This window comes from Lagenorhynchus albirostris, chromosome 6, assembly GCF_949774975.1.
Source record: "Lagenorhynchus albirostris chromosome 6, mLagAlb1.1, whole genome shotgun sequence".
Classification (NCBI taxonomy): Eukaryota; Metazoa; Chordata; class Mammalia; order Artiodactyla; family Delphinidae; genus Lagenorhynchus; species Lagenorhynchus albirostris.
In genome coordinates this window covers 11,545,209-11,831,887 of record NC_083100.1, presented here as the reverse complement: position 1 = coordinate 11,831,887, position 286,679 = coordinate 11,545,209, and the positions used below count along the sequence as shown (strand labels likewise).

The window sequence follows — 286,679 nt, the reverse complement described above, 5'->3', positions numbered from 1 at the left end:
GCGCGCCACCCAGGGCGCCCCCGGCCCGCAGGAATCCCCGCCGCGGGCGCGGGCGGGGGTGTTTGGGTGGCTACCAGAAAGCACGAGGGGAGTCTGGGAAAACGCGGGGGGGGGCGAACTCAGGAAGACGCAGGAGCGAGGGTGGGGGGCGACGGGGGGGCACTGCGGCTTCAGAGCCCAGCGTAGGAGGGCCCGGGGAGGAGGGGGCGCGAGAGCTGGGCTGGATCTTACCTAACAGGTAAGATCAACCCCTCCGGAAGGAGGTTTCTAGTCAGGGCTTTTTCTCCCTGGAAATATAAAGGCTGGATTTCAGTTTCAGGGTGATAGGCCATGGTGAGATCTGTATTTCGTGTGAGGTTTTCTAAAGGACTTCTGGGCCAGCCTTCCACCTTGGAATCCCCGCATTTGCTGCAATGAAGTACCACGAAAAAGCAGAGGGACGCCCAAGGGCAGTGATTGGGGGGGTTATGGTCACTCCAAAACAAGAAGAGGGATCCCTGGGAAGCGTCGTATGTCTGGTGCGGTGGGGTTAGCTGCTGAGGAACTGAGGGAGAAAATGTCAATATCACTGCTTCTCCCCCCCTCCACCCCGCCCCATCCTAGAGAGAGGGCGGGGATTCACACCTTGGGATGAAGGCTTGGGGAGAAAATGAGACTCCCGGCCGTTATCATATTCTGAAATCTATTTGTGATTTTAAAAAGATGTTAGGGACCTACAGAGGGTTCATAAGGCCAGAACTCTACTGTGTAAATATTGGCTGAAGTGTTTGTTTCACACACAGCTTCTGAACCACCCCATACAATTTTTACCCTTGACCACAAGGATAATCGGGAGAAAACAGGATGGTGCCAGCTCAGCTGTACAGGAAAAGGCTCCACTTCATGAGTAGAACAGGTCAGCAACTTGGGTCTACTTGCAGAGACGCTTACACTGTTAGCTTGCTGTCTCAGTGTCACCACAAGCAAATGCTCCCCAAAGTTTTTGTTTGTTTGTTAAACTGACCTGTAAACAAGCAGTTTGTCCCCTACTGGTCCAGGTGGCATTAAGTACCCTTCATAAAATGACGCTTGTCACTCTTTTTAACGCTATCTTATTTTCCCACCCCATTGCTGGCCCGTTTTGGGGTCGCCAGCTCTCAAGCACTGCAAGACGCTCGCCGGGAAACGCAGCAGTGGAGTCGCCGGGCATGCTCAGTGACGGGACCCGCTGGGAAGCAGAGGAGCGCGCCTGGGCCTAATACCGGGCTGAAGGGCGGGGGGAGTTTCTTGGGGAAGCCTGCTGATTGGTGGGGCTGCCTGTCTGTCAAGCCTTGCATTGCAGGAGGGAGGTGGGGAGAGAGGGTGAGGGTACCAAGGTAGGTTGCAAAGCGTAGTTAAAAAAGAAGAACAACCAAAGGCGCCATTCAGCAGCGTGTGATACGTGAATTGGGGGAGCCGGTATCTGCAAGGCGGCTACTCCCCACCGAAGCCTGGGAGCTTCTCATTTCTTCCCTCACCTTCTTACTCCGTGCCATCGTGCAGCCTCATCTCAACCTGGTTAATCTATAATTTGTGTACTCGCTGTTGAATTGAAAGTCCGCCCTTCTCCACTTCTGACAGCTTGGTGATGTGGGCACACGTGCCCACTACAGCAAAGCTATAAATAGCAGATATAATCTGGTAACAAGGCGGCAATAACAGTGACCGGGATTCTGGGGGAATAGCGTGCTTCACGGGGAGCAGAGGAGGGAGATGTGAAGCAGGGAAGTCTGAAGTTAGTAGTAAAGTAATTGTGGGGTTTTACCCTTGGAGAGGGGAAAAAAAGGTAGAAGTGTTGTTTACTAGTAACAATGTAATCTAAGGCCAAGGGGCTTTTTAGAGGTTGGATGTTTAGCGCGGGGCGGGGGTGGAGAATATTTCAAATTTTGTAGGAAAAACAATCCCAATCCATTTACTTTTGAAGTGATCCCCCCCAAAAAATAAGCTAAATAAAAGAAATACACCTATATGGAAAACAAAATACTCTTTTCTAGAAGAAAGAGTCGTCTGGAAGATCAGCTTAATTTGCAACTATTCTAGAATAATCTTCACAGAAAGGTTAGAATTGTGATCATATAAAACTAATTGTTATTATAAAAGCTTTAAAAAAAATCTCAGCGGGAAAGGATTTCTGCTTTAAAAACACTTCAGTGGCTAATATATTCATTAGAAATCATGAAATAAGCCATATTGCTGTGACATTTTGTTCCAAACCGATGGATTTCACGTGGTAGATAATCACTGATCATTGGATGTTCTTGTTCTTTCTTCCTACTTGCTGATGTTTTACTACCAACGTTAAAGGTGGTGAATATTTAATTATAATTATACTACAGTAATTTCATATTTTCTCTACTGTTTTATTAATGGGTTGAGATAACTCTGGAAATCTGGTTCATATACAGAAGAGAAAGACGCTTTTGTGGAAACTAACTGAAGTAACTTGGAGCAGGTACATGTATTACCTTGCCACCGTATGCTAAATTAGTCTTGAGGTGTACTGTAATGAAATATGCTGTATGAAAAATTCACTCCCAACTGAAAATTCACAGAAACCAAAAAAGCAATCTTACCAAATATATTGCTCAACGCTGCCATCTATAGGACAGTTAGAGATGATTTACGTAACAGGCTAAAGTGCGTTTTAAAACTACAAGAGCTGAAATAATAATACATCAAAACACTGGGACAGCTATGTTGATGTTGACAAATGCAGTGATGATTCCAGGAGTTAAAACTTTACATGCCATGGGTGCACTATGGGGCAATATGTCTACAATTAGCTTTAAAATGGAAATATCCGTCTGTGTGTGACACTCTCAGGAACATCATACAAACTTTATAAATTATTACATAATTTCCCTAAAGTGATCTCTAGCTATAAATTTATTTTAGTTATGAATTAATCTGTTATAAATTAAACATTTTATATATGCTCAACATAGAGAAGTATAAGTTACTGGCATAAATAACAGAAATGAGAATTGAGTTGGCTGAAGGGACAACCAACCATTTGAAAATTAGAAAGTATTTTTTATCAAAGTACATGTTTTACTTAAGTTAAATAGGTCAAAACTGGAGGAGCTGTTTAAATATTTTCAACTCTAGAATTAATTTTGACAATTTAGAATGATGCTTGAAGGAAAATCAAAACTTGTAGATTTTCTCACTTTAGTGGTTTTTTAAAATTTTAAGAGAGCTCTCAATAGTAAGCAATATTTGAATGGCTACTCTGCAAGGCAGTATGAAAAGTATAAAAAGAAGCAGCTTCTTACACCTTTTGTAGGGTAATAAGAGAGAAAATAAAGATAATTGATAACTAAAGTCATGTGTGTGTTAAATGTCAAATAAGTGGTATTTACTTAGAGCAGGTGGATGGTAGGTGAAATAACCAAAGAAATCTTCCGGAGGAAAGGAGCCTTAAGCTTGAACTTGAAGAGTGGATATAACTCGTAAGCAACTGGCAATTTTTTCCCAGCCAGGCGTTTTGGAGCACCTCCTTGGGTTAGACATTAGGCTAGCCACTGAAGATATAAATATCTCAGACATTATCCTGCCCACAGGAAGCTTACAGTGAAGATGAGAGACAAATACAATTACAAGGTACTGGGATCTCAGAGCACTGTGATCTCAGATACCATAAAAACCAACTGCCTTCTGATTTAAAAGTCATCAATCACAGACACAATTTGGGACCCTCCAGATGTCTCTCTACTTAATAACCTTATTTTCTCTTGTAATTAAACTCTTTCATCCTTTTGGATTGAAAATGTGAAATAGTGAAATTAAAATAGTGAGCTGAAAAGTCACATTTAGCTGGAGAGTCTGCTAGATCAATGCATCTCAAACCTAAGGATCTTGTTAAAATGCAGGTTCTGATTTAGAAGGTCTAGGGCAGGCTGAGGTCTGCGTTTCTATCACGCTCCAGGGGACGCTGATTCTGCTGGGTGAGTGGGTGTGGGCACCACCCTTTCAGTAGCACAGTTGCAGGTGACTGATGATTAGTTTAAAGGCATAGTAATACGGTGCTGTGAAAGGCAAGGGGCATACTTACATTTTAGGATTGTACACATACCAAGAACTACAGCAATAAAAACTCTACTTGACTGAGACATTATGGCATTGAGGTTTCTCGCTTTTCAATCACAAGTATTAAAGTTTTTGACAAGTGTGAAGAGTTATTCTCTCTCAAACATTTGTGTTAGTGTTTTCCAAAGTGTGATGAAAAATGCAGAGTTCTGGCTATATCCAAATCCTACTGAACCAGGATCTCTCAGAGAACGCTGGACCCCCCACCAAATGCATTCTAAGAAGTATTACAAGAGAATGTTATTTACGCTAAAATTTAAGAATCACTGGTTTAGGCACACAGGAAAATTAATTAAACACCTTGGGAACAGGATTTCAGAAAGACACTAATACTTTCAAAAGACAATTTCAAAACAGTTGTTGGTTTTGGTTAAATAAAGCATGAAATAAACAGATGGATAAGGTTGAAGGACAGGGAGAAGGTGAAGACTCTATGCCACTATTTTTCCATTCCAGAAATTTTACTGATTGGTGACTTTTTTAGATTAGTCCGTAATAACTGACACTTATCTAAGAGACTTGCTTTTACTTTTTAAAATTTTTCTTGATTTCTTTAATTATTATATTTTCATTTTCTTTTGCATTCTTTGATGAGGATTGGGGGTTTGTCAGTCAAGTTAACTGAGACATTACTGCATTGAGGTTTCTCTCGTTTCAATCACAAGTGTCAAATTTTTCTGACAGGTGTGAAGAGTTATTCCCTCTCAAATATTTGTGTTAGTGTTTTCAGTGGCGATCTGCCTGCTCCCCTAGGTGACCTTCCTTATTATGCATGTGGACATTTGCATAGATGACAATACTTCCCACAAATTTGCTTACTGTCTTTCAGTTTGGCCAAGGTTAATTGTGGTTTCTTTGACAGTAACACAATTGACAAAACAAAAATATTTTCTTTCTCCCTAACAGCTTCTTCAATTTCTCTACTCCCTAATTCCCCTCCTATCTCATTTCAGCTGACTCTAAAAGGGAGCACTCTTCAGGACCACCAACGGGTGGTTCAGGACCACGGAGAGCGTGAGAAAGGGGCACTTCCGAAATATTCTAGTCATGCAGGTGGGAGAAAAGATGACCCTGGAATTGTTGCTGCACAACCTTCACTTAAAGAATAGCAGTGGAATTCTGATTCTCTGATATTTGGGAGGAATTATTTTTCAGAACATTAAAATGTTCCATCAGTGTTTTCCAAACTTCTTTATCGAATTCTATCTAATGACAGATGAGAAGACACCAAAAGTAGGCAGAGCTAGAAGCTGCCAGTGCAAAACGTCTTTTGAAGTTTCAAGTTTATGATGTGCTACCTTTTATGTAAATTTTCACATTTTTTCAGTTATGAGACCCACCCGTCTACCATAGAAGAGAATGGAAATCATTCAGAGATAAATGAAGTTGGAAACGGATAATTAGAGGAGTGTGTGAGGGCTCCAGTCCTAGGTTTCTAGAACTGCCCTGGGAACTTGCAGCTCATCTTTCAGTTCTGTGAACTACCTAGAATCCTTTCAGTAGTTTTCCTCCCCTCTACTTTTAATTTTACTTAAGCTAGTTTCATTTGAGTTTTGTTACTTGCAACTGAGTGTGTCCTACTAATGCAGATAGGTAGGATTTAGATAGACAAATGCGAAGAAAGGTAATCCTAAGCTAGCAGCAAAACAAGATCACAGACAAGGAGGCAGGAGTGTAACTTGGGGTTTTCTGGGACAGTGAAAAAATTGGCTTAAGAAAATTGGAGTGGTTTATAAGGAATAGATTTAAATAACTTCTCTGTACTACAACTGAGTAGGAATATAAATTCTTTCAGCCTCCTCAGAAGGCAGTTGAACAAGAGCTATAAAAATTTCAAATGCATATGCCATTTGACCCAGTAATTCCACATTTTATGGAAATCATCATACAAGATTCATTGAAATTTATTTTGTAATAGAAAATGACTGAAAGCAACATACATGTCCATCAATAGAGAACTTATTAAATAAGTTATTCCATATTTACTTGTTGAAATCCTGCATGGTCATTAAAAATAATTTAGGAAACTTATTTGTGTCACTGTGGAACAATCCTTACAGGAAAAAAAAAGGCAAAGTCCAAAACTGTATTAAAAGTGCTATCATTTATTTTTTTTAAAAAAGCACAAGTATATTTTTAAATACATAGAAAAAAATCTAGAAGGGAAAATAAGAAATCTTAGCAATGGTTTTCTCTGGGAAAGGGATTCTTTTTTCCCATATTCTGTTATAGTGCTTGTTTGTTTTTTCAACTACATTCCTGTACTACTACTTGAATTAAACTACTATAATTATATATAACAAGTACAGAACAATGAAACCTTTAATGATGTGTAATAGTTATCACTTGCTTAGGAATTTCTATGTAGCCATTGTTTTAAACCCTTTTATATATTGGGTTGGCCAAAAAGTTCGTTCGGTTTTAAGTAAAAATAAAAGACATTTTTCATTTTCACGAAGAACTTTACTGAACAATGTATTCACTAACCGAACGAACTTTCTGGCTAACCCAGTATTTTCTCATTCAGTCCTCACAGCAACCCTGAGAAAGATGTTATCCTCAAATTGCAATTGAGGCTGCTGCAAATAAGGCTCAAAGAGTCAATGTCATAATTCCCAACTCTGACTCCAAAGCTTCTGTCTTTAACCATTCCACCCTTTTGACTCCAAGAGTTGCTCCTGACTTCGCTGTGATACCACCAAGGACAGATTTCTGTGGATAAAAACTAAATTTCCTTGCAGACAGTCAATGACATCCAATAAGGATTCTCTTCATAATGGCTAACAAACCAAAACAAACTTCTCCTTCTCTACCAGGTGCTTAGATTTGGCGCAGCGGCTTCCTTAAACTGACAGTTAAGGTACACATCACCTTGTCAATTTCATCAGCAAGCAATGAATAATAATAGTTTCTCCAGCAGTGAGAGCCATTAAATTGTTTAATCAGGATAACGACAAAGTTGGCCTTTTATGTTGGATAAATCAGTCTTGGAGTTTTTGAGGATGGATTTAGAAGAGAGAAGGTTGGAGGCAGAGAGGTAATTGACATGGAAATTCATGGGCATCTACCCAGAATTCACCTTCCATCTTTTCCCCAGAGCACCCTGATACCCTGTGGATTAATTCATAGAAGGTGACTAATTTAGGCCTTAGAACTGAATCGTCTTGGTTCAATGGGCTCTGCTGCTTACTTACCATCATTGTAAATGTTGAAGACTTATCTAACCCACCTCATGTCTCAAGTATTAATAACATGAGAATAATGATAGTATCTCACTGGATCATTGTGAGATTTTAAACAGATAGTTCTTGTGTTATCAGTGCTCAATAAATATTGTCATCATCATTATTGTTGTTGTCTTTAACCACGTGTCTTGAATGGGATTAGTCCCACCACTCCTCATCTCTCCCACCTTCAATCCCTCACCCCATGCAGAATAGGGCCTACGATGTAGTGGTGAGGTCACAGAAATCTTATTGTTAAAGAAGTTGCAAGAGTTTGCCAGGTTGACTCTCGCCTTAATTTATTATTTCTTAAGTATCACCAGTTATATGTGTTAAATATATCACCAGACAAATATGTGTTAAATAAAGATGGCTGAAAGAAGCACTCCAGGTATGAGACTCTCGGAACAATGGTGGGAAAGTCTTGAAGAAAAGCAGGCATCCTGTGTGGACTGGAAGAAAAGGAACACACAGCCTGTCTATAAATGAGATCATGTATGTAAGGGATTAAGCACCTGGTAACCATCATGGTTCCATTATAAGAAGTGGAGACTACAAATTCTTTGAGCAGTCCTCTTCATTTGAGAATCATTCACAGCAGGCACTCAACACTCCACTGTAGAATTGAATATTATCACATTAACCTTGAGGGCCCACACAGATGACTTTGAATGCAGATCAAAGAGCTTGGAATTATTTGGCAAAGAATGAGGAGCACTTGGTATAATAAACAGGAGAAGTAACATGAGCAGATCTGAAAAATAGAATAAAATGGAAATCTTGGGCAGGGCAGGCTAGTTAGAAGCCTGTTTCAAAAGACCAAATGAGATACTGAGGGTCTGGGTTATGTTTGTGGTGGTGGAAATGAGGAGGAAGGAACACGTGTAAGAGAAAATTCAGAGGTGGGGACGATGGGCTTTGAAAACAGATTGACTGGGACAATCGTAAGAGAGAAGTCAAACATGACTGGAATTTTAATCCTGAGCAATTGGGAGGATGGTGGGACATCTGACCACCTTTTTTTTATTTTCAAGAAATGAAAGAGTATATTATGCACAGAAATAGTAGTCAGAAGTCAGCATGTTTGTGCCAGTTCCCAGTCCCCCTACGTCCACCAGGGTGACACAGTTGGCCGATACGAATTTGCACAGAGAGTGGAGTGGAGTTCAGGGCCACAGGCCTCACAAGCAGCAAACAAGCCACCCTCCATCCTTGCCATCCCCCAGGACGTGGGCAGTTACCGGCAGTCACACCGTGTGCACCTTGACCTATTTGGTTGCCAATATGACTAGCTACAGAAACTGCTCTGCCTCAGAAGACAGATCCACCTACAGGCTGGCCACTCAGCAAGAATTTTAAAGACTGCTTTGGACCCACTGAGGTCCTTGCCCCTCCCAACACCATTTTTTTGAAGTGCACGCATATGATCAATTTTAGTTTTATTTTTTTGAATTGTATTTTATTTTTTATACAGCAGGTTCTTATTAGTTATTTTATACATATTAGTGTACGTATGTCAATCCCAATCTCCCAATTCATCTCACCACCCACCCTCACCCCCAGCTTTCCCCCCTTGGTGTCCATACGTTTTTTCTCTACATCTGTGTCTCTATTTTTGCCTTGCAAATCGGCTCATCTGTACCATTTTTCTAGATTCCACATATATGCATTAATATAGGATATTTGTTATTCTCTTTCTGACTTACTTCACTCTGTATGACAGTCTCTAGGTCCATCCACATCTTTACAAATGACCCAATTTCATTCCTTTTTATGGCTGGGTAATACTCCATTGTAGATATGTACCACATCTTCTTTATCCATTCGTCTGGTGATAGGCATTTAGGTTGCTTCCATGACCTGACTATTGTAAACAGTGCTGCAATGAACACTGGGGTGCATGTGTCTTTTTGAATTATGGTTTTCTCTGGGTATATGCCCAGTAGTGGGATTGCTGGGTCATATGGTAGTTCTATTTATACTTTTTTCGGGAACCTCCATACTGTTCTCCATAGTGGCTGTATCAATTTGCATTCCCACCAACAGTGCAAGAGGGTTTCATTTTCTCCACACCCTCTACAGCATTTGTTGTTTGTACATTTTCTGATGATGCCCATTCTAACTGGTGTGAAGTGATACTTCCTTGTAGTTTTGATTTGTATTTCTCTAATAATTAGTGATGTAGAGCAGCTTTTCATGTGCCTCTTGGCCATCTGTATGTCTTCTTTGGAGAAATGTCTCTTTAGGTCTTCTGCCCATTTTTTTGATTGGATTGTTTGTTTTTTGGAGATTAATCCTTTGTCCATTGATTCATTTGCAAATATTTTCTCCCATTCTGAGGGCAGACTTTTTGTCTTGTTTATGGTTTCCTTTGCTGTGCAAAAGATTTTGTTTCATTAGGTCCCAGTTGTTTAGTTTTGTTTTTATTTCCATTACTCTAGGAGGTAGGCTCAAAAAGATCTTGCTGTGATTTATGTCAAAGAGTGTTCTTCCTATGTTTTCCTCCAAGAGTTTTATAGTGTCCTGTCTTACATTTAGGTCTTTAATCCATTTTCAGCTTATTGTTGTGTATAGTGTTACGGAGTGTTTTAATTTCATTCTTTTACATGTAGCTGTCCAGTTTTCCCAGCATCACTTATTGAAGAGACTGTCTTTTCTCCATGGTATATTCTTGCTTCTTCTGTCATAGACTAGTTGACCATAGATGCGTGGTTTATCTCTGGGCTTTCTATCCTGTTCCATCGATCTATATTTCTGTTTTTCTGCCAGTACCATATTGTGTTGAATACTGTAGCTTTGTAGTATAGTCTGAAGTCAGGGAGTCTGATTCCTCCAGCTCTATTTTCTTCCCTCAGTACTGCTTTGGCTATTCGGGGTCTTTTGTGTCTCCATAGAAATTTGAAGATTTTTTGTTCTAGCTCTGTAAAAAATGCCACTGGTAATTTGATAGGGATTGCATTCAATCTGTAGATTGCTTTGGGTAGTATAGTCATTTTCACAATATGGATTCTTCTAATCCAAGAACATGGTATATCTCTCCATGTGTTTGTGTCATCTTTGATTTCTTTCATTAGTGTCTTATTATAGTTTTCTGAGTACAGGACTTTTACCTCCTTAGGTAGGTTTATTCCTAGGTATTTTATTCTTTTTGTTGCAATGGTGAATGGGATTGTTTCCTTAATTCTCTTTCTGATCTTTTGTTGTTAGTGTATAGGAATGCAAGAGATTTCTGTATATTACTTTTGTATCCTGCAACTTTACCAAATTCACTGATTAGCTCTAGTAGTTTTCTGGTGGCATTTTTAGGATTTTCTGTTTATAATATTATGTCAGCTGCAAACAGTGACAGTTTTACTTCTTCTTTTCCAGTTTGTATTCCTTTTATTTCTTTTCCTTCTCTGATTGCCGTGGCTAGGACTTCCAAAACAATGTTGAATAATAGTGGTGAGAGTGGACATCCTTGTCTTATTCCTGATCTTAGAGGAAATGCTTTCAGTTCTTCACCATTGAGAATGATGTTTGCCGTGGGTTTGTCATACATGGCCTTTATTATGTTGAGGTAGGTTCCCTCTATGCCACTTTCTGGAGAGTTTTTATCATAAACGGGTGTTGAATTTTGTCAAAAGCTTTTTCTGCGTCTACTGAGATGATCATATGGTTTTTATTCTTCAGTTTGTTAATATGGTGTATCACATTGACTGATTTGTGTATACTGAAGAATCCTTGTATCCCTGGCATAAATCCCACTTGACCATGGTATATGATCCTTTTAATGTGTTGTTGGATTCCATTTGCTAGTATTTTGTTAAGGATTTTTGCATCTATATTCATCAGTAATATTGGTCTGTAATTTTCTTTTTTTGTAGTATCTTTGTCTGGTTTTGGTATCAGGGTGATGGTGGCCTCGTAGAAGGACTTTGGAGTATTTCTTCCTCTGCAATTTTTTTGGAAGAGTTTGAGAAGCATGGGTGTTAGCTTTTCTATAAATGCTTGGTAGAATTCACCTGTGAAGCCATCTGGTCCTGGAATTTTGTTTGTTGGAAGATTTTTAATCACAGTTTCAATTTCATTACTTGTGATTGGTCTGTTCATGTTTTCTATTTCTTCCTGGTTCAGGCTTGGAAGGTTATACCTTTCTAAGAATTTGTCCATTTCTTCCAGGTTGTCCATTTTATTGGCATAGAGTTGCTTGTAGTAGTCTCTTATGATGCTTTGTATTTCTGCAGTGTCTGTTGTAACTTCTTTTTCATTTCTAATTTTATTGATTTGAGTCCTCTCCCTCTTTTTTGTGATGAGTCTGGCTAAAGGTTTATCAATTTTGTTTATCTTCTCGAAGAACCAGCTTTTAGTTTTATTGATCTCTGCTATTGTTTTGTTTCTATTTCATTTATCTATGGTCTGATTTTTATGATTTCTTTCCTTCTACTAACTTTGGGTTTCGTTTGTTCTTCTTTCTCTGGTTCCTTTAGGTGTAAGGTTAGAATTTTTATTTGAGATTCTTCTTGTTCCTTGAGGTAGGATTTTATTGCTATAAACTTCCCTCTTATAACTGCTTTTGCTGCATCCCATAGGTTTTGGATCATTGGGTTTTTGGTTGTCATTTGTCTCTAGGTATTTTTTGATTTCCTCTTTGATTTCTTCAGTGATCTCTTGGTTATTTAGTAACATATGGTTTGGCCTCCATGTGTTTGTGTTTTTTACGTTTTTTTCCCCTGTAATTTATTTCTAATTTCATAGAGTTGTGGTCAGAAATTATACAAAAATCATTTGAAAATGATTTCAAATTTCTTAAATTTACCGAGGCTTGATTTGTGAACCAAGATGTGATCTATCCTGGAGACTGTTCCGTGTGCATTTGAGAATAAAGTGTAATCTGCTGTTTTCAGATGGAATGTCCTATAAATATCAATTAAATCTATCTGGTCTATTGTGTCATTTAAAGCTTGTGTTTCCTTATTAATTTTCTGTCTGGATGATCTGTTCATTGGTGTAAGCGAGATGTTAAAGTCCCCCACTATTATTGTGTTACTGTAGATTTTCTCTTTTATAGCTGTTAGCATTTGCCTTATGTATTGAGGTGCTCCTATGTTGGGTGCATATATGTTTATAATTGTTATATCTTCTTCTTGGATTGATCCCTTGATCATTATGTAGTGTCCTTCTTGTCTCTTGTAACATTCTTTAGTTTAAAGTCAATTTTATGTGATATGAGTATTGCTACTCCAGCTTTCTTTTGATTCCCATTTGCATGGAATATCTTTTTCCATCCCCTCACTTTCAGTCTGTATGTGTCCCTAGGTCTGAAGTGGGTCTCTTGTAGACAGCATATAGGTGGGTCTTGTTTTTGTGTCCATTCAACAAGCCTGTGTCTTTTGGCTGGGGCATTTAATCCACTCATGTTTAAGGTAATTACTGATATGTATGTTCCTATTACCATTTTCTTAATTGTTATGGGTTTGTTTCTGTAGGTCCTTTTCTTCTCTTGTGTTTCTCACTCAGAAAAGTTCCTTTAGCATTTGTTGTAGAGCTGGTTTGGTGGTGCTGAATTCCCTTAGCTTTTGCTTGTCTGCAAAGCTTTTGATTTCTCGGTTAAATCTGAATGAGATCCTTGCTAGGTAGAAAATCTTGGTTGTAGGTTCTTCCCTTTCATCACATTAAATATATAATGCCTCTCCCTTTTGGCATGTAGAATTTCTTCTGAGAAATCAGTGGTTAACCTTATGAGAGTTCCCTTGTATGTTATTTGTCATTTTTCCCTTGTTACTTCTAATAATTTTTCTTTGTCTTTAATTTTTGTCAATTTGATTACTATGTGTCTCAGCGTGTTTCTCCTTGGGTTTATCCTGCCTGGGACTCTCTCAGCTTCCTGGACTTGGGTGGCTATTTCCTTTCCCATGTTAGGCAAGTTTTGGACTATAATCTCTTCAAATATTTTCTTGGGTCCTTCCTCTCTGTCTTCGCCTTCTGGGACCCTTATAATGTGAACATTGTTGCACTTAATGTTGTCCCAGAGGTCTTTCAGGCTGTCTTCATTTCTTTTCATTCTTTTTTCTTTATTGTGTTCCACGGCAGTGAATTCCACCATTCTGTCTTCCAGGTCACTTATCCGTTCTTCTGCCTCAGTTACTCTGCTTTTGATTCCTTCTAGTGCATTTTTCATTTCAGTGATTGTATTGTTCATCTCTGCTTGTTTGTTTTTTAATTCTTCTAGGTGTTTGTTCTTTAATTCTTCTAGGTCTTTGTTAAACACTTCTTGCATCTTCTCAATCTTTGCCTCCATTCTTTTTCTGAGGTCCCGGATCATCTTCGCTATCATTACTCTGAATTCTTCTTCTGGAAGGTCACCTACCTCCACATCATTTAGTTATTTTTCTGGGGTTTTATTTTTTCCTTCATCTGGTACATAATCCTCTGCCTTTTCATTTTTTCTTTCTGTGAATGTGGTTTTCCTTCCACAGGTTGCAGGACTGTAGTCCTTCTTGCTTCCTGGTCAATTTTAGGTATAACTAGCTTGAAGTTTTTTCTTTTCTTTGCCCAAATGTAACCTTTTTTTTTTTTTTTGCGGTATGTGGGCATCTCACTGTTGTGGCCTCCCCCACCGCGGAGCACAGGCTCCAGACGTGCAGGCTCAGTGGCCATGGCTCACGGGCCCAGCCACTCCGCGGCGTGTGGGATCTTCCCGGACCGGGGCACGAACCCGTGTCCCCTGCATCGGCAGGCGGACTCTCAACCACTGCGCCACCAGGGAAGCCTCCAAACGTAACCTTTTTAAGTTTTCTTCTCTTAATCCTTATTCATTAACTCTGTTGGTAAATGACATTGATTGTCATCATGAAATTTCCCATCAGTAATTATATAAGCCAATTTCTGCAATAAGAATAGTTGAAATTATTTTTCTAAGTTCTAAAATAATATTTCATCATAAACAATTCCCTAGAGTCTGCCTTTTGGAATCCCTCTTCTCATCTAGTTTGGAGATTCGTTTCTAAAATAGGGATCATGAATTATTTGTAGTGAGGTGGATGGACCTAGAAACTGTCATACAGAGTGAAGTCAGAAAGAGAAAAACAAATACCGTATGCTAAGATGTATATATGGAATCTGAAAAAAAATGTTTCTGAAGAACCTAGGGGCAGGACAGGTATAAAGACACAGATGTAGAGAATGGACGTGAGGACATGGGGAGGGGGAAGGGTAAGCTGGGACGAAGTGAGAGAATGGCATGGCATATATACACTACCACATGTAAAATAGATAGCTAGTGGGAAGCAGCCGCATAGCACAGGGAGATCAGCTTGGTGCTTTGTGACCACCTAGAGGGGTGGGATAGGGAGGGTGCGAGGGAGACGCAAGAGGGAGGAGATACGGGGATATATGTTTATGTAGAGCTGATTCACTTTGTTATAAAGCAGAAACTAACACACCATTGTAAAGCAATCATATTCCAATAAAGATGTTAAAAAATATAAAAATTAAACCATACCCACAGTTGCTTGAGGAAAAAATAAATAAATAAAATAAAATAGGGATCAGCACATCAGATAATACAGTTACTATACATTTCACCCAAGCTTTAAAAATGCATTGAATAGGATAGAGAAGATGTGATACATATATACAATGGAATATTACTCAGCCATAAAAAGGAACACAATTGGATCATTTGTAGAGACATGGATGGACCTAGAGACTGTCATACAGAGTGAAGTAAGTCAGAAAGAGAAAAACAAATATTGTATATTAACGCATATATGTGGGATCTAGAAAAATGACAGATGATCTTATTTGCAAAGCAGAAATAGAGACACAAACATAGAGAACAAACATGTGGATACCAAGGGGGGAAGCGGGGGGTGGTGTGGGATGAATTGGGAGATTGGGATTGACATATATACACTACTGATACTATGTATAAAATAGATAACTAATGAGAATCTACTGTATAGCTCAGGGAACTCTACTCAGTGCTCTGTGGTGACCTAAATGGGAAGGAAATCCAAAAAAGAGGGGATATATGTATACACATAGCTGATTCACTTTGCTGTACAGTAGAAATTAACATAACAGTGTAAAGCAACTATACTCCAATAAAATTTAATTTAAAAAAATGCATTGAATATTTTACTGCTTAAATCCTCTACGTAATATAGAAATCTTTGGGGAATTTTTATATTGTATTAATTGAAGCATATCAAAGTCGATTGATTCAAAAGACCATGAATTCTACCTACATAACAGGAGGCAAAAGTAAAAATTAGTAATTGCAATTTCTATTCCACTTCATTAATTCTAGTTTAAGCTACTTTTGGTGTGTTCTATGGAGGAAAAGGGTTATTTGAAGAGTTGTCACTATATTTGTCTCTAGCAAAACTAAAGTTTGTTCATTTGTTTTTTTTTTATTCCAGTTGCTCACCAATTGGAAGACTGAGTTTTCCAGGAATTCTTCAAAGTATAATTTTCAGGACTCTGGCTACCAAAGGCTAATTCTTATCTTTCTCTAAGTTATAATACATTCATGGGTTCTTCAGACATTAAAATAAAGGTCAACCCTTTAGGGTGAAGGGAGTAGAAAATAAAAGAGGCCATTTATAGCTTTAAGTTCTTTCTTTATAAAAAGAACTGCTCTGTGTGCCTGGTTTGTGAGGTGATGCTGACGGCCCATCTCTCCGTGGGCAGGTGGGGCTATCTTTGTCACCGTGTCTGGCTTCAGCTAGGATGTGGATTCAATAACATTATGCTGACTCGCAGGCTACAAAGCCTCTGACGCAGGGTCATCACATCTAAAGCTTGATTTTATGTCAGTAGCTGACCTTCTTTTCACCTTCTTCCCCATGGACTTCTTAACTTAGTATTTCTAAAGATATTATACAGTGCCACCTTGCTGACTTAGACGAGGCAGTGACAAATTTAATGTTACTTCACCTCTGCGAGGGAGAATTTAAGACCCATCACTGTGTCCAGAACCCAAGTAGCGTATTTGAATATTCTGAACTGCAAAACTGGTTGCATTAACTAGACTGGAATGGAAATGATGAAAAGAGACAAGCTGTGCAAGGAATTATCAGTTTATCTTCTGGAGAAGGTTATCTCAGAGGTCAAACATTTCTTTTGTCTAACAATGCTTGGAATAAAGAAACATCCCTACTTATAGTCAAGGCTAAGGGATGAATAATCTCTTAAACTGTGCCCCATATCCAAGATGCTGTTATTTACAGGGTGTGAGCACAAGATAGAAAACACAGGTCTAATGCCTTTTCCTGATCTCAATGTTTTTAAAAGGAAATTTGCATTTTGGTTCACTTTTCACTGAAGCAAAATGACAATTTACATTTCAATTGTGGTTTTCCCTAGGCACGGTGTAGTTCACTGAACATGTCAGTCTATCAGCATTTTCTACAGCTGATGTTTCGGTGTCTAAAATGGTGTGACAATACCACTTTTATGATACTATTTTTCTCCTGTGTAAGAGTGCATAATGAGTTATATACCCTTAATAATATGTTTGCCCCCTGAATGTAAAAGCAGGCAAGGTCAGAAGTTACATTAATCATTTGGCAATGGGCTCATTTGGTCAAATGTCATCAGATAATTTCCTGAGAGCTAAAAATTAGTCAAATTATTGGCTTAACTAAAATGCCTAGTGGGTTAAAGTAAATGATTATTCAGTTCAGTCACAGACAGTTGATCTGGTAGGCCTAGTTGATGATGTTCTAATTAATGCATTATAATATCAATCAAAAATTACTTACTGGGCACCGATCAGGTACATTACACTGATATTCAGTAGGGAGCCACGAGGAAATAACCCACTAAGACATTAGCTAAATGAAGACATATACTGAGCAACCATAAACTGCAAGCTAATGGGGTAGACATGTGTCATTATGAAGTATCAACCTGTAACTATGGGACTGAACGACCTGAAAGCACAGATGTGCTCTGGATCACCCAACCAAGCAGGGATCCAAAGGATCCAAAACTTAACCCTCTTTAAATCACAGCTGTCTCTGCCTGGGAGAATAGAGAAGATACAGAAGTTAAGGCTGGCAGTAAAATGACCACATAGCCTGCAAATTCTCAAAGGGAGGAACGCCATTAACAACTATTAGAATCATCTGGGGATCGGGGTGTTTGTACAAAGTCGGACTGCTAGAAGCCACCTGAGACCTAATTAATGCAAATCCAGCATGCACATTTAAAATAAGTTCTTTAGTTAATTGTAAAGTAGGTGGTGTATAGTTCACATATTGAGAAATACACTTTACGGTTTCACATAGAACCCTAGGTCTATATCATCGTTCCCGTTTGTTTTGGGAAGGTACAACTTAAGTGTATTTTTAATGTATATAAAGTCTAGTATACGGGTATAAGAATTCAGAACCATGATAACATTTTCAGGTATTATTTCTATTACTATTTGTCTTATTTCCTTAAGTCCGAATTTGCAAACTGGTAGCCTACTGGCCAGATGTGGTCCATAGGTAGTTTTTTAAATTGACCCAAACAGCTTTTTTAAAATTAATTTTCAACATTATAGATTAGAAGATGATACATCAAAATTTGAAATTCTAATTTCTCTTTAAAAATCAGATGATCTGAGGGCATTGGCCCTCGATTCCCAAATGGCCTCAGTCAGCCAAAACTGAAGAGCAGCTGCCCCTTTTGATGGCCAGTCTGCCATAATCCCATGGCTCCAGATCACCTCCCTGACACCATGGCCAAGTGTCAGGTGCCATTTGTCACCACGATATTTCAGATGCTGTCTCCCACCCCGCCCACTTGACTCATTTATATCACCTGCCTACCTCCTCAAGGCACTGGAGTTTGTGACCCTGTCTTAAGGGTACTTCAAAACCAATTGCTTTTGAACAGTATTTGATGATGAAGACAGATATTCCATGTTCAGACTTGTTCGACTGTATCCCCCTGGGATGCCTGTACTATGCTCCTAGGCAGAATCTGGGCTAATTCGTTTAAAAAATGCCCATTAATCAAAAGAAGGTTCAATCTAACTCAGGCCTTTCTAAGAGGCTACACAATTTGCTATGTCTAATTGATGTGCATATTTTATTTTGTGAGTTTTCTTTCTTTCTTTTTTTTTTTTACAGCAAAAGGAAAGATACTGCTATAGAGACTGTCGTTTTACAGAAAACACAGTTGGTTACAGTATTTTACCAAAAATAAAAATAAATAATGTTTTTTAAAAAACACTCTAAAAACTCACCTTAAATCAATCACATGTGATCAATAGCCCAAGAATATTCAATGGGCAATTCATGTACTTCATTCCATAAAAAAATATAGTTAAAATATTTTATATTATTTCTCAGCAGGACCTTGAAAATCAAACATGCTGCCTTTTCCCAAGACCAATGGAAAAATAAGCATTTTCCTTCGTTATTTTTACGCCCTTGATTATGTTCACTGAAAATAACTCTCAAGAAAATTCAAGGTAAAAATCTGTTAATGAAATATTGCCTGGGTTTAAGTTTGAAAACTACATGTCATGATACTATTTCTCTCCTGCAGTTCAGGTCTCCCTTTTACCTAGGGCAGCAGAAGCTCTGTGGATTAATTCATGGTGATTTAGGTTTGGGTTCCAAGTCTCTCATTTTTTGTCTCTGTGAACTTAATACTACTTATTTTGCTTCTGTAAAATGCGATAATAATCCTACTTCATAGACTCGTTAGGAGGATAAATGTACTTTGATTAATAAGGTACATGGCACAGGTTCAATAAGTGATAGCCTTAATCAGTGAGGGTGACTCTTTTTCTGAAACTGACTAAAGAATATTTTATAGGACCTAAGAAAAACTCCTGAAAAAGTAAGTAGTAAACCCTTGTTTCAATTTTCCTTTTAAAGAGATTTGTTCATCTAACAAAAGAAAAGGCAAATGAATGTTACTCATGACAAAGCACTGTTTAGGCTAATAGCTAGTCATCACTCCTACCTAAGACTCTTTCTCAGTCTCTAAAAATTAAAGTCTACAGAAAAGTAAATGTTTCTTTTAAAAATTAACTTGTATTTTTGAAAATAAGATCAGAAGAGCTATTAACACAGATCCAAAAGGGAGTTACCAGAAAGTCAGCTGGTCTTCCAAAGAATCGCGCTCAAGAAATGGGGCCTCTTAACTGGTCCAGGAAGGTGGGCAAGCAGCACCCCCAGAGCATCAGTCAGACCTTTTCTGCTCTTCCTCTAGACTTCTGGTACCCCCATCCTCTTTTATCCCTGCTACTCAAGCTCTTGTTTTTCCTCCTCAAAGCAGAAGATCGAATATGAATGATGGAAAGGTTGATATGACAGTTAACATCTTTTTGAACCCTTACTACGTGTCATTCACTAAGATATACATTTTATATGTATATATCAATCAATCCTGACAAGAAGCCACAGAGGAAGGAATTATTGCTCCATTTAAGACGTTGGCCAGATCACACAGTCTCTGGGTTGGCCTGGGACCCAAGCCTGGTTTGCCTGAATTCAAGCCAGTTATAAACGCAATAATGATTAGTAGTGTTTTCTATATGTTTTTTAAAGCAGTGAATTAATATTTATATTTTTTCTATTAAATTTAAAATAAGTGGCTTATTCTTTGCTTGAGTTTGTTCCAGAGTTGCTGACTTTGTTTAGTTATATTTTTTTCTTTGTTTTTTTTCCTATGACTTACTGGCTCTCAGTAGATAGAAAGTTTTAAACTTAAGTTGTTTTTTGAGTCATGCATTATTTTATAATTTAGGAATTTTCTTTGTATAAAGCTGTAATTGTGTCTCATGGACATCACAGCACAAGACATATTTATTAAGTAACTGTCAGCTATATTTAGTTTATTGACTACTTCTTGATTCTATTTTCTTCATTCCAAAATATAACAAAACTGTATATTCTCTCCATTTTTCTATACCATCAAAGTTTTACTTCAACTTAAGTGAATTTTTAAATGCTAAAAATTATCGTGATTCTTTATATCTCAAAACTTTATCTTCCCTTTGGCTCAGCAACTCTTCTAGTCACATTTTAATATCTTATTGTCTTCGTTTTTTTTCTAATGTGCCATTTATTTTTTTCTTCTAGATCTTGGAATCTTAAAATGCTTAAGCTGAAGGAGACCTTGGAAATAATTTCATGTGATTCTCTCATCTTGCAGTTGAGAAAATTAAGTTTTGGAGGGTTTGAATGGCTTACTCAAGACCACATAGCTAGTGCTATAGCTGAAAATCACATTCTGTGCACTTTCCAAGTCTCCTATGCTTTCCTGCTCACTGTAAGTAAAAATCATTAGAAACTAAAACCTCTCTTAGCCTCCGCAAATAGCTTGAAAGTTCTGTGTAACAATAATTTCTACCATAGCCTCTTAGACCCATACTCCCATCCTGACCTTGCCTCCTTGATATCTTCTTCTTTTATAGCTTACATTATTTTATTCAATCAATTAATTTTAAGGTTCTGGGCTATTATTTAGTCAAATGAACTTTATTTCGTTGGGATGCTTGTTCTTTGGTGCACATGAAGAGAGAAATATTTAAGAGTGAGCAGTTCAGCTCAATGGGTTATTTGTATTTCATTTTTTTAAAACAAGTTTGTGCTCTACTTAATATTTGGATGTATGGTCTTGAATAGATGTCAACATTTTCTCACAGCTGAGCCCAATGGCACTTGGATGTCAGCAACTTAAAATGGGTAGAATAGTGTACTAGATTTACCCTGGAAATTGTGAAATAAAATTCATATTTTATGGCAAGACAAAAAAACTTAAACATAAACCATTTTCTCTGCCCTTTGGCCTCCTCTCTCCCCTCTACTGTGTATTATACATCTGCATTATGCGCCAACCAAACCTTCCCTATTGGGAGAAATACCTGCTCAGCCAAAAAGAGCAACATTCTACTAGCACCAAGACAACTCTTTAAAAGATAACATTCCTTCTCGACTTTGTAAGGGGTCACGATGGCCCATCACTTTGTACTTGCAGATCTGGATTGTGCAAACTGTCTATGTCACTTAATGTACAGCTCTCTGTCTCAAAAACCTATGTAACTATGCTTTGATCTCTAACAGGCAGAATAGTTCTTGGAGCTTTCTGAGAGGCTATTCCTGGGTCATAATACGCAATTTGGCATGAATACAATTTTCCATTTCTTTCTTAGATTGACTGATTAATTTTTGGTGGACAAAATTTAAGGTTAATAACCTTTTTCTTAAAAAACATTTTTTTGTTCTTTTAGGAAATGCATACTGAAGCTCAACACCCACCAAGAGGCAACCCCAGTTTTTGGGTACTAACACCATCCTCTTACCTCACCACTGACCAATCAGAGGAAGGTCACACACCCTACAGACCGTCCCCCACTCCCCCTGAAATTTTGCCTATAAAAACGTTTCCCTGAAAATCATCAGGGAGTTGGAGTCTTTGGAGCATGAGCCACCTATTCTCTTTGCATGGCCCTTGCAATAAACTTTTCTCTGCTCCAAACTCTGATGTTTCGGTTTGTTTGGCCTCACTGTGCGTCAGGCACACAAACTTGGGTTTGACAACAATATGATTCAGAAAAATGGTGGGTGTGTATACATAATATATATCAATTAATATATTAATATTAATATAACATACATATATAGAGAAAGGGAGAGAGAAACAAATGTTAACATTTAGGATATTTTGTGAATATGCAGAAATTCTCTGTACTATTTTTGCAACTTTTCTATAAAGTCTGCAATTATTTCAAAATTAATTAAAAACATAATTGGCAGCATGAAAACTTACATGATATGCCATTCACTTAAGACTGGCATTCTGATAACTTAAGAAAAATAAACAGTGAACTGTAAAAAACCCCTTTCACTTACATATACCTAACATTCTCAGATAAATGGCAGCCTTTACTTATATAGTTAGCTCTTGAATAACAAATCCCCTGGGAAAGGGATGCTGGTGTTAGAAGTCAGATGTGTTAAATTAAAACAGAAAAAGAAACATCTAAATTATGTCAAGTGGAGCTATCTGTGATTATAATTGATGTCAAAAATTCCCACCTCTTCTGCTCTGCCCATAGCTTCTATTTTTCCTAGTCCTATTGTAGTAAACTGGGCAAAACCTTAGCAACAATTCTGCAAATTTTTCTGCTGTGTCTTTTGTCCCAGTTTCTCTCCCTCCACTCAAGATCCCTCTGCCTCTGGTTCCCTCTAGTCAGGACTGTCACATGCTGGGAGACAGGTGGATTCATTGACCTTTAATAAATTCATTCTCTCCTAAGTGTTCCCTCAACAGCCCTACATTTTAAACAAGTTATGTCTAACTGTGGATGGAAGGGCATTTTTGAAGAGATTTTAACTATTAGCAAACAGCTGTGTGTATGTGTGTGTGGATATGCTCCCATGAGCCCAAAAAAAGTCTTAAAATCACCGTGGACCACTTGCAGACAGGAGAGATAGCCAGAATGCCTGCATCATCTACTGCTACTGTCATCACAGCCTCATTTCCCATATTTTGATGCAAGTTCCTTTTTGAATATTTTTTCCTAGCAAGAACATCCACAGATCTTCCTTTGCTAAGAATTCATGATCTGAATTGTTCTTTCATAAAAGACATATACAGTCTTCATGATGTATTCCACCAGATTTGAGGCGATATGGTTTAGGAAGGCTCCTATGAGGTCTCAAACGGCACATAGAAAATGTGACGTGGCAGTTTGGAGTGAAATTTTTCATTGTAGTCATAGAAGCATCAGAATTTTAGCTGATATGAAAACAGAAATGGCAGTCACAGATGTAAAAGAAAAATGCTGTTAAAGGATGATTATTAAAATAAGCTGCTTATTTAGGATTTATTATTTGAAAGAAAAAGGAACTCTCACATAATATTCTACTATTACCCTGTAAACATAAGAACAATGGGGTATCTGTAAACCCAATTTGATTTTTAGATAATAATCATGATGAGTCAAAATAAGATTAAGGAAGATATATCCAACACTCAACAGGAAAAAATACTTCCTAAAATAGAAAATTGAAAGACACACAATCATTCAAAATAATTCTGAAATGGATAGTAAGTGGTCATTTTCACTTTTTACAGTTTAGATAATTAATGAAACAATGAAAACTTTATGTAAACATGTACGTGAATAAAAACAAAATTACCTTTTATGTGGCCACTGATGCATCCAATGCCAAGCAGTGCTATAGACACTTAATATTCAGAATAGAAATGTGGGGACTTCCCTGGTGGTCCAGCGTTGAGACTCTGTGCTTCTGATGCAGGGGGGCCGGGGTTTGATCCCTGGTCAGGGAACTAGGATCCCACATGCTGGGAGGCCAAAAACATAACAAAACAAAACCAAGAAGTAGAAATAGTGTATTAGAAAGTTTGAACCATTAATCCCTCTGTCCACTAGCTTTGTGAGCTTTGCTAAATTACTTAGACTCTCTGACCCCATTTCCTCATTTACAAAATGGAGGTGAAGTGCCTGGCACATAGTAGACACTCAACAAATGGTGGCTAATAGTAGTTATAGAAACAGTTGATATGTATTGAGTGTTTATTGTGTGCCAGGCACTTTGATAAGAGGTCTCAATGCGTTACCTTACTTATCAAGTAGAGGTCACAATAGTGGTAATAGTGAGATCTTACAGGATGTTAGAGGACTGAGAAAACAATTTTAAAATTTACTAAAATGGGCTTCCCTGGTGGCGCAGTGGTTGACAGTCCGCCTGCCAATGCAGGGGACACGGGTTCGTGCCCCGGTCCAGGAAGATCCCACATGCTGCGGAGCGGCTGGGTCCGTGAGCCATGGCCGCTGAGCCTGTGCATCCGGAGCCTGTGCTCCACAATGGGAGAGGCCACAACAGTGAGAGGCCTGCATACCGCAAAAAAAAAAAAAAAAAAAAAAAAAAAAAACAAACCAAAAAACTAAAATGATAGTTGTAAGAAAATAAAATCTGTATCTGAAGGTCTTAGCGGTAGAGAGTCAAGGGTTGTGTTAAAGTTCAGGGAATCCTGAGATGGTCAACCTAACACCCTTCCCTTCTATAAGAGCTTTGAGGGGTACTCAGCCTCCAGCTCTCCCACTGAAGCACCGTCATTTCTGATGCTGAGATGACTATGGCCTCACCTTCTCCACACCCTCCTAAGAATCCAAGTCCCAAGAGAGAGCCTGTGACTGACAGCTTCCTACTTATATTTCTGCTCCATTAGATTGACTGAGAGTTGATTAGTGACAATTGATATGCAATTATAGTAATGGCCATAATAATGTCAGGATAATTAACCATCACAGGTCTACTGCAAGTGCATTGCTCCTATTTGTAGTTTTAGTAATACCTTATTACTTCCAGGACTTCTATTGGCCGTAGAAGGAACTCAATCATGATAGATTCTTAATTCTATATTCTTCATTTAAACCAATGAAAAGCCACTGAAGTTCTAAACCACCCATTTCCATATAAAGACTCAAAGACAAGATCATTGTAAGAATTTCTAAAACATGTTCACTGATTGCATTTTTATTATTAATTTTTTTCAAGTGGTATTTAGTATTCTCTGTATTTTACATCCATAATCTACAGCTAAGCTTACCTACTATTCTTCCAAAACTTTTTCCCATTCCTTTTAGTCCAGTATCTATATTATAATGCTCATACACCAAGAATATTGGACATAATGGCATACCCTTTTCATTCCTTATTCTTTTTTTTTTGTGGTATGCGGGCCTGTCACTGCTGTGGTCTCTCCTGTTGCGGAGCACAGGCTCCGGACGCGCAGGCTCAGCGGCCATGGCTCACAGGCCCAGCCGCTCCGCGGCATGTGGGATCTTCCCGGACCGGGGCACAAACCCGTGTCCCCTGCATCGGCAAGCGGACTCTCAACCACTGTGCCACCAGGGAAGCCCATTCACTCCTTATTCTTGATCAAAATAATAACTCTGTTCATATGCTACACAAAACATAAATCACCCTAATGATTGATTCCTCATAATACTGTTCTCACTTCACTATTTTTTTGGTTTTTGGTTTTTCTGGTCTGGAATTCTCTTCCATTCACCTCAGTAGGTCCAATACCACTTATACCTCAAGGAAACTATTCAAATTTCAACTCCACAAAGCATTCACTCATGTCTCCAGTTCTGGTCAATATTATCTTCCTTTAAAGTCTCAAGTTAATTTAACTAAAACTCATTAGAGCAGTTAGCTCTTTCTATCCAGTTTCACTAAAATTTACGTAGATCCCTCCACTCCAAGACTAGAAGTTCCTAGAGTATGGCATCCATAAACAACTTTGAGGTAGAATCTACATACCATAAAGTTCACCCAATGTCTGTGTATAGTGTGTCTTTGTGATCTTTATAAATTTATAGAGCTGGGTAACCATCTTCACAAACCAGTTTTAAACATTTCTATCAGCCCCAAAAGTTTTCTCATGTCCATTTACAGTTAACTCGGCTTTCACCCCCAGTTCCAAGCAAACACTGATCTGTTTTCTGCCTCTACAGATGTGCGTTTCCTGGACGCTTCGTATGATTGGAATTATGCAACATGCAGTCTTTTGGGTCTGGTTTCTCTCAATTAGCATACTGGGTTTTTTTTTTTTTTTTTTTTTGCAGTACACGGGCCTCTCACTGCTGTGGCCTCTCCCGTTGCGGAGCACAGGCTCCGGACGCGCAGGCTCAGCGGCCATGGCTCACGGGCCCAGCCACTCCGCGGCATGTGGGATCCTCCCGGACCAGGGCACGAACCCGTGTCCCCCGCATTGGCAGGCGGACTCTCAACCACTGCGCCACCAGGGAAGCCCTAGCATACTGTTTTTGAGGTTCATCCATGTCGTAGGATTAATCAGTAGTTTGTGTCTTTCTTATTGATTTATCTATTCAACACTTGATAAGCATTTGGACTGTTTGCAGTTTGGGGCTATTATAAATAATACTGCTTTGAAATTGGCACACAAGTCTTTTATGGACATGTGTTTTATTTCTCTTGGGTAGATTCCTAAGAGTGGAATTGCTGGGTTGTATCATACGTTTAACTTTTTAAAAAAGCCACCTATTTTCCAAAGTGGCCACACCATTTTACATCTCCACCAGTAATTCCAGTTTCTCCACATTCTTGCCATTACTGTTTTTTATTATAGTCACTGGGTGGGGGGAAGGGTGTTGTGGATCTCATTTTGGTTTTAACTGGCACCTTCCTAGTGACTAATGATGTTGGTGATATTTTAAACATGTTTATTAGTTATTCATGTATCTTCTTTGGTGAAGTTTCTACTCAACTCTTTTGCCCACTTTTTAATTGAATAGTTTATCTTTTTCTTGAGTTGTAAGAGTACTTTAAATATCCAAGATACAAATCCTATATCAAACATAAAATTTGCAAATATTTTCTTCCAATCTGTGGCTTGATTTTCATTTCCTTAGTGATATTTCTAAAAAATCAAATGTTTTTTTAATTTTGAGAAGGTCCAATTTATCATTTTCCTTTTGTGCCAGAGCTAAGAAACTTTGCCTAATCTAAGATGACAAAGATTTTCTCTTGTGTCTTCTCGAAGTTTTATAGCTTTAGCTGTTATATTTAGGCCTATGTTCCATTTGGAGTTAATTTTTGTGTATTGTGTGAAGTATGAGTCCAAATTAATAGTCTTTTTTCATATAGATGTCCAATTTTCCAAGCATTATTTGTTGAAAAGACTATCTTTTGCCTTGGCAATTTTGTTGAAAATCAACTGACCATATATAGGTTTATTTAAATTCCATTCCATTGATCTCTATGCCTACTCTCACACCAATAATAACCTGTCTTGGTTTTTGTAACTTTATAGTACATTTTGAAATTGAGTAGTGTCATTCCTCCAATTTTATTCATTTTCAAAATTGTTTTGGCTATTATAAACCTTTTATTCTAAGTTATAAAAATCAGCTTATCAATTTCTATCAAAAAAAAATCCTGCTAAGATTTTGAGATTGTGTTGAATCCATAGATCAACTTAGGAGAACTGCCATCTTAACAATATTGAGCCTTCCAGTCCATGAACATGGAGGGTCAATTTCTCTCAGCCATTTTAAGTAGTTTTCAGTGTATGAGTCTTGCACCTCTTTTATTACATTTATTTCCAAGCATTTTACTCTTTGTGATGCTATCTGGAATGAAATTATATTCTTAATGCTATGTTTGGAGTTTTAATTTGTAGTATATAGAGATACATTTTTAAAATTTTGATCTTGTACTCACAAGACTGTGCTACCTCATTTATTAATTCTAGTAGTGTTTGTGTGTGTGTGTTTTCTTCAAGATTTTTACACAGCATCAGGTGATCTGTGAATAAAAACCATCTTACTTCTTCATAGTCAATTTGATGCCTTTTATTTCTTTTGTTCCTTTACTGCACTGGCTAAAACTTTGAGTAACATTTTTATTGTTTTTTGTCTGAGTCGGGTCTTCATTGCTGTGCGTGGGCTTTCTCTGGTTGCGGCGAGCAGGGGCTACTCCTCATTCCAGTGCACAGGTTTCTCATTGCCCTGGCTTCTCTTGTTGCAGAGCATGGGCTCTGGGCGTGCGGGCTTCAGCAGTTGTGGCTCACGGGCTTAGTTGCTCCACGGCACGTCGGATCTTCCCACACCAGGTCTCGAATCCGTGTCCCCTGCATTGGCAGGCAGATACTTAACCATGGCGCCACCAAGGAGGTCCCATTTCTATAGTTTTTAATATATTCACAGTTATGCAACCATCACCACAATAAATTTTAGAATATAAGTGGTAAGAGCAGACATCCTTCTCTTGATCTTGATCTTAAGAGGCAAGCATTCACTGTTTTACCACTAAGTATGATGTCAGCTGTAGGTTTTTTACAGATGCCCTTTATTAGGAAGGAAGTTCTTTTTTAATCTTTTTTTGAGAGTTTTTAATCATAAATGTGTTTTATTTTATCAAATGCTTTTCTGTATCTACTGAGCTGATATATGGTTTTTGTCCTTTAATCCAGAGGTCCCCAACCCCCGTGCTGGTACCAGTCCGCGGCCTGTCAGGAACCGGGCCGCACAGCAGGAGGTGAGCAGCAGGTGAGTGAAGCTTCATCTGCCTTTCCCCATCGCTTGCGTTACCGCCTGAACCATCCTCACCCCCTGCCCCCTGATGCCATCTGTGGAAAAATTTGTCTTCCACAAAACCGGTCCCTGGTGCCAAAAAGGCTGGGGATTGCTGCTCTAGTCTACTAATATGGTGTTTTACTTTTTTTTCCCCATGTTAAACCAACCTTGCATTCATGTTATATAGTCCCTCTTATGCACTGCTAGATTTGGTTTGCTAACCCTTTTTTAGAAATTTTTTTTACGTTCATGAAAGATACTAATCTTTAGCTTTCTTTTCTTGTAATGTCATCTGATTTAATATCTTCAGAGAATGAGTTGAGAAGTGTTCTCTATTTTATAAAGAGTTTGAGAATGATTTTATCATTTCTTCTTTAAATATTTGATTGAATTCACCAGTGAATCCATCTGGGCCTGGGCTTTTCTTTGTGGGAATATTTGAAAGTATTAACTTAATTTCTTTACTTGTTATAGGACTATTATGGGTTGAATAGTATCACCCAAAAAGATATGTTGAAGTCCTAACCCCCAGGACCTCAGACTGTGTTCTTTAGAAATAGGGTCATTGCAGATGTAATTAGTCAAGATGAGGTCATACTGGATTAGGCTGGGCTCTTAATCCTCTATGACTGGCATCCTAGTAAGAAGAAGAGGCAGACACATGGGGGGAAAAGACCATACGATGACAAAGGCAGAGACTGAAGCTGATGCAGCTGCAAGCCAAAGGAGGATTAGCTGACAAACCACCAGAAGTTAGGAAAGGTTAAGGAAGGATCCTCCAGGTCCTGCCAACACCTTGATCTTGTACTTCTAGCCTGCAGAACTGTGAGATATAAATTTCTATTGTTTTAAGCCACTCAGTTTGTGGTACTTTGTTGTGGTTGCCCTAGGAAATGAATACAAACTCTTTTCAGATTTTCTGTTGTGTTGATTCAGTTTTGGCAATTTCTTTCTAGGAATTTGTCCAACTCATCTACATTGCCTAATCTGTTGGCATAAAGTTATTTGTAGCCCCTTTTAATTTTGGTAGGGTGGGTAGTGATATCCTGCTTTCCTGATTTTAGTAATTTGTGTCTTCCTTTTTGGTCAGCATAATAAAGGCTCGTCAACTTTACTGACCTTTTCAAAGAACCAACTTTTATTTTCATTGATTTTATTTTTCCTCTTATCTATTTCATTAGTTTCCAGTATGACTGCTATTTCCTCCCTTTTGCTTGCTTAGGTTTAAGTTGCTCTTATCTTTCTAGTTTTTAAAACTGGAAGCCTAGAATATTACAACCCTTTTTCTTTTCTAATGTAAGTGTTTAAAGCAGCAAATACCCTTCAGATCACTCTTTTAGTTGCAACCCATAAATTTCAGTGTTTTCACTTTCATGCAGTTCAAAATATCTTCTGATTTCCTTTGTTACTTCTCCTTCAGACCATGAGTAACTTAATTTGCAAATATTTGGGTGATTTCCCAAATTTCTTTCTATTATCTATTCCTAATGTAATTCCATTGTAACCAGAGGACATAATTTGCATGGTGCCAATACTCTTAAATTTACTAAGGCTTGTTTTATGGCCTAGCATATACACTATCCTGGAGAATGTACTTCTTAAAAAGAATATAAATTCTGCTGTCACTAAGGACAATGGTCTATACATATCTGTTAGGTTGATAGTGTTGTTCAAGCTTTCTATAGCCTTAGCAGTTTTCTGTCTAGTTGTTCTACCCATTATTGAGAATGTGAAATTAAAATATCAAATTATTGTCTATTTCTACATTCATATCTAACAATTTTTGCTTCATGTATTTAGGACTGTTTTGGGTGCATGTACATTTCTAATTATTATAGCTTCTTGACATACTGACCTTTTTATTACAAAATGTCTGTTTCTAGAAATATATGTCTTAAAGTCCGTTTTGTCTGACATCATTATTGCCACTGCAAATCCCTTATGTTTGCCATTTGCATGGTCTATCACTGTTAAGTACTATTAGTCTTTTCATCATCATCATACATAATGCAACTTTGTACTTACTTTTATAGTTATCCTTTTATTAATTTGCAAGCTTTTTCGTAACAATAAAGCATAAATTCTTTGATGAGTTTCATACATCTTTCTGTATAGTGTTGGGTATAATAAATACTTGCTCCATTACAAGGAATTAGATACTAAACAAACTCCTCTTTAAAATAATAATCCAGTTGTGTTATTTGCTCATGGTGTTGTTGACTCATGTTTTCCCACCTTCAGTCCAGGTTTTGAAAGCTGTGAATGATACTCACCTGCCTTTCTCCCAGTTCCAATCCTAGATTTATGAAATGTACAAAGATTTTTTAACCACAACTCCTCTGTACTCAAGAATCACATTTTAGGAACACTCATTTAAATCAGATGGTTTAATCTCAGGTATCTTTGCTCTCCTGCAAAACTTTGATAAAAATAGAAAATTGTCCAGACAATTACACAGGTCTCAAATATCATATGTCATGTGCATAATCCTGTTTTTTCTCACAATAAAGATACAAGAATACTTTTGAGCTTTTAGGAATCATTATCTTACAAGGTAATTTAATAATTGCATAACTTTTGTGTTAAAACTTCTTCAGGCATTGATCTTTTTGGTATTTTGAAGCCTTGCCTCAGTAAAAGGATCTTGCTGATTGCCACATATGTTAATGTTTAAGATATACAATTATTATCCAAGTGATCTGTTCATCAGTTTAAATGGGGATTGAGTATGATACGTGTTGATTTCAACAGGCTTAAAAAAATTCTTGTCTGATCAACGAATCATATAGGACAAAAAAGGTCATTTTTTAAAACCTAGACTTTTTCTTTCCTCTTAAATGGCTATGAAATTTTTCACTGATGTTGGAAATTGAATAAAATTGCCTAAGTATACTCTTTTTTTTTTTTTTTTTTGCGGTACACGGGCCTCTCACTGTTGTGGCCTCTCCCATTGCGGAGCACAGGCTCCCGACGCGCAGGCTCAGTGGCCATGGCTCACAGGCCCAGCCGCTCTGTGGCATGTGGGATCTTCCTGGACTGGGGCACGAACCCATGTCCCCTGCATCGGCAGGCAGACTCTCAACCACTGCACCACCAGGGAAGCCCGAACCTAAGTATACTCTTAATCCCCATATATAAAGACATTTTTATGAGATTACTGTATTGAGACTTCTTGATTTGTGGCTCCCTTAAAATCACATCTGTATTTGATATATTCATATAAGGACAGGAAGAATGATGCAATTATAGAAAGGTGTAAATGGTGTTAGAGAATGGAAGATAAGGATTAACATTAATTAAACTGATGCATAATATCATGGATCAGGATAAAAGGGAATCCCTTCTTTTTGAGAAATTACTTTTATTTTTTCTAGGGAAATACACAAAATACTTCTATTGGCAATTCACCTCCACCCTTCAGTTGAATTTCTATTTCCAGAAATGCAGTTTCTCATTGTCAGCCAAACTTTCTGATCAGCGTATTGTTTTCAGAAGAAACGGATAACTTGTAAGGCTCAAGGAACATAGTTGCAAATTGCTAAGATTCTTCTTTATCACTTGAACGTCTGTTATATACCCTGCACGTGAGCCAAATCTTCATTTAAATTCCAAACTCCATAATAAACATTTCCATGAAGAATTCTTGCAATACACAATAACAAAAGATAGTCAAAACTCTTCTGATTTAGGCAGTTTTTGTTTAAGTAGACTATCTAAACACAGCTGCCACAACTTCCAATAAATACAGAGCAGCATAAAACCACCTGCACTTGGTTTCGTCCTTGGAAAAGACGCATCTTCCCCCTAGTTGTTAGAAAATTCCGTACCAAATAAGATAGTTTTCTCATATTGCATGAAATACAGCATTTAACTTAACCTGACTCCTACAACCCAACATAAAACCTGTTTCAGAGCAGAAACAGACCCATAATTAAAATTGCATCAAATGATACGTTCACAGAAGTACTTAACACCTAAAGCCTTAGACAGACAGACAGACATAGAAATGCAGCCTCAGACTGAGACTTTGGGTTGTGAAATGTACACCCACGACCTTGTTTTGCTGGCCTGCTTTGTAACCGCGGGTTCCGCCCTGAGATGGGTGATGGGCCGCTCTAACTCATGAAGATTTCTGTCTCTTCCGCCATCCACTTCACAGGTAGTATGTGACTCCTCCACGCAACAGGTCCTGAGCCTGCGGCAGGGCTGGGGCCCGGTAGGGCAGTTTCTCAGTCGCCACGCGGCCCAGTCGCCGCATCTCCATCCCGCGTCCGGTCCCTCGAATGTAAGCCAGGCCGTTCGCTTGCTTTACCCGTGGTGGGCAGCCAATAGTTACTTATGGCAGAAGGAATATTATTATCTACGTGTCACTCGGAGCTTGGAGGACGAGTAGAAAGTACAAGCCCTCCACGCCGCGCTCGGCCGCGGTCCTTTCCCCGTCGAGCCTCCTACAAGCCACCGCCACCGCACGCGGTCCTGGGTGCCAGCCCGCGGGGAAAAAAAGAGCGCGGTCGCGCGCAACTGAGCATGCGCCGCTGCCCGCCCGCCCCGCTTTACGGCCCTTCCCACCCTCCACGGGGGCCGTGGGAGCTGCGTCGCGAAATCAACCACGCTCTCTCCCCGCCCCTCAGGCCGCTGGGACCTGGAGCGTCCCGGAGCGGGCGTCCGTGCGTGATGACGCACGTAGTCGCGAAGACGTGGGGACGCAGGCGGCCGTATAGAGCGTGAGTTTTCGCGTCTGTTCGGCGCCGATGCAGTCGTCCGTTGCGCGCCGCGTCTCTCGACTGTTCCCAGGGCCGCGGGCGCTGGCGGCGGCGGCGGCGGCGGCGCTGCGGGAGGCCGTAGGCTTCCCTGGGGCCAGGCGGGGGCGGGGTTGGAGGCGCAGCCTCCGCTCCGTGGGAGCTCTCAACAGGTCCGAGAACTGGGAGGGAGTTTCCCGGAGCGAGTCTAGCGGGGGTCTCTTCATCTTCACTCGCGTCTCTGCTTGAGGCCGATCGCACAGGGAACGACGTGCCCAGGCCCTGGGTGGATGGCGTTGGCTCTGGGAGGCGCGGGGCGTGTGTGTGGGGGTGTGGTTTAAAGGGACGTTGCATCAGCGACAGCTTGTAGTTTCAGTTTCTCTTGGAAGAGTAACTCTGTTTCTCAGAACAAGTGTGTGGCAAACAATCCTAATCCTAATCTAAGTAGTGGTATTTCTCCTAATACGGAACAGGAAATACACTAAGTGTATTTAATCCTTTTCTGTCCAGGCCTTAAAAACCTTTACAAAAACGGATCAATTGCTTATATGATTTTCCAAACCGAGCATAAACTCAGTGTTACTGTCAAAACAAATTACTGCATAGTCATGATTGAGTCATCGAGATGGGTTGGTCTCTTTGCAGTGACAGCTGGACTTGGCTCTTTTTTTTCCCCCTTTGGAATTGCTCCTTAAAAATCTGTCTTATGTCTCACATTTATATGCCACTTTTTGCTGTCCTAATAACCTTTAAATCTAAAAACTTCTAATTTGCTGCTGGTGTGGCAGGGCTTGGGAAAGCAAATAATCTTAGAAGAAGGCAGTGCATTGGGTTCCCAAATTGTTCCAGGGGTACCAGCATCAACGTCAGCGGGGAACTTGTTGGAAATGCAAATTTAGGAGTCTTACCCCAGATTTAGTGAATCAGAAATCTATTTTAACAAGACTTCGAATGGATCCCAAGGCACCTGTGTGCTAAAGCTTGCGAATTACTGGCCATAGTGATAAAGAACAGCCATTGTGAAGTCACAGAATGGAATTTGAATCCAGGTGAAACCTTTCTTAGGTGTAGGACCTGGGACAAATTAGTTAAAGGTTACTTCATAGGACTGAAAGTATTCAGTGTAAAAATGCAGGAAAAGAGTTTAACACAGGTGGAAAACAGAGATGAGATGTTATTAAGGAACTTGTTAGAACTGTCTAAAATAAGTACATAGACTGTGCTGAAAGGATTCTTCTTTGATTTAGATGTGGGTTGTAGTGCACAAATACTGTGCCTCTTCTGCTGCTTAGAGGGCAGTTTATTTTTATGGATTCTCATTATATTGTATACGATTGAGGCTGTCGAATGTAGGATCAGTTAATACCAATGCTGTAGTATTTTTAAGAACCGCATTAGTAATTGTGTTAAAGAGCAGTTTTTAATTCTTTGGCCTTTTGGTTTTTTCAGCTTCATTGTGCCTTCTTTTGACCCAGAATTTGGTAAAGAAAGTAGAGTGGATAACTGATCGGAGATCAGCCTTAGCCTTAGAGTTGAGAAGTATTATAGAGCAGTGACTTGGAAACGAGAGACAAAACTGAAGATGTTTCTGTCCTTTTTTCCCCATATGTCGTACAGCTCCACGATAGCAAAGAAGTTCTCATCATATCTACTTACCTGTGTTTTCTGGAAGCATCACAGGAATTAAGTTAGATGTGCCCTCCATCTGCTGTTTTTACAGAATGTCAGCTGCAGTGTTACAGCTTTTTCCTTCCCCTTTTCAGGGGGTTGGTGTTGGGGGGATAAAGAGAAATATTCGGGATTTGAAGCAGCTGACCTAAAGCCTAGACTCATTGTGATGTTGAGAAGAGTCTGTAGCACCATGGCCGAAACAACAGGTCACTTTGATTAGAGTCCACTGCTCCCGAGGCCACACCGTGGCTCCTGGGTATTGTGGGTGAGTTTTCAGATAACTGTGAGTCAGTTTAGATATTTATACCCTATAAATAATTTTGTTAATGCTAAATTAACACTGTCCCATCATGAAGTATTCACTTTTCAAAGGCCCCATTTTTCTTGTTCACTGTGTCAGAGAGGCTGATCTTTAGCGGTGGTTTGGGTCAGGCACACCCTGCTTTGAACCCCACCTCTGCTACATACTGATTGTGTCCAGTAGACAAGTTACATCCTCCCAGCCTGAATCTCCTTTCCTATAGAGTAGGACTCGTGGTGTGTGACCACCTCAGGACAGTGAATAAAATGAAATCAAGTGGAAAGCATGTCTGTTAACGCCGAGAGGCTCAGTAACTGGTGCATGTTGGACAGGGGAGAAAAGGTAGTTATTACCTGAAACCTAGCTTGATCTCATTCATTTCCTCGTAATATTTTTATAAATGAGGTAATTTTATTAATTACTTGATTGCGCTGCTTTTCTTTTTAAGCAAAATGCTGAAGAGCTTTCACAGTATTGTGAATGAGAGAAAGCAAACACTTTGGAGAAAGTTAAAACTCTAAACCTGGTAGAAAGGCACCATTTTCAGTTCTGTCAGCATAACAGAGCAACTTTCATAAATTGTTTTGAGTGTTTACTGGAAGGTCAAGGTCAGCGGGTGATTACCGTTTAAGTATCTACAGTTAGTTAATGGGGACAGTCAGCCACAGAAGGGGGCACTTTGTTACAGGAGATGAGACTTCACTGAAGACATGCACCGAAGAATAAGAAAATGCTATTATAGCTCTGAAATCATTATTTTTCAATATGGATGCTTAATGATTGGAAAGTGAAGAGCTTTATGTTCCATTTTAAAAAATGATCAAAAAATCTCATATTTCTGTATATAGTGCATATGAATATGTGAGTATGGAAACGACTTGAAAGGTGTCATACTAGGTCATAATTTCGTTTACTTGGCAATGTATTATAATATGGAGGTAGGGACAAATAATCTATACATTTAAGTAAAATTAGGTAAATGCATGTGTATGTAAAAATTCTTTTTAAAAACCATTACAAAGATGGAAATGCCTTAGAAAGATAGATGGCCTTTTATGCTGTAGCTCTAGTCATCTAAGCAGGGGGCCTCAGATTTTTTAGCAGGGGACCCTCTTTAGCAGCATCTTACCTGTAAAGCTCAGGAACTGAGAGGTTTTAAGAGAAGAGGGGTGGAAGGGCATAGGACCTGCCTGCTGGGAGCCTCCTGCAGTGACACTTCAAGGAGTCCGTGGGACAGGGTGTGAAACCATCTGTGGGGTAGAAATCCTCAGGAGATGAGCTGTACCTAAAAAGTCAGGTGTTGAGAATTCCTGAGTGGGATCCACAAACTTGTTCTGAAGACAACTCCCAGGGTTATCAGCAATGTCAGACATATGTATAGTTTCGCATGTAGAGAAGTGAGATCATTTAAAAAAAAAAAATCCAGCCTTCAATCCGACCCATATTATATAAAAATAGGGAGGAATCTATGCACATTTTTTGAGAAATCATCTAAGTTTTTGCGGTACGCGGGCCTCTCACTGTTGTGGCCTCTCCCGTTGCGGAGCACGGGCTCCAGGCCCGCAGGCTCAGCGGCCATGGCTCACAGGCCCAGCCGCTCCACGGCATGTGGGATCTTCCCGACCCAGGGCACGAACCCGTGTCCCCTGCACTGGCAGGCGGATTCTCAACCGCTGCACTACCAGGGAAGCCCAGTTTTGTTTGTTTTTAAATCCCTCTAAGCTGTGACAGCTGTTACCACGGTTAAAACTTTAATATTTTAACTGGCTGTTGTTTAGCATTACAAATGACTCAAGGAAAAAGAAACAAGGAGTCAATGGAAATATATTACTTGTGTTTACTGTCCTTTAGTATTTTGTTGTATGAAAGCAGCTGGTTTGCATTTATATGGTAAAGGGTTTTTCTTAAAGAGTTAATTTTTAGTTAATAGTGAGCTTTCATAAGAAAAACAATTTCAGATGCTAAGTATTTGCTAGATTGTTTTTAATAGCGATAGTAGTAATATCACATTGTCCTTTTTCACACATTGAGGAGGGTTTCCTGGTGACAGCTGGAGCATGGGGGAGGGGGAGTCACTTTCAATCAACCAGCTGCTCTCTGCAACATCATGATGGTGATATTTCAAAGCCCGTGGATAATTCTGGCTGCATTCAGAAGAGATAATGTATCAAATTTCTGGGAAGCAATAGATAGTGTGCAAGAGCCCTTTGGGATCTAGCTGGTAGCCAACTAACAATGCGTACATTCAGGTTTGCATGTTGGTATTATTTACCATCTCGTTTCTTGGACATTGTTACATGAGCATCATAATTATAAAGCAATAAAGTCTAGTTCCATGGGGGCAAAAGGCTCATTAGTTTATGGAGAGGAAGGGAGAATGGAAAACAAACTTGGGGGATGTGCTGTGTGCTTTTACATAATATGCTGTTTCATTTCTTCTTCCTGATGACTCCAGGAAGTAAATGGAGTTTTCCTCATCCATGGATAAGGAAACCGAAGCTCAGCAGGACTGATTATGTGATTTGCCCAAGGCCACGTGCTAGTAGGTGATGGCATCCAGACTTGACCCCATATCTAGCTTCAGATCCAGGAATGTTGTCATTACACCAACAGCTGTTTCTCCACAGTGTTCACTTGCTTATGCATTTTTAATCCAAAGTCACAATATCAGGATAGTATGAATGAAATTTAGATACATATTACAATGACTTCAGTTTTATATAAATAATATATAAGGGGGTGTGTGTGTTGGCAGCCACTTCTAATTTTGGAATTTTTTCCCTTGAAAGTCCCTTGAGCAACACTGTTAAAGAAATTTTGCTGTGTTTTTTATATTACAGATACCAGAAATTTTCAAGGATGTGTATTTTAATGAGTCAGTTGTGATGCTGAGCTTGAACAGATGTAGGAATAAATATTGTGTGTGCTGCCCATGTAGTAGAAGTTCCTTCACATGGAATTATTCAGGGCTTTCTCTTTCTCTTTCCAAGGAATGTTAATTTTGTATTAATAAGGGACCTTTTCGCTTTCTAGATGTTTAGCCTGTGGCAGACCTTTGAGATGCTGTTTGTATACCCTCCACGTTTTGGTTCTCCTGTTAGCTAGAGTGTTGTATGTACTCTGAAAAATGAGAGTTGATGATGCTTGAAATAAACTAGGATCTGCTGCCAGCCCTTGGCAAATTCCCTAGTATCTGTGTGGGGTTATTTGACTACAAACAACAGAAATTAAGTTAACTAAGTTATCCAGATAACTTATTCAAGAACAAGAGGTTTATTGGAAGTATATGGATGAGCTCAGAAAATCTACGGAAAAACCAAACCACAGGACTGCAGCCAGATGAGCTCTTGAGGCTTGGGTAGACTTTGATAGATCTGGAAAATTCTTTAAGTTAATGTTCTGAGTATCAGATCCAGAATTTGTTGGTCTTAGTGTCTCTGCAAAAGTGTTAGATTCCAGGAAGAGAGTTATTATTCCATTCTTGGTCACTGTTACCCTTGAATCAGTGTAGGAAAGGCATCCTGGATTTCTGGTCCCCCCCCAGGACCACATCCAATGGGGGTGAGAGGCGTCTCTTACCTGTTACTGAAAGAATGAGGTGTTAATGCCGGGCAGAGAAAAAGAAAGGAAACAAAGCCCAAGCTGTCCCCACCACCCGGTAATTAGTGGACGTCCTGTGTGCTTGTGGAACGTGCACAGCTCTGACGCCTGGCATGCTTCTCCCCTCTTGGCCAGTTCTTGTGTTGGGAGGATTTCAGTTACATAAATAGTTCACTAACATTTCTTACATGAGTTAGTTTAAATGGGGTTATGGCTATCACTTTTTCATTGACTTTAGGTAGACAAACAAAGAAATCTGGTGTGGAGCGAACCTCAGAATAGAATTACTTAAATCTTCTTGAAGGGAGTGATGGTGGGATGCTGGCATTGCTGCTCCCTGTATGTCTCCTGGTTTAAGGACCTACGTCTGCAGGGCTGTCAGTTGGAGAACTTTAATGAGCCCTCGTTAAACTAAAACTTGTAGCCCGTGAGAGAAGGAACCAGCTTATGATTGATATTGGAAATCATAAGTGGTGATGGATCAGAATTGGAGTTGGCACTAATCCACCTCACTGTGGAGCAAAAGTCAAGATTATATACAAAATCCAGTATTCCATGTTTCACGTATAAAGATAATCTAATCATTTCTGTTAAGACTATAACCCTTTAAAAAGGAGGGAAAAATAAAAAATTTTGCCATCTGACATATAGAGGTTTTTTTAGTCCTAAAATGGAGGCTCATTAAATTCTCAAATGTAATGGTAATTTAAAGATAATGTTGACAAAAACTCTGATTTGAGATTTTATTACAAAATTTATCTTAGTTAAAAAAAATCGTTTCTATTTTCATGTGCCTTCCACACACCCCATCATACTGTTTTTTTAAAATGTATGTGTAATTGAATCACATGATGCAGTTTAAAAATGTAGGATCATAGCCCAGAAAAATGCTAATTGGTTACTAAGTTATAAAGACACTTTAAAGCTATTTAAAATTTTTAATCTTAAGCCTTATTTTATGCCTTGATATGCATTAAAAACAGTATCATTTCCCAATTTATGATTTTATGTATATAATCTCATTTAATCCTCACAACACCGAATATGGCTGCATTATCTCCTTGTACAGGTGAGGAACCAGTAGTTAAATAACTTTCCTAAGGTCACATGGCTGGCGTATTGTGGAGCTCTTACCAAAGTCCATGACCTTAATTACTGACCTCTACTGCAAACGTTAATATTGCTAGCCCTGTGTATCATTTTGACAAAAAGCACTGTGATGTTTCTTTTTCCAGAATTTGTCTGTTTACCCCAAGTTCCCTGACAACTTCTTTATGTTTGGAAACTGTTCAGATGTGTTGTGTTATCCATCATCTTGTGCTTCTGTTTGCTGTGAGTATGGCAATAGCTCCTATATTGCACAGTGTGCCCTGTGAAGCCTTTTGTCATTTATGTCTTAAAGCAGTCTGACAGCTTCTCATGTTGAATTCAGCCAGGTTGCTTTTCATTTAACAAAGCTAAGTGTTGCTTTCTAGGTGAAAAATAATTAAATGCTTTTAAAGATGTATTTGATTAACAGGAGGCTGATCTGTGTAAATTAATTATAACTGTAATGATGTCGTAGCCTTGTCTTTTGTTATTAACCAGGTAATTGACCAGAAGTTTGGAAGCTTATTGTAACTGACAGCAGTTTGACCTTGTATGCTGTCTAGAAGTGAAACATGCACAATGCATGTAAATGCAGTTGGTTTTTTGAGCTTCACGTGTTGTCAGAGCATCTGATCTTGGGTTCTTACTTCACTCTTCCCTTACTTCTCTGCTGAAATTGTTACACTCGAACTGAATATTGTACTGATATCTCTCACTAAAAGCATCTGACCAAACACAAATGTTGTCTGTGTCCTTGAATAACTATAATCAGACACGAAACCTTGGCACATTTAGGACATAAAGTCAAGTAAACAAATGCCAAAATTAAATGAACCTTGGTTTTAAATTCCATGTGAAGGAAGGTAAAACAACTTTTGGGAGAGAAGACATAAAGGGAAAAATAGTGGGCATATTTGCTAGGTTGAAGGAGAATTTTTCCCTTTTATTCTAATTTACCTAAGAAAGTTCAGAGAATGTGGTGTTTAAATATTTGAGTGATGAGAGCCTCTAACTTGGGTGATTTTGGTTAAAGAGTGGGATGGTAGGAATAAAGCACAAAGTGGATGTGGGATAACAATGGCTAATGAGCAGCAGTCCCTGGGTGCAGGCTGTCCTCCCTCCCACATGCTTTAGACTAGAGGAAGAGTCAGCTCTGCCAGAAGTGACATAGGCATTCCTAAACCCACCATACTATGCGAAATCACGCAATAAAAACCATAGAGCTATGGTGCAAAGGGTGTTAGGAGCAAAATACTCAAAAAGGTTGTCAGTGGCACATTACAAAAGAAAAGATAGAAACCTAATAAAATGGCAGCACGGTTTTACACCTGTTAAATGGTTAAGAAATGCAGAAGTACATAGAAAGATGGCACTGTACCTTCAAAAAGTCCTGCACTTTGCTTTCAGAAGCGATTGTCAGAAGGATTGCAGCTTGTGAATTATTGTCAAGTGGTGGAAGAAGGGTTATCCGGATTGGATGTCAAGTCATAATTGCAGATGTGGATGGGTGGAACTCATAAAATACTCAGCGAACTGAGGTAGCTTACTTCAGCCGGGTGCAGTTTCCTGCCTTCACCTGGGGCTTGTGCTGATGAAATTGTGCACAATCAGATGCAAAATTTGCATTGTGCTCCAATTGTTCCTTGATATATATTGATTGCATTTGAACAAATTTGCTTGTTTCAAAACAAGCACTATAGCAGAACTGATCGGCCTAATGAACTTAAGCTTCCCTAAGCATATTTCACATATTTCCTGTCTCTGTGCTAGCAGCACATGCATGCTATTTCCTCTCTTTAAAATACGTTTCCTCCTTTTAATTACTTTCTTTCAAAGTCTGGTGCAGGTGAGGAAGCTTCTCTGAGGTATTCTCTGAATTGAATTAACTTAACCTTTTTTATATTGGCACATATTTGTACATTATTTGCCCATTTCCAGGTAGTGTAGGTTCTAGAAATGACTTAAGACAGAAGTTAGTAGTAAAGGGGGAAAAATTAGCAACCAAATGACTGAGTAGCTCTCAACAGAAGAAAGCATACGTGTTTATTAGGTGAAATTAAGTTTTTCTAGCGCTCATGGGATTTTGCACAAGGAACAGTAAAGTCGGAACAGTGTTTTACAGCAATGTGAAAATGATTACTCTGTGGCAGTCCCTTGGGTGAGTGAGACCTATGTCAAGGCCTAATATGAAGGTGCATTTCTGCAAAAGTCATTCTTCAAAGGCAAAGTGACGTGATCTGACCGTGCAACATTTGGAGATTTGGCAAAACACAGGGCTAAAGGTTGGGAAAGTGTTCCTTTATACCAGTAATTCTTAAAAGGTAGAAAAGATGTTTTTGCCTCTCTGTGGCTTCCTTCTCAGATTAAACCTTACTTTGCAGGATAGGGCCTGGGGGTGAAAGCATGCCAAGCAGGGCACACTTCACATCCCCCCGCCACATCCCTTTCTTTCCAGAGTTCTTGCCAGGCAGATGCCTGGTCCTGGGGGGAAAAAGTCAGAGAAGGCACAGGGGCTTCTGTTCCTCAGCTTCTCTATTTGTATAGAGTATATCCCCAAATGAGAAAAGTGACGTTTGGATTATTGTTACTTCTTTCGTTTTTAATTTGATTTTAAAAACAGATTTTTGTTGTTGTTTTTAAAGCTATGACCATGATAACAGTTACCAAAAGAAGCTGGGTATTTGAACATTGCTTTGTACTACTCTCTTAAATATAGATCTACAAGTTAAGTTGTATCAAGAAACAATTACATTTGGTAGAGTAAAAGTTTTATGTTCTGAGATTTTCTACATTTGAAATATTTCAAAATGCATATACATTTTGGTGTGTTTAATGGAAGTCACCAACTGCACTTTCTTAGGAAAGACAATTCTTTATGCTCAAATAATGTCTTTCCTAATTCTTCTGGTGGTTGAAGTGTCATATCTCTTATTAAAAGACCATAGGAGTGACTTCCTGTTTCACCTCTGACATGTAAAGAGCTTGGAGGTCATCACCCCTGTCCTCACAACAAGAAAAACCCTGAACAGACTGAAAATCAGTGACTTTTCTTAGATCCATCAGAGAATTGAGGTCACAGGGCAAACTATCACGCCCAAATCTGGAGATACAAGCTCATTTTGAGAATCACAGCCCAAGATCGTGCACACAGTGGCAGTGCCCAGTGATGAGTAACTCAAAGAGATGGTTAGAACTTGGGCTTATAGAGCATCTTAACAAAAGAACAATACTTTTTTTTTTTTTTTTTTTTTTTTTGGCTGTGTTGGGTCTTCATTGCTGCATGCAGGCTTTCTCTAGTTGTGGTGAGCGGGGGCTGCTCTTCATTGCAGTGCACAGGCTTCTCATTGCGGTGGCTTCTCGTTTCGGAGCACAGGCTCTAGGCGCACAGGCTTCAGCATTTGTGGCACACAGGCTCAGTAGTTGTGGCTTGTGGGCTCTAGAGCACATGCTCTAGAGCGCAGGCTCAGTAGTTGTGGTGCATGGGCTTAGCTGCTCCACGGCATGTGGGATATTCCTGGACCAGGGCTCGAGCCCGTGTCCCCTGCATTGGCAGGCAGATTCTTAACCACTGCACCACCAGGGAAGCCCGAACAATACATTTTTAGAGAAGTGACAAGGCAAAGGAAAAGGACTTTGAGTTTCTAGGGCAGCAAATGGTAGGAAGGCAAATAGGTGGGGGAACTAATGGAAGATTAGGGCTAGTTGGTAAAGTTTGTTGTGTAGATTTTTTTGGAGCCAGTTGTAAGGTTGTCTCTGGTGATTAACTTTTGTCATACCTGGTAGGGGGAGGGGGGAACACCTTCACAAATTCATGTCCTGCTTTTAAGCAGATGGGGGGAAGCAGAGAACTTTAGTTGTATCTGCTTTTTCTTAATTGCATTCAGCTCAAGATAATTTGGTGTTGCACATTCTGCTACCCTACAACCAGCTTAGCTGGAACTGAACCACTGATGGCAGTAACTCGTTGGAACACTTTAACAGTAGTTTTGACAAACTGCTGGAGTATGAGTGTAGGCTGTCTTGAGAGTTGAAAACTCGCAGCTTTTCTGCAGACAGACCTGACTCACAACTTCATTTTAAGAACAAGGACTCTGGAGCCAGATTATCTTGGTTAAAATCCCCACTCATCTGTAAAATGAGGAAATAATACCTGCCTCATAGAGTTCAGAGGGTTGAATGGGATATGCCAGATGACAAAACTAAAACGATTTAGTAATGAGTTTGATATCCTTTATTCAAAGGAAAGCAGTCCATAGATTGGGGGAGTAGAGCGCCTCACAAACAGTGGAGCATTCTTCCCAGGGGATTTTGGGCCAGAGTGAGTTTTATAGAATGTTAGAAAAGTCAATGAAAAAAACAGGGTGTGGTTGGCTAGGGGGTGGGGGGGTTTCCTTTTGAGGCCAGCAGGGCCTCCTTTCCAGGGTAAGCTGACCTGGAGGATGGTGATTGGCATTAGGTTTCCTGCACGGTGAGGCAGTTCCCATAAAGGCAGGCTGACTTAAGGTTAGACTTGTGACATGGGCTGGACCACTGGGACGGCCTTCATTTTGTGGGTCCCAATATATGAATTAACTTTGTTAGGTAATGGCACACGTGTAAAGTTTGGGAACAGTACTACCAAAGATGAATTAGTACTATATAAGTGTGTAACTTTAGCCAATGATTTGACTTTTTTATTTCACCAGTATTGAGGAAAACTTGAAATCAGTAGCAAATGGGTATTTCTGTTTCATTAAAACAATAGCTGAGATTTAATATGTTTACTGTGTGCTTGGCATTATTCTAAGCACTTGGTGTTTTCTGTTTGTCTGTTTGTTTTAAACTTATTTATTTATTTTTTGGCTGTGTTGGGTCTTCGTTGCTGCGTGTGGGCTTCCTCTAGTTGCAGCGAGTAGGGGCTACTCTTTGTTGTGGTGCACGGACTTCTCATTGCCGTGGCTTCTCTTGTTGTGGAGCACGGGCTCTAGGCACGCGGGCTTCAGTAGCTGTGGCTCGCAGGCTCTAGAGCACAGGCTCAGTAGTTGTGGTGCACAGGCCTAGTTGCTCCACGGCATGTGGGATCTTCCCGGACCAGGGCTCGAACCCGTGTCCCCTACATTGGCAGGTTGATTCCTAACCACTGCGCCACTAGGGAAGCTGTTCACTTGGTGTTTTCAGTCATTTAATCCTTACAAGAATTCTAGGATCAGATTTAACTATTATTACTATTCCATTTTCATAGCAGGAAACTGAGGCTTAGGTTAAGTGACTTGCACAAGTTAACACAGCTCTTAATGCTAAAGCCAGTCATTGGGACCAGTTTAGACTCCAGAGTATGTGCTCTCAAACCCCAAGGTACCCGGGAAACACAGTTTGGTAGAGATGATAAAAGGCCTCTGGTGACAGCCTGTTGGCACTGGTGGACAGTACATGTGGAAGGCATTGTGGAGGTCGGTGAGCAGTGACGTGGTCAGGGAGCCCGACATTAAGGATGCAAGTCTAGAGCTGGGCTTTGAAAGTTGGGGAGAAACTAAATGGGTTGGGAGGACGAGGAGGGGTTGTGTCTTGGGTCAGGGAGTGATGCTGGCGGTGCTGTCAGGACCCTGCCCGCATCCTCACGCCCTTAGTGTGCCCTGGTGGACTCCCAGCCTCCAGCCCCTGCGGTTCTTCACCTGAGTGTTTTCTCTGACCCCCTGATGCCCACTTTCCTGCTGTAGCAAGTCACAGGTGACAGGGAGTTAAGGCAGACCCCTAGCCCTTTGGCAGTTAGTACTGAGGCATATCTAGTCTGGCTCCTAGAGTTCCCAGTGAGATTCAGCCTGTCTCCCATAGAGATGGCTCGCTTGATAACGCATGCATTTTAGTGGCTCTCATTATTGCCCAAAGCAATACCTGACTTAAAATGTGTGGCTCTACCTTCTCTCTTTGGTAAGATCTTATTTTTCATAGAAGGAAGCCTTTCTACATGAAAAGTGTTGAAATCATCACCCTTTTAATCCCTTTTTTTCTCATGTTATTACTTAAAATAGTTCTAATTAAATTTTACACCATATAAGTAGAAGTTGAACTAAAAATGAAACATTGTTTTAGTCTTTTCTTAGTACTTAAAAAAATTCTCTTAAACTTGAGTTTACCCACCAAGAAGCAGTTATGTGAAAGAAAACTAGGTGACACCTTGTTTAAGGGTTTCTACTGAGTTAAAAAGGATTGGCTGTGAAGCAGAAGTTTGAACTATTTCCTGGTCTGCCTCTAGATCACAGCCTAGAATTTCAGAAGATTTTTATTTAACCCCTTATAGACAATCAAGGAATTTGTTATGTGCTGTGGAAGTGTGGACGTTTGCTTCTTGAGTGATGGACAGGCAGGGCCATGGAGGCCTCTCAAAGGTATAGATAGGGGCTTCCCTGGTGGCACAGTGGTTGAGAGACCGCCTGCCGATGCAGGGGACACGGGTTCGCGCCCCGGTCCGGGAAGATCCCGCATGCTGCGGAGCGGCTGAGCCCGTGGGCCATGGCCGCTGGGCCTGCGCGTCCGGAGCCTGTGCTCTACAACGGGAGAGGCCACAACAGTGAGAGGCCCACGTACCGCAAAAAAAAAAAAAAAAAGGTATAGACAGTAGCAGCAAGGCTTGCATTTGTGAGAGGCAGAAGGCTGAAGGGCTTGCTAGAGAAGCAGCACCGTCTGGTGGGAAGAGCTGCATTTGAGTCCTGATAGTCCAGTTTAAGAGCATATTGTCACCTTGGGTTCTTTATATCAGAAAGAAATGGAATTTCTGTCTGTCTTTGGCGGTTTCACGCCAAAATTGCTGAAAGGATTTCCATTAAATTGGGCACTTATGTTTGGAATGGTCAGGCTTAAAATAAAAGCTATGGGATGCATGTGAAATTCACTTTGGTGACCTCTGGTGGTGAGAGAGCCCCATGGGACTGCCCATCTGTGGAGATAGCCACACTTATTTAGCACCTTGGACAGAGAAATTTAACATCCCCAGAAAGTCTCAAGTCTTCACTGAGCTCCTTCTTACCTGGACAGCTCTACAGAGCAGGCTTCAGAATGGCTAAAAGGACAGTAAAGTGATTTGTTTGGTAAGTGCTGGGTAGATCAGCTAGTAGGTGACATGGAATTAACTTTGTCTTCACCAGATTGTGAGAATTAAGTGAAATGAAGCAAGTATACTTAACTACTTTGTAAACTATAAATAATTGTATAAATATTAGTTATTATTGGGAAAGGTATATAAATATTACAAGACTAAAGTATAGGCTGAAATGCTTGAAGTTGATCAAATGATGATTTTATATCAGTTAATACCTAGAAAGTCCTTATTATGTTTCAGGCATTTTTCTATGTGTTTTACATATACTAACTCATCAACAACTCTATGAGGCAGGTCTTATTGTTAGTGTCTGTTTTATAAGTGGGGAAACTTAGGTAAGCTTACATTGATTAAGAAATTGCCCAAGGTCATACAATTCCAAGCAGTTGAGCCAGGATTTGAACCCAAGCCATTAGGCTTCGAAGTCTGTTCTGTTAACTGTGATACTATTCAGTCTTACAATGATGAAGTACAGAAGGCTGATCTAGGTAAGAAAGCACGGTGGATTGAGGGTGGGGATAACATGATGAGATTGGATTTTAAGCAAACCAAGTCAGGTGTTATATAAGTAAGATTGGGGGAAATGTGTCAGGTGATAAGGGTCTGACCTTTGGTTAGGTCTGTCACCACATAACATGTGACCTTATTGATGGCTGCTTACTTGTCTGGAACATTCTTTAACTTCTTAGGTTGTTTTGGTGGTCTTAAATCCTAACTCCCTAGAGGTCAGGTCTTTTGCCTTCCACGTGGATGACATTGATACTTAAGCCTTGTAAAAGACAGTTGGACATTGTTCCACAAAGGTATGGGAAATTTTGTATTTGTTTTCATTTTGAGAGATGGTATATGAGGGGAAAAAGGGAAGGAGGAGCTCCTGTGTGTTAAAAGCTAGGTCTTGTGTGTTTAAGCTAGGTCTGGTGGCTTAAAATCAGAAAGATTTAGCCCATTGGTCTTTGAGAGAGAATTTAGTGGTTGTCTCCAGCTGGGTAAGACAATTTCTTATATGGTTATGATGATGACGTCTGTGAGGTTGGAGAACCATCGTATAAATGGAGATCTCAGCAGCCTTCAAAAGGGGGAAGTGCTCTCAATTCCCAATTTCTTCTGGAACAGAGTCCAAGTTGTAGATATTTCCGTGAATAGATACTGGAATGTAATTACTGAGTGTCACAATATTCATGAGGACTAGATTCCCATTAGCTTCTTAATATAATTTGATTCCAGTTTTCATTTTTTATTCATGAAGTCAGTTTTCATTCGATTGACCTCATTTCTTTGTATCTCTCTGCCTTTAATGTGAAATAAAACAGAATCCTACGCTGATTCTCTTTGATTTTTATCATTAATGTAACTCATGAAGCCATGTAACAGATTTCAATGGCCAGAAAAAATTTGTCATTTATGTGCAACTTGTCACTAAATGATGATGGTGCTCTGACACAGATTTCATACTGTACCCCCAGAGCTCCCCATTTACTGATCAACTCAGGTAGATGATGCATTCCGGTGAATTGAACAGGGTGCAGTGGTGTGAAGCCAGACCATCTGCTATTACATTTAATATTTAAATACTAAGTTTTAAAAGTATAATTCACGTTATTGATATAACTGTGTATTGCATTTAATGACTGTGATCACATTGAAGCTATGTAAGCTCTTTGAAATGCATTCATATATTTGAAAAGAGGAACAGATTACTTCACTAGCATTCAGTTAATAAATTCTTGTTTTCCACTAAATGCAAATACATATTATACTGTACCATTTTCTTATTTTCAAAAATATCTTGAAAATCTGCATTTTGTAATTGGGTTTTCTTGAGGCCTAAGGAAGCTAATGCCTTTTAGGAAAAATAAAATTATGCTAAGATATGTTATTGGAAGAACAAAGGATTTTATTATTGTGCTAGACTAAAACGTTCTCATCTATTGGCCCTATAGTAACAGGTGGGGAAAACAGTCTCTTATGTTTGGATTAAAAAAGCCATGAATGAAAAGATTCCTGAGAGAGTTACGGGAGTGAGAAGAAATGATCCAGTTCATTTAATTCCTGAAGAAGGTAGACTGTACTAAAACAGTAAGAGAAAGAAAAAAATGCATCTAGTTGTTTTGTGAATATTTTGCCCAAGTCAATGTGGTATTTATGATGCTCTAATTTGTTGTTCAGCTCTTGTAATTTAAAAAGTTTTCATGTTTAGCATATCCAGTCTGCTTTTGCCATAGCTTTTTTGCTTTGTTTGAAGCGATAAGTCATACTAACCCTCTGCGTCTTTCAAAAAGATTTTACAAGGTTTAGAGTCAAATGTGTTGGCCTAAGCCCTGCCCCTGCTACTGAAGTGCATTCACATTCACTTTTAACCCATCACAGTGCAGGGGGATGGTAGTGCTAAAATTCTGGCAGTTTAACCAGGGTGATTTCTTCATGGTTTCATCTTTCTTTCTGAAGCTTTCTTCTGAAGAGCTTGTTAAACTATTTCTTGGAGGGGGATGGCGTGGGGGGAGGTTGGGAGAAGGGACATGTTTTTCTGTATGGTTACGTGTACCTATGAACATGCATATTTATATTTTAAGCAATGAAAATTTAAGCATTTGCTCAACATCATTAGTCACTAGGGAAGTGCAAATCAGTACCGCTTCACACCCATTAAGATGTTTATAATAAAAAAGATGGATAAAAGCAAGTATTGTTGAGTATATATGAGTATGGAGAAATTGAAACCCTCATGCACTGCTGGAGGGAATGAAAAATGGACAAAAATTTGGAAAACAGTTTAGTAGTTCCTTACAAAGTTAAGCATAGAGTTACCGTATGACCCAGCAATTCTATTCCTAGGTATATGTCCAAGAGAACTGAAAACATATGTTTCTACAAAGAAATTGTACATGAATGTTCATAGCAGCGTTATTCATTATAGCCAAAAAAGTGGGAACAACCCAAGTGTCTATCAACTGATAAATGGATAAAAACACAGTGTGGTATATCTATATAATAAAATATTATTGGACCATAAAAAGGAATAAGTACGGATACTTCCTATGATGTGGATGAACCTTGAAAACAGTATTCAGTGAAAGAAGCCAGACACAAAAGGCCACATATTGTATGATTCCATTTAGATGAAATGTTCAGAATAGGCAAATTCGTTGACATGAAAGGTAGACTGGTGGTTGCCAGGCATTGGGCGGGATGGGGAGATAAGTGGGGAGAGTTTCATTTGGCGGTAATGAAGATGTTCTGGAATTAGATGGTGGTGCTGACTGTGCAGCCTTGTGAATATACAAAAACCACCGAATTCTGTAGTTTAAGACAGTTTTATGGTGTGTGAATTATATCTCAATTTTAAAAAATCAATGCTTAAGCATCTGGAAAGTTAGGCATTAGCAAAATATTCAACCTGAGTGATAGCAGGCCTCTGATAAATACTTGCCAAGTGACTTGAACAAACCTACATTCTCCTCTATGATTCTTATTTTTTAGAGAATATGCTTAAAATATATGGAACCTAAATGAAATTTTCCAAAGGCATGACAATAGTAATAATGACATATCATTAATCTACCTCATATAAGTATTGATAAACCTTTTCTTGATTCTTAACTAAAAATCTCACACAATTTTAAAAGATCTCAATGAATAATTTTAAGATTTGTTGTACTTTTAGTGACCTGGAAGGCTGCTTTCAGAAAAGCGTTCAATTCCTCCTATTAAGACTGTAGTTTCTTTCTTTCGTGTGAAATTAATTTGGTTACTGTCAGATGCCAGACTGGGAATATAATTTATAACTGGTACATATTCTTGCAGTTTAATGGCCTGAGTTCTTCTCGAACATTTAAACTGAAAATTGATATATAATGTCACCCTGGTAAATGATAATGATGAAACATTTCCTGCTTTGTAAGTAGAGCTGAAAATCGTCATAGTAAGTTTCTTTTCCCTTTTGGTAAAATTCCTTTCTTTACCCCGTGAGACACGTTGGTTTCCCAAGTTATGAATTCAGTTTCTTTTGTTTGTTCTAGCCACTTAGTTTTTCTTATTACAACCTGTTTAATTTTTAATTTCTCATTAAAAGTAAATATGGCTGATTTTCCTATCCATATTTCAAGAGGTCTTCCATTTCTCTCTGTCACAACCTTGATATAGCACTGTCTGGTGTGTATTACTACATAATTAAAACACCATGTTTTTTTTGTTTTTTGTTTTCCTCATAAACAGAGCACTTCCAGGACAAGGTAACTGTTTAACAAACCACTACAGTATGAATTTAAAGAAGTTTGGTTTCTTTCTTCTTCTCCTCACCCTGCTCCTCCCTCTGTTTTATTTGCTCTCTCCACGTTTTCAGAAGAGCAGTCTTTGGTAAAGATTTTAACCGACAGCCAGATCTTCTAGGTAGTTCTAATCCTTGTGGCTCGCACTGCAGGTAGCACTGAAACTTGTAAATTGTCGTGAACCTTGTAGTGTTCATGGAACCTACTGACACCAGAGTGACAACCCTCTGGACGCTCTTATCAACAGAGCCCTTGTGGAAGTAGAAGTCAAAACAGCCGTCTGGTCAGGGTTAAAATGCCATGTTTTTTTAATCAAATAGTTCTGGCAAAGCAACCTATTAATACGTTTTAAATGGATCAGAGGTTTATTCCTGTACAGTTGAGATAAATGTTACAACACTCTTCTGGAAGTAAATGATAAGTGGAATAATATGTACAGTGCTCTGGGGAAGGTTGCTGCAATTGTAGGAAAAATACTTTGGGATGAATGTATCATAGACCTTTTCAGTCAGTCTTGTTTATTTTATAATGTAGATATATTCAGCATGCTCATCTTGAGTCAATGGACAAACACTTATTAAGCACTGACTGTATACGAGTCACTATGCTAGGCTCTGGGTATTCAGTGGTGATCAAAATAGATAGTTCTGCCCTCAGCATTTATGCTATAATCGTGGAGCTCCCAGTGTGGGAGCACCTGGGGGGTTGGATCATAGTGACCAAGGCAGAGACCAGTGTGAGCTGAGACCAGAGGGGTAGGCAGGACAGTGGTAAGCACGAGTGTGTAGTTACGGTCAAGAGTTTGGACTTCATTCCAACTGTAACGATAAGCCATTGAAGGCTTACTGCAGGGGAATCCCACTTTAGTTTTATAAAAATTACCCTGAGCAGTAGTGAAAAATGGTTGTTGGGTAGAAGATGAGAAGCAGAGTTTATGTTGTAATCCAGGCAAGTTATAATGGTGGCTTAGACTAGAGTAGTGGCTCTAGAGCTAGAAAGAGGTAGATGATACAAATAGTTTGGAAGAGTTAGCAAAGTGTGGTGGATGGGATTTGGGGGAAGCAGAGTGAAGAGGGAGAAGGATGTGTCGAGGATGTTGTCTGTATCTCCAACCTGAACACCTGGGTAGCTGGAGATTCTGTGTCCTGAGATCTGGCTCATGGGAGGAGGGGTAGACTTGGAAGGGACTGTCCAGTGTTCAGTTTGGGGCATGTTGAATGTGAGGGGGAGGATATGTTTACAAGGCGGGGGGTGGGGATGGAGTGCAAGGACCAGCCTACTCTTCCTCACGCTGGTGTAACTGGTTATGGGCTGAGTACAGGTTAGAATAACAAGTCACTTTCAAAACCAAACACATTGCACTGGTTTCCAGCTTATGAATCATGCCTCTATGCTTTCTGCTACAGCTCAGCTCTCTAAAAATATCTATGTAATTATGGGCAGGATGAAACAATATTCATCTTACAGTAAGATGTGTGCCTGCCTGACCCACAAAGTCAGGTTACAGATTTGATCTTCACAGGAACCAGTTAGATTTTCTGTTACCTTGTTACAAACAGGCTACATCCCTCACCTTGGATGGCTGACTTGATTACTTATTAGGAAGGAAACTGGGCCATAGAGCTGGTTTGAAATAGTGTCGATTTATCTTCGCTACTTAAAACTACGGTCTAGTGGCCTTTTGGAAAACAGAGCCCAACCAATATTATGCACTTCTCACGTTGGTTATGGTTCTATCTGCCTTTACGTTACGCGTACCACATCATTTTATTCATCTTGTGATTTTCTGCAGCCAGTATTTTTATTTCCTTCAACAAATAGAAATGATAGAAATGGGCCATTTAGGGGCCGGGATTGCAAATGTTTTGGTCTTTGCTGTACCTCTAATGCCTGGCACAGGGACTGGCATGCATTTGGCACTTGATATTTATTCTAAAAAGTAAGTGACTGAGGAATGGCTGAATAGTCATTCTGTAAGAAGGAGGGCTAATTCAGTTTTGGGAAATCAAGAGATCAGGTGGACTGTATTCTTCCTACAAGGTTGTGTCCCTGAAATCTGCGAAGTCAAAGCTGTAAAACGTAAATTTGGGAGCCATCCTGATAAAAAGAATTACAGAACCCATGAGAGTGGAATTCCATAAGTGTATGCAAAATAGCGTAGAATAAGAATAGAGCGAAACTGAGAAGCAGCGGAAGGGGAGTTGGGAGGAGGCAGGAACGTGCAGGAGAGCACAGCGTCCCAGGGAAGAAGGAGCAGCCAGCAGTGGGGAGATAGAGCTGAGGGTTAATGTGAGCCTGGGCGCACAGTGTGAGACAAGCTTGGGGAAATTCCACTGTCCTTTTGTTTATACTCTCCACCACTAACGATTCCAGTCGAGAGGGGACTTTTTCTTAAGCAAAGACATAATTATGTTTGATTTTCTGCTGTGCATAGCCTGCCATCATAGGACACTGTACTGATATCGAAGGGCTTATTTTGTGATTTCTTATAAGCTGGTTACTTAATGATCAGGCCCATATCTTTCCATTGCTCCTGTTACAGGTAATGATGTTTGATATATATAATTATCTAGGGGAATTGGAAACATGTCACAGTAGTTGGGGATCTGAAAATCAACCTGAACATCAAGGTGAAAAATATAGACTATTTCTCCAAAATTATCTGGGAGCGTTTCAGTTGAAATTTTATTAAATTCTCTAGTTCATGAGAATGCTACAAAGCTATAATAATAAGCCCTGGCAATAAAGAAACTTGGGGTTGTGCTAATAATGTGCGTACACCCATAACACATACGTATATATAATATTTTCTTGGGTGTTTCTTTTGGGTGTGAAGTTGGTAAGAATCCCTGTGTGGAGAGGGATGGGGAGTACATTTGAGTCTTATTATTCGAATGTTAACGTTGCAAAGACTTTTTCTCCTAAGTGAGATTACTTTATAGTAATGAAAAAAGTAGCTACCATTTATTCAGTACCTACTTTGTTCCAGACATGTTACAGTAATCCTGAGAAGAAGGTATTATTTCTAATTTAAAGTGAAGAAATTGAAGTTTAAGTAATTTACCATAGATCTCAGGGCTAGTCAGTAGGAATCTAGCTGTTTTTTACTCTAAAGCCCATGCACTTTCTAATGTGCTGTCTGAATGAGAACCTTTAGGGTATCAGAGTACATTATATATTTGATTGGAGCCAAGATAGCTCCACAGGGAAATCAGAAAACCATTAGATGAGAACTTTTTCAGCATCCTGTCCCCTAATCTGCCTATTTACCCATATCTGCACCTGAAATTCTTCTTCCTTCCTGTTATGATGGACAAGGCTATTCCCTCTAAGGACTTGATTCTTTTTCTGTTTTGCATCTTTAGTCTGTGTCTCTTTCTTTACTAGCTTTTCCCCATAAGCCTAACCTAGACCTTTTCTGAAGCAAATACCTTCTGTATTGGTTAGTAATTGCTGTATAACAAACCACTCCAAAATTTGGTGAAGTTAATTTAAAATATCATTTATTTAGCTCACTGTTCTGTGGGTCAACGAATTAGTCTGGGCTCAGCTGGATTTACTTATGCATTTGTGGTCAGCTGCTGGTCAGCTAGACCACTTTGCTTCTGAGGCATTAGCTGGTCAGTGGCCAGGGCCATCAGGGTGACTAGAGCATGTGTCTTCCATCATCCAGTAGGCCAGCCCGGACTTGTCCACATGGTTGCCTAGGAGGGTTTCAAGAGAGAGCAGAAGTCTGCAAATCACCTTGAGGCCTAGATTCGGAACTAGTGTCGCTTGCTTTTCATTCTGTCAACCAAAGCAGGTCACAAGGCCAGCTCAGGGCATGGAGAAGTAGACCCGTGAATGTGGCACTCTTCCTCGTGGGCAAATCCAATCTACTCTCCAAGACCACCTCAGCCTGAGTTGTGTGCCTTGGGTCTGGGCTTCCTCTGTCCCTGCATTTAGAACATTGTGTGGCAGTTGTTGGTTTACTTCTTAGTAGAAAGTGAGCTCCTTAAAGACAGCGACTGTGTTTTAATCCAGGATTTGGCTCATAGTAGGTAACTTTTAAAAGTGGAAATTTTTCTGAAAATAAAGCAGTCTAGCAGTTGACATCTGGCGATATGGCATAGAAGATAATATATGCTTGCATTTTAAGACTTGCTTGCTAATGTTGAAGAACTTTGGAGCAGACTCTATCTAATATATAAATATCAAATATTTCTTTAAAAAAGTGAAGGGGTGAAGAATTCTCTCCAGCATTCTGAGAAGAAGTAATTATTAAATATTTGTGCACTCTCTTTGTATGTTTTTTTGTTAGGTTCTAAGTTTGTTTATAAGGAATACAAGTTACATTTTCATGGCATATTTGTCAGCAAAAGCATACCCATCCATTAACTGGTCCACTGGGATCTGGGATGACATTTCTCCTTTAGGATGTAAAATGAGGAGGGACATCAGCCAGTGTCCTGGGCGTTACTCTGGAAGACACAGAAAATAATGCTTCTGTTAGATGGGAGATGAGATATACATAATGTAAGCCCATCTTTTAAGTGAGCACGTCTTGTCACTGTCCTAATTCTTAATTGATGGATTTTCATGTGCATTTTATTTTACATCTTAGGCTCAGCTGCCTCTGTATCTTCCCAGATTCTTCACGTCTAACCACATTTTCCCGTCACAGGCTTGATATCTAACCATGCAGCGGAGGTCAAGAGGAATTAGCACTGGGCTGCTCCTGCTCCTTTCTCAAATCTTCCGCGTTGGGATCAACAATATTCCACCTGTCACCCTAGCAACTTTGGCTCTCAACATCTGGTTCTTCTTGAATCCTCTGAAGCCGCTGCTTAGCTCCTGCCTTAGCGTGGAGAAGTGTTACCAGCAAAAAGACTGGCAGCGCTTACTGCTTTCCCCGATTCACCACGTGGATGATTGGCACTTGTATTTCAATATGGCATCCATGCTCTGGAAAGGAATTTATCTGGAAAGAAGACTAGGAAGTAAATGGTTTGCCTACGTCATCACCACGTTTTCCCTACTCACTGGGGTGGTGTACCTGCTCTTGGAATGTGCTCTGGCAGAATTTATGGATGAACCTGAGTTCAGAAGGGACTGTGCTGTAGGTTTCTCAGGTAAGGCAGATGCATTTCTAAGGTAGTCCGCATGAAAACAGTAAGGGAGGTGCAGCTGTTGTCATTTTTTGAAGCAGGGGTCCCAGTTGGTGAGGGAACTGAATTCTGAGTGGCTAAGCGCTACTGGGGCTTGGATTTTGGCTAATAGGCTGATTGGAGCACAGGAGAGACATAGATTTTGCTGTTTCCCATTATGCCGCCATCATTCACTCTTGGACAGTTGAGACTAGGGTCTGCCCAAAGGTAGTTTTGTAGGAGACGTGGTCCTGGAAATATGCACTGGCTCCATTATGGTGGGACGAGGGAGAGAGGCACTGGTGCACTTGTGGGAGTTCTCTAAAAAGATGGGTATGCATCTCAATAACGCCATTAAAATAAATGCACCACACCCTACAATGGCATGCTCACCGTGTTTTCAGAGCCATGATAGTCTTTATACATAATTCATGCTGTTTAATTAATGTAACAGGTCCCTAGGGAGGTGGCCTTGTCTTGATTTTGTAGATGAGGAAGCTAAGGCCCAGAGAAGTCAGGTAACTTGCTCAAGGTTGCACACCTCATAAGTGACGGAGCTGGGATTTGAACCCAGTCTTCGTGGCTTTAAACACGTATTACATTGCCTCTCACTGTTCCCCTCACTAGTTCTTTTTTTACATTTTTCTCATAGGACTAAATTGCCATCAGGACTTAAAATAGGTATCGTGAAAATTAGCATGTGAAGGGTAGGAGGGAAATAGTCCCGAAACCAAAGGAGATCAAACCCTTCCCTCTGTTTTCCCTGCCGTCCTTACCCCTTCCCTCTAAGGTGCATCCTCATGCATCTGATTGTGTGAGAAGAAAGGAAATAAGCCCTGCCTTCAATATGTCTTTCCATAGGAGTTAGAAAACTACACGTTAATGATATTTTTTAAATTGAGTTAAAAATCACATAGAATGAACGATTTTGAAGTTTACAGTTCAGTGGCATTTAGTATTGCACCATTGCGGGTGTCTTATTCCCATTTTATGTGTTATATATTTAGTAGCATACTCAAAGTCAGTATGAACTTCCGTGTTAAGAAACATCAAAGGAATGATTGCCTTGAAGACTGTTTTTCTACCAAATGCTGGGTTGACTTGTAAGGAATAGAGTATGTTTCGAAGCAAAAAGTTGGATGTAATGGAATAATCATTTTCACTTTCAGTTAGTTTTCTTTGTAAATGTTAATCATCTCCACATTTGGATTGTTGATATTTATATGCTCTTTATCCTCTTTTAGGAGTTTTGTTTGCTTTGAAAGTTCTTAACAACCGTTATTGCCCTGGAGGCTTTGTCAACGTTTTGGGCTTTCCAGTACCCAGCAAATTTGCTTGTTGGGCAGAACTTTTGGCTATTCATTTCGTCTCGACAGGGTAAGTGTTTACTCTTAGAGAATACAAATGAAGAACCTGATGTTCCATAGAGAAAGAATTATAGTCATAATGAGGTAATCAATTGTCTTTTACAGTGAAGTTTTTCTTTAACTATAAGGACAGAATCCAGCTTAATGGTTTTAATGTCAGATATTCCCGTGTTTGAATCTAGTCAGCTACTGACCTGAGTGATTTTGATGTATTTGTCTTATCTGAGTTTCCATTTCCTCACCTTTTAAGTTGAACCTGATACACAGATTTGGGGATTAATATTAACCAGCCTGTCAATTAATTAATTCTAATAACAATAATCTAAAGAGGCACATAGAAACCACGTAATTAGAAAGATACGAAATCAAAAGGTATGTTGGTCCAGTGCTTTTAAGCCATTTTAGTTGTGAATTTTCTTGGTGGTAGACTCTTTAAACAAAAGACTTTACTCACAATTTTGATATAGAAAATTGATCAACTCTGAACTGTTTTGGATGGAGAGGAAGCATAGGGCTCCACTCCCTTTGCCTTGCCCCTGTGTCACTGATTGCCTTAAGAGGCACCTCCACAGAACCTTAGAGCTCCAGGGAACACATTTTGGGAATCACTGATGTCTGCGAATTTCCTTTACGGGTGAGGACAGGGAAATTCATGAAGGTTTAGGGACTCATCAAGCAGTGTTGTGGTAGACACTAGACTAGTTAGGATTCAGGCCTCTGGACTCCTGGTCTGGGTGTTCTCGGTGGGGGGGGAGACGGGGGTGAGGTGGGGCGTGCTTTTCCGCTTTGGTTCTTTTCTCTACTTTCTGTTCAGGAAAAAGAGAGTGAATTGTGTTATTTTCCCACCTCTTCCACCAGCTGCACTTCTCTTAATCTGTGTAATGCACCTGGAAGCCCATGGTTTGCTCATTTATTTTTACTTCGGGGACCTGGACGCTGTTTGGAGAAGGGGGAGATTCAGGAAGATTCAGAAAGAAGTAAGAAGGATATTTTTCTGCTGCTGTGCTTTTCAGACAGGAGCTTTTTTCCTCAGCTTTCCGTTTGTGTGACTGCGTTGGGTGTCGTACTTTATTTGAGAGTATTCTCCTTGGGCTGTGTGTCAGCCCAGTAACCTTGAGTCCTTCTTTAATGCTAATTTCCCATCATGGGCAGCCATTCCCAGCTGGTCCGTAAAAGGCAGCGATGTGGCCACTGAACACCACTCATTTGCAACTGTATTGTTATCTTGTGACAGTTCCACGAAGAAAGCCTAACAAAATCTTCAAAGTTTTCTTTGAAAAAGGGTCCAGTAATGTCTGTCCCTTATCTGAACAGCCCTCTCTATACCTTGTCACTCACAGCTCCCTGACTTGCTTGATGTGACTCGGTTCTCTGTGGAGACCAGAGACTCTTGTGTGTGAGGGCAACACCCAACATTCATATGAAAATCACTCTCTCTGGTACTTGAACTTTTATTCTGTAATGAATCCATTGAACAGCAATGCCTTTAATAGTCTCATGCAACTATTTCTGAAGACTCCATCACGCATTTTATTTTTTTAGGGTTCCCCCCCCTTTACATAGATAAGGGATGGTTGCATTTTTATGTAATATGCTTATTCTGCGTGGAGGGACCTGATATTCTGAGCTTGGGAATTAAATGGAATTTCCTTTGAAGTTTGAAAGACAAAATCTTTTGTTTTTTAAGATTTGACTGCTTTGAATGATAAACTTCTGATATCCAGGCATCTGCTTATGCATGTGTCCATTGAAGACGGAGCTGAACGCTGGTCCAGGAAACCTAAGAGGGGCATGCTTTTTGAGATGGATCTTGGAAGGATGGGGGAAACCAGAGCGCTCTGGGCTCTGCATTGTTATTCTCCTGGTGGTTGTCAATTAGAGTTTTCATTGGGAAAACACTGTAAATCTTTACAACAAAGCCTGCTTTATCGACGGACTTAATGAGCTGCCCTTTGGGAGAAAAAAAAACCTGCCAGGCAAACATTTGGTGGACCTCTGTGTTTTATGAAAGCCACAGAATTAGTAATTTCCCCAGTTAGGGAGTTTTATGGAGGGAAGCCACTCCAAACAGCCAGCCGTTGGTTCAGCACTGTGAGAGGTTATGCTATGGACTTGACCAGCAGAGTGACGTAATCGCACTCCTTTGCTGGAGCTTTTGCTTTTACAGTTCTCGTGTGTCCCTTGTTTCAGTGACATCTTTGCCTCACATGGTCTTTTACTTTCCCTGCATGTCCTGGGGCCCTGGTAGGTGGTTGTGTTTAAAGAAGTGACCCTCCTCCCAAGGTGGCACAGTGGGGAGGTGATTGCAAAATTCTAATTTTCACCTTAAAGCTCAAATTTTATCATTGACAATAAATATCACTAGTTGTTTTTTTTTTTTTTTGTGGTACGTGGGCCTCTCACCGTTGTGGCCTCTCCCGTTGCGGAGCACAGGCTCCGGACGCGCAGGCTCAGCGGCCATGGCTCACGGGCCCAGCCGCTCCAAGACATGTGGGATCTTCCCGGACCGGGGCACGAACCCGTGTCCTCTGCATCGGCAGACGGACTGTCAACCACTGCGCCACCAGGGAAGCCCTGTTTTTTCTTTTTAAATGTGCATGTGTGGCTGTGAAAAATACAGCGACTACTGGTACTGTTTGGAGTCACCGCCTTGATTCATTTGATTCAAGCGGCCAAGGCGCAAGCAGTTGGACCCACCATTGCTTTTATACCACTAATGCAAACATCAACACGTGGAAAACGGCACATGATACCTCAGTATAATTATGAAAATAGTTCTGACTTCATGAACTGCTGGAAGGGCCTCTGGGACCTCCAGTGGCCCATGGAGCACACTTTGAGAATCGCTGCTCCCAGCTCTCATGCTGCCTCTCTAGCACTACTCTTGACCGTTTCTTAGCTTGTATGAAAGGAAAGATGGGGAGCTTCATGCAGTCAGGGATGGCAGAGAAAGGGAAGCAGTGAAGTGTGTGAGAACGTATATTGTATAACCACTGAAATTGCTAATTAACGGTTGCTAATTAGCATGAACTGTTAACACTGTCTGAAGGAGAATGGCCACTTGTCACTCTCATTACAGGGACTGACTATAAGATCTGCCTGTGTTCCACACAGGACAGAATTCCTTAGATGCAGGGAACTCCCGTCCTATTTCAGTTCTCTCCTTGCGTCTGCTTACATTTTGTGCTAAGGTGCTTCTGGCATATTCATCTAAAATGCAACATACAGTTCTTTCTTCCCCAGTAGTACTGAGATAGGGAATATAAAAGAAAAGTGCATTCGGCTGGCTTATACTGTTTGAGTGTCAGTTGACACCCCTGTGGATCTAGCTACGTAGTAGTCTATTGGATTTTTGCCTTGGGAATTAGAACTGAGGTTGGGGAATAACAATTTGGAAGATGACGGTAACACCATCTCCTGTCCCACATGTTCTTTTAGAACTTTGCCACTCTACCTAGAGGTGGGGTCCAGTGTACCTCCCCCTGAATTGGGTGGATTTGTGACGCAGTGTAATCAGTAGATGGCAGCAAAAGTGCCATGTTAATTCTGAGGCAAGAAGTTTCTTGCCTTGTGAGCTGAAACACTTGTCCATGGAGCCCATGTTCCCTGATTCCACCATGCTACGAGGAAGTGGCGCGTGACCTGTGAGTGCGTGGCCATTATATACAGCCATGAGTCCCCTCAGCCTCAACATTGTGGAGCAGAGACCTGTCACCCCCTGTGCTTTCTGAATTCCTGACCCACAGAATCTGTGAGTGGAAGAAAACAAGTGTTGTTTTATGTCACTACATTTGGGGAGATTTGTCCTACGTAATGTCAACGAGTTGAATGAAAAAAAAGGGAGGGAAACTAGAATGAAAAGCAAAGGAGTACAAAGGGCAGTGTTTGGGCAGTGGGGGAGAGAGTGGAGTGAAAGCAGAAGAGAGCCAAGGGTGGAGGCCTGGGGAGGAATCCATGCTGAGATGCTGTGGTACCACGAGTCATAACATCACCACTCATCAAGTAGCAGGGCTTTAAAGCAGTGGTTGGCAACTGTGGGTTCTAATCCTTTAAAACGTTCTGAAATCAATGTAGTGGGTCACAAGCAGCATTTGAAAGACAGAGAGAGAGAGGGAGGGAGGGAGGAGAGGAGGGAGGAAGGAAGGAAGGAAGGAAGAGAGGGGAGTGGGAGGGAGGGAAGGAAAGAGAAAGATGGGTTAGTGTTGAATGTGGTAAGGGTATTATTTCAAGGAACTTTTGTTTTAGCTATATGTATGTGTGTGCTATATTTCTAAAAATGTATTTTTATTGTGGGACACAGTACAAAGATTTTGGGAGATGTTGCTTTAAAGCAGATACTAGTTGCTTAAACTAGAGTTAAATACATTTATAGGATCAGAGACATTTATTGCCTTCAGCGAAAGAGGATTAGATTGCCAGGTCTTTGGTGGCAATGAGATGAACAGGCTGTGACTCCAGATTTCTACTAATTTATTGTCTTTCATTAGAAAAAGTGCTAGTTTACAAGGCTTATCAATGACCGAGTGAGCTCTCAAGATAGCTGTCTGTATATGGAGATGTATGCTAACAGATTTAGACTTCACCTAAACCAGAAATGCTAGTAACGGTTGTTCAGTTATAAAGTTATTCGTAAAAATCCTTTGAGAATTCAAGAGAAAGGGGTTATCTAGAGCAAAGGAGACAATGAAGTGTAAAAGTTACCACATTTTCCCCAAAAGTATAATATTCCTCTCCAAGCCTTTTAAATGTAGACGTATTCAATAACTTAGTAGAAAATAAAACAAAACCTGAATGGATATAGGGTTAAAATATACATTGGGAGTTTGTGTAAGCAAGCAAGTGGCAAATAGGTAAATCCAATGATACTTAATTGTGCTTTGGAGAGAATGCTCCTTTGACAAAAATGGCCTGATGGATGAGAGCTAAGCAGGAACTGTGGTCTTCTCAGGGCTGGGGCTGTGTTATGGCAGCCCATGGAGAGGAGAGAGGGCTGCTGTCTGAGATTCCTGTTCTTCAAGGGCGGATTAAGTTGTTTTTCAAGAAGTTATATTACACAATTGCATCTTTTGTTTTCTATCTACTGGGACGGTTGCATTTTTCTACTAAACTTGGATGACAAATGTTGCATATATAGAATTGATACTCACCCTCTGTCTTATTTCACTGAAACATGTTTTCACAGCCTGTTAAAGAGTTCAGTTTGAATCAACGTCCCAGGACTCTCCTGAGCAGATTTTTCTTCTGCATTCCTTGGATGTCCATTGATATATTTCCTCCCTTTTCCCTTTACAGACTCCTGTAAAGGAAGGTTATATAAGTTATATAAAGGAGTTAGTTAATTTGTCTGTCTCCAGGAGGGCTTCCAGTTGACCAGGACTCAAGGTGAGAGCAGTACTTAACCAAAGGAGTGATTCCCTTGAGTTAGGTTTTACGAGATGAGAATGAGAAATTTCGAGGCAGAGAACTTTCCCTCCCACTAGAATTGGAACTGTTCGAGGGAAAGGGAGTGTGTAAATCATCTCTCTAGCTCTGGAGTCCAAGTTTGTGGCAAGAGAGGAGACCCAGCCTTGTCCTGAGCCCATCCCTGACCACCGTAGGAAGAGCTTCAAGCGAAATAGGAGGTGCATTAAGAACAGAAAAGAATTGTATCTGACTACTAAGTTTCTTCTTTCTTTTATAAGAGATTTAATGTAACAATTTCTTTAAAAAACTGGTTATATTACGTAAAGAATTAAACTAAAAAGAAAGCAGTAGCTGAACGAGAGTGTAACCTAATTTCTCAGCTCCTAATTGAAAGAACAATATATTCATTGTAGAAAAGTTGACGATATATAAAGTATGATAAAGAAAACACATTGCCCATAGTCTCCTTCCCAGAGAAAACTACTTTTAGCATTCTGCCATCACACACCCCTTCCCTTATACGCAATTATATTTCCTATTTTCTCATTTAACTTGTTATAAGCAACAGCTCTTCAAAAGCCTCAGTTTTAATGGTGTATAATGATTCCTGTTGTGGTTCCTTTATTTTCTCATTCACTAATTTTACATGCTAATTTTATTACCTAATCGTCCAAATTATAAGTGAGGATGTCTATCAAAGCATTATTTGCTAGTCTTGGCTCCCAGATCTGAATATGTCCTCAGAGTAGATTTCCAGAATTAGAATAATGGATTTGAACTATTTTCATGGCACTTTTATACATTTTACCAACTTGCTTTCTATAAGTTTGTTCTAGTTTATAGCCTACCAACAGCATATGAAAGTGTCTGCTTCCCCACTTCTTGGCCAGCCTGAATATTTGCTGTAAGGTTTTTGGAAATCTGATAACAAAAATTATTCTCTTGCTGTTATTTACACTTCTATTGTTAGCGAAATGGGACAACCTTTTATTTCCTTTTTAGTAAGTTGTATTTCCTTGTCTGTGATTTGTCTTTGTGTCCTCTACATATTTTCAGGACGCTATAATTGTTCATTGTTAGAGTGATGATACTGAATTTCAAGGGGTTCTTATTAGATTATATATACTAAGAAACCTTAAGTACACAGTACAATTTTAAGTTCTATAAATAATAACTTAGCCAGTGTCTATGGGGATTTTTTTTTGGCTGATATGAATGGATAAAGATTTATTCTAAACTATAGCTAAGAACAGAAAGTCTTTTACACTGAAAATCAAGAAATGATATGATAGGTTGTTTTGGGAGTAGATTGAAGACAGGATTTATTTATATGTTTTAAATAAATTTTATGTTTTAGAATGGCTCTATAGATTTACAGAAAAATTGTGAAGAGATACAGAAAGCTCCCACATAACCTGCACCCAGTTTCACCTAATTTTGACATCTTAACATTAGTATGGTATATTTGTTACAGTTGATAAGCCAATATGACACATTATTGTTAACTAAACTCGGTGCTTTATTCAGATTTCCCCAGTTTTCATGTGATGTCCTTTTTCTGTTCTAGGTTCTTATCTGGAATACCACATGACATTTCATGTATCCTTAGGCTCCTGTGTTAGTCAGCTTGGGCTGTCATAACAAAATACTGTAGATTGGCTGGCTGAAACAACAGAATTTTATTTTCTCACAGTTCTAGAGGCTAGAAGTCCAAGATTAAGGTGCCAACATCGTTGGAGTCTGGCAAGGACTCTCTTCCTGGCTTGTATATGGATGCCTTCTTACTGTGTCTTCACATGACAGGGGGAGAGACAGAGAGAGACAGAGAGAGAGAGAGAGAGAGAGAGTGCATGAGAGCATGCCATCATGAGAATCCCACCCTCATGACCTCATCTAAACCGAATTATCTCCCAAAGGCCCCATCTCCAGATATCATCACATTGGGAGTTAGGGCTTCAACATATGAATTTGGGTAGAGACAAAATTCAGTCCGTAGCAGCTCCTCTTGGCTGTGACAATTGGTTTTATTTTTAATGAAGAGTTGTGAGATATCACTCCTGAATGTCCGTGTATATAAGCATTAACTTCCTTTTATTTGCCCTCTTGTAACCCAGAAGTAGTGTTCAGTTAGCCATGTAGCATGGTTTCTAAGCAAGTTTTAATTTAGGTGTATGGACACCTCTTGTCTTCTGTTAAATGGAACTGCTGTGGCTCCACTGTGAAATGTGCATGTCATACACAGAGGTAGATATGAGAAATTTCCATCCCGACCAGAGCACACCAGCATGGAGGACTCCTGCTGTCTGTAAATTACTCAGACCTTGTTTCAGGCCTGCTTCACCCAATTGGCTGGCTCAGAACAGCAGAGAAGAACAGTAGGTAGAAATAAGGAAGCAGCTGTTTTTCCAGTTGAACACAGAGTTGTCTGGAATAAGGTTCACTACTCAGGTTGAAACTAATTGGCCATCATGCTGTGATGTAATTGTGGATGTGTGGATGATAGCACTTACCCAATCTGTACTTAACTAACTAGGCTTGTTAATGGTCAATTCTGGTGACTTAGTGACAGGTGCAAGACTTGGATTTACTGTATTGGATGTCTCAGGTAATGACAACTGGAGGCTATTTTTAAAAGATAGAATTTTTTAAAAATCAAAGAAAAGTCATATGCCCTAAGTTAAAAGGTGATATCAATAAATACATCTTATTAAATTAAAGAGCTCTGTATAAAGTGTGTTACAGGAAAAAGGGTGTTTTTTAATCTGAGAAGTTAATTACCAATTGTAGCAATTATTTTGAGTTGACTTTTTTTTTTTACTAATTTTTTTTTAATGAAAAAAAAGAACCCTGTGAAGCACATTTATTTCCCTTTGGAGTATTTAGAATATGCACTTTGGTCTGTTTGGAATTTTTTTTTCAGGAGACACTATTGGAGATAAATGTTACAACTTTCACTCTCAATTAATAAGATGATAAATCACATCTCTGGAACTTCCTGATGTATTTTCTTAATTCTTCCCATTTCAGTATAAGGAGGAATGTTTTTAAATAGAAATTTCTTTATATTTGTTAATTTCCCCCTTCCTCTTCTGCAGTATTAAGTGATTTTTAGTTAAAAGTCTTGGGAGTTAAATAGTCAAGAGGACTGTTTTCCATTTACATTCAGGTTTGGTTCAAATTATACAAAATGAAGACAGTCGGTGCTATGAATTGAAATCATTAGTACATCAATTATTCTGTGATAACCAGCTGAGAAGAGGCTGTAGACTACTTGAATGCTCCTTCCATCTAAACTTGGTTTCTCATTAGCTTATATGAGAGATGAAATAATTTGATTCTAATTTATCTCTCTTTAAATGAACATTGTTCCCCTCTGAATTCAAGAGTAGAACATTTTAATTTTGTAGTCATTTATAACACACAGGTCAAATAAATAACAAGTTTTATTTCTAGCAACATATCTCTTCTATTATTTATATTACTATATAGTTCCTTGATTCTAAGACACACTTTTTTTCCCCTACGTCTTTTTAGGGCAAAATAGGCCACAAACATAATAAAGGTAACATCATAAATCAGTGGGGGAAAATAAGGGTTATTTAGCAAATGGTACTTGAAGAATAGTTTAACCATTTGGAAGAAATTAAACTTATAGCTTTAACTCACGGTACTCCAAAACAAATTTCATATAGATTATGTTTAGAAGATTTAAAAAACAACATCTGAAAAATGTCTAGGAGTGTGTGAGGGAAATTTTTCAGTTCTTGAATTGGGAGGAAATTTCTAAACCTAAAAACAATGAATATAACCTCAAATGAAGTCAAAAGCAACACTTTTTTTTCCAGGTCCAAATACATTATACATTAAAACGAAAGGCAAAAAAGTTAGAAATATATGTGGAAAAAGAGGATCATATCTTTGCGATGAACAGTAATAACTGCAAGAAAGAAGTCCATCAATAGACAATGTACAGAAAAAAAATTAATCAGTGACTAATAAATGTAAAACATAAAAATCCATTGTTGACCAAATACAGAAAATTAACATAATAAGCTATTTTACTTATTAAACCAACAAGATTAGAAAATTATTACTGTTGTTAAGAGTTTGGTGAGATGGGAGTTTACATAAACTTCTGATGGGACTGTATCTTGGTACAGACTTTCTGAAAAGTAATTTGATGATCTGTATCAAGAGCTGTAAAAAGTTTATACCCTTTAGTTTGGTAATTACCTTTCTAGGAAATTGTCCAAATTATAACTGTAAATACAAAAAAAATTTTTTTGACGCGAGTATATTTATTGTCATGAAGTGTTGGAAAATTGGAAACCACTTAAATATCTAGTAGTAGGTAAGTGGTTTAATAAATCATGTTGTAATAGAATATTATGTAGCCATTAAAATGCTATTTTCAGAGATTATTTTAATGGAATTGGAAGATCATCGAGATAAGGATAGAGGGAGTTCCCTGGCGGTCCAGTGGTTAGGACTCCACGCTTTCACTGCTGTGGGCCTGAGTTCAATCCCTGGTCGAGGAACTAAGATCCTGCAAGCTGAGCACAGCAGGCCAAAAACACAAAACAAAAGATAAGGGTAGAAAGTAGAATACAAAATATTACATATGATGTGGTTTCAGTTTTTTTCCAAAGTAAGAATAGTCACCAAAAGGACTAAGAAAAGCACATAAACATATTATTACTTGTTACTGTTATGGAATTATTTATTGTTTTTATTCAACGTTTTTTGGCCAGATCCTCTATGGTGATCATGAATTATTTACAGTGGAAAAATTGAGTTATTAAAATATTAACAGTAGCATATTTTCATGAGTCTTAACTTACCTGTGCCTCCTAAGTTCCAGGAGGGCAGAGCTATAGTCTGTTCTGTTCGCTGTGTATTCCCAGTGTCTAAAACAGTGCTTGGCCCATCACAGTTACTCAAAAGTGTATGTTTGTTGAATAAAGACAGTTTGGGGTGGCTGGCCCAACTAAAGATAATAGGCAAAGTGTAAATTGTTGAGTTACTGACCCGAGTTCAGAAGTCTAGAGAGGAAAGAAGTCAGATGCAAAACCTGAGTGCTGAGTTAGAAGGCAAAGTCAATTCAAATGGACAAAAAAGAAAACAACACTCAGGAGGCTTGAGAGGCAGCTCAGCAAGGGGGCTAGAATGCTTGAAGCGCCCCTCAGTGCCCAGCAGTGCCTGGGCCCGTCGGCCCAGCCTCATCTTACACAGAGACCACACATTCCTACATGAGATAATAAGATAAACAGGGACTGTGTACCAGGCTACAAAGGCAGCTTCAATCACCTCTAAAAATAGAGATTTTATAGGCCATATTCTCTGATCACAAAGTAATAATAAAGACTTTAAAAACTAAATATCAGTAAAAGGAAAAAAAATTCCAATAATCATTCATAATCACTTGGAAATTTAAATAACTCCATGATTAAGAGGAAAGTTAAAAAAAAAAACCTTTAGAAATGAACAATGAGAGCACTCCATGTCAAACTCTTAAGTGCTTTTTATAATATAGCAAGGAAGTTTTAAAAGTAAATAAATGAAGTCCTCAACTTAAGCTAGAAAAGGAATAAATACAAGATTAGAGGATGAAGAAATTGATAATGATAAAAGCAAAATTTAATAAACTAAAAAGAAAAAATGATAGATAATTGGAGGGCCGTATCTTTAAAAAGATGAATCAAATGGACAAGTCTATGGCAGGTTTAATTAAGAAAATTAGAAGGAAAACTTGAAGCAGTAGATATGAAAAAGCAGATGTAAGTAGGTATGGAGGAAGCTAAATCAACTTCTAAAAGGGTGTATATTTTCATAAAAAATTTTTTTCTGGGGCTTCCCTGGTGGTGCAGTGGTTAAGAACCTGCCTGCCAATGCAGGGGACACGGGTTCGAGCCCTGGTCCAGGAAGATCCCACATGCCGCGGAGCACCTAAGCCTGTGCACCACAACTACTGAGACTGCGCTCTAGAGCCCACGAGCCACAACTACTGAGCCCGCACGCCACAACTACTGAAGCCCGCATGCCTAGAGCCTGTGCTCCACAACAAGAGAAGCCACTGCAATGAGAAGTTTGCGCCCCGCAGCAGAGTAGCCCCCGCTCGCTGCAACTAGAGAAAGCCCACGCACAGCAACAAAGACCCAATGCAGCCAAAAGTAAATAAATAAATTTATTTAAAAAATTTTTTTTCTGTTTTAAGAGATCACTTTTTTTTTATTATTAAAATTTTGGACTAATATTGTTAAACCCAAAAATTCTTTTTAAAAGAAAACGTTATAGAGATTTTATGATCCAAACAATATTGATATATAATCTTTAAAATATCTTTGAGTTTCTAAGGTGTATTCCAACATCAGTATTGCATCCAAAGTTGTAGAATTTATTTGATGAGATCTTACTGAGTCAGTTTGTGAGGGCTTAGATCCTGTAACTTTTGAGGGAAGATGTCCCAGTGTAACTGACATTGTGCAGATTTTGGTGAAGCAGTTAATTTTACTTTGAGGGTGATATAAATTCATTGTATGACATAAACCAAGTAACTTGAACTCTGAACAAAGGCTCACATTACTTCCTATTCCTCTGAAGTGATTTTGTGAAGTGTGATGCACCAGTGGGTAAAAATACTTCAGGACTTGCTAATGAAAGACAGAGTATACAGAATCTGCTTTTCTAGCACATATTTTTATAGATGTTGAAAACAGTGTTGTCAAACGATATTTTAAAAGCTGTCAGGTGTGTGTTTTTCAAATGAGTTTTAAATAATTCAGTACCATGCAGGCGGCAGAAAAATGGCCTTATAAACTTGCAGTGCTCTTTTGTACTGAATATACTAGTGGAGTCTATGAATTAGAAATGAACACTATTCGATACATCTTTTTACTAATAACCAGTATGGTGTTGATGGAAATTCTCTGTTACTAATGTTTCTCTTTTTCTTTGTGTTTTTGTATTTTCCCATTAGAGAATTGCCTTAAAGTCGTTTCAGCACAGGTACCACATGTGTACTTATGGTAGGTTTCTAATAGGAGCCGTGTCTGGTTTATCTAACCTGATCACTGACTCATGGCAGCCTCCTCCCCTTTTCTTCCCTCTTGTGTGCTGCTGAGTGAGGGATGAGGGGAGAGTCCACGTGGAAGACAGTTCACTTTGAATAAGTGTGAGATTCCTAAGAGCTTGCCTACCCGGATAGGTGGTGGCCAAATAACCTTGTGGAATATTAAGTCTCCTCCTTAATTCAGGAGTCTAATTGGGAGTGAAAAAGTAAGGATCATAGGTTATGATGAGTCTTCACCACATTTCTCATTGACTCATTGCTCCTCTCATATTTCTCCTGATCTTATCCAGGAAAACTTGTTTATGCGGAAAAGCTAAGTGGCATGTGTGGTCCTCTGTACAGTTCTTCCTCCTGCCAATAAAGAATTTTGGTTTTTCTGAAAGTGGAAGAATTTTCTCCTTCATCATGGTCATTATTATGGTTCGTATTTGGTTTTGTTTTCCTCAGGTATTTTACACTAATAATAGCGGTCTTAGTCATGTTCTGGAGTTATCAGATCTCTAATCTGAGAATCTCGGAGTTAGGCACTAAATGGCTTTCATGGCAAAAGATTTAAGGTGTGTTTGCAGGGACTGAGAAATGGCTCAAGTCACAACCACAGTGATTGGAGGGTTATAGCTAGACACAGGAAGGTTGAAAACACGTGTCTTTAAGCTTTTTGCATTGTAGCAGTAATTTTAAAGATCTGCCCTAAGAAACAGTAAAAGTTCATTTAAAATTCATAAATTCCACTCCCGTGTCTCTCTGAGTACACCACATATGGTTGCTATCAATGTCTTGAGCATACTGATCATATACTATTTAACGCACATTGTTTGCAACGATGTTTCAAATGATACAGGATTGGCTCATTCTGAGTACCGTAGGCCCCCCTTCTCCTCCGAGGATACGTTCCAAGACCCCCAACGGATGCCTGAAATCATGGATAGTGCTGAACCCTATATGTATGTTTTTCCTCTACATACATACCTATAATAAAGCTTAATTTATAAATTAGGTACAGAAAAAAATGAACAACAGCAATAATAAGATAGAATGATTATAACAATATACTGTAATAAAAGTTATGTGAATGTGGTCTCTCTCTTAAAATATCTTATTGTACAAATTTAATACCTTTTTCATCTTAACTAAGTGCTTATCATACATTATGACAGCCAAACTTTTGCAGTTTGAGGTGTGACAGCAATACTAGCACAAATTTCTTTTTCCTTCTTCACAATTTCATGGACAGAAGATTCATTCTCATCGTAGATTTTAGCAACCTCATCGTACAGTTTTTCCTCTTTATTAAGTTGAGAACTGTCACCTTTTCACTTAAAGGAAGGACTTTATGGCTTCCCTTTGGCAGATCCAAATTGCCAGCATCCCTACCCTTGCGCTTTGGGGCCATTATTAAGTAAAATAAGGGTGATTTGAACACAAGCCCTGTGATAGCGTGACAGTCGATCTGACAACCCAGATGGCTACTCAGTGTCTAACAGGCATACATGCTGGACAAAGGGATGATTCACACCCCGGGCATGACAGAGCAGGACAGTGACAGGTTTCATCATGCTACTCAGAACAGCACACAATTTAAAACTTATGAATTGTTTATTTCTGGAATTTTCCTTTTGACATTTTTGGACCACGGTTGACCTTGGGTAACTGAAACCTTGGAATGCAAAATCATGGACCAGGGAGCACTGCTGTATTCAGTCTGAAAAGACTCATGAGAGCTGTTGTTCCCTGTCAGGTAGAGGTGGACTGCCCAACTAATGAGAGAGGTGTTCTTCCTGTGGTCCATATTATTCTAAGATCCTCCTCAGAGGTCTTCGTTTTTAATGATGGCTTGATCTGGATTTCATAGATTTTTGCATGTCAGTTTCAGTTGAGTTTTCTTAAGGTTCAGCGCAGAACCGACAATAAAAAAAAAAGATTGAATGGGGAACAGGCGGCAGAAGTTCTTAGAAAATAGTAAAGAAGATTAAAACCACCTGGTGAAACAAATTTTTCAGTAGATTTGAAAAAGGCACACATTGTTTCTTGAAAAAGTTTGTTGAGAGGTGCAAATTAGAAATCAGAGTAGATTAATTCATTTTTTGGAAGTGTTTTGTGGGTAAAACATGATCCATTATATTGTTAGACTTGTATTACGTGAACAGTTATATGGCTCCTGGTTGTATATGTGAAGTCTTGTTCTCATGTTCCTCATGGCAGATTATACATCCTACTTATGCTCTCCTAGACGCACAGAAGCTGAGCAAAGGCAGGCAGAGGTGTATCCATCAGTGAGTGGTACTGGGGATGGATCCATTACTCAGTTCTCCTTTCAACACACACTTATTGAGTGTCGCTTCTACTGTTCCTCATCAGTTAAATGGGGCCAGTAACAGTACCCGTCCCATGGATTTGTTGGGAGGACTAAAAATACAACACAGGAAGGTCCTGAAATCAGTGTCTGGCTCCTTGGAAGAGCTGCCACCACTTCACTGCCCCTGAGCTGTCTTCTGTGGGTACGAGAAGAAGGGTGGATGAAGCTCACACAAGTCTGAGCACATCGGAGTCCCTGAGAATAACACCTTACTGGATAAAAGTATCTATGGATTTCAAAGAGCTCTTGAGTAGAGATAGTAAATGAGTAATTACAAATAGTGTTTTTCAGTTTAAAAAAGTGAGGTGGGTGGATTTTGACTCACAATTTTGTTTAATACCTACAATGTATTAGGCATTATATGAGACACTTTTATGTGTATCTTCTCTTTTAATCCTTGCAATTTTATTTTTATTTCTCCCACACGTGGCGAATGGAGCTGTATCTAGTTCAAGGGTGTAGGTTCTGGAAATTCATAGTGACTTGAACATCTGGGTTAATATTTCTTTAGTGTGGTAACATCCTTTCTGACAGTTTTAGTAGAATATTCAAGCCCTCCATTCCACCTGGAGTCTTGGCCAACACGGGAACTGAAATAGTGTAAAGCAGAATTCTCTCTGAGACTTAGAGATCTGTTGGTTCTACATTGCCTCTGTCATCTTTGGACACTTTAATTGAGGTTCTTTTAGTTACAGTTTAAAGAAACCCAGCTCAAACTAACTTGATCAAAGAAAACGACCTCTGTTGGCTTACATAATTAAAATTTCCAGTGGTGCTTTTCAGGGTTTCAGAGACATCAGATGTGCCGGGATTCAACTCAAGCAATGTTGTCAGGATTCTATCTCTATCTTCTGTCTCTGTTTTTTGTTTTTTCCTGTGTTGGCTTCTGTATTAGTTATCTATTGCCATGTAACAAGTTATAGTAAACATAGTGGCTTCAAACACACATTTATTATCTCATGGTGTGTGTGGGTCAGGAGGCTGGGCATGGCTTATCTGGGTCTTTTGCTCCAGGTTTTCTCGCGAGACTGCAACAGAGGTGTCAGCACTGAGGTCTCATCTGAAGACTTGACTGAGGAAGGATCTGCTTCCAAGCTTATGTAGATTTTGAAAGAACTCAGTTCCTTGTGGGTTGTTGGACTGAGAGCCTTGCTGTCTGCTGTCAGCCAGAGTCTCAGTTCCTTGACACTTGAATCTCTCCATAGGGCAGCTTCCTTCATCAAAGCCAGCAAGGAAGAGTCTGCTAGCAAGGCAGAAATTACAGTCCTATGTAACATAATCATGGAAGTGGCATGCTCTGTTCTGTTCGTTAGAAGCAAGTTGTAGTCCCATCCATGCTCAGGGAGAAAGGATTTATGAAGGGCAAGAATACCAGGAATCAGGTATCACCAGGACCATCTTAGAATTTGTACACCACAGCTTCATTCTCAGGAAAGCTCTCTCCACATGCTGACGGAGTTGACCAACAGCTCCTGTCTTACATCAGCGTAAGGCCAGCAATTCTGGAGAAGATAGAGCCACATATCTCCTCAGCATCCATATATGTACCTGTTCCTTACCAGTCAGGATTCTTGACTGAAAACAGAAATTAACTCTGGCATATTTAACCACAAAAGACTTATTAGAAGGATACCAAGCAGCTTCTAGAATTGTTGAGAATTCTGAAGTTTTGGGCTGGAAAAAAACCTGTGAGAACTGGATGGACACTTGTGCCATTGCCACTGCTTCCTTGGACTCTCATCGCCATATTCTCAAGATTAGGAATGAGGTGTATCTCATTGGCCAAGTGTCAGTCCCACAGTTGTGCTCTAGCTGACAGGAAGGAAGATGAGGGAACACCTGCCCTGCTTGGGCCTCCATCAGAGGTGGAACTGTGTATCTTTAACTGTGACAGTGTTCCTCAGATGAGCCCACATGGGTCTCATGGCTTCACTGGGTTACTTTGTCTATAGATGTTCAGCCTAGCATGTTGTCTTGCATAAACAAATATGGGCTGTTTTCAGAACTTTGCAGGTGGTGGTTCTGTGCTCTTGTTCAACATTAACTGTGCCTTACAGGCATACCAGTAAAGCTGCTACAGGAGCAGTATGTGATATGCATGGCATGCTCAGGTCTCTTGAGTCATGTAATAGGTGGGGCATTCATAGTTAGAATTTTGATTCAGACCAGATTTAACCACAAGTAGTATTTACCTTTTCTGAAATTATAGGCTAGCTTTATGATCCAGTTTTGTTTCCCAGTCTTTCTGTTGGATTTAGGGATTGAGGGGTTACCTTAGCTCTTTACTGTCTTCATCTTTGACTGTGTGTATATGACTGTCTTGAATATGTGGGTACATTAGCTAAATTATCATGTTTTTATAAGAACAAAGAACTTGTAAATCTTTTGAAGTAAGTTCATATGTTTCCTTGCATGTATTTTCAAAGCTATACCTACTTCTCTTACAGCATTTCGGAATATATTAAGACCAACTTTCCAAGGAGGGAAACAGATGTCACTTCTGTGGGGTACTTTGTAGGGTGAAGAGTCTTGCCAATACTCAAAATGTTTTTCTTATTGGCCTACTATGCCAGCCGAAATCTCATTAGAATTTGAATTTTGGCTTAAGATCAATGGTCCTCAACCTCAACACATTAAAAACAACATAAATTGTTGTTATTAAAACAACATAATCAAAATTAAAATTAAATTAAAAACAACATAATCAAAAAGTAACCCAACAAACCCAACAGTGTCAGGGTCCCACTCGAGAGCAATTCTGCAGAATTTCTGGGAGTGGAGTCCAGGGGGCTGTAACTTTGAGAATCTCTTTAAGAGATTCTGTTTTGTAGCCAGGATTGAGAGCCAGTGGATTAAGATCACCACCTGGCAAGGGCTTCCTGTCCATTTGTGTCCTGGTGTACAAGCACAGTGTCGTAGTTACTGCCACAGTTCACAGTCGAGACTGTTCCTTGCCGTCCTCTCTTCCTTGTGTACCCCATGATGAACTCGCATTAATCAGGGTCACCTAAGCCAGCAGTCTCTTCCTGCAACCTCAAAGAGCCCAGCTACCATAGGGCCATAGGATTTCCAGTTATGACACGGCTTCTGAAAATACCTCCAAAAGGCCAATTTGTGTCATAACAGTAGCATATGTTAAAATCAGGCTATAAACAATCCAACTTCTCTTTCATTTTACATTTACTTTCTGGAGGTGATGTGCACATAATCATTCATGTGGTATCCAGAAATATTTTCGTCTGTAGTAATAGCAGATGGCAGAGTGGTTTCATGTGCCAAGCTGCATTTATTCTGCCACAGCGCAGCGTGGAAGTGATCACGGCCTCTTCCAAACAGTCTCGCTCCCCACGTGCGTGTCAGTTGTGGTGGGAAGTTTTCTTGCGTATCAGTTCAATATGTTGTAAATTTACTTGGAATCCTTGGAATTTGTGCATGATGTGGTCACATGAGATGTACTTCGAAAAGAAATATTTTTGAGGCCTAATGATTAAAGGTCATCAATTCCACAAACATTTAATAAGCATTTGCTGTGTGCTAAGCTAGTGGTTTTCCACTGGGATAGGTCACATGGTCCCCAGGAAGGATCTTGGACATTTACAGGACTGTGTGTAGGTGTCATGATGATTAGTGGAGGTGCTACTGGCATTTGGTGTGTGAGGACCAGAGGTACCGGCTGCCCTGCAGCACGCAGGACCGTCCCCTTCCACAACAATGTCCTGCACACCCCACACCCCAGTCTGTTGAAAGGACTTTTCTGTAGGTAAAAAACCTGTTCGTGATTATCCGAGCCTCAAACCTGATTGTGTTTTTCATATAAACACAAAGACTTTTTTTCTTTGGCATAGATTTAATATACAGTGACTTTTCCAGGAAAATTGTAAATTGAATTGTAAATGTAACTGAAGGGAAAATTGTATTATACTTTGCTTGATTTGGAGTCAAAAGTTAGTTACCCTCACGTAAGATCACGTGACCAGTGGAACCCTGCCTGTGGTGTTTGAGTCACAGAAAGCCCATCTGTACCTCCCTGCATTTTTTAACCTCACCTTCGTGCAGATTCCGTACATAGAGGGGCAAGCAAAGGATGACTTTATATGTCTTCTGGTGGTGTTCTGCCTCAACGTTTATAATTCATAGTATTTTACTATGTGAATTAAATTTTTCTTTCTTAATTTTTACAACTGGGGCATTGTGTTGAGTTGAGATTGCACGTGTTTGTTGTGTCTGTGTTTTTAAAAGTATGCGTGTAGGTAAGTTATTTATAAATTCCATTACAAGAAAATAGAAAGAGCATTAAAGAATATTTGGGTTTAAGGGGGCATTGGGTGTGATAGGGTTGGTAGCCAGTAGCTTAAGCAGCAGGGCAACGGCAGAAAAGTCAGCAGACAGGGAAGGTCCTTAAATGCTAGAGGAACTCAGACTATACTGCAGGAGCCCAGAAGCAGCCCCTGCCTTGTCCTGAGGGAAGGCAGACCAGGAAGGCTGTTTTGCTAGGGCTTAGCTGGGCAAAGGGAATGGTGCATACAAAGTTGAGAAGAGTGGAAGCATGGCTTTTGCAAATGGCTCAAGCTTGGGGTGGGGCAGGACTGGGCGGGGGGCAGTGCAGAGCAGATGGAGAGATTTTGGGCAATTGGAATCTACTCAGCAGTGATATGGAAGATACAGGAAAGGGGACTCTAGGAGGTGTCTAGGAGGAGAAGAACACCGGCCTCACGTACGGAATTACACTGACTCTTTAACATCTGTCCTCCAATTAAGTGTACTGGGTTATTCCTTTATTTTGCATGTAATTTCACTTGTTTCTTTCATTTAATTGGGCACAACTTCTCATTTTGCTTTGAAGGAGATTAGAATAACAACACAGTTCCTAATGAAACTTATTAATACCACAAAGCTAGTGATCATGATTTTCATCTGGAGTTCATTTTAAAAGCCCTAGCATGTGCCACACGGGGGAAAGCTTTCTTGATGATTTACCCCAACAGCAACGAAAATGTTTAGATTTATCCGCCACAACGATGAGAGAAATATTGTTTTTCAAATGGGAGCCTTGCTCAGTTACTGTTCCCTTTATATTTCAAAAAAAAATAATGAAATCACTAAAACACTATTATAAGAAATTTGGAACTAAAAAAGGGGGGATGACAGGCTTCCCTGGTGGCGCAGTGGTTGAGAGTCCGCCTGCCGATGCAGGAGACACGGGTTCATGCCCCGGTCCGGGAAGATCCCACATGCCGTGGAGTGGCTGGGCCCGTGAGCCATGGCCGCTGAGCACAAGTGAGAGGCCCGTGTACCGCAAAGAAAAAAAAAGGGGGGGGGAATGTATTTTCCCCATATTATCTGTTGCTGTTTTTATGTATTTCTTTTAAATCTTGTTTTTAGATATTATACATATAATTGCATGTGTATAATGCATTATATGTCATATACTTAAAGATATAATATCATGGTCCTATTGTATACAAATGGTCTAGGAGTCAAATAAAATGAAATATGTGAGCAATATTTTGAATCATTCTTCCTCTCAGTTTCCAACTTGGTATCTAGCTACCTACTGAACACTCCCCTAGATATTGCCATTTGATTGTCCTGCAGGCATCTCGGGGTAAACAACAAAACTGAGCACTTGGGCTCTCCCCGCACCCTCCCCCTTTTCTCCCATCTTCCCCATCTCAGCAAGTGGTTCCCTCGTGCATCTCCTAGAAAGCTAGAAAGCCTAGCTTTCTCCCTTTCCCTCACCCCCGAGACTGAATCCATCAACAAGTCCTTTTATCTCTGCCACCAAAACAGACCCCAAGCCATTCACTGCTGCCCACTCTTACTGCTGCCAGCCTCTCCCAAGCTGCCACCGTTTCTCACCTGAGCTACATCGGCCTCCTTCCTGATCTGCTTACACTGGCCATTCTTGCCTCTCTAGAGTCTGTTCTCTCAGCAGACAGGATAGATCACTCTTAAGAATTCTCCTGTTTAAGCTTCTCCAGTGGCCTCCCAATGTACTTATCAAGCCACCCAAATTCCTCCGCATGGCACATAAGGCCTATAGGACCTGACTTTCACCTGTTTTTCTAAATTCTTCGCATGCTGTACCCCATGTCCTTACTGTGCTCACTGTCCTCACTGTGCTCAGCCACCTGATAGCCGCTCAGTGCTTTTAAAACACCAAGTTCTTCCGTGCCTCGCAGCTCTTCCATATGTGCTTTTCCCTGCCAGAAGCAGCCATCCTCACCTTGTGACCTGGCAGCTCCAAATCCTGTGGGTGTCACTTTAAATGCCACTTACAGAGCCATCCCAGACCACTCTAGGGAAAGGAGACTCACTTTCCTACACTTCCCACAATTTGCAGTTATTGTGTGTCTGTCTGTCTGTGTCTGTTACCCCCGCAAATTGTAAAATCTGTGAGGCAGTGACTGTGTTTGTCTTATTTAAGTAGTAGTCAGTCGGTGAATATTTGATGGATGGATGAATGAATGAATGAATGCTACTTCCTTGAACCAGCTCATGGAATTCTCTTCCTGCCCGGCTGAGAGACATGGGCTTGAGAGCCAAGGAATTGCTGGGCGTCGTCTATTATATTGGAAGCTCTTTTGTAAAAGAGGCTTCTCCCACCTTTGTAATGCTTGTTTTTGTCCAGGTCATGTTTGTCCGGGACTGAAGTAAATGTCAGCAGTCAGCTCCCAACCCTATGTCTGAGGTTGGAGCCATGTTTATTAAACCAGCAAGAGTAGTAGAGGTTGCATTGCCTTTGCGAGGATGTAATATTGGCAGGTGACTAGTTTTTACTTCTGAAGCCAAAGGTGGCTGGGTGGGGCGGGACGGGGGCGGAATGAGGGAGGTATGGTAAGAGAAACAAAGAGGACATACAGACCCAGTCTCTCCCAGATTGCCATTGCTAAAGACACAGGCTGGTGTGGCTGAAGACAGCATCACAGATAGAAACAGATGGCTTAAGAATAGTTTATCTTGGGAAGAAGCAATACGATCAAGATTTTTTGTAGTGGCATTCATTAAACCTGAAAAAATTCTTGCTACATCTTGTTGCTCTAATGCCAGTCTGGGACCTTTTATTAAGATCCCCAAACCCCAGAGCTTCTGATCAGCTCAGTCCCTATCTGGTAATAGTAACTGCTTTTACAGGAGGAAATTCTGGAACGTACAGTACAAGAGGCCACTTCTAGCTGATTGCCTTTTACCTTGCCTTATTATCTTACCTTGTCCAACGCTGTGTCTCCATCAAGTTACGCCCTTAATGAGGTCATTTGCTCTGCATACACTACACGGGAGATTATGTCATAGAGTAATTCATTTTCTGCTTTCTGAGCTGTGCCTGAGAGGGCAGCCTCTTCATCTGTGGGAAGAAGTTGCCATTTAACAGAGGACCTGTATAGCTTATCCCAGATTTCAATCATAGCTTTAGTTTTTGAGTCTTCAGCAGTGCACATGACAGCAGGAACATTTGCATAAGCACGTAAGGTAGCTCAGCCTTACAAGTAGCCTGTTTAAGGAGTGAGGATTGGCCAATGCTGGCATCATAGGAAAGAACACTGTGTGCTGGTGTTAATAATATCCGCATATAGTTTGAGTAACTAAAGTCCACAGTAATATCTTTTTTTCAGCTTTATTGAGATATAACTGACATGTAATCCACAAGAGTATCTTAATCTTACTTTTGCTCCCAAATTATCTTTCCACCGTCACTGTCCCTTATAAGTAATATGTAGCAACACTGATTTGATATTTGCTTTTCATCTTTTTTTCTTTTTTCTTTATTTTTTTATAGTTTTTTCTATAAACATGAGCTCCCACTCTGAGTCAGGAAATACACAAGTGCTGTATATCTAGAGGTCCATAGGACAAAAAACAATGGCTGAAGATTTTTCAGAATTCCAGAAAGACATGAGACCTCTGATTGAAAAAACACAGCAAATCTCAAGGAGGGTAAATTAAACAAATCTACACCTGGAATGATTGTTCTATAATGATAGTAAATCCAACACAAAGGGAAAATCTCAAAGGCTGAGAGAAAAGACGTTACCTGCAGAAGAATGACTGTCCAATTGACAGTGCATTTCATAGCAGCAGTAGTAGGTCACTACACCTGTCAACAAAACAGGATGCAGAAATAAGGACCTTCTCGAACATACAAAGGCTAGCAGAATTTTTTAGTCTCAGACTAACTGAAAGAATTACTGAAAGTTGGATTTTAGAAAGAAATAAATTGAACCCAGATGTAGGTTCCACCATTAGGGAGCAATGGGCCAATAAAGAAATTGGACATGTTCATAAACTTAAGTAATCTAAGTAAATGGCTGCCTCTGTGTTAGGATTTGAGTATAAACAAAATGTTTTTCCAATTGAGTATATAACTGCTTAGACTTGGTGCTGATGTCCGAAATTCTTCTGTTTGTGATGAATTGCTTTTAGGCAAGGATTTTTAGTGAGAGGTCCATGGATAGGATGCAAGCCATCTATGAACTTCTTAAAATTATAAATGACATATTTTGTGTATGTGTAGTCTTTCTGCAGACAGGATTCATGGCTTTTATCAGATATTTAAAGGGGTTTAGAACCTGGACAAGTTTAAGAACTAATGGATTATGGTATTGTCCCCTATTAAGATGAAATTACATCAGTACTTAACTTGCTCTGATGTTGAGATAGAATGATATGAATTTGATTGCTGGATCTGTCAGTTACTTTGTGGAACTCTTGAGACCCTGGACAGATGATGTGCCTTCTCACAGTAGTGTGTGCAGTGTACGACCTGAGTAACCACACACAGCAACAGTGTATCTGGCTCTTGTGACCTCTTCGTACCATCACAGTCAGTGTTTGATTATAGCTGCTATGATTTTCTCAAGAGAGTCACTATTGAGCTATCGGAAGAAGTGAAGCTTCTCAGTGATGGATTTTAAGCTATAATAATAGGCTTAGTGCTGTTGTTATGTTAATTGAGCACATGTTTTGTGTAATACCTTGTCCAAGTGTGCACAGAGGAGGGAGGGGAGGAGGTGTTGTGTTCAATCATTAGCTCTCCCAGTGAAATTTGGTACAAAAACAGCTATTAACTGGTGACCGGTGTGACTTGTGTTTTTAGAATACAGTTGTAATGTACATTAGATATGTGCATTTTATGTGTTATTTTAATTCCACTTCTCCTCTCATTCAGTAGTTGTTTACTGAGTGTTAGTGTCAGGCCATTTACTGTACCAGGTGTGATCATGGATGTAGCATTGAATATGGTGGTTCTGTTCCTGAGGAATTACCTTAACTTACGATGTGAGGAGGCAGGTCATCACCAAATCCTCAGTCCCAGCCTAAGACCTGCTTAGGTCAAGAATAAGCTGTTCCTAAGAGCAGGGTTTTCCCAGCCTGCCCCTTGGGGTGTCAGCCTGAAGGTATAACTAAGAACAGAGGAGAGTGCACGCCTTCCAGGAGGGCTTCTGTGGAGCCACGGGCATGCTCAGACACCACAAATGTTGAAACGTGTTTAGCATGTATAATTATGATCATAATAACACAGTCTGTTTCTAAAGCTGTTACATTTGAAGGTAGTTCCCAGCCACTGATCAGCACCCAGATGTGTCTTCTTCCCCCGAAGCCCAGGGCCTCCTTGTGGCCTCACAGCACCCCCTGGGGGTGGGGATAAAGCACCCTAATCCTAGGACTGGGGTGCCCCATCCTGCTGGGGAGAAGGTGGTTCCCAGCTCCATTTCCTGTCTGCAGGTCTGTTTCCTCTCTCAGGACATGGGTATCTCTTAGAGGGCCAAGAGAGGTAGTTGGTCACATGGTTACCTACGGCATGGAGCAAGTTAACATACGTCTTGAAACAAGCATGTGATTCCTTTTTCATTGACGGTATCCTCCCCTTTCTGTGTGTAATGTTGAGAGGTTCTCAGTTTTGACTGAATAAGCTCATTACCTCTTCTTGTTTTTTATTTTAAAAGAAGCACACTAGTGTAGAACTTGAAGAAAATGAAAAGGACAGCAGGAGTGTCGAGTTGGGACTTTTGTGGAAAATGCTGAATGTTGGCAGGTAATGCTGTGTGGTCTCTGGTCTGCCAGCCTCCCTTTCCTAGTTATTTGCAATTAGGTTATAACTCAGACTTCTACAAACCCATTTAGAGAGAGAAAAAATTCATTTAACTATATTAGACTCTAACTTGTAAATGAGATTCAAGGTTGATTGTTTAATAGGTTGGGATTTAAAATTGAAACTTTTCTTTCTTGTCATCTTATATCTATATGATTCACCATAAAGATTGGCTTAATAAGTTTCAAAAATATTGATGTATTTTATTCTTTTCAGTTAAATTGAGGTTACTGTTTTTAAAAAACTGATTCTGGCCTCTTCTTTGTTTCCCTCAAACTACCACTTTCTTTGCCATTCCTAGAACTAGTTGGAGAGTGTATTTAGCCTAAAAATAGAATAAAATAAGTACAATTTTGGGTTTTTTTGGAAAAGCTAAAGGAAAGCGCAGTTGATACTATTCTTCCCTGAAAATGGGAAAACTGAGTATCTGATCCCATGTTTTTATTATCAGGTTAAACATACTGTGAGGTAGATATATTTGATGAAAATAATAGCTGTCCTGAGGGATAATTGTGTGTGTGTGTGTGTGTGTGTGTGTGTGTGTGTGTGTGTGTGTGTGTGAGACTTTCGGTGTGTGTAGATGTACGCAGGACCTTGTTTGGGCAATAGTGTGATCGACTTGGCTGTTGGGAACAAGAGGCAGTGCCATCCTGTCTACAGAAAGCTTCCTTTAGTCTTTTTCTCTGAAGTGTTCCCTTGCCTGTTCCTTTCCTGAGAACCAGCAAGTCTTTCCCTGGCTCTGAGCTAATGACAGTCACTTGTGGCTGCCTTGCTTGTGGCATTTAGGGCCTCTTTACCCTGTCCTCTGTGGCCGTGGTCACAAGGTGTATTGGATTTGATTCTAGGTTTTGCGTGGGTGACAACGTCAGCACCACGGTTCAGTCACTGCCATGGCACAGCCAGCGCTCTGAGATTGAAGATGCAGCGGTTTTAACTTGCCTCCTGGTGCTCTTGGTTAAACCATCCTGGGTCACTGGAATCATGCATTCAACACATATTTGAGTGTCTGTCCTGTGCCAGGCACAGTCCTAGGTGTATGACATACATATATGAAAACCACAGAAGTCACTGTTCCCTTGGAGTTCACATCCAGCTCCTTGGTAACTTTCAGTTGCCAGGCAGCAGAAGGAAAGAGCAACTCTTCCACTGGGACGTGACTCTTTATGAGAGGCGCGCTGTTCCTCCTAGCCTTGTGGTCACCAGTGAGCACTTGGGGGGGGGTCTGTGGGGATGGGTTTAGCAGGTGAGGGTGGAAGGAGGAGGTGGGCAGGGCCAGGCGTTGGGAGGCCTTGACTGCAGGCTAGAGCGTCCTGTCAACGGAGAAGACGGCGATCCCCACAGCATGGCAGTGACATACATGACCTCACCTCAGTTCTGGGAGAGTAACTGATGGCAGGGTATGGGCTGCATTGAGAGGAAGAGCTGGGGGGTGGCAGAGAGCCCCGTTGGGTGATCTTCTTTCATTTACTCTTTTACTCATTCAGCATATACTTAGCTGAGGCTTGCCTTGTATTTATATTTAGAAATGATTGCCAGTCTTAGATGCTATTTTAAGAAGAGTGGAACCAATTTAATGCTCTATCTCATCTTTCAAGCTTGAAGTTTACATTTTTGGGTTTTCTTGGCTGAGCGACTGAAAGATGCATATTTGTAGCGGGGCTGGGGGGGCCCAGTGTGGACATCTCTTCTGCCGAGTTTCTCTTGCTCTCCGCCTCACTAGTCAGGGGTGCGTAAAAACGTAGCGGTCTGCTCTGTGGTGAACACAGATAGCTCCCATCCCTCACAGTGGCTAGCTAATTCAAGATTTAATTCAGAGAAAATGCGTTTCGTTTATGTTTTGTGATAAGAGCTACAGAGAAAAAACTGGAAGAAGTGTAATGGGTTGTCTTAACAAAATGCCTCTGCTACTCCGAAGGAGCCAGCCCACTTTTCTCGGTCAAGGAGGGATATTGCCTTTTAAACATGTCATTGTTGTTATTCATTGTACTTTTTTTTGGTAAGATAGGAAATGTTGTTCTTGGGACTAAGTAAATGCTGCTCAGTGTAAAACACGTGATGTGGAAGAGAGCCTGCAGACTGTGACTAATTGACGCGCCCTGGGCTGATGAGAAGGTGGTTGCTAGTCCGCAGCAGAGCAAACACTCACGAAGGCTTTCCTTCTCCCCTAGGACTTCCTTCGCCGGGCATCTGGCCGGGATCCTTGTTGGACTAATGTACACCTGCGGACCTCTGAAGAAGATCATGGAAATGTGCTCAGGTACAGAACAGAACACTTCTGGCCTGACAGGTTGGAAGTTCATCTTCATTTTAACGGGAGCAGAAGCATCTTCATTTTAACGGGAATCTTCATTTAACGGGAACAGTTCCCTGTGGTTCAGCTTAGGAGCTCCCTAATAGGCTCTTTTTAAACCAAGAGGTAAACCAGCTGGTGCTGGTCCTCACACTGCTCCGAAGAAGAGGCTGCAAACCCCAATTTTAAACCTGAGGCTTTCTTAGGGGACAAATAGCGTTGCACACTTATACCCACAGCTTTATTGCTACTCACCAAAAACCATGATTTCCTTGAAATTTGGAGACTTAAAGCGGGTTTAAAATATGCTTTCTTCTAATATTCCATGAATTCAAAGTACAAGGAAAAGTTAAAAAAAGAAAGACAAATCTGTACTGAAGTGCAAGGCCAGTATTTTAAAGAATTCAGAATGACCACTAGGTCCTTGGCGGGTGAGACATATATTCATGCATGGCCAAACCAAGTCTGTTATTGCTTGAAGTGTGGCTTCTGCTTTTTAATTAAAATTTTTTTTTTCATCTAATTGATGCTCAATGAAAATACTTTATTTAGAAACCTATGAATTTTTTGGATCTCTTAATTGAAAATGCTATACTGGTCTTGACTTAGAAGGAAACTATTGATATTTTGCAAACACTTGTTCTATAGACCATATGAGTTCCAATAGTTCATCTTTTTTTTTTAATAAATAAATAAATTTATTTATTTATTTTTTGCTATGTTGGCTCTTCGTTGCTGCGCACAGGCTTACTCTAGTTGCAGAGAGCAGGGGCTACTCTTAGTTGTGGTGCGCGGGCTTCTCATTGCGGTGGCTTCTCTTGTTTTGGAGCACAGGCTCTAGGCGCGCGGGCTCGGCAGTTGTGGCTTGCGGGCTCAGTAGTTGTGGCACGTGGACCCTATAGAGTGCAGACTCAGTAGTTGTGGCACGTGGGCTTCAGTAGTTGTGGCATGGAGGCTCAGTAGTTGTGGCACAGAGGCTCAGTAGTTGTGACTCGCGGGCTCTAGAGTGCAGACTCAGTAGTTGTGGTGAATAGGCTTAGTTGCTTCGCAACATGTGGGATCTTCCCGGACCAGGGCTCGAACCCATGTCCCCTGCATTGCAGGCGGATTCTTAACCACTGCGCCACCAGGGAAGTCCCCAGCATTTCATCTTTTATTCATGGGAAATCTTCTGAGACTATTTTACCTTTTCTTGAGCCATAAATAATTTATTTTCACAGTTTGTGCCAGTGACTGGTATTCTTGAGAACCATATGATATTCATGATATTAGAAAGCTTTCCAAGCACTGTGCTGTTGCTTTTATTAGCTGGTTGTATTCACTTTCTGGTGATTTTTACAGATTGTGTTGCATCTACGCAGATTTTTATTTTCCTGTGTTTGCCTATTACTGTGTTTCTAGTGTGTGTGCTTGGAAGAGGCAGCAGGAGCTTCCTTTATTGAAAATGTCCAGTTTTATTATATTTTTGATACCACTTAATTATGGAAATCTAGTAATGAGCTTTTTTGCCCAGATGCTCTCAGTGCTGACAAAGGAAAAGAAATGATTCTCGGGAGTCTAATGTTTTGTTTCCTTTTTCTTTGTGTGTCTGAGGATTAAGTGGTTAGTAAAGCTTTCTACAGACATATTATGAAATTTAGGCAAGTATTTTGGTTTTAAAGAGGATTTTCCCCCACAATTATAACATTTAAACTCTTAGTTTCCTTCTTAAAACCTTGTCTATTTTCTAAGGAGACTTACTTTTATATCATTCTATTTTCAGTGTAATACAGTAGAAAATTAAATGCTAAAAGTTGAAACATTCAGTGCTATTTACAAATGGTCTGCAATCTGTCCGCCGTTTTTTCCGGTGAAGCCGGAGAAAGATCTAGAGTGATCTGAGAATTGAGGTGACACGGGAGCCCTGTGGAAAATAATCAAGTACATGAAGGCGGCTGTCTGATAACTCCTGGGAGAGGAGCATCACACTGAAGGTGTCCCCTGTCACTCCTCCCTCTCTCCTTTCCTTCAGCAGTACTGAGTCGTCTGTCCTACTGCTTTCTTAGGGTTAAGAAACGGGAAAGTCCCTTAGGAAGGGTAAGAACGTGGCTCACCTAGCATCTTTGTTGTGGGGCAGCTTCTCTCAATAGCCAGAGCATCTCTACTTGTCAGAGGTCTCAAAGACCAAGCTTGGTCCCTTGGAAGGCAAAGTGCATCTTATGTCATTAGGAACCTTAAGGAACTTCAGAGAGTATGTTAGGGTTTCATTGTCCCCACCAAATTCTGTTCCCTGTAGGGCTAACCCCAAACAAAAGAGAGCTTATTTTAACAATTGTTTAGAAATCATTTATAATGGCTTTGAGCTTTGTTACAAAGAATCTCTTAATTGTTGGAAAGGTTAGTAGTTACAGCCTTATGGCTGTTGTGTTCTATCAGACGTGTCTGTTTTTATGCTACTACCATACTGTTTTGTTTACTATAGCTTTATAATATAGATGGCAATCAGGAAATGTTAAGATAGCTATTATCAAAAAGACAAGAGATAACAAGTATTGGTGAGGATGTTGGTAGGAATGTAAATTGGTGCAGCCACTATGGAAAACAGCATGGAAGTTCCTCAAGAAATAAAAAGAACTACCATATGGTCCAGCAATCCCACTTCTGTGTGTATATCCAAAGAAAATGAAATCAGTATCTCGAAGAGATATCTGCACCCCCATGTTCATTACAGCATTATTCACAATAGCCAAGATAGGGAAACAACCTAATGGATGAAGAAAATGTGGTATTGGGCTTCCCTGTTGGCGCAGTGATTGAGAATCTGCCTGCTAATGCAGGGGACACGGGTTCGAGCCCTGGTCTGGGAGGATCCCACATGCTGCGGAGCAGCTAGGCCCGTGCGCCACAACTACTGAGCCTGTGCGTCTGGAGCCTGTGCTCCACAACAAGAGAGCCCGCGATAGAGGCCCGCGCACCGCGATGGAGAGTGGCCCCCACTTGCCACAACTAGAGAAAGCCCTCGCACAGAAACAAAGACCCAACACAGCAAAAATAAATAAATTAATTAATAAACTCCTACCCCCAACATCTTCAAAAAAAAGAAAAAGAAAATGTGGTATTTATATGTATATAATGGAATATTATCAGCCATAAAAAAGAAAGAAATCCTGTTATTTTTGACAAAATGGGTGAACCGGAAGGACATTATGCTAAGTGAAATAAGCCAGAGAAAGATAAATACTGTATGATCTCACTTATTTGTGAAATCTAAAAAAGTTAAACTCATAGAACCAGAGAGTAGAACAGTGGTTTCCAGGGGTTGGCGTGGGGTGGTAAATGCAGAGATGTTGGTAAAAGGGTACAAACTAAGTTGTAAGATGAGTAAGTTCTGGGGATGTAATATACAGCATGGTGACTATTGTTAATAATACTGTATTACATACTTGAAATTTACTAAGATAATAGATCTTACGTGTTCTCACGTATATACACCCACACAATGGTAAGTATATAAAGTGATGAACTTGAGTTAATGAACTTGATTCTGGAAATCATTTCATAACATATATGTATATTAAATCATCACATTGTACACCTTTAAAAAAATTGCGTTGCCCAACTTAAACATGTACAATTTTTATTTGTCAGTCACACCTCAGTAAAGCTGGCAGGGGTGGCGGGAGAAGCCTACCCCTGCAATTAAAATGTTTGTTTCCTTCATATTTAGGCATTTTTCCCTCCAATATTGATTACCCAGGACAGCAGTACTACTTTAATAGTTTTGGTAAGTACTGTGTTTCATTTAATACATTTAAACTTATATTTTAAAATGATAGTGTTTGCTACTGTAGAGCTACTTTAAAATAATACTTTATGCCTTTGGAGAGTACTTCACACATTATATGCTTGTGCCTCTAACATGCATGGAAGCTAGATGGAGGGGTCACCCGGGGAGCACATGTGGGCGCGTTGTTAGGGAAGGCTAGGGAAGGAGGGAACTCTGGTGTGAAAATACTGTATGATTGGTTTGAGGTCTCTCAGACATGGTTAGAGTCATACTAGACCCAGGTCCCTTGATTCTCAGCCTAAGAGACCATTCTGCTGGCTAAGTGTTAGAAGTTAGTTTCAGATATACAGTTCTCCACGGTCCATGCCACCTACATATTCAGAAAGAATCATGCTTGCCCTAAGAGGCTAATATAGGCATTCCTCTAATAGTTAATACCATGTGACTTAAAGAGGAGAATGTATTTTTTCTAGATATCTTTGTAAATAGGTAGAAAGGACTTCCTGTTGAAGCACATGACCTGTTTTAGGCTGAAGTTCTTACATTCCAGCCTGGGGAAGCTGCACTACAACATCCTGGATCAATACCAGCAGATAGGCGCCAGAGAAGCCGTAGGCTCTGGAAGCGGTGGGTGGCTTTATTGTCCTGCCCATCGAGAATTGCTGCAGCTTAAATCTGGGGTCAGCAGCCTTTCCTGTAAAGGGCCAGATAGCTACTGTTTGAGGTTCTAAAGGCTTTGTTGACCCTATGGTCTCTGTCTCAACTAGTCAACCTGTGTCGTAGCATGAAAGCAACCATAGACTATTCATAAGCAAATGTGCATATTTGTGTTCCAATAAGACCTTATTTACAAAAACAGGCAGTGGGTTGTATTTGGACTATAAGTTGTAGCTTTATATACACGGTGCTTTTGCTTTATTTTTCCGTACAGGTTCTTAGCCTCAGTCTGGTTTACTCAGTAGCACTTTGTAAGTGGTCCATTGTGCACGTGTCAGACTAACCACTGTGGGAGAGAAAGAAAGAGCTATAGTCCCTGTCTCAGTATTTAACCAGGAGTGAGAATGTAGGTGCCATACATTTAAAAAGGTGAAACAGTAGAAATGAAAAGGACTAACTAGGGTATAGAAAGTAGAATGGTGAACCGTGGAGTGGGGTGGTACACAATAAGGCAATGATAGCTAATAATGACATTTGTTGAGTTTTTACTAAAATGTCTCCTTCCAGTAACTACCCCCTGCACTGTTCTGGTTTCATTTCTGTCACCATAGATTAATTTGCCTGAGCCTGAACGTCATATAAATCTACTCATTTACTAAGTACTCTTTTGTATCTGGCTTTTGTTATTCAACCTCATTTTTTATGATCCATATATGTTGTTGTATGTATCAGTAGTTATTCTTTTTTACTGCTGAATGGTATTTTATTGTTTCAATATGCCACAGATTTTCTGGATATCATTTTTTTAATAATTTCTAATTTATTTCTCTTGTTGTTAGGGAACACACTCAGTGTAGTTTAATCCTTTTACTTTAATGAGGCTTTCTTTTGGCCCAGTGTATGGTCTATCCTGGTGAATGTACCATGTGCCCTTGAAAAGAATGTGTGTTCTGCCATTGTTGAAAGTAGTACTCTACACATATCAATTAAGTTAAGGCGGTTTACAGTCTTGTTTATATTTTCTGGGTCTTTACTGGGTTTTGTATCTAATTTTTTATCATGTATTTTGTCTTTCACTAAATTTGGAAGGGTTTCAGATACAATTTCTATAAGTATTTTTTTTCTCCACCAATCTGCTGCTCCTCTCAAGGCTTTAATGACATGAATTTTAGACATTTTAATAATGTCCCTCAAGCTCCTCAGGCTCTTATTTATTTCTTTCGATCTTTTTCCCTCTGTTCTTCATATTGGATAGCTTTTATTGATTTATCTTCAAGTTCACTGACTCCTTTCTCTGTCATCTCCATTCTGCTATTGAACCTAGCGAACCTATCCAGTGACTTTTTTTTTAATGATGTAATTTTAGTTCTAAAATTTCCATTTGGTTCTTTTTTTAGTTTCTGTGTCTCTGATGAAAACTCTGTCAGTGCATTTCAGGAGTGCACCTTTATCTTATAGAGCACAGTTATTGTATATCTTTAAGATCCATCTGATAATCCCAACATCTGAGGCCTGTTTTGTGGCTGGCACCTGCTGATTGTCTTTTTCTCCTGAGAATTGGTCACATTCTTCTGTTTTGTTTTGGTTTTGTATGCCTGGTAAATTTCTCTTCTATCTGAACGTTTTGACCGTTATCGTGAGATTTTAGATTCTGTTAAAATCCTCTGCAGAATGTTGATTTTTGTTTGTTTGACCAAGCAGTCAACCTGGTTAGGTTTAGAGCACAAATTCTGTTTTTCTTTCTGTGGGTGGTGGGTTCCAATGTCAGTTCAGTTTTCAAATCCTTTACTGTACTATTTGGGCCTATCCCATTCATGTACCACTCATGAGATGATCTGATACTTGTGTAGTTAAGTTACGTGGTAGTTCAGTTTTCCAAGTCTTTGCTTCTTTTATTCCCTTGTGTCTGTTCACTGCATGCATAGCTCAGGGATGGGCCCAGGGCTTATGTCAGTTGATCTGCAGAAATAGAAGGTTCTTCTGTGCAGATCCAAATTTCCAGGTAGTATCGTTTTTCTCCTGCCTCAAGAACTATCTTAACCATTTCCTCTAGTGCAGGTCTCTTGGTAATCAATTCTTCTAGCTTTTGTCTTACTAAAGAACTAAAGAATATCCTCTCCCATCTGATTTTCACCTACACCAATGTTAGACTACTTCATGTTGTCCCACAAGTCTCTGAGGCTCTGTTTATGTTGTTTGGTGTGTGTGGGCTTCAGTTTGGATAGTGTTTGTGGCTGTGTGTTCAAGCTCTGTGATCTTTCTTCCACAATGTCGAATTTGCTGTCAATCCCATCTGGTGAATTTTTCCTCTCAGATACTCTCTTTTTTAGTTCTGGAAGTTCCATTTAGTTCCCTTTTATATCCTCCATTTCTCTTCTCATTAAATTCATGTTTTTATTTATTTAAATCATGGGCATAGTTATAATGGCTATCCTGAAGTCCTTGAGTGCTAATTCTGTCTTATCTATATATTTTTTGCATCTGCTTCATTAGACTGATTTTTTTCCTGGTCACAATTTTTTTTCTTTTATCTTGTGAGCTCTGATTGGGTGCTAGCCATTGTGTATTTTGTGGTATTGGGTGCTAGAGTCTCTTTTCTTTTAAAGAAAACTGGACTTTGTTCTCGCACACAGTTAAGTTTCCTGATGATTAGTTTGATCCTTCTGGAGCTTATTCTTTAATTCTTGAGGGTGGGTCTAAAGTAACTTTTATTCTAGGGTTAATTCTGTGCTGTGGCTGAGATGTTATTTTTGTGGGATCTCTCCTGAATGCCCTTTGTTCAGCAGGGACTCTGCTCTGGCTGGTTGGAATGCAAAGGTCTCCCAGCCCTGCCTGAGCTCTGGGAATTGTTCAGTTTATAGCTCTCCGGCATCCTTTGCCTGGTCTCATGGAATTTCACACTCATGGCTAATATTCAACAACATCTCCAGGCGACCCCATGAAGATTTCTGGAGGTTTTGCTATGCACGTAGTTTTCTCCTTTGCTGTACTCTGCCCTGCAAATTCCAGCTCAACTCAGGGAGCCTGCTGCATCTGATTGTGTTCACGCTGCTTGCACCACCGTCTGGAAAGTGCCTCCAGGCTCATTTCCTTTATTTCCTTTCTCTCAAGATTCAAAATCTTGTACTGCCAATTGTACAATGTCTAAAAACATTTGTTTCATATATTTTCTCCAGCCTTCTACTTAAGATTCAGTAGAAGGGCTAGTCCAGTCCCAGTTACTCCTTCCTGGCAGAGGTAGAAGTTCAATTCAGCGACATTAATGTAGTGCAGTCGGGGTTCAGCCTGGAAGGAAGGAGCAGGGCTGTAGTCACTGGAGGTTTTATGCAGAAGAAGTGGGGTGCTGTGTCTTGATGAGTAAGTAGAAGTTAAGGAAAGTCATGGAAGGAAAGGGCTCTTCAGTCCTTTATGAAAAAGCCTGTCTGGGATTATCCAGAATGGACTGGAGTGCCACTGAACAACTTATTCAGTAGAGTGACACTGTGGGAGTTATAGTGAAGATACGTTTTTGGTGTAGTTCTAAAGGCTCGGAGCATGGTTATCCATCCTGGCTGTTTGTATGAATCACCTGAGGCGCTTTTACAACATGTCCATGCCTTGAATTCAACCCACGCCAATTAAGTTAGAATAGGGATAGAGACAGGGATGTTGACTTTCTTTTTTAAAGCTTCCCAGGTGATTCTAATGGGTTCAGGAACGAAAACCATAGGCTTAGGTGATTGGCTTGGGGACTACCGAGATGAATGCTGTTGCTGCCCAGAGAGGCTTTACTCTGAGGCTTTCGCTGATGATGATCTGGATGCTTCAAATCCTAGAAACGTGGTCTCGGTGTAGGAGAGGAACGGTTGCTGGACAATGCAGGCTCACCTGCTTCTATCTGTGGACTCACCCGAGGAGAGGAGGTGTGATGATCAGTTGTCAACAAAGCTGATGTAGTCATTTGGAAGAGCATTGGGTTCTTTTGGTTGTTTGTTATGGAGGCCAGTTTACACTGACTTAAGTATAAGAAGAGGTTTCTCGGCCTATGTGACTAGGAAGAGGTGAATTGTACAGGAAGACCATTTTGGTTCTGTCTCCCATTGTGATTTCTCTCTTCCTGTTGACCTTGTTCTCTCCAGTAGGCAGAGGACATGGCTTCTAATACCTCAGAGTTGCTAGAGGAAAAGGAGCTTGTCTCCTGGTTCATTTTTTAAATCTCCAAAAGAAACAAGAATGTTCCTCTGGATGAAAAGAGTAATAATAACATACTTGTGCACAGACATGACTTGAACTATCATAGATTACCTAGTCCTAATATCTTGTGTGACAGCTGGGAACTGAGGTTTAGAAATGTTAAGTAATTTGGCTAAAGTCATACCGGTAGTTAGTTATAGAACTAGGACTAAAAATGCAAGTCACTGATTCCTAGCTGCTGCTTTTTCTATTGTACAGGGATATGAGATGGACATTCTACTGATTTAACCTTACAAATTAGGGAAGTTTCCCGTATTGACTTTTCTTTCATCTTTTTTGAACTTATTTAAAAAAAAGGAAAAACGGAAACCTGCAAAAAGCCTCCTTCATATGAAAGAGGCATAAGCACAGCAGACACATAGGCCAGAGAATTAAAGGCAAAAATAAGAGCCCCTTTCACCTTTCTTTCTTATTCCCTGTAAGATTACCATATTTATATTTCTTCCGCTGAAGTGATTGGATTTCTTCAAAGGCAGAGCTACATAAGGCCCGGTGGCCATACTAATGGTCATCTAGGGAACTTTTATGAGAGCATATGTATCTCTTACAAGTAATGATTTATTCTTAATATGGCCATCCTTAGCTGGAAAAGTCTTTATAGGTCAGAGAACCTCATGAATGTTTAAAAAGCTGTTACCAATTTTTCTAATCTCGGTGGTGTTTCTTGATCTCTTTTGCTGTGAAATTCTGGTATGTGTATAAGGAACAGATGGAGTAGTTTATAGAATAATGATAACCAGAATTTCTTTTATTACAGAGCCAAAGTATATAACTACAAAAAAATATTAAGCTAGTATTCATTGCAGGATATAATTTAAACTTTTTTATCTTAAGTGTTTGATTGTTAGGTTTTTCCAGCCATGTTTATTATGAAGATTTAAAAAAATCTGATTGGGCCAGTGGAACAGCTGTAGAAAATTTTTGGTCCTAGGAGACCTGTTCTCATTATAATGGATATTGATGGAATTTTCGGTCCTGTTGATGATTTATGACTGATGATATAGAACCTTTAACCACACTAGTCTTTTTGACTTAAGGCATTAAAACTTTCCCTTTCTCTCTCCCCATGTTTTGTCTCACAAGTACCAAATTAGATTTTATAATATTCAGATGTTTAGAGTTGTAGGCTTATATTTTGTTAAGGCACTGCTCGGTTGTATTTTAAAAGAAATACACGAGGAAAGATGTTTTTCTCTATCAAGAAAATGTTGCCTCAAATCGTAGCAAATTTACCTGTCAATTGAAACTCTATAGATGTATGTCGTATTTCCGGTATCTGCATAGATAGCTATTCAGAGCTTTGGGGTTACTTTGGATTTTGAACGAGCTGAGTATTTTTGAGGGTAGAAATGCTGCTTAGACCTTCTGTAACAAAATGACTTTCCACAGGGATTTGAAAGTGGTAATGAGCCATATGGGAAAGTGCCCAATGTGCTTTTTGTGTTGCAATAAAATAATTGGCACTCTTAGGGAATTGGGCAGTCTCTCTATTCAGGCATTACTGAAGCATCCTGTGGTATTCAGCGACTTACCCATAAATATTCTATTATGTTTTGGAATGGTTGCCCCTTTCTTTTATTCTTTGTGAAGTAGATACATTTATTGTGTTTTGACCATTTGCCCTTATAGAAAAGTTTTTTTGGGGGGGGGTTATTTTTTATTTGATTTTTGGCTTTTTTGGTGAGAAGCATAGAAAGCAAGATTTGTAGCAGTGCCACAGTCGTCTTTATCTCAGGATATGAACCTTGCTGGTGGGTGTTCGCCAACACAGTAGTGGGAGCTGAATTTTTCTGATTGTTCTATTGCGTAGAGACCAATTTGAGGAAGAGTGTCCTTATTAAAAATTGTGTCCAGATCCCATTTCAGTCCTAAATCATTCAGTATACTTATATCCTTATCCTGATTCCAATATCATAATGTTTATATTCTGACATGGGAAACGTGAGAGAGAATATGGAAGTTGCGTTATAGGAGGTATTTAGTAAATGCCCACTAATTTTTACTACATTAGAAGAAAGGATTAGCCCCCGAAATCCTGAACAATTTTATTTAATGTTTGTTTAAATCATTCATGTCTGTGACTTTCAAGGACATTAAATAAAATAGTACCAACATAGAAGATTTTGTAATAGATGATAAATAGAAGAGTATTGTAGTAATCAGTAAGAGTGAGCAAAGGCTCTGAATAGACTGTTCTCCAAAGCAGATATACAAATGGTTAATAAGCACATGAAGAGATGCTCAACATCATTAGTCATCAAAAACCACAGTGAGATACCACTTCACACCCATTAGGATGGCTATAATTAAAAAGACAGATAATAACAAGTGTTGGTGAAGATGTGGAGAAATATGAACCCATACATGTTGCTTGTGTGAATATAAAATTGTGTAACTGCTTTGGAAAACATTCTGGTGGTTCCAAATGGTTAAATATAGAATTACCATATGACTCAGCAATTCCACTCTTAGGTATGTACCCAAGAGAAATGAAAACATATGTCCAAATAACAACTTGTATGCAGATGTTTATAGAAGCATTATTCACAATAGTCAAAAGGCAGAAATAACCCAAATGTCATAAGTTGATGAGTGAATAAACAAAATGTGATATATTTCTACAATGGAGTATTACTTGGCCATGAAAAAGAATGAAATACTGATTCATGCTGCAACATGGATGAACCATGAAAACATTATGCTGAATGAAATAAGCCATACACAGAACACCACATATTATATGATTCTGTTTATAAAATTGTCCAGAATGGGCATAGCTACAGAGATAGAAAGTAGATTAGTGGTTATTTAGGGCTAGGAAGGTCAGAGGGTGAGAGCTAAAAGGGTACAGATTTCTTTTGGGGGTGATAGGTATGTTCTAGAATTGATTATGGTATTGATGGCACAACTCTTATGAATATACTAAAAGCCGTTGAGTTATATGCTTTAAATTGATGGATTATATAGTATGTCAGTTATATCTCATGAAAGTTGTAAAAACATACCAATAGACACAAATACTTTATATGACAAATATTTATGTAAACACATATATTATCAGCTGAAACTAGTGTGTTTTATTGTCATTTCACTTTTTATTTGAAAATAAAGACTTTTAGAGTGCCTGAAAGCTTTTTATGGGAAATTAACTGTTTTCATTTTAATCTCATATATTAGGAAAGCATTTTTTTCATAACCAACACAAAAGTAAATTTTAAAATAGCCTCAAGACCAATTATCAAAAATTCTGAATATGAAATTTCAATTAACCAGGTTCTACCCTACAGTGTTCCCCTTGTTGGCTTGATTTTTTTTTTCTTTAGTCTTTTTAAAGCAATAAGAAGCTTAAACTCAGGCATGTGCTATGGTGGGTGATATGGAGACATATGACACAAGACTTATGAAGGGTAGGAATTTTCATCAATAATAAGCACATTAATTAAACATTTGAAACATCATCTTCAAAGGGTGTGATAATGGAAGGAGAGAAGGGAAAAAAAATCAAACATACTTCTCTCTCATTATACCAGAATTAGATTGGTAATCGTCTGTGGGGAAAAATAATATCTTCCAAACAAATTCCATAAAAGTGGTGATTAAAGAAAAATGTAAGGAATAAACTCAAACGGACTTGAAAAGGTCGATGGAAGTACCTTGCAAAAGTCAACTTTGCCCTTTATTAATGGTATGTCGAAGTTTGATTCTTAAAGCATTATTTAATGACCAGGTTGTCTCTTCTCTCATTTAATCTTGCAACCAGTTTCTCGGAAGTGCTAGTAATAGAAACTATGATCTCTGACTTAGGATTCTAATTAGAGACACACTGGCTTGTATTTCTCAATGTAGTTATCAGCCTCTGAAGTATCATACCTAGCACAGAAGCCCGGCAGAATGTGTGTTAAATATTGGTCTGCCTCTCATTGTTTGGAGCCACCAGACAGTAAGGCTTTATCAGCTATCAGTTCAACCATTCCCTTGACTCCAGCCAGGACTTCACTGAAAATACTCCAAGTATTAAGTAGCTCTAAACTGAAAGAATCCACTCCATATGTCAATAGCCCATTTTCCAGTCCCCTCTCCAGTACTGCTCATGTCTTCAAAATATCTTCTTATATAAAATAGGTAACTAATAAGAACCTACTGTACAGCACAGGGAACTCTACTCAATGCTCTGTAATAACCTAATGGAAAAAGAATCTAAAAAAGAGTGGATATGTGTATATGTACAACTGATTCACTTTGCTGTGCACCTGAACCTAACACAACATTGTAAATCAACTAGACTCCAGTAAAAATTGATTTAAAAAATAAACATCTTCTTCGTCTTCAGCACATAAGGACTCATTCATATCCAGTCCCGTGTTCGGCCTTGTGGCTACAACAGTGACGGGACAGTCATCGCCCACCGTCGTGGAGGCATTCTCCATCCATCGGCCCTCTATTCTTATTTTGAGGATTATCACTGTAGTCAAAAGAGTGACATAAATTATTTTATTGTCTTTGCTAACAAAATAGGAAGTATGAAAAGAATAGTCCATGGCAGCATTCCATAACTTTTTCATTGTGCCTGTAGGCTACTCTGGATATCAGGATTATTACCCACGTGGCAGGCCAGGTTACCCCGAAGAAGTACCCAGGAACTTTGACGCGTATACAGCGGGACTGAGTGAAGAGGAACAGCTGGAGAGAGCGCTAAGAGCCAGCCTCCGGGACCAAGGTAGGAGTTTGGCGCCCTTCACTTTATTTTAAAGTACATACCTCACGTGGTGAGATGTCTGAAAAAGGACTATTTGTAGCAAATTAAACTTTAAATAGTTTATAAAAAGGACATGTAGATGAAAAAATGTGTGCAGATCGTGATTACAAAGAATGGGGTGTGATGCCGTATTCCTAGCAGCTTAAGCTAATAGGGTGCCAGACTATGTATGTATTGTTAAAGTGGTTCTTTTTATAGGTCTGCTGCACTCAGTGCTTTGTCATTAAAGTCAAGGAACTTAAAAAAAAAATTCTTAGGTGCATGAAAGAAGGGGTTTACTTTGAAATTCATATCTGTAAAGTAGGCGATATATCGCTGCGTATCAAACTGTTGGCCACAAGCCTTCCTCAAAATCACATGAATAGCCTGACAAGAATTCAAACTCAGGGTTCCACTGCAGGCCTGCTGAACCAGTCTTCCTGTGGGCAGAGACTAGGAATTTGTATTCTTAACCAGCTTTCCAGAAGATCCTTTTACAAACTGATATATGAAAACCGCTGTATTTATTTTGCCATATTTGTTCCGGGGTTTGGCTTATGAGTTTGGGTATTACCGTTTTTAAAAAGCAGTAAAAATCGTCTATTCATTCAATAAACATTTATTAAGGTCTTACTGTGTTTCATGTACTGTGATAAAGAATACAGGAAGGTTAAAAAGTGGAATCTCGCCCCACCACCCAAAGTTCACAATCTCTGGTAGGGGAAATGCATGCTAGATGCCGTAAGTAACCATGTCAGGTACCTAGGAGAGGCTTAGGCCGATTGCTAGAGGCAGTGAGAAGGGGTGAGCTCTTCCTTAACTAGATCTATCAGAATTTCACAGAAGAGGCGGCATTCGAGTTGGACCTTCAAGAATGTGTAGGGTTTGCAGAGATGCGGAAGGTCCTTCCAGGCAGGAATCAGTATCTGCTCAGACACAGAAGCAAGCGGTGTGGTCATCCCACCTTCACTTTCGAATGGAGCATTAAGAGAAGAAGGGGAAGAAGAGTGAGCAGCTAGGCTAGGGCCTGATCACAGAGGTCCTAGAATTAAATAGGCCACGTGGAAAATGGATCTGGTATATGATGTAAATGCCAGTAAGAGTTCTGCACAGGGGAGTGATGAGATCAGACCTGTGTATGTGAATCGGCAGCAGTCATTTCACGAACAAGGATTGAGCACCTCCGGCGGGGGGGGGGTACCAGGCATCACACCAGATGATGGGAATACATAAATTGTGACTACTTGGTGTCTGAATTGAGGGAATACGGTCTTAGCAGCAGCAGTGTGCGTGGAGGGGGTGACCTAGGAAACGGGGAGGAAGAGATAAATTAGTACTTGTCAGGTGAAGAGTATCAGAACTGTGGTCTATCAGTTGTCTGTTACTGGTTAAAATCACCCTGCCACCCATGGCTTAAAACAATACACATTTCTTCTTGCTCCTGTGTGTACGGGTCCACTGGGCCAGGCTTCCGTGACCTCGGCTGGTGTGCTGAGGTGTCTGCAGTGGTCATCTGAGGCTGGCTGCTCTAGGGTGACCTCCTTCACATGCCTGACTGACTGTTGTCTGATGCGATGGTGGAGACTGGGCCGTACATGACTTATCATCCAGCAGGCCAGCCCAGGCTCATTCACAAGGCCTCAGCACGAGGGTTCCAAGGGAGAGTGTGGAAACAAGTGAGACTTAGGCTGATGCATTGTCAGTTCCGCTGTATTTTGTTACGGAAGCAAAGTCATGAGACCAGACAAGATTCATGGGATAGGGAAATAGACTCCATCTCTTCATGGGAGGAGCTGCAGAGTCACATGGCAAAGGGGCTGCACAGAAGGAGAGGTGGATAATTGGGGCCATTCTTGTAATCACTAGGTTCAGTGGACTACTGGTATTACAATCACTGCAAGCATGCCTTAGCCTTGGAATCCTAACCTCTGGGGGCAGGGCCCCAGAGGCTGTATTTTAACAAATTCTCCAGGTTAGTCCTGTGCACACAGCTGCTTAATCACTCCCAGGTGAGACATGAAGTATTACTGGCGGTGAGGATATTATGTATTCAATTTAATCTGGAACAAGCCATAATCTTAACAGAACTGTGGTCTGATCTGTTATCTTGGATTGTCCATTGCACGTAAGTACGATATGCTCTCTTGGATGTAAATCTTAGAAATACAGTAGGAATGTTATCATTGATAAAACTATTAATCCCAGTCTACCACACACACAAAAAAGTTAAGTAAGTCAGGGCAAACCTACTAATCATGGACTTTGTACAAAACTTTATTTAGTACCACAAAGGGACAACAGGAGGGAATTTTTTGGAGTGATGGAATTATTCTGTATCTTGGTTGTTGTGATGGATACACAACTCTTTGCATTTGTCAAAACTCACCTAACTATATCCCACAAAGAGTACATTTTCCTAAAAAGGAATTTTAAAAGAAGTAAATAAAAATTAACAAGAGACCAATGAAATAACTGGTAGCCTTGCAAAGATCATCAAGCACCGTAAACCACTAGTTAAAAGGTTGTTTAGAAACCGGACGTTGTGTAACTGATTCACTTTGCTGTACACCTGAAGCTAACACAACATTGTACATCAGCTATATGCCAGTAAAAATTTAAAAAAGAAACGGGACATTCGCATGGTGATAAAGTATCACCTCATAGAGGACATGCTAATAGGAGTGGGAAACAGAGATTTGACAGTCACCACCTGAATCCAGCGATCAAACGTGGCGGCATCGTTGGTGGGAGGGCCTGATATTGTGTGTCTCCTGATATGATGCCATATGAGGAACACAGCACTGTCTATGACATATTCTTACTAAAAATGTTTAGCCTGACTCTAAGTAAGTCTTCCAATGTAAGGGGTCCATATACAGGAAATACATGGAATAGAGGAATAAGTTGAGAAATCAGATAAAACGTGAGGTTTCTACAATTCAGTGAGACTGGTCTCCTGCGGGGCGGGGGGGAAGAGTATCATAAAAAAAGCAGGATGTGATTTTATATTAAAAGGAAATAACAAGCAAATATAACATGAGAACCTTGAAAAACTGGTTCTTACAAAAGAAAAATTTTGAGGAAACAGGAGAATTTTGTATTTGGACTAGATATTAGATGTTATTTGGGAAATTAGCTTTCTTTGGTATTATGGATAGGAAGCAGAAGGTCCCTGATTCTTGGCAGATACCCACTGAAGTATTTAGAAGCAAAATAATATGTCTGCAACTTACTTTCAATTTTTAGCCGAAACAACTCTCTCTGCTCTCTCCTTTCCTGTCTCTCTCATTCTTTCACTCACTCACTTCCCCCCTTCATAAGTTCTACATTCAGATAAGTTTGGGAAACTGCAAACTATACCCCCTTGAAGATCCAGAATGGCACTATTATACTGACGATTCTAATTAGTTCTGCAATTAAGAAACCAATTTATTAAATTAATGTTTTCCAAACTTATTTGACCACAGAATTTCATTTTCAGTGGATGTTTTAAGAGCATATGGAACTAGTTCCAATGAAACTGATCTGAAGAGACTCCTTGAAGTGCATTATACAGTAACAGGTGACAACAAAGGAAATAGCTTTGCAAATTGTTTATATTAATTTCAATTTTATTTTCCTTAAAACACTTCATGACTGTCTTATTAAGAGTGAGAAACCAAGGAGACATTTTTTTAAATGGCCTTTATTACTTTTGAGCCCTTTTTTCCCGGTGGAAAAATATTTGGTTTGAGTTTATTTTATAAAAGTTGGCCATATGATATGTACTATTTTGAACCTTACTTTTTTTTCATTCAGTATTATGTTGTAATCATTTTTTCACACCACTAAAATTTTTTGAACATACAGTTCCTCCATATATTTATATATTTTCTTAAATTTATACCTAAGTCTTTCTTTCTTTCTTTCTTTCTTTCTTTCTTTCTTTCTTTCTTTCTTTCTTTCTTTCTTTCTTTCTTTCTTTCTTTCTTTCTTTCTGCAGGGAGAGGTATGCTATTAAAAATAGTATTTTTTATTCTATATTTGTAGAGATTATTATATACTTTTTCTTCTTTAGTCTGTTGACATACTAAATTATTTTGATTTTCAAACTTGAAGCAGGTTTGTATTCTCAGGATAAATCTCACCTGGTTGTGATATTTTATGGCCCATCCTGGTGAAAATGCCATGTGCACCTGAAAAGAATGTGTGTTCTGCTCTAGTTGGGTGGAGTGTTTTACAAATGTTAGTTAGATTAATTGAGTTGATAGTGTTGCCCAGATCTTCTAATCCCTATGGATTATCTTGTCTACTGAGCACTGTGAGTATTGTGAATTATATAGAATTACTGTGAGTAATACTGAGTAGGTACTGTATGGTCCCCTCAGTGCATCAAAGACTTCGAATTCCTCTAATGTTACCTTGTTTTTAGGGTGGGGGCTGATTTGCCAGAGTGCCTCTCAATGTCTACTTGAACTTCAGTTGTAAGTCTTTGTGCTGCAGCTGGGATAGGTACTCCATCCCCTCTGTCGCCCCTCCCCCGGTGGCACACTGCTATTACTTGTTAGCCTGTGTTTTTTAGTTTGGTGGTGGAGACCAGTGCCGGGGGGTGCCCTGATTAAGCCTTAGTCCACGCAGTCACTGTGTCCCTCGGTTTGGAGGTGTGGCCTTCTCAGTATCCCTGCCCCTCTCCACAGTTTAGAGGGTTTTTTTCTTTTTCTCCTCTTCCCTTCTCTAAGCTGCAGGAGGTTTTCACCATTTCCTTAAGGGAAACTTGGCTTTCGCCTTTCTCCCAGGCATTTAAGTCTTTTGTTCCTTAGGGACGATAGGGAAGAAGGATCTAGGCAGCCTTTCATGCAGACCTTTCCTGCAGTGGCTGCTGTTCTTTCCCTCAGGACTGTGCCAGGAATGACAGAGGACAAAGGACACTTTCTCTGGGCTCATATATGTCTTTTGCAAGGGCCACATGAGGTCCTGAGAAGAGCCTGAAAGTGGGTGTGAATTCCTTTGTACTGCATCTCCCAGTATGTTCCGTGTTATATATTCTATGAATAGAATCTTGCCAGCTCACACTCAGCCTTTAGCAGTTTAACAGTTTTGGCTGAATTCTTTTTGTTAGTGTCCAGCAGAGTCTGTCCTAGGTAAGCAAGTGTTCCTATGCTGTTTTAGACTTCTGTCTAGTTGGCTGCCCTACTGCCTCAGCTTTCTGTTGGGTTCAGGAAAAGGTATTGATTTGCAGATTGTCCAGCATTCATGTTTATTATAAGGATAGTAGTGATGCTTTTTCCTGTTTTCTACATCTCAGTTTGAATCTGTCATTTACTAGACATAATCTGTCTAGTAATTTATTTATTGGCTTTTTTAAAAAAGTGTGATCATTCCCTCATGAAATAGGTAGAATCTATAGTCCTTTTTTTAAAAGGCTAGGTAAATGCTTAATTCTTTCTCTTTGATTCCCAGTTTTCAGAGTAAGAAGTTAGTGTAATAGTCATCAATAATACTGAGATTTGAAAGAGCCAACTAATAGAAATTCATTTGGTAGAATGCCAGTCCAGAAAGAGACATCCAGCACCAATTAGTTTCTTTAGTTCAATATATTGGAAGAGTAAATTAAAGAATCAAGGTAACAACTTTTTTAACCTCAGAATTTGCTGTTGTCATATTTCTTAATAGTACCTGGCCATAATTATAAGTCCTAAAGCTCATGCCAGGAATAATAATACCAAAGTAGCCTTTGTAGAAGAAATATCGAAATTCCTATTATTTCAAGAAGCTTGCACATTTACTACCATTAACAGAAATCTTGTCTTGTTCTGTTGGCAGTCTCAGTTCTTACAAACGAATCCAAGAGGCAGCTGATACCACAATAATAGAAAAATTTTGGACGAGAGCCATCTCCTTTCTTTGAGTCAAAAGGCAGATGCCAGCTAGGAACATTAGTTCATTGCATTTTCCTCTCCCCTCTCCCCCACGTCCTTCCATGTATAATTTGTGCCCTTTTTTTTTTTTTTTTTTTTAAATAGCCTGCCACCAAGTTCAGCGGGTGGCTGGGTACAAAGCTGTGTCCTTTTCAACTTCTATCTGCCAGTCTGGAGCATGTGTACTGGTTAAAACTGGAAATCCTTGTGACATGTGGAGTAACGTGTGCTGCTTTTCTTAGACTCTTCTGAAAGGCAAATGGCCACAATCACACTTTGGCTCTCTTGTGAAAATCAAGCAGAGTTGTCACCCACTCCCCACATTGTACAGTTGGGGTTGCTGGCTAGCCATATGTGAAGCTGTGGTGGGACATACGACAAAGGTCTTGGCTTCAGAATGAAACTGGTTGCTGCTTTGTCTCTAAGTCTTTACATGTAAAATTACCAGGAGAGCCATATTGGAAAAGAGTATCTGGGTTCTGAATTAATATCTAGGGCTTTTATTATTAAAAGATCACTTGACAATATCTTTGAATCCTGTTTATAGGCATATATGTTCATAGGGGCCAATTCAGATACATTTTAAATAAAAAGCAGAAAGAGAATTTATTTTAACTGTGTTGTATATTTTGCTTTTTATTGAGGCTACACCAAGGTAAATAAAAATGACATCTGTCTTGTTTATTGTTGTATGAAAAATTTTGAAAAAAATGGAATAAATTATGTACATGTTCTTTTAATCTTTCATTGTGTGGTACAAAGAGAAAAGGATGGGAATTCAGTGGTCTGAGCTTCAGTCCTGGAATATCAGTGAACTAACCTTACTTGAGGTGTGAGTCACTGGATCTGATCAGACCTTTGTTTTATTATTATTTTTTATAATAAGAGAGTTGAACTGGGTCCTCTTCAAAGCTTATTCCTCTTCCATTCTGTGGTAATGGACTGAGCAGGACGGGCGTAGCTAGAAAGAGATGCGGGTATTGAGAAATGTCAGGAATATTGGCGAGTGTTTGTCATCTAGGTCTCAGGGCTGACGGATGAAAGATCATTTCTGGAAGATAAATTCACACAGCTGTCTAAGGCAGATCTAAATTGATAAATACATGCATTTGATGGTGGTATCTGCGTCAGTTGCATGATTATTTGAGCCTTCACTGGCCCAGTGCAGGCATAATGCAGTTGGCGATTTTTAACATATGCAAATGATCACGGCCGGCCTGCTTGGCTTTGCAGGCGTGTTGCAGGCCAGGACAGAGAGGTACAGCTCATTCCATGTGACCACTTCTTTTTTTAAAGTAATTTGGTGTGTTTTCCCCCAGGAAAACGTTCTCTGTAATGAAAAAGCGCCATCTGCCAGATTCCCTAAAAGCAGTTTCATTGCAGAACACTTCCTTTGGATTATAGGTTCTTACTCCCTTCTCTCTACGTTGGAGATATTCATTTCAGTGAGTAAAGTTTGATATTTGAGACTGTATCTAGATGTGAAATTGTGCATATAAAGAAATGTAAATACATGATGTTTCAAACCTGCAAAAGAACATGTGAATATATCCCAGTCAGGAAAAGAAATAATAAAATAAGTGGACCAGAGTTCTGTTTAGGTCCCTATTGGGAAGGAGCAGGCTTCTGTGGAGGTTTTATACCTAAAAAGATTAACTGTAGCTCAGCCGCTGCTAAAATAATAAAGATAATGATACATGAAATTGAAACATATTTGAGAAATTAACATTAATAGCTCTCTGTGAATTTATAATTTTTCCTCCGGCTACCTAACCCCACAATCACCATTTATTGAAAGGGATCATTCAGATGCTAATGAGTAGATTTAGCAATAAAAGTATACACAAACCTCTAATGAATTAATCCCACCTACCCATGTCCCCTTCATCTTCCCCCACACGTGGACCCTGTTTTGTGGACTACCAAGTCTTGATGGTTCCGGAAATATTACCTCGCACACTCATCATGTTGCCCTGGATCATTATTCATTCTGTTCCTCAGGAAATCCCAGTTGGAGCCTCTTGTTTGTGTCTGGTGCTGTTAAGCACTGCAGGGTACGGAAATGAGTAAATCTTGTTCTTTGCTATCAAACCAAAAACCTTGTTCTTTCTGCTGAACGACAGGAGGTTTTAGTGACTGACTGACTTCACTTCAGCTACCCAATATATTAGATTTAGGAAAGAGATACAGTAACTTTTGAAATGAGCTGATCACTTTACTTAACCCATCTATGAAATTCTCTGCTTCAGCAACTATGATTCCCTAAGTTATGTAAGAATTTTAGAGAATATCAAGTTTACTAATATGATGATTTGGATACTCAGGTCATCTATACAATTTTTAATCTCGAAGTTATTGAGGTGTATATTCAGTGTTTCATAAGATCAAACTTAATTGGAGAAAACTATTAATATAGGTGTGATTAAGAAACTCCATTTCATAAAATGTTTTAATTAGGAAGAGAGATGTCTAATAGTGCGTTAAAATTATAGTGGATTTTACATTCTTATTAATCAAACAATTGAGGGTGTGAAGAGGTTTCTAATTCTCTGTGTCTGTACTAAAATATGAAACCAAACAAAACAGTATCTATTTTTTTATTTTTGAGCTGAAGGCCCAGACTTTGAGACGTTATTTCATAGACTCAGTAGTTGATATTTTCAGTGAATAAAATTTTATTCTTTTTTATTTGAACCTTTCTAATTCCTTTCTAAGCATTGTAAGTACAGATAACGTATACCACCTAACTTTAGCATATAATTTTAAGCACATAACTGCAGTCTTGGGGAGGGACCTATTGTTTGAATCCTTTGCTTAATTTACTTAAATTACTTTTTAAAGTAGATAATGAGACAAGGCTGAACCATTTTCAAACATAACTGGCACTGAGAGTGACCTTAGAGGTCAGCATATCTGACACCTGATCTTACTCAATGAGGAAACAGACTCGGAGAAGTCAAGAGACTTAATATCCCATCATTTATATCTATGGCCCAATTACTGTGGACGGTGTCCTGCCCTGGGGATGCTGTTGTGATGTAGGTTGGGTTCCCCAGGCATGAAGAGCCTGGGGGTCAGGACCTTCCTGGAAGGTGCTAGATTGGATCCACGTTTCCTTGGGCTCCTGTGTGTCATTACAGTCACTCAAGAGCAGAGTTGAACCCCTGAATTAGCTCCCACATCCGCCTTCCAGGCTGGCTGCAAATGGACTCTCAGCTTTCTCCTACCGCAGGGACAGAGTGCTCTGGTCTTCAGAAGGAAGGGAGGCAGGTGATGACGTGTGTGAGACTGCTCTGATGTGTGTGTGCTAACCCCTGTTAGATGCGTGCTGTGGTTGCCGTGCGATTCTGCTTTTGTTTTGCCATGGGAATAAGCAGCACTCAGCTCCTTTTCAGGAAGTCCTCCCTGAATTCCAGATGTCCCGGGGTGGACAGTGCTGAGGGCCTGAGACAGGTGATGATGGGTCCCTGAACTCGGTTATTATGGTCTTTCAGAATTTGGATAAGCATTTGTCCTGCTGGTTATAAAAGCAGAATACATTCACGGTGGAAAATAATCAATACAAATCACCAAAAAGAAGACAAAAAGTGACCCATAACCCCACCACCCGGAGAAAAACCACATCACATTTGAGGTGTGTCCTTGCAGCTACCCATAATACAGGCACCCAGAAGAAACCACTGTAACTAAATGTTCTGGTGAATTCTTTCCAGGTCAACAAGCAGTACCTCTTCCCTCGTGGTTACTGTGCTAGGAAGGTTCACATCCCCTCACAGAACCCTACGAAATAAGAATTTGTAATTATAGCCATTGTTTTAGATTGGGAAATAGAAGCACAGAGAAATGAAATGGCTGGCCCGGGGTCACGTTCTGAGTGGTAAACACCAGGCAAGAAGGCCAGACTTCTCTATTCCTAGTCGGGGCCTCTTCAGAAAAAGCGCTGCTAGGCTGTCGTGAATTGTCAGTTATGGAAGAGACCAGCATGATCCTGTCTGTAGCCTTCCACATAGTCAGCCCGCATGGCCGAGCTGGAGTTATGTTTGTGTTTTGGGAGGTGGATTGGCCATTACGATCATCCTGAAATCAGAACACTGAAAACTCTTTGGTAGGTGTGGTCACTATAGAACAGTCTTAGCTACGTTTAAAAAGACAGTATTACTTGTAGAATGGCAATGACATTTCTCTTACTGTTGTCCTCACATGATTGGCTAAGTTCTTTTGTTTGGTTGGGTTGTCTTTTTTTTTAAGCAAAAATTCCGGACATTAATTAAAAATTGTGAAATAAATAGTTTGTTTAGGGAAAGAATGCCCTTCTTACACAAGAAACTGGCATCTCAGGTACCTAATAGAACACACACCAAAAAAATGCTTCCTATAGACAATCATAAATAATCTGCTGGGCAATGATTTGTTTCTACCAAAAATCATAGCATATGAGCTTGAAAATACTGTTTTTACTCTGGACAAGTAGTGACATTTGAATTAGGGATATTTGCGTTGTTCATTTAAATAGGACTCAATTTTTCTTCAGTGGCTTTCTTTTTAGAAAAGAAAAGATTCATAACAAAAAAGAATAAATGTGCTTGCACTAAGTGCGCTTTAAGACAGAATTTTATGTGGAGCCACCTATCAATACTACACGTGAGAATTTTCACTGTCGTTTACTCAGCCTCTTGAATCTCACTCAGAGGTGCACGTGTTCATCCGTTTTGTTGTGTTGTTGTGCTAGTGAGAAAAATCAAGTCATATGTTGGTTTCCATTTATTATAGAATCACAAATAGCTTTCAAAGTGGTCTAGTTTCATCACATGGCAGTTCTCCAAGGATTCAAAACTATTTATAATTCTGTTGAACTTCGTTATGGAGAGCCAGATGTGAGAGTCATGCATAATATATATTTATATATCTTCAAGCATCTCAATTAGGGACCAGCAATCTTCCTGTGTCACATCTGTGTTTTTTAAATCTACTTTTGTTGCAAGACAGGACCAAAATTGCACAGCGTTATTAAGATTACTATAAATATTAAGCTGATTAAAATTACATTGTAATCATCTGCTTTGGAAAACTCGCAAATGGCCTAATCATGCCCCAATAGGAAATAGGTGAAATAAATCATGATCTAGAATAATACTTAGCCACTAAAAATAGAAGCAGGTTCACAGTGAGTCAAATGAGCAGGATATAGCAGTAGTCTTAGTAGAAACTCATTTATTTTTGTAAGACCTAGTAAATGTACTATAAAAAAGATTGGAATAATATTTAGCAAAATGCCACTCATCCTTATTTCTCAGAAATAAGATTATGGTGACTTACTTTCTTGTTTTGGCTTGACTCCATTTTCTAAAATGTCTGCAAAATCATGGAGAACCTTTATTAAGAAAAAATATGAAAACCTATGCATTGCTAAAAATATTTAACATTGACCTTCCTCTTCTTTGATATTCTCCACAGTGCCATCCCATCAAGGCATCAGGTCATTTTTTGTAGAGAAATGCAGAGAAAACTACACCTCACACCTTCACCTCCAGCTTCTGTGGGCTACTTATGGTCTGTCAGTGTGTTGAGGGAGATTGCGCAGAGCCGAGCATCCAGACTAGGACCTCGACGTCCTGTCTCCACTTTTCCTGTTTGCTCGTTGCCTTCTTTCCCTTCTCATCTCTACTCCAACCTTCCAGGCTAAAGGTATCCATACACTTTGGGCAAGAAGACCAGGGGTTCCTGTTACTGGTAGCTAGCTCTCCCCTGGCTGCTACAATGATTTCTTTCTTAAGGGTTCCAGAACACACTGGATCCTGTCTTAGTTTGAGGCTGCTTTAGTGCCATGGCACTAGGCATTTCCACTTGACTTTACGGTTTACAAAAGTTAAAGCAGCATACATTTTATCGAGTGCAGTCCTTTCAGATCTGTTCTGCTCCGTCTCACTGGAAGGTGTGAGGTGATTGGCACTCAGCGGTTTGGGTCGCCAAGGAAAGCGGGGGAGTCTGGCATACTTTCTGGGGAGTCTGGCATTGCTTTCATTGTCACCAGAAAGCAATGGGAGTTGACTCTGGAATCATCGCGTCCAGAATTCCCTGCAAATCAATCAAAACAACCCAAAACCCAGTCGTTTTTCATTTTCAGCTCAGTGAGACTAAAGGGAAACAGTTTGCTTTTGGCTCGGGTGATGCTGAAATAAAATGCAGCTGAGCCCACCGCGGTTAAGGGAGAAAAAAGTGTTTCAAATAGGTGTCTTCTAAAAGGAGAGACATCTGTATGGAACACCTGCTGTCTTCATTATAACTTTAAATAAGCTGCGTCTCTGGGGGTTAGAAGGGCCCTTCTTTTGGCACACTGTGCTGTGACAAAGATAAACTTTAAGCCCCAAGTAGTTTACCATTGTGTAGAGGATGCTTTTTGGCGAGACACATGGGGGTGAGGAGGGAAATGAGCCCCTGGCTTAGATAACTCAGGGCCAGCGAGGCCCGTTTTGAGCAGAGCTTTTGACACTATGACGCTTGTCAGGTTGTGACAGTGTTTCCTTACCACTTGGCAGCCCTATTTGCTAATTATTATCGTCTTAATGTTTTATATATCAGGGAAGCATGGAGACAGTGCTTCTTGCTAAGTGGGCATAGCTGTTTCCTGGACTTCTGGCTTTCTTTGTATGCTTTGAGGAAGGGATCTGAACAGTCACTGTGCAGGCCTGTGTTGATGGCTTGTGTCTCTTATGCTTTTGCTTATTATCACAGGACCAGATGGTCTTGCACGTAGGGACACGGGTGGGTAGAGGGAAAGAGCACCAAGGAATGCCTTTCTCGGAGAGCCTTTCAAACCAGTTGGCATTTGGGCAGTTTCCAGTCCAACCAAGAATGATTTCCATAAGCGGTAGCCGTGAAAACAACCTTGTGGCCCCCGAAGATAATATTTAATCAGCGATGTGGTTCATCTTATTAGCCTGAGGGGGAAATAACTCACCACCAAATTCTACCATGTAATAGATGGGATTGTTTGAAACCCATATCAGAACATCTGCTGTTTTTTAACTGTGCAAACCTAATGCTTTGTCCCCCTAAAGCAGCAGCAGTTGTACAGCTGCTGTGTACCCTGTATCTCTTAGACCTTGACACCAGACAAGGGGACATCTTCAGAGTTAATGAGCAATTAGGATGTTCTTTCCTGTCAATTAACTGGCAGAATAATGAGATCAAATGAGCACTGTCCTTAAAAACACCCAGACTTGTGTTTTCTAAAAAGGGTGTCTTTCTCTGCTGTTTTAGTTATATGAATAGACAAACAACTATTTAACATGGAAATAAATTAAATATTGCACCTACAGCAAACAGAAGAGAGAGGTATTCAGACAGGATACTCTTTATTCGAAACTCAGAATTCACAGGTTTTCCTCTTGAGTGACTGTAATGACGTCATAACATCTGCTATCACCTTAATTATCTTAAAGATTGGCAGGCAAATATTTAGGGAGTGAGCATCCTTTCTCATATGAATGAATGTATCATATCTAAGTTTGGGGCAATCGAGGTATTGATCCTAAATTTGAATTAGTGGGCTCCAGACCATGCGCCATCTAAGGATTTTGGTCTTTCCCTGAATGTGATGAGAAGTTAGTGAAGGGTGTGAACAAAGGGGCAAGGGAAGCAGAGAAAATGGGCAAAGGCCCTGAGATGAGAGGGTGGCCCATTGTAGGTACTGCGATAGTTGTGGCTGCAATATATTTTTCATTGTCGGACCAGAGTGGCAAGATGGGTGGGAATCAGGTTGTGAAAGGCCCGGTATGTTGTTTTTAAGGGTTTTGTACTTGACCCTGGAAACAGGGGAAACCATTGAGACTTTTACGTAGGGAGGGCAATAAGATGAAATCTGGCTTTTAAGCTCACTCTGCTGTGTGTGGGGATTGGGTTGCAGGGAGAGAGATGGAATTTGAGTGAGTTCCAGCACACCAGGCACCATTATAAGTGACATGTATGCATGTTTAGTGTGTGTGCATGTGTATGCACATGAGTGTGTATGTGCGTGTGTGTTCACTCAATCCAACAACCACCAATGCAGTGTTACTGTTTACCCATTTCAGAGAAGAGACTAAACCGAAGGAAGGCAAACTGTGGTCCCATAGCTAATAAGTGACAGAGCTGAGATTTGAGCACAAGGAGTCTTGGTTCCAGAGTCTATATACTTATTACCCATGACGTCATTTTGCCTTTCATATTGTACTGGTATGGTCATCATCATAATAATTTAATTAATAATTAATATAATTAATCTAAATGCTACTAGTATTTTACTAGCTTAGTGAACTTTTTTTTGTATTCATACTCATTCCTATTGGAATGAAATTAGAAATTTTAGTGAGTTAGAGTTTTCTGTAAAATATTCATCAGAAAGTTTCAAATTAAGTTTTTCAAGTAGAGGTTATTAATGACTTCTTGGTCAACTTTAAACTTCCTATGGGAATTTCTACTGCAGATTTCATGGTTGAGTGTTTTCAGGGCCTTCAGTGGAGACCTGTGAAAGTCTAGGGAACATGAAATCCCCAGCTGTTTTCCAGCCCCCAGGTAACACTCAGCTAACTATAGAGAGAATACTCCAATTCAATGGAAAGTTAGAAAAGACCATATTAAATGAAGGAGAATGGACATTTATGAAAGCTACAGCTCACTGACATAAAGGAGAATTAAATTTATTCGAGCAGTGACCTCACTTGATTTCTGAAAAAAGAATAACCATTGATGTGCAGTGTGTTTCAGTAAATGAATGGTGGGTGCATCCAAGGCCTGTAGGACAATGAAAGGCCAAGCATATAGTTAACCAGCATTTGTTAAGTAACTAGAGGAGGGGTTTCAGAGATTTTGGTAGTTCTCAGTCCTGGCTTCCTGTTACAGTCACCTGGGGAGCTTTTAAAAATGATCAGTGCCGGGGCTTCCCTGGTGGCGCAGTGGTTGAGAGTCCGCCTGCTGATGCAGGGGATGCGGGTTCGTGCCCCGGTCCGGATGGTACTTAACAGGATTAAAAAATTGATTAACCGGCCTTAATTTAAAATTGTCTTATGGTAGTTATTTTATGGTAGTTATCAGGTAAAGTTTACCTAGCCAGCCGGAACAAGCTTTGCCTATCAAGAATTTGATGACTGTGTTTTTAAATATATGTAAAGGTGGGAGGAAGGAAAAAAAGTAGGAAGAGCTTAGAGTCTGTTTCCCCCGCAGTCTGTGATGAAGCCCTTTGCAGCCTGGCGTTCACGCCTTGACACAGTGTGGGCTTCGCAGCCATTCAGGCCCCAGTTGGAATCCCAGCTGTCTTTCCTTCACCAGTGAACAAGGTAATTAGGGGATTTATGGGGATTCTGTGGCTGGGGAGTTAAACCCTCCTCTTGGGGCTGTGGTGACGGCCGCTTGAGACAGGGCATGAGGGCACCCTTCCCAGAGAAGGCCCTCGATAGATCCTCTTCATTTCCCTTTCTCCTCTTTCACATGTGCTCTCTCCACTCATCTTAGGTCACTCACTAAAATTTTTCTTTTGGCATTTATTTCCATGTCTCAGAGATTCCTCCAAAAAGATAATAATGGTAATGAATGCTTAAGCACTAATATTTAGCAAGCCTCTTTTATATACCAGGCACAGCAAGTGCCTTTCATGCATTTTTTTAAATTTACTTTTTGCAAGGACTCATGAGGTAGGGCACAATTGAAGCTTAAAAATTAAATGTAATAGGCCTGGATTCATACCTCGACTCTATCTGACTCCAAAGCACTGCGTCCTGTTCCAAGGATCTCGTTCTTGGAGCTCGAAATTCTGTTTCTGCTGCCATCCCAGGTGATGATTATGAAAACAGTAACAGCCAGCACGTAGCTTGTGCTGGGCACCGCTCTAAGCCCTTTATATATGTTGACATTTAAGGCTCACCACAGCCCTCTACAAGTTCTATTGCTGTCCCCATTTTTCAGATGAGCAAACCAAGGTGCAGAGAGGCTTAGTAACTTGTCCACTTACCCAAGGTCACACAGAGTTAAAACTGGGTCTCAAACTCTAGTTTTTAATCCCCCAGCTGTCCTTCCCGTTTCACTTAAGCAGTTCTCAAAACTTGTTTTACACTAGATCTCAGACTAATCAAAGACGAGACAGGAACTCTCTCTTGCTCAACTTAACCATCCCTGCTACTCTACTTTTCCAGTAACTTGCAGAATTTTTTCCTTATTCTTGCTACAGTCCTTCTAAAGTAGTGATATATTGAATATTTCGTCCAAACGCTAAACCAAGAATAATGCCTAAGCAAGGAAGAACAAATTCATTAACTAGGAATCCATTTACAGTCAATCCCCAGGGCTCACTGTGCAGTCAGTGCTTCTGCATCATTTAGAGTTGCTAATAAATGAAGGTCTTTGCATCTTTCCAAGTGTCTTCATATTTACCAGTCTCGTATTTTACCATAGGAAGCGGCTTCAACAAGCATATTCATGTGTTGACAGTTCTAATTAATACAAGTAATTAGTCCTGACAGTAGAACTGTGAAAAGAAGACCCATTCATAAATTTGCTAATTATGTCACTCTGCTCAGAATTTAATTGCAGTCTAGTCTTTAATCATTTCTGTATATGGGCAAAAGGCCAGCTCACTAAATTCTTCAGACTTTCACATTTACTTCTGATAAAGGAATTTTGTCAAAGTTAATTTATCTTTGGAACCTAATATTCCAGTATGCAGGAATTGGTGAAGAACAGAGCTCCTTCTGGAGAGAAATAAACAGGAGAATGGGAAAAACCAGGCAAGGAAGGAAGGAGGTAGGAAGAAGTCATCGAGGGCATCCATATGCTTTCCTACATATCTAAGTCTACAAGGTTTTGTGCACTAATATATTGATGTTTTTCTAAAAACTAAGGTAGTTTTATTTAGGCTGTTGGTATATTTGTGGTACAGAAAATTTGAAGACAGTTTGTTACTTGGATCCCAAGTTGAGCCCTCCTCTCTCTGATGTAAATAGTGTACATTTGCAGGCATGTTTGTTCTGGAGCAGGGTTTTTCAACCTGAGCACTATTGACATTTGGGGCTGAATAATTCCTTGTTGGGGTGGAGCTGTCCTGTGCATTGTGGGATGTTGAATAGCGTCCGGCCTCTACCCACCAGATGCTCATGCACCCTTCCTCCCAGTTGTGACGGCCAAAAGTACCTACAGACATTGCCAGTTCTCCCTTAGAGGGCAAAATCTGTTGAGAACCACCACACCAGAGGGTAAGTTTAGTTGATAAAGAATCAGGTAAACTTGTGTATAGGACACTTACATAGAATCAGTTATAGCAAAATCAATAAAATCAAGCACATCACTTGGAAGTGATTTAGTGGCAGGAAATCCAGATTTGGAATGATATTCCTTGAATTTCAGTACCTCCTTCTTACCTTTTCAATGTAAAGGTCCCTCTGGTTCTCTTTGATAGCAAGTAGGGTGGCACTTGGTACCCTGGTAGTAGAGTGGTTGTATCTAAAACTCCTTTGCTTCTTGTGTTAAATACACTGGGCTCTTAGCTTTCATGGACTTAGTATGTAGTGTTTCGACCACTTTTAGGTGACCTTAAAGTTCTGGGTACTCAGCTGCAGGTGTTCTTTGTTCCCCTTTCCAGTCCATTAATTCCTTCCCTTCTTGTCTTACTTGCCTCCATCCAGTGCTTAGATTTCCAGTCCTTTGTTTCAGTTACTCTCTTACAAATACCTTCCATGCCCTTGTTGCTCAGTCCTTTGTCCACCTATATGGAAAAATTCCACAGACTTAGATGAGCCCAGCCACTAGGCTTCTCGGACCCTGCACCTGGCAGCTGAGCCCAATTGGAGACTGTGCCCCAACAGAGTAAACTGAGTCTATTACAAATGATATCAACATCTCACCTGTCCTCGACTCCCCCCAAAAAATAGAATCCACCTGTAGGTAATGCCCTCAGCGTCCCATGATGAAAACTACAAACTTACCTGTATCCACCCCCATACTGAACTTGTCCCTCCTAATAGCTGGGCAGGGAAGTCTCTTTCCTCTTACCGAAAGCTAATCCTTTCCCTGTCCTAACTTCTCAGGAAAAGCTCTTGGTACTGATTATCCCCCTTTCCCTCTGTCTTCAGCTTCTGAGTGTTTACCAGATCCTTCCTGTCAATATTGAAACCTACTCGAGTCTCTTTCCACACTCATCCCCAAAGAGAGAGAGACCAACAGCACAACTGCCTTTCATTCACCACCTTTCCTTTCCACTTACGGTCTGCAGAGTCTCCACTTCTTCAGTCATGCTGCTGACCCCCTTTACTCTCATGAAACCGTTCTAGCCAAGTTCCCCAGCGGCCTCAATGTTGCTAAGGCCCGGAGACACTTCTCTTCCCCAGGTTTACTTAACATAACTATCCACTCCTTGAAACCCTCCTTTTTTCTACCCTCCTGGCTTTCCCACTACTGCTCTGACCTCTTTCCTTGGTCTCCTTTGCAGGCTCACCCGCCTCTACTCTACCTTGGAATATCAGTTTTCCTAATGACTTCATTCTTGGACCTCTTTTCTTAAGGCTTTAGTTACGATTTATACTTCAAATTTATCTTCCCAGCCCAGATCTCTTTCTGAAATTATATCAATATATAAATGAACTCAAGGACATCTCAAATGCAGCATGTACTTACCTTTTCCACCTCCCCAACTTGTTCCTCGTCAGGTGTTACCTCCTGGGTGTTGTCAGTAACCAGGTGATCTTGATGGTAAGTCAAAACATGTCTCAAATCCACATCCGCTAGTCTGGGCCACTGTTACGACTGGACAGTGGGAGGTGAGGACAGAGAGGTTTAAGAGCCAGGTCACACAAGGCCTTTTAGGCCGGCAGAAGGACTTTGGTTTCTCTCTAAGTGAGATGGGAGCCTTTAGAGGGTTTTGAGCACAGAGTATCATAATTTAACTTAATTTCTTAAAGGCTCACTGGGGCTACTGTGTTGAGAATAGTCTGTGGGGCAGCATAGTGGGGTGAATGCTGACCCCCAAAAGAGCTGTGCCCCCAGAGCCTTAGAATGCAACTGTATTTGGAGTAAGAGTCTTTGCAGATGTAATGAAAATGACACTGGCAAGGTGAGATCATCCTGATGAGGGCAGGCCCTAAACCCAATGATAGGTGTGCTGATGAGAGAGGGCAAAGGAGAAGATAGACACAGAGGGATAGGCCATGTGAAGACAGAGGCAGAGGGTAGCAGCAGGAAGACCAGTTAGGAGCCTGTTGCAGTAACCCAGGCAAGGGAGGACCACAGCTCCCACCCGGACGGCAGCCGTGGAGGAGGTGCGTGGTGGTTAGCTTCTGGGTACATTTCGGAGGTAGAGCAGAAGGATTCTTTGACAGAATGGTGGGGATTGTGAGAGAAAGAGAAGTGAAGGGGGAATAAAGTTTTGGGCTGAGGGCACTGGAAAGTTGGAGTTTCCATTAACCTGAACATGCAGATAGAGCAGGTTTGCAGGGAAAAAAATGGAGTTCAGTCTTGGACCTGGAGAGAGTGACAAGTTTATGAGAGTTCCACGTGGGGATGGAGTAGGTAGTTCTGTATGAGAGCAGATGACAGGTATGGTCTGGAAATAAAAATCTGGTAGTCATCGGCATGATACAAGTGGTATTTAAATTCATGAAAGTGGGTGGAATCGCCAAGGGAGTGAGTAAAGATGGAGAAGAGGGTCAAAGCCTGAGCACTGGGGTCTCCAACATAAAGAGGTCAGAGAGAAAAAGAGGGACCAGCAAAGGAGAGGGAGAAGAAGGAACCAGTGAAGCAGGGTGGAAAACTGGAGAAAAAGAGAGCAGGTGGTCTTAGAAGACAAGAATCTTTTTCTAGGAGGAAAGAGTGTCCATCTGTGCCAAATGCCCCAGTGGTCCCAGGCAGATGAGGACTTGAGAAATGATCCGTGGATTTAGCAACACGGAGGTTAGCAATAGCCTTGCCAGGAGCTCTTTCAGGAAGTGAACAGTTGATGGTGCAATATAGACCCTACTTTTGTCCTTTGTTCCACCAGAGTTAAAACAGAGGCCCTGAGCTTCTAAAGGCTTTGAGCTTCTTAATCCCCACCGCCACCCCTGTGAAAGAATAAAAAGAAGGATTCTGGGCTTCCCTGGTGGCGCAGTGGTTAAGAGTCTGCCTGCCGATGCAGGGGACACATGTTCGTGCCCCGGTCCGGGAAGATCCCACGTGCCGCGGAGCGGCTGGGCCCCTGAGCCATGGCCGCTGAGCCTGCACGTCCGGAGCCTGTGCTCCACAACGGGAGAGGCCCACGTACCGCAAAAAAAAAAAAAAGGATTCTGATGACTCATGTAGCCTGCGCTACTGCTGCTGGGTTCCCCAGCCTTAGTTTAACTAGTGTTAAATAAATAAGTCCCTGATGCTGCTCATCCTAAGCTACAGAGAATCGCCCACGTGAGAAGCAACGTAATCACAAAGGAACATTTGCCTTTGATTTGGACCATCTGGCCTTGTGCTTTTTCAGTGTCAGGCTAATAATGGAAATTATTTTCCCTGCCTGTAGTACCTGACGTGTGTTGGAGGGGTTTCTCCTAGGGGTCCCTCTCAGCGGCTCCAGAGCATCACTGTCCTATAGAACTCTCTGCAGTGATGGGCATGGTCTTTATCTTCAGTGTCCGACATGGTAGCCACTAGCCACATGTGCTAAGCACTTGGAATGTAGTTAGTACAACTGAGGCACTGCTTTTTTAGTTTTTTTAATTCATTTACATGTGAATAGCCATGTGTCCTAGGTGAGACCCAACAGTCTAGTTCAACGAGCTCTGCAGGTAATTCTCTTACACACTAAACAGAATGGTTTCCTGTGTTTAGAGCTGGGCCCCACCCCCAGAGTTCCTGACTTAATGGGTTTGGGGATGGGGTGTGAGAACTTGACTGGTTAACAGGCTCCCAGGTGACGCTCTGATGCTGGTCTGGGAATCACTTTGAGAACCTGATGTCGAAAATGGACCACCTCTTTGTGAGGCGACCCCAGATCCCCAAGAGTGAATTCCATAAATGCCACAGAACAGATATTTTAAGTCAGGATATCCCAAATGTGCCCTATGAACTTCATGAAAATCTTGCTGTTTTCTCATGATCCAGTAACAAGCAGTGCCTGACTCACTGAGGAGCTCACAACGGGGAGCTGAACCAGCAAGTCTGACGTCTGTGGGGCAGGCCTTCGGGAAGGGCTGGCCGGAACTCTGGGACATGTGCTGAAGCTGCAGTTCATCAGTGGAATTTCTTCTTTGTTGAGGAAGCTTCAGCTTTGCTCTTAGGGGGTTTTCAGCTAATTAATTAATTAATTTCAGCTAATTAATTAATTAATTAATTTCAGCTACCTAGATTAACTAGGATAATCTCCCTTGAAGTCAACTGATTAGATACCCAATCACATCTACCACATACTTTCAGAGCAACACCCCAATCAGTGTTTGACTGAATAATTGGTAACTGTAGCCTAGCCCAACTGATACATAAGAAAGATCATCCTGCTTGGAGATTTAGTGTTCAGGGATCACATCTTGAAAGGTGTGGTATATGTTCTGGTCCTTGAAGAATGGGAGATTCTAGTCAGTGGGGATGAAGGGAATAGGTATTCTAGAGAACATGACTATTAAAAATTATCAAAATAAACAATAGAAGATGCCAAGACAGGAAAGTACAATTGGTATTTGAAGAATGGCTAGTTGTTGCTATATGACCTTTCTCCAAACCTCAGTTTCCTCATCTAAAAATGGGTTAAATACTTGTCATGACTATCCCCCAGAATGGAATGAGGTGATGTTTGAGGGTGCCTTTTGGAAACAGTAAACGCTGTGAATGCTAAGGTTATTTTATAGCCGTGTTGGTGGTGGTAGTATTCGTGTGTGAACTTTGTGTGGTGAAAGAAACCAAAAAGTTTGGGCAGGTAAAACAGAGCCTGATTGTTGTGGGCTCTGTCTAAAATGTGTGTCTTTAATTTTGGGGGAAAAAGTATTTAGTTTCAAATGGATTAATAGGAAATAAAAACATCCCTATATATGCAGTCATACCTGATTGCCGCAAAGATGCGGCAGCCATTTGCTCTCTGCCTCAGATGACTCAACACTTTTTACAGAAGTGGACCTTAGACCACGATTTTTGATGCTTGAGATAGTCGAGGTGAAGGAGAGTCATTTATTATAAAGTTATTGAATATTTTGCCTAAATAGGGAAAGAGAGTTAAACGATTTCCAAGAAAGTTGTTCCTAGGCAATGGCCACTATAGCCTGTTGACTTGGTCATCAAAGAATGCACCAGAGAAGGGATGCCAAAGCGAGTGCCGTCTGACAAACTTCTTTTCTTTTTTTCCCCAGAGCTCTGCTCTACAAACTAATTTTGCCAAGCAAGTTTCTGCTTGATTTTTAAAGCCCTGTGCGTTCTGAAGGAAATTTAAGCCATATGCTCCTGAGTCACTTATGCCCAAGTCATGAAAATGTTATTTGTAAATGTGATTTCATGTTTGAAGCCATTGTAAAGTATTTTTAGTAGATTTTCATTCTTCATCATGCATAATTTTTCTTGGTTTGTTTTCTTGTTTTATTTAAACCCGTTGTATATCAATCATCCTAACACACATCCCGTGGTGAGACACAAAGGAAATCTTGAAGCCAGGAGGGTCTAGTCGTACACATTTGAAGCGGCCAGGTTCTATCTGCAGAAGCTTATAACTGCTATCCCGCTTCCGTTTATGATGTTGTGTCCTGGGCTGCTTTTAACCTGGTCATACCCTGCCCCAGCCCCATCCCAGCCGGCTCCCTAAAAGGGAGCCCATGAAGAAGAATAGGAAAAAGGACAAATAATAGACCCAGACTGCCTCCTAGGATGTATTTCTGTGTTATACCACATGATCCTTTCTTTCCAAAAGTGAGTTCATTTTCCTCTTTTACCTACTAATGTTGCCTGCTGGGAAGATTAAGATATTTCATGAAATGTCTACAAAAGAGAGAAGTAAAATTGACTTTAGGAGCAGTCCACAGCTTTTCATTCTTAGGGCAAAATAGATGATGGTGTCTGCTTAGGGCTGAGCTAATTGAAAAATGGTTTCATTTTTACCAGTGTAAGTGGGGGGGCGGTTTTTTGATTTTTTTGTTTTTCCTTTTTTTTTTAACCTCTGTCTCTTTGGAATCTCACGATACAGGCCAACTTTTATCTTTACATGAAGCGTCCTGGTTTACGTGTGTCTGTCCATCAGAGACACATCTGTGGGCTGCAGAAGGGCACCAGAGCAGCCTTATGTTTAGGGTATGGTAGAGATTTGTCTCTGGTCTGAGCACCAGTTCCCAGGTAGGCGGCAGGTGTAGCATCCGACATGGTAAGAGGCATTTACTACCAGGAGGGGCAAAGACCAAAGGGGTTAAAAGTTTACTTCTCATCACTCTGAGCTTATGAAATACTTTCCCATCTTTTTTTTTTTTTTAACTTGGACCTCAGAACTGCCCCAAAGGCCATGGTTTCTGGTTTTCAGTAGGTTATTTTTTCATGAAGAAAATGAGGCTCAGAGGGGTACTTTCTTAGATATTTCACAAGGTGATTGTGGCTACTGGCGTGTGCCTCTGTCTCCACTACACTAGAAACTCTGAGAGAGCACAGATGTCCTGTCCATCCTGTGGGGACTTTTGAGGACTTATGTGGTCTTTTATTTTTAGAAACCCCACCTCGACCCTGTGTCATTTCACGTGTTGAAACATGTGACAGCCCATCCGTAGTATATAAATATATATTTAAGTAAACGACTATAAATATATATGTCATATTTATGAGTTGAGATATAAATGATTGATATGGTATGTTTCATAGGCATTTAATCAAATACTTATTACTTTTCAGTTTTATAGATTTTTTTTTTTCACTGAGGGAGCCACTTAATTACTTTGAGATCTCAGACGTTTTCACAGGCTTAGTCCCTGAGCACTGTTTCTACAGTGGATAAAGCCATGCCCCTGCTCTTATTCACTTCTGTGCACCCCACACCTATCACAGACCCCCCGGGAAAGTGCTTAATAAATGTCTGTTGGATGAATGATCACCTAATAAGAGAAAGAGTGAAAGAATGAACAAACGAATGAATAATAAGTGGTGAAGTCTGGCTTTATATTAAAGCCCATGTCAGCCCTGGATGGCTATTTCTTTTACACGGCCGTCATGGTGGATGTCCCCCAAGCTGTGCATTCAAAACGTAGTCCTTGTCTTTCTCTCGTTGTTCTTTTCCAAGCCAGTTTCCTCCTCTGTTACAGCTAAGGCACAAGAAAGAACAGGCTACAAGTTATTTGCGTTTTGGTAGCTCTTAGGAAGGAGTAGCTACTTTAGGGTGATAATTCTTTTCTCTGTTTAATTGCTATAGTTTATTTGCTTTGCCTTACAAGTGTGGGATAAATGTGGTTATTATTAATATTCAAATACTCAAATAAGTTTCTTGACAAAACCAAAGAAGTGTTTTTTTGCCTGTCTTTTTTGTTTTGTTTCGAATTCTAAGTGTTTTCTCTCAGGTATTTCTCATTGTGATATCTGTGTTTTCACGAGACGTGACTTTTTTTTAATCCAAGGGTGAATCTTCGTGGTCTGTCTTCAGAGTTCTTGGATTTGGTAGCTATTGAACATGTTGGAAAGCTAGAGAGCCCCCTTCTTATGAAAGAAAGAAATACAAAGGGACTACATGAGAGGGGAGAGAGAGATGAAGATTGTGTAAGAGCCATCCTTTTCTGCCTCAGCCCTGATTTCACCCCTAGAAAAGTGGATCCTCATTTTTCTTATGTAAATGGACACCAGGAGCAATTTCTCCTGTCAGCTCATCTGGATCCCCAGGGTCTCTAGATGGATCTCGCTGGATGGCTCCAGGGCAGACTAGGGCTAAACCAAAAACCTGCAGCGCCCCAGGATGGCTGAGTTTGTGGGTCAAGGCAGGAGCTGGAAATGGTGGAACTTAACCCTCCATCCATGAAAACTCTTTGGGGTTCAGTCATTCAACAAATTCTGATTGGCCACCTGCCTTGGGAATACCACCATGACCAGGCAGACTTGTCTCTGGAGTCCAGACGCTCGATCAAGCTCTTGCTTGAGGTATATTTGAAATGGCTTTGGTTTTTATTTCTCTTTTTTTGGTTGGATTTGGTTGTGTGTGCACAAGTGTCCTTGTGTATTCAAAAGACTGAAGCCTTCAGTTTATAAACTGAAGTTAGAGGGGGGAAGGAAGCCTATAACATAAAAATTGGAAATGTAAAACTTCAGTTTCTCCACTGCTATATTCTTTTTATGTATTTCTTTTAAGATCTCTTGATGGACCTGGGCTTCAAAATAGAGGGATACAGAACCCTTCTTGAGTTTGTGCTACCTCCCTGGCACTACCCTTCCTCATGGGGTTCCTACCTGGACCTCCAACCTAGGCACTCTCGTTCACGTTTGTTATTTTCTTTTTCCAGTGTGTGTGTATGTGTGTGTGTATGTGTGTGTGTGTGTGTGTGTGTGTGTGTGTGTGTGTATAATTTTTTTGATTGTCCTTAAATGATCTTTCTCTAAACTCATCTAGACCATTTAACTTGTGGCAGGAATCCCAAAGTATATTCTCCCCAGAGAAAGAACAAGATTTTCCTGGCATCAATTTAGGGAAATAATTACTCAAGAAAATTGTGTGAGATGTTTTCTTGCACTGGAGATGCTCGTGACTACGAAGTGGTTGCCTGACGGGGGGGACCTCAGGCCTAGTTTTGTCTAAAGAAGTTGGGAAAGTGGTGTTTTCTTTTTTTTTAAATTGAAGTGTAGTTGATTTACAATGTTGTGTTAATTACTGCTGTACAGCAAAGTGATTCAGTTATACATACATATATATATATATATATACACATTTTTAATATTCTTTCCCATTGTGGTTTATCACAGGATATTGGATATAGTTCTCTGTGCTACACAGTAGGACCCTGTTGTTTATCCATTCTACATATAATAGCTTACATCTGCTGACCCCAGCCTCCCACTCCATCCCTCCCCCAACCCCCTCCCCCTTGGCAACCACCAGTCTGTTCTCTGTGTCCGTGATTCTGTTTCAAAGATAGGTTCATTTGTGTCATATTTTAGATTCCACATCTAAGTGATATCATATGGTATTTGTTGGGAAGGTAGTATTTTCATATTCCCTTTGCTACTCAGCTTCCTCATGATTTGCCATTTACCCAAAACTGTCCCCCTTTGAAGATTGGTATTTCTTTATTTAGAGCAAAGTCCATTGCCTTGGGAGTGTTTCCAAAAACAATTCCTAGATATGGCCTCTCACTTTCCCTGCCCAGTCCCCTTTTTTTTTTTTTTTTTTTTTCCCGGCCGCGCCGCATGTCTTGTGGGATCTTAGTTCCTTGACCAGGGATCGAACCCAGGCCCTCAGCAGTGAGAGTGCAGAATCCTAACCACTGGACCGCCAGGGAATTCCCTATTATTGTCTCTTAAGGAGTGACAACCAGAGAAAAACCTTGATGTGCTTCATTCACTGACAAAATCACAGCTGATCATATCTCCCTGGTAACATGTCTGTGAGCCTCAGCACAACTCTAGGGCCAATAAGTAAGAGTATTCTGTCCTAAAACTATAATCCTGACTGTTGCCCCCCTAGCTGCCCACTCCGGAGCATCCCCTTTTGTTCACGTGAACTAGTTGGTAGCACAATGGCTACGTCGCCCACAGTAGACGTGAGGGTTTGGGGGAGGAGGCCCACACTGCCTGGCAGGCTTTCCACAATCTTGACAGATGGACAGCCGGTGTGTTTCTCATCCAGGATGCCTTTTATGCAGCGCTGGGTGTCATAATTTAAGTAAATAGTTAGAATTCTGACCCTCCTATGCCAAACACTCAAAGTTCTAAGCATACTTCGTTGTCAAATTTAAGTCTTAAATTCGGTTTGCAATTAACTGGGCCATTTGCTTGTTGTTGAACCAGGTGGGAGGAGAAGTCGGTCGAGGGACACAGAATTCTTTGGCAGGAGGTTAACAGCCTACCAACTGCACGTTGGATTGTCTGTGGCCTGGCTTCAAAGAGAAGCCACAGTTCTAACACAGTCCAGTTATGTGTTACCTGTGTGGCCGGCTGAGCTGCCAGGTGACCCCTTGTGCTTGAAATCTTGCTGGAGCACCTCTGGCTCCTCTAGGACATTCATTTCCCTGAATTCATATATCAGGTTGCTGTCCCGGGGCAGGGAGAGGGGAGAAGGGAGGGTTAAGAGGGTACCCCCTGGTGCCTTGGTGTTGCTTCCAAATCTGCAGCAGGTCCTGTGACCGCAGCCTGCTGTGGGCATCTAGAGTGATCACTGTACTGTTCTTGTGATTTTTTTTTTTTTTTGCACTTGATCATATTGCATATACAAAACTTGTGCTTTATTTATTCTGCCCCTTGCCCTTTCAAGAGGCATCATCTTTTTCTAAGAGGCCCCAAACCAACAGGGCAGTGGTGAGAAGCTGTGTGTTTGGTACAAGACACAGGTTTCTAGTGCTGACAAATCAGACTTGGAAAACAGGTCACTGCCCCCCTGAGGCTCCTGTCTTCATGGAAAAGGGACCTTTGTGGTCATTTTGTTCTGTGCCTTTGTTTTCAAAAGGAGGAACTTGAGGCCCAGGGAGACGAAGGGCCATCACTAGACCTTGCCTCTTTGATTTCCCAGTTTGGACTTTTGTCTGCCCTTCAGCTCCTACTCCGTTTTGTTTTGCATTCCCTATGGCCTTGCCTTCGTGACTGCCTCGTCTTTTTCTCTGTAAACATTCATGTGAAGTACATTTGATTTGCTTTTCAGCCTCGCCCGCCCTGTGTGTGTCCAAAATAGCCACCGGAATTCATGAGAACGTTGTGTCTTCAGATGTTTATAATCCAAAAGAATCCCTTACGGTTTTTTTTAATAAAACTACTTGGATGTCGGTATTTTATGTTGGGAAGGCGAGCCAAGTTCACAATGCAGCAATTACAACGCAATGCATTATGTATAATTTGTCGTGCGCCCCAGGAGCAATGGTAAACCGTGAAATGCCGTCCCGGCTCCACGGCACAATTAGCAGGATCAAACGCTGCCCAGAGAGGAGCACAATAGTTGTCATCCGAGGTCAATAAAAGTAAGGAAAAGTTCCGATAAAAGCGGTACACCCCAAATTGTATAAAAAGCAGCCCCTATACCAGGCTGCAAATATGTCAAAACCTTCATTGCTAATTGAGGAAACCTTTTGAGGTTTAACAGCTCATAAATTTGCGCTGGGAATGCCCCCATTGTTCTGAGGCTATAAGTCTTGTCTTTGAAATTTAGCAGTTGTACTTTTATATTATTCCTCCAAGAGTACCATTGTAAACATGAAGGGTTTGCATTTTAACATAAATTTGAACAATGTGGTTTGAAAAGAGCTCGCCACATTAAAGGGAGACTGTTTGGGCATGTTTCATAAATTCTTTTTTCTATAGTATTTAAAGCTACAAATGACTCATGGAAGTGTGTTCCATTTAGATCAGTCATACTGGTGTAGCAACCTTGCTGGGGCTTTTCCCGCCCTTGTTTTTCCTTCCCTAAGAGTACCTGTGTCGGAAAACAGGTCTAAGCCTTTGGCCAAGTCACTTGCCTTTAATCTAGAATCTTCAGATCCATAGAGACAGTTCTGGAAATGCTGTTCCATTTGGTCTAAATAGCAACAAATCTTGTAGCTTTGGATGGTCTTTTTTTTTTTAAACTCAAAATCTCCCCGTTATTAACTTGCAATTTCTTCCTTTTTCCATGTGACAATTATAGTCCCCGCCCCCCATGCCCTCAGAGCCTCCTATTTTTTTTTTTTTTAAAGAACCCACTAATTTTTTGCTGAGCCACTGGCTACTGTGAAGAAAGGTTGGATGGTAAAGGAGAAATGTGGGAGCTGGTTTCTGAAGCAGCGTGGTGGGTGGTGTGTGAGGACCACTGCGCTTCCATGCAGTTCCTGGGGGCCCCGACCTCGGGAAGTCACATGCCTTCCTCGAGCCTCAGTCTGGCCATCTCTAAAATGAGGACAGTAGTTACTCCTCCACATCTCCCTCCTGCCCATTCCTGCTGCTTTGTTCATTTATTCATCCCTGGGGAGAAGGTGAACACAAACCCGCCGTGTTCTCACCCCACAGAGCTCACCACCTAACGAGGATGCACTTGACTGGGATCATCAGAGTCCCATGTAACTACTAACTGTGGCATCATGTGCTTCGGAGAAAGGGGACATGATCCTGGGAGAACTTAGGGCAAAGGGGCATGCGGCCACTCTCCTGAGAGCTTGGGGAGGCGGGGAGGGGTCCCTGGGAGTTGGAGCTGTGGGAGGGCAGGCTTACTGGGCTGCGTACGAAGTTTGATATTTGTCCTTGAATGAAAGGAAACTCCTGGAGGGCTTTAGGCAGAGGATGAAGTGGATGAGATGCGTGTTCTGGCAAAGCTCTCCAGCTCCCCTGTGGGGGGTGGTTGGTTGGAAGACCAGAGCAAGGGCAGGACATCATCTAGGGGCTCAGGCACCAGTGTAGGCTCACGAAGCAGGTGGCTCAGGCAGGGCTGGTGACATGGCAGGTGCAGGGAAGGGGGGACGAGTTAGGGGAAGGTTCAGGTTACAATGACAGGATTTGGTGGCGGGTTGAAGGGGGCACATGAGGAAGGGGAAGCTGTCTAGGATGACTGGGGTCTGGGTGTGTGTGACTAACTGGATGGATGGTGGGGACATTCCCGGGGTGGGGAAACCTGGAAGGGGTTATTAGCATAATAGCAGGAACCACTGACCCTCTATTGCTTTGAGCCAGGTGCTGGCGTCCTTTAGTTCCTTCCATTCAGAGCAATCCAGGGGTAGGTTCCTGCATCCACACAGATAAGAAAATTGAGGGTTGGTGAGGAAAGTGACTTGTCCAGGAGCACAGAGGAAGGGGCAGAGCCCGTATTCAAGCTCAGCTCTGTCTGGCACCAGAGCCCATTCCCTTCCCGTGCTGCCCACAGAGCCGGGTAGCAGAAGGCACTTGTATAAAACACCGATGTCCACTCCAGACTTGAAAGGGAGGTTTGGATTCTTCAGGATGAAATGGCTAAAAGGGAAAACAATGAAGTCTGGTGACATGACCAGAGCACTGAGAGACCTGGGTTCTGATTCTGCCCCCATTAGCTGTGCAAAACGGGAGACCCGTTTACCCTCTCTGGGCTTCTGTTTCTGGGCTCTGAACTGAGCAGATTGGATTCCATCATCCCAAGTCCTCCCCCACCCCGCTCTGAAAATCCATGATTTTTTTTTTTTGGCTGCACCGTGAGGCATGTGGAACTTCCCTGATCAGGGATCGAACCCGCGCCCCCTGAAGTGGAAGCGCAGCATCTTAACCACTGGACTGCCAGGGAAGTCCTGAAAATCCATGATTTTAAGATGCGCTGGATGCATCTCACACAGAATCTCCTTTCCACACTTGACATGGTATCTTTAAAGCTTCTTTCTTAAAACTACAGGTAGGCCTAGGATGGACATATATACGCTACCTTGCATCAAATAGATAGCTAGTGGGAACCTGCTATAAAGCACAGGAAGCTCAGCTCAGTGCTCTGTGACCACCTAGATGGGTGGCATGGGGGGCTGGGAGGGAGACCTAAGAGGGAGGGGGTATATGTATACATATAGCTGATTCGCTTCGTTGTACGGCAGAAACTAACACAACACTGTAAAGCAATTATACTCCAATAAAGAAAAAAAAAACCCTGTAGGTAGGCCTTGTAGTACTCGCTTTTTCTCTGGCTACAGCAAACACTTAGATGGAACATCTGTTTCCAAAGATGCTCAGAGAACAACATATTTCTCCCCACGTATCTAAATCATCAGTTATCCAAGGTAAGCCTCGCTCTAGATTCCTAACTTGGAATTTAAAGTTCAAAAAATTTCATTCTGTGGTCTCCCTTTCTGTTCATAAAATAAGTTTTGTTTTACTAGAAATTATTTAACAGACATGTAAGAATAAGCCATTTTTGTTACTGAGTCTCTCTCCCTAGCACAGCCCACTTTAGAATCGTCTCTGAGCCAGTCTAGGTTAGTTAGAGGCAGGCTGTTTCACGACTGTGTGCCGGCGGTCTGAGAAAGCCCCCGGCTCTTCCTGAGGCTGGGAGGGCTTGTTTATGGGAGAAGTTTCAGTCACAAGGCGTGTCTGTAACACACGTACTCGAGCCCACACACAAGGATGCACGCACACACACAAACACACATACTGTCTCTCACTAGTGGATCAGAACTTGGTGTGGGTGGGAGTGGGTTAATCAGACCTAAAAGAACAAAAAGTGGCAGTTCAGCTCAGGGTTACGTTACATGCCATCAGAGCAATATTTTTTTGCGGTTTTTTTTTTTTGGTTTAGTTTAGTTTAGTTTTGTTTTCTCGGCCGCTCCACAGGGCTTGTGGGATCTTAGTTCCCTGACCAGGGATCGAACCCAGGCCCTTGGCAGTGAAAGCGTGGAGTCCTAACCACTGGACCGCCAGGTAACTGGTTAAATACCACCAAATACAAAAACAAGCGTGTTTTTAAGATGACCATCTTACTTCCGGGATAGTTTATCGCATCCCAGAACTTCACAGCCATCCCGCTTCTAGGCCAACTCTGACCCACAGGAAGCATTTCTCAGCTTCTGGTGCAGAGAGCAAGGCTCCTGCCTGTTGGCGTTCTGTGCAGATGCTCTCACCCTGCCGCTTATCTCATTCAGAGCTGCTCCGCTCTGAAGGGATACGCTTGTGTTGTCCTTACCTCCCAGCTTATCTAGGCCTTTGCCGAGGAGCCCACCCTGGTTTTCTAAACCACCAACCATTCAAAATTTGTGGGGCTCGGACCGCTGACAAGGATGTCATTCTTCTTCCAGTTACTTTCCCTCTTGGCTCTCCCGCCCCCTCCCTCTCCTGCCTTTTTTTTTTTGTTAACCCAGCAAGTGCATCTGCCGAGGCCCTTGCGTTGCTGTTTCCTTGTGGGGTTGAGCCGGTGGTTCTCGGGGTGCCCGCCCCACCTTCACCCTGACATTCATGCACCTTTGAGACCAGCTGTGACGCACTCTCACTGCAGGCTTTTCCCAGAATAGTTCATCTTCCTCTGTTTCCACCTGAGAGAGGAGCGTGCCGGCAGCTTCTAGCTTTTGTGAGAGCTTCGAACCATGGTGGTCTCCTTGGCTTCTCAACAGGTCAGGGACAGTTTCCTAGGTCAGGGATTGTTTTCATAATTCTGCGTTGATATCGGTATCTCTTGATGTGTTATGCACCAGTCAGGCTTATGATATCTGAAAAATAGAAATAATTTGAATGTTTACAGCATTCAACATGGATGTACGTAGTACATCTCATATCTTGGCCTACTTCTGGATACTGAAGTTCTCTAATGTAACGGAACCCCAGAGCCCAGACCAACTTCATGCACTTGTTAGAGGAAACAAATAGACTGAACTGTATTCTGAAGCCTCCTGTCACCTGTTCTCACCCACTTATGTCTCAGGGTTTGAAAGCTGGTTGTTGGCTGAGGCCAGAAACCAAGACTCTTGGGCCTTGAAATTCCCTACCTGCCACCATTTACCCACATGTCTCTCACGGTCCTCTAGCCCCGTTGGCCTGGCCTGGGCCCCTGGTTCCTGGCCCCCTCTCTGCTCAGCCCTGATAGCATATTAGTTGGTTTTTTGTTCATTCACCAAACATTTATGACGTGGCCACCAGGTCCCAGGCACCTGGGATCCAGAGGTGAGTGGCTTTGCTCCTACGACTGGGTGAGTGGCCAGTTTCGTCCACTCTCATGTTATAACTAATAGAATCTTTAGGAGAGCTGGGTTGCGTTGGTGTCTTACTTTTAAAATTCACATCATCCAGGATTGAGCACGGCACAACCTGGGAAACCACCAGAGCTTCTGGCTCAGGGAAGATGTAACAAAAGACCTGTGTGTACAAAACCAGATGCCGTTTTGGTGCTGATCGTTAGTTACAACCAAACAAAACCCCAGAATGTAGTACGGCATCCCTCGGATCCCAGTTTCTCAGAGTGGGGCTGGTAGCATCAGACTCACACGAGGTGCTTCTGAAAAATGCAGATTCCTGGGTCTCACCACAGCCGTTGATCTGGGATCTCCCAAGTTAGAACCTAGAATCTGCCTCTTACCGTGCTCACCCACATGAAAGTTTGGAAATTACTCTTCTAGATCCAGTATCTAGTCTCTAGAGCGTTGACGTGCTGCTGCGTGTGTCACAGGACTGTGACATGGGAGCAGTGGGAAGGTGTAGGGCCTGGCGCATGGCTCATTTTGTTTGCTGCCAGTCAGTCCGGCCACCAAGCCTAGGGTCAGCTGTCCCAAACCCCTTCCCTCCCAGGCTCCACATCCTTGTTTCTCCTGACAGTCACTGGCAACAGTTGTCCAGTGTGACCTGGACGTTACCCCTCAGTGGTTGGCCTTGGCAGAAGTTCCCGATCTAAGTTTCTTTGTCCCTTTCCAGAGTTCTCCTCCTGACTCTCCATCTTTTCTCTTTCTTATTCTTTGATTTCTTGGGATGATATTTACTTATATTTTTCTATGCCCAAAGGTTAAAAGGTATTTTCAGAAGATTGAGGTTTCTGTGGGAAATATGGGCTAATTCCAAATGGGCTATGATTTTAAAAGTCAATGAAAACATTACCTTGGGCTGTTGCTTAAAAAGCTGGCCATTGGGCTGTCTCTGATTTGAAACTCAAGTTGAAGGGAGTGAGAAAAAAATGAAACAGGTCTAAGTGTCATCAACAGTGCTTCTCTCTGCCTCCGTCTGAGAATCTGGGCAAAGAGCAAGCACGTTGGGGATTTTGTTGTTTCTGAGCGGGGGACCTGCCTCTGTTCGTGAAAGGGGGGGGGCACCATCAACTGACGTTTTATCCCTTGGAGGGAGGGAGCCGCTGTGCCAGGCAGTTACGAACCCACTGCTTACAGCAGGGCCTTATCCACCAGGAAGCACGTCTGTGCGCCCCTCAGGTGACTGAGGGTCTGTCCAGCACAGAGACAGCAGAACCTGCTGAACCACCCGTCCCCAAGCTGCCAACCTCAGAGACGCCTTCACGGCCGCTCTGATCCCGGGCTGATCAGCACAGCAGCAGCTGAGTGCCTGGGATCACAGGCTAAGGGACTGAAAACATTCTCTACGGAGGAACCGTTGGCGCTTGGAGGCCGTTGTAGATTTCCAGGACTCACAGAACACTCCATTTGTAAGCCCTGGTGCTGCCCACTGTGGACCAGTGCCTCAGGCACAGTCAAGTGCGTGCTAGCTGGCCTTCCTTGCCCTTGCTTCCTCCCTGCTAATGCCAGCTGGGGTAGCACAGGAGAGGGGCAGAAGGAAAGAGGATGGGGGCAAGTGTAAGTGGGTGTGTGGGTAAAAATGTAAACCAGGAAACAGACCGCTTTGATTAGGCTTAAAGTAAAGCATTTTAGAATTACTGCATCCGGGATTTGGTGTCTTATCGTCACAGATTGTATCTATTTGGATATGTGTGTATCCAAATGTATCTATTGTATCTACTCTTCTGATGTGGAGTTAGAGGGATCTTGATCGTTCCAGGAAGATGCACTCAACCATGCAAGGCAGTATGCACCGTAGCAGGAGTAAATCCTGAGTTCAGAGCTGGTTAAAATACTGTATCCACATCCGTATCCATAACCACATCTGTCTCCCAGGGTCTTGTCAGTCTCCTCTGCGCTGGAAGAAACCTGATATGACACAGAAACTGCTAGATGCTGGCGAATAGTCCCCGGGTTTCAGACCATCTAGACAATAAACAACTGCATAATATTCAGTGCAACGGCTTCTGTAGAGCCCATCTGTTTCAAAATAACCCTAATTCTGCTTACAGTGCGGAATGCTTTGTTGACTGGAATTTGTCCTAGTTTTCTTCAGCAGATTGAGTCATGAGCCTCTGGCTCCACCTGCCGGCAAGTGTAAATACTGGCGTGAAACCCAGGGTGGATATTTTCAGTTGAAAAAAAAAAAAAAATCTGAGCTGATTCTAAAAAGCTAGTGTAGCTCCGAATCACCTGGGAACTCATTAAAATACGGTAGCCTGGGCTCCATGCCAAGCCTGCCAGATCGGAAACTCTCAAAGCGCTGTCCTGGTGATGCACGCACTCACCTCTGTGTTGGAGAACCTGAATGCAGTGAAGGTCAGGGATGACCCCCCTGTACCTGCTCATCCTCAAGCAGGGAGAGTGACAGAGGCTGCTTGAGGGACCCACTTCTACCTATTCCAGTTTATCCAGGTAACTCTTGGTGATGAGAGTTAAAGCTTCATTGCCTTGGAGCTCATCAAAAAATTTTAAAAGTGGAAGAACCTGGCAAACACTCCTTAACCCAGTGCTCAAGGTTACATCACCAGTGATAAGTCATACGATCGGATGGGAAGGGCACTTCGCCTCTGCGGTCTTCTTCCCAAAACCCTAACCCCAGAGTAATGATGAGGAAAAGCATCAGACAAACCAAACTGAGGGACGTTCTGCTGTAGGCTGGCGCTGCGCAGGACTGTCAAGGTCACAGGAAATAAGAAAAGACTGAGACGGTACCACAGACCTGAAGAGACTAAGGAGACCTGACAACTAAATGGACTGTTGGCTTTAGTTGGGAAATTAGTGGCAAAACTGGTGAAACAGAGAAGGGAACAGAGAAGGGAAATTAGTGGAAAAACGGGTGAAATCCAAGTGGAGTCTGGAATTTCATTAATAGTAGCGCACCCATCCCTGTAAGTGGTTGATTTTGACAACTAGATCATGATAATGTAAGATGTTTGGCTGTATTGCCTTTGTAACTTTCTTTAAATCTAAAATTATTCCAAAATAAAGAGTTTAGGGCTTCCCTGGTGGCGCAGTGGTTGAGAGTCCGCCTGCCGATGCAGGGGACATGGGTTTGTGCCCCGGTCCGGGAAGATCCCACATGCCGCGGAGCGGCTGGGCCTGTGAGCCATGGCCGCTGAGCCTGCGCATCCGGAGCCTGTGCTCTGCAACAGGAGAGGCCACAACAGTGAGAGGCCCGCGTACCGCAAAACAAAAAACAAAACAAAACAAAAGTTTATTAAAAATTAAAACGTTGGGGCATGGGGAGGGACACTGAATTAGACCAAATTAGTTGGAGGAAGTTGCCAAGAAGCACAGCATGGCCAGTTCTCGGCCCAGCTGTCAGAAGTCACGGCCAGGCTGGCTGACGGGGCAGGCAGAGTAGCTGCCCGGACTGCAGGCAGTGGAGGACGCAGGCTGCTGGTGTGGCCCATCTGCACCCTGCCTTCTTAGGCCAGCCAACCCTGATGGCTCACTGAGAAGTGAACAGCCGCAGATGTTGCACCTCTGTGCGGAGGTCTAAAATGTCCAATCCAGCACCCGTCATTGCACAGATGAGGAGCCCGAGGCCCAGGGAGAAGTGCCTCATCCAGGGTCCTCGTGGAGCCAGATGCAGACCCACATCCAGCGAAGTGTGTTCTTTTCCGCCAGTGATTCTCAGTGATCTGATACACTGTCTGCAGCAGAAACGCCGCCAGGGTGGGTTTTCATTAAAATGCACCTTCCTGCTCTCCAGCCAGTTGATGCATAAGAATCTCTGGCTGTAGGATCTAGTAAATCTGCGTTTTTAACAAGTTCTCCATTATTGTGCACATGAAAGTTTAGGAATCACAGCAGCAAACCAGACAGCTGTCCCGTTCATAGAGTCTCCAAGACTGCCTGGCTTTGCCCAAACCTCTTGCATTTGAGCTACTGAAAACTGGGAGCCTAGCTCTGACTCCTGCCTTCACCGGCCAGTTGGTTGCTGTTCTATGGAAACTATGCTCATGGGACGGGGCTGCTAAAGGCTAGCAAGGGGAGAATTCAGCCACAGCCACTCTTTTACGATGATGCCATAGCAAGTGGCAGGCAGCAGGGCTGGAACCCAGTGGGTCTCGGGAAGACGCAATTTTACATCTCTTTGAGCTCAATTTAGTATAGTTTAAATAATCTCTTACCCACTTCCCTCTCCTAAAAAAAAAAATTAAAACTTACTCAAAGATAATTAAATTTAGAAAATACTTAAATTAAAACTTACTCAAAGATAACCCCATGATCAAGAAGCAAGAGGAGGGGTGGTATCCAGGCTCTGAGGAAAAGGCTAGAAGTTCCATCCTGCTTGTCCTTCCCTGCCCCTGCCACCGTGGCCCCATCTTAACATCATCAGGAAATCCGGCCATAAAAAGGCAGTGGAAGGCCTCCTCTGTCTAAGAGGTGACGATCAGAGGGTCAGAGCTGATAGAGGGCCAGGAGCCAGAGGGGTCAGAGATTTGAGCAGGTAGACATTTGGACCTCGGGAATCCTTTAAGGTTGGAGGGTCCAAGTCCAACAAAGATGCAGGCCAGGCGGGAGGTACAGGGCAGCGGCCCTCTCTGGGGAGGTCCTGCTAGGGCCCTGTTTGCGGGCAGGTATGGGATCTCTATCAGAAACATCAGGAGAGGCCCCAGGCCGCAGCTGCCTGTCCTGGGCAAGTCAGGCACATTGGCCCTGGAGCTTCAGAGAGGAGTGTGGGATTTTAATAATCCAAAGTGTCTTCATCTTTTTTCTAGCTTTGTCCGTACTTATGTGTGTGTTTGTGTATGTGTGTGTGTGTGTGTGTGTGTGTGTGTATATATATATATTTTTTTTTTTTTTTTTCCCATCAAAACTCCCTGCCCACAAAAGACTTCCTCATTCTACTTTCAGTTTTCTCTTTTCTGTTGTAAAATATGTTCTCAAATCTCTCCCTCCAGGCAGGGCCCTTGTCTGGTTTCTCTCTGCTGTCCCAGCCAGGCACGTAGGCCCTCGTGGGTACTAGGCAATGAGAATATGGAAGCAAAGGGAGCCCTGCATCTAGTTTTCCAAGAATTTTCTTATATCTGTCCAGTAGATATCAGCAGGTGATTTTGAATTTAAAGAAAAAAAAAAAAAAAGTACAGCCCCAAATTATATGGAAGTAGGAAGGCTGTTCCTCCAGAGGAGATAGTCAACCTCTTCTCAGTTTCCAGAATCAGCTGATGTGATTGGGTAAACTCCATCTGAGGCACCTTCAGATGGCTGGCCAAAAGGCATGCTGTGTTACATCAAAGAAAATTTGAAACGTCCTAAAGCCATTAAATATATATAAAAGGTGCTTGAAAATCATTCCTAATCTCATTTAAATCCCTCTTGATAAAGTGTTAAGGTGGTGACAGAATTGTGAAGGGATTTAAGACAGATTGATTTTTAAAAATGGAAAATCCCTTTAGTATTAAAATTTGCATCTGGGCTTCCCTGATGGCTCAGTGGTTAAGAATCCGCCTGCCAATGCAGGGGACACAGGTTCCATCCCTGCTCGGGAAGATCCCACATGCCGTGGAGCAACTAAGCCCGTGCGCCACAACTACTGAGCCCACGTGCTGCAACTATTGAAGCCTGTGCACCTAGTGCCTGTGGTCTGCAACCAGAGAAGCCACCACAAAGAGAAGCCCACAGGCAGCAACAAAGACCCAACACAGCCATAGATAGATAGATAAAATCTGCATCCATTTGTTTAAAGAAATGTGTGCTTCATGTTACAGTGGTTCCTAATGGGAGACCCTCTTCTCCTCAGCCTCTCTTTTTGCTGCCCCTCCAGCCCATCGAGAGTTATTTCTGTAAGAATTTATAAGCTGTTCTCTGTTTAGAAAATACATGATATAGTTAATCACCAAGGCTGACTTTTGCAACTGGGCCTCTTGCTAAAACCTTGTCAAGGGAGATCCTAATTCTAGATACTTTGTTATCCAGAAAATCTTACTGTTTGCAGTGAACCTTATCTAAAGCAGAAGGTAAAATTTCCTGCTGCTTTTTAAACAGATCCTGCTTCCAAATCAAGTTGAAAGGAATAGTATTGTTCGGGTTTACAGATTCTGGTTTTGGGGTTAAGGAAGACAACTAACACACCTCATGTCTGGAGCAGAGTAGAAAGGGATCTAGGTGTGACTCTTGCCTCAGTCCCTGACCAGCTGTGTGGCCTTGGTAAGTTCTTTGAAATCTTTAAGCCTCCATTCTTCTTTCTATAAAACAGATGAGGAAATTCTACTCAGAAGGATAAGTAGAATAGAAACCACATACAGCAATATGGTGAGTCTCACAAACATAATGTAAAATGAAACAACCCACAAAAAGTACATGTTATATGAATCCATTTATGGACAAAAAGAGACAAAATGAATCTCTGCTGTAAGAAGTCAGTGGACCGCTTCTGGAAGGGAGCCCATGGAGGCTTGTGAGTGCTGGAAATACTGTATTTTGGTCTGGATGTTGGTCCCATGTGTTCAGTGCATGGAAATTAATAAAGTTGTACACTTTTTAAAAGGAGAGTAAAGTAGAGTGAGCATGTAGCAATTGCCCAGCAAACATTTATTGTCTCCTCCCGGACTTTCACTTTTTGTTCCAGAGGTCATACCATGTGTTCTCTATATTGCAAAAAAAACTCTAGATCTGACAGAGTGGACCCAATATTTTAGGTTACTCGAATTGCTAACTGGGTTATTAAGTTGATTATAATTATCAACTTAACTTGATTATGAAGCCTGTTGATTTGAAGTCAGTTGTGTCCATTAACGGTCCCCCAAATTAACCAACTAGAACAGAGAGAAAAGTACAACAGGGAAAGTAGCAACTGAGTTGATTTCCATTCAGAGCTTCTCATTTTGGGATTCCAGATACTGTTTCAGAACTAAGAAATCCCACCACTGTTGATTTGATCAGTTGAGGAGTGGAAAAGTGAATTTTTCTCTCTCAAATCACATCTAAATGTTACCTTTATTGTAAACCATAATGAAACTTGCATCTGTATGAAAGTTATGAGATTTTTAGGTGAATTTCAAACTCTTTTTTTTTTTTTTTTGCGGTACGCGGTCCTCTCACTGCTGTGACCTCTCCCGTTGCGGAGCACAGGCTCCGGACGCGCAGGCTCAGAGGCCATGGCTCACGGGCCCAGCCGCTCCGCGGCATGTGGGATCTTCCTGGACCAGGGCACGAACCCGTGTCCCCTGCATTGGCAGGCGGACTCTCAACCACTGCGCCACCAGGGAAGCCCTCAAACTCTTTTTAAAGCGATGGACGGATGGAAAGATGATAGATCATTATAATTAGTGCCTCAAAAAGGAAAGTGCTCGTATTGTCCTTGGGCACCTCCTACTTTAAAAGAATATCTTGCTAATTGTTGGACTTGGGGTGCCTTCCAGGCCTTTTTGGTCATAGTAAATGACTTAGCAACTGTCCTGTCAAAAGACATTTTGGAAGCTTTAGAATTCATGGAATTCTAATAAAGTAACATTTTTGAAAGAGAGAATATGGGTCCCATGCTGTTGCCCTCATTTGACAAAAGCAATCCCAGAGAGTACAGGAATATTTAGAGGTTTCTTGGTTTAAAAAAAATTTTTTTTAAGTGATTGCCTCCATAGGTCCCCAATTTAAGGGAAAGATAAGCCATCTTGAGGCTTCACTTTAGTATAATTTCACTGAATGGCATAGAGGGCTCGTCAGAACACGGGCAGGATCTATGAATACAGCAAATTAAACATCTCTATTTACAGGGCTGGCGAACAGTAGGGGAAATGGCCATCAACTCATGGCATTCTTTTTAGCAATTCTTATGTGGATGAAATTGCTTCTCCTCCCTTAGATGTAAAATGCAGAGGTTACTGCATTATACATAAGGGTAGAGAACTGAAAAATTTTCATCAAGAACCACAAATCAATAAATCTTATGATCTCATTACTGGTGCTATAATTGAGCTAAATCTTCTTAAACTGGGCACTGCTCCTGAGGTCCTTTGAAGCATGCTCACTGTTTCTTTGAGTAAAATTGAGGGCTGACCTCCATTTACAGGACCATAGAAGCAAGGCTCATAAATACTAATGTTCTATACCAAGTTCATCAGAGCAAGGCTGTTTCACCCAGACCTGTAAATGTTCAATGCATGATTTAACTCAGTGGAGAAAAGAGGTCTCAGCTGGGCTCTCCAGTTTTTGCAGTGCCCGGAAGTCACAAAAGTGTGCTGGCCTGTGGAGGTTGTGAATTACCTTTTTCGTATCTGTCTCTTAGAGGACAAGTATTTAGTAAGTAGTGACTCCACACTTTGTACAAAACACTGCCAACTGGTCCTCAAACAGAATTGGGCTCTATCTTTTAAGAAGTCTTTGGTCACTTTACTTGGTATCTGTCTTAGCCAGTGATATGAACAGGTAGCCATTTAACCCATATGCTTCTCAGTGATGTTAGAGGTTAGAAGTCCTGACATCCAGTGCTCATCAGGCATTAACTGCACTGCTGGCACTCAGCTAAGCATTTTATATGCACCCTCTCGTATTCTCTCAACAGTCCAGCAAAGGAGCTACTGTTACTATTTGCATTTTATAGGTAAGGAAACTAAGGCCGCGTGAAGGTAACCTACTTGCTCAAGGATGTGTAGCTGTAAGTGGAAGAGTCAGGATTTTATCCCAGTCATCAGACTCCAGAGTCACGGCAAGGACCCTGGCAGCCACCTTGTTCTGCACCCTCTCCCCTGACAAGTGAACCAACCAAAGCCTGCCGGAATGAAGACTTGCCTGGGGTGTCCTCTCTAGTTCCAGGCAGGGCCGGAAGCATCTCCCATTTTCCTAGCAACACTTTTTCCAATATACCCATGGGGACCTCTTCTCCTTTTACCGTCTAGCTGAGGCCCATCCAGATCCTTTTCTGTGTGCTTAATAAATATAGGTAGATGTGGAAAGCGCATTTCTTAGACCCTTTGAGAAATGCCTGCAGAGGGTCCTGGAGGCTAAGGAGAGAAATAATAGGTCATGTGACACAAGCGGAAAATATAGAAATGGTTTAAAAATAAATGACAAGGTGGAGAATTGGAAGACAGAGCTTAGCTGAGGCGGAGGGGCGCAGCTGGAGGCCTGGTCCCCAGTGTGGCACTGACCCAGAGCACAGATGTGACGAACAGGGTCGGGGGCTTGGCTGACTGACATCAAATACATAACTGCCTTCAGCATGTCACAGGTTAATTTAGTCTTGAAAACTTTCCAAGAAAACTAACTACCAGCAAGAAGAATGCAGTTCAAAGGCTGAAATGAAGCAGTTAAATCATTCTGCAGACAGTCAGGTGGCTTTGATGTTAACAGAAACACTGAGTTTGAAGGATTTAAAATACCCATAAAACATCCACATCAGGCATTGTCATTATTGTTGTTTTGTTGCTATACACAAGGCCTTTCCAGGGGTCCTAAAAACCCAAACCACTCTAGTAGTCAGTAGAATTTAAGGGGACCCAGTGCGGGAACTTTGTAGTCACATCTGTGATGACAGCACAGCCCAGTCGATTTGAGAGCTTAGGCTGGATCTTCTTCTTTTTCTATTTTCAGATAACAGTGAGCTCCCTGCATATCCATGAAGGAAAGGGACCCTCTGGGTTCTGGCAGGAGGATAAGGCACAGCGAAGGGATGTGATAACATACTCGGCGTGTTAGTAGGATCGGCAGTGTGGGGCTGTGGAAGAGGAGGAGAGCTAGAACTGCAGCCGGAAGACCGATAGGTGCAAGTTTTTGCTTGCCTTCACGCTAGCTTTGTGACCTTAGCTGTGTCCCTAACACTCCCTGAGCCTCAGTTTTTTTCATCTGTAAAATTGGCATCATGAAATTGGGAGTAAAAGCTCATTCAAATTGGATACCTTAAAAGGCTCTTGTGGGGCTTCCCTGGTGGCGCGGTGGTTGGGAGTCCGCCTGCCGATGCAGGGGACACGGGTTCGTGCCCCGGTCCGGGAAGATCCCACATGCCGCGGAGCGGCTGGGCCTGTGAGCCATGGCCGCTGAGCCTGCGCATCCGGAGCCTGTGCTCCGCAACCGAAGAGGCCACAACAGTGAGAGGCCCGCGTACCGCAAAAAAAAAAAAAGAAAAAAAAAGGCTCTTGTGAAAGAGTGATTATTGTTCCTCTCTTAATGTGAGTTTCAGCACGTGGCATTTCTTCTGTTGGCTCAGCCGTGGTTCTCCTTAAATGCCCCCAGCATGGGTCTAGAGAGCATTTGTGCCGGCTGGCCATTTTGAGAGCTGAACCCCCAGAACCTTCACAGTCTGCCCCCTCTGATTCCTCCCTGCATTTCCCTTCATGGAACAGGCTTTTCCTCTTGGACACTGTGATTCCCTTTGGGAGTCTGAGCATCTTTCAGCATCTATGGGCTCGTGCCCTGTGGCCTGGAGTCAAGATGCCACGTTGAGCTTGCTTCTAACTCCGCCCACAGCCAGGCCTCCCAGTTCCCTGCCCAGCTGGAATGGGCTGTCATACACTGGCCCGCGCTCATAAGTACAATTAAGAATGGACTTGTTAAAAACAACCGTTAAAAGGAAAGCAGGAGTTGGAGCTCATTGTATAAAGCACTTTTAAGCAATAAACTAATGGTAATTGGATTCATGAGTTTCTCTGTAATTTCAAAGTGTTTACCACTTTGAACAGAGAGAAATTCCTTTACAAATGTATGTGGTGAAAACCATATCCAGTAAAACTTTGAATCTTATAGTATTCATAAAATCTTTATGGTAAAAGTCTTACACGTTTGAACAGCATCTTTAGTGAAAGTTGGTAAAATGACATATACTTCACTTATCAAAAAACCTCCAAGTGGAGTTTACCCAGCGGGAGTGAGTGCCAGGCTTGGCCCACCAGGATCACTTCTGGGTGGACTAGTCAGGAAATGTTACAAGGGGTCCAGCAGGGGTAATTCCCTCACGTCTCAAAAGGAAAGGACAATCAGACATGGGTAAGTGTTGGGGTCTCTATCACTGTGGGGGGAAAAAATATAAAAAGGGGTTGCTTTTAACTGCCTTTTTAGAAAGTTCTCATTGTCTGACAACTGAAATTCTAGTGGTGGCTTAGCAAACTGATTCCTAGTTTCACACTTTCTCTAACATCTTTTCATCATTGTCTTAACAACCACCATGTCAATATATTACCTGTCAGCGTCTCCGACAAGGTACCACGCTTGGAGCGAGAGCGGGTGGGAAACTTGCTTTCCCTCCTGGCTCCGACCCTCTTGCCCATCCACCCTTCCCAGCTAGGCCAGGGCTTCCAGAGTCAGTTGTGTCAGAACCTCAGAGGGCAACGTTGAATGTGGTGGTCTGGCCGTAACATATACCTTTGGAAGTCATAGGCATGTGCCGCTGAGTCAGGCCCTTATTTTTCTTGAACAGCTTCTGTGTGTGCGGGGCTGTACCGGGCACTGGGGAGCAGAGAGAAATGTCAGAAATGTTCCCTGCCATTTGAGAGCTTGTGATTCCAGTAGGAGAGAGCAGCAGTGTGCATAGTGGCTGCCCTGTCTTGTGGGATGTGGTGACTGTTGCATGCGGACCACTGAGAGGAAGGTGCTGGAAGCTGAGGAACTTGAATTGGGAGAGAGCTCTTCCATTGGGGGTGGCCAGAGGGCAGTGCGATTTCGATGGGGCGTTGGAAAACGAGTAGGACTTTCGATGGAGGGAGATGATGGGAGTGGGCCTTTCAGAGTGAGTTTACAAGGTTAGCAGAGGCTCAGAAGGGGAAAGGTGCAATCTTTCTGGTCTGCATGCTTAGACGTGAACCTACTGTTTGCATGTATCCATCAGTGACGCCCTGCATGGCTGCCTCATGGAGGATATTGAAGCTCTTTCATTAGATTTAGGTTTCTGGGTCCTTGAGGTCAAGGACTGTCTATTGTTATTCCTTTATTATCCCCCTACAGTGCCTGGAAGAGTGTTTTTTTTAATGCAGTGATTGAAATGCTTATATCACTGCAAATTATATGTTCTGTTTGTAGCCCCGAGAAACCCTTTTCAGTGATGATTTCCATGGCCCACATGATCTTCAAATATTATGCCTGCATTTTTGTCTGCCTGCCCAGATATTGGTCATTATGGTAACACAGCCCCTGCTCTATGGGCCATGATGCCCTGTGGGGGCTTGTGAGTTTCAGGCAGGCATGATTCCCACCAGCTGGGGAAGTACAGGAGGCAGCAGGTTAGAGGGAGGAAAAGGGCCCAATAGGAGAACCCTACGAGCACACTGGGTGAGGATGTTACAGACAGTGACAGTTATTTCTGGGCATTAAAAGAAATAAAGTAAACCCTTGAGACATTTTGGAAATTAAATGATGCAAATTGTGTAACATGATGGAAAAGGACATAGAAATGGGAGGATTGTCAAGAAGTTTCAAAATGAGTCAAATTAGTTTCATGGACTGGACCTCGCTAAAAATGTTTACTTTTTGTTGAAATGTAGTATTGACCTCTGAAATATGTTTGTTACATTTCTGTTTCATGCTAATATAAAGATGACACCCAAGCCATCTTTTTTTCCCCCTTGGGAATCCTAGGATGCAGTGCCCTGTAAATGTCAGGACAGTGGATGGGCAGCGCTTGATTCTCCCTTGTGCTTTCTCTCTACAGGAAATCGCAGAAATAGCCCCCCAGCCTATCGGTTCCATCTCACACCAGAAGAAGAAATGAGGAGAAAGCGGCTTCACAGGTTCGACGGCCAGTGAGGTGACCCAGCCATGTGAACAAATGTGATCCAGCTGTGTTATCATTGCCCCCAAGCCCCCACTTAGTTTTGAACAAAAGCAGAGGGCACTATGCCCGTCCCAATTGCTCACATCTGCCGTGGCCCTTCGTCCTATGGCCTCTGTGAGTCTAATTTGCAAGCAGATTGACATCTTGAGACCAGGCTTATTGGATGCAGCTCACAGCTCTCTGGGAGTGGCCCACCTCCTGGCCTTGTCTTCTTGCAGACAGAAAGTCAGTGTCTCCACCTAGGGACCAGTTTCCACACTCATTTCTCTCACTGCTGACTCAGCCTTGTTTTGTCTTTGAAGACCGTGACCTTCGCCAAGAGGTTTGTGTTCACCAGCCCAGAAGGTCAGGCCCTCATTCTGCTCAGTGCTCGACTTGGAAGGAAGCAGGGAGCCATCCCTCATCCTCCTGGCATGTTGCCATGGTGACTTTCCAGGAACAGGACGTGGCTACCATCGCAGGCTGTCGTTCCGGTCTCCCTTGCCCAAGCGCCTTGGCTCCTTGGGCCCCCCATATCTGGATGGTGGTTGCAGTGAACCTGCTTTGCTATGCTATCACTCTGCCTTCACAGGATGTGTAACTGGAAAAGCTTAAGTAAGACCTCAGATGGGAAACCACTTACACACTCCATGACACAGCAGGCGGCATCCACAGTTGGGCTCCCAGCAGCCTCTCCAGTGGCGATGTACCATCCCGGAGATGCAACTTGTATTGAACTAACCAGCAAAGCAGCCAGAGTAGTGACCAGTGGGTTGGTCACTGAGAAATCCCTTGTGACAAAGTACTTTTTTCTCATAAAAGTGCCTTTTAATTGACCACTGTTAACAGCCGCTTGTCCTACTCACCCGTCCAAGACACTCCCCAAACCCACAGACTGCAAGTCACTTAAGGTGTTTCCTGGTGCTTGTGTTTCATGAATAAAAGGAAAAAGTCACATATCACTGATGTCTTATTTCACTGAGATATTTATGTTTAAAGGGAGTTAGAAGCAGAAAAGGATCTTCCTGTTTTGCTTTATCTGGCATTTATATAGTTTTCTGATTATGAAAGTAATATATATACGTTGTATATGCATAAAGCGAACATCTGGCAGGAAATGTACCCGCATGTTAACAGAGGTTATTTTGGAAGGTGGAGTACATAGGAGTTTGCTTTCTGTTTTTTATGATTTTGTATTGCTGTCTCTTAAAAATGTGTGTATACGTATGTTATGTGTACTACTTTTGCAGTAGGAAAACTGATTTATATGATAATAAATCAAGAAATATATAATCAGGAAAATGGACTCAATAATAAGTATTGTGTATCCGCTGATAAAATTTACAATATAAACAGAAATACAAAAAAATACATGTGCGATTTAAAAAATCACCGGTATCCCCACCACTCAGAGGTACCCAGGGTTAACATTTTGGGGATATTGCTTTCTCAGTCTTTGTATACATTTGACAGATTTGGAGCATACCAACTATGCAGTTTTGTACCCGGTTCCTAATCTGAATTGACCTGGGAGAGGCTTTGCCACTTGCATGTACATGAGCTAAGAAAATCACCACGTGGGACCTGGGAGCACCTTGACCTGCCAGCTGGCACGTGTTACCTGAGCTCCTTGGGTTAATTTTTGATTGATATAAAGCTACGTACAGCATGTTTAGAGTATGAATTGTATCTCTGAGTCTCGTAGCTTCAAACATTTTAAAATTTAAATGTTCAAGCTAAATGTCATTCCTCTTTTCTCCCAAACTCTTCGAATTTGTTTCCTATGACCTCTGTTGGGAGTAAGCTCATTCTTTTTTTTTTTTTTGAGGTACGCGGGCCTCTCACCGCTGTGGCCTCTCCCGTTGCGGAGCACAGCCTCCGGACGCGCAGGTTCAGCGGCCATGACTCACGGGCCCAGCCGCTCCGCGGCATGTGGGATCTTCCCGGACCGGGGCACGAACCCGCGTCCCCTGCATCGGCAGGCGGACTCTCAACCACTGCGCCACCAGGGAGGCCCGGAGTAAGCTCATTCTTAACATGCCATCTTCTCATAGCACATTGTAAAGGTAATTCTGTTATAACACTTATATCTTGCCCTATGACTTTTTGTGCACAACTGTAGAAAAACGTGCCTTCTGCATGGGAGCGCGGGTTATGAATAGCTCTGGAATGAGGCCTGTGTCTTGTTAACTCTACACTTCCGCCTCAACCCTGCCACCCAAAGGCTGGCCCCTGGCTCCCAGTAGGGGCTTATTAAATGTTAGCTTCCCCAAAGTGTTTTTTTCAATGCATTAAAAGTCCAACCACTATATATGGAAGTATATATATATCTTTTTTTACTGCTGTTGAGTCCAATAATAGTAGCTCCTTGCTCTGTTTCACTTGTCAGATATAAAGACACCAGAACTGAATTTCAGATGTGTACCTGTAATATGCACGCCGTCTTTATTTATGGAGTGGAACATCACTAAACTTTACAGATGTGGGAAAGGTCACTTTAGTTACAAATATAAACCGGTTATCTTAGCACAACAGTAAAGGTGTTTTGGAAACTACTATAATTACTTTGTTCAGTTAATAGGCTTACTTGTAACCAGTGCTTATTATTTTCAACATCCGTCTTATTTTTTTTCCTACAAGAAGGAATCTCCAAAGTTATGCCAAAAAACTGGAATTGGATTGAGAAAGACAAAAGCCAGTGCATTCGACTGTCTCTAATAGGAAATAAGCATTTAGAGCTGGTTTTAAATTTGGTTTCTTTGCTTTAATAGTAATTTCCTGATTGTTAAACATCCCCACACTTTGGTTGTGGTTAGTCAACTTATGAGACCTCTTAATTCAGAATCTTTCCTTGGTTCTCAAGATGAGGGAGCAGTTAAATTGCTTCCTCTTTGCGACCTTGGAAGTATTTAGTGCCGGTGATTCCAAAGTTGTACATGATTGTTCAAGGCTCCTCTGTGCTTTTAAGCTGTCTGTTTTTGAGGCCCAGACAGTAAGTGGCTGGTTTTTGTAGAATCGGGGCCAGTCTACATATTGGTCACACATTCCGCCGCTTGGGGAGTAAGTTAAAGGGCTGAGACCCACCACCAAACAAGGACAGTAAAACAGAGGGTGTGGCCAACTTGGCCACCGACTTCCCACGTCCTAGTTCATCTTGGGAGAGTCAAATAGTCATTAAAACAAAACAAAACAAACCTGTCATCTCTTCCTTTCCCTTCCCATGGATTATTGCAGTCATTTCCTTGTTTTTGCCCCTAGTCTTTCATTTTAGAGTCCCAGACTCCCTGCTTAGAAGGACCTTAAAATCTCTCAGTACATTGCTCAATACTTAAAATACCTCTTCACTCCGTTCTACACAGCGCTGCCAGTTATCTTCCAAAACCTACTTTTGCGATGCCACTCACCATCTCAGTACCTTCTATTGTCTCTCTGCCAAAGGATAAAGGTCAAACCCATTTGCCTCAACCATGGGGCTCCAGCCAGCCCTTCAGCCTCATCCCCCCGTATCCATAACAGAGTCTGTGCTGCTAACTGGTCTCGCCGTCCAAGCTGTGAGCTTTCCTGACCCTGTGACTTAACTGAAGCAACCTTTTCCTCTCCCTCTGCCCATCCAGATTCTCCCCGTCCTGCCATCAGACACCACAACCCAGAATGATCTGCTCTTATAGGGTGTTCATCACAGTTACCACAGACCACTTAGAATTAATTGCTAGTTATCCTTCAGTGAGAGGACTGTCTTTCTCTCTAGATTGTAAACTTCACAAGGGCAGGAACCCTGCATGTGTTACTGTGTATCTCTTCACAATACCTGAAACAATGCTTTGTCTGGAATGTTAAAACCAATAAACATTTGTGGATTGAAACAGAAGCTCATTTATACCATCGCCAGTGGCACATGAAGAGGTGCCCGTGGCTGCTTGATAACAGTTGAGGGTTTGTGTGTGTGTGTGTTTTCTTGAATCACAGGAAAGAATCACTTGAAAGAAAGCTTTTGTCCATAGAAATAGAAAAATCCAGACCTTTCCCAACACTTCATAAGACAGCATGCTCACCAGATGGTGGGGAGAGGTCTCCATCCTCCCTGTGTCAGTCTGAGGCATGCCCCACGTCACGAATGCTGCGACCTACTGCACAAAACTCAAGATTCCAGGACATTCAAAGAGTACCACCAGGGAGCCCCTATGGGTACCGCCAAATCTGGCCACTGTACTTTTGCAGGTGTGTTTGATGTGTCTGTGCTAACCCTTTTCTTTTTTTTTTTCTTCTTTAGGGGCAAGGAGAGAGTGATCTTGACATCTTGTTTAGATCTTCAGATGAACTGACAGATTGGAACATACGATTTATACTTTATCAAGGAAAACTGAAACATTGCTAGTAGAAATCATTGAATTTGGAGGTAATACATATTGCTGCTTGGGAAGAGAATTATGTAATGAAATCAATAGTATGGGAGGTGATGGTGTGGGTAAAATACAATCTTTAGCGACTGATGGACCAGGGTTCAAGTTCTACTGGGTGCTGACTGTGTGACCCTGAGCGAGTTATTCATTCTCTCCAAACCTCAGTTTCCTCGTCTGTAAAATAGGACAGTCGAGAGGTTGAGGGGAGCACCTATAACAGGGTTCATACAGTTTCTGTCACATAGTAGGTGCTCAAGAAATGTTAATTAAACAGCATTATTTTTCTGTTGAGAAGTTGGACCAAATACGACTCAAGTTCCCTCCTACTTAAAAAGAGTTACTTCATGAAACACGTGACTATTACCTGTGAATATCGGCACTGCAGCCACCCCTGTGCTCAGCAGTGCGTGGGCTATAAAAATATAATCATCACAAACCCCTAACTGCCAGTTACTCTGGTCATCAGTAACAGTGCCTTACGTTTTATATCTCTTTGTAATTATATCTCTTACTCTTGACCCTTACAGCAACCTTGTGCAACCGGTGGTTCAACTAATGGGACAGCTGAGACCCGCGGGGTCTCTGCCCCATGCTGGAGGGTGCATGCAACTCAGCAGAGGCTGCTGCAGGACGCCCCGGGCCCTGAGGCCTGATTTCATGTCTACCCCACCCCATCACTGTGCACGGGACAGTGCTTCCAGGAGCTTCAGAATCCCACGCTTTCCCAAGCCAAGGGGGTCACTTTCCACACTCTGCTCACATGCTCTTCCCATCTGCAGATCGCACCTCTACCACGTGTAACCTTTCCTGTTTTCCCTACTGAGCCAGACCCAAGGTAGGCTGTATTACAAGGTAGGTTAAGTAGTAAACTCACTTTGGCTTGAAAGAAAATTCACCAGATAAAACACAGTTGTTTTTGGAGGTCATTGCAGAATTTTTATACGTAATAAGTGATATTACAAATTGTAATACAAAATTTCAATGTCAATAGCAGGTCAGGCATCTTGCAAAGTTTACATGTTGAAAGTCTTTAACTTTACAACCCTAGGTTAGAGAAAGGGATGCAACTTATCAGACACATTTCACATTTTTTCCTATGAATCATTAAATATTTAAGCACCATAAAATTCAAGCATTTCACACAGATGTGGCAGCCAGCCGTGGTGGTCGAAAATGCATTATGCAGAGTCTCTGGCAGATAATAACAGTGACAATTGCAGAGTACTGACTTTTAATGTCAGTTGTTTTGTTCCCTGCAGAACTTCCTGATAATGACCCTGCAGGAAATTGTGAGTTTTGTGTGTGTGGTACAATAACTTTGAGAATTGAAATAAAACAGCATTCCCAAAGACATTAAGAATTGGCCAGGTATAAATAATTCTAATCAGTGATTTATATGCCCTGTGAGAATCCTTATGTTAATTCTACTATGTAAAGAATCCCAAGAAATATTTTTCATATTAAACAGCTTGTTTTAAATAGAAGATGTGACCATAATAAATATACAAGGTCTGCTATCTGCTGGACATAGAATCTAACTTAATTTTCAATGCAAGAGTAGGTGTTACGTCCCACTTTGTAAATGTGGAAAATGAGGCTCAGGGAGTTGGTATAACTCACCCAGGGTAACACCTCTGGAGAGTGACAGCTGGATTGAAGCTTGGATTCAACCAACTCTAAAGGCACATCTTTCCACTATTCTTGCAGCCACACCAAATAAAAGTAACTATTATCATTTTAGTCTGGTGAGCCGATAGAAGCACAAATCTAATGTAATTTCCTGGAAAACAGAATGATTTGCTTTATTATCATCTCTAAGAGGCTCAAAATAAAATCCTTGATAAAATCCAGTTTTAGTGGATCATTCTGTTCCTCTTTTCCCAAGCACCAATAACAGGTACACAAACTCTGTAGAGGTGATTTTATAGTAGAACGCTTTGACGATCATGAGGGAATACAGATTACAGCATGAGTTAAGTCATATCACATTTCCATGAAGAGTCTTCTCTCATTGTCACATCTCTCAAATCTTATTTCTGAAATTTCAGTTTATGGAAGAGTAAGCTATTTTTCAGGAGGGGGCTGACTCACTGTGGAGGACTCACTGTGCAGGAACGTGCCCACTTAATTCGGGCTGTTATTTCAAAATTTATTTGACCAGCTTATTAAGATAATTCTAATACCAAAGTTAAGGTGTTTAAAATAGCAAGCAAGATATGTTTCCTATGGCCCACCGATCACCCTTACCTCTTCCCAGAAAGTGTTCTCGGACCAATTTCATGAATGAACATGATGAAATTTTAGAAGGCTTGAATTTTGATAATATATGATAAAACTTGTGGCAACAAAATTGTAATTATAAACAAGGTTGAAATTGGGTTCAATACCAAATATTTAGCATGCCATAGGAGAGTTTCAAAAAATTAATAAATGGGTCAAATGAACTAGGAAATATTCTGGTACATCAAGACAATATTTCCTCTTAAAATGTATATTTTTTCTTCTTACCAGGAAGTAGCCTTAAAATAAATTGTCCCCCCATCCGGGGGACACCCCAGAGCAAAATTCATTTGAAATATATTCTGCATGTAAGTGCACACTCCCAATCAATGTTTGCCAAGGAAAGCATTTCTTATAAACAAAGTTTTAATTGAGTTTTTCTTAATTATTAAGTGCATTGAAAATAAGCACTGAAATGAATGTCACTTTCTCGTGAGAAATTTCTTTAGTTTTCTCTAGAATAACATTTATTTAAATAAGGAAGGCAAGTTTCCTAGAAATCTTTTCCAATAAGCCTTCTAACTTTTAGGATTAGACCACTGAATTCCCAGCAAAATAGAAAACCTATCCTTTGCTATACAGAAAATTACTCACTATAAAGTGACATATCTTCTAAGCTTTTACAGAAGATATTAATGCCAAATATCAAACTGCTGCTTTGCTCTAGTACTGACTGATATAAAATATAAGAATGTTTTTAAGATTAGAAAAGCAGGATGCTCCTGTAAAAACCAATAACAGGAACATAAAATTCAAGTTGTAGGTTATCTTTGTTTCATTTAAAAGAGTGCTAGGTCTTTTGGGGGCATGGGGTGATGATGACTTAAATGAATCCTCTTACCTAAGTTTAATTAAGTCGGCCCTTAATTTTCTCCCAAGTGCATAATGATAGCTCTGTCACTTCCCCGTATGCGATGCCTTTATGTGGATGGAGGGAAAGTGTCCGTTGCAGGCCCTCTCTGTGAGGCAGCTCTGCAGGCGCCCCCAGGGAGGGGAACAGGATGCTTTATGTGAACATGGCCCCATGTGGCTCCAGCCATTAGCACGCCCACTGGAAGACAAGCCAGACCCCGACTGGGCAAAAGCAGTCTGTTTGGAAGTTGACGGCAGTGGGGAGTCAATTCTTGTGAATCGCTGCCTTAATATTCATTAATAGCTTTTCGACTCTTAATCCCTCACTGGACGTATATTTTTCCATAATTGCTACTTTTCCAAAGGGTTGCCAAAGCAGGCATTTCTGTTCTCTGAAAAATGCAGAAGAGAACATAATGTTTTATGTTCATCTGTGATGTGTTTTATGCTAATGTCGCATCTCTGGAATACAGCGACCGTGGTCCTTCCTGGCATAATGATTCATTCTGCTTTGAAGTGAACTCTTCAGGCTGGCTGTGTGGATTTTTGTTTCATCTCCGTGGGTCATAGTTTTACAATTAAAGTGCATGGAAAAACAGATTACAGAGGAAATCATTTTGAAACGTAGGAAATCTCTACTTTCTAGTTTCATTTGTTGGCCTATTTATTTTTTCCTGTAAAATCCATCCAGAAGCCCACTGTATTACAGAGTAATTGACTTCAATTGTTTGAGTTGCTATTAACCAATGAATGACGTTTTCAGTAATGTAATTTGTATCATCTATTTGCCTTCCCCTGAATTAGCATACTTTTAAATAAAGCAGCTAAGAATATCCGGGTTTCATGTAGGTTGGTAGGTCCAAACAAATCCATACGTGTAGCGTTTGCTTAATCTGTCCCAAACGGAGGAAGGGAGTACAGTACTGTGGGAACAACCACATCGAAACAGAAGGAACAGCTAAACCAGGAGTCCAAGATGAGCACCACTGAATCTCTTAGCACAGCCTAGGATGCCTTCACCTTTTAGCAAATTTCTCTTGGTGACCTGATGACAAGCGGCGGGTTCTCTAGCTGTGCTTCACACAGACCTGGCACCTGCTAACTTTCTGGCGCTGGGCTTGGCTTTCTTTCAAGGTGTCCGGTGAGGGTGCTGAGGAAAACTGCAAGTCAGGTCTCACAGTTGTCAGCCAGAAGCTATACTCATTTGCAAAAAAGTGGCAAGTTCCCTGACGTCCTTGGCATTCAAGGAACGGTGCAGCTCTGAAATCCTCCAGGCAGCTGCCGGGTGACATGAGGGCCTGGCCGCCTCCTTGGTCCCCAGCACCTGTGTGCTACCCGGACAACAAGAGAGAATTAGGACTCAGACATCTGCAGACAACCCCCTACCCATCCAGTGACACGCCGAGGTCTGGGCCTGATTTACATTTTCCCTGAAAATCATCCCAGGAGGGAGAAACTACAATCTGCTGAGGAAGAAACTACAATCTGCTGAGGAGGCGCGGGAGACATGAGGGGTGTGCATGCAACAATAAACCACTTTCGCTGAGGGCTGATGCAAACCCATCTTCCAAATTCTACCAAAGTTTAAAAAAAAAAACAAAAAACATGGACAGTAAGAAAAAAGAGTGGCCCTGCATCTCCACAGGCTATAGTCTGTGGTGGCCTTCGTGACCCCATGTCCTACTGCCGTCCAGTCTGCACAGGACTCTCAGAATTTCGGTCCAGTCCGGACGGAAGGGGGCTTAGGGACGGCGGGCGCGCAGGGGCTCACCATCAGGAAAGAGTACCCAATCCAGAGGCTCCTCCAGGCCCGCGGACACGGCGGGACAGACTGGTCCTGGCTGTGCACGGCCACGGCTTGCGCGGGGGCCTCGCACACGGCGCAGCGGCTGATGTACGGGCGGATCTCCTCCTCCGAGAGCGGCGTCATAGGCAACGGCGCGGCGCTCGCCAGCCAATAGGACCTGTCGTTCCTCCGGGCGTACTGGCACGCTTGGTGGATGTTGCAGTGGGCGAAGGGCAGCGTGCTGAACATGGGGAGGCAGGAGCCCGCCAGGCCTTGGGAGGGAAGGCAGCAGCATGGTGTGCGGGGTGCAGAAGCGGCCTCCCCGACACGGCCCATCTGCGCGCACACGGTCTGGCATCGGGAGGCTCTGGCCAAAGCCTGCTGCTATGGCGGCGAGAGCACGGTGTGCGCCTGACCACTTGGGCCGCCTCCGCGGTCTCAGGGGCCAGCCCGCATTCCCTCGGCCACTTGTCACTGTCTCGGGAGCCAAGCAGTAGGCCGGGTGCTGGAGGGAGAGGTGAGCACAGCTCTTCCCCGAGCGCTTCAAGAAGCTCCTAGCCCGGCCTGATGGGGGAACGGGAGGGGCAGACGGGCCCTGGGAACACAGCAGCACAAGCCCTGAGAAGTGGAGGCACTGGGGCTTACAAGAAGGATGGCTGGAAAAAGTGACTCTACGCTAGGACCTGAATTATGAAAAAGATCTGGCCGGGTCTGGAGATGGTGGTGACCATTCAAAGGAAAGGCCTATTTATACAGCAGTAAAGAGGGCCAGGGGTAGTAAGGGGGCATGGAGCTCAAAGAACTCAAAGAAATTCACTGGGGGGAAGGTGGGGAGAGCAGGTCTGGGTCTGTCTCAAGGGCATCCCAAGGTAAATCAGACCAGAGGATGCGGGCTCTGTCCACCTTGTTAAGGAGTTTGGATTTTATTCCCAAAGCTCTGCAGAGCGAGGCCATGGTGGCTCTGGTTAGACCAGGGCAGGGGAGGTGACCCATGGTACACATGTAAGTAGCTGCCCCTCTAGGCCTGCACCCTTTCACCACCCTTATGGACTTGGGGGGGGGTGTCACAGCCCAATGAGAGCCGTGACGAGACTCACCTTAACACCAGCTGTCCCTGTGGGCACGGCCCTCCTGCACCCACCACTCCAGCCACCACTATCTCGGGGAGACCACGACTGCCAGCACCCAGGGGCCGGGGGGACTCAACCCTCGGCTTAAAAATCAGTTCCTGCGGCTCACAAATCCACTACTGAAAACTGACAGATGGTGCCAAGGATAACTCCCTGAATAAAGTTCTGATGTTGCTTAAGGTACAAATTTGCAAACAGTAGATAAATAAGTCCTAGTGATCTAATGCACAGTGGAATGAACATAGACAACAATGTTGTATCCTAATCATCAATTTACTAAGGATTAAATCTTAATTATTCCCACCACAAAAAAGAAGTGATAGTTATGTGATACGAGGGAGGTGGCAACTATCGATACAGTGGAATCATCTTATATCGGATCAACACTTTTGTACACCTTAAACTTACATCATGTTATATGTCAAATGTATTTCAATTTTAAAAATTGGCGTAGGTTGAGGAGTTGATGCTGGCTAATGCCACACCATATAACCACCAGGGTACCATTTTACATCTAAACTCAGGAACCAACCATATCCTGATCAAATCATTTACACTGAGAAATAAAAATTGCACTTTATATCAGAGTTACCCTTAAGAATTATTTTTTTTAACTAATAATAAGTAGTCAGATAATAATAACTATAGCCAGAATGAGCTGCTTTGGCACCTCTCAGGATCATAGGTTTAACAGAATTAGTTGAGAATTAGCATGGTAGTTGAAAAAGAAAAAAAATCCCATAGATGACTGATCGTTTAAGATGTTGATGAATCCGTAAAACTAACCCCAAAGTTTTGCTCTTAAGCAATGAATCTGGGTGACCGCGTGCCAGGTACGTACCAAGGTCTTGATTGTGAGCTCTCTCCTGTCCTTCCAGGTATAACAGACTATACCCGGTCCAGAGCCTGGGCATGCCCGCGGGGCAGGTGGGTTCTCCATCTGTCTGACTGTGGAGAACCAGGAGGAAGCCACTGGGGTATACAGGGCCGAACCCTTCGGGCCCAGGATCCCCCACGGGCCCAGGAGGGCCTGGAGGAATAAAGAAACACAAATAAATAAAGGCCATTTAGCGAGTTCAGTTTAACGAGCATTCTTAACACCACCCCGTCTGCTGCTGTGCTAAGTACTCAGGGAGCAGAGAGGAATGTCCCCCTCACACAACTGCAGTGTACACCAGCAACTCATCCAGCAAGGACCTGTTCCAAGCAACTTCTAGCTGCTTGTCTTACATTAGCATAAAAACAGATGAAAATCCCTGGCCTCCTAGAGCTTACGTTTTACTCAAAGAAGAGAAATGACAGTAAGCATAATCGAAAGGTAAATTGTGAAATACTTAATAAGTGATAAGTGCTGAGAAGAAAAGAGCTGGAATGACACACCCCATGTAGGATCTCCCAGACCCCTCCGACTAGACTGGGAACCTGCTCTCTGAAAAGGCGAATCTCAAAGTTAGTCTTTCTGACACTTCCCAGACCTGTCCCATTGTTCTGCCATATCGTCAGTTCCATTCTAAGAAGGACAAGGGCTTGGAATCCATATGTTTGGCTTTGTAGCTCTTCTTTTATAAGGGAGGGAGGCGGAAGGAGGGCCGAATTCTAGAACCCTTTAAGTGGCTGGTGGGAAATGAACGGTTGTACAGAATGTGGGCAGGAGCCTCTCCTTTGGCATCTCTAAAGGGCTGACCCATGGAAGAAGGCCCGTGGCTACTTCTAATTGCCAAAAGCAAAAGGTGAGGTTAGACTCTGAAATCAAACGGTGTTTTAAAAATGTGTTGTTTCTGGAAGACTGGCAGCTCTTCTCATCTATACACCAGAAGTTACAAAGTGGTAGCTCGCGGACTGCATCGTGCTCATGTGTTTTGTTTGACTTACCAAGATCTGATGAGTTAAGATTTCCGGCTAGAAAAGCAGAGTGTAGGGAACGTCGAGCCCGCATTGCTACATGGCAACAACTTCTACAGAGCCGAAGCTGAGCTGCTGCTTTTGGACTGCAGCTTCCATTTTCTTGCAGTGCCCCGTCCTCAGTCCCTCTCCCACCCCTTCACCTGCTTCTCATTAGTAACCCGGTACTGCCAGACAGATACTCTCCAGAGATGAGAGGGTGTCTGGGAGCCTTTGGGCCCTAACATACTGCCTAGTGTGTTATCGTTCAAACTTATATTCTGTAGAGCCTTATCTCCGCTCGTCCAAGGCCCACTCTCAAATATTTCTCTTAAGGAACAGCCTTGTATTCTATATAAGTTGATTGATGGCTGTATGCTAAGATGACTGAACTCAGAAAACCAGAGGCCAAGTGATTCAGTCAGTTGTAGATGTGAGACCACCCCCGCTGTCCCCAAGATCTTCAGCACAGCCTCTCAGTGGCAGTCACACAGCCAATGCCAGGCTTACCTGGGGAAATGGCAGAGCCTTTTAGGTTAATGTACAGTGTTTTGGGAAAATAATGGCTTGACCTGTTTTTATGATGGTCGAGTATCAGTTAAAATGTGGAGGACACATCCTGTTCTGTTCTTGTTGCTTTGTCTCCCTAAAGCCTGGTGAGTGGATGTCTAAGGCAAATGCTTAAGAGGCCAGGGGATCTTGTAAACAGTCTTAGATCCACTGTGCCAGGGAAAAGAAGAGAAACCGAAACTCCTTACCTGGTACTCCTGGGCAGCCCGCTTCTCCCATGTCACCTTTGTGTCCCGGAGGCCCAGGGGACCCTGGAAGGCCATCCTCGCCTCTCCTGCCATCCAGCCCGGGCTCTCCTTTGCACCCTGCAGGGAAGTTCACAATGGTGATGATGACAGCAATGTGACACCCACTAGGCTAGGATTTACTGCATGGATTCCTCGTGTCAGCCCTGGGCCTCCCATTTGGACCAAGCTGCACTGGCTCATTTCATCCCTGCAGCTACCTGAAGTTGGGGTTATACTGTCTCCACTTGGCAGTGGGGGTAATTGAGGCTCTAAGAGATCAAGTAACTTGATCAATTAAGGCCAATGAATCATTAATGGGCAGAGTCAGGATCTGAAGCCAGAGCAGCGAGGTGTTGAGTGAGACATTTTCACATTTTCTTCATAGTCTTGTATATTTGAAATGGTTGGGTTTTTTTTGTTTTTTTTTTTTGGCTGTTGTTTTTAACACTGAACACATCTGGCTTTTGTAATTAAATATTTTCCTTAAGAATAATTTTTTGGAAGCCTGAATGGAGGAATGAATAAAACTTAATAGCATTTAGTTGAGAGTCAGGTTCAATTTAAAGCAAGGGCAGCAATTTTTTTTTTTTTTTTTTTTTGCGGTACGCGGGCCTCTCACCGTTGTGGCCTCTCCCGCTGCGGAGCACAGGCTCCAGACGTGCAGGCTCAGCGGCCATGGCTCACGGGCCCAGCTGCTCTGCGGCATGTGGGATCTTCCCAGACCGGGGCACGAACCCGTGTCCCCTGCATCGGCAGGCGGACTCCCAACCACTGCGCCACCAGGGAAGCCCAGGGCAGCAATTTTTAACAACAGTTCTTTGTTGAGGGTTACAAGGTGCTACCCCTTTATGTGAATTATCCAGTTCAGTCTTCACAGGAGCCACGTGACGAGGTGCTCCCACATGCCAGGCTACCAGTGGGGAGACGCAGGCTAAGAAAGGCCATGGTGCTGACCACGTGTAGTGAGGAAACAGGCCTGGCAGGCCGAGGGCAGAGGCTGCACCATCCATCTCCAGACCCTGCTTGGTGACCAGGGCTCAGGCGTGTTCCCTGGAGCCTCGGCGGCCAGCCGTCACACTGAGACTCGAGCGGTTCTTTAAGTGTTTGGTTCCTTTTGGCCCACGACATAAGTTCATTAGCCACGATCTCCTTTGGTCTGGGTAGCAGATTTGCTCCCTGCCTGCGGGGGACTTTGCAGCCCTTCCCCTAATTACCTGAATCACGAGTCCCTCAAGGTTTCTGTTCTCTACCTCTATTCTCTCTCCCTCTCTCCCTTTCTCAATCAGTCTTCTCTGTCCAATCCCTCTCTCTGCCACAAATTAGCCTAAAAGCAACCATTAAGTCCAAGAGGGCTCACTTCAGTAGCTGCCCCTCTTTTCCACGCCGGGACGTGTTCTTCAAGGCAGCGGGGGCCACCTGAGGATGTGGCATAGGGCCTGCCGTACTCAGGGGACCAGACATCTCACTCGACTCCGCTCTCACACAGGCACCCTTAAAGCCATCTGAAGTACACGCCCCCCAAACGTCACTGCCTTTACATTTTGTCCTCAAATCGCCTGCCAGAGTGGCCCCCACAAACCTCCTCTTTTCATCCCACATCCAGCAGCCACCACCACCCCTACACCCGACGCTGGTCGCACTACGTTCAGCGTGGGCGTCGGGGGCGGTCCTGGCTTTCGGGGTGCTGTGATGTCACTCTGTCTCCTCTTGGATCATAAATTCTCTTGGAACGTCCTGCAGTGCCTGGACTACGTTCTTACATGGTCACCATTCAGTAAGTGAGAAAGGAAACCTCTCCTCCCCATGGAGGGGAGGGACGCCCTCCCCTGTCTAACTGGGCAGAAGCCTCTTCCTGGATGGCGCTGCGGTACGCGAGTTGGTGCATCTATTCGAAGAGAATATCCGTTATCTCGGAAGGAACCTAAGCCCGCATGGTGAGCTCAGAGCACTCTTTTCTCTCCCACCCAACGAGGTGATTCCAACACGTGGCTACTGTGCGATCCTGGAAAGGGCTGCCCAGGGCTAATGAGACAGTGAAGCAATGGGCGTATCACAGACAAGGCAGCAGACATTCCTTCCCAAGTATGGACATGCGACGAGCTCACCGCCCCGTCTGGAAAAGAGTTCCCTGCCAGATGTTACAATAGAGGCTTTGCTCCCTTTAGGGGAAGACAAAGGGAAATTGTCAGCAGATGACGTTTCTGAGAGTCAGGAAGGAAGGCTTCTGTTAACTCGAGTTGTGTACCCAGAGCTTTCTACTTGGAACTTGTTTTACAGAACAGACCTACGTCTAAAAGCCCAGCAATGTTGGATGGAGTCCCTCCTCTGAGAGAGTCACGTGTTGACTAGAAGATAAACGCTCCCAACAGGATGTGGGGAAGTCCATTAGGCAGTGACAGTTCAAACCAGAATGGAAGCCACTTTTGCATTCATCACAGGAAGTCTCAGCCTTTGAGGGCCACCCAGGAAGGAAAAGTTGTAGATCAAAGAGATGTGTGGGGCTTCCCTGGTGGCGCAGTGGTTGAGAGTCCGCCTGCCGATGTAGGGGATGCGGGTTCATGCCCCGGTCCGGGAAGATCCCACATGCCGCAGAGCGGCTGGGCCCGTGAGCCATGGCTGCTGAGCCTGCACGTCCTGAGCCTGTGCTCCACAACAGGAGAGGCCACAACAGTGAGAGGCCCGCGTACCGCAAAAAAATAAAAGAGATGTGTGAGTAGAGAAGCATTAGACCTTCTGTGATCGAGAGCTCTTAACAGACTCAAGTTTTACTTAGTGTGGCCATTACCCACTCATACTGGGTAGCAAAGAGTCAGAACTTCGTTTTTCTCTATGTAGGTTTCAGCGGCAGCCCTTGGATACAAAATCAGCTTAGCAATGAAAGAGGTTTTGAGGGAAAACAGGAAGAAAACCACAATGTCATTTTAAGCGAAGGTGGTACTTTGCAGGGGCAGCTGATCCTTCACAACCAACCTTGGGGTGGTCTTTACAGCCCCACACACCCTGCTGAAAGAATCGCCTTCAGAAAAGGACAGATGACGCAAGTCCATCACGGCTGGGCCACTTTAGACCCTTAGAATATACCTGTCACTTTTCAGTAACTGGATAGCATGGCCAATGCATCTAGGGTGGCCAGTGGGAGCAGACAGGGGGAGGGGACCAAGGAATACATTGCTGGCAAAGAGGGTTCTTTACAACAGGAGCTGGGTTGGGGGCTGTATCAGAGAAGAGGGGGCCCCACAGAAAGCACTGGGTTGGGAGCGGGTACACAGCAGGGCCAAAAGGAGCTCCAGGGAAGCTGGACCACGGAGCAGTGCAGCCCACACTGTTAGACGGCTGGGGAAAGTGGGTGACGCTTGCCGGGAAGGACTGTGCACTTCTTTTTTAACATAACAATCACATTCTGTGGCACAACGGTGGCCTCGGGGTGTCCCCACTGTCAGCAGGCAGGGTCAGTGACGTCAGTAAGGAGACGGCACGGGAAGCCAGAGACGGCCGTTCTGCGGCCACCTGCGGCGGGATAAGCCCATCCGACCCCAAGTCAGGAGGAATTCGAGATGACAGGTGATCACACCTGGACCACAGAGACGGTCAGCCCTCTTTCAGAAGCTCACAATCTCTGCAGAGAAAATCTTTTATGTGCCCAAGATAAGTACTAAGTTAAAGTGTGCAGAATTTGCCCATTTGATTTTTTTCTTTGTCACTTTCTTCGGTTATTTTCCAAAGCCACCACAGTAGGTGAACCCAACTACCTATCTGGTCTCTAATGATATTGGGGTGAAGCAATGGGTCTCAGCCCTGGCTGCCTGCTACAGTCATCCGGGCAGCTTTCTCAAAACACTGATGCTCGGGCCCTGTCTCCCTCTGAGTTTTGCTGGTCTGGGATGAGCCCTGGACATCAATATTTTTTCAAGCCCCTCCAGGTGACTTTAACCTAGAGCTAGGACAGAGTCACTCAAGAAGGCATCACCCTTAGCTGACTCTTTTGAGGACAGCATTCATATAATATAGTTAGGGTTTCTCAAACTTGAATGTATATACAAATATTCCGGGGATCTTGTTAAGATTCTAATTAGGTGGGTCTGGGGGGTGGCCTCAGTTGCCACTGGTCCTCAGACCACACTTTGAGCAGCAAAGATGTAGCCGGTTCTCAGTTTCTGGATTATTAGGCCAACCTGCCCCAACTGCGCTCCTGCCATCTCCCTGTTGGACAATTCTGGTTCCTCAAAGTCCAATCTCTCCTTACAAGCTCTGCTCAAATGCCAGCTCTTGCTGGGGTCTTAACAGTCCCGCAATCCTCCAGGCTGCAATTACCTCTCCCCATCCCGTTTTCCTAATGCCTTTTGCTTGAAACTCCTTCAAAACACGAATTATCATTATTTAGAATTACTTATGATCTGCCAGCTATGTCTACCATGAGGCTGTGAGACCCACATCTCATTCACATCTGTATTGCCCACAACACCTAGTACTGCATTTTATAAAGAGTAGAGGGGTACTTCCCTGGTGGCGCAGTGGTTAAGAATCCGCCTGCCAGTGCAGGGGTACATGGTTCGAGCCCTGGCCTGGGAAGATCCCACATGCCGCAGAGCAACTAAGCCTGTGCACCACAACTACTGAGCCTGCGCTCTAGAGCCCGCGAGCCACAAATACTGAGCCCACGTGCCACAACTACTGAAGCCCGCGCGCCTAGAGCCCGTGCTCCACAACAAGAGGAGCCACTGCAATGTGAAGCCCACGCACCACAATGAAGAGTAGCCCCCGCGCTCTGCAACTAGAGAAAGCCCGCGTGCAGCAACGAAGACCCAACGCAGCCAAAAATAAACAAATATAAAAAAAAAAGAGTAGAGGGGGTCTGGAAGTATTCTCTGAAATGAATTTGCAGAAACCCATTACAGGCCACATCTTCTACTTGAAAGTTAATTTTTTAAAGGGGGGATGGGACCAGCCCTCAATATTGCAGATATATACACAACAAGGCAGCTTGGTTTTAAAATAAGGTTGAGTGATGAGTTTATTGACTAAGGGTTTATTCATGCAACGAGTGCCAAAAAAAAAAAAAGTAACTACTCTCAATTCCCAGCGCCCGTGGGCCGTTAAAGGAAGTTGCTCCCATCCACACTCAATTAACTGACTGCACAAACGCAGATGCAATGCAGCAAATACAAACAACAGAACCCCATACTAACCACACAAATGCAGACGCAATGCAGCAAACACAAACAACAGAACCCCATACTAACATAAACAAGGCTCCAGAGCTGTTCGGGATGCTACCCAAGAACTACACAGACTCCAGCAGACTGGGACATCTCTTGGGTCCTTAGCTACTTGAGTTTGGGGAAACACAAGGAAAAACAGGTGGTGCAAAATTCGGTTTTACTTCCAATTTCTTTGGCCCTGAACCAAAAGGAGCCAGAGCCACAGCTGGGCAGTGGGAAAGCCAGGAAGAGGAACGGTTTCATGCCTCTTAGGCTAATTTGCACATTTGTTTCTAGAATTTGGTATCTAGAACCACAGGCACTGCCACTGGTCTAAAAAGATAAGTTATCTCTAGATGACCAGCCTAAACTCTCTAATCTCTTTCTAAGTTACCCAATGAGATGGGGATATATGAAGAGAAAATAAACCATTGGGAGGGCACCTTTTAAAGGAATGGTTTGGTTTAAATACTTAAATAAGAATCCTGCCACCCTGACAATGACTGAGCAATGCTCAGATTCGTTAGATGAATGACGCGATCTTTGCCATAATTTATCGTGACCCTCCCCCTCTTCCCTTTTCCTCTTCCAAGTGATACACCTCCTTCTCCCTTCCTGTAGGCTGTTCTGCTCCACTGGGTCCCAATTCAATTGGTTTTAATTCAAGGTCAAATCAACACCTAATAATGACTACTCACAGAGCATCTACTCTGTGGTGCTAAGAGGTTTCAAAACCTCATGCCCGGGCTTCCCTGGTGGCGCGGTGGTTGAGAATCCGCCTACCGATGCAGGGGACACGGGTTCGTGCCCCGGTCTGGGAAGATCCCCCGTGCCGCGGAGCGGCTGGGCCCGTGAGCCATGGCCGCTGAGCCTGCGCGTCTGGAGCCTGTGCTCCGCAACGGGAGAGGCCACAACAGTGAGAGGCCCGCGTACCGCAAAAAAAAAAAAAAAAAAAAACCAAATACCTCATGCCCAAAAGCTGCCCACAAGTAAAAGATTAAAGTAGGCGTTCCTCATCACAACAGAAGGGATGTGTCGATCCTGTTACTACATGATTAAACCTTTGGACAGATGCAGAGAAGATGTTTAAGGGGAAGGAGGTTTCCACTGCTTCATCCCCACTAGTTGTTGCGGCTCCATACCAAAAAGCTACGTAGCAAACACCCAGATTTTCATTTCAGCAACCTATGCTGCCAGTAACAAACAACCAGTGTGAGGTTCATACCTGGTCCTGGGGGGCCTCTCATTCCGGGGAGCCCCATGGTTCCTTCTGGTCCTCTTGGGCCTGGTACCCCAGGAAGCCCTGGGATTCGGGGGCAAGCATCCACGTCTGCAGGGGGCCCAGGTTCACCTGCAATTAGAACCACCACCTGTGTGAGGGATTCAAATGCTTATGAACCAGGTCCTTCTGCCGTCTCGAGCTGGATGGGCTTCTGACACTACGCTGAAATGTTATCGAGCATCTTCAAGCATCCAGTGTCAGCTCTGTGAAGATGGGGCTTTGTCTTGTTCACTGTGAAAACTTCTGGAATGCTTTCTGTTAATGACTGAATGCCTCAATGAGTGAGTGAATGGGATCTCAGAGAAAGCAAAAGAAGTATGAAATAGTAAAGATGGGCCATGACAGCGATCACGTGGTGACCTTCACAGGATTCGCAATCTTTGGGCCGTTTCTTACCAGGAGCTGGCCACGGGTGGCATGGGGAGAGGTCCCGGTGTGTTCCTCATACTCGGCTTAACATCACCCTAATTCATCAGTCTACACTGCAGCCACCTGGGCTTCCAGAGTGTCTGCTACTCAAGGGGACAATTTCAGGACTGCTAGAGGCACTGAGGCAGTGACTTTCAACCTTGAGTGCACGTTGGAATTATCCAGGCAAGTTATAAAAATACTGATTTCTGGGTCCCACTCCAGAAATACTGGTTTCATTGGTATAGGATGTGGCCCGGGCAGTGCCCTCAAGCTTGACTTTACAATAATCCCATCTGCAGAGCTTTTCAAAGATACCGCTGCCAGCATCCCATCTAGATAATTAAAAAGGAATCTCTGGGGGTGGAACCCAGGCATTACTAATTTTTTAAACTCTCCAGATGATTCCAGTATTAGCCAGGGCTAAGAAGCCCCACCGGAACGCTGCAGTTCTGACGTTAGCACGTCACAATCATCTGTCAGGCTTGTTAGAGCCCAGAGTTTCTGAGTCGGTAGGTCTGGAGGTGCGGGGCAACATGTTACATATCTAACACGTGCCCAGGTAAAGCTGATGGTGCTGACATGGGGAATCTCACTTAAAGAACCACTGCCCTAAAGGTTTAATATTTTTTTTCTTCTTGGGCACATTCACAGCTCTAAAAACTGTGTTTTGGTTTTTTTTTTGCTAAATCTTCATTCAGTCACCCTGCAAACATTCCACAAGGAAAAAGAAATAATGACACTAAGCCACAATGCCAACAGCTAACACTTACTGGATGCGTCATCACGCATCAGACCTCGTGCTAAGTGCTTCATGAGTGAATGTTCCCACCCAGCCTGTGTGTGTGTGCTGCTGTCATTAGAAGGTTACAGGGAAGAAAAGTCAGGCTCAGGTAAATAAGCAACATACCTAAGGTCACGAAGCTACTATGTGGCACAGTCTAGATAAAAATCCAAGACATCCTGGCTCCAAAACTGCCCTCTTCACCCGCACCCCATAATGCCTTCCCTGAGAACTCTGAACACCTACGTGGTGAATTCTAAGAAATGCAACATATTGTAAAACACATCACTGATTAGTTATGGTTTTCTTAAAATTCATACAAATGTGCAAAATAATTTTAAGGACAGTGATAAAGCAGTGAGAAAATCCTAGAAAACCTGGCCACAATGACAACGTAGTCTACACGGTACTTACTCTGCCTGTGGAAAAATGAACTAGAACCCTATAAGCTGTTTGGAATTTAACCTCCTCGAAAATATGGTGTGAAAGCACAAGTGACACCAAGTTAGAGACCTTTTTACAGTACATACAGTTTAATGTACAACTTGGCTTTTTCGCTCTGAGGGACTTGAGAGAGATGCATGTAGGTATTTCCTACATTCCCTGGATAATCTGGTGCATTATGGTGGGAATTCACCAGTGAGGGTAGAGGGGAGGAAGCAGGTTAGTGGAGGATGGGAGAGAAAGCACTCATACTCTGTGCCTGAATTGAAATTCTATAAGCTGAGTCTCTACGCCACCTTGACAACCTGTAATGAGGCTCAGCATTGGGGCACTCTAATATGGGGTTACCATATCTGTAACGAGGAAGCAAAGGCATTAAAACCTAATATAATTACAGCACCCCATCTAAACAAATGCAACGAAGTTGCACTCACACATACAGTGAAAAAGGCAAGTACGGAAATGACTGCAAATGAGATTTAGAGGAAATGATTCATCTTATAGCAATGCTTACCTCTGGAACCTGGAGAGATCCAAAGCCCAAACAATGAGGCCGCACAACGATTTTCATACGGCAGAAAGAGATTATAAATGTGTGAATTAGGACAAAAGTGAAATGACAAGTAGAATGACAGCATCTTATTTACATAAAAAGTCCACATCAATGTTACTGACAAGAACATCTATGATTAATGGAGTTTTCATATCTAGAAAGTCCTGAAGTGAAACTCCCTTGCGCAATATAAAATTCGAGTTGAATTCTTACGGCAAATATGCCCCAATTTAATGTATGTAGAAATTCCGTCCATTCGAAGGCTTCTGAAAATTCCATATTAATTTGCCAAGTTTTGTAGATTATGCACAGAAAGGAAATAAGAGATGAATCGTAGTATAAGTTCTTTATCATGCTGTTCTGTGATCCATCATAAAGCAGGGCAGTGTACTTATTCTTTGGACTAGAGCGCTCATTTACGAGACTGCAAGATATTCTGAACTGACACCATACTGTCATAGTATTGATTTAGGATCTTCAAAGGTATTACTTCTGCCGATCTCAAATACACGTCTGTTTGCCCTTCCAACCCTTTCTTTGCTTATTTTGACTCTCTGATGAAAACCTGTTGTCTACAGAGCTTACATCGAATAGCCTTTCATCTTCATAGCAACTAATGTACTTTACAGGAAAAGTTTAATAAAACATCTAGGAGAATCGATAGGAGGGAATTTGGGGGCAGGAATTGACTATACTGTCTTCACATACAATAATCAAATCAGTCTTTGCCTCCTGTGTGAGGGAACACAGATTTATGGATATTTACCTTAGAAATAGTACATGTAAAATCAACTCCTAACTTTCAAACTTACTTGCTCTGATAATAAATAAGTTTAACAAACCTGAGACTTTGTAGTGCAGCCTGAGATAAACATAATCTTTATCAGAAAAAGCTTAACTTATTAGAACTTGCTGGTAATTTCAGGATAATTACCTTCTGAAAGATGACCCTCATCGTAAATATTTCAACAAAACACTGTATGGAGGTTGCTGGGTGGAGATGACTAGGCATTAGAAGCTTACCTGGAGGACCCAAGGGCCCCTGTCTGCCTGGAGGTCCAGGTAAACCCTTCTCTCCAGGTGGCCCAGGAGTTCCAGGTGGCCCCTGCAACCCCGGGAATCCCATTGGTCCTAAAACAAACACATGAAAAGGAGGGCACTAGAAGGAAGCAATATAAAGATAATGACAGCTCAATGGGCTGAATTCAGAGGTTCACTCCAGCAAAATGCAGGGCAAAGCCAGCCTTAGAGTGCAGAATAGACCCGACCCCAACTTTCTTCTGCGAGGTGGAGAAGAGCTGCCTCTGTCTGAAGGAAACATAACTATCCATCAACCGGACTAAGGAATTTGTTCCATGACCGAGACAAAACTAAATTAGAATGAAGAGCCCAGTCATCTTGAACTTTCTCTGGAGACAGTCAAAGGACCGCGACGGAAAGGAAAAATAAGGAAAGATGCTCCACTGTCTGGAGACCACCGACCCTGAGTTCCCACCCCCTCTTCCTCACTCTCTCAGTTTCAGCCACACCAGCCACTCAGTGCCTCGCACATACTGTTCCTTTCCCCCCGTCCAGCAAGTGCTCCTCATTCTGTAGCGTGCAGATCACGCCAGGGAAGCCCTCCCTGGAATCCCAACCCAAGTCCACTTGCTTTTTTTTTTTTTGCGGTACGCGGGCCTCCCACTGTTGCGGCCTCTCCCGCTGCGGAGCACAGGCTCCGGACGCGCAGGGTCAGCGGCCATGGCTCACGGGCCCAGCCGCTCCGCGGCACGTGGGATCTTCCCCGACCGGGGCACGAACCCGTGTCCCCTGCCTCGGCAGGCGGACTCTCAACCACCGCGCCACCAGGGAAGCCCAACATTTGCTTCTCTGGTATCAAGCTTCCTTATTTATGACATAAGGGAGGTAACATGGATAAGCTTTATTGGTCTCTTCTCAACAAAATGTCCTATGAACCTCATAATTCTCTAAAATTCTCGTAACCAAAAACTAAGGTCCCCAAACATTAGCAGTTAGGTAAAAATTAGTTTAAATGTTTTAGCCTTAAATACTGGGGGAATTCAGTAATGGAGACTCTTTTGTGATTATAAAAAGACAAAGTCAGCAGTCTAAAACTGAACTGTCCAATACAGAAGCCACTAACCACATGCGGCTACTGAACACTTGAAACTGGCAAGTGCAAGCTGTGTTGTGCCGTCAGTGTAAAACACACACCAGATTTCAGCAGCAGAAAGGAGTGTCTTATTTGGGACAAGAACCAGGTTTGTACCGCCAGACCTAATTATCCCTTTGAGAACTCATATCGATTTTATGTTAAAATAATATTTGAATATATTATGTTAAATAAAATAAAGTATGAAAATTTCTTTTGTTTTTTACTTTGAAAATGTGGCTACTATATCTTTTAATTACATACGTAGCTTGCATTCAATTTCTATTGTTTAGTTCTTGTCTAGAAGATTATCAAGTATGTTATTAGGGGCTAAAGATGAACTTGTGTTTCTTCTTCTTACTTGTCCAACTATTACCCAAATTTTAGGACTCTGGGAAAGTCAGGACATTTTGGAAATGTAGTCACTATTTCCACAGGAAATGAGAAATACCTCATAGTGGCGCATACCCCAGACCCTTAAGGGCTAAATAATGAAAGTCATCCAGTACTACTTAAAGAACTACTTGCATTCATACCTTTCTGGCCATCTTTTCCATCACATCCTGGGAAGCCTTTGCGTCCTGGAGGGCCTGGTGGGCCTGGGGGACCTGGAGGCCCCGGCAGACCACAGTCACCTGGTTCACCTTTCAGAAGTTCAACCCTCCCAGGGGGCCCTGGAGGCCCGGGTATTCCTGACCACAGAGAGTAGGCAAAAAGATTCTTTCAGTCAAATGTGCATGCTGGCTGCCTGCGAGCTTCTTAAGGAAAGGAATTTAATGGCTTACAAGCAAGGGATGCAAGGAATTAGAATAACTAAGTCAGTAGTATCAGAGGTGAAACAGTCTGTCTAATACTGGAGCCCAAGTTGAGAAATGGTGTGAATAGTCTGTTAGTAACTGTTAAAATGAGCTAAGCAAAGCCTTCCTTCCTTTCAGAGCCACTCCTTTTGGCAGTATCAGTTTATGATTTTGTCTTGCATTGCCATCCTGCTGCTTTCACGCGATGGATGGATGGGTAAATGGATAGATGGGTAGATGAATGTATGGGTAGATGGATGGGTGGACAGAGAGAGAGATAATAGGCTTTTAAGAAAATCTGGCTGATGAAAAAGGAATATCCGCTCAATTAAATTTAAAATCCTATTTGAAAACCAGAGTCTACACATGGGAATTGAGCCCCAATTCAATTCCTACTTAGCTTCTAAACTTCTCAGCACATTTTTGAGCATTTTTATTTTTCTCAGTGTAAAAGAGAACTATATATTTTATCCTACCCTTACTAAAATGCTGAAGATTTTAAGGTTTCTGTCTCTCTGGAAGAGTTCTGTGAGCTAGTAGGAATGTGATCGCCTGCCAGTTGGCAAAAAATTGCACTGAGCCACAGTCTTTTTCCAACCCCCTGACCATCTCTGGTCCAGTCTTACTTTGTTAAATATTGACTGGCTAGAGTCTGTCCCAGTGAAGTGATGCGAGGAACAACACGTAATGTTAGCAGCACATGAGGAGACTGTTCCTGTGTGTGAGTCAGGCCTGGGTCCTGTCACCCTGGGCCAGAAGCAGTGCTCTCTGTGTGGACGCTGAGACCCACATGATGGCCTCCTGCTTGTCACTCCTGCACCCTCACGCTCAGCATCGAGCCGACAACGGGAAAGGCTTGCTCTGAGTCAGAGGTGGTCCGATGGAGTTAAAACAGAAGTGTGAGGGGCCTAAGCACTGGTCCTGGGAGCCCGCCACTGCCCACAATCCCCGTTTCCATCTGCCAAATCGATGGGGCTGCTAAGGTGTTTCTACTCGGCCACTCTCTGCTCCTCCATCCCTACAGAGCTGGCAGCATCTAAGGAAAGGGGCATCACCATCCTTTGCCATGATTCTTCTCATACCTCTTGGACCACTGGGGCCAGGAGGTCCCTGATCTCCAGGCAGACCCGGGTCCGGAATGTCACCCTTAAGAGCTCTTCCTGGGGCACCTGCAGGACCAGGCGGTCCAGGTCTCCCTGAGAAGGGACATGGTCAGTTGTTAGTCTCATTACATTTGGAAGGCTTGGATTTAGTTACTGAGAGAAGGGAAAAGCATGCTGCTTCTTACCTGGGGGACCTGGGGGACCTTTGTCTCCGAAAAGTCCTGGAGGAGAAATTCCTGGGCTCCCGGGGTCTCCTGTCTCGCCTTTTGGCCCAGGCATTCCCACTGGACCAGGTGGGCCCGTTTTATGGGAACCTTAACGAGGAAAACAGCATTAGCACTGCATCTTCTCCTGGTGTGTCCCTGCTGTGGGGCCTGGAAAGGAACTGCTTCCAAATAGTCATGTGACAGGGATGCTGCCGGTCCTGCTGAGGCTCAACACTGGCTGTAACGGTGACCCAGATGGCCGCACACCCTTTCCTGGGTCGCCGTCTCCTGTCTTATGACCCGTCACACTTGTCCAGCATAGCTTTGATTTATTTTACGGTTATTTCCCAGATTTCAAAACACAACAGCTTACTGACAATACTGACCCTTCAACCTCTACAGTGGAAAGAGTGAAACGAATGAGATCCGACGATAAGTGACTGTCAATAAACCGGCTTGAAATTTAAGGTGGAAACCGGCAAATAAAGAGAAGGAATGTGCAGTTTCACGCTGAAAAGGCAGAACTTCACTGGTTTCTTGGAGAGGCCACACGTTTTACCAGACTATTTGGAAGAGCTGCTAACTGAATCCTAAGTGAGGTAAATTACTTCTTGACCTTCCAAACCGTATCAAGGTTTTGTCCCTCCTCAACAACAGATTCACACCACGCAGCACAGCAATCCAATCCTTTTCCAACAGCCCCCCAAATCTGCATGTCTGATTCCAGCTACCTTGTCTGATTGCGAGCTCTTTTCCTGAGAAACTAATGCAACCGATGTGCACTCTATCCAAATAATGGAACAAGCTAAGATGTTGATGATTAGCCTATTTGTGGTATCAAAAATAACAGCAATTTGTTCAGGTAATTTGTTTTAGCAGCAGGCTATTGAAGGATGCTAGAAGTACTAATTAGACCCACGTGGTTGTGCTTGGCACGACTATACATAAAACAAAACAATACCCCCAAATCCCGACTATTTATTGGTTCTTCGTAACATTTTGGAAGCTAGCTCCACCTAAGCGATTATTCAGAGTATTTTTAATAGACAGTCACAAGCAGTATCAACAAAAGGCACTGTTAACCAACCATTCCTGCTTAAATTGGGTTTTCTCAAGTGTCTTTTTTATATGTCATCACCAGCACTTAAAACAGTTCCAACATTGTGAATCTGAGCTAAACCACTGTCCTAGTTTCGCATCCGAATTTTGTGAAGGGAGGAAATACCAGCGGACTCTCGTGGTCCCCTGCCTGCTGTTCAGCCTCTTGCAAAGGGTTTTCTCTTACCTGAAGCGCCTTTGCTGCCCTTCTGACCCTTTAAACCGTGCAAGCCGTTCAGGCCGGGCGACCCGGAGGGACCTGAAACACATCACAGGTCTGTGACACAAAGTACACAAGGTACATCCTCTGGCTGTAATTTGCAGGCACAGTCCAGGGGAGGGTTAGCTGACGGGGACCCACAGATTCTCCAGGCAGGAACCAGGAGACCTCCCCTTCCGAACATCACTATCAAAGCAGAATCCATGCCAGTGGTCATCACTAAATACGTTCATTTGATGGATGTTTTCTGTTAAGACGGCTTAACACATATCTACTTTTTATATATATATATTCTTTTTTATATTCTTTTCCATTCTGGTTTATCAGAGGATGTTGAGTAGAGTTCCCTGTGCTATACAGTAGGACCTTGTGGTTTATCCATTCTCTATATAATAGCTTACATCTGCTCACCCCAAACTCCAAACTCCCACGCCATCCCTCAGCCGGGCATATATCCTATCACATAACTTGCTTTGGTTTTAACACAGTGCTGTTGGTTTATGACCGTATCATGAACCTCTCGCTCTCTCTTTCTTTCTCTCTCTTTCTAATCAGATAGACTCTAGAATTACTGAATCTTGGTATAGGAAATGACCTCCAATTTTACAACAATAAAATGATCCTAGGGCTTCCCTGGTGGCGCAGTGGTTGAGAGTCCGCCTGCCGATGCAGGGGACACGGGATCGTGCCCCGGTCCGGGAGGATCCCACATGCCGCGGAGCGGCTGGGCCCGTGAGCCATGGCCGCTGAGCCTGCGCGTCCGGAGCCTGTGCTCCGCAACGGGAGAGGCCACAACAGTGAGAGGCCCGCGTACCACAAAAAAAAAAAAAAAAAAGATCCTAGACAAGGAAAGGGATTAGCTGGGAGCAAACGCCCTCCTCCTTCCTCCCAGGCCCAGGATCTCCCCACACTCCACGGTCTGCAGATCCTAGTTTCTTCAGAATCTATCTGGATAAAGGTAGTAAGACAGTTAAGGACAGGTGGGGACGGTGGCACACTGGGGAATACACACCCCACTGATTTTTTGAGCCCTGTGTGACTCAGAAAGAACAGGCCTGCAGGTCAGGGGTGCCTGCAGCTGTTCCTCTGCCACCCCTTCTTCCCAAGAGAACCACTCTGATGCCTCTTTGCAACTAGTAAATTTATTTCACGATGATCATGCAAACTCCATTCTCTGTAATCAGACAGGATCTCGCTGATGCCTGCATCTTCTTCCAGAACCTTCTGTCAGGTGTCAATAGAGTTCTCTAAGGAGCCATCTACTAATCTGACTTTACATAAGTTGTCACTGAAAGCCGAACACCTATAAATCTATAGATTGATAAATATATAGGTATTTGTACCTATATTTATATGATAATACATATAGCATATACATAATACGTTATATATATTGGCCATATACAAATATATAGATTTGTAGGAAGCAAGTAAAGGGAAGGGTGGGGGGAAGAGGCAGATAACTAACAGACATAGAACATCTCCTAGCTGCTGCGCTTCTGCCAAGTGCGTCACCCACGTCCCACTGATTGATGGGGGAGAAAGAATCTTCTCCTCAGCCCCTGGCCAAGCCTGGTAACCTTCCTATTTCATTAATGGATCTTCCAACCAGAAACTTTTCTTTCTCATCTGAGGCTAAAAGCCCCTCAGAATACAGCCAGCCATTCATTCAGTTAAGGGTCCCAGCCCTCGAATTTGTGATAATCACACCCTCAGCTTATGGCGAACACAGAGAAGTGCCCCTCATCTACCCCCATGACACCTCTGTAGAGCTCCCTCAATGCCCTTCTGCCAGGCCCATCCTACTCTGTACAACAATCCTGTCTGTGGTGGCTGGTTTACTTTGGATGAATTAACTGAGTGTGAGATCAGGTCTTATTAGTTGTTCTATCCCGCCACTTAGCATATCTCCTGACACACAGTAGGTGCTCAATAAATGTTTGTCGAATGAATGAGTGAGTGAATGAATGAATCAGTGAATGACCAAGTGTGGAACAGGGAGGGTGAGGGATTGAACAGGTGGAGAGAAAGCTGTAAAGAAGGGTGGATTCCAATCTCTATTTGCATGTCACATCTTTCATTGACAGATTTATCAGATGAGTAAGATTTGAGGAAGTTAGTGCTATCCATTTGCATATAAAGAATTCAAGTGCTAATTATTATCTCTTCCTTAAAGCAAGTCCTCTGTAGACTTCTTACTGGACGATGGAACAGTTAGTTGGTTCCATTTTATTTTTTATCAGTACTAGAAACAGAGTTATTCTATTTTTTAAATCTAAACGTTAGATTGGTGGGAATAAGCCATATTGTCTTGCACCAAAAAAAAAAAAAAAAAAAGCGGGGGGGGTGAACGCACCCTTTTTTCCCCTAAAGCTCTTATTTCCTAACCACTTTTATCAGTTCTGGCTGAGCTTATTCTCCAATTCTCTTTCCTATTTATGAGCAAATGTTTCAAGTTTGCACCGAAAGAACACACAGACCTTCATCTGCCAAATCCGGATACTTATTGCCATCCATCTGAAATGATAAGACATTTTCTGAGACTCCTCTGCTATTTCACTGTGTTTTGATCTCCAGCTTAAGCCACCAAGATTGATGGCTTGGGGACTTGGCTGGGGGTGGGACGTCTCAGCTCCTGCCAGCTCTCCATTGTCACATCAACACATCCAGGTCCTGCACTGTCACAGCCTCAGCCTCTCGCCATTGTTGAACTGGCTGACCCTTATCTGACGCAATGTTACCTTTCTAAATTGAATGCAGCTACATCTGGGTAGGGTTTTCAGGGCAATTTTTCCTTTTTACTGAAAGCTTTTTTATCCATCCCATCTCTAAATCAAAAAGTTGTTCATGCATAAAATATATACCAGGCAGAGGAGAGGCAATTAGTCTCACAAAGCACATTCCTTGGCAATGAGCATTTTCTGTTCACCTCTCTGGTCATCCTCGGGCTTAACAACCATCATTTAAGGCCGCATCTTGCTGCACTCACAGGCCAGGGTGCCCCCACTCTAGTCAGAGAATCTACTCTCCCACCCCAGCCATAATCATAATACCAGCTTCTATCTATGTGAGCCAGGTGACTCTTCGTGACTGGATTCCCTCTCTGAGGTTTTCTTTTGTTCTAAAGCCTGAAAATGCTACTCTATCCCCAGGGACCTTTAACAGGTGTACACTTTTACTAGTGTGACCAACTCGTCCCTGACTGCCGGCGACTTTCTTATAGTTCTAGCACTGGAAGTTCTGTGTCCTGAGCACCCCCTCCGTCCCAGGCAAAACGGGACAGCTGGTCACCCTAACTTGAAAGCCGAAGGGAGAGACCTTTCTTTGTGACTACAGGTAAAGGTTGAACGAAGTGGAAAACGTATCAAAACAGATTCTGAAATAAGATTGAATTCTTTTTTGATTCAGAAAATACACGAGTGCCTACCAAGGGGACACACAAGAGCCTAAGACATGGTGCCCTAACAGCGAAGTTTCAGTCCCCAAATGCACTTAGTGACAGGAGCTGACCAGACAATGAGAGCAAGAGAGAAACAATCCCTGACTTGACAGAACGAACAGGCAATTACCTCAAGAGTGGTAAGTGCTGTGGAGGCGGGAGAGGGAGGACACTAGCTGCATAAAAGGAGGGAGGGTATTTCTGTGGTTTTCACAGCTGTAAGGTGCCCCGCATTTCTGTGCTGACAAAAGACATTTCTAGGTGCTTTTTTTCTTATGAAATAGTTTACCTGTCACCCACCAAAATAACCCAGTCCACATTCTTTACACATTCTCATGCTAAAGCTTATCATTCTAGGTTTCCATTACTACATTCTTTTTTTTTAAAATAAATTTATTTATTTATTTTTGGCTGTGTTGGGTCTTTGTTCCTGTGCACAGGCTTTCTCTAGTTGTGGTGAGCGGGGGCTACTCTTCGTTGTGGTGCGCAGGCTTCTCACTGAGGTAGCTTCTATTGCTGCGGAGCATGGGCTCTAGGCGTGCGGGCTTCAGTAATTGTGGCACGTAGGCTCAGTAGTTGTGGCTCGCAGGCTCTAGAGCACAGGCTCAGTAGTTGTGGCACACGGGCTTAGTTGCTCCGTGGCATGTGGGATCTTCCCGGACCAGGGCTCGAACCCATGTCCCCTGCATTGGCAGGTAGATTCTTAACCACTGCGCCACCAGGGAAGCCCTCCATTATTACATTCTTATATGAATGCCTAACTAGGAAATCGAGCATCTTCCTTTTAGAGGCATAGGTACTGGAAAATTTAAGTCTAGGCATCAAGCCATTTTTACATATGTTGAAGTTAAAGTTTAAATCTGATTGAACACAAGCAAGCAAGACTCAAGAGTCCATATGGCTCGTTCCAGTGGAGCAAACAACTTTGAGTTCAGCAGCTGGTTTGTTCAAACAAGATAATCAGTCCCCTTGACTTATTTAGAACATACTTCAAATATTTAGCTTCTCAGTTCAAAGCGTTTCTGCCCGAGTGTGGTTCATTTTTCTATCAGCATGATAAACTGCAACAATGGATTTATATTGGAGACGTTTTCATTCCTAGGAATGTATTTCACTGTTTTGTGGGGTTTTTTTTAAAGACTGTGCTGTTCACTGGGCTGTTTGCAGGGAAACAGTGTCCCTGCATGGTCAGGATGCATCACTGCAGCAACCGTCTGTGCACTGGTATGAATATGTGGGTTGATATATTCATTTTCTCACCTTCTCTTCTTAACAAACTTATTATTTCATAGCATCGAATTATGATGTAATTGGAGGTAATTTTGTTGTTCGGTCAAATTCATTAGCTATTAGTTTTTTAATAACATATACTGAAGTTATGTGATAAATGTGAACTAATTCAAGGGAAGGAAGAATCAACCATAGCGACATGAACCTTGTCATTTTAGTCAAACTGAGTGCATAAAATGGCACCCGGACACTTGAAAATCCTTGCCATTTCACTAAACTAGGAGGGTAGGAAGAAGTGGAGATGCAGCAGAAGTAATGGAAAACGTTTTCTTTTGGTTCTTTATCAATTTTGTCCTCCAGACACTCAAAAGAGCATCAAAGAATATCCCGCCAGGGCTATAGGGATTGCCAGAGACAGGAAACAGCCACAAGAACCAGTGAAACTCTTAAAAATACAAAATTATTTTGCTTGGAACGCTAAATTTATCACCAATCACTATACTTCACATTACTAAAAATGCCAGTGAAGAGGAAGGGGGACAGTACAAAGGTATCTTGTGGTGGGAGCTTTTCCTGTCTGCTTATTTGGCTGTGTAGAAATTCGTAAGTATACCAACTCTTCAAACTAAACGGCTTCCCTCTGTACAGAGGCACCAGGTAATACTTACCACCACACTACTACTTGCTGGACAACTGGAGTTATTTGAAATCTACCTGATGAGTGAAGAGGTGAGAGCGTGGAGAAACATTACTTGGATTTGCAAAACAATAGACTGACTAAGCCCAAAAGAAGGGATTTCCAATTCTTCTGAGAGGAAGTACTTTTTATTTGACCAAAATTTAGTGTATGTATGGGCCAACGAGCAGAAGGTAAGTGGGAGGAAAAAGGAGGAAGGAGAGAGAGGGGTCTCAGTTATAGAAACCTACCAAGTAAGGCTGGACCCTTCTGAGGACAGACTCTCAACCTCATAGCTACTTGTTCAGTTGTTCATTCTCTATTTTTCCATTAATTAATTAATTGTATTTATTTATAAAAGTAAATTTATAAATTTTCCTTAATTTATTAATATATTTAAATTTTTATTTATTTCTATAAGTAAATAAATACTTACAATAACCAACCAACAGACTTACTAGGAATATACTGGTTCCAAGGATACAAAAAATAGTTCTTAAAACTAAAAATAGAGCTACCATATGATCCTGTAATCCCACTCCTGGGCATATATCCAGAGAACACCATAATTCGAAAAAGATACATGCACCCCAACATTCATTGCAGCACTATTTACAATAGCCAAGACATGGAAGCAACCTAAATGTCCACTGACAGATGAATGGATAAGGAAGATGTGGTAACATATACACAGAGGAATATTACTCAGCCATAAAAAAGAATGAAATAATGCCATTTGCAGCAACAAGGATGGACCTAGAGATTATCATACTAAGTGAAGCAAGCCAGACAATGAAAGACAAATATGATATGCTGTTGCTTATATGTGGAATCTAAAAGAAAAAAAACGATACAAATGAACGTATATTCAAAATAGAAATAGACACACAGACATAGAAAACAAACTTATGGTTACCAAAGGGGGAAGGGGTATAGGGATAAATTAGGAGTTTGGGATTAACATATACACACTAATGTTAATTAACATTAACACTACTACATAAAATGGATAACCACAAGGACCTGCTATATAGAACAGGAAACTAAAATCAATATTTTTAAATAACCTATAAAGGAAAAGAATCTGAAAAAAATATGTATGTATAACTGAATCACTTTGCTGTACACCTGAAACTAACACAACATTGTAAATCAACTATACTTCAATTTAAAAAAATGATTCTTGCTTTTTAAAAGACCTTTAAACAAACAAACACGATACAACGTAAGTGTCATGCTAGAGGTATACACAAGGTACCCATGGGAAAAAAGAAATCTAAAATGAAAGAAATGGACTGAAAAGGAATAAGTACCAGGGCTGTATGGAGGGGCATGAATATTTGTTAACAACCAATTATTCTATTCTATTCTATTCTATCCCACCAGACCTATGTTATTACCAGTCTACTGTACTTCTAAAGAGAAAAAACTTAACAAGGAAAAAAATGTTTCTCTATCAAACAAAGATAATAAATATTAATTCCTCTTTCTCCATAGCATCTTACTCTTTTCCTTTTCCTTTGCACAACTGACAAAAATACATTTAATATCTGTCTCCCCTACTAAACTGTGAGCTCTGTGAAGGCAGGAACCATGTCTATTTTCTTCAAAATTGTGTGCCTAGTATCACACAATTAATTGTGTCCTAGAATCTAGGACATAACAGGAGCTTGACTATCTGGGGAAAGAATAAATAAAAAGGCCGGAACATCATGGGAAACAATAGGGGAAATGCAGCTGCACAGCACAGCGAGATCAGCTCGGTGCTTTGTGTCCACGTAGAGGGTGGGATAAGGAGGGTGGGAGGGAGACACAAGAGGGAGGAGATATGGGGATATACGTATATGTATAGCTGATTCACTTTGTTATACAGCAGAAACTAACACACCATTGTAAAGCAATTATACTCCAATAAAGATGTTAAAAAAAAATGAGGGGGCAGCAGCATCATTTTGGTAGAGCGGGTCCAGAGACCAGGCAAGCGCCGCCCAAGTAAGAAAGAACAGGAGGCGCCAACAGGCATCCTTGGAGAGAGCCAGGCCCCAGAGCATGTCATTAGGGTGCTAGAAAGGCACTGTGAACTTGTGGGAGCATCACCGGGGGGAGCTTTCTGATGGGTCGGGCCTCCTTTCGACTCACCTTTTATTCCCGGAAGACCTGGTGCCCCTGGATCCCCCACGAGGCCTCTTGGCCCAGGATCTCCCATTTCTCCTGGATGTCCCTGCAGCCCAGGCAGTCCTGGATTACCTGAGGACGACAGGGAGGCTTTGCAGACACCCAGACGATATGAGTTTCGTGAAATGGGAAGGTCATCTATATTCTTAATCTATGGGTAACTGGGATACTGTTTTATTACTTTTTCTTTCTAGACCTCCTAATTTAATCTCAAGAGGAGAAAATACACTTGAGTGATTAAAGTTGCCAATTATGATTTGAAATGCTCACTTGATTCTGAATTGGCAAGAGGAGGAGCCATTAAAATGTTGTGTTGAATGTGTGCTGTTTGGCTTAAGTCTAAAGGAGAATAGGAAACCAGCCTCCTGAATGGTAGGTGCATGAGGGAAGGTTGGAAAGGAGCTCTCCTCTGCCAGACCATCGCTTTGTGCCTGGTATCTTCCTAGGTGCGTGACAGGCGCTGTCTTCGTTTACTCCCAGACCAACTCAGTGATGTTGGTCTATCTCCAATTTACAGGTGAGGAATAGTACATTTAAGGGACTTTTCCAAAGTCACAGGTTGGGGAAAAGGCAGAGCCAGCTTCTTCCCCTACACCAAGAGATAGATGAGTGCCCGGGAACTCTGCAGGCTCCTTTCGAGGTACCTGGACACCCCGCTGGTCCAGAGGAGCCAGGCGGTCCTGGCCTTCCGGGTGGTCCTCCAGGTCCTTGAACACCGGGCAAGCCCTGCTCTCCAGGTGCTCCCAAATGTCCTAAAGAAAAAAGGACCAGACATCTGAGTAGTTGTAGTTGCTCTTCAAGGTGGTGAATCTATAAAACCTCCAACTTCAGCTCTCTTTTCTATTCTTACTTTTTTACATGTACAATTTTTCTGTTGAAAAGATAACATTAAGGAAAAATGGAAAACAAAACACCTATAATCCCACCAATTTAATACAGTGTTTCATATGTATAACAAATGTGCAAATAAGGCCTACAATTTTATATTCTGATTTTTTAATTAGCTAGCATTGCATCATAAGTAATTTTCCAAGCTTGATATCATTTTCCTAATTATTGTTTTTAAATAACTGGCTGATAGCTTATTGAGTTAACCCTAATTAAATTAATCTAATTTTCTCTACTGTTGGCCGTCCATGTTATTTCTAACTCTTGCTGTTATGCATAATGATCTTTATACATCTTTAATCAATTTTTTCTCCTATTAAATTATTTCCTCAGGAAAAATTCCTAAGAGTAGAATTTTTGGTTCTTTTTAATGCATTTTTAAATGCTCAAGGATTTTAAAGTAAATCACAGACATTGTGGAATTTCATCCCTAAATATTTCAGGAGGTAAGTCTGAAAAATAACATTTTCCTATGTGGCCAAAGTAACATTATCACAGCCAAGAAAATTAATAATGACCCTTAATATCATATAACCCTCCTTCCATATTTGAGTTTTCTCAATCGTCCCCTCAATGTCCTTCACAGACGGTGAGTCCACACCAGGTCCCATTCCAGAACCACACATTACATCTGGTGGATACATCTATTAGGTTAAAAAAAACCTACTACAGTCCCCTTCTCAGGACAGTGACGTGCTGAAGAGAAAGGCCCAACTGTTCTGAGTCTTCTAGAACAGACCATTCAGCATTTGATTCTTGACAGAGGTTGCCAAATGGTTTGGATAAATGCTCTACCAGCTCACAGCCCTACACGTCACCCACACACAGCCCCAAGACCATCATTCCATGTGCTCACTGAGGACTTTCTAATTTGTTGATTTGTTTTCTTGCTAATTTAGTAAGGATGAAATGATATTTCAGACTTCCTTTAAATTACATTTCTTTGATTACTAGAGAAGATGACTTCCCCATGTGTTTATTTATAATGTATGACTTTAATATCAATACAATTTATATTTGTAGGATAAACCAATAGTCTGTGCTGAAAATGACCAGTTGAATCTGCAAATAAAATATGTGGTTCTGTATTTACAAACTCACGGGGGTCATAGTCACTATTTATTATAACACACAAGAGAAACAAGCTTATGTTAGTCTATACTTGTTCCCAATCAAATTTGAGATCTATGAGCTTCACTGTGTATTGTTTTCTTCATCCTGAAAATATTCCTGTGGTAAAGGGAAGGCAGCCTTTTCCCACCTCCAAATGAAGAAACTGAAATAGTAAAGCCTTGCCTCTCCAATCACAGTTATATTAAGAACAGAACCTGTGAGTTAAGCTGTACTGTATTTTCTCTCTGAAATAGAGAAAAGGGAGGTAGAACTGAACCCAATACAATCATATAAAATCCCCTGAGACAGGCTGCAGATCTACGCCTTCTTGACAGGCTTGTTCAAATTCAATGCAGCTTTTTTCAAGCCAATGGAAATTGCATGTTTAGGTAAACTCTGTGCTGGTGAATAACATACGATGTAATTTTAAAATTTTAAGCAAAAGCTATGGCATTTGGGAAAGGGAACCATTTAAACGGTGACCACCACAGGAGACCAGAGAAATTACACCAAGGCAAATTTTCATGAAAAAGTTAGCCTACATATAAAATAACTCAGTTCTATGATTTTTAACTTACAATATTAGGTAATATCAAAGGTTTCCATTTTGGACTCTTTTTAGCTTATAAAATCTTACTATCTTAAAGGTTTACATAAAAATACCAGTAAGTGTGGATAAATCTCTTCATGTTTTGCTGACTGCTGATGACAATGATGAATTACACTTTCCATTTGTGTAGCAATTTTTAGTTTATAAATTGCTTTCAAGGAATCTCACTTGATCCTCAGAACAACCTGTAATATGCATAGGGCCAGTTTACAGGTGAGGAAATAGCTCAAAGATGATAAGCAACTTGCCCAAGACCATATGCTCAGTGGTAAAGGAGGTTGACTTTGAACCAGTGATTTTCCTTTCTGAGACCTCCCTTTGGTACTTTTTATGAGCCTCCACAATGCTAACCTCAAAGCTATTTTCCCCTCCAAATGTACACGTAAGCTGTACATTTCAGTTAAAATATTATAGTATCTAAATCTATTTGACCATGCCAGAGGTAAAGGACCCATATGAAAGGGAGTGGGGAAGGAAGTTTTTGCCAGTGCAATAGCTTGTTTTCCTGTTAGACTTCCATTTTAGCAATCTTATGGTATAAAAACAAAGATTAATTCATTCTCCTTATTTTAAATGTTCCTTCCCTGTGTCCATAATTTACTGAATTGTGGATATTTATAGAGTGTAAAGACGACTCAAAATCTATAGGGCTTCCCTGGTGGCGCAGTGGTTGAGAGTTCACCTGCAGATGCAGGGGACGCGGGTTCGTGCCCCGGTCCGGAAGGATCCCACATGCCGCGAAGCGGCTGGGCCCGTGAGCCATGGCCACTGAGCCTGCGCATCCAGAGCCTGTGCTCCACAACAGGAGAGGCCACAGCAGTGAGAGGCCCACGTACCGTCAAAAAAAAAAAAAAATCTATAAAATTTCTGGAGTTAAAAATAATAAAAAAATTGATTTATTCTTTAAAGTAAGTAAATAAATAAAAAGAAAGAAAGAAAATTTCCCATAATAGTTCTTCTCAGATATTCTTTCTGTTGTATGGAATGAAACATGGCCACTGCCGAAGAGAATTTTAAGGTAATACACAAAACTATTAATATGAGATATTTTAATTTACAGTGGACCCATCTAAATACAAGCCTGGCTTCTAACCTGTCCACTATCAGCTGAATGACATTGGGCATCACTTATTGAACCAATCATCTGTGAAGAAACAAATTCTTTCCAGGCAGTGGATATCCCTGTGCACAGAGCTTTGTACATTTGTCTGATTATTGACTTAAGATATATTCCTACACATGGAATTACTAAGGAAAAGCACGTGTATGTTTTGTCAGCTGTGGGTCGTCTACTGTAACGAGCCACAACCTCTACAGGAGAGCAGGAACTCCCTGGAACATCACAATCTGTTCTGAGGCATTACACATCTATTGTTGCTGATAACTGAAGTGCTGTTTGGAAAGACTGAGATTTGTTGCTGATGATGAGGCTTTACGTTCCTTTGGTTTGGTTTTGAGTAAACTAGATACTTAGTAAAGGAGGTATTCAATCATATCTCAGCAACTGCACTCCTCAGGGCATTCACCTATGCTTTTCTTTTTTCTTTGGCCACACCATGAGGCTTGTGGGATCTTAGTTCCTTGACCAGGGATTGAACCCGTGCACCCTGCAGGGAAGTGCAGAGTCCTAACCACTGGACCCCCAGGGAAGTCCCTTGCCTATGCTTTTCTGAGTAGGAAAGAAAGGGCTGGAATGACAACCTTCAGCTGTAGTCAGCGGAGTGGTTATTGTTAATGTATCATTTTTAGTTATAGATTTGCAAAACAGTCCAAATTTTAATTGCTTGCAATAATCATTTTTGACCCTGCCAAAATCTGGGCATGCCTAGGGAAGTGTGTTGTTAACATCCTAGGTCATGGGAGCCATGGTGGAGAAAAGATGGTGAGTTGCTGGTGTATAATCCTGGTGTCCTCCTAGGCCAGTGCTTATACATAATCCTTCTGATAGGTATCTTAATGAGTGAAGGGAGAATATAATACTGATACAACCATTGCCAGCTAGGAAGATAAAGTAATTGCACTATTTTTCAAACCAAACTTACTCTTTTTTGTTTTAATAAGAAAAGTATGTAGCTATACCTGGATATCCAGGGCTACCTGGCTCACCCTTTGGACCAGGTAGGCCAAACTGACTTGCAGGTTCCCCTTTGTATCCTGTAAGTGATAAAATGCACATAACATTATTTAAGAGAGTTTAATTTTGTTCATACAAGTGACTTAATAACTTTCATGATACTTCCCTTTATAGTCTATCCTCAACGTTCCAGGAGAGGATTTTTGAAACAATGCTTTTTTTTTTTTTGCTTACATAAGAACAAACAGAAACATAGATGCAAGCTGTGATTTAAACACACACACACACACACACACACACACACACACACACATACACACTATTTTATAGTTCAAAACAGTCATAAGAAACTATAGATCTTAATAAGTTTAAATTTTTAAATTTTCTAAAATAATTTCAAATTTAGGGATCTATTTAAGAAATTACTTGGCATTCAGTATTCTTATATTGTTTTTTAGAAACAGAAAGCAGAAACTGTCACTGTTTCAGCTGCTGCAATCACATTTCAAGCTCTCTTCAAGGAAGCTCAACTCGGTGTCCTTGTAAAAAACCGAAATCACAAGTCATCTTACTGATGACTTCACAAGAAATGGCACTTTGGAGGCCATTGTAGGCAGTTGTAGGCCATTGTAGGCAGTGACCCCTACAGTCCCACAGAGCTGTTCCACACTGCTGCTGCATCCTTCCAGACACAAGGACTTACATTATAGCTGGGAGCCAATTACAAATGGAGGACTCAAAATGGTATGGTAGGGAAGGGCAAGAAATTGATGGGATTACAAGGGAAGAGAGCTAATTAGGCATGTTTTAAAGCACCTACACACGAACACCCCTTTTAAGGGGTCCCACCCACACCTATGGTAGGTTCTCTTCCACCTGACCCTACTCATAATTGTGGTTAATTGTTTGAAGGGTATGAATCTGGTCCATCCCAGGTCAGCCAGTCTTTCCTTTAGGAATTGTAATAAAACGTAAGAACTTGAGGCCCTTGCCTATCGAGGCAGAAATCAAAAGCATTTTCACAATGTCCTAATATAGAGCATGATCAAGTGCAATCCAAACACATCCAGAAAGGATACTGAATAGAGAGTGATAAAGCCAATTGGTAGGCAGGTAAGTAAAAAACAGACCACGGAGAAAAGTCTCAAGAGAAAAATCCATGGACTTCCCAAGGGCTAGCTTCCTTCAGACTATGGTCCTGCAGAACTATCTTATCTGTGGGCTCCACGAGACAGCTTTTACTCCAAGTACCTTCATTGCATTTTGTTTCCTTGCAAACATGGCCAAATACAAGTAGGAAGGAAACAAGAAGAAACAGGTTTGTTCTTTGAGAGAGGCAAAGGGTCTATAATAAATGGATAGATGAGTAGAAGAGGATTGAGTTCTGAACACTGATTGAAGCTATAAAATGTCAAAATAAAATATGAAAACTTCCCTATTTGTAACTATTTCTAAAGAGAAGATCTAAGTTATTCTTTCTGAAAAAATACATGTTCACAATTCACTTTTTCTTACAGCAATTATCATGTTATTTATGGAGTGTCTCTCAAAGCGTAAAGCATGTTTCACTGGTAGTAAGGGAGAAGATTTTTAGGTGGTTCACTAATTACTGTTTCTGATTTTAAAGTTATTTATTTTAATCTGTATTAAAATAAAATATAACTGTACCACAAGCCTCTGAATTCACAGATAGTGAGATTAAGGCTAAGGTTAAAAAGGTGAATCATTTTAAAGTAGATTTAAAGAAAAATATTAACCCAATGGTACACAAAAATAGTAAAAAAATATTAAAGCTTTTGTGTAAACGCTGCAATTTAAGATACCCTGGATTTGTTTGTTTTGTTTGTCTGGATAAAGGGTTAACGAAACCTCTCTTTCTCTGAGGACATTTTTTACCTTGGGTTAACTTCCTGTTCCTATTTCTCTGGAAACCTGATAAAGGCAGAATGTAAGTTGTGTTACAAGGCAATACTGTCTTTGGCACAAATTAAACTAAGGCCTGTGAGGCCAAATCCAGCCTGCAGACTGTTGCAAAGAAAGTTTTATTGGAACACAGCTACAGCCCTTTGTTTGCACACTGTCTACGGCTGCTTTCATGCACAGCTGTTATAGCAGAGACCACACAGCTGAAGATATTTATGATCTGGCCCTTTGAGAAAAACACATTTGCTGACCCTTGGCTTATGGTAAAAATAACTCAACTGTAGATTATGTGTGGCCCAGGAATTCTTAACTGAACTATTAGCACTTGGTGGGAAGTCATGGCTTTGGCCTTCTCTGTGTACTGTGACTCTTGTAACTGGGTCGCCAAAAGCTGTACCTATGGAGTCCTTAGAAGAGATACTGGCTCCTGTGGGGCACGGGGCCATGGACCACCAATGCGGATCTGTCTCCTGGCACCTGAGCTGTCATTTATAGAGCTGCAGTCACTAGGACAGCTGAGAGTACTCCCACCAAGGAGGAAATTGTGCTATGCCTGCAAGCATGCTGTTTTCTATATGGTACCCTTAGATCTGAATGACAAATCTAGATGATTTAGGTCTTGTTTTGACTATCTCGTAGAGTCTAAAAAGAACTCTTTGAATGTTGCAGTTTGTTTGATATACTTTACTCTTCATGCCAGAGGTACTTGCTCACAATGCTACAAATACCCAGGACTATGAGCTTGATGGATAGCTGCTGTACCTCCAAACCATACCTTTAGGTCCTCTTGTACCATCGATTCCTGAAAGTCCAGGGGGCCCTGGAGAACCTGGCTCACCCTGATAGTTTAATGAAACAGAAATAAGATTGTAATTGAATTTCAAATACAAATGACACATGCTTGACATGATCCAGTTATAATTTTCTAGAACTAACTTGGTTTTTATAATTTGCAGTGGTAAAGAAAATTGGAAATGCATTGCAAACATACTACTACATGCATCTAGGTTTTAAAAGTTGACAAAACTCTTCCAGAATTAGTGATACCAACAGGGGGCATCCAAATCCCAATACTTGATTGCAAAAGAGTAATTGCATCACATCACTTGAACTTTAAGTTTTGAATGAACAAATTGATACGAAATAAACTGTTATAATTTATACCCAAAACTTGAAAAATCTATTTTATTCCAAAAGATGGGGAGCAAAGTATATTATACATTTTCCAGAAATTATGATGTAGGCTACTACATTTGTACTTCCTGGGTTCTCAAGGGGTATTTTGCTTATGATTGTAAAGATAAAGTATATTTACAGAAAAATCTATGATGTCTGCAATTGGATAGGAAAGCTTAGTAACCTGAATTTGGGTCATTTTTCAGATGACTCTGTGCTGGTAAACCAACAGTCCTCAGGCAAGTCTCTATGGAGCTGTTTAAACAAGGCTGGGGGTAGAATGTGGAGTAAGTGACTTGATCATTTACATCACCGGAACCAGGCATAAGCACTGGCCAGAATTACAGTTACATCATGGCCCTCTAGAAGTTTCCATTCTTCCCTTGACCAGCTCCTTACATTCTAAAAGCCAGTGAAGGACTGTGATGTACACTGGCAAAGTAAGATGACTTACGGGCATCCTGAGAGCAGAAAGGTTTTATTATTTCTTTCCTTCCAAAACAGCAGTTGCTTACCTGGTCACCTGGAAATCCCGGAAAGCCAATGAGCCCTCTCAGCCCAGGTGAGCCTGGAGGGCCTGGGGGTCCAGGAAGGCCTGGCTGCCCTTTCCTCCCGGGCTCCCCTCTGTGAAATCCAGGTGGTCCACAGCTTCCTGGCTCTCCTTTCTTCCCTTGTATCCCAGGATGGCCTTTATCACCTGATGGGGTTAGAAGTGTTACAGACCTCTTGGAGGAAATCTCTTGAACTTTAAGGAATAGTTAAACTATCGTGACAGGCGATAGTTAGGCTGTGGGTCTTGGTCCTACTTATAGGAGACAAAGCCATCTCCCAGGAACTGGGAGTCCTAATTAATTCCTGCCCTAAGCTGCATCACAACGGGTTTCTGGCTTCCGTGACCTCACCGTAAAATGAGCTGCCCAGGGCTTCCCTGGTGGCGCAGCGGTTGAGAGTCCACCTGCCGATGTAGGGGACGCGGGTTCATGCCCCGGTCCGGGAAGATCCCACGTGCCGCGGAGCAGCTGGGCCCGTGAGCCATGGCCGCTGAGCCTGCGCGTCCGGAGCCTGTTGCTCCGCAACGGGAGAGGCCACAACAGTGAGAGGCCTGCGTACCGCAAAAAAAAAAAAAGGAGCTGCCCATGAAGAGACTCAAGGCTACCCCGGGGGGAGTGAGCAGCATCACTTGCTTTATTTTGTTTTGGTTTGGTTTTTTTGCGGTACGCGGGCCTCTCACTGTTGTGGCCTCTCCCTTTGCGGAGCACAGGCTCCGGATGCGCAGGCTCAGTGGCCATGGCTCACGGGCCCAGCCACTCCGCGGCATGTGGGATCCTCCCGGACCAGGGCACGAACCCGCATCCCCTGCATCGGCAGGCGGACTCTCAACCACTGCGCCACCAGGGAAGCCCACTTGCTTTATTTTAACATGCTCATTTTACAAATGAGGAAGGACTTAACCAGAGGACTTAAAACATTTGTTCCCTAACTCGTTAAGGAGAGGGCCAACAAAAGAACCCAGGTCCCATTCAAATTAAGTCTAAACTGGGAAAAGAAAACACAAATGTGGTTGTCAAAAGCCTTGCTCTGGGGTGTTTCTGAGGACCAGCAGCACAGGCAGCGAGGGGCTTGTTAGAAAGTCAGAGGCAGACAGGCCCCAGACCTGCTGATTGAGCATCTGCGTTTTAACAAGGGCCCCAAGGGATGCACACTGAAGGTTGAATAGCACCCACTGAAATGATTTGGAGAGTCATGGTGCTACTCATTTTAAGATCAGCCAGCAAAACCAGGAATACTTTAAACCTGGTACCAGTATTTCATGTATCTGTCTGGACTGATTCAAGTTTGGAATATCCAAATCTATAAACACGTATGAACTACAGCTGAGTTCTAGCATGGAAAGAAAAGTACCATGAGGTTCTTTAGTGTATGTTTTTATTTTTATCTAAAGAATGACCTTTCCTAATCTCCGAATTACAGTTTTTTTTGGAAAGTTGTCTAATATGCATGCTTGTTTGAATGACCTGTAAAGAAGTCAACTTATTTGATATGGTTAAAAAAAATAAGCATTTACCTTCTTCTCCTGGGAATCCACCATCTCCAGGAGGTCCAGGTTCCCCGGTTTCCCCCTTTTTCAAAATAATATCCATTTCTCCTTCATATCCTGGGGGTCCTCTTGCTCCTTTAGATATTAATTATATAAGAGCAAAACAAAAGGAAGCACCACACACGTGATTATTCTGTTACAGCTCCTCACGCCCAGTTTGCAAATCCCCATTTAACCTGCTAAACTGTATTTATGTTCATAGATTGCACAGTATCAACATTGTTGATTGACTTCCTAAAGGAAGGGCCATGCCTTTTACATTCCTTTCCCAACTTGTCCAGCAAAGGGGACTGGTGTACACTGAGGGCTCAGTGAATGTTTGCTAAATTCAACCAAACTCGTCTCAGAGTCTTCAGTAAAAAGAGACAGGCTTGAAAAGTTCCAGGTCTAAAATACATCTGTGTTACATACATAAAATGGAATATTACTCAGCCATTAAAAAGAATGAAATAACGCCATTTTGCAGCAATATGGATGGACCTAGAGATCATACAAAGCAAGGTAAGTCAGAAAGAGAAAGAAAAATACCATATGCTAATCACTTATATGTGGATTCTAAAATACAAGACAAATGAACGTATCTATGAAATAGAAACAGACTCACAAACAGAGAGAACAGACTTGCAGTTGCCAAGGGGAAAGAGTAGTGGGGGAGGGAAGGACTGGGAGGTTGGGACTAGCAGATGCAAACTGATATATATAGAATGGATAAACAGCAGGGTCCTACCATATAGCACAGGGAACTATATTCAATATCCTGTGATAAAGCATAATGGAAAAGAATATGAAAAAGAATGTGTGTATAACTGAGTCACTTTTGCTGTAGAGCAGAAATGAACACAACATTATAAATCAACTATACTTCAATAAAATTTTTTAAAACTACATCTCTTTATCCTGTAAATTTTGAATTGTCCATCTCATATTTTCCAGTTCCTTATCTTCCCCTTCCTAACCAGCCTCCAATATTTTCCTTACATTAAAAGAACAGACACTTAACTTGGTTCTCCACATAGAGAATTCTAAGAGGTAGGGAGGGTATACAATATTTCTCCCGATTTCTGCAAACACTATCCAGTTGTAGATGTGGGCTGGAGTGGGCTCATCTCAGCTTGATGAGAGCCACTTAGTAACAAGTCAAGAATTTTGTAAACTAGTTGTTAAACCATCGGTAGTTTTAAATCAGTCATGTTGAGCGTATTTATGGTGGGAGTATTTACACCCTGGCAATCAGCAAACTGTAGTGTAGTAATCAGGGCATTTTTTAAAAACTTTATTTGAGAGAGCCAGCTTACCAGAACATCACTGGCATTAACCCAATTTTAAATATTTTTAGTGGGATAATTATATAGAAGCACAATAGCACAGCAAACATCACTTATCTAAGCTAACGGACAATGACTCTGATTCCTTGATTCTATATAAATAATTTACAGGCTAGTAAAACAAAAACTAATAGTAGAATCAATCAACTAAAAGTAATTTGAATTAAATATGAGGCTATTTTCCCAAAGGGCTTTAAAGACAAAAACCTTGTTTCTAGAAATTGTCAAGCATTCATTCTTAACACTAGAAATGAAATCTTACCTTCACTCACCACAGCCTCAGGGCTAAGAGATCAAAGTAAATATTTAACAGGGATGGGCACAGAACATTGACACCAGTGGTCTTGAAACTTTTTTTTAAAATAGTAATGGAAACTTTTCTTTAAATGAAGCTTGGGAGAGATGCAATTCATGGCCCAGATGAAAGCGGACTCATTTAATTCAGCGGTCAGCAGACTACAGCCCACAGGCCAAATCCCACCTGCTGCCAGTTTTTATACAATCCATGAGCTGTGAATGGCTTTCACACTTTTAAATCATTGGGGGAGGGGACTCAAAATAAGAATAATACTTTATGACATGTGAAATTAAGTGAATTTCAAGTTTCAGTGCCCATAAATAAAATTTTCCCAGAACACAGCTATGTTTGTTTGTCTACGTGTTGTCTCAGGCTGCTTTTGTGCTACAAATGCTGAGTTGTGTAATTTCGACAGAGACCATATGGCCTTAAAAAAAAAAACTGTTTTTTTCATTTAAAAAAATTGAAGGAGGGTTTGGGGACCAGGAGTCCTGCCTGCACCCCCTTCCCAAAAGGTGAGAAGGTTTTCTGAAACCCAAAAGCTCTAAGTCAAAGCCCTTGTTAATTTTTTTTCTATTAATAGAGCAATTCATTTGCCATAGTTATATGGGATAAGATCGGGAGGAAAGGAAAATACATTTTGTTTAAAATCCTAAAACAAACACCATAGATTCAAAAGGCAGCAGAATCCAAGCTGCAGGATAGTTCCATTTTATTTTTTCAGGGATCATACTTATAGGTTCTGGTCAAACACTAAAAACAATCTATGCTGCATCGCTGTGCCATTAGCTGCGTTTACCTTTGTCACCTTTCACTCCTCGGTCTCCCAGGGAGCCGGGCCAACCCTGTTCTCCGTGTTCTCCCTTTCTGCCAGGGTGTCCGTCCGGGCCAGGTTTTCCTCTCTCTCCCGGAAAACCCAGGAAGCCGGGTAGCCCCTGGGGTCCTGAGGAGTAACATGAAGTTTTAGGGAAAAGTTTTATAGGCTAGTACGGTTCCTAGATCTGTGTTCCTTGCCGTCCACGTGGAGACGCGAACTCCCCCTAACTCTGAGCTTGTGCTGAAGGGAACAGTCACTACCAGCCTCCCGCCTGTAAGAGACAATCTGTCCCATCCAAGCCTCAGTTTCCCCCCCCACAGATCTGAACTGCAGGCCTTTATGCTTCTGAGTCCAGATCCCACAAAGCTTTAAGAGAACTGGGCTTCCCTGGTGGCACAGTGGTTGAGAGTCCGCCTGCCAATGCAGGGGACACGGGTTCGAGCCCTGGTCCGGGAGGATCCCACATGCTGCGGAGCGGCTGGGCCCGTGTGCCACAGCTGCTGAGCCTGAGCTCTGGAGACTGTGCTCCGCAGTGGGAAGCCACCGCAATGAGAAGCCTGCACACCACAATGAAGGGCAGTCCCCACTCTCCGCAACTAGGGAGGGCCCGCATGCAGCAACGGGGACCCAATGCAGCCAAAAATAAATAAATAAAATAAATAACTTTTAAAAAGAAAGAAGCAGAAGTTCAAAGATGTTGGTCTGGGCCTTGGCACACGGGTAGTGCCTAAAAAAAAAAATAGAGAACTGGGTATTGGGGAGGGAGGGAGGGTGGAGGGAGGGAGGGGTGGAGGGAGGGAGGGTGGAGGGAGGGAGGGTGGAGGGAGGGTGGAGGGAGGGAGGGTGGAGGGAAGGGCCCATCCAAAGTGGAAGCACATCAGCCCTGACCTCCCCCCTCCATCAGTACCACCCAGTCCTCCGGGCAGAAGTGTGTGTAGGTTCTGTGGACCTAACCCCTCCCCCCAACACTCCCGTTTACCTAAACCAGAACACTCTGCCCCTGGAAATTACAATACAGAAGACAAGAAGAAGGGAGAAGTCACACAGGAAAGGACCAAGTCAGGCTAATATACCAGTAAACTCCACAGTATGGTCACCTGTAATTATCTTCACCTGGCAGTGGATTTCAGGTTTATAAAATGGCGGGGGGGGGGGCGGAATAATGGAAAAGCAATACCCACCCTTTGGGCCTGGAAGACCAGGAAGCGCATCATCCCCACTGGGGCCTGGGACTCCCGGGGGCCCTGGGGGTCCATCTGCCCCTGGCCGTCCTGGGACTCCGGGTAGGCCCTTCATTCCAGCGGGTCCAGGAGGCCCCATGTCCCCTTGTTGTCCTTTCCAACCTGGGGCACCTGTGACAAACCGCAGTGACAACAGTGGAGGAAGACTGAGAACTGGCTTCACACACGGGCAGGAAAAAAATCCATGGTAGCTTAAATTGTGTATCTGTGGCCAAGTAAACAATATTTATCAGCTAAAATCCCAGTAGCGACTCTCCATCAGTCTAAGTATATATTTTTCTGGCTGCTATAAAAAGAAAGGCAGATTACTTGAATAAATATTTCCCAGTTGAGATGCATTATAAAGTCTTTTAAAATGGAAAGTGGATAAGGGTAAAGAATTTATATTTACTCTTGGGTGGGGAGAGGATGGGGACTAATAGGAGAAAACATTCCAGGTGCTTCTTAAAGCTACAGCCAAGTGAATTTTGGTCAAGCTGTTCACTTTGTAATGAGAGAATTATAGGAATCAACAATGTCATCTAGAATTACTGGTGATTAAAAACAAAGCTGTAGTGGCAGGGTTTGCTCCAATCTCGTTTTGATCCTTTGAGAGGGTGTATTCTTGGATTTGGATAAACACAGCAGAATTTAAATAACAGATGACAATCTGGATGGTGAAATAAAGATCATATTGGAAACAGCCCCCCAGCACCTTGTGTTGAGAGACACTTTCTCATGGGTCTCTTTGACGTCTTGCTGGGTATTCCAAGAACAGAGGGTCCTGACCCATCCTCACTCGGGCTATTTCTCAAGGTTGTGTTGGCAGCGAGCAGCCTGACAGATATAGTGCCTCCCCCAGTAAGAAAAGCAAGCTGTCTTGCAGGTTAATGTATAGCTGTTGTATCTCAGGCTCAGAAACTGCAACCCACCATGTGTGCGGCATCCACTAGCCCCTCTTATATCACCCCAGAGACACTTGGGTGACACAAGGAAATGACACAAACCAACATGAAACTCCTGCTACTTGCAGTGCCATAAATAATCAAATCCTTTGTTTCTGACCCAAGAATCTTGCTTCTGCCAGCAGCCGTAAAAGAGCAACAGGTGAGCTTATTCCTCTGTAAGTAGGGTAAACCCCACACCTGTCACAGTTCTTGACACCTGCCGACACTTACCTGGACTTCCTGGAGCTCCAGGGAGCCCTGGTGGCCCTGGTCTCCCTGGAGCGCCTCTTTCACAGGAATGGCCGGGTGGACCTGGGATCCCTGGAAACCCAGCACTTCCTTCTCTCCCTTTGGGACCTTTGAGACCCAGGAATCCGAGCATGCCAGCTGGCCCTGAAATGATACAGTTCATCTGTGACACTGAGGGCATAACACTACATAGACGGCCTACAGTGGTATTCATGTATATCAATACTGGAGGTAAACATTTTGATCCCGGCTCTGGGCTCCAATGAGTTAAGCCTCTGAATGGATTTTCTTATCATAGATGATAGTGAGCTCCAAGTGCACTGTAAAACCATGCATTGCTAAGAGAATTACTTGATAAGGTTATGTAGACAATGTAGAAGTTGCTTATGCAAATTAAAAATCCATGCAGTTCTTCCTGATTTCCATTAGCCTCTAACATTGCGGCAGGCTTTACACCAAACCACCACAATGCTTGCACGCCCAGTTTGTACTGTCTGGATTTGCATTCTGTAAACGATTTCATCATTCCAACTCTCAAAATTTGTATTTATTGGAAAGATAGCATCATGATCTTCAGGGGGAAAAAAGTCTTCCATAATTCTACACCCTAACCTAAAAATCTATTTTATTGTTTAATGTTTTCATTGTATTTTGGTTCATATGTTTGCATTTTTAAAATAGTAATCCCAGTGCACTTTCATTTGTTGGGTTATTTCATATTGCATGTTAATATGCAAATGTTTTCCATTTTATTGTAATCTTTGCAAATATAATTTTAATTGTTAATAGCTGAATAGTATTCCTTTGAGTGTGGTGTGTGAGTATGTGTATGTACATCTTACTTAGCTCTCTTTACTGTTTTCAATTGTTCCTCTACTGTGAATAATACTACAACAGTATTTTCGTACTAACCATCTCCTGTTGAATTCTTCCCTTAAATACATTTCACAAGTGAGATAGTGGGATTACTGGGACAAAATTATTTTCATTGACTCACATAATGTATTATCTTGTTACGTTCCAATTAAATGGGTTTTTGTATATGAAAGCTTCTGACTTACAAACTATTGGATAAGCTCTCTGAGGACAAAGAATGTGGCTTATTTCCCCGCCTTCCATTTTCCCTGTACTATTGTACTATCATGGGTACCTAATAAACACTGGCCCATCCATCATTAGAAAAGAACCAGAACACTGTTTGTAAAAGTCTGATCTGGGGTCCACTTTTCGTCACCATCCCCCAGGGGTTGAAATTCAGACTGGACTGCTGGGCTCCACCCGGTTCTGATGTAATGAATCACAATTTCCTAGATTGGGGCCCAGAAGTTGGTGGGCCCACCTCTACCCCTGTTTTTTGGGGGGCGTGGTATTTTTAAGTACATTAAAATCTGAAAACCTCTGCTGGGGATCCTGAAGAAACCATAACGATTTCAGAAAAGGATGTGAATCAGTGCCAGGGCCATCTCCCCATCTTAAGTTTCACTGCCCTGCCTGCTACCCCTGCTGGAATGAAAGTCCCTCTATCCTTTCACCTGTCCAAAGAACACAGCGTCTGCCAGGACTCAGCTCGTGCCTAGCTCTCCCCCAGAGCTTTCCTTTGAATGCCAGCCCACCCTGCTTTGCCCCATGGAGCTGCTCTTCTCTGACAGCCTGTCCTGCCCTCCTTCAGCCTGGCAATGGCAGTGGGTGGATCACCCAGTCCCTGCCCCTCGGAGCTAACATACTGTCCTGGAGTCCAAAGCAGGCAGATGTCCGGTAGCTGCTGAATCAAATTGAACAGACTGAGCCACGGTGAGCTGGGTGTGAAAACAACCAATAAAGTGCAAAGGCAACACTGCGGATGCAGGTTATTGGAAATGTAACCAATGCCCATGTATGAAGGAAGATGCTTGACTGAAAATTTTAAATTCTAGATTTTTAAGGCAAGATAGTCTAGACACTCTTCAGGGACCTGTTCCAGAACTGAGCTGGCTTTATGGACCACAGGAAGAGCACAGCCCTCATACCTGCAGCCCCCGGTCGTCCAGGATCACCTCTGAGTCCTTTTGACCCTGGTACTCCTAAAAGACCCCTCTTTCCTGGGGGTCCTGCGTAGCCAATAGCAGAGTCTCCCGGAGGTCCTTTCTGACCATTCACTCCAGGTGAACCTGGAGAGCCTGGGGGCCCGACAGGGGAGGACCCCTTTTCACCTCCAAAACCCGGATCTCCCATATCACCATGAAAACCTATTGAACAAAAAATTGTTTAAATTGTTACATGTACAGATATAGAACCAACACACATATAAGACTACTACTTTGATAAAAACACATTGTTTTAAAATACAGGGATACCTACTAAAATTAAGAGTAACTTAAGAGGCAATATTGTTTTTTGCCACCTTTTGTCAGAAATGAATTGTAACTCCGTGTTTCCTATAAGCCAATGACGTTTCCCTAATTGCTTTCACTTACCAGCAAAGAGTCTGTCTAGACTGAGCAGTTCCTACAACAAAACATAATAGTCTATAACTCATGCTCCAGGTTTAAGGAGCCCTGAGACATCACAAAAGTATCATAACCTAGAAGTTATCGAAACATAGCTAAGAGCTTACTATATCAAGAAAAACCATTCTCCCACCATCTAGGGATCCCTGGGCCATTTGCTGACTAAGATCATGAGACATTCCTAAATGAAAAGCCCTTATTTACCAGGTGGACCAGGTATTCCTGAGATTCCTGGTTTGCCACGTTGACCCTTTTCCCCATCCAGACACCTCAACCCAGGAGCTCCCCGACGACCTGGAAATCCCTTTGGACCTAAACAAAAACAACAAAACACAGACACAATAAAATCAAATGAGGACAAAATAAGATGATTTTTAAAATAAAATCTATGTTAAGTCTTTCTTAGGGTATTTCTACTTTATGGAAGTATAGGTGGTGCCTAGCCTGGTTTTTATAAGTCTTGTGCTCCAAATAAGCTTTTCATAGAGATTGTGTTAAGGTACTTTCTCAGAAGCCATACTGTAAAGAACTCTTTCTGAAAGCCTTTGGGACGTACACCACCATTCAGATGAATCTTTTGATACCTTCCCATGCTGAGTCTCAAACACAAATATGTGAGGATACCCTTCCTTGTAAGAGGACAGAGGTGGTGGCCAGTGTGTGGCTTGATGAGAAAGCACCAGAATAAAGACCAAGTCTATTTCCCTGCATCTTACTGCATTTGCCCTTAAATGAAGTACAGGCAAAAAGCACCTGCAAGTGCTTCCCTGGTGGCGCAGTGGTTGAGAGTCCGCCTGTCGATGCAGGGGACGCGGGTTCGTGCCCCGGTCCGGGGAGATCCCACATGCCGCGGAGCAGCTGGGCCCGTGAGCCATGGCCGCTGAGCCTGTGCTGCGCAACGAGAGAGGCTGCAGCAGTGAGAGGCCCGTGTACCGCAAAATAAATAAATAACGAGCACATTTGGGCTTCCCAGGTGGCGCAGTGGTTGAGAGTCCACCTGCCAATGCAGGGGACACGGGTTCGTGCCCCGGTCCGGGAGGATCCCACATGCCGTGGAGCAGCGGGGCCCGTGAGCCATGGCCGCTGAGCCTGCGAGTCTGGAGCCTGTGCTCCACAACGGGAGAGACCCGCGTACCGGGAAAAAAAAAAAAAAAGCACCTGCAAAACGAATTGAGATTTTTAAAAACCTTCTGTGTTTTCCTACAAGGAGTTCTCTATGCAAAAATAACTAATAAATCATGAACTTCAAAGGAGATGCAACTGCTAGCTGAAACTCTGAGTGTCCACTTCCCTTGAGGCTGAAGCTGCTGAAAGCGACCACGCGTGCTTTTTATCCATCCATGACAAGGTACCAGCAAATGTGAAGATGAACGTACAATCGGTCAACCAACCATTCTTCACTCCACTGATAGAGAATTATATTTCCACACCCTTGCCACTGCCTTGTGGTGGGTGGCCCGTATTTCCCACACTTTGACCCGGGGCTTGGCCATGTGACTTGCTTTGGCCAATAGGATAGTAACACCATGAAGTAATGAGAGGTGTGAACAGTGCAAGTGAAGCTGGGCCCCACCCTCTGGCATTTCTGCAACCACAGGAGCAGAGCACACCCTGGCCTCACAATGAGATGCCCGTTGCAGACCTGACCTGACCCAGGACCAGGCATGAAGCCGATAGACACCATCTTAGATCAGCTGAACGACAGACCCATAGAGAGAAACTAAATATTATTTGTTAAAGCCCACTGCAATTTGGAGGTTGTTACACAACACTATTGTGAAAGCTAGTGGTTATAGAGGGCAATAGAGAGTCACTCATCATTCAATGCTTAAACACTTTTTGTATTGATAGTTACGTAGAACAAGAAAGGTGACCTTTAGTGGCCATGCTACTACTTAACAGGTCAATTTAAGTGAACTCTAAATAAATAAAAAAGAATTAGACAAAATCCCTTACATAGATCTAGGGTTTAATTCAGCTATAAATATGTGACTGAGTCAAGTGCAGTGGTTGTATGAAAGTGTAATCAGGGGTGTAGATGCATGGGCATTTTTCAGAATGTTTCTGGTCAGATATTTGGGTCTCTTGGAAAGCAGAATAGAGTAAAACTTATAATCAGTAAGCAAGTAATCAATTTTCACTCTCAGGGCACAAGTAAAGAAAGAAGATATAGTTTTAAAATGCTCAAAAGGCGATCAGTTTTGCTGATATGTGATCAAATCAAGGTAAATTTTGTTGCACAGAAATATTATTCAGAGTGGGTTTGGTGGACTGGCAACCCAAGAGGAATGGCTACAAATGGTGTTTCCCGTAGTCCCTCAAAACTTTATAATCAGGGTAGAAATATCCTAAATAGTTCCTGAGGATTTGCTATTGGTTTATCTGTTTTACCAGTTCTTTTAGTTGGGAATGTGTATGACAGTAACTTCTCCTTGATCGTACCTGGAGGTCCATCAAAACCTGGTGGGCCTGGCCTCCCAGGGTAGGTTACGTTACAAGGAACTGTATCACCTGGAATGAAAAAAAAAAAAATTGGCATTCACATAATTGATAGTCCAACGCAACGTGAATCTCAATGACAACTCGATCAAGATACTTCTTCATACGGTATATGTGGAATTCAAAGGAAAAGAAGACTCTCGAGTCTCATTAGGTCACTTGAACTACGTTTATTTTGAATTTCTAGAAGATCTGTCCTGAAATCTGAACTTCAACTGTCAGACAGTAATAGAAGGGGAATAAGAAAAATATTGATTCCAAGAAATATCAATTTAATAACCTACAAAAAATAATGGATGTATAGACCCATGGATGTCTACTACAGTGGAATCAGAAGCTTTGATAAATCATGAAATAGCAGCAAGTATCCAACACTGAGCTCCCAAGATCTGACTCCTAGCTTGGATGTGGGGGAATTGCACAAATGAGGAGACTGGGAGAGATACTAATAACAGCTTCCGTTTACTGAGGGCCTGCCATGGGTCAGGTGCTTCAAATATATTGTCTCTGGGGGCTTCCCTGGTGGCCCAGTGGTTGGGAATCCGTCTGCCAATGCAGGGGATGCAGGCCTGAGCCCTGGTCGGGGAAGATCCCACATGTGGTGGAGTAACTAAGCCCATGTGCCACAACTACTGAGCCTGTGCTCTGGAGCCTGCGAGCCACAACTACTGAGCCCATGTGCCACAACTACATGCCTAAAACCCGTGCTCCGCAACAAGAGAAGCTACCGCAATGAGAAGCCCGTGCACTGCAACGAAGAGTAGCTCCCACTCACTGCAACTAGAGAAAGCCCGTGTGCAGCAATAAAGACAAAACGCAGCCAAAAATAAAGTAAGTAAATTTATTAAAAATATATATATATACTGGCTCTTGTTTTTCTAATGACTTTGCAATGTGGTTTTGTCATCCTTCATTTCACTTGGTAAAGAAAATAAAATTTCAAAGTTGTGCTCTGAGTTTTCTTCTCCTTTAAAATGGAATGTTTCCCCTTTATAACAGAAATTTCACCTCATAATTTATTACACCATAAGCTCTTAAATAAAAAATGTACCATATGAATAAAAATAATGTTATATTTTGATGGTTCCAGACCATGATCTTAAACCATATCAAATTCCAAGGTATTCGTCTTTCTATGTTGTCAAAGCAAGAACCAAACATATTATTATATTATAAAATTTCACAAGTACCTATGTAACTCAAGTCATATGCACATATTACAAAAGAGAAAAATCTTAAATCAATCTTTTTCCAAACTTTTTAAAAGTTTTCAGCTATAAAACTACAAGTCACTTTATTGTTTGAAATCCAAATAACTGTCAAATATATTTAAAATCCCTCCTTTTTTTCTCCCTAGAATGCCTACAAATAGGTTTTCATGGACAATGCTGTATTTTTAAAATGAAATATTAGTGGTTTTATTCAAATAAAATGCATAATCTCAAAAGATAGTAAAAAAAGAGAGATTTTGAATATATACATGTATGTAATTTTAAGTCAGATTGTCCACATTGATACTGAGAAATGAATGAAAGGCAATTTGCCAAACCAATAAAACAGCAAAGACATCTTAGCATTTTAAAGATTTGTTTTAAGTATTGATTGTGCTGTAATGCTTTTATTTGTTTGACAACATTCAAGGTTTGAACAGTGAATTGTGGGAATTTTATTTTAGAGGTTCTACCATAACTGTAATAACTTTGCCCAGAAGAGCAGCTTACTTTAGTTTCCATGATTTCACTTGACATTCTGCCACAAAAACATTCAAAATTACCTTTCTGACCCTTCCAGCCATCAGGGCCCCTCTTGCCTGGGCAGCCTGGAGCTCCTGGTTGCCCTCTCTCTCCTGGTGGACCAGGAAATCCCAGTCCCGGAGGCCCCCTAGGTCCTGCTCTGCCCGGGGGGCCTGGTGGTCCAGGAGGCCCTTTATCACCTGGGGCTGCATCTTCATGATCTCCCTGAGAACATTTGCATCAAGAGTCAATCACCAACCTCTGAAAGGCCATGAACTCAAAGCAATCATTGTCACTGTAGGTTACAAAAGTGCATGCAGAAAGCCAGTTAATTCTAGAAGTTACTTAATAGCAAATGCAATTTTAAATGATTAACTAAGATTCTTCTTAATGTTTTACATACATATCTACAGACATATATATGCTCTTGATGTGTGTTTTATGATTCAAAAACAGAAAATTATATGTGTTACGTCTTAAATACAGAATAAGAAATTTTATTTAGAACCACTCTGTGACAGCAAATACAATAACATATAGAAATGCATACATTAAGGGAAGTAGTGGGCTTACAAACTAAATAAATTCTTATCTATTAGAAACGTTTTCTTCTGCATTATTGTAAGACACAGGGAGGGACTTTATCGCCCTCCACCTCTGTGGGCTAAGGGCTGACAAATCCTTTCTCCTCCTGCATAAGAACGTGACCTTTGGTTAAGGGTCTAGTTCTGCTCTTCAGAAATCTGCATAAAAATGGATGTCAACTGCGTTATTAGACCACATTGCTTATGGTAAAATTAATCCCTGGCTGCAAAACTTGCATGTGGTCTGGAAGAACTATAAAGACCTGTGTGGAGCCTTTGTCAGGGCTTCCTTAAGAGGTGGCTCCTGTAACTGGCAAGTTCCTTGTGGGGTCCCTGCAAGCTAGCCCTGTGGTGGAGATAACACTCCTGTGGAGAAGGAGGCTTTCAAGTCCAGGCTGCTCACACTTCTGCATATGAGAATCTCATTGCCTTCACCCCAACTGAACGAAAAGCTGCAAGGACTCCTGTGTAGGAGGAAGGCCTGACACTGCCCTGCAGGCAAGCTGAGGGTCACACCTTCTAGCCTTCTGAGCGGCCTGGTCCCAAATGTGGTCTATGAGTCTGAATTGTTTCAGACTCAGTCTGAAACTCTAGAGAGATTCCCCCGTCCCTAGCGGGTGGTATAGAAATTCCTCTCCCCATCCGATCTGTAAATACACTTCGGTTTTTCAGTTAGGTTAGTACATGATGACACTTATCACTCAGTGACGTTGGTTTCTAAATACAGCAGTCCCCTGCTTATTCACGGTTTCACTTTCCAAGGTTTCAGCTAGGCACGGTCTGAAAATATTAAGTGGAAAATTCCAGACATAAACAATTCACAAGTTTTAAACTGCGCTCCGTTCTGAGGAGCATGATGAAGCCGTCTTGCTCCATCTCACTAGGGACGTGAACCAACCCTTTCTCCAGCATATCCTTCAGTCGGTCACTTAGTAGCGTCTGGTTATCACATTGACTGCAGTGGTATCGCAGTGCTTGTGTGCAAGTCACCCTTCTTTTAGTTAATAACAGCCCCAGAGCACAAGAGTAGGGATGCTGATAATTCAGATATGCCCAAGAGAAGTTGTAAAGTGCTTCCTCTAAGTGAAAAGGTGCACGTTCTCAATTTAATAAGGAAAGAAAGAAGAATCGTATGCTGAGGTTGCTAAGATCTATGGTAAGAATGACTTTTATATCCATGAGGTTGTGAAGAAGGAAAATGAAATTTGTGCTAGTTTTGCTGCCACACCGCAGCCTGCGGAAGTCGTGGCACAGTGCTTGCTGAGCGCTTAGTTAAGATGGAAAGGCATTAAATTTGTACAACAAGATATTTTGAGAGAGAGACACTACATTCACATAAATTGTATTACAGTATCTTGTTATAATTGTTTTATTTTATTATTAGTTGTTAATCTCTCACAGCGCCTAATTTATAAATTAAACTTTATCATAGGTATGTATCATAGGTATGTATGGGGTCGGGTACTATCCACGGTTTCAGGCATCCACTTGGGGTCTTGCACCATGTCCCCTGTGGATGAGGGGGGGACCACTGTAGTTTCTTAAGTGGAAGAATGAATGAAACAGGGATTACCAAATCTAAAGCAGAGAAGATTATTTATATACTCAATATCCACTGAAAGACCAGAAAGCTATAAATACCATCTAACCCAACTTCCAAACTTCCGTCTCTTATTCACATGTATTTTATCAGATAGGAGTCCTATAGAATCAGAACATGGTCCTTCCTTTTTACAACACTCTCAATGGCAGGCTGTGTGATCTGGTGGAAACAGCATGTACTGGAAATAAGAAAGACTGGGTTTTCCCTCCTGCTTAGCCTACTTGATAGATTGTTGACCTTGAGTAACGTACCCTAAGCCTCCATCTCCTTACTGTAAACTCTCAAAGATAATCGTTCCTCAGAAGACAACAGTTACGAGTAAAACATCTAGCTCAGTTTGTCTGGCATTGCAAGCATTCAGAACTACCTCATGTGCCAAGATATTTTAAGTTCCTGCTTATGTCTCACAGTCTTTTCTTATGAACTTCATCAGCTACATGTGGACTCCACCCAAAACATGTCTGAAAAATGCAGAATTATCATTTATCAGTGGGACCTTCCATCAGCCAATATGTCTATCCAGTGGATCTGCACTAGTTCATCCTTTCTTGCTTGCCACTCCCCCTCATGTGCTTCTTCATCAGAGAACAGAACTGAAGGTAATTATCAGGACCTGTGTGCTATCCTCCACCCTACAGAGTCAACTGAACAGACCTGAAACCAGGGCGGGCTCTGTAGAGACAAGGGCCCCAGAAGGAAATAAGTACCACGAGAATAATATAAAGACTAGGGAGAGAAACTCTTGCTATGATGAACTGCACTCGGGATTTTAGACCATCTGCAATAAGCCATACCTTTTGGAACAGCCATCTTTTTGTGGCAGGGAATCAAAGGTGACTCTGATTTACAGCACGTTGACACGTTACTGTTCAGCTTTTTTAAACTGAGAAGGGGAACACAGATGCTTTGTGACCATGTAAGAGCGTGAAACTCTATAGCAGGAGAAGAGTTATACACACCAGCGGTCCTGGGTCCCCTTTTTCTCCAGCATATCCATCTCGACCGTGTTGTCCCTGCTGCCCCGGAAATCCTGGGGGCCCATCAGGACCTCTTTCTCCTTTGTGCCCTGGTAACAAAGGCCGAAAGAGTCAAGCCCTTCTCAGCAATGGAATAAGTAGAAGGAAACAAAGGACTAAAGATAAAGGCAATGACCATGACCCTGGGCTGGTAGAGGTTCCTCTGAGCGTCTCAGTTGACTAAAGTCACACGAAGACCATCATGCAAAAGTCAAAGGGGAGACTGACAATTGCCAAACCCATTGAATCTCTTATTTGGGAAATGTTTCTTTTCCTGTTCTGACAAGGAGGTTGTGTGTGGAGGTGCCAATCCCTACAGCATCTTCCTCTGCTTGTGTGACACCAAACACGGTATGCCATCCCCTGGCCATAGTGACTGGGGGAATGGTCCATGGTTGGGCCCATGCCCCAGGCTAATCCAGTCCTTCCTGGACCTTTTTTATTCTAACTGGAGCAGAAAGAGGTAGAGTTTTCTTTCACCTCTGGCTGTAAGAACTTGGAGCTACCTGGGGGCATGTACCCATAGCCCAGAGAAAACCAGACAGGGCGAAAATGCAGATGGTGCAAAGAAAGATGCAAGATGCCGAGACAGCCTTCTCATGCAGTCGTCCCAGTGCAAACCATACACCTAACCTTTCAAATTTTGTTTAAGTCAATAACTGACTTCTCTAAAAACACTACTTCAAGCTGGGTTTTTGTCGCTTACAACCAAAATATTCTTGATTAATACAGGATACTATAATGCAGTGAATAAACGCTAGGCAAATCAAAGGAGGTCTTGTTTCAAACCCAATTCGCAACAACGAGGATTTGAGCACAGGATTTAGGCTCCACATTCACACGACTCTGAAGGGCAGGGAGTATTTTTTTTAAGCAATCGCAACAGTCCCAAATCTTATTATAGAATTCATCTGCAGTCGCAGGAGAAATTAATGCAAGAGAATGGTTCATACATCATTCAGAAAATGGCAGGGAGCTGATTGATTATGCCCACCTTTCACTCTTGATACAACCAGGTCACCTTTTTCTCCTTTGCTGCCAGGTGGTCCTGAGGTACCAGGTCTTCCCTTGGTAAAAAACACGAGGGAAAAATCAGTTTAACTGTGATGGGTCAAAAGTTATTTGTATACATCTAACCTCTCTCTTCTTTCCTTCTAAATCACCTGTTCTAGATTCTAGTTTGGTACTGTTGGTGTCATTCTCTTCCCCACCTTCCAAGGGGGGTCCTGCCTTACAAAACTGAGGTTCTTGAACCGCATGTGAAAGCTGGTGGAATCTGAGTAACCACTGTGCCTGAGTCAGCAGAAATGTGTCACTGTCAGCTTCTTGGTTTTGGCAATGTACTGAGGTTCTGTAAGATATTCACTGGGGGAAGCCAGGTGAAGTGTACATGGGACCTCTGGGTATGATTGTGCAACTTCTTTGAGTCATAACATAAAAATTTATCTCAAAATAATTTACAATTAAAAAAGTTAACTATCTTGAGTGTTGTCATGTAGAACTGGGAGGAAAGGAGGGGAGAGGTTAACCACAGTAGCTGGCACTAGAGCAGAACACAGAGGTTTAGGAATGAATGTGATGAAAAACACTGTGATATTGTAGGACATTGATGAGCAAGAGAAGGAATCTTTCTGTAATCAATGTATTTCCTCTGTATGGCAAGTAAACAACTAATTTTGGCCAATGGGCTCATCATCTTAACTTCAACACTGCCCTGAGCCTGGACTATTTCAGTCACAGTTTTGTGTTACATATTATTAAATAGTGAGACATATCAAAAATCTGTAATCCTATCTTTGGTATATGAGAATGACCAAGCATTACAGTAAATACAGTTATAGAAGCACTGTACCTAGCTTAAGGTCACTTATCTGGTGACCTCAATGATCAAGAAACACAGACAAGAATTTGGAAGGAGGTAAAAATGACTGAGCAGACCACTTGCTTTGCTTACACAGATGCCACTTTGTCTTTTTTTCATACAATCTTAACAGCATGGTCAAGCAAGCTTAATTATCTTTTTAACTGGCCTCTATTAGTTCATGAGCAGTGAACTACAAAGGGGGGTAGAGGTACAAGTAGAGAAAGGACAATGGCAGCATCAAACAGTAAGAGCAAAGAAAAAGCCTAAAATGTATACAACAGGTATCAAAACTAAGGTGGACAAAATGATTGGGAGCCATTTAATGTACAGAAAATACAGCTCCACACACTACTCAATACTCCCATTCAGAGCACCACCTAAATGAGCTCCAGAGACGGGCGCGAGCGGCGGCTAACAGCGCGGACACCAGAGACGGGCATGAGACGCTAAGGCTGCTGCTGCCGCCACCAAGAGGCCTGCGTGCGAGCACAGGTCACTCTCCACACCTCCCCTCCCGGGAGCCTGTGCAGCCCGCCACTGCCAGGGTCCCGGGATCCAGGTACAACTTCCCCGGGAGAACACACGGTGCGCCTCAGGCTGTGGCAACATCACACTGACCTCTGCCGCCGCAGGCTCGCCCCGCATTCCGTGCCCCTCCCACTCCCCGGTCTGAGCGAGCAGAGCCCCCAGATCAGCTGCTCCTTTAACCCCGTCCTGTCTGGGCGGGGAACAGACGCCAGAGGGCAACCTACACGCAGAGGAGGGGCGAAATCCAAAGCTGAACCCCAGGAGCTGTGCGAACAAAGAAGAGAAAGGGAAATCTCTCCCAGCAGCCTCAGGAGCAGCAGATTAAATCTCCACAATCATCTCTGAAATACCTGAATAGTCAACGAATCAACCCAAAATTGAAGTGGTGGACTTTGGGAGCAACTGTAGACTTGGGGTTTGTTTTCTGCATCTAATTTGTTTCTGGCTTTATGTTTATCTTACTTTAGTATTTAGAGTTTATTGTCATTGGTAGATTTGTTTATTGATTTGGTTGCTCTCTTCTTTCTATCTTTCTTTTCTTATTTCTTTTTTATTTTTAATAAGTTTTATTATTTTAATAACTTTATTTTTTTCTCACATTTCTTCTGAGCCGTGTGGCTGACAGGGTCTTGGTGCTCCGACCAGGTGTCAGGCTTGAGCCTCTGAGGTGGGAGAGCCAAGTTCAGGACACTGGTCCACCAGAGGCCTCCCAGCTCCACATAATATCAAACAGCGAAAGCTCTCACAGAGATCTCCATCTCAACACTAAGACCCAACTCCACTGAGCGACTAGCAAGCTACAGTGCTGGACATCCTATGCCAAACAAATAGCAAGATAGGAACACAACCCCACCTATTAGCAGAGAGGTTGCCTAAAATCATAATAAGTTCACAGACACCCCAAAACACACCACCGGATGCGGTCCTGCCCACCAGAAGGACAAGATCCAGCCTCATCCACCAGAACACAGCCACCAGTCCCCTCCACCAGGAAGCCTACACAACCCACTGAACCAACCTTAGTCACTGGCGGCAGACACCAAAAACAACGGGAACTACAAACTTGCAGGCTGAGCAAAGGAGACCCTAAACACGGTAAGTTAAGCAAAATGAGAAGACAGAGAAACATACAGCAGATGAAGGAGCAAGGTAAAAACGCACCAGACCAAACAAATGAAGAGGAAATAGGCAGTCTACCTGAAAAAGAATTTAGAGTAATGATAGCAAAGATATCCAAAGTCTTGGAAATAGAATGGAGAAAATACAAGAAACGTTTAACAAGGACACAGAAGAACCAAAGAGCAAACAAACAATGATGAACAACACAATAAATGAAATTAAAAATTCTCTAGATGGGATCAATAGCAGAATAAGTGAGGCAGAAGAACAGATAAGTGACCTGGAAGATAAAATAGTGGAAATAACTACTGCAGAGCAGAATAAAGAAAAAAGAATTAAAAGAATTGAGGGCAGTCACAGAGACCTCTGGGACAACATTAAACACACCAACATTTGAATTATAGGGGTCCCAGAAGAAGAAGAGAAAAAAAGGGACTGAGAAAATATTTGAAGAGATTATAGTTGAAAACTTCCCTAACATGGGAAAGGAAATAGTCAATCAAGTCCAGGAAGCACAGAGAGTCCATACAGGATAAATCCAAGGAGAAACATGTCAAGACACATATTAACCAAACTATCAAAAATTAAACACAAAGAAAAAATATTAAAAGCAGCAAGGGAAAAGCAACAAATAACATACAAGGGAATCCCCAAAAGGTTAACAGCTGATCTTTCAGCAGGAGCTCCGCAAGCCAGAAGGGAGTGTCAGGACATATTTAAAGTGATAAAAGGGAAAAACCTACAAACAAGATTACTCTACCCAGCAAGGATCTCATTCAGATTGGATGGAGAAATTAAAACCTTTACAGACAAGCAAAAGCTAACAGAATTCAGCACCACCAAACCAGCTTTAAAACAAATGCTAAAGGAACTTCTCTAGGCAGGAAACACAAGAGAAGGAAAAGACCTACAATAACAAACCCAAAACAATTAAGGAACATACATATCGAAAATTACCTTAAATGTAAATGGATTAAATGCTCCAACCAAAAGACATAGACTGGCTGAATGGATACAAAAACAAGACCTGTATATATGCTGTCTACAAGAGACCCTCTTCAGACCTAGGGACACATACAGACTGAAAGTGAGGGGATGGAAAAAGATATTCCATGCAAATGGAAATCAAAAGATAGCTGGAGTAGCAATTCTCATATCAGAAAAAATAGACTTTAAAATAAAGACTATTACAAGAGACAAAGAAGGACACTAAATAATGATCAAGGGATCAATCCAAGAAGAAGATATAACAATTATAAATATTTATGCACCCAACATAGGAGCACCTTAATACCTAAGGCACATGCTAACAGCCATAAAAGGGGAAATCGACAGTAACACAGTCTTAGTAGGGGACTTTAACACCCCACTTTCACCAATGGACAGATCATCCAAAATGAAAATAAATAAGGAAACACAAGCTTTAAATGATACATTAAACAAGATGGACTTAATTGATATTTATAGGATGTTTCATCCCAAAACAACAGAATACACTTTCTTCTCAAGTGTTCATGGAACATTCTCCAGGATAGATCATATCTTGGGTAACAAATCAAGCCTTGGTAAATTTAAAAAATTGAAATCATATCAAGTATCATTTCCAACCACAACATTATGAGACTAGATATCAATTACAGGAAAAAATATGTAAAAAAATACAAACACATGGAGGCTAAACAATACACTACTAAATAACCAAGAGCTCACTGAAGAAATCAAAGAAGAAATTAAAAAATACCTAGAAACAAATGACAATGAAAACACGATGACCCAAAACCCATGGGATGCAGCAAAAGCAGTTCTAAGAGGGGAGTTTATAGCAATAGAATGTTACCTCAAGAAACAAGAAACACCTCAAATAAACAAACTAACCTTACATCTAAAGCAATTAGAGAATGAAGAACAAAATATCCCCAAAGTAAGCAGAGGGAAAGAAATCATAAAGATCAGATTAGAAATAAATGAAAAAGAAATGAAGGAAATGACAGGAAAGATCAATAAAACTAAAAGCTGGTTCTTTGAGAAGGTAAAATTGATAAACCATTAGCCAGACTCATGAAGAGAAAAAGGGAGAAGACACAAATCAGTAGAATTAGAAATGAAAAAGGAGAAGTAACAACTGACACTGCAGAAATACAAACAATCATGAGATATTACTACAAGCAACAATATGCCAATAAAATGGACAACCTGGAAGAAATGGAAAAATTCTTAGAAAAGCACAACCCTCCAAGACTGAACCAGGAAGAAATCGAAAATATAAACAGACCAATCACAAGCACTGAAATTGAAACTGTGATTACAAATCTTCCAACAAACAAAAGGCCAGGACCAGATGGTGTCACAGGTGAATTCTATCAAACATTTAGAGAAGAGCTAACACCTATCCTTGTCAAACTCTTCCAAAATATAGCAGAGGGAGGAACACTCTCCAACTCATTCTACGAGGCCACCATCACCCTGATAAGAAGACCAGACAAAGATGTCACAAAAAAAGAAAACTACAGGCCAATATCACTGATGAACATAGATGCAAAAATCCTCAACAAAGTACTAGCAAACAGAATCCAACAGCACATTAAAAGGATCATACACCATGATCAAGTGGGATTTATCCCAAGAATGAAAGGTTCTTCAATATATGCAAATCAATCAATGTGATGCACCATATTAACAAATTGAAGAAAAGCCATATGATCATCTCAATAGATGCAGAAAAAACTTTTGACAAAATTCAGCACCGATTTATGATAAAAACCCTCCAGAATACAGACACAGAGGGAACTTACCTCAACATAATAAAGGCCATATATGACAAGCCACAGCCAACATCTTTCTCAGTGGTGAAAAACTGAAACCATTTCCTCTAAGATCAGGAACAAGACAAGGTTACCCACTCTCATCACTATTATTCAACATAGTTTTGGAAGTATTAGCCACAGAAATCAGAGAAGAAAAAGAAATAAAAGGAATCCAAATCAGAAAAGAAGAAGTAAAGTGTCACTGTTTGCAGATGACATGATACTATACATAATGATGCTACCAGAAAACGACTAGAGCTAATCAGTGAATTTGGTAAAGTAGTAGGATACAAAATTATGCACAGAAATCTCTTGCATTCCTATACACTAATGATGAAAAATCTGAAAGAGAAATTAAGGAAACACTCCCATTTACCACTGCAACAAAAAGAATGAAATACCTAGGAATAAACCTACCTAAAAAGACAAAAGGCCTTTATGCAGAAAACTACAAGACAGCGATGAAAGAAATTAACGATGATACAAACAGATGGAGAGATATACCATGTTCTTGGACTGGATGAATCAACATTGTGAAAATGACTATACTGCCCAAAGCAATCTACGGATTCAATGCAACCCCTATCAAACTACCAATGGCATTTTTCACAGAACTAGAACAAAAATTTCACAATTTGTATGGAAACACAAAAGACCCCGAATAGCCAAAGCAATCTTGAGAAAAAAAACGGAGCTGGAGGAATCAGGCTCTCGGACATCGGACTATAGTACAAAGCTACAGTAATCAAGACAGTATAGTGCTGGCACAAAAACAGAAATATAGATCAACGGAACAGGATAGAAATTCCAGAGATAAACCCACGCACATATGGTCACCCTATCTTTGATAAAGGAGGCAAGAATATACAATAGAGAAAAGACAGCCTCTTCAATAAGTGGTGCTGGGAAAACTGGACAGGTACATGTAAAAGAATGAAACTAGAACACTCCCTAACACTATGCATAAAAATAAACTCAAAATGGATTAAAGACCTAAATATAAGACAAGACACTATAAAACTCTTAGAGAAAAACATAAGCAGAACACTCTATGACATAAATCACAGCAAGATCCTTTTAGCCCCACCTCCTAGAGAAATGGAAATAAAAACAAAAATAAACAAATAGGACCTAATGAAACTTAAAAGATTTTGCACAGCAAAGGAAACAATAAACAAGATGAAAAGACAACCCTCAGAATGGGAAAAAATATTTGCAAACGAAGCAACTGACAAAGGATTAATTTCCAAAATATACAAGCAGCTCATGCAGCTCACTATCAAAAAAACAAACAAACAATCTAAAAATGGGCAGAAGACCTAAATAGACATTTCTCCAAAGAAGATATACAGATTGCCAACAAACACATGAAAGGATGCTCAACATCACTAATCATTACAGAAATGCAAATCAAAACTATGATGAGGTATCACCTCACACCAGTCAGAATGGCCATCATCAAAAAATCTACAAACAATAAAATGCTGGAGATGGTGTGGAGAAAAGGGAACCCTCTTGCACTGTTGGTGGGAATGTAAATTGATACAGCCACTATGGAGAACAGTATGGAGGTTCCTTAAAAAACTAAAAATAGAACTACTATATGACCCAGCAATCCCACTACTGGGCATATACCCTGAGAAAACCATAATTCAAAAAGAGTCATGTATCACAATGTTCACTGCAGTTCTATTTACCATAGCCAAGACATGGAAGCAACCTAAGTGTCCATAAACAGATGAATGGATGAAGAAGATGTGGCACATATATACAATGGAATATTACTCACCCATAAAAAGAAAGCAAATTGAGTTATTTGTAGTGAGGTGGATGGACCTAGAGACTGTCATACAGAGTGAAGTAAGTCAGAAAGAGAAAAACAAATACCATATGCTAACACATATATATGGAATCTAAAAAAAAAAAAGTTTCTCAAGAACCTATGGGGAGGACAGGAATAAAGATGCAGATGTAGAGAATGGACTTGAGGACATGGGGAGGGGGAAGGGTAAGCTGGGATGAAGTGAGCGAGTGGCATGGACATACATACATTACCAAATGTAAAATAGATAGCTAGTGGGAAGCAGTCACATAGCACAGGGAGATCAGCTCGGTGCTTTGTGACCACCTAGAGGGGTGGGATAGGGAGGGTGGGAGGGAGATGCAAGAGGGAGGGGATATGGGGATATACGTATATGTATAGCTGATTCACTTTGTTATACAGCAGAGACTAACACACCATTGTAAAGCAATTATACTCCAATAAAGAAGTTAAAAAAAATACACAACAACAAAATCTCAGCAGCCACAAGAATTCCTCTCTGCTGGGCAAGTACTAGTTATTTTATACACAGTCTAGTTCAGGAACTTCAACCATAGATGCCCACTGGGGGGCCATGCTCTTCCGAAAAGCAGGCGAGAGGGCATGGTGGAGACTCGAGCCCCCAGACCTCCTCAGCTTCCGGCAGTGGTGGGGATCCAGTGATCTGTGCTAATGGGCTTCCAATTTCTCAAGGGCAGCCATAAACATATTAATAGTACAAAAGCAAACACTGTGAGGACAGAATGAAACACGCTGGAGGTTCAGATTTAGTCCATGGCAGTTTGTGACCTTTGGTTTGCGCTGCGACTCCTCAGGGGCAGCGACCCTGGCCATCTGGTTCACTGGTGTGTACCTTGTAGCTCTCAGAATATACAGTTGAATTGAATTCTTACCAACAAACTTGTAGGACAGGTGTTGTTATATCCATCTTACAGGAACACCACAGAGCTCACCAATGTCAGAGTTGGGATTTGAAGCTTGGTCCATGTGCTCCTAAGCCCTGTGCCTTCCAATAGAGCATCGTGGTGGCAAACCCCCATCCTGGGAACTGCTCTCAGGCTAAGGCAATGAACACAGGGCTTTGGTCCAACCACAGAAAAAATTGCAAAGAACTTAAACCTACTTTTCTGTTTTCTACTTTCCCACAAATCTGTGGCTTCTGGAGCCAGGGACCAGCAGAGGAGAGAGATGTACAGCGGAGTGAGAACACCCAAGAATGCTTGTCTGTGGGTCCTTCAAGCTCCCTCTTTCTGTCCATCCCTCCCTCCCTCCTTTCCTTTCCTGTGCCCCATAGTATGAACTTGGTCCCTAACTGTGATCACAGTGAGATGAATTTAGTACAGAGAAGTCATATGGACAGAATCATACACAGAACAGAGACATCAGAAATACGGCCAGTTTAATGCAACATTGTAAATCAACTACACTTTAATTTAAAATAAATTTTTTTTTTTTAAATTAAGAGGTAAGTCCTGGAGCAACTGAATTACATAAACCTCCACCAGGATAACCCTGGCTGAACTAGTAATCCACACTCCAAGATGTTAGCTCTGAGAAGCGACTCAATGTGAAGGAAGAAAAATATTTTAGAGCCAATAAAACCTTCATTATGAAGATTAGGTAACAACATAAAAAAATAACCATGGGACTTCCCTGGTGGCGCAGTGGTTAAGAATCCGCCTGCCAATGCAGGGGACACAGGTTTGAGCCCTGGTCTGGGAAGATCCCACATGCCACAGAGCAACTAAGCCCGTGAGCCACAACTACTGAGCCTGCGCTCTAGAGCCCGTGAGCCACAACTACTGAGCCTGCGTGCTGCAACTACTGAAGCCCACGTGCTTAGAGCCCATGCTCCGCAACAAGAGATGCCACCGCAACGAGAAGCCCACGCACCACAATGAAGGGTAGCCCCTGATCGCCACAACTAGAGAAGCCCCGTGCACAGCAACAAAGACCCAACGCAGCCAAAAATAAATTTAAAAAAAGATTGCTTTAAAAAATTAAAAATTAAAAGATGACTATAAAAAGTTGAATTAAAGAAGCAGACAATAAAATGCAGCCTACTTAATATTGATAATTACAATTATGTTTATTCAACATATGCATATTAAGGACCTAACTTCTCGTTGAGTTGACAAGGTTGGTGCAGGAAGAGCTTAACCATCACCCTCACTTAAGGCTCTCAGACTGGAACCTTAGTTTCATGAGATTTCCTGGGGAAAATGGAAAAGAGTGCACAGGGGCTGATGGTTGGGCTCCTGGCCACCCCAGGATTAAGCCCCTGTAATAAGGGCTGTCTCCAGCCTCCAGGGGAGGGCCCCCAGGGGCACTGATTTTATTCTGAGGGACCGCTCTGCCTCAGCCCGAGTCACTTGGAATGGTCCCTTGGAATGGTCAGCAAATAGAAGTCACCGCAAGATCTCATGCATCCTCTGGCACGAAATATAACATAAACTCTGACAAAGCCGATATCTACAGCTCCACCCGATCTCTCACCTGGATCCCCCACTTGAATATCATCCCACAGCCTACTTGAGACCTCCGCCTGCTCGTCTAATCGGCACCCCAAACTTAAAATGTGCCCAACAGCACTGCTTCCTTTCCTGCCCCCCAGGCCTGCTCCTCACATTGTCTGCCCATCTTGGCCCCATCCTTTATTTCTCTGCTTTTCATATCCCACATCCAGCCTCACAGCCAGTCTGTTGGCTCTATGGTCAAAATATACCCAGAATCTGACCACTTCCCGTCACACCCAACAGTAATAGGTACACCTGTCCGCCATCATATTTCACCAGGATTACTGCAGCAATAGCCCAGCTAAATCTCCCTACTTCTTCCCTTGTCTCTTCTGGTCTGTTCTTAACAAAGCTACCTGAGTGATCCAATTAAAACTATTGTCAGACTCCTCTCTCCTTAAAACTCTCCGCTGGCTGTTCTATGTCATCCAGAGTACAAGCTCGAAGCCAACCCACCTGCAATGCTCTATGCTCTCCAACCCCTCCTAACCTCCAGCCATTTGACTTCAGGTCTGCTCTTTCCCTCACTCTCTCCACGCAAGCCACACCAGATGGTGATGGCCTTTATTGCCATCGGCCATACTCTATATTCACCCGTCTATCTGTTATATGGTGTATGTCCTCCCAACAGAGTAGAGGCCCCCAGAAGGCAGAGATAGTGTTCTGGTCCCTGCTGTATCCCCAGCACCTGGAATAGTACCTGGAACATAGTAGGTGCTCAATAAATATTAGCTGACTGAACAAATGAATGAATGAATGAATGAAAGGATAGAGATGATTTTTTGTCATGAATATACTTATAGATTCAAAACATACAATATATATATCACTATAAATTGGAGAGAGGTACAAGTGAATTCTATCTCTACCAGTCTCTTTTAACTAGAAAGATTGGTACTGGAGAGAGTTACTCACTGGTGGCCCTGGAGATCCTCTGGCACCAGGAAGGCCTGGGTAACCTTTTTCTCCAAGTCGCCCAGGGAGTCCCAAGTCTCCTTTACTCCCTTGCCTCCCAGGAAGTCCTGGAGGGCCGGGTGGGCCTGAGGGACCAGGCTGGCAGGCACAGAGCCCTGTGCTTCCTAGACAGAGGATAAAAGGCAGCTTTGTCAAATTTCCTGAATGAAATCCCAATAAAGTCTTTACTATACAAAACCAATAGTGCGAATAAGAACAAAAAGGGTCTGATGTGCACAATTCTTATCACAGTTAACTGATAACATGTGATGTGGAGAGCACAGGGCATGACCTGGAGGTAGCTATGGTCTATGTGGGTGGACATATCATTTCCAGACAAATGGGGTGTTCTGTCTTAATAAACGCAAACTGACAAAATCTAGGGGAAAAGCCGATGTCTGATTCTATGGAAGAAACTTTGAAAATAAGAAAGTTTCGCATTTTTAAAAGTTTAGAAGTCTTTTATTTGGTTCCTACTAAAAAAAACAAAGTCTCTTAATTTGGTTCCTGCTGAAACAACAACAACAACAACAAAATTGGTTAGAGCATAAACTCTGGGCATTTAAAGAATCCAAATAATATGTTAAGAGGGATTATTGATTGTATTGCATGTTACAGCTAATAATTCCCTATAGTGCGTTTTCTAATCATCAGGACCTTTAGTTTAAAAAAATGCCTTTAGGACAGTCAAACTCCTCAGCTCTCATACCCACCTGACTCAGTTGGTCAAAAAGGCACCAAACAATTTAAGGTGTAGAAACATAGAGCTATAGGTATTTGGTGAGTCTGGGAAAGATGGGACCCACAGAGAGAAACCAAAATTAAAGATCAATACTGTCCTATCTCTGCTTTTTTCAAGGAATTGAGAGGATCCTGTGGAAAAAGTCATCACTTTGAGGCAAATTTCATGGCAGGTAAGTGTCTCCTTTATGCTGTAAGATATAGATTTGACTTTTCGTAAGTTCTAATCACATCACAAGCACACAGTGAGTTAAGTACTCACAGGGGTAACTGAGGTGAGTGGAGAATCTAAATGAAATCCACATTGTACATTTCATAATGCCTCCCAATCCTCCATATGTTGTTTTCTAGAAATTCTACTTTGATGCATACTTGCCTTTTTCTCCTTTTGAGCCTCTTCTTCCTGGTGGACCCACTTTGCCTTTTATTCCTTGTGGCCCAGGAGGCCCAGCACTACAATATACAACTTTCCAGTGGGAAAGGGGGCGGGCAGAGAGAATCACACAATTTTTGTGAACATCTGATATAGAACATCTGACATACATCTGATATAGAACAAATAGAGCTTGGTGTGTTCACATTTACACCATCCCCTCAACACCATTCTTTCTTCCATTCCTTTCTTATGATTCTTTCTCTCTGCTATAAGAATATATATACAAATAGACCATACAATTGTCACAGCAAGCTTCTGCTACCATAACCATTGATAACACTATCCCTAATCTCAGCCCTAATTTAATGGGTTGCAGAGCAAGGTAGTGGATAATAAAACAAACAAATATATCAAAACAAAACAAATAAACAAAAAACTAAAAGTAAGTATATGGCAAATATATTTTGCCCCTTAATTATCGATAATTACCTAATAAAGAAAGCATAAAGCAGGATTTGTAAAAGCAAAAATTCAGAGACATCTGATTAAAAATGTTAGATAAAATGCAAACAATAAGTTCCTTGCCTCCCCAAATACCAGTAAGATAACAGACAGTAAAAGAATATTATAAAAAGGTATAATCTTTCAAGACAAAGAAAAAGAGAAACAAAAGCAAAAAAAAAAAAAAAAGTAAAAAGATTTAGCAGACCTTAAAAAGCTGAATTCCAAGCAGGCTGTGGGGAAAGCGGAAACAGAACACAGTTTACCTAGGAAATCTCTTCCAAAGTTCAAGAATTGGTACCTCTGAAGTAGAATGACAGTGAGACCCCAAACAGGATGATTGGTCAAAGAAGCAGCTAAATAGTAAGAAAACCTTCTCAAAAACTGCAGCAGGAAAAAACAAACGTCCTCAAAACTGGAGGAAACAGACAATGAAGTAAGAAGGAATCTTTAAAATAAACTATATAGTTTAGAAAGCAGACAAGGGAAGGCATTCATTCCCAAAACAGAAACAGGCTGCTGCAAAAAGAAACATTAAAAGGGAACAACAACAGAGAGAGAGAGAGAGAAAGAGAGAGAGAGAGAGAGAAACAACAACAACAAAATCCTCAGAAATTTAAAAAAAATGGTTATGAAAGCAGAAATTTAAAAATTCAGGAGCAGACTTGGAAGATGGAGTTGAGGAAGTCTACCAAAAAGTGTTGCAGAAAAATAAAAAGGTGAAGAATAATAGAGTGAAGATTTGAAAAACAGACATGTAGGATTGATTCTCTAACAGACAAATATATTGAGTCCAGAAATAGAAAACAGAGGGAAAAAAAAGGAGGACAAAGTATCTTCAAAGAAATACTCCAAGGGCTTCCTTGGTGGCGCAGTGGTTAAGAATCCGCCTGCCAATGCAGGGGACACGGGTTCGAGCCCTGGTCTGGGAAGATCCCACATGCTGTGGAGCAACTAAGCCTGTGAGCCACAACTACTGAGCCTGAGCTCTAGAGCCCGTGAGCCACAACTACTGAGCCCGCGAGCCACAACTACTGAGCCTGTGTGCCACAACTACCGAAGCCCACGTGCCTAGAGCCCGTGATCCAAAACAAGAGAAGCCACCTCAATGAGAAGCCCACGCACTGCAATGAAGAGTAGCCCCCGCTTGCTGCAACTAGAGAAAGTCCGCATGCAACAACGAAGACCCAATGCAGCCAAAAATAAATAAATAAAATAAATACATTTAAAAAAAAAAAGAAATACTTCAAGAAATTTTTCCAGAAATGAAGGATTTGTGTTAAATTGCTCCTAGTGCCTGCAAATGTACCCACACTGAGGTAAATCACAGTGAAATTTAAGGACATTGAAAACAAAGGAGAATTCCTATAAGCTTTCAATAAGAAAAGGGATTTTAAACAAAGAATCAAGTATCTAAAGGTTACTGGACTTCTCAGTAACGACACTAAAAAGCAATGGAAAATGCCTTCAAAAACCTGGAGGAAAATTATTCCAATCTAGAATTTTATATTCAACCAAACTATCAATCTAATTCCACAGTAGAATAAAGGTATTTCAAACAGTGAAGACACCCCAAATATACACATTCTCTCACAAAGTATAATGAGTAAACCATTAGAAGAAATATATGAGTTGTGGAAACAAAGGGACCCAGAGAGACAGAGAATCAGAGAGACAGAGACAGACAGAGAGATAGAGACAGAGAATTCCTAGGATAATGGTGAAGGAAGATCTCCAGGCAGTGTCGCAGCATCAGCTTTTAAAATTGCAACCTGACCTAATTTAAACAGGTCAAAAAGTTCCAGATGAGATTTATTCAAAGAGATTAATACTAGTAATGAGTTAAAATGTATGATTAAGAGATGTATACAATTCCGGACGGTTTGAGGTTGAATTAGCAATAAGTATATTGAAAACCAAGCAAACACACAAAGATATGACAATTATTGCCAAACTGTTATGCTAGGAAAGTAGTATCATATATTATTATATGGCTAAACTGGTGAATAGCATTTATATAACCCTTCCGTGTAAACACTGCATATTTATTTAACTAAAATTATGACGCTAACTATATTGATAGGTTGTAGGAGTGGAAAATGGCACATGTGTGGTGGGTGGGGAAAGAGGTGAATTCACCCGCTACAGAGGAAAGTCAATAGATAATGCGCAAACTGAAAAATTAAGAAATAGCAACACAAGTATGTTGAATGGCAATATAGAGGCAAATCCCAAGAGATCCAGCTAATTGTGGGGAAAATATTGCCCCTGGAGAGGAGAGAATAGGAGAAGGGGTTGCCTGGGACAGCAGTTTTTTCACAAAAGGCTTTGTAGAGCTGTTTGACTCAAGCCAGGTCCATACGTAACTCTATAAAAATGACAACTACATTTAAAAAATAAAAATTGTGTTAATTTACAACATTCTATCAGCATACTTAAATTCCCATCCAAATATTTTCACATAATTTAAGAGATGTGGCAGTCCAACATCAGTTTACTTTTTTGTACTTTTAATACAACTAACTTGGCTTATGAAATATTAGATAACGTTTTTAAAATTTGGAAAGTCACGGTTTCTGAATGATACTGCAAATATCAAATGCAACATAAATGCTAGTGAATGTGAATGAAGAGCACTTTACCATCTGATCCTGGAGGTCCCGGCAACCCTGGCACTCCAGGCAACCCAGGTGGTCCCTGGTTGCCTGGTTTCCCTGGAGCAGAATCAGCTCTCCCAGGAATACCAGCTGCCCCTGGAAATCCTGGATGACCAGGAAACCCTCGTGGCCCAGGGGGTCCCATCATGCCTCCAAGAGAAATCAAGAATGAAAACCACACGTACTCTCAGATAACATTTTTCTGTAGAAGAAATCAAAATCAGTACATGCTTCTTAGGCTGTGGAATTTTTTTAAGGGAAAAAAATGTAGCTAAAAAATAACTGAGTATCCCAGCCATCAGAATGCCTCACCTCCTTTGAAACAAGCACACAAGTGGTAATAAAGGTTTAGGGAATCAGATTTTCTTACCTTTTTGTCTATTCTTTAGGATTATTGGAAAAGAAATATATATTATTTAATTAAAATCAGTTTTAAAAATATCAAAAAACTTTGATAACTTGATAAAAAATAACCTGAATAAACACATTAGCACATATAATGAATTAAAATATGGACTCACAGAAAGACAAGTACTGTATGATATCACTTACATGTGGAATTTTAAAGATACAACAACTAGTGAAAATAACAAAAAAGAAGCACATTCACAGATATAGAGAACAAACAAGTGGTTACTAGTGGGGAGAAGGGGGAGGGGCAAAATAAGGGTAGGAGATTAAGAGGTACAAACTATTACATATGAAATAAGCTATAAGGACCTACTGTAAAACGAGCGGAGTATAGCCAATATTTTATAATAACTATAAACGGAGCATAACCTTTAAAAATTGTGAATCACTATATTGTACATCTGTAACACATAATACTGTACATCAACTAAAGTTCAATAAAAAATTTTAAAAATTAGAAGAAATTAAATAAGATAATACATTAAATCATGTAGATAGGTACCTGGTATATAATTTTAAGCTGTTTGTTTTTATAATTATCATTGACTAGTAGAATTTAATGAGAAAACTGGTGTTGCCATTTAGATACTAAAATGTAATATTTGGATATGATTGAGATATGCTTACATGGAGACAGTCTTCTAATCTTTTACCCCAAAATTAATTAGCACAGCCAAAAAAAAATGGGACTCACAAAATTATCTATGTAGATGTAAAATACTATAACCACTTAGATTTGTGGAAAAGCAAAGGGGTGCTAGATTTGAACCTGGCCTCTCCCTCTCCAGCCACAGGTACTTAAGTAGGTTATTTAACTTATTTAATCCTCTATAGCTTCCTCAGAGGCTTGTAATGAAGATTAAATAAAATAATCCACATAAGGAGCTTACTGCAATATCTGGCATGTTCTCAGTGAACGACTGGATGCTCAGTGTGTTTAGAGCAGGTCAAAGTAATGCAGCAGCAGCTAAATCCTGCTTCCCCTTGACATGCTACTTCCCCCTCGCTGGTGGCTTTGGCTTAAAGACAGCCGGAAGCCTTGGTGTGAGAGCGATCATTACTCTGAGCTGCTTCTTCCTAAGCATGCCTGGTTCCAGGACCTCTCTGTGGAAGACTGACGTTATCAAAGATGGCGCCAGGGTAGCTCTAGTCCCCCACGCTCTTGTAGAACCTTGATGCTCCCCTAGCAAGAGGTGGAATGTTCCCCGTCCCTTCAATGTACCAGCCTTTTGTGGTTGTTTGGACTAATGAAGTATGGCGGGAGTGACACGATATGGTTTCCAAGGCCAGATTATTAAAGAAGATTCAGCTTCTTCCTTGTGAGCAAAATGCTTGGACTGGAGTCCTGAGGCACCACAGAAGCAATATCACTGCTCGGAAGCCACCATGCTGTAAGGAAGCCTAAATTAAGTACAGAGTCACACAGAGAGACTTGAGACTATATGAGAAATGAAGGAGAGAGATGCCTGGCCATTCCTCATGTTTCAGTTCCAGACACGATGGCTGCAACCAGATGAAAATCCCTGCTCCATAATCGCTCAGCTTAGCCCTTCCTGAATTCTTGAACCTCAGAAAGAGTGAAGGGGAATATACTGAACGTTGTTGTCTTAAACCACTAGGTTTTGGGTTATCTGTTCAGCAACAGACAATTGAAACCCTGTCCGTCATCAGTAATGTAGCATGCAAGTTAAGTTGATGGCTTTCGTTATTGGGTGCATACGTGCTGGGGCTTTACGTGTATTATCAAACATTATCTTTACTCCTTCAACAACCTTGAAAAGTTCATACCTTATAGATAAGGCACAGAAAATTTAGGCCAAATATGAATACTAATAATCGTAGCTAACACAGTGAGTCTTTACTATATCCCCAGTTGTATTCTAAGAACTGTATACATATTATTTCTTTCAACTGTAACAAGAACTCCGTTTTGCAGACAGGAAAACTCAGGCACAGAGAAGTTTAATAAATGCCCAAGATCACACAGTTTGTAAGTACTAGAACCTGGAATGATTTTAGTCCATTGTGTAAACACATAACTATTTCACTATACTATACTGATTGGGAAGGTTGGGATTCAATCACAGGGGTCTGACTCCAAAACCCAACTCATCTCATGGTAAATACTATAGATGACTATAAAATAAAATATGTATAATAAAGGCTACATACAATGGTATGTTTAAAACAAAATGAACATGTACTCCTGTGGACTTGGCTACCATCTTGTCTTCATAACAGTCCTAAGACCTGACTCGGAATCTCCACAGTCAGTCACTGGATGGTCCCAGATGCTGCCTGCTATCTCGTCCCAGTACCAGGGAGAATGCTCAACCAGCTTCCAAAAGGCAGAATGGGTTACAGTGTATGGCATATCGCAGCCTCGACCACCAACTGATAGGACATGAAATCAATTCAGTTGTGGCCAGCATTAAAAACTTTTTTTTTTCAAAAGAAAAGAATGGAATAGAAAATAGAGTGTATCAGATACCCCAGAGATATTATTTTGTGAAATCTGTGTTTCAACCATATGTATGTATGTATGTATGCATATATGTGTGTAATGTAATGTAAATGCTATACAATATAAAATTATTTCTTACTATAGGTTGGAGTCAAAATATGGATTCTTTTAAAAAAGATTTTTGGAATTAAGAAGCTTCCTGTTATACTTGGTTTGGAATCTGCTAGAGACAGGTGTTACTTACTCCCACTGGGTTTTGATTTCAATCTGCTGGAGGTGGTATTTTATTATAAACAAGCCCGAAAGGAGAAATGTAAGAGCGGGGTCTAGTGCCTCCCGACCAACAGAGTATTCTGTATGATTTATATAGTTCTGGGTCAATTAAGCCATGGCTGCGATATCGAAAGAGTAAATGAACTAAACAAAGCTTTATTTACTGCCTTTGTGGTCATCAGATCCTACAAAGTGAAAGCTAGCTTTGTGAAACATTAAACAAGAACTTTGTAGTTCACAGTTGAATATCTCAAGAAACTTCTAACTCCTCAGGAACTATAACATGAAACAGACCGGATAAAATTACATTTATACCAGACTTTTCTCCCCACACGTTTAATCAGTCTTCCTGGGTTCACAGAATGCAAATATTCCCTAAACTTCCATTCTTAATCTCACTGGGAATATTAGCTAAGACAGCACTTGAAGGAGTTCAAAGTCCGTGTGTCAACAGGATTATTTCTCAGGCCTTTCATCAAATACTACCATGAGCCACAGGGGTTTTTTTGTGGGCGAGAGGGCTGTTGTTTTCTGTTTATTTTTTAACTAAGTCCGAATCAAAATTTTATTTTTTAATTTGCAATTTTGTATTTCCACATTTCATGCAGAAGATTTAAGCTGGGGCCTAGGTGGATGAACTAAATTTTAACAAGTAGATGTCCGTAGAGAGAGCCTTCCAAGAAAGTGGGAAAGACCTAAAGACACACTCTAACCCTAGCAGCAGTTTCCACATCTTAACTGCATCTGGTAGTCTTGTGGGAAGCTTGTTTTACATACATATTTCTTATCACACCCCTGAGATAGTGATTGAATATTTCTGAGGTGCAGTCCAGGAACCTGGATTTCTTCCAATTAAATGATTAATTGGTTTGAGCTCTGTGCTTCTTAATCCTGGCTGTGCATTAGAATTAAGCAGGGGTTGGGGGTGGGTGGTGGGTACTTCCCTGGCGGTCCAGTGGTTAGGACTCCGTGCTTCCAATGCAGGGGGCATGGGTTCGATCCCTGGTCAGGGAAATAAGATCCCACATGCTGCGCAGTGCGGCCAAAAATAAAAAAGTATGGGGACCCTTTTATAATAGTAGATGCCTTGGTCCATCCATCCCTCAGAGAGTCCAACATTCCTGATCTGGGGTACGCACAGCCATCAGTATTTCTGAAACAATGCTAAGGTGATTTTAATATCAGCTAGAGTGGAGAGGCCCTGGTGTGGAAGAGGATGCAGCAAACCTGGCATGTAAAAGCCATACCTGCACAGACTTCGCCTGGTCTACCAGGGGGACCAGGGGGACCAGGTGGTCCAACAGCCCCCATTTCTCCATAGCGGCCAGGGTGCCCTGGATCCCCTGGAGGCCCTGCCAAAGATAATGGCATAATGTATATAGTAAACATATATATACATTGAAAGGCTCACGCACAATCACTTTTCGTGAGCCTTGTTAAAGTACAACAGGAGATTGTTTTGCAGTTTCTCATCACGTTTAAAGTGCAATATCTTAGACCCTCCGCTGCAGACACATGAAGTAGTGCGGAATTTGTCATCGATCTAGGCTGCTTTCTTCCTGGAGGCAGCATCTTGGCAGGTCTTAGTCAAATGGCTTCACACATTTCTAGCGATTAAAAAACCTACTTTCTGAAAGGTAACATAATAAAAATCCCAGCATGAAGTTCACCCACTAAAATAAAATTTGGTGTCTTATGGCTGATAGAGACAGACCAAGATGCACATCTCTACTTGCACTAATATAATTATACATTCATGTTAAAAGTGCGTATATGCAGCCTGCTGAGTGTGTAAACTACAGAAGGGCTAGGCCAAACCCTTCTTTTGGGACCATGCAAATCCCATTTCAGCATAATCCATAGAGAAAAAAAATGGAACACAAACCTTTGAGTGGAAGAGCTGGAGTTGCCAAAACCCCTGGTGGTCCTGGGTGCCCGCGGTCTCCAGGATCTCCCTGAAATCATTCATTCATTCACTTTTCTTAGAAATATTAATCTTTTTCTCATGTTTCCTGGCACTAAGTAAATATTAGCAACACCAAGTGGGCATTCATATAGGAAACAAAGCCTATAGGCTGACTAGAGAAATAAATAGCTCATGGTGGTCTAAGAGGAACAAAAGTATGAGATCTCCCACCTACAAGCAGAAGTTAACAGCCAACTGGGAAAGTTCTCCCCCCCCCCAAAAAATTCAAACTCCAAAAATGCTTCCATGTGCATCAACTAGATACCTCTGAAGCCATGAAGTTTCTCGGATCTATTATGAGCATTAATGTCTAACTTGCACTCCAGGACAAACAGTTTATTGGCCTATAGGGTCTGAACCTACATTTTATTTTAGCAGCAGATATTGTCCCCCTTAATTGTGTCACCTTAATGCCACCATGGCTTGTCCTGCACAAGTGCTGAAGGTGAGGTCACATAAAAAGGAAAGAAAAAATGCAGTGGTGTTCAAAGCAAAGGACTCTCCACGGTTCCCTATGTTTTTAATCATGCTACTGTATAATCCCTAGGGAATTTTTGAATCTCTCTCATTATTATTCACCTTCAAAAGGATCATTGCTCAAATGTAAAATGTAATCATTACCACATGCATTAAAATAATATAAGCAAAATGAACTGAGGTTTGAATGATTCTTTGAAATATTTAAAAAAATAAATCAGATAACGTAAGGGATATAGGATGTTATCAGACTGTACTCAAATAGGCTCACTTTTTTACCTTTGGACCAAGAAATCCAAACGGCCCAGGATCTCCAAACACTCCTGGTTCCCCCTACAAATAACCAAAAACATGCCTTTTTTGAAGCATATATATTTATTTTTATGCACATATTTACCTACAAAATTTACAGGAAATAAAACAATGCATAATATATACAGTGTTGTTTTCATGAGGATCAAACAATGAAGGTAATTGCAGAACATCAGGGATGAAACACGCATTTTTTAAAAAATGTGATTGGGTAACAAATTATCTCATTCTCATTTAATCTGAATGACCCATGCTCACCGAGATTCTGTACAGAATCTTAACACTGCTTTGGGGTTGCATCCGACAGTTTTGCTTTAGTTTTTGTACCAACAGTGAAATCATGTAACTTATAAAATAAATGTGTTCCCTTTCTCATTACGGTGTGTGAGTCTACAGGCCCTGGTACAACTTTTGAATGACACTGAATTGCATTTACTGATGAATATGTATTTATCCTCTCTATAATCGTGTTCATTTACCTTTAATCCTGGAAAACCTGGAGAGCCATAGAAGCCAGGGTCCCCCTAATAAATTCACAAGAATCAACACAAGCAGAATTAAAACAAAATACATAAACCAGTTCAGTGAATCATTTTTCACCTTAGGAGATTGCTTCGTTGGTATTTAACCTTGTCTGCAAAGGTAGCTGGATAAAGGAAATAAATATAAAAGAGATTCCATTTCTTTATAACATTTGTTATTTTAATTGATCTTTAATCTTATTCCAAAAAATGAATGTCCTTGACAGTGCTTTAAATTAAGAACACGGTTTTGTTGTTTTTGCTGTTCTTCCATTTCAATTTATTTAATTTAATGCTTGCACTGGGCTAAATATCTTTGAATCATCGCAATATAATTTGTCTAGAGATTAATAGTTGCTCTATGCATTATGAGCAATGAAAATTACTATGGAAATCAATATTGTCTCGTTAAGTACTGAATCTGAGTCAGATGAACTCAATGCCCGTGCTCGCCAAGGTCTGGCCTTCATAGTGACTCTATGAATGGGGATCCCATTAGTGACGTGTGGAGATGTTTGAGGCCTGATGCTATATAGTTGTTTTCTAGCTACTGCCCCTAGATCAGTACCTTCTTTTATCAAATAGGCTTAAATGAACAATTCCAAGCTACTATCACACTGACACTGAGCCAGTAAGAAAATGCCACGATCCCATTACTTCCTGCCAATTCTCCCATCTTCTGCTTGTCTGTTTTATCCAAATGATGTCCATGAAAGGGATGCTCTGGGGCACTTAGCTATTACACAATTCTTGCTGACCAAAATATAGCATTCCTCTTAGAGATAATCTCCACTTTTGAACTCTCAGAAATATTGATCTAGTCTTATAAAAATGTGAGAGAGAAATGCCTCCAAACTCACTGAAGTTAAGGATGCCAAAAATGATCCTTACCCGAGGTCCTGGAAACCCAGGAATACCTTTCTCTCCTTTTGTCCCAATACCGGGCTCCCCCTTAAAGAGACGACACTTTTAGAGGAGTTCAAGCAACAGTATTTCAGCAATACGAATGCAAAAACAAAACAAGAAATAAAAATTATTGCCAGCAGCTTAAGAAAACAGCTACTTTGGAAATAGTCTTCCTACAGAATTGTGATGAAATATTGAAAAGTTCTAGTAACATATCGGCATTTAAAGCAGTGATAATAACCATGTAAAAATTTTAAATTAAGATAGCACATCATACAATTTTTTAAGTTCTTTAAATAAATTACCTTGGGTCCTGGTGGTCCAGGAGGTCCAATGATTCCAGGCATTCCTTTAATACCCTAAAAATCACAATGAATATAATCTGGCTTACCGGCTTTATTCAACATACTGAGTTCCATCTCTTTAAGAAATTACCTCTTTTAGCCATTCTCCTAATATTTTAATAAGGGATTACTCGTCAACTGTCGGTAATTAGCAACTAAGATCCAAGCGCACCTTTGAACCTGACACTCTTCAGGAGGCCAGTTCTGTGTAAAAGGTGTAGCATTGTGCGGCGTGGGACAGCAGAGCGGTGGGGGGAGCCACCATGGAACCAGGGCAGCAGATGCAAGCTGGGAATGCAGCCACTGAGAGGAGAGGCTCATTTTGAGCAAGGTAGTGAAACTGAATCCAGTAACTGAAAACTGATGGGAGAATGTGCACATGGCATCAGTAACATCAGTGCTGGAGGGTGACAAAGGAATTAATATTTGCCAGGAGTCTATTACATGCTCGGTTCTATGCCTCTGTCACCTTTCAATTACCAAAGCATCAGATCCATATGTAACATCTAAAGGACAGCTGGATTTCCAGTGGTATTTTCAGCGACCATATCAAAGACATGAATGGGGGACTATATCCTGGAAGACATGTCACAGTTTAGCAGCCCAAGCTAGGTCTGCCACTCAACAGCCGGGTAAACTTGAGAACACTGGTAACCTTTCCAAGTCTCACTTTTTCAACTCTTTATAATGAAACTAATAATAGTGCCAACCTGTAAAGGTTACCCTGGGATCAAGGCAGCGTTGCATGTAGGTGCTCAGCTCTTCGCTGGCACGGGAACACGTTCAGAAAACGCTGGCTATGACTACTTTACCAAGGTCACATATGGATGGAGAATTACCTTTGCTCCTTTATAGAGACCAGAATCAGGTGGCTGCACCAGAAGGGTGGGTCCTGGAGAACCCTGCTGGCCAACCTCACCCTTTTAAAAAAATCAAGATAATAAGAATTTCATATTAACTTTAGTTTGAAATAAAAATGGAAACTAAGAAGACTTTCACCCACATATTGTGGTATAATGCTTACAAGCCTGTATGTCATGGATTTAAAATAAAAATCATGGCAAATACATAATGTAATTTTAAATGTTTATTGTTTTTCATAAATAATACATACTGTTAAAAATGAATTTAAAAAATAAAAGTAATCCATAATCCTACCATCCAGAGGTAATCTCTATTAAAACTTTGGTGCAGTTCTTTGTGGTGTGTGTGTGCTTGTATGTATGTGTGGGTCTATAAGTGTGTATACACACATGTATACATATGTCTACATATATACATGTGCATGATATGCATGTGTGCATACATGTGTATGGGACTAAATGGTGTGTTAAACATAATTTGAAACTCTAATAGAAGACTCTTATTCAAAAAGACACATACACCCTAATGTTCATTGCAGCACTATTTACAATAGCCAGGTCACAGAAGCAACCTAAAGGCCCATCAACAGATGAATGGATAAAGAAGATGTGGTACATATACACAATGGAATATTACTCAGCCATAAAAAAGGAATTATATTGGGTCATTTGTAGAGACGTGGATGGACCTAGAGACTGTCATACAGAGTGAAGTAAGTCAGAAAGAGAAAAACAAATACCATACGTTAACGTATATATGTGGAATCTAGAAAAATGGTACAGATGAACCTGTTTGCAAGGCAGAAATAGAGACACAGATGTGGAGAACAAATGTATGGACACCAAGGGAGGAAAAGGGGGGTGGGATGAATTGGGAGTTTGGAATTGACATATATAAACTAATATGTATAAAATAGATAACTAATGAGAACCTGCTATATAGCACGGGGAATTCTACTCAATGCTCTGCGGTGACCTAAATGGGAAGGAAATCCAAAAATAAGGTAATATATGTATACCTATAGCTGATTCACTTTGCTGTACAGCAGAAACTAACACAACATTGTAAAGCAACTATACCCCAATAAAAAATATATATATTATAATAAAAGTAACACTATATAATAATAAACATAATTTAAATGTAGAATATAGTTTATATTGTATTAAAATTTAAAATCATTTAATATATTTTACAACACTATTTTTTGCACATTTTCCTATCACATTGGGTGGGCCAAAAGGTTCGTTCGGTTTTTTCCATAAGATGGCTCTAGTAGCACTTAGTTGTCTTTAACTTCATTCGGAACAATTTTGTTAGACCGTATGTGACAGGTGTCACGTCAGCGTGCATTTAAAAAAAGACATCAAAATTGGTGAATCTTTGTGTAGCCATTTTAATATTGGAGATGGAAGAAAAAAAGCAACATTTTCGGCATATTATGCTTTAAAAGGTAAAAACGCAACTGAAACACACAAAAAGATTCGTGCAGTATATGGAGAAGGTGCTGTGACTGATCGACCATGTCAAAAGTGGTTTGCAAAGTTTCGTGCTGGAGACTTCTCACTGGATGATGCTCCATGGTCGGGTAGACCAACTGAGGTTGATACGGTCAAATTGAAACAATAATTGAGAACAATCAACATTATACCACGCAGGAGATGGCCAACATACTCAAAATATCCACATCAAGCATGGAAAATCATTTGCACCAGCCGTGGTTATGTGAATCGCTTTGATGTTTGGGTTCCACGTAAGCGAAAAAAACCTTCCTGACCATATTTCCACATGCTATTCTCTACTGAAACGTAATGAAATAGTTCTGTTTTTAAAACAAATTGTGACGGGCAATGAAAAGTGGATACTGTACAACAATGTGGAATGGAAGAGCTCGTGGGGCAAGCGAAATGAACCACCACCAAACACACCAAAGGACGGTCTTCATCCAAAGAAGGTGATGTTGTGTATATGGTGGGATTGGGAGGGAGTCCGCTATTATGAGCTCCTTCCGGAAAACCAAACGGTTAATTCCAACAAGTACTGCTCCCAATTAGACCAACCGAAAGTGGCACTCGACAAAAAAGCGTCCAGAATTAGTCAACAGAAAACGCATAATCTTCCATCAGGATAATGCAAGACCGCATGTTTCTTTGATGACCAGGCAAAAACTGTTACAGCTTGGCTGGGAAGTTCTGATTCACCCATCGTATTCACCAGGCATTGCACCTTTGGATTTCCATTTATTTCAGTCTTTACAAAATTCTCTTACTGGAAAAAATTTCAATTCCCTGGAAGAATGTAAAAGGCACCTGGAACAGTTCTTTGCTCAAAAAGATAAATGTTTTGAGAAGATGGAATGATTAAGTTGCCTGAAAAATGGCAGAAGGTAGTGGTACAAAAGGGTGAATACGTTGTTCAATAAAGTTCTTGGTGAAAATGAAAAATGTGTCTTTTATTTTTACTTAAAACCGAAGGCACTTTTTGGCCAACCCAATAAGTACTAGAACCTGGAATTTCCCCACATCATGACATCTTCCAGTATATTTTTGGCAAGCGTGTTAAATGGCTGTACCATAAATTTCCCAACCACACTGGAACTCCATGAGAGCGGAGATCAGGTCTGTCTCGCCAAATCCCCACACCAAGCACCAATCCTAGCCTGGCACAGGGTAGATGCTCAATATCTATTTACCCACAGTTGCTGAAAGAGCCCCTCACCAACTCTTAAGCATTCAGATTGTTTCCAGATGAGCTTCCACCTTAAAGCACTTTTCTAAAATTTATCCTTACTTAGTTTTGTGTTTCAGCAGAAAGGACTATGGGTGTGAGGGGTGGATGGTGTGTTGCTCAATGCTTTGGGTCACAGTTATTCATATTTTTATTTATGTGTGAAGTTTAGGACTCTGATGAAATTTGGCAAGTTAAGCTAAACAAATCCATAATTAAACAAATTGTTACCCCGGATATATTATCAGAAATATTCCATGTCTTTGGGCTAGGGGGAAGTGTGTTATATAAATTAAACTGAATTTACTGTTAGGTTTTGTCAGAACTGTCATTTTATAGTCAAGGGTAATGGTGTCATAATAATTCAGCAAAGACAAATTCTCAGCCATAAAGCTGGACAGTGACGAGAGAACGAACACAAGTTAAGTGGTAATCAGAACTGTCTCCTCGACCCGGGTAGCCCATACATTTTAACATGTGCTCCTCCATGCAAAAGGGAGTTCTTACCGGGTCTCCCATTTGCCCCTTTACTCCCACGCCAGGATTACCCTGGAAAGGAAAAGAAAAAGGAAACTAATTGCTTTGGAATATTAAAAAGTAATTACAAGTAATAAGACTTCTGGTTAAGCAATTTGTTGAAGTGTATTTATTAAATAGTTCGGGAATTCTAAAAAGAGGGAAGACATGATTCTGACAAATATTAGTGGTCACTTATCTCATTGTACATGGACTTCATTTGTGTATCTTACTCATGGCCGCCTACCTTCAAACCTGGACTCCCAGGAGGGCCTGGAGGTCCCTAAATCAACAGCAAAAACACACAAATCAGTTATCAGTGATGGAGATCAGACTGTGCCCTTATTGGTTGTCCCAAGCTCCTCTTTAGGAAACGCTTAATTTTGAAACACACATGATGGACTTCCTACCATGGCTGGGCTGCTTGCCCCCCACCTCCACCCCCCTCCTGCCCCCCACCCCCCTCCTGCCCCCCACCTCCAGGGACCCGTGCTTCAGGAGGGACTCACGCTCATAGTGGTGGGTGTTGGATGATTCATCAGGTGATAATCTCAAAAAGAACCCATCTCTGCCTGAATTGCCCAAGACTGCAATTCTGCTTTCTTTTGCTTGATTTAAATATCAGGTCAGGGCTTTTGGAGAGACAGAATCAGCAGTGCTGTACTTACTGCCAACCCCGGCTCTCCTGGATATCCCACTGGGCCTGCTGGTCCTCTCACTCCCCTTGAGCCCTAAACATGAGAAAATCAGTAAATTCTTTACCAGAAACCATAATCATCATTCATGGGAGAGCTGCATGTAATCCCAGTTGGATAAAGACCTCCGGAGAAATCACAGTCCCGGCCACACCTGCCCTGCTGCGTCATCTTGAACAGTAGCTCTGATAGAGCTGGGAAAAGGGCACAGAGCTGGCAGGCAGTAGCACTTGGTGGGTGTGACTAACTCCTACGTTTGGGATTAAGACCCACAGATCAATCTACTTATTCACAAATAAATCTTGTAGTAGCAAAAGTAGAGAACAAAGAAACCTTGTTACTCCTAAATTCCATATATGTTATAAATTTAATATACATCAAAATGCTTTTACAATATTAATATTACTTAGCATTAAATAAATTATTAATGTAGTTATACTCTAATATATCCTTTCAACGTGCCCTGTAAGATCAGTGTGAATAGAAATGTCCCCAATTCAAGATCAAGGTAATTAAGCCATAAACAATTTCCTGCAACATGTTAAGTTACAGCAGAATAACACACAAATTCACAAGGAAAGGTTATAGTTGGGCAGTTCTAGAAGTATGGAGAAAGGGGCTCTGTTCTCCCACTCACCCTGCCCATGTCAAACGATTTGAGAGTGTGCAATGGCATTACTCTCTCCTAGAGAATGAATTGGTATTTATTTTAACGGTGACATCAAGGTATCTCATTGATAACGCAGAACTGAGCTGCCGGAGTAGTAAGAAAAAAACAACCTGAGAAAGTAATCCTGTCAACAGCCAGAAGTTACCAAACACAATTATAGGTGAACCATTAGGAGGCCAAATTGCTTTCAGTTTTAATCTTGTGAATATTGATGAATTGGAAAGACAAATATAATCACTGAATCACAAATTCCAGGAACGTGAAGATAGGGCAAAATACTAAACATAATACACAATTACTGATTCAGCAAGCAAAATCATTTTCACTGGACGTATATTATGTAGGTAGTTTCTAAGCGGAATTATCTCCCTAAATATTAAGCGACTATAGCTACCCAAGCAATACCAAATGATCATTGCAAGATAGAAGTGAAAGGTAAGCCGGAGCTTACTGAGATTCAAGGGCGGCTCTGTGGGCCCGGGACCTGTGTAGTCACACAGGGCCTCATGCTTGATTTAATGCTCTTCTGTCACCATCTTAAAATTTGTAATACTTTTTGAACAAGAGACCTACATTTTCATTTTGCACCAGGTGGGCCCTGCAAATTAGGTAGCTGGTCCTGCTGAGATGCAAACTAGTGGAGACCATAGGCTATCTGAGGAACAAACAGAAGTGCATGGCCTGCCCAGAAGACTTACTGGTAAGCCGGGAGGTCCTGGGTCCCCTCTGTCACCCTGCAATAGTATCAGGACATTGCATTAGAAGAGCAACACCATTTCCCTAAAACACACAACATAAAAGTAAACACACACACACAGGACTTATTTGGACTGTCTGTGCAGTTTGTTCAGTTTTTCAGTGTTGAAAAGACAGCTGTGGAAGGGCTCTATGGAGGTGCTTTTCTGTCTCCATTCTTAAGCCCTGAATTCTACCTCTACCCAGCTGAAACCAGGGAAAGATTGCTGGAGTCGTGAGGACATGGAATCAAGATGAGATTTCATCTTTCAGTTTAAAATGTTCTAAAGAAAAAAACAAAGCTCTAAATTCTCGATCCAGTGGTCCCATTTCATCAGTTTAACTGTCTGTCATCTGACTGGCAGACCGTTCCTCCCTTAATTAACACCTGTTATCACCCAGGAGCAAATGTAAAGGGAATTCGTGTGGAAACCCTCTCTGCCGCTGTGCACATCTACCGCTTTGTGACTCGACTCTGCCCTGAGACTCTACTCACTTGAAAGGATCAAGGGGTGTATATTCTCTTGAATACAGACTCTTCCTTTTTTTTCCAAAATGTAAAATATACCGCAAAATATACGTATGATAAAATTTAACATTTCAACCTTTTTTAAGTGTATGGTTCTGCGGCATTAAATACATTCACCATGTTGTGCAACCATGTTGTGCTTCCATTGTCCAAGCTTTTTCATTTCCTCATGGAAACCCTGTATCCATTAAATACTAGCCCTCCATCCCCCCTTCCCCAGCCCCTGGCAAGCACCATCTACTTTCTGTCTCTATGAATTTGACTACTCTAGGGACCTCATCTAAGTGGAATCACACATTTTTCTGTCCTTTTGTGACCAGCTTATTACACTCAGCATAATGACCTCAGGGTTCAACCATGTTGTAGCATGCTTTAGAATTCCCTGACTTTTTAAGGCTGAATAATATTGTGTTGTACGTGTGTACGTACTACACTCTGTTCATCCATTCATCAGTAGGTAGACACTTGGGTTGCTTCCACCTTTTGGCTATTGTGAATAGGCTGCTATGAATATGGGTGTACAAATATCTGTTTGAGTTCCTGCCTTCATTTTTGGGAGAACATATCTAGAAGTAGAATAGCTGGGTCATAGGGTAATTCCACATTTAAGTTTTTGAGCAATCACCCTACCATTTTCCACAGCAGCTACACCATTTTACATTTCCACCAGCAATGCACAAGGGTCCCGACTCTTCCACATAATTATTAACACATTATGTTGTTTTTCTTTTTCTTTTTTTAATAATAATCATCCAAATGGGTAGGAAGTGGATATAGGCTCTTAAAACCATTGTTTCTCCAAGGTTATCGATCTGCATGCCACTTTCATTAGGGATCCTCTGTTTCTCTTTAAGATGAGGAATTCTCTATATTCATCTCCCTTTCTGTCTTGCTTGTTGTTTCTTGCACAATTACCAAAAACTACTCACCATAACTAATATTGTACTGTTCATCATACTTTACAATACATGGCAGTGTAAACTATTATAATAGATCATCAGCACTGAGAGGAAGGCAGGGTAGATATTAATTTCCTTTCACAACTAAGGAAAATGAGGGTCTTCCCTGGTGGTGCAGTGGTTGAGAGTCCGCCTGCCGATGCAGGGGACACGGGTTCGTGCCCCGGTCCGGGAAGATCCCACATGCCGCGGAGCGGCTGGACCTGTGAGCCATGGCTGCTGAGCCTGCGGTCCGGAGTCTGTGCTCCGCAACGGGAGAGGCCACAACAGTGAGAGGCCCACGTACCGCAAAAAAAAAAAAAAATAATAATAAGGAAAATGAGGCTCAGAGAGGTTGAGGGGGTTGCTTAAAGTCACAGTAGTAGGTAAGGGTCAGTTCACTCCTTCCAACACATCATACTGGTTCCTAGAATGACCCTGTTTTTGATGCTAAGTTTATGAATGTATCATTTAAGCTATAAATAGAAGCATAGTGCTTGCTGTCTAACAAGTAAGAATAGGCACAGAGGCTATAAACACATATTGTAAGCTCACTTAAGGGATCACCACTCAGGTGTGGCCACTCCAGGTGGCACAGAACTTGGAATCTGATAGAGGCAATCTAGGACTACTTTTATCTAATTATTGTAGAATATCTTTCCTTAAGAGAAATGACCATGTCTTGAAAATGTACTGTATCTCTCCTGAGTCTATCGTATCTAGTGATCTCCTTCTGCTCATCCATGGCTACTCAGATTAGAGAGATGCGGTGGTCATTCAAGAGTTTATTTCTGAATATTTGTACATCATTCTCTGTGAAAAACACAAAAGCATTTCATTTGCTAAGGACAGTGCTATCAGATTTCTACAATTTTCAAGTTCAATAGTGGTGACTTCTATCATCATGAATGGTAAATATTAATATCACAATATTTTAACTACAAAGTAATTAATGATTCTCAGCTGGAAGTGATTTTTCCCCCAGGAGACATCTGGTAATGTCTGGAGATATTGTTTGGGTGTGGGGGGTGGGGGTCAGGGGGGTGTTACTGGCATCTAATGGGTAGACACCAGGGAAACTGTTCAACATCCTACAATACACAGGTCAGCCTCCATGACAAATGATTCACTGGCCCAAAATGTCAACAGTGCCAAGGCTGAGAAACCCTGAAATAAATGTATTCATTGCAACTCTGCGAGAATCATGGGGAGGGAGGGGAATTTTGCAGCCAGAGAAGCTAAAGCCAAGTGCCTTCACACAAGAAGTATGGGTCATCCCAGAGGGTCAGGGTAATGATCAAAACCAGTATCCTCAGAGCCATTTTAAAGGAAATCTCAGTCCATGTGTTTTCTGCATGGGTTTACTTATATAGAAAAAAATTGTTTTAAACCCATCCTGATTGTAAAGCTTACCTGAATACCTTTAATGACACCTAAAATGAACACTGAATTTCCTTTTTCTCCTTTTTTCCCAAGAAGGCCCTGAAAATAAAATATTCACTTTAAGAGAGGAAAAGAGCATATTACTATTTCTGTATTTTCTTTTGCAAATGAAATATTACTCACCAATAAAATTACCATTATAATCATATTTCACTAGTGGAGATTTCTTTATTCTCATTTTTATTATCATCCTAAGGTTGTCATATATACTTATTTAATATTTGGTTAAGATCTACTGAGGAATCTCCTAAGACAGAATATCTACTAATATATTATATTATATTACATGGCCGTGAGCCACGGCCACTGAGCCTGCGCGTCCGGAGCCTGTGCTCCGCAACGGGAGAGGCCACAACAGTGAGAGGCCCGCGTACCGCAAAAAAAAAAAAAAAAAAATTCCTCTTGTCTTGAAATACCTAGAGGGGTTTATGTATCTGCAGTGAACCCTGAATGATAAACAACCTAAGCTTTGCTAAGTGGCCTCCCTTCCCCTATCATCCATTCTCTGTATGGCAGCCAGGAGCATCATGATAGAACATCAGTCGGATCATATTTCTTCCTTCCTTAAAACCATCCAGTGCGTTCCCATGGCATGGAAAAGAAAACCCAGCTTCCTTCCATAGTCTACAAGGCCCCGTGTCTTCTAAGTCCTGCCCAACTCTCTGTCCTCATCCTCCAGTCACCCGCATTTGTTCAGCAGGCTCCCAGTACACTTGCAATAACTCTGTTTCTCGAACACATCCAGCCTGCTCCCACTGGAGGGCCTTTTCACTTAAGATGCCACTAGGCTGAACTGTGGCTGTCTTACTGGGGAGCCTTGTGGGCCAGGAGCTCCTCTTTCTCCTGGAAAGCCTGGAGCACCTCTTGAGCCGTTGTAACCGTCTATGCCAGATTTGCCTCTGGATCCAGGAGGCCCTGGGTGCCCCTACAAGAAACAAAATGATAGGTGAAGCATTTTTGCAAGAATACCATAACAAAAAGGTTCTGTGATATGGGTCCCCAAATTATGGCAACTGTGACTCACACGTCGTTCAGTTTTGTGAAACTTCCTTCCCCACCCACAAGAACTATGTAGCATAGTAAAAATAAATAAATCTATTTTCATATACCCCAATTTAAATTAATTTAGTCTGGAGTATTTTCAGAGATCAGGGAGGAAATCTTCCTTGAAATCCTTAGGAAGACTCTAATGAATTATAAACCCTGCCAAATACCTTTTCCTTCTTTCCTCTGGTTTTCGTATAAGCAATGAGATGTTTGAGCCCACTCCCACCATTAGGACTCATCAGCAAATAAAAACTTTTGTAATGAGTATAAATTTATTTCCAGAACATTGTACTTGACCTGACAAGTATACGAGCTCATATCTTGGAATGCTTTTCTCCAATCTTTTTGAAAACCTTGTTCTTCAAGTAAAATGTTCTGGTCTCAGAGTTATTACACAAAATTGAAATGCAAGCACCCTTCCATTTACTAAAATAAGAAAATGAAGAAGAGTTTGCCATATATATTATATATAATATATATCATATAAATATATTTTATATATATACAAAACATGTGATTTTAAGGGCTTTGATGAGTGTCCCTCCCTTCTTTAAAATAAATGGAGAAAATTTAAGGATACTTACAGGTATCCCATCCAAACCTGGGAATCCAGGAACACCGGTTGGACCCTAAAATCCCAGAAAATAAAACGAAGATATAAAAGCTACTAAATTATTAGATTAACAGGTTAATTTACTTAAAAACATTAATAATTAATAACTTGTTTTAAAAACAAAACCTTATCAGTCATTGTCATCTATTTTTACATTAAGGAGCTCAAATGCCAACATTTGGAAATCAACCATTTGTGCTTTTCTTTTTGTACTTAGGAAGCCAACATGGCAATATTAGTTCAAAGAATACATTCAATACCCTATAACTGGAAATTCAACTTCTCAGACTCTATTTATCCTAGAGAAACAACTCTTAAATGTAAACACAGGTAATTTACAGGACTGTTTTTGCACACTAGCACTACACAAAGTCGGACTAGGATCTCAAATTCTCATCAACAGGGAATAAACTATAGTTTTATCCATATTATGGCATACCATAGAGTGAAGGAGTAAATTCAATCTACATAAATTGATATGAAATGATCTCCAAGCCATATGGTTGAGTAAAAAAGAAGGCTCTGCATGATACATATAGTATCAGTTAGGTTGTTTTAAAAAGCCATAAAGAAAACCACTTCTTACTGGGTAAACTCATGTATTTAAGTGCCTAGAAGAGGTCCAGAAAGGCATGCTCCTCTGGAAAGGGGTTAGGAATGAGGACTGAATATCGAAGAGGAGTTTAGACTTGATTTTTCTAAGGTTCAGGTAGGTACTACTTGTGATTATTAAAAAATCTGGCATAGCAATTCTGGTGAGGGTTTAATACGAATCTTTCACTTAAGAAGAGGCTTACCTTATCACCCTTGTCACCTGCTGCTCCAGGAAGGCCACTGTCACCTCTCATCCCTTTCTCTCCTGGAATTCCAATGGGTCCTGGTGGCCCCAGGGGTCCAATAGGACCCTGTGGCCCCGGTGGTCCTGGTTGACCCTAAGAAGCAAGATTAAAAAGGCAGGGGGATGGATGACTCTTAAGTAATATTTTCTAACAAAAAAATATGGTGACTTGGGTTTACAGAAGACTGGAAAATTAAAGATGGAGCAAACTCTAATAATAGAAGCACGAACGATCAATTAATTATAAAAAAAGAAAATGTTGCCTTTTTCCATCTGAATCAAAGCTGTATGATAAATTTGAATTACTGCATGTACACACACATCTATAAACTGATTATAGTTCTCTTACTATTTTCATTCTGTCATTGAAATTTATAAATCTTGAGCTGTTTAGTGCAGTAAGGAATTTTTAAAAATCAAAGTCTCATTAGCATTATGTAAGTGACACAAGGTAAGAGTGAGGAAAAAGTGCCAGATATTTTATTTACTTCAAATGGCTCATAATTTGTCTGCCCTTTTAGGGGGAAACATTTCTTTCTTAGCTGCTTTTATCTAATTTCTTATCCATAATTTGGAATCAGGCTCTCCATGTCGCATTATTTTTACGCAATCCAACTTTCTTTCCATAAATGAAAACATCACCTTTTATTTTAGGCAAAGAAGTTTCAGGAACTCAGTTCTCCCCCTAAACCCACAGTGGGAACATCTCTGGGACAAAGATGAGGAACTCCTTGCTCCCTTTAAGCCTGTTCTCCATTCCATTTAGATGCACTGTTGCAGTGAATGAATGTTCAGTTACGACAGGGAGTCTCACGGCTCTTTCTAGGAGTAGGAAGGTTGGTATGTCTCAGCATCAGTTTCTCTAACTTCCGGATGATCGTATCTAGCTGCCTCTTTGACATCTCCTTGAATACGATGGTACCTTCAGCTTAAAAAAATCCAAAATGGAACTTTTGATTTTACCCCCAAATTTGATTCTCCATCTACTGTCTCTATCTACCCAGAATCCAGCCCCAGAATCCTGGGATTCATCCTCGATATTCCTCTTTCTGCCACACCTACATTTAACCCATGATCGATTCCTAGCATTTCACTCCCGAAATGGGTCTGAAACTCACCCATCTCACTGTCTGCCTTGCTGTGACCCTGCAGGTCAGCATCAGTGAGACCGGTGTTCCAGGCTCCCAAATGGCTTTCCACCTTCCTCTAACCCTCCTCCCTGCCTCTCTTCAAGTGACATTAAAACAGAAATCAGAGGGACTTCCCTGGTGATACAGTGGTTAAGAGTCTGCCTGCCAATGCAGGGGACACGGGTTCATGCCCTGGTCTGGGAAGATCCCACATGCCGCGGAGCAACTGGGCCTGTGAGCCACAACTACTGAGCCCGCATGCCTGGAGCTGGTGCTCTACAACAGGAGAGGCCACCGCAACGAGAAGCCCACGCACAGCAACGCAACTAGAGAAAGCCCGTGCACAGCAGCTAAGACCCAATGCAGCCACAAATAAATTTATTAAAAAAACAAAAAAAACAGAAATCAGATCATGGCATGGCTCTGCTTTTTAAACTTTCCTTGTCTTCCCACTACATGTAGAATAAACCTCGTGCTCCTCCCTTCCAGGCCTTACAGGGTGTGGCCCCCGATTCCCTTGCACCCCATGCTGTGCCCGCCCCACACTCACTAAGTCCCAGCCACGCTGCTCTTTTCTGTCTTCGGGCCTCGGTGCGAGCATTCTCTCTAGATCTGCACATAACGGGGATCTCTCCTAAACTGCCACCAGTGAAGCAGGATCTCCAATTCATCCTCACCCCCATTAGTCTCCCTCAGGGTATCCTGTCCACTTCCTTCTTAGCATCTTAGCATTTCACAGTTTTTAAATTATGTATTTGCCCATTAGTTTGTTGTCTGCTCTCCGACTAGACACTAGCACCATAAGGGCAGGGATATCTGCTCACCAGTTAAGTCTTCCATCTACCATCTACCGTGGCCTTTGGCTCAGGAATGAATGAATGAATGAGGGACAGACGTGGCAGTGACTATGCTCACAGGCTTAGTGGTCCAGCCTGACCACCCATCCGCTCCAGACACACGCTACGAGGGCCCTGTATGATCAGGAAAGTGATTTTTGAATGCTGCAAAAAGCTATTCTATCAAATGTAATCTTTATGACATACAGATTGATTTTACACATTCAAACTTGTTTACTTTTTATGAAATAATCAACTCATGGGAACAATGAGGCTCTTCAAATGAATTTAAGAATCTAAAATCAGGGTTTCTAAATGATACTTCTAGCCTCAGCATTCAATCTCTATCTAAAATCAGGGTTTCTAAATGATACTTCTAGCCTCAGCATTCAATCTCTATCTATCTAAAATCAGGGTTTCTAAATGATACTTCTGGCCTCAGCATTCAATCTCTATCTAAAATCAGGGTTTCTAAATGATACTTCTAGGCTCAGCATTCAATCTCTGTCTATCTAAAATCAGGGTTTCTAAATGATGCTTCTAGCCTCAGCATTCAATCTCTGTCTATAATTTGATGTGCGCAGAAAGTATCTCAGATTCATATGTTTTTTTAAATAACTCGCTTTTGCATTCTTAAGATAATACTCTTAGATTAAATAAAGAGAAGCTTTATACTGAGACGTTTATAACAAGGCTTTCGCCGATGCAGGGTGATCTGGTCACATGACACCATGCCCTGTGGTGGCTAATGTGTCCAACTGTGTTGTCTAACACATGTCAAAATCCATGCTTTATTTCACTACAGTTTGAAAACACTCTGTATTCATCTGAAGACAGGCTGTCACTTGCAATTATTTTATGCTTTTTAAAATTTTTCCAAAGATTTAAGAAAAAATCATTTAATATCCCCTTTCCCGACCCAAACAACACGGATAACCGTATTCAGAGAGCAAGTAAGTCTTGATATGTGGAGAGAAAAGCTGAGTGGATTTCAAGAGATATCTGCTTAGAACTTTTAAACCTCTGGGCAATTTCAACCTTAGTGCTCAACTCTAACCGTGCACGGGACCCTGTATAAGAATGTAGGGCTATCCTTTGGGTGTATGGGGCCCAGGGAAAAATATGTTTTGGAGAGTCCCACCTACATAAAAATTTGAGTCACCTGAAATCAGTGTATCAGTGTCATTCTGGTGACCCAATCTCAGGGATTCCATGAACGAAGAACAAAATCCCACAAGCGGGCAAGGGAGGCTGTCCTATCAGGCGGCCACCCTCTGGATACCAGGGCCCGGCCATGGGGCCCCAGCCCAGCCCAAGAGCATGAACCCCAGAGCTCCTCATGCGGTCAACTCCCACTGGATAAAGGGTCAGAGAGCATCCTGTTGAAACTACTTTTAAGCCCAAGATGACGCCGCTGCTGCCTGGGTGCCACTTCAGCAAACTTATGTAACTTCTGTGCCCCTGTGAATGCTCCTCATAAACAGAAATGGAATCCATCCAGGCAGCTAATTGCCAGACGCCAAGCCAACTTCGGGCTCTACGCGTACTTCCTTGTTCCTTATTCATTTCTATTTTTCTCTTCCTTGTTCCTTATTCTTTATCCTATAAAGGCTTCTTGATTTCTCCCCATTTTGCAGGTCTCCGGATCCTCGGGAACGGAGGCTGCCCACTTCATGAGGTGTTAAATAAAATTTGTTTGTACCACCTAAACTGTCTTGAGTTTTAACAACCTTAAAGGGAAGAAACAGATGCTGGGACCCATCGGTCCTGGTCCCCAGTGAGGCCCTGCCTGAGGCGGGGCCTGGGGTCAGGAGCCCTGCTTGTCCTGGTCTAAGGACAATAATCCAAGAATATTCACCACGTCATCTTTGGTAATAACAAGAAAAACTGGAAATCCCATAAAAATCCCAAATGAAACTGATTGAATAAATTATGGTATCTTCATACAATGAAATACTGCACAGGCTGTCTTAGTCTGGGTGCCCCAGAAGCAAATTAGGACACGGCATCAATGCAAACGGTTTAATTGAGAATAAAGGAGACATGGTAAGAAGGAGACGGGATGAAGGAGCAGGGATGTGACACAGAGAAGGAAAGGCAGCCCATAAGGCTGTGCTATCAAGCCAGTTACCACCGTGGGTTACTGGAGCTTAACCCAGAGCGGAAACTCTGGGTGTCAAGGTAGAATACACACCTCAGAGTTATCCGGCCCGGGGTAAGGGAGTTAGGGTGTTTACCTCACTGGTGGAGGGCCACTGACGGTGGGTGGGAAGTGTCTGCTCCTGGGGCTTTGAGAAAGCCCACAGACAAAGAGATGAAGAGACTGGCAGCTGGAGACCCCCCCTTAACTCCCCCCGAAAACAGGAGCACTGAAGTAATAGGCCTCAGGGAAATGCACAGGGCCCAGACACTGAAGGATGAAGCAGGTCTCTCTGGATGGATATAGAACAGCCTTGTGATACTCATGAAGAAGAAACAGAGTGACTGAGCTCCAGGCTCTGCAGTCAGCGCCTGTGTGTGAAGCCCAGGCCCACACTTACTAGCTGTGGGACCTTGGGCACGTTTCTTAACCCCTCTGTTCCTCAGCTTCTTTATCTGTCAGTGGCTTGTGGACATAAAAAGAACAATGCATGTAAGGTGTTTAGCACAGTGCCTGCACAGTAATGCTAGCTATCGTTATTATACATGATCGTTATTATAAATAGTTCATTGTTAAGTGGGGAAAAAAGCCGTGTATCATATGATCCCACCAATAGAGAAACAAATGGACATACATTTTCTTAACATATATGTTTGTAAACGAACATTTCTAGACGGATATACAAGAAATGGCACGTTACCACATCTCAAGAGTGAGAAATGCAAACCAGGGCAATGATAAAGTCTGTTTTGTGAGCATCTTACCAACAGCAAATGTGACTTTTATAATAAAGATTAATTACGATTTCTTTCATCATTAAGTCATTGACCTTGCTAACATTACCGACAAACTTTAACAGCTGCCTAAATTTTATAAATCAAAATCATACTTTATTTGTACTTTCCCTTCTCCTCATGCTTCTTCATCATCATTATAATAGCTACTATTTCTTGAGTATCCATAAAAATACTAAAAGCTCAGCATTTTCAAGGAAGCTTAAATGTATAAATATGTGTTACAGAAAAGACAACAATAATATATAAAGTCAATTCTATGGGCACAAACCATCTGGGGGCACTCTGAGGGCATCTTACTTTTCTCTAGGTATTATACAATTTTTAAACTACAATCTAGAAGTAAGAATAAATAATGAATTCAGCTGACCTTTTCTACCTGTTTTAATTAATCTTACTTGGTTTAGATTAATTACCATAAGTGAAAAGCTCCCATTTTTCCTAAATTAAAGGCTCAGGAAATAACTGCTTTTTCATTAAGTATGGAAATTATCTTTGTGTCTTGCATATAATTCACACAAACTCCTAAATTATCTTTTGTGAATGCTGTACTTCACAATAACGTATTATTTAAAAACAACAAAAGGCATGTTTGAACATAAAGGGTAACAGAGAGGACAGCCAATTCACTGGCTATAATTCTCTTTAATGTATTTCATTTTAGACACGTGATGCCGGATCCAGGGAGCTAATGGAACTTTGGGGAGAAAACAAAAAGGAGTGGAAATATTCAGCACAGGGGCAAGAATGATAAAACTCCATTCAAGGACTTCCCTGGTGGCGCAGTGGTTGAGAGTCCGCCTGCCGATGCAGGGGACACGGGTTCGTGCCCCGGTCCGGGAAGATCCCACATGCCGCGGAGCGGCTGGGCCCGTGAGCCATGGTCGCTGAGCCTGCGCGTCCGGAGCCTGTGCTCCGCAACGGGAGAGGCCACAGCAGTGAGAGGCCCGCGTACCACACAAAAACAACAACAACAACAACAAAAAAAAAAACCTCCATTCAACATAGAAATGTGTCCTGGTTTGAGAAAGTGCCATCTAAAACACTCACGAACAGAAGTACGACGAGGGATGGTAATTTGCATTATTAAATTCTTCCTCCCTCCCTTCCCCCTCCTCCCCCAGCCCTGATCGGTCACACCGATATCCTTGCCGTTTCTCAACAAGCTCTGTTCTTTCACAGACTTCGGTGTCTTGTCCCTGAAGTGTCCCTTCCATGCCTTCCATGTCATCTCTCAACCCCCGCCTCCCCCCGCCCCGGAAAGACTCCACTGATCTCCTGCCCTGGCCCCAAACCCTTCAGAATTAAATGCCTCTCCAAGCCGCCTCTATAATAACACTTCTCACTGGCTCCTGTGATCACCTCTTTGTCTGTAAGTTCCCAGGCCTACATCCACCAGACCGTGAGCTCCTGGAAGACAGAGTCTAGGTGCCCAAGGCCACGATGTTAAGACAGGCAGAGAACAATACATACTTAATAAAATAATGTTAATAAAATCTTAATAAAATAATCTTAAAAAATAAAATAATTAAAAATATAATAAACAATAATTAAAATCTTAATAAAATAATTAATAAATACTTAATAAAATAATAAAAATAAAATAATGTCAGACCCACCCACCCAACCTAAAGGAAGACTAAAGGAGGAAAAGGATCTGCTTTCTCCTGTCTCTAAACTGACATCCCTGGAAGTCTGGCTGAGAACAGCTATGCAGATCTGAGATGATTCCACGCTGGGGCGAGCAGAGCAAGTGGCCTTGAACACAGTAATGTCTGGTGTCTATTGCTGTTGAGATATGACACAGGTGTCCTCCATCTTCTTTTCAACGCTGCTAAATGGCAAACACAACCCCTACCTTGAAAAGCAAAAAAACTAACAGAAAGCACTAAATGCCTACTTTTATATGGGGCAGACTGTGGTTTGTTTTCTATGCAGTGCTGTTTTTTCCTCTTAATAGGTATTTTATTAAAGGATAAATGTAAAAAATACTCTAAACCTTGTATAACAGTATTAAATCTGTCAGAAAGTTGTTCACAGAAACTTCCCAAACACCAATCTTTGAAATAGTCATTGTTAGTTCACCCAATTTGAGTAAATAATTTATCCACAGTGATGGAGAGAACAATTCCACTTTCATTAAGTTATTTCATGTAAAAGAAGGAGTTAGTAAAAGAAAAAAAGATGATGTTTAAAAGTAAATAGTTGAGCTTACTAATTTATCAGACTACACCAGAATTAACTTCGGGATGAAGGGGCATACATAAATAACAAGCCCAGAAAAAACATTTCTATAACTACAGAATCATTAAATAATCACAGGAATTTTGCATCTTTAAAATAAAAAATTTTTAAGAAATAGTCCACTCCTACCCATGCACCCTCCATCCACGATAGGCAATGGACCACTGCACTGAAGTCACTGTAGCAAAAAGAAAAAATGCCCAGGGGAATGGCTGGCTTCCAGATGTGGGATCTCTGAATTTCTTTTTTTTTTTTTTTTGCATGGAATTGCCTCTGTGGTTTCCGACTTTCTGTGAGAGACAATGAAGTCAGAAAACGGATTCACTAAATCCAGAAATGCCAATCGGCTTGACAGCTGAGGAAGCTCTGGCATGCCATGGGAAGCCACCAGGCCATCGTCTTCTACCCAAAGGCCAGGCTGACACCGTGTCATCAGACCTGTTATACGCACCTCCCCACTGTGGCTACAGGCGCACTGGGCTCTCAGGCCAGCTGTACAAATAAAGGATGGAGGCAACCGGAGTGGACATGGAATCCTACACCTGGCTCTCTGAAGCCGGAACATTCCTTTAGGATTCTGCCTTGTTAATCGTCTGTGTCAGGCACGTTTCTGGAGCTGGGCTAAGATCAAACTATTTTTATTTCACAACACTTGGTAGACGAGACCAATAGATAAGAGGATATGTACATTTTTAAAACGCAAATCTCCACAAGAGCCTTTTGGGCTGCCACAGATCTGCTTGCCTCCAGGGCCCAAACCCTATGGGGAATGACAAAAATCTAAGAAATCCTTTGTCATTTTAGCAGTATGAGGATTGAGAGAAGTAGCTACAGATATACCATGACACATGCACGTACAAACACACTTTTTGTGCAACTACTTCTTGCTCTTTTTTAACCAGAGAATCAGTGAAAGGAAGTATAAATGAATGAATGAATGAATGAATGAACAAATGAGTAAGAAAGATGCTTTTATTATACTAGGTACACATAAATTTCCAAATTACCCTTGGTCAATAAGATCATGACATTGATCATCAAAAGCGTCGCAGGAAGGGGAAGGTATTTCTTTATTAAGCTTGGTTATGCGCCTCCCAGTGTCCATACCTTTCCTCACTTAATCCAACCAGCAACACTGAGATTTTTACCCCTGTAGAAATGAGGAAAGCCTACGGGGGTATAGCTTACTCAGACTGAGGTGCCTAGTGAGCTTGAGTTCATACCTGGATCAGTCAGTTTCTCTCCAAACCTCACCTCCTTCCACGGCATCATCCTGGCACCATGGAGGGTCCCTGCACTAAACCACACTCACGCTCTGCTTACCATGACATTTCAACTGCTTCCAGCCTTATCTTATTTGTAAACATTTAAAAAATTTTATCTTGATGTATTTTATTTTCTCTTATGAAGTTATTTTGGGGGAGGAAACAATAGTATTCATCAAATGAGTTAAAGACCTCCATTTTTGTGGTTCTCAAATCTAGTTTTCTAGTCCCATCCTCTATCTCTGTTTTCTAGAAACTTTCTTGAATCTTCTTCCCTGTAAATTTACACTCATCATCTCAGAGGTGAGCTCATCCCAGACTAGTTTCCCTGCCTTTTTCTTCCCTGACTCAGCAGATGGCAACTTGGTTCCTTCCATCATTTAAACTCCCCAGGCAGCTGTCAGCTTTGGTGGTCCCCCTTTCCCTCCTTATCCATTCCGTCCCAAAACCAAGCCTATCACATCTTTCTTTGAATTAAATCTCAGGTGTCTGTCTTTCTTTCATCTCACCGTGGAGACCCTGGGTCGTGGTCTGGTCATCTCAGGTGCAGGACACAAGCACCTGCCTCCCCAGCTTCTCTAACTCCAGTCTCCTCCCCATTTCCACATGTAACTGTCAACTGACCTTCAGTCTTCCCTTTGCTGTGTTATTGCTTCCATCAACACCTGCAATGAGCACAGTCTACCTTCCTCCACCCCAGCCAACCCTAGTCCCTGTGTGTCCACACCTATACCCTCTGCTCCAATTACACTTGCGCCTTCTGTTTGCCTGAGGCAATAGCAGCCTTTGGTAGCTCAAATTCAACCTTCCTCCAACCAAAACTATGATGACAGCAATGATGAAAATGATGATGACGATGTTAGCGTACCCTTCACTGAGCACTTACTCCATTCTGGGCACTGACACAGCACTATGCATTCTTCTCATGGAATCCTTACATCCTTAAAGCAAAAAGTCATCCTGTATCTACTTTTTCATTCTGAAATGAGGAAGTTGAGCCTCAGAGAGATGAAGCAAGTGACCCAAGGGCACTTGGCTGCCACCTGGGGGAAGCAGAGTCATACATGCTTCCCTTTTCACCCCACTCCTTATTAATCTCACTCTGGTACAAACTCTCATGTCCACCCTCAAACAATTAACATAATTACCTAAATAGGCTCAGCACCTATTTTCCATTATTGTTTTGTGCACGTTACTTTAATATCTGCTTGGGGTGATGTCGTCCAGTAAGATTTTTGAGACCAGGAATCTGTGTAAATTTTTATTACCACCTCAGCACCTTGGCTACTGCCTTACACAGTATAAATTCTAAACATATACTCATGGCCTTTTATTATTAAAATCAACAAAGAGGGCTTCCCTGGTGGTGCAGTGGTTGAGAGTCCGCCTGCCGATGCAGGGGACACGGGTTCGTGCCCCGGTCCGCGAAGATCCCACATGCCGCAGAGCGGCTGGGCCTGTGAGCCGTGGCCGCTGAGCCTGCGCGTCCGGAGCCTCCGCAATGGGAGAGGCCACAACAGTGAGAGGCCCGCGTACCGCAAAAAAAAAAAAAAAAAAATCAACAAAGAAGCCTTCGGCAGCACCCCTCTGCCTTTTTAACACTTGACTGTAATTCAACCATTAAGCCCCTAGGTGGCACTATAACATCACTTAAACCCTCAAACGGAAATCAATGCGCAGCTAAAGAGCTGGTGCCTCCAGGGTCCTCCTGTATCACAGATGTAAGGACTGCTGGAGATCTAGAAGGATCATAAAATAAATAACAAAAAGGTTTAACTCAAAGAGTAGACAATCCAAGGAGACCGGACTGCAATGGCAGAGTATTTTCTTGTACCTTAAGTTCACCTCACTCAATGAGGGCATAAATTTGTCAGTTTAGCCTGTAGTAACGCTGACTCAGGATCTTCAGCTGTGTTCTTTTTTTTTAATGGATGTAAAGTGAATACTATTTTTTTTCATAAACATAAGCAGGAAAATAAGGTGGTCTTCCAAACCAGTCAGGTAAAACTCACTTATTAATGTCTTTTTATTCGATTAATAAGCTATATTTTCTGTATCTTTCTTTTCTTCCAGGTTCTTTTTGGCCGTGCCACACGGCTTGTGGGATTTTAATTCCCTGACCAGGGATTGAACCGGCCCTCAGAAGTGAAAGCGTGGAGCCCTAACCACTGGATCACCAGGGAATTCCCTATGCTGTACATCTTAAACTTACACAGTGGTGTATCAATTATATCTCAGTAAAACAGTGGGAATTCCTGAGTCCCAGGCTCGATCCCTGGTCGGGGAACTAAGGTCCTGCAAGCTGCACGGTGCACCAAAAAAACAAACAAAAAAGATAAAAAAGATGTACAGCATAATGAATCACAGTAAGTGGAGTGAACATCCATCATCTCCTATGACACAGATACAAAATGTAAGAAAAAGATCAGCTGTTTTCTTAAGAGGCAGCTTGGTGCAGTGGGAAAAAAACACTGCACTGAGAACTAGAAGACAGGGCTTTGCCACCGAACAATAAATAAGGTCCCCCACCTACTGTATAGCACAGGGAACTATATTCAATATCTTGTGATAGTCTAAAATGGAAGATAATCTTAAAAAGAATACGTGTGTGTGTGTGTGTATAAAACTGAATCACTTTGCTGTACACCTGAAACATTGTAAATCAACCATATTTCAATAAAAAAAAATAAGGTCACCCCTTGAGCCAGGTCATGGAAGAGTGGTTTTCCCATTTTTAGAAACGGCGTAACATCAGCCCAGCATCGCACACCTGCTGTGGGAACGGAACAGGCAGCACCGAGAGCTCCTGGTCGGCGTCTGAGAAGCATGAACCCAGGCGTCTCTCCCTCCCTCTTCCTTGCTCTGCTCTCCTGGTGTCCCTGCCCCTGGCCCTGGCCATGTTTTTCTCCTGCCTGTGTCTCCCGCGCTGGCTGCCCTTCCTCTGGGGGCAGGCGGGCTGGGTGGGATTGCCCCTGCAACTCCACTGGGCCGCCCTGACCTCTTCTCGCTTTCTCTTGGGCAAACTTGTCCATCTCTATGGGGTTAATGACATCCAACTCTGAGCACCCCCTCTATTTCCCTCGCTCACCCGGACGCCCTTCAGGAGCCCCGGCCACATGTCCACATGCAAAGCTGGACTCAGGATCATCCCCCAAAACGTGCTCCTCGGCCACCGGCCGCCACCCACACAGCTGCTCTCACGCCCCTGGGCGTCCTGGGCGCCTCTAACCCTAACCCCGACCACCCCGCATGGAGCCTCCTTCTCCCGACCAGTCTGCCTCCCAAACATTCCGACACCCATCCTCTCCCCCACCCCGCCCACGCCCGCGCCGCGCCCACGCCCACGCCCTTGCTAAGGCACCGTGACCTCCACCGGGGCAGCGATGGCGGCCTCCTGACGTCCTTCCTAAGGTTGCTCCCACCCCGCACCACCATCACTGTATTCTCCAAAGAGCTGCCAGAACGATCTTCTTATAACGCAAATTCAACCTGTTTCTACTCTTCCTAAAGTCTTTCGAATCCTCTGCTTATTCTTCAGGACAAACTGTGTCTCTGCTTTTTCAACTGCATCCCTTACCACTTGCTCCCTCACCTGCAGGATCCAACCTTTCCGGTCACCTTTTGGTCCACCAAACATACCACCCCATCTCCTTCTCAATTCGGGGCCTCAGTAGGGGCTGTTCTCTCTGCCCAAACACTTGCAGTGGTTTGGAGGGTGGCCACAAAAAGATATGTCCACGCCCTAACCCCAGAACCCGTGCGTATCACCTTAGGTGGCAAACAATGTGGTAAAGTTAAGGATTTTGAGATGAGGATTTTGTCCTGCGTTATCTAGGTATAAATGCCATTATATGTATCCTTATAAGACATGGAGGGACACGGAGGAAGATCTGAAACAGACACACGGAGGAGAAGCTGATGTGAAGATGGAAGCAGAGATGAGAGTGATGCAGCCACAAGCCAAGGAATGCCGGCAGCACCAGAGGCTGGAAGAGGCAGGGAATGGGGGTCTCCCCTATTGCCTATGGAGAGCGTATGGCAACGGCGACACCCTGCTGGTGCACTTCTGGCCTCTAGAACTTGTGAGAAAATAAATGTCTGTGTCTAAAGCCACCAGATATGTGGTCATTATTACAGCAGCCCTAGGAATGAACACATCATGCTTCCACCAGGCCACTGCTAGTTGACCGCCGGTTCCACCAGGTCCAAGCTTCCCCGGCACTGTCTACCACACACACAGGCTCCAGTGCAAAATCAAGGTAGGGCACCAAATATCCACCTGGGGAGGGCACAAGGATCTTCGTCTGTCCTCTTCCCTGATGCATCCCAGGCACCTAGACCGCCCCACGCCTGGCACTCATCAGGCACCCAGAAATAACGGCTGGGAGGTGAACCCGAGCTCCAGGCCACAGGGACTGTGCTCTTTATCCCCGAGGCCTCACAGCCTCGTCAGATGCCTGGCACACAGGGAACGCTCAACGGCTGTTTGCTGAATGAACGGAAGGAATGAATGTTTATTTGCTGAGTGAACTGCAAGTTCATGTATGTATGACAGAGGAGTGGCAAATGAGCACCCTGGAGACATATGTTTCCCTGTGGATTTCCTGGCAACTTATTGAAAATGGTATTTGAAAGGAGAAGTACACTTTTCTTTCCTAAAACTCTGTAATTCAGCATTTCAACTAGTTTAGTCGGAGGCTGCCTTTGCACTAGAGAGGTATTCTCAGAATCACAAACACCACTCCCTGTGTTCCTGCGTGGAATACGCCCTGCTTTGAGATGCGCCTTATTTCTCACCAACAACAAAGGCTGACTCCACTTTGGTAATGACCTTGATCCTCTCAAGTTCAGCCTAGCCCCACATTTGCTGAGCTCTGCGCCCGCCTGGCCACGGTTCACACTGGGTCGCAGAGCTCAGCAATCATCGTTGCTATGGGATTGAACTCCACACAGGAGACCAAGGGTTCAGGCTGCAAATCACTGCCCATTTAATGAGGTGACTGACTGGGGCAGAGATGCCAAAATCTACCTTCAGACGCCTCTGCAACTAGGATTCCTCAGTGAGGTTTTGTACACTTGGCCTGTTTGGTAAATAATACTGGCAAATTATTTAATGAAAGTAGCAGGCAGATATGAGCTTGCTTTCTCTCCTTTTTCAAGCACCAACGCTGGATCTAAAGAGACAGATTGCCAAGCACGCTGAAAGCCATGTTAATTAGTTGGAGTTATTCCTCTGTATAGATATCAGCTATTAGTGACAGCTAATAGGCCAAATAATATAAAATGATAGGCATATATCCCCCCTCTACCCCCCCGGGTCTCCCATACCCTGTTCAGAAATACTTCCTCATGCACTGACATAAAAGATTCATTCTTTCAACTTCTGGAAGTTCTCCATTCTTCAAAATTTAAGCTTAACATTCATGACAAGGAGAACACTTTAACAAGCTAAACCAGTTACAAGCTGGCACGTGGCGGGTTGAATTCTACCAGGAAATTTGTTTAATTGTTAGGCACTATGTTTGTTTGTTTGTTTAATTCTGAATTCTGATGCCTTTACATGACAAGCGCACTGCTCTGCTCCTCATATAGTCCCCAAGGCTGAGGCCCCTTCCCAGGGCCCCTCACTCAGGTCACCTGCTGTCCCCTGAAGGCCGCTGAGTGTGTCAGCATCTATCAGAGAATTCTCCAGTAGAGACACAATGAGCTAGGGAGTTGGCGCTTGGAGGAGAAAGAAGCAGCAAGAAGAAGAAGAAATCAAAACCAAAACACGAAGGGGTGGTGACAGACCAAATGTGCCAACTTCTCCGCTGTCACTGGAACTTGCTTCTATCAAAATGTAACATAATTGACTTACGCAAACTTTGGGACATGAAAATAATTGCTCTGAACCATTTATCAGGCTACAGTTAGAGAGTGTACGAGAACGCAGCTGTGTGAGTGATAAAGAGGTTGAATTCTAGAACTTTGTGTGCAAATAATTTAATGATATGAAAAATGTTAACAACAGTTAAAACTACCCAAGGAAATTCCATTCTTATAATGGAATGCAAGCTCTTAGGAGTGTGAGGGACAAGTGAATGAAACTGCAGGAAAGATACTTGTATATACTTTAGTGATTTAAAAGTCCCAAAGGAAAGACTGGTTTGCTGATGTGTGATTTTGGTTTTCAAACCGAAAAAAACTAAGACAGGCCTTGAGTTTTAAGCCATTTGACCTTCTTGTGTATAAAACTACCAAATTGTAAAGTTCTATTGACTTAACAGTTACTAGACTCCCTTGAATGGAAAACAATACAAATATATTTTATTCTGGAAAAATGTACAGAAGGTGTCTTTATTATCAAACTAGTTACTAAAGCAGAACTTACAAAAGGTCCCATCCTAGTCTATGAAGACATGTAATTTTCCCTACAAGAAGACCTCCATCAAAGAAACAGAGATTCTTCCCTTGAAACAGACAAAGAATAATTTAAAATCTTGCCCAAGTCCACCTCATTCATATCCTTAAAGAGGGACCATAATGATGCTTGGGTAAACGTTAGGCAGAGTCACAAAGTATTGTGGAAGCCATTAAATCGCTGTCACATGTGAAAAGTCGTGCCACACATCACAGAACCACAGGGTGTTAGGGCTGGGAGGGACAGGACCAGCCCTCCAGTACAAACCCTTATTTCCCAGGTGAGGGCTCTGAAAACCAAAAAGACCAGAGAGGTAATCCCCAGTGTCCCACACTGAGAATGCAGGATGCTACTGAACCTTTAAAAGGTCTGAGTACAGCAACGGTCATGCTCCTTTCTGTGGCTCAAAGTGCTTACTTCTGGCCCTACCTGAAATTCCAAGAAAATCTGAACTCTGTGAGATGGTCACTTACTACCAGGTTTACATGTTGTGTGTGGGAATAAAAGACGCGGAGGGGAGAGACTTCCCACTAATTCCGTTCCCATTTCCCTCGGACTTGGCGGGTGTCCACACATACATGCTGCATGTGGCCACCAGCTCAGGCTCCCAAATCCTGTCCAGGCTGAACTCTGAATTTTAAGTTATTGATTTATGTGTATTTATTAACTACCTGTTAGGTGCCATCTACTGTGATCACCTCAAAGAAATACCAAAAAAGGACCCCCTTCCCTCAAGGAGGAGAAACAGACATAGGCAACTTCTATTTCTAGAGTATCCATGGTGGGCCGGGAGCCAGCGTGAGCATTTTGCACACGTCCACACAGCCCCCTTTAAGGAGCATGGGCTGACAATCTAATCCAGAGGGTCAGACACATCCACGCTCGAACCCAAGCAGAGCTCCAGGTCAGGGTACGAGAAGTGTCACGGGAGGGAAGCAGGTTCACACGGGGGGACCCATCCACACCGGCTGGGACAGGCAGGAGGCCTTATGGGGGCAGCGTCTCTTCTGAGCTCCTTTGAGGAGGGCTCAAGATGGAGGCCGAGTGGAAGTGGGAAGGCTTTCCAGAAAAGGGTAGAGGTGGTACGTCAAAAATAAATAATAATATAAAATAATATATAAATAATATATAATAAAATATAATATAAAAATATAATATAAATATAATATAAATAAAATATAAAATTTTATATTTTATAAAATATATATTTTATAAAATATAATATAATATATATAAATAATATATATAATAAAATATATATTTATAATATATTAATATATAATATATAATATATATAATATTAATATATATATTATATATATATTTATATAAAATAAAATATAAAATATTATATTTTATAAAATATATATATTATAAAATATAATATATATAAAATAATATATAATAATACATAAAATAATATAAATAATAAATATTGAGTGATTGCTTCCTGGTGGTGAATCCACGGATGATTTATTTTGTGCCTTCTAGTTTTCCAGTATTATCTAAATGGTCTATAATAAGCATATATGAATAGTACAATAAAAACTACTATAATTATTCTTTTAAAAAAATGAAAAGGTAGAGGAGTGGGAATATTTAGATTATGTTCAAGGGAGAGTGAGTGGCCCAGCTGATGCAGCAGGAGATGGTCCAACGGGAGGTCACAGTGATTACTGATGAGAACGCGTGTTGAGGCTGGGCTGTGAGCCTCCAGCGGTACAGCGGTGAGATGAAGGAGCCCCCCCCTTGGCACCTGCCCTTTGATGCATCCCAACTCCCCCTCAAACCCCAGCTTCTATCTCCAGTTGAACCCCTCACCCAGCCTGGCACCCAACCCTCGCTGCAGACACAGCAGTTTTGATTTGGGGCTGAACAAACCACTCACTCAGCCATTCAACCATACGAGAGGAATCATTTCCCTCTTAGGAAGGCCTGGCTGTTCCACTCACGGGCTATGCCGCCTCGGGCAGAGCCTCAACCCTCGGAATTCGGTACGTTCCTATCTTTATAGTGCACCTCGAGCTGTCACGGCGGCTCGAGAGATGATGTGTGAGTTGGCTGGTCGCCTCCAAACCACCTGCCGGGTATGCACAAGCCACGTTCCCAAATTCCTAGCTGGAAAACATCACCAGCAACCTGTGCCGTCACAAAGGACCCGTCTGTGCCAGGAAGGGCAGAGGTTGGCGGTGCTCCGCACACAGCTCCCCCTGACCACCCAGAAGCAGGGACGCAGACAGCAGGGCGGGGCGCAGCCCACCCCCGTGAGCCCTCCTGACCCACGGCGCTGAAGACTGTGTGATGGGAGAGACAGAGCATCCTCTACACGTGCAAATGCTTACCATGGTTTTAGGGCCCAAGGACACAGAAGACAAAGCACCAGGCAGGTAAATATGAGAAAACTGGGCAGAGGAAACTGCCAGGCTTGGGCAGATTCAAGCCGCCACTAGGGCTCCCAAAAGTTAGGGCTAAAACTGGTGTTTGAACCTGAGTGTAATCCTCTTCTCATTGATCACGGGGCAAACTCAGGGGCTGAGACCAAATACCAGGAGGTGGTTCCTGCCTCTTCCACATACTAGCAAGTTATTTAAAATTCTTGTAAATCCAGATTCCTTGTACTGACGAATGGAAATATTGGTAATAATCCTACTGGCCTCGCAGAGTTGCTGTAGGATTAAAGCAGGGTTTCTCAACCTCGGCACTACTGGCGTTTGAGGATGGCTAGTTCTTTCAGTTCTTTCATGTGGGGCCGTCCTGTGCACTGTAGATATTGAAGAGTATCCATGGTCTGTGACTCACTAGAACCAGTAGCACCCCCCTCCATCCAGCTGTGACAGCAAAAAAAAAAAGTCTCGACATCATTAAATCAGAGGCCCACACCTAGCCGGCTTCATCAAAACAACTGTCCCCCTTTGTTTTGTGGTGTCCCCATCCCATTCCTGCCACGGAGCTGATCACTACATTTTTCTTGGGCCTCAAGCTCAAAGGGTCTTAAAATCTTGGCACGTTTATAGGGACAACCTCACACAAACGCCAGGCTTTTTTCCTGAGTATTGTGTCCATTGACATGAAAAAAGCTAAAGCACTTCTGCTCTTTTTTAGGGCCCTAACTTTGTTTCCTGGAAATGCAGTTTTTAAATTGTATCATGAAAATGGCTGGGAAAAGCTCAAGATAAATTCTGATCACCAAAATTTTATTGAAGAAGAAACAAATCCGTTTAAGTAGAAAGCGATCTGCCATAACTTCAGCTCAACAAGGTAGCTGCTTACAGCAAGAACACAACGAAGGACCTGCACATGTGTCACACAACTTGTGTGACGATAAAGCAATGCTGTGGGAGAAAAAATGGTCCTTTCTCTCAGAAAGGTAACATTTCACCTCCTTGTTGACTCATCTTGACTGATTTGTGTTTTTTGAGTGTCACACACAGCCCTGTGGGATCGATCTGGACATGTTTCAAAACGATCACTGATCTGACTCAAAAACTGTCCCAAACTTCTGAAACATACTCTTTTCTTGGAAGATTGTGGGAGTATTTTTAATCAAAAGGATGGTTTGATCTAATACTCCAGCACAGATGAGTTAGTGCCTGCCAATTGCTGCTGTCAGAATATACGAGAGAGGTTCATAAATAAATGTGTAAGAGACCCTATATACTGTCAGGGTTACTGTGCATCTCAGGGCAGAGAATCGGGTGTAGTCATCAAGAGCACCGTCCTGGGTGGACTTAACTGCTCTGTGCTGAAGTCTTCGACACTGCAAAGATGGTCCCATAAGATGGGAAGAGAGTTGTTGTGTGGGATCAGTGAGCTAAAGCATTTTGAGCACATAGGACAGTGCCTGGCACATAAGAAGCACATGATAAATGCAGCTCTCACTTCGATTACAGAACACTATTCCACGGGATTTTAATAGGTGCTGTCCAAAAAAGAGTCATGTGGTCAAATGTCTGGAAACACTACTTTAAACAAAGTTAAGTAGGTTTTTTTTTTTTTTTTAACTCACTGCAGAATTTCTCAGACAGAGCCTTTAAAATGTTGATATACAACAGGAATATCAATAATGGCGACCCGGCATGGACCATTCGCACCAGGATCCTTTCTGTACAAGGTGATTCTACAAAATTTTAAGGGAACAAAACATTATTGCTGAGAGTGGGTAGAACGTTGGACGGAAGAGTTCTAGAACTTACTCATCTTGCGTAACTGAAGCTTTATGCCCTTTGATTAGTAATTTCCCGTTTCCCGCTCCCATTTCCCATGCTGATTTTTACATCACTTACCCGAGACCCCTTTTCAGGAAAGCACTGGCAAAGAGAGCAATCTCTTCCCCCGCAGGGACCAATAAACTTCTTTCCACCCTAGAAAGTGAAGAATCTGCTTTAGTTTACCAGTATTCATCACCTCGATGGGTACATGGTAAATACCTTATAACCAGCACTGTTGGTTTATCTAACTCATGAGAATGTCACAGTATAATTTTACCTCTGAAACTGTGAAAAGGCTAATATTGATATATAAAAAGGCAAAAAACTTACATTGTGGCTTGATAATAAAAGAGTTGATGGTTATGTGAGCAGGATAAAAGTTTATGTGAGCCAGGATTAAAAAAAAAAACTCCCTCTGAAGCTACTCTGCTTTAATCAGAATCTTCTGCAATCTCTCTCTCGGTAAGATTTCGTTTACCAAGTTGTGAACAATCTTAGAATGTTAACTATGCAGTTGTGTACACAACTAGACACCACAGTGGTGTCAAGTTTAAATTATAAGCTTGGCTTTTTTTCAATAAGACCCTCTTACTTTATCTCCAAGATCAGCTAGGGTATGTGTCCCACAGGGAGGCCCTCCTGGGTCATAACTGCAGTCATAGCCTTGGACTCGGATTAAAATTAGTCTTCCTACAATTTGCTCCAAGATGGCTCCCTCTAATGTGTGTCTCAACCAGAAAGCTCTTGGACTTGAATAATTTGAGCACTTTCCCCACTTTTAGCTAGCTTTTCTTCAACTCTCTTTAGAGAATGACCCCACAGTCGCATCTCGTCTTAACTTTAACACACACACACGCACAACGCACGCACGCCCCGTGGGAAGAATCAGCCCCTTTTTCTCACAAATTCTATGTATATGGTGAGTTATCAGTCACTTCAATACAGTAGTCCCAGAGGAACTGTTTCCATAAGTAGATCCTCAACGACAGCCAGCATCGTGCACCTGCAGTGAAAATGCACTGAGCATTTGTTCACAGACAGGGGTGCATGTTGAGAGGGAGGATGTGGTAAAGCAGCTCTCGGTGCCAGGAGTCGAAGGTGTGGACAGGACCACACGCTTCTATAACCGATAGATCTCTTAAAACTAACGACACTGTAGACTTTAGCCTTTAGACCAACATATAACGGGGAAACATAAAGCAACTGAACCAATATGTACAGTTCTGACAGAAGATATATATACATAACTATACAAACATACTTATGTACATAAATATACATGAATATACATATGTACACATGAAATACACAAATGTATACATACGAATGTATATGTGATGGGAGGGAAAGGAATCTGAGCAGCATTCCTTTTTCTTTTCAATCATACAATTAAGACCTCTTTTTTCTTGAAAAGTATGTGCAGACACAATAAAAAGCCTTTAACTTAAGCATTAATAAAACGGACATCTTTATAAACATAATGCTTATGGGTCATTAAAAGTATATAAAAATGCGAACCTTGACAAGAGCCAAGCAAGTAGATAATTTAAGTTTAAAAAAATGTATTTGAAGTTTCAGAAACATATGCCTCTCGAATTTTGAGGAACCCTGTTATCTATAAATGCAGAAACAATAAGTTCAAAACCCTGATTAGGTAAAAATAATTTTTTAAATGCTCAGGGCCAGGTCAGGACAGCATGAAAGCACTTAAAATAACTAGGCTGAACACTTGGGTTCATTTAAGGTTGGGATTCATTACTATGTGTTCAGTGAAATATCAAAATAACCAGAGAAAAAAAGAAGGTCGGTTGATTAGATGGCTTGAAAATAAAGGCAAGTTTGTTTTTTTTTTAACTTAATTGTGCCAAGCATCATTGAGATGTTTGTAGCAAAATTAAATTTCAGACAAGAATCAGTTTAAAGTAGATTAGCAGAATTCTAATAAAGGAACACATGTAAAGCTTTGACTTGGACCAATAAAAGAAAAAAGCGAGGTGATTTCAGTCCCTACAAAGTTCTTCTACATCAGACATATCCCCAAAAACATCACTTTAAAGGGGGGGGGCATTTATAGAGGAAGAAACTGCACCTCAGAAACAGATTGTATAATCCCATTAAAAAGAGATCAAGACAATATCTCAGACAAGTCAACATCCAAAATATAAACCACATTCACTGGGAATACAGTGGCATTCTCAAAAACCAGTGTCATTCTTCTTCAAAGAGAAGAAAAGTCACTATCTATTTTATCTCAGATATTTTTAAACAAATATTTGTTGCATAGAAAGTTAAAGAAAATATTTTACTAACTTCCAGATTAGTAATCAGTCTTGCATTTTTTACTTTTATTGGGTTTTTTTGGCAAAACAAATAACATATGCACATGATAATTCAAACAGTACAAAATAGTGTAATGGAAAAAAGATATTTTATCTTCCAACTCTGGCCCCCGGTTCCCTCCCCTAAAGGTAATCGCTCTCTTCAAACCCGTGTCTGGGCATTTATGAGCATATTTACACAATGATCACACACACACACACACACACTTTTGGTGATTTTTGTCCTTGTTTTATTTTTACCCAAATGGTATATTTCTTTGTACCTTGCTTTTCTCACTTAATCATTCTGAATTAATACATATGTCTATCCACCAAACAAAGTACTATTTAATCAGTCCTTATTGATGGTCATTTCATTATCTCCCTTTTTTGCTATCAAACACTACCTTTAAACTAATATTCTTGTGCATATACCTTTATGCAGAAGTCAGAATAAATATGTATGATAAATTCCAAAAAGGGAAATTGCTATGTCAACAGGCATGTGCATTTAAAATCCTGATAGATAAGGCCAAATTGCCTTTAATAGAGATTGCATCTATTTATTTCTCTCCCTTTAAAACCCACCTACAGTATAGCCACTCTCTGCGTGAAATCTCTAGAATCTTCGCATACCAGAATTTGGTAGGAAGGTCCAGGATAGAGTAATCTTTGGTTCAGGAGTTATATGCACTTATGTGAGACATAAGTAACAAAGGAAGCAAAATTTAGTGCTCTGTAGACTTTTGTAATAGAAAAAAAAGAATGTAATACAAAAGAAACTTAGAAAAGTCAGATAAGAGAAAAAAGAATTCACACACAAATATTTCAGTATGTTTCTGTTCATTATTTGAGGTGATTCTCTGAAATGCCTGAGAACTAAGTTGGGCAAATTTTATCATGCCCACTTCCCACAGGAGAAAACTGAGTCTTGAATAGGTTAAGAGATGAACCAATGGCAAAGCCAAAAACCTAGGGCGTCCTATTCTTTAATGCATGTGCTTTTGCTCCTGACTAAAAGGGAAAGGAGAATGCATGGCAACTTTCTATTTTGATTCACTCTGCAAAGACCTATGATAACTTGAAATCACCGAAGTTGGATCGGGTGGATCCAAGCTACTGGACGGATAGACAGACGTGTGTTCACTAGCGTGACTTAAACCAGTCTGGCTTTCTCAAGATGAACCTGACTAAAGGCTGCCTCTAGTAGGATTTCCTAGAAATGTCTGAAGTTGGTTTAATAACTCAGATTCTCTAGAGAGGAGGCAGAAGAAAGAGGACTTATTACGGAATGTTCTAGGCTTATCCTTCTCCAGAATTAAAACGTTCAAATTTAATCTTATACTTCTTGATTTAATCTTGTAATGGCCTGGCTGCTTCCTGCCCACTCTGAAAAAAGTTTTGAAGAAAGGGTTATATTATAAAACAAAAAAAAATCTCTAATACCTATGCAATTTGGTAATCAGTCTTAACTGTAGAATATAAAAGAAACCTTAGAGTTCATCTAATCCAACACTTCATTTTTACAGATGAGAGAATAATCTCAGAGAGTGAATTGTTTAAAAGTGTAATAAAGAAAGAAGAATGAACAAAACCCAAAGGTTTTCATCATAAAGGAAGGAAATAAATCATAAAGATCAGAGCAGAAATAAATGAAATAGAGACTAGAACACAAGAGAAAAGATCAATGAAACTAAAAGCTCACTCTCTGTAAAGGTAAACAAAATTGATAAACCTTTAGCCAGACTCATCAAGAAAAAAAGGAGAGGGATCAAATCAATAAATCAGAAATGAAAAAGGAGAAGTTACAACTGACACTGCAGAAATACAAAGGATCATAAGAGACTACTACAAGCAACTCTATGCCAATAAAATGGACAATCTATAAGAAATGAACAAATTCTTAGAAAAGTACAATCTGCCAAGACTGAACCAGGAAGAAATAGAAAATATGAACAGACTAATTACAAGTACTGAAATTGCATGTGTGATTTAAAAACTCCCAACAAACAAAAGTCCAGGACCAGATGGCTTCACAGGCCAATTCTACCAAACATTTAGAGACGAGCTGACACTTAACTTTCTGAAACTATTCCAAAACCTTGTACAGGAAGGAACACTTCTGAACTCATTCTATAAGGTCACCATCACCCTGATACCAAAACCAGACAAAGATATCACAAAACAAGAAAATTATAGGACAATATCACTGATGAACACAGAGGCAAAAATCCTCAACAAAATACCAGCAAACCAACTCCAACAATACATTAAAAGGATCATACACCACGATCAAGTGGGATTTATCCCAGGGATGCAAGGATTTTTCAATATCTGCAAATCAATCAATGTGATATACCACATTTACAAACTGAAGAATAAAAACCATATGATCATCTCAATAGAGGCAGAAAAAGCCTTTGATAAAATTCAACATCCATTTATGATAAAAAAAACTCTATAGAAAGTGGGCATAGAGGGAACATACCTCAACATAATAAAGGTCACATATGACAAACCCACAGCTAACATCATACTCAATGGTGAAAACCTGAAAGTATTTCCTCTAAGATCAGGAACAAGAAAAGGATGTCCACTCTCACCACTTAACTCAACATAGTTCTGAAAGTCCTGGCAATCAGAGAAGAAAAAGAAATGAAAGGAATCCAAGTTGGAAAAGGAGTAAAACTGTCACTGTTTGCAGAGATGACATGATACTATACATAGTAAATCCTAAAGATGCTGCCAGAAAACTACTAGAGCTCATCAATGAATCTGGTAAAGTTGCAGGATACAAAATTAATGTACAGAAATCTCTTGCATTCCTATACACTAACAATGAAATATCAGAAAGAGAAATAAAGGAAACAACCCCATTTACCATAACATCAAAAAGAAAAAAAATACCTATGAATAAACCTACGTAAGGAGGCAAAAGACCTGTACTCTGAAAACTATAAGACACTGATGAAAGAAATCAAAGATGATACAAACAGATGGAAAGATATACTATGTATTTGGATTGAAAGAATCAATGTTGTCAAAATAACTATACTACCCAAGGAAATCTACAGATTCAATGGAATCGCTATCGATTTACCAATTGCATTTTTCACAGAACTAGAACAAAAAAATGTTTAATTTGTATGGAAACACAGAAGACCCCAAATAGCCAAAACAATCTTAAGAAGAACGGAGCTGGAGGAAACACGCTCCTTGAATTAAGGTTATACTACAAAGCTACAGTAATCAAAACAGTATGGTACTGGCACAAAAAACAGACATAAACATCAATGGAACAGGATAGAAAGTCCAGAAATAAAACCATGTACTATGGTCAATTACTCTACAACAAAAGAGGCAAGAATATACAGCAGAGAAGAGACAGTTTCTTTGATAAGTGGTGCTGGGTAAACTGGATAGCTACATGTAAAAGAATGAAATTAGAACATTTGCTAACACCATATACAAAGATAAACTCAAAATGGATTAATGTGTTGGTGGGAATGTAAATTGATACAGCCACTGTGGAGAACAGTATGGAGGTTCCTTAAAAAACTACAAATAGAACTACCATATGACCCAGCAATCCCACTACTGGGCATATACCCTGAGAAAACGATAATTCAAAAAGAGTCATGTACCAAAATGCTCATTGCAGCTCTATTTACAATAGCCTGGAGATGGAAACAACCTAAGTGTCCATCATCAGATGAATGGATAAAGAAGATGTGGCACATATATACAATGGAATATTACTCAGCCATAAAAAGAAACGAAACTGAGCTATCTGTAATGAGGTGGATAGACCTAGAGTCTGTCTTACAGAGTTAAGTAAGTCAGAAAGAGAGAGACAAATACCATATGCTAACACATATATATGGAATCTAAGAAAAAAAAATGTCATGAAGAACCTAGGGGTAAGACAGGAATAAAGACACAGACCTACTAGAGAGTGGACTTGAGGATATGGGGAGGGGGAAGGGTAAGCTGTGACAAAGCGAGAGAGAGGCACGGACATATATACACTACCAAATGTAAGGTAGATAGCTAGTGGGAAGCAGCCGCATAGCACAGGGAGATCAGCTCGGTGCTTTGTGATCACCTGGAGGGGTGGGATAGGGAGGGTGGGAGGGAGGGCGACGCAAGAGGGAAGAGATATGGGAACATATGTATATATATAACTGATTCATTTTGTTGTAAAGCAGAAACTAACACACCACTGTAAAGCAATTATACTCCAATAAAGATGTTAAAAAAAATGGATTAATGACCTAAATGTAAGATAGGATACTATAAAACTCCCGGAGGAAAACATAGGCAAAACACCCTTTGACATAAATTGCAGCAAAATTTTTTTGGATCTGTCTCCTAGGGTAATGGAAATAAAAACAAAAATAAACAAATGAGACCTAATTAAACTTAAAATCTTTTTCAAAGCAAAAGAAACCATAAACAAAATGAAAAGACAACTTATGGACTGGGAGAAAATATTTGCAAATGATGCTACTGATAAGGGATTAATTTCCAAAATACACAAACAGCTCATACAGCTTAATATAAAAAAAAGCCAAACAACCAAATAAAAAACGGGCAAAAGACCTAAATAGACATTTCTCCAAAGAAGACATACAGATGGCCAAGAGGCACATGAAAAGATGCTCAATACTGCTAAGTATCAGAGAAATGCAAATCAAAACTACAATGAGGTATCACCTCACACCAGTCAGAATGTCCATTATCAAAAAGTCTACAAATAGGGCTTCCCTGGTGGTGCAGTGGTTGAGAGTCCGCCTGCCGATGCAGGGGACACGGGTTCGTGCCCCGGTCCGGGAAGATCCCACATACCGCGGAGCGGCTGGGCCCGTGAGCCATGGACGCTGAGCCTGCGCGTCCAGAGCCTGTGCTCCACAACGGGAGAGGCCACAGCAGTGAGAGGCCCGCGTACCGCAAAAAAAAAAAAAAAAAAGTCTACAAATAATAAATGCTGGAGAAGGTGTGGAGAAAAGGGAACCCTCCTACACTGCTGGTGAGAATATAAATTGGTTCAGGCACTATGAGGAACAGTATGGAGGTTCCTTAAAAAACTGAAAATAGAGTTACCATGTGATCCTGAAATCCCACTTCCGGGTATTTATCCAGAGAAAACTCTAATTTGAAAAAATACATGCACCCCAATGTTCATAGCAGCACTATTTACAATAGCCAAGACATGGAAGCAACTTAAATGTCCATTAACAGATGAATGGATAAAGAAGATGTGGTAAATATATATATATATATATATATATAAAAAATGGTATATTAGCCATAAAAAAGAATGAAATCATGCCATTTGCAGCAATATGGATGGACCTAGAAATTATCATACTAAGTGAAATAAGCCAGAGAAGGACAAATATATGATATCGCTTATATGTGGAATCTAAAAAAAATGATACAAATGAATTTATTTACAAAACAAATAGACTCACAGACACAGAAAACAAACTTATGGTTACCAAAGGGGAAAGGAGGGGAGGGATAAATTAGGAGTTTGGGATTAACATATACACACTACTGTATATAAAATAGATAACCAACAGGGACCTACTGCATAGCACAGGGAACTATATTAAATACCTTGTAATAACCTATAATGGAAAAGAATCAAGATATAGACAGATAAACAGAATCACTTTGCTGTACACTGAAACTAACACAATATTGTAAATTAACTATACTTGCATTTTTAAAAATGGTTTAAAAAGTATAATAAAAATGATTCATTCAATACAGTGAATTTTCAACATGCAATCAGAGCTCATTAATGGACTTACCCCGTACGCATGTTGTACAGAAAAGAGAATAAGTACGAGCAACCTACGAAAAAGCAAAAACGCAGATTAATTTAAACTGCTGGTTTTAATGCAAAACAAACTAAAAAGAAAAAGAACACAAGAATTAACTCCAGAAACCTTTTTTTTTAGTTTCCAATAAGGTTACTGTCGCCAGTTGATTGTCACAAGTGACAAGATAAATGTTATCCTCTCTCTGGATATCATCACTACATTTCCTCCTTTTAATCAGTCAAGTACTCACAACCTTTGGTGTGGTCCTCATTGTGCTGGGTGCGGTGGGGACACTTGGAAGGTGAGACCTGGAAGGACGGATGATTGGAGGGAGACGACTCTCATAATGAAAACTAGAGGAGAGCTGGAAGGAGGCAGCCTTGTCCAGGAACTGCTGCAAAGACTAGTGTATCCTGGATGCTGTTAGGTGGAACCAGCCGGAAGGAGGGAGGATGGAAGAAACCTAACCGGACTGAGGAGACGGTTTGGGAAACAATACGAACAAGTCAGGGGAGAGTTAGGTAGTTCAGGGTCTTATAAGTGAGGCAGAAACCCAACTGGGGTAACATCATTATTATACAGAAATTTTAACAGGAAAGATGCAACCAAAAAAAGACTGAATGTGTGTGTCCTACCCCAATTCATATGTTGAAATCCTAAGCCCCATGTGATAGTATTAGGAGGTGGGGCCTTTGGGAGTATTAGGTCATGAGGGTGCAGTCCTTGTGCATAGGATTATTCCCCTTCTAAAAGGACCTGGAGAGCTCTCTCTCAGTCCTTCTCCCATGTGAGGATACGATGAGAAGCCAGCAGTCTGCAACCCAGGAGAGCGTCCTCACAAAAACATGCCCATGCTGATACCCGGATCTCAGACTGTCAGCCTCCAGAACTGTGAGAAATAAATTTGCATTGCTCGTAAGCCCCCCAGTCGATGGTATGTGTCACAGCAGCCTGGAGTGACTAGGACAACCACTCAAAACTGCATATGTCTGCCTCGGGCTTATGACTGTCCAAGAGCTTCCACATCCGTCATCGCATTGAATCCTTAAAACAGAGCTTGGATGGGAGGAGAACTGGGGCCCAGACTCGGGCTGTGATTTCTCTGCCATCCTTGTCCCTTTTTTCGTGTAGAGCCTTCTCCTCTCTGAAACCTCCTGTCCAAAGGAGGCTTATTTCTCCATCCTCGGCTCCTTCTTCTTGCATTGAGATGCTGATAAGCATTACAGAAACCTACAGAGCCGTGCCTCTGCGTGAGACCCAGGCTAGGAGATGGGAGACTGGGAGTGGGTCCGGCCCACACTCACTGGCCTCCACACTGAAGTCCCCCTTCTCCGCGACCCTTCTCTTTGAATTCATGACAATTCCAGTATAGGCCAGGGTGGCATTTCAGTGTAGTAATGGAGTAAATCAGAAAAGAAAAAGGGGAAAGACGTGTTAACTAGAGGGAATAAACTGTTTTAAATCAAAAAGTATTTACAACAACTGTTATTTAATCAGGTCGTTATCCCTTTGGACATTTGTAAATAAGGACAGGTTACATCTTATAGCAATTTTGGCCTCCGTATATATAGTCTCATTAAAATTGTAGGCAGCGTAGGTTTTTCCACATTTTACACCAGAGCAAACTGACTCAGAAATGTTGGATAACGTGCCCAAAAGGCTGTAGGCAGAGTGGCTGGGAGGTGGCACTCGGACAGGTCGGAATCCCTGTGACTGTCCCTTCTCCCCCCACCCCATCCCCCATTTGTTCCTCCTGCTGCTTAATATATTTAAAAATAAGGCAATTCCTTTTTTTTAATACAGCAGGTTTTTAAAAAAAATAAAGCAATTCTATTTTTTATGTTTTTTTTTTTAAATTATAGTTAATTTACAATGCTGTGTTAGTTTTAGGTCTACAGTAAACTGATTCAGATATATATATACACACATTCTTTTTCAGATTCTTTTCCAATATATATTACAAGATACCGAATATAGTTCCCTGTGCTACACAGTAAGTCCTTGTTGATTATCTATTTTATATATAGTAGTGTGCATCTGTTAATCCCAAAGTCCTAATTTATCCTTTCCCTCTCTTTCCCCTTTGGTAACCATACGTTTGTTTTCTATGTCTGTGAGTCTGTTTCTGTTTTGTAAATAAGTTCATTAGTATCATTTTTTTAGATTCCACATATAAGCAATATCACATGATATTTGTTTCTCTCTGTTTGACTTCACTTAGTATGACCATTTCTAGTTGCATCCATGCTGCCGCAAATGGCATTATTTTATACTTTTTTATGGCTGAGTAATATTCTATTGCATATATCTACACCATATCTTCTTTATCTATTCATCTGTCGATGGACACTTAGGTTGCTTCTATGTCTTGACTATTGTAAATAGTGCTGCTATGAACACAGGGGTTCATGTTACCTTTTTGAATTAGAATTTTCATCTTTTCCAGATATACGCTTAGGAGTGGGGTTGCTTTTTTTTTTTCTTTAAAGAACAATTCAAAATTAAGAGTACTTTGCAGTTTGCTTCACATTCGCTCCAAATAAATAAGACTTGGCTGCATTTCTGAAAGAATTGCGTCCTCCCTCCCATCCCCCTCTCTCCCTTCACTGCCCATCACTACATATTCATCAGCTCCAAAACTTCTCACATTTTTCACTGTTTAACATTTCCCTGTCTTAATTCCCCAAATTTCTTTTAGTCACCTCGAATAATCTCATATAGTTTCCTACTGCTGCTGTAACACATGACCACAAACTCAGTGGCTGAAAACAATACAAATTTATTCTCTTATGGTTCTGGAGGTCAGAAGTCTGAAGTAGGTCTCACTGGCAGAAGATCAAGGTGCTGGCAGGGCTGTGTTCCTTCTGGAGGCTCCAAGGGAGACTCAGTTTCCTTGCTTTTTCCAGATTCTAAAGGCTGCCTGCATTCCCTGGCTCACAGTCTATTCCACCTTCAAAGCCAGCGGTGACCAGCTGAGTCTCTCCCTTGCTGCAACCCTCTGACCTCTGCTCTTTTCATCACATCTCCTTCTCGACTCTCACTCTTCTGCCTTCCTCTTTTGCTTCTAGGGACCCTTTTAATTATACTGGGCCCACCCAGATAATCCAGGATAATTTCCCCATGGCAAGGTCAGCGGATTAGCAACCTTAATTTCATCGACAACCATAATTCCCCCTTGCTACATAGCAGAGCACAGTTCAGAGGCTCTGGGGATTAGGGTGTGGTCATTATTCTGCCTACCTCACTCATGAAGTGCATTGTCCTAACTCTCCTAGTTATAGGGACCCTGCTGCTCTGGACATATGAGAAGGTTTTTGCTATTCAAACCCAGTGAATAGGAGAGCAAGAATCTGTAGCCTTGTGCATCCTCCCACTGGGTGATCATGTGGGTGCAACTGGCGGAGAGGAGAGAGGACTGCTGTTTAATAATAAAAATGAATGGCAGCAGGCATAATCCATAGATTTCTGGAACAACTGGGCTTTTGGACATGTGAAGCATTCAGATAATTTACACCTGCAGAACCAACCTTTAGGGGAAATTATTAAATAAAAACCAGTGATCGTACTTGAGGACACTCACCAGGAATCTGTGGCCAAGGGCTTGATCCACCTGAAAGAGCGCCTTACCAATGCCATGTGCACGAATTACTTCACAGTCAAATCTTGGTACTTAAAAAAAATTCTGCCACTCTTCTCTTCCAGAAGACTCTCATCTACAAGTGAGGTTCTATGTCCTGGGTTTAAAGTCTGTATATGTTAAATATAAATATATCTCTTAAAACAGAGTATGCATTATAATGTTGAAAATAATTACTTTCATCATTCAGAGTCAGTGATGGAAATATTTTCTAAAGGGGAACTTCAACAGTGTTTTGACATAACAATCTTTTCTTAGCAATGGTTAAACTGAATACTTAATTTTTAATTCTTAGAAGTAAAAATATTCTCAAATTCTTTACAGCATAAATATATTTTTGAGAAATGAAAAGATACATGTATGTAATGCTTGTACAAAAAATATTGCTTCATTTTGCTAAGGAGAATTTTCTTCTATTTAATTTTTCCTCTTAAAAATCCAAGCTACAATTCTTTCAAGTGCTATTTTTATTTTTTGAAACTAAAAAGGAATCCCCTAGTATAGAAATACACATTTTGCCTACATACAGCAAATACATATAAACATGTTTTTACGTAAAATGGTACAACATTCTGGCAGGTCGTCAAAAAGTTAAACATAGAGTTACCATATGACCCAGCAATTTCATTCCTAGGTATATACCCGAGAGAACTGACAACGTATGTTCACACATAAACTTGTACATGAATATTTACTGCAGCATTATTTGTAATAGCCAAAATATGGGAACGACTCACTTCAACTGATGAATAGATAAGCAAAACGTGCTACATCCATACAATGGAATACTATTCGACCATAAAAAGCACTGAAGTACCAATCCGTGCTACAACATGGATGAACCTTGAAAACATTATCCCAAGTGAAAGAAATCACATACTGTATAATTCCATGTATATGGAATGTCCCGAATAGGCAACTTCATGGAGACAGAAAATAGATTAGTAATTATCAGGGGCTGGAGAAGGGGAGAGTTGGGGTGATGGAAATGTTCTGGAACTGGACAGTGGTGATGGCTGCACAACATTCTAAGAACACTAAAAACCACTGAATTATAAACTTTAAAAGAGTAAAGATGGTGTGTTTTATTTTGTGAACTTTATCTCAATTTTAAAAAAGAAAAAATATTTTGACTCCAAGAACTGTATGCTTTGATAAAAGATCTCTTTGGCTGAACGAACTGAAATGTCTCATCTTTAAAACTTTGGCTTCTCTGAAGACCTGTATCTGTAAGAATTGGGTAGAGAGAAGGAAACTGGGAGTGTAGAATGTTACAAACTATTTTTAAACTTCTGGATAAAATCTGGATAAACTAACTCAGTGTTGCATTTATGAAAGACTAGTTTTCCAAGTAAGTGGTGGAACAACATTCCATGATAGTCTCAAAACCAAGTAGAAACAGAATCACTTTGAGTACCTAGATCTTCTCCCATCCCTAAATCCATCATTTAAAGTATTTTTTTACTTGCATTCCAGAAGCAAGTCTCAGTAAAACAAATTATTGTTTTATGAGGAATACACAAATTGGTTTGAATCATTCAAAATGTATTTGATATTTTAAACAAATAGGAAACACAGTCAAAAATTAAAGAAAACCAGAGGTATTTGCATTTTAACCAAAAAACAGATACATCATGCAATTAGTCTCCAGACGTATTGTGATAAAGCATGCATCAAGGGGATTTTGTTAAAATAGTGTGTTGCTGTGGTCACCTTTCAGAGGAAGAATGTCTGATGGTGGCCCTGACATCTAGGAGTGTCTCAGTACATTTTAATTGAAAAGATGGCTGGGTGGATAGATGCATGAATGGACAGCTGAACCAACCTGCAGGAATCTAACTGGTCTCCCATTAGTCAGTGGGACTGTCCAATGTGAAAGGACATTAACTAACAGTGAGAGGACACTGCTATGCTGGGAGTAGCCAATGCATTCCCATCACCATGCACTTAGTTACTATATAAGCTCTATGACAATAGGGATTTCATCTTTTTTTATTCACATGTTTATCCCCAGTGCCATAATAGTCTCTGAAATATAATAAGTACCCAATGTATATCTGTTGGATGAATGGACTTATAAAAGACACTCTGGGACCTTTCAAATGTGAATCAAATATATTTAATAGGGGGTGTAAGATGAGGCTAATTTTGAATATACAAGAGGGTAGAAGAAGGGAGAATGAAGGAGATGGAGAGAAAAATCATAATGGCATTGGAAGAAGTAATGAGAAACCAACACTTACTGATTATACGTAGGACCCTGTGCCTAGAGTGTTGCCCACAATCAAGTCACCTCTTTTCACCACAGTTTAGCAAGAAAAGTATTATTTTCATTGCGTAGGAAAAGCAAACTGGGGAATTCCCTGGCAGCCGTCCAGTGGTTAAGAACTCCGCGCTCTCAATGCCATGGGCCAGGGTTCAATCCCTGGTCAGGGAACTAAAATCCTACAAGCCCCACAGCACGACCGAAAAAAAAAAAAAAGGACACTGGATCAATTTAATTAATTGTGCAAAGTTGCAGAGCTACTAAATGGCAGAATCTGGATTTCTGGACTCCAACATATGTCCCTTCTCCCAACTGACACCCCAGCCTTCAGACTTTTCTGCTCTCAAACTCCCATTAGAATTTTGAAAAACCTATTTGAACCCTCTCTTCCTTTTTTAAAGTTAACATATAAAATCTTTAATCTTTTTATTGCAAGGAATATAATTTGGAACATCGTAAATGGTTACCTATAAAATAAAACTATTTTATAGTTTTTAAAAAACTATAAAAATAAAAAACTATTTTTTATAAAAAAACTATTTTATTGTTTTTATTGCAGCACTATTTTAGCTGTAGCCAGTACATCACAATACCAGGCAATCTGATTTTCACCATCATCAGTATAAAATATATGCAGACGGTTTTTAACATTATTTTTCTTCATGATTTTGTCTTTCCATTCCACTCCCCCACATATATCCTTGTGCAATATAATTTTATACTTGAAAATCATATTGATCACCCCACACTACTTCTCTGCAACAAAAATACATATAAATTCGATATTTTTTTAATTTCTTATAATCACAAATCTCTGAATCTTAAAAAAGATTTTTCTCCAGGATTGACTTATTGTTATGATTATTAGTAGTATATGATTCATCAAAGACATTAATAAATTTAAATCTTTACAAACAATTACTAAACATTAAAAGTGAAATTATATTGGAAATGTCATTGGCAATGAAAGAAGTGGGCTCTTTTGTTTCTCAGTTAGTTTATTTAGCCCTAGAGTAATAATACTTCTTACTGGAATGAGACAGGTTCAGCAACAATGTTACTTCCATTTTAATTTTTAAAGCTGTAAAGCCTAATAAAACTTATTCACAAAGTTCAGAAGTTGTGAATGGAAGGAATTTGTAACACAAATGTCACTCAATTCTGAGAACTTCTCTTGAGTTGTATATCAAAAGCAATATAGAATTTATCCTCAGGAATCATTTTGAAAGATCTACCACTTGATAGAGTCTTCCTTCAATCGTGATGAAAACAGAAAGTGGGAAACCAAGTGGCCCAGGGGATGTGCAGCCCAGAAGGTAGATGCTTTCTGTTCTCAACACCCTTCATCCGGCCCCACAAACGGTCTGGACAAAGCAGGCTGGTAACATTTGGGATGGATGGGGCAGAGGGATGGGGTGGAGGTATGCCTTTCTTTTGAAAAGTAGAAGGACAGTTGTGAAAGGGGTGGTGAGAACCTAGTCCAAAGGCCCATTTTCAGATAGAACAACCCTAAGAAATAATATCTGTAACAGTTGAGAAATTAATTCCTTTAATTACTTGTCCAAGCTGCTTGCATAACTTTTAAGAATCTTTTGGTCTCCCAAGGGTACATGTACCTCAGTTTGGGGCTCTGTGCCTTAGACGAGCTGCAAAAAGGAAAACCACTGCCTTGTTCACTGTTTTACCTAGAGAAAGCCTAGCATGACTACTTGCTCATTCCACGCATCTGTCTAGCCTGAAAACAAAGCTACAGAGGAGTTGCAGAGACTTTAGGACAGTTCTCCAGCCTAGGGTGCAGCTCCTAGGTCACAGCTAAGTAAAGGCCCATCTGGCTGTCAGCTAGACACCGTGAACAGCGGTGTGTACAGCACTCTACAGTTCCCAAAAGGCTGTCACACATGGTACCCACAACAGTCTACGAGGATTTCCTTTGTTGCAACTGCCTGTGTTAAGAGCAAAAAACCTTTGGTCTCAACCATGCTTTTGATGACACCAAATAAAAACACCCCAGAACAGCATCCCTCTAACCTATCTTCTCATAAATAAAAGGCTGTCATCACATAGGAGTGGCCAAGACAGGATGTTTCTAATTGGAGTCTATCAAAAAAAAAAAAAGCCTGAACAACCCAAATGCAATGCCACTAAAACATATAGAAACAACAGCTCTGGGAGAATGCCTACCTTGGAAACTTTTTCAAAACTTCTGTACCTTTCAAAGGGTGTGCTTTATTCTGCCAACTGTTATTCTCAAGAAGGGAGTGTTGAGTGCTATGGAGTGCTGTATCAGAGCCCCCTAAGTCCCCACCTTTGGCTCTTAATTGAGGGCATGACCAGGTTTTCACCACCTGATTCCATCTCCCCAGGCACACGGAAACTTGGGGAATAACCAAAGCTTGACCCAACCCAGAGCTTGGCTTGGTAACACAGAACTCAGGGCCAGAAGATGGTACAAAAACATCTTCTGAACCAGTCCTCTGAAATTAGGACACTGAGAGAAGAAAGGGAGATGAGGGAGGAAGGACGCATCCAGTACATCCTGAAGTACAGCCAGGCGTTAGAAAACTGCGACAAGTCAAGGCCAAGTGCAAGCCCGAGTTTAGAGGAAACAGATAAGCTAAGTAATCAGAAAAAGCTGTTTCCAAGAGAGGAAAACACAAAAAGAGAAAGACAGATGGTCTCATGAGAGGATGAAAAAACCGGCTCCTTCCCGAGAGCCCCCCCAATTCCTGACGCAGTCTTGCAGTCAATTCCCTTTTCTTGAGCGAATTGATCTCTCAAGCAGCAGAGTCCGATAAAAAGCACTGTCCTCATCACAGCTGCTCCCAAGGCTGCGACATACCTCAGGGAGCTCATTTGAAGCCACCCACCCGCAACAGGGAAGCTGAACGTCCGTGCCCTGGGCCTTTGACATCCATCTCCCTCACTGACCAAGTCCACAGGCTCTTGCCCAGCAGTGTATTTATATCAGTAATATCTAGCATGCATATTCAGCAGATATCATTGTGTTCTCTTCCTCCAACTCCCTGGGATTATTTTTTTTTCTTCACTCCTTTATGAAAATTCCTGGACTCCAATTCCCCTGGGACTGCTTAGGAGTCTGTGCCCAAAATTTTCCAAAGGCTAGGTCTGGGAACAGGATCTGAGATCTTCCAAATCATTCTCTGTACCATGGGGAATTTGTTTTCTCTGCAACCCAATCTTGAATAGAAATACACCGTGCTGGAGTTCTCATCAATTGGGGGATGGGCGGGGGGTAATGGCCAAGATTGGAGGACCAGATAAACAGGAGCCTGAGGAGTGGAATCTTCCAGTCACAAAAGGTAACAGAAACATAATGTCTTTTCTTTTCCCAGGTAACATTAAGTCTCTGAGCCCTTTTTAACAATATTTGTTCTTTCAGGGAAATCATTTCTTATTAACTCACTGACTACATGGTCTTTCCTTTGACTTTCTGACACTGAGCTATCTGAAGACTCTCTTTCCAAGCCTAAATTTTTTGGATGGTCTGAACACCTATTTTTGTATACCTTTATCTTTCCAAAATAGAATTCCTAAAGGCTCAGCTTTTGTAAAGATATAAGCAAGGGGCCTCAGGGGTTAGAAAAACGCTCCCAGAAAAAGAATGGCAAGCCTGGTGGCTGGATATCTACTTAGAGGCTCATGCTTCCCCTCTTAAGTCACCTGACCTTTTCCCAACATCCAAGTTGGTTACTTTCTAAAACCCCGTATCTTTGGGTTGACTCTACCTGCAGACTTTCAAAGCCTTCAGGTTGATTTCAGCTTTTTAGCGAAAACAGTCAATCCCGTCAAACATCACAAGGTTTTGAAAGCAAGTCACGAATCTGTGTGGTCCATGCACTACTGGAATGTGGCTGGAGCATCATGTTCCCTGAGAAGGAACCGGGGAAAACTTGAGAACTGCTCAAGTAAATTCTTGAGAATATCTCTAAGTTCCAACGTGAGCTCCAATCCAGAATGTTGCTGGATTCTGGCCAGGCTTGCCCCCACCTTGCCTTCCCTCTAGGTTCAGCTGAATTGTTTGAGAGTGCTGCACAGGCCTCAGTTGACCTTGGAGTTGACTTTGCTAGTCCAGGGCCAAATGGACAATATATCAGCTAATCCACCATTCTGCCAATATAGGCTTTTATTACCATTTTTCTCCATGAGGTCTCCTCCCAAAACCAACAGAACATTTGACCACAGTCTTAATAATGTCACCACGTGGGAAACACATGCAGGTGATATAGGTTCCACAAATGCACAACTGATTTTCAAAACCAGATGCTCCCTTTACCTCCAAGTTAAGAATGACATTCTTAACTCAGAATGCTGGATGTCTCTTGTCAAAAGCACTACTCCCCCAGGTTATTCTTGGTCTGTGATTCTACCTGCAGGGGGAGCGACTCTGGATTCCCTAGACCTTTCAGACCTCTGAGAGCTGCCTTTGGAGTAAGCTCTGGCAGTAACAGCCCTTGATTCCACTGGGAAGCGCCCACCCGCAACCAACGTACTGAAAGGCTCGCATTTGCTTTTGATGACGTCTTCCCTCCTCCCTAGAGACCCGCTGCCTTCTTCTCCTGGTACCTTGTGGTCTCGTGGTGAGGGACTGAATGCAGGACTGTAGAGTTACAAAGACTTGTGTTCAGATCTTGATCACTTACCAGTATAACCCTGAGCAAGTCTGTACCCACCCTGAGCTCTGGATTTCTCAGTATGTAAAATGAATGCTTGAGAGAATTACTTGAGTCACAATCCGTGCCTAGCACAGTCTCTGGCATGTGGTGGCGGCTCGATACATGTTTATGTCCTTCCTCCCTAATTTGCCACGCAGGCAAAACGAGCTCCCGATAAATTAGAGAAGGGTTAGAAAACTGGGAACTGGGGCAAGCCTGGCAGACCTCAGGAGCGGGGCAACACTTGATCTGGGAAGGAAGGAAGATCTGGGCAATTGGAAGGAGAAATAAGCTGTGACAGTCTCTCCTAAAGTACCTCTGATAACGTCAGGAGAAGTTATCCAGAGGGATGACTCTTCAGTTGGTGTAGAAGAAGGTATACAGGGGGACAAGTCTAGTCAGAATCAGAGTTAACTGGACTCTGAGAGGACTCTTAGGAAAAGGTCAGTATCTGGTTTTATCAACCAGAAAGCCATCATCATCTTCCTCGCCGTAAGAAATTATAATAAGCAGCATTTTCAGCAGGCAACTTATATGCTAAGCCCTGTGCTAAAGGTTTAACACAGATCTTCGATCTTCACAATAACCCCACAAGGTAAGTAATATGACTATGTCCTTTTACAAATAATGACAGTTAGTATGAGACATTTCCAGGGCTCAAACTCTAAAGTTTCTCTTATTAACCACTACCCTGCACAGCTTCAAAATTTATGGGTAAGTTTCGGGGAATTCATCTCCGGAAAGAACAACTTTAGCCTTCAATATAGTAGTAGCAGGGAAAGTCATTTATAAATGCAACAGTGCACTGTGGAATAAAGACACAGACCTACTAGAGAATGGACTTGAGGATATGGGGAGGGGGAAGGGTAAGCTGTGACAAAGCGAGAGAGACGCATGGACATGTATACACTACCAAATGTAAAACAGATAGCTCGTGGGAAGCAGCTGCATAGCACAGGGAGATCAGCTCGGTGCTTTGTGACCGCCTGGAGGGGTGGGATAGGGAGGGTGGGAGGGAGGGAGACGCAAGAGGGAAGAGATATGGGAACATATGTATATGTATAACTGATTCACTTTTTTATAAAGCAGAAACTAACACACCAATGTAAAGCAATTATATTCCAATAAAGATGTAAAAAAAACCCCCAAAAAACAGTGCACTGTGATACATAGACATTCAGTTTCCCACGAATCCCAGAAAACTACAGTTCTCCTGTGAAGGTCTTTATGTTTGGAATTTCAACCCTGGAAACTCTTATAGGACAGTTGGAGATCTTAAGGCACCATTTCTAACTAGATTACAGGAAAGTTAAAGCATTTCAGGCAGATATGTAAGCCAAAAAAAAAAAAAAAAGAGAGAGAGAGAGAGAAAAAGAGAGAGAGAGAGATTTCACAAAAGTGTTCCAATGAACTTTTAAGGTTAAACAGAAATACTGGGGCAGGTGTCCAATTGGTTCCGAGAGAGGAGAAAAGCTTTGTCTCGGTGGGGAAGGAGAACCGCCTTGGTGTGAATCTTGGGCCCTTTCTAAGGAGAGCTTAACCACCTGCTTTTCCTCATGGTTGCATCCTGTCTTGTGCCCACCCCTGTTTGCCTTGCTTCCGGCAGGAGTTGGTTCTAGAGACTGAGTCTCCTAGTGGCTTCCTCCCTATAGGACAAGACCTGGAGCTAGACTCCTCTAGGAATGCTTCTGCCACTCTGGAACCTAATAAAAGATTCAAGGGCATCCCTCAAACCTGGGCTTCAAAACTATGCCATCCCATAGTCTGCTACAGACCATAAAACACAGTCAGTGTTTCAGCGTCAAATTTACACATTGGAAAATAACTGAGCAAAGCCAAGAGAATGTGCTGTGCACTGGATACGGATGTCATGTGGGCAGAATGGCCAAGACAATCCGTGGTTGGAAGTTTCACAGAACCACAAAGAATTCCATTATTAAAGTAAGATTATTTCCCCACTAAAATTTGAAAATGAGAAATTTTTGAAACTTCAGAAATTAAGGATAAGAAGAGGTCTATGTTAAATTTTCACAACTACAACTTTACACATATGGGAATGAAACAAAATAATACATAGAATCTTAACTACATAAGAAAATTACAGGATTTGTAAATTCAAATCCACTAAATATATAATAACGGTTAAAATTTAAAGTGATTTTCTATTAACTAGCCTGGCATTAACCAAAAAAAAATTTTTTTGGAATCATCTCCATATAACTTTGATACAACATAAAAAACACCTATGATTATTATTCATTCAAGAAATATCTGTCAATATATGTCAGTTTCCCATTTTGTATCAAATGCCATGCTAGGCACTAAGCACTATGGATACAAAAGTGAATTTGATTTACCTGAACTCAATATTCGGTAAATCAAATTTTCAACTTACTGAATATTGAATTCAATTTGAATTCAACTGAATTCAAAAATTCAATATCACTTTTAAGTAGATTGGGTAAAGTTAAAGATGCATATTATAATCACTTAAGTAACCACTAACAACAATGCAGAGAGATATAACTAGAAGTCAAAAAAAATTTAAATGGAACACTAAAAAATATTTGATTAACACAAAACAATGCTAGGAAGAAGAAAAGAAACAAAAAACAGATGAGATAGATAAAAAGTAAATGGAGAGATGGCAGACCTAAAAACAACTATAGCAACTACATGAAAATGTACTAAAAACTCCTATTTAAAGGCAAGATATTGGATTTAAAATAGAAAAAAGAAAAATCCAAGTATATGCTGCCTACAAGATACACAATTTAAATTAAAAGACACAAATAGATTGAAAACAAAAGGCTGAAAAAAGATACACCACACAAACCGTAAGCATAAGGAAAGCAGATGAGCTACCTATATATTTTTAAGGTAACAAGTGTATTTATTTACAGAGACACACTCCACAGAGTGTGGGCCATCTCAGAAGGTGGACAAGCTATATTAATAGCACATAAAAGAGACCTCAAGATGGAAAGTGACAATAATGATCAAAAAGTTAATATATCAGAAATTGATAAATATTACAAACATATGGGCTTCAGAGCAGAATTTCAAAATACATGAAGCAAAAACTGAAAAACTAAAGGGAGAAATAAATAAATTCTCAAACATAGTTGGAGAATAACTCTTCTCTTGGTAATTGATAGAACAAGGTAGAAAATATCAGTCAAGACACAGAAGATCTGAACAACACTATCAACTACCTTGCCCTAATTTATTTATATATAACACTACACCCAACAACCACAGAGTATATATCCTTTTCAAGTAGATATGGTATGTTCACCAAGATAAACTAATTATATAATAAAACATAAAACAAGTCTCAACAGATTTCAAAAGACTAAAATCTTGCAGAGAATTAAATTAGAACTCAACAATAAAACATATAGGAAAGTTCAAAATATTTAGAAATTAATCCACCCCAAGTAACCCATGGGCCAAAGAAGAAAATAATTTGAACTAAATGATAATGAAAACAACATATCAAAACTTATGGGATACAACCTACCCAGAGCAGAGAAAGAAACTAGATCTATAAATGTGTACATCAGGAAAAGAGAAAAGTCTAATAATCAATTATAAGTTCCTATCCTAGGAAACTAAGAGAAGGAGAGCAAATTAAACCTAAAGTAAAAGGTAGGAAATAATAAAGATATAAGAGGAAATCAATAACGGAGAAAATACTCAAGCAATAGAGAGAAATCAATAAAACCCAAAGTGGTTCTTTGTTTTTTTTTGAAAAGGTAAATAAAATAGATTAACTTGACAAATTACCAATGTCATAAATGACAAAGAGGAAACCACTACAGATATATAGACAAATAAACTTGGCAATGTATAAGAAATGAACACATTTCATGAAAGATGCTAATTATCAAAACTGGCACAAGAAGTAATAGAAAATCTGAATAACCCTATAACAGTTAAATTCATAATTAATTAAATTTGTAGTTAAAAACCTTCCCCAAGGAAAACTCCGGGACCAGTTGGCTTCACTGGTGAATTCTATCAAGTATTTAAGATGGAAATAATACCAATTCGTCACACACTCTTTCAGAAAATAGAAGAGAGAACGTTGGTCAACTCATTTTACAAGCTTAGTATTACTCAGGTACCAAACAGACAAGGATATTACAAGAAACTACAGACCAATATCTTTAATGAACATAAATATGACACTCCTTAACACAATATTAGCAAAGCAAATTACGTATTTATGTAAATACAAATGAACTAGGATAGCATTAGCTATTTTTAAAAAGAGCAATAAAGTTGGAGGACTTATATTACCTGAGTCCAAGATCTGCTATAAAGCTACAGTAATAAGAACAATATGGTATTGGTAAAAAAAAAAAAAGAGATGTGTAGATCAATAGAACAAAAAGGCCCAAACAGAGATGATCAAATGATTTTCCATGAAGGTGCCAAGGCAATTTAACAGAAAAAGTCAACAAATAGTGTTGGAACAACCCGATATCCATACAGAAAAAAATGTTAGAAAATAGATCCTTACCTAACGCCATACTCCCAAATTAACTCAAAATGGATCATGGATCTAAATGTAAAAATACTATAAAAGAAGAAACCATAGAAGAATCTTTGCAATGTTAGCATTGGTGAAGATTTCTCAGATAACAGGAAAAGCACAAACCATAAGGAAAAGGTTGATAAATCAAGCTTCATCAAAATAAAAACATTTGCTCTTCAAAAGACACCAATAAGGAAATGAAAAGAAAAGCCACAGAATGGGAGAAATATTCAAAATATATACATCTGGCAAAGATCTTGTATCCAGAATATATAAGTAGCTATTATGACTCAACGGTAAGAACAACCAATTTTTTAAATGGGGAACAGAGCTGAGCAGACACTTCACGAAAGTTCTCTGAACGGTTAATAAGTACATGAAAAGATGTTCAACATCTCTAGTTATTAGAGAAATCAAAAGCACGTTAACTGCCACTGTGTAACCATTTCAATAGCTAAAATTTAAAAAGTTGGCAATACCAAAAGAGGGCACCAAAAATACATGGAGGAACTGGAACTCTCATACATTGCTGATGAGAATGAAGATACAGCTACTTTGGAAAACTCTTTCTTTTATGATTAAATATACATCTACCCTATGGTCCAGCCATTTCGCTCCTAGGTATTTATTCAAGAGAAGTGGAAACACATGTCCACACAAAGCCTTGTATAAAAATAGTCATAGTAGCTGTATTCTAGTAGCCCCAAACTGGAAACAATTCAAATGTCCTACAGGTAACTGGATCTTTAAAAAAGCGATGTCCATACAATGGAATTTTACTCAGCTATAGAACAGAACAAACTGCTGATACACGTAACATGGATCAATCTCAGTATTGTTCTGTCGAGCCAAAGAACCCAGACACCAAAGGGTACACACTGTACGACTCCATTTACATAAAATTCTAGAAAATGCTAACCAACCTACAGCGACAGGAAACAGATCAGTGGTTGCCTGGGAATGGACAGGGAGTGAGAGATGGACTGAAACGGGACAGGAGGAAACTTCAGGGAGTGATGGAAAAGCTCTGTATCAGGATCATGCTATTGATTTCACAGACTGTATGCATCTGTGAAACTCCATGAATTGTGTACTTTAACTAGGTACAGATTTGGGTACATAAATGAAACCTCAATAAATTTATTTTTAAATGCCGCAGTTACTATATTAAAAAAATTAATCTCTGTATCTGCCCTCAAAGGCCTTGTAGTGTGGAAGAGTAAAATACATGACACTGTTTCTGTGATCCATAATAAAGGTCTGGACAAAGGTCTTCACAGAGACCATGATCTCTGACCTTTGATCTAGGTCTCAAAATTCAAGGGTTGCACCAGACAGACCGAAAGGGAGGTCCCTCAAGGTGGAGGGAATGGCAAGTACAAAAGCGTGAGGTAAAGAAGGCTGTACGGTGAACTTGAGAAGTATGGGGTGACACAGGGGATTTTTCAAAAGTTGACTTTGGACCACTCTCTTCTATCCTAAGAAGTGTGAAATAAGCTGTAAAGAAAAAGAGGAGCTTCTGGAAGTTTTAAAATAAGCGAGTTACACGATGTATGTGATGAGCATTACTAACATTCATCAAATATTTCCAGAGCTCTTTCAGGCATGTGGTAGATTATTTCCCCATCACTTTCAAAATGAAGTGACCAGTTTGGTCAACAAGATGGTGAAGTAGATGTATCGAGTGTCATACCCAGGTGGCAGCTGTTAGAGCAATTTTTGATTTGCCGCATTCTCTTCCGCTTTGGAAGAGATCAGAGAAAACTACGTTGAGTGGGAATTTCCATGAGGTTCCTGAGTAGTTATGATAAGCAGAGCCCCCTCCCCCTTTCTCACCTCCCCACACCCTGTGATGAATACTCAGCGTAAAGGGAGAAGAAAAATCTTGTTATGTAAGCCTCTGAAATTCGGGGGTTGTTTGTAACTGCCCCCAAAGTAACCTGTTCCTTCTGATACAATGTGCACTTTTATTCTGACAATAACATAGAAGGTGGATTTCAAAGGAAAGAATCTGCAGGGGACTAGCTAGAAGGCTACCATAATCCACAGATGATAAGTGCAGGCACTGGGACAGGGGCCATGATCTTAGAAAAGAGGAGAAAGAATCTGGAGATGTAATGGCGAGAGTTGAAAATGACTCCGAGACTGTAAAAGAACTCGAGTCTAATTGTTTTAGAGGTGTTGAAAAGAGAAGGTTCTTGAAAGAAGAGAGATGACTAAGTGGGGAGATGAAGTTAAAAAAAAGATTAACTTAAAATGTAATTAAGATTAAATTTAATCTTTTTAAAAGATTAAAGGAGAAGCTACAGGCAGCCTGGCAAAGTGCATCACATCAAAAGCTGAGGCACATCCCTACACAGGGAAGACTATAGAAAGATCATAAGCTTTGGAAGAAATCAGACCTGGGTATGAATCCTGAGTGAATCTGTCAAGTCATCCAGCTTCATTCGTTCAGCAAATAATAAACAACTTCATTCATTCAATAACATTAAAGAACACCAAAAAGTCCACTGTCCTATTGGAGTCAGCCTTCAAAAGTAGGGAAGCAAACATTACACGTTTAAGCACTGTGCGAAAAACAGACATGATATTGTGATTATGAAAAGGGGGCAAAAACAATAAGACAGGGCTTGTCAAAGGCCATTACCATTTCCCTTTGTTCAAAACCCTTACCTGGCACCAAATCAAAAGCAGAGATTTGTGTGTCCTTTGTACTTACAAAAAGAGAACCATCCTCACTTTCCTTTAGTTTTATCACATTTCAAGAACCAACTGGGAAACTCTCTTGACTCTAAGACTGTTTTTTAAAAATCAAATATTCTGGTTAATTAACACCTAGTGAGCATACCAACATTGTACTAAAGCAGAGTGTATATACGTGGGCAGTGAGGAAGGGGTTTGGTTAAACCTGGCTCATAGGCAAGCCACTTCTCAACGTTTAACCGCCTGGAGAGCTTGGTGAAAAAAGGCTCTAATTCAGTGGGTCTGGGGTGGTGCCTGAGATTCCTTCTGCATTTCTAACCAGCTCTCCAGGATGCCAAAGCTGCGGCTCCCAGGGATGCCAAGCAGCAAGGTTCCAGATGCCTTAAGAGTCTATTGACCTCAAGGGAGCTGGTGGAGTATGCTTGACTCTTGCCACTTCACTGCTGAGCTGAGAAAAGCATCTCTACCCTGTGCCACTATTTCTCATCAGCTTCCTTTGTTTTCCTTTACAAAACTGGAGAATCAGATTCTAGTACGTGACTGTTTTATGAAGACCCTGGACAAAGGACTTCTAATGGATTACTGAATTAGATTCCTACAGTTCTCTGAGGTGGGTACCCTGATTGTGCCCGCTTTATAGAAGAGAAGACCCCAAGCCACATTAGTAAGTGTGGAAAAGATTCAAAATCTAGAGTCTACTCCAGAGACCATACTCTTAACCACTGCTTCCTCCTTGCTGTAGTTACATCACAAGTTTCTTTCCTGCTCTTCTGCAGTGTTGGAAGTGACTTGCAGTTGACTGCTGCCTCCCCTTTCTAAAGTTGATAAAGCCAAGTCTTTATCAGAATGACTTGGTTTCCTTTCAAAGGCAATTGAAATCCAAATTAAAAAATCTTCTGGAATTCAGCAAAAAGAAGGAAAATTTAACTCTAGCATTGAGGGTTGTTTTTTTTTTGGTCCAGGAAGTAATGTCAGTTCATGCAAGATTGTCATATGCCTCAGAATTTTTGGACACTGTTATTTTATCAACAGAGCACCTGATGTCCTATCTAACAAGGATGGCAGGAGAAGGTTCCACAAGAACCCTCCCTATCAATGGCGAGAAGCTACTATATACCACACAGCAACATCTGTGGTCTGGGCACTTACAGGACTTAATAAAGAGTTTAATACATGTCCTTTTTATTATTCTATGAAGAAGAGTCCCTGATTCAATGCAACTAACTGAACTATGCATGGAAAACAGTGGCTCTCAAATTTGGTTGCACATGGTAATCTCCAGAGAGCTTTAACTACAGATACCTGAGTCCTACTGCTGGGGAGTCCAGTGTAACTGACTTGGGATGTTTCAGGATTTTTAGAGGCTCCTTAGCAGATTCTAATAGCCAGAGTTGACAATCACTGGCATAAAAAACAGGGGGAAGGGGCTTCCCTGGTGGTGCAGTGGTTAAGAATCCGCCTGCCAATGCAGGGGACATGGGTTGGAGCCCTGGTCCGGGAAGATCCCACATGCCGCAGAGCAACTAAGCCTGTGAGCCATAGCTACTGAGCCCGCGCTCTAGAGCCCGTGCTCTGCAACAAGAGAAGCCACCACGATGAGAAGCCCGCGCACCGCAATGAAGAGCAGCCCCCGCTTGCTGCAACTAGAGAAAACCCGTGCACAGCAACGAAAACCCAACTCAGCCAAAAATAAATAAATTTATATATATATAAATATATATATATTTATATATATATAAAAACAGAGAGAAGTGTATAATGTTCACTCTACAACCAAAAAGGGGGGTGTGCATCTCCATTCACTCACTGTCAGGGTTTCGCCTACCTACATAGCTACATAGGTCTAATACACATTCTAATTGCAAGCAAATGGTTCTCCACAATCAGTGACCAAACCACATATTTCACACTGTGTGTTTGACGACCGACTACATCAGCAACGCTGATCCAAAGTAGCGGTTCTTAACCTGGAGATGGAATTCAGGTGGTCTGTGAACTTAGATGGGAACAAATATTACATCTCTACTTTCACTAAACTTTCCTGGAAGTTCAGCATTTCCTTCAGTTATGAAAATAGCTAACAAACCACAATAGTATTAGCAGTTCTTGAGAGTTTGCACCCACTGGTATTTTCACGTCACGTTTCAGTTTTGCAGTCATCAGTACTTTGAGATTACAGTTGTTTAATAGATCTGCTGTTAGATCTAGGTATTTAGTGCAATAATAATGATGCACCTATGTTACTATATCATGACTTTAATACTTTGATAATTTATTCAAAGTTAAACTGATTCTGATAACTGAATTATTCTAAGAAGGATCTAAATGCTTCATCAGATCCAATGTGGTCAGTGGCACAAGAAAAGGGCACGAGCCCTGCTCTGAGGACGGTGCCCTAACAAGCCAGATATTGCACGTTTGCGTCCAAGGCCACCTCCGAGAAGGGCCCTCGCAGGAGGGAGACACCCCGACAAAGTTGGCTCTTGGCTTTCCCTGCATTTCCGCAGATAAGATTTAACGTGAAAAAGCCAGTTCAACGCGGCAGAAAATAGAATGGATGGGCTTTCTCTTTACCCTCAGCTGCCTCTTGCTCTTGGCATTTCGTTGTGCCCAGACTGCCAGGCTGGTAACCTGAGCCTCCAAATTAATCAAAACACACAGCGCCCAGTTCAAGCCCAGGCAGACAAGCCGGGAGCCAGACAAGCTCTCGTCTGGTGACCCCCAGCCCAGCTCCCCCGCCCCGCCCGCTAGCCCGCGCGCCCCACCCTGGGATGCCACGCTCCCTCCACCGCCCGCGCTTCCAGGCGGGTGGCCCGGGCCCTGGGGCTGCCATCCATCGCCCAGACTGGGTCGGGGGCACCTTACCTCGTGGGGACGCCCGCCGCCCCGGGAGCCACGACTGCGCCCGCCCGCGCGGCGCGCACCTCCCACCGCGCCCAATTCCGCGGGCGACTCGGCTGCCTCTTCCCCACGCGCTCACCGCCGGGTCCGGCGGCTGCCGGATTGGAGACGCGTTGAGAAGGGGAAAGAGGCGAGACGGCAGCGGTCGGGAGCCGGAGCGAGCGGGGCCGCGCGAGTGCAGACGCCCGGCGCGCCTCCCGCTTAATCTGAGCAGGGCCGCTGGCCACTCCCTCCCCCGTGCTCCGCCGCCTCCACAACGCTCACCCCCCAAACCCCCCACCTCCGACTCGCAGCCCCTTGCCCCGCCTAGGCCCCTGAACCTTGGGAGCGTCACCTCTTTAACCCCTGACCCTGGCCCCGCACCCACCTGCCCCGCAGGCGTGCAGCAGTTTCTCACAGCCTCCTGGCAAGCTTCCTGGGTCGGAGGGACATCTCCCGGTGAGTTGG

The 286,679-nt window shown here is 41.5% G+C and overlaps 2 protein-coding genes across 7 annotated transcripts; one reads left to right on the top strand and one right to left on the bottom strand.

The window, feature by feature from the left end:
* Positions 1-33,004: 33,004 nt before the first annotated feature.
* On the top strand, positions 33,005-144,924 carry RHBDD1 (rhomboid domain containing 1). 6 transcript variants are annotated; one of them, XM_060151949.1, is made up of 8 exons: positions 33,073-33,125; positions 37,568-37,654; positions 55,745-56,252; positions 57,512-57,644; positions 84,721-84,809; positions 88,549-88,605; positions 98,072-98,215; positions 143,521-144,924. In XM_060151949.1, exons 3-8 carry the CDS (start codon positions 55,820-55,822, stop codon positions 143,613-143,615), a joined length of 951 nt encoding a protein of 316 aa, XP_060007932.1. In that variant the 5' UTR covers positions 33,073-33,125; positions 37,568-37,654; positions 55,745-55,819; the 3' UTR covers positions 143,616-144,924. The 6 variants fall into 6 exon arrangements, with proteins under 6 accessions (XP_060007934.1, XP_060007938.1, XP_060007932.1 ...); XM_060151952.1 differs by lacking the exon at positions 33,073-33,125 and adding an exon at positions 33,188-33,313; XM_060151951.1 differs by lacking the exon at positions 37,568-37,654 and having other exon boundaries at positions 33,005-33,125.
* Positions 144,925-151,689: 6,765 nt separating this feature from the next.
* Positions 151,690-286,300, bottom strand: COL4A4 (collagen type IV alpha 4 chain). The gene is made up of 47 exons (XM_060151956.1): positions 286,197-286,300; positions 269,090-269,256; positions 265,498-265,540; positions 257,436-257,513; positions 238,303-238,437; positions 237,477-237,521; positions 236,654-236,770; positions 235,816-235,884; positions 232,899-232,934; positions 231,504-231,566; positions 231,083-231,118; positions 230,827-230,868; positions 227,568-227,648; positions 226,690-226,743; positions 226,370-226,429; positions 225,437-225,481; positions 224,925-224,978; positions 224,088-224,157; positions 223,450-223,554; positions 219,040-219,204; positions 215,893-215,986; positions 214,741-214,900; positions 204,167-204,239; positions 203,116-203,222; positions 200,011-200,194; positions 198,180-198,248; positions 195,942-196,049; positions 195,258-195,476; positions 193,234-193,395; positions 192,017-192,187; positions 190,818-190,961; positions 188,363-188,470; positions 186,813-186,994; positions 185,897-185,960; positions 183,204-183,278; positions 179,158-179,265; positions 178,478-178,585; positions 170,961-171,032; positions 169,655-169,783; positions 169,449-169,562; positions 168,106-168,261; positions 166,426-166,548; positions 163,172-163,291; positions 156,710-156,826; positions 154,912-155,100; positions 152,926-153,212; positions 151,690-152,485 (listed from the first exon to the last, which is right to left on the bottom strand). The coding sequence occupies exons 2-47, from the start codon at positions 269,143-269,145 to the stop codon at positions 152,222-152,224; spliced, it is 5,061 nt and encodes a 1,686-aa protein (XP_060007939.1). The 5' UTR covers positions 269,146-269,256; positions 286,197-286,300; the 3' UTR covers positions 151,690-152,221.
* Positions 286,301-286,679: the final 379 nt, after the last annotated feature.

Bases quoted from the DNA above. Each gene is read 5' to 3' on its own strand.
- RHBDD1 (XM_060151951.1), top strand. From the start codon at position 55,820: ATGCAGCGGAGGTCAAGAGGAATTAGCACTGGGCTGCTCCTGCTCCTT. The intron at 56,253-57,511 runs GTAAGGCAGATG...ATCCTCTTTTAG, and splicing joins CTGTGCTGTAGGTTTCTCAG to GAGTTTTGTTTGCTTTGAAA. The intron at 88,606-98,071 runs GTAAGTACTGTG...TTGTGCCTGTAG, and splicing joins GTACTACTTTAATAGTTTTG to GCTACTCTGGATATCAGGAT.
- COL4A4 (XM_060151956.1), bottom strand. From the start codon at position 269,145: ATGGCATTGGTAAGGCGCTCTTTCAGGTGGATCAAGCCCTTGGCCACA. The intron at 153,213-154,911 runs GTACGTACCTGG...TTCCCTCCCAAG, and splicing joins AGCTCACAATCAAGACCTTG to GCCTGGCGGGCTCCTGCCTC. The intron at 152,486-152,925 runs GTGAGCCCCTGC...TTGTCCGGGTAG, and splicing joins TTGGGTACTCTTTCCTGATG to CACACAGGTGCTGGGGACCA.